The sequence below is a fragment of the Pogoniulus pusillus genome, chromosome 1, assembly GCF_015220805.1.
Source record: "Pogoniulus pusillus isolate bPogPus1 chromosome 1, bPogPus1.pri, whole genome shotgun sequence".
NCBI classification, from domain to species: domain Eukaryota; kingdom Metazoa; phylum Chordata; class Aves; order Piciformes; family Lybiidae; genus Pogoniulus; species Pogoniulus pusillus.
The window spans coordinates 22,707,318-22,921,044 of record NC_087264.1 but is presented as its reverse complement, the minus strand read 5'-3'; the positions used below and the strand labels follow the sequence as shown (position 1 = coordinate 22,921,044).

Genomic DNA, 213,727 nt, shown 5'->3' with positions numbered 1-213,727 from the left:
GGTGCTGGCCACCTGAGAGAAGAGAGCAACCTCCTCCTGGCCACAACCTCCCCTCAGGTAGTTGTAGACAGCAATAAGGTCACCCCTGAGCCTCCTCTTCTCCAGGCTAACCAATCCCAGCTCCCTCAGCCTCTCCTCGTAGGGCTGTGCTCGAGGCCTCTCCCCAGCCTCGTCGCCCTTCTCTGGACACGCTCAAGCATCTCAGTGTCCCTCCTAAACTGGGGGGCCCAGAACTGAACGCAGTACTCAAGGTGAGGTCTAACCAGTACAGAGTACAGGGGCAGAATGACCTCCCTGCTCCTGCTGACCACACCATTCCTGATGCAGGCCAGGATCCAGCCCTCTCCCACTAGAATAGGTCACTCAGGGCCTCATCCAACCTGGCCTTGAATACCTCCCTGGGCAACCTGTGCCAGTGTCTCACCACCCTTTCTTTGCCACTTCCCTTGCATCTGCATTTAAGTGGTGGTTTATGTTTTAAACAAAGTGCTTACTTTGAAGAGACTACTAGTACTAGGAACAAGGAGCTAGCATTACTGCTAGGGCATGTGTTCAGTTTGCTGATTGCAAACTGCTGTCTGTAGAAGAACAGCCCTTCAAACTGAGCAGCCTTCAGCAACAAGCCTGCTTGTCAGCCACTCTTCTAGACTCCTAATTCAGCACAGATGGACTGCTGCAAACCTGCTTTGCCTCCCAAACTACTGGTTGCAATTAAGACTTGGAGCAAGCTGTAACTAGATACTTGTTTCTCTGTGTTTGTGGCAGGGAGAGTAGCTCCTGTGAAGACAGAGTGAAATTCAGAGTTGGGGCTGTTCAGTCTGGAGAAGAGGAGGCTCCCCAGGTAACCTTCTTGTGGCCTTTCACTATCTGAAGGGGGCTACAAAAAAGCTGGGGAGAGACTTTTCAGGATATCAAGGAGTCACAGGACAAGTGAGAATGGAGCAAAGCTGGAGGTGGGGAGATTCAGGCTGGAGGTGAGGAGGAAGTTGTTTAGCATGACAGTGGTGAGAGGCTGGAATGGGTTGCCCAGGGAGGTAGTTGAGGCCCCGTCCCTAGAGGTATTTAAGGCTAGGCTGGATGAGGCTGTGGGCAGCCCGATCTAGGGTAGGGTGTCCCTGCCCATGACAGGGGAGTTGGAACTAGACAATCTTTGCGGTCCCTTTCAACCCTGACTGATTCTATGATTCTGTTCTATGACTCTCCTTACTTAGCTAAAGCAGTGAAGGATAAGTGAATGTGGACACTGTGCCCAGTGTGGCTGGGGGTAATGGATGAAGTAAAGGTTTTATTTTGAAATCAATGTGATAAGCTTTTGAGACTGCCATCTACTAGCAGCTTCAGCCAGACACCAGATCTCTGAGCATTTGAAATGTTTAATTGTTTCTAGCACAGACAGTACACAAGTTGGCAGAACCCCTAAAACCATAGATGCTTTAGGCCAGTGGTAACAATCGTGCAACAAAAACAAATCACAGAAGACTGTGGATTTCATCTACAGGTTAGAAAACTAGAGCTGCCTCTGGTGACACTTGACTTCAGCTGTGTCAATACCTGCTGTAAGCAACCTGAACAGCAGCAGTTCAACAGTAAAGAACATTACATGCATCTCCCTCCCTAAATAATGTTTCCTTCTGCTTGCACTAGGAAGGGTAGCAATTAAAGAGGAATTTGATCAGGCAGAACCAGAATCATCCTGCAAAGATAGTCATTCCAACTGAGTGAAGAAACACACAACAGAAGGCTTTCCTGATAATGAAGCACCTCCCTCATCTCTGCTTTTCCTCCTGTGCTGCAGTCAGTTTCCCAGATTTCTAATCTCCAAGGAGAAATCCACAGTCTGTTCGACTCAAGACTTGTACACCGAGAAGCCATGTAAGTATCTCTGAGGCAACATGTCCTGAATTATATTGCAACCTGACATTCTGTATTCTGGGTCCCCTGCTTCATCATATAACAGCTGTGTTGGGTTACTCAAAGAGAAGGTCTTCATCCTTCTCTTCTGCTAAGAGATTGGCTGGTTCCTGCTCCCCGCCAGCAGCTCTCCGCAGGTCCCGTTCTTTCTCAGACTTTTCTTTTAATACTTTCTTCTTTTCCTGGATCTTCTTCAACCTGTGAAGGAAGAGAAATTTGTCTGTGGAATGTACTTTCATAAGAAAGGCTGGCAGCAATGATGCCATACAATTTAGGTGTGAGAAAGCCACCTGCAGAAGTTCCCCAGGAAACAAAAATCCTGTACCGTGCAGCAGAAGGCTTTTGTTGCAAACTGCTGCCATTAGAAAGCTTCATCTCTGCAGATGAATTCATTTCTTCATTCCAACTATGAATTACATGGACATTAAACACTACTTTACACTACTCTGCTTGTCTTTAAGTTAATTCTCCTTTCATTTATTTCAGGTCTGGCATTTTTGCTTCAGCTAGCCCAGAACACTGACCTCTCTGGCTGTGCTGGTTTGAGGCTAATTGGAATATTTTAATGAGAGAAATTAGATCATTGGCTGTGACAAGAAAATAACAGTGATGTCTGTATTGCCCATTTGTTCTGCTGAGACATACAAAACACAGGAAACCATCTGCCTGGCCATCACCCACTTCGCTATCTCTGCCTGAACCTACCTAACTCAAACTAATCATCGTTCTGATACCTCTTGCTGACCTTTCACAGCTTTCCCTGCATATAAGGAGGTTTCTGAGGTAAGAGAAGGGGTGGAGAGAAGGTGGGGTGAGTGGCTGGGAGCCCCTCTTGGGCAGTCTGGCTGCTGGGAGGAGTTTTCTATTTCTGTATTACGTTTAACTTGTGTATTACTGCATGTAGTTGTAAATATCTGCTTAAGGATATGGTTTAAGGTGAATCTTGTAGAGTAGGGTTATAGAATCATAGAATCAACCAGGTTGGAAGAGACCTCCAAGATCATCCAGCCCAACCTAGCACCCAGCCCTGTCCAGTCAACCAGACCATGGCACTAAGTGTCCCATCCAGGCTTTGCTTGAACATCTCAAGGCAAAACGACTCCACCACCTCCCTGGGCAGCCCATTCCAATGCCAATCACTCTCTGGCAACAACTTCCTCCTAACATCCAGCCTAGAGCTCCTCTGGTGAGACTGTGTCCCCTTGTTCTGTTGCTGGTTGCCTGGCAGAAGAGACCAACCCCACCTGGTTACAGCCTCCCTTCAGGTAGTCGGAGACAGCAATGAGCTCTGCCCTGAGCCTCCTCTTCTGCAGGCTGCACACCCCCAGCTCCCTCAGCCTCTCCTCACAGGGCTGTGCTCCAGGCCCCTCCCTAGCCTTGCTGCTCTTGTCTGGACATGTTCCATTACCTCAACATCTCTCTTGAATTGAGGAGCCCAGAACTGGACACAGCACTCCAGGTGTGTGCAACCTCCCTTGTCCTGCTGGCCACACTTGTTTCTGATCCAGGCCAGGTTGCCATTGGCTCCCCTGGCCACCTGGCCACACTGCTGGTTCATGTTCAGCCTACTGAACATGAGGTCGAACTTGGTGATCCTGAGGGTCTTTTCCAGCTTGTATGTTTCTGTGATATTGTATATCTTTTGCTTGCAAATTGTGCCATACACCTTCCTTAACTTCCACCTGACTGAGCTAGTCTGCTGAATTCCTAGCTGTGTGTTGGGGGAGAGAGGGAAACTCCCAAACCTGCACAATGGCAGCAGAGTCCTTAAAGCAGAACACAGAATCACTGAATTAACCAGGTTGGAAAAGATCCCTAAGATCTTCGAGTCCAACCTATCACCTAACCCTTCTCATTAACTAACCCATGGCACTAAGTGCCTCAATCCAGGCTCCTTTTAAACACCTCCAGGGCTGGAGACTCCACCTTCCTGGGCAGAGTTAAGACATTAAAGCACAACACCTCACTGTACTGTCTCAGATCATTCCCTATGGAAGAATGATAATGACAGCTGTGTCCAACCTGGTTGTAGAGGTTCATTTGTAGCTTTCAGATAAGCAACTGCAGATCTCCAAACACCCAGCCCTGGACACTCAGTATGTAGCAAGAGCCCGGTTACATTTAACAGATTTGGTGAATAGTTCATAGAATCAGTCAGGGTTGGAAGGGACCACAAAGATTGTCTAGTTCCAACCCCCCTGCCATGGGCAGGGACACCCTAGAGCAGCCTTAGCCACAGCCTCGTCCAGCTTGGCCTTAAACACCTCCAGGGATGGGGCCTCAGCCATCTCCCTGGGCAGCCCATTCCTGGCTCTCACTACTCCTGTGCTGAAGAGCTTCCTCCTCACACCTAGCCTGAACCTACTCAGCTCCAGCTTTGCTCCATTCCCCCTAGTCCTGTCACTCTTGTAGGTCCCTTCTGAGGAATGGTCTCTTTCAGAAAGGGAGCAGCCTAGTGTTTTAGATGCATACCTGTAAAATTCTTCTCGTTCTCGTTCATCCAGTTCTGTGATGATATAAGAAAGAGTGCGCTCGATCCTGGGAATAATCACTAAAAAAGGGGGGAAACAAAGGGGAAGTTGTTGGGCTGATATTAGCCAGGAAGTTACTCAATCATAGAATAGAATCATAGAATCAGACAGGTTGGAAGAGACCTCCAAGCTCATCCAGTCCATCTATCACCCAGCCCTAGCCAATAAACCACACCATGACACTAAGTGCCTCATCCAGGCTTTGCTTCAACACCTCCGGGGATGGTGAATGCCAGGGATGTCCTGCCTGGGCAGACCATTCCAACGCCAATCACTCTCTCTGTGCAGTGAACAGATGGTTTTGGAAGTCATCTCTCTGGGCCAGGGGACACTGACATGTCTTTCATAGTATTTTATTATGGACAAATACACAAAATTGTTTTTTCAGTAAGCCAGTTCCTGAAGTAGGATTCTGAATATCACCAGTTCCCCTATACATGTTCTTCTGAAAGCTGCAGTGGAATTAAGCACTGATCCCTGATTCTTTGTAAAGTCCTTTTTTTGCTGTGCAAGTGTGCTGGTTTGAAGCTAGTTAGAATGTTCTGGTGAGAAGAACTAGATGCTAGGCTGTGAAAAGGAACCAATGAAGAGGTCTGCTGCACTCATAGGCTTGCTGAGATGGATAAGAACAAGAACACAAACATAGATAACAGTCTCCTTCCAGGCTTTGTGGGCCAGACTTCTCTATAACCTAACCTGCCATCTGTGTGACTAATCCTTCTGCTTCCTAACCCCCCTGGCCAACCCTCTAAACTACCTTGAGGCATAAGACAAGGTCAAGGTCTTGGGTAGGGTAGAGAGGTGGGAGGAAGGTGGAAGGGTGGTTGGGAGCCCCTCCTGGGGACTCTGGTTTCTGGCAGAGCTGTTGTGTTTCTGTATCACTTTTTAACTTGTATAGTTCTGTATAGATTGTAACTATCTGCTTGTATCTTGGGCTAAGACCCAGATCGACTGAGTCTAGTCTGAGTGATTTTCTTAAGTGTGTGGGGGCAGGGAACACCCAAACCATCACAAGGTAGTACTTAAGAAATTGCAGGAAACAAATGTACAAACAACAGCAGGCAGGAAAGGAATTCAGATGACAGAAAAACAGTAGAGCATTGTCACTGGGACTCTCCTGTAACACAACCTGAAAATACGTTACCAAGTTTTCATTCTGGAAACCAACTCAACAGTTCCATCCAAAAGCAACAAAAAAAGAAGTCACCAGCACCACTGGACACCACCATGGCAGTTTTAAAACCTATTATCCTAGCTGTTAGAAGAGCTTAATCACAGAACCAGGTCGGTAAAGACCTCTGGGATCATCGAGTCCAACCTATCACCTAACCCTTCTCATTAACTAAACCATGGCACTAAGTGCCTCACCCAGCCTCCTCTTAAACACCTCTAAAGAAGGAGGACTCCACCACCTCCCTGGGCAGCCCATTCCAATGCCAATCACCCTTGCTGTGAAGAATGTCTTCATAATGTCCAGCCTAAACCTATCCTGGCACAGCTTGAGGCTGTGTTTTCTTGTTCTGACACTGGAGGCCTGGGGGGAGAGCCCAACCCCACCTGGCCACAACCTCCCTTCAGGGAGCTGCAGACAGCAATGAGCTCTGCCCTGAGCCTCCTCTTCTGCAGGCTGCACACCCCCAGCTCCCTCAGCCTCTCCTCACAGGGCTGTGCTCCAGGCCCCTCCCCAGCCTTGCTGCCCTTCTCTGGGTACCTTCCAGTACCTCAACATCTCTCTTAAATTGAGGAGTCCAGATCTGGACACAGCACTCAAGTTGTGGCCTGACCAGTGCTGAGTACAGGGGCAGAAGGACCTTTCTTGTCCTGCTGGCCACACTTGTTTCTGATCCAGGCCAAGATGCCATTGGCCTTCTTGGTTACCTGGGCACACTGCTGCCTCATGTTCAGCTGCCAACCAGTACTCCCAGGTCCCTTTCTGTCTGGCTGCTCTCAGGCACTCTGTCCCCAGCCTGTAGCACTACATGAGGTTGTAGTGGCCAAAGTGCAGAACCCTGCACTAGGACTTGTTAAAACTCCTGGCACTGGACTGTGCATACCTGTGCAGCCTGTCCAGGTCCCTCTGCAGAGCACCTCTGCCATCTAAACAGATCAAGACATACTCCCATCTTCATGTCAGCTGCAAACTCATTGATGTACCTTACAAATGACCAGGGATCAGTGCTTACTCATTTCCATACGCAGAAGCATCCTGTCTTTGGTTTCTAGCATGCAGACTTGACCAGTTAAGTTGAAGTCACTAGCAGAGACTTCAAAATGCTTGTGAAATCTTTGTTGTAAAGGTTCTCAACACAACTTCCTGATTGCTTTCTCATGGTGGCACATTCATTTATCTCTGTGCACTCTACTGCACCAGGCTCCTCCTTTCTGTTCTCACTAGCAGCATGTTCCATTGCACTGCTTTCTCAAGACTTCTTGAACTGGTTAGAAATCCTGCTGAGAAAGCACCTGACTGCTTTCTGTGACCCTGCTCCCCATCTTGCATGGAGACAGAAAATCCTCATGCATCCCAAATGGAAAAGTACTCACCATGTTCAATTGCATTCACACGCCTGTTTGTGATTTTAATGGCTTCATCCAATGTAACAAAGGATGTCTGAGGGAATGGGATTCAGTAATTAATACACAACAAGGCAAATTCAGCACTTCCATCAATTCATTACACACAGAGTGCACGAAAGCCAAAGCCAAGTCCACAGTGTAGCTTTACAGGCCTCGTCCTTGGTAGAAGCAGACTTTTTTCTGCTCCTGTCAGCAGCATGCTAAACACTGAACAACAGCAGTTTGGACCAACGCCCCAGATAAAGTTACTTCTTAGCATTAAGGAGTAAGGACTTCTTTGAAGCAGTAATGTAACTCTTTTATGGCAGGAACGGGTTTGTAACTTTGTACAGCACTGGGATTACAGGACAATACTACAGCTCAAAGTACCGAGCTACAGTCATAGAATCAAGCAGGTTGGAAGAGACCTCCAAGCTCAGCCAGTCCAATCTATTACCCAGCCTTATCCAGTCAACCAGGCCATGGCAGTAAGTGCCTCATCCAGGCTTTGCTTGAACACCTCCAGGGACGGAGACTCCACCACTTCCCTGGGCAGCCCATTCCAATGCCAATCACTCTCTCTGACAACAACTTCCTCCTAACATCCAGCCTAGACTTCCCCCGGCACAACTTGAGACTGTGTCTCCTTGTTCTATTGCTGGTTGTCTGGGAGAAAAGACCAACCCCCACCTGGCTACAACCTCCCTTCAAGTAGTGTAGACTGAGACCACGTTAGTTTCAGCTCAGAACAGTGAGAAACCAATTATCTCCATCTTTTTTTTCCCCTCCCACCAACCTGTAAGGAGGCCAGTTCCACAAGCAGCTCCACAGCTTTGGCATAGTTCCTTTTCAGCTTAGCCAGCTGTTCCCCACCTCTGGCCAAGCCAGTCAGCTCATAGCCTGAAAAAAACAACAAAACACACAAAAAAACCCTAATAAAACACCAAATGGTTACTGGTTGCCATTGCTGCTATGGCATTTTCTTTCAGTGCTTTACAAACAGCTCAGCAAGTGATGAGCCCATTAACAGATTGTCTTTATGGTGGTTTGTGTTACCAGATTCTTGTTTGTGTCCAAAGACCTACCAGTCTCAAAAGCTGGTAATTCAAGACAAACCTTCTCCTCAACTGAGTAACTTACTGATTTAGTGAGGTGAAATCTCCTACAGGCCTTAATAACCTCTCCACATCACAGGAACAGGGCAAGTATACAGGAAGTAAGTATGCTCATGCCTGTGATGTGAACTGCCTTCTCAGCAGGGCATGGCATTTTTTAACTCACACAGAATAATCCTATGTATGTGTAAGAGAAAGTAGTTGTTCTCCACAGTACAGGCTGGGGGATCAGGTGTTAAGAGAGCAGCCCTGTGGAAAGGGACTTGGTGGATGAGAAGCTGGACATGAGCAGACAGTGCAGGCTTGCAGCACAGAAGGCAAATCATATCCTGGGCTGCATCAAAAGAAGTGTAGCCAGAGAGGTGACTCTGCCACTTCGCTCTGGTAAGACCTCACCTGGAGTACTGCATCCAGCTCTGGAGTCCTCATTATAGGAAGAACATGGAGCTGATGGAATAGGTGCAGAGGAGGGCCATGAAAATGATCAGAGGGTTGGAGCAGCTCTGCTATGAGGACAGGCTGAGGCAGATAGGGGTGTTCAGTCTGGGGAGGAAGAGGCTCCAGGGGGACCTAATAGCAGCCTGCCAGTACCTGAAGGGGGCCTACAGGAAGAATGCAGAGAAGCTGTTTACAAGGGCCTACAGTGACAGGACAAGGGGCAATGGGTTCAAGCTTGAGAAAAGCAGATTTAGACTGAATGTTGAAAACAAGTTTTCACTGTGAGGGTGGTGGAGCCCTGGACCAGGTTGGCCAGAGAGGTGGTTGAGACCCCTTCCCTGGAGACATTCACGGTGAGGCCTGACTGGGCCCTGGGTGACCTGGGCTAGTGGGGATGTGTCTGCTGACTGCAGGGGACCAGACTAAATGACCTCTAAAGGTCCCTTCCAGCCCAGACCATTCTATGATACTTACTGTCCCCTCCTTCCTGGTAATGCTCAAAAACTGGCAAGGTTACACCTGATGAAAGTGAACAAGAATGCATGTCAGAGACACAAAGAGTTGTAGATTTCTTAAGCACAACTCACTTCTAACCCATTCACTTCTAAAATACCTGTAGCCTCAAAAAGATTTGTTTCCAAATTCTACCTATGGAGCTTGGCACAATAAAGTCATGCAAGTTCTGACATCTTAACATGAAACTTTAGAAGTGTATTCAGATCAGAGAGAAATGGAGGGAAGTATTCCAATTCACTCCAAGTTCAGGTTTATTTTGTTTCTGTTCTGTAATACATTGCTTGTGCTTAAGGAATATTCTAATCACTCAATCCTGATCTATCTTGCTTTTTCTTCACAGACCATTATTGAGATTTCATTTCCTGACACTGATGTAAATGTTGAGACTTCATTTCCTGTTACATTTTTTTCAGTAAAGCTCTATGGATGTTATGCTTTGTTTGAAGATCTAGAAATGAGACTGCAGTTTATCACAGGATCACACAGAATGACAGAAACAGCCAGGTAGGATCACCAAGTCCAACCTATGCAAACTAACTGAATTCGCTAAAGTAAATAAATATAAACATTATTAAGTTGTATGTGGGGGAAAAAAAATATCCAAACAGCAAATTACAAGAGTTGATACTTTTAGATGAGTAAGAGAAATCAAGGAGAGAAAGCAGTGTTTGGATACATTTCTTCATATTTCAGAGTCTCCTCCCAAAATTCCCTTCAGAGCTGAAATATTTCTATTATGAAAAACAGTCACCTGCTACGTTGTCTTTTTTAGCTCTGACCTTGACTTGAGCTTTGTTGACGTTTTGGATCACAGTGGTACTGCAAGGAAGAACACACACATCTTTATCAGGAAAGCTGAAGTGGTTCATTAAGTCAAAATCGTATACAGAAGTTCTAAAGGACATCTGAGAGTTGTCTTTAACTCAGTTCCCTGAGCAATTCATTGCACAGACTTGGAAGCTAACACAGAGGCTCTGAGGTGACCTTCTTGTGGCCTATCACTGTCTCAAGGGGGCCTACAAAAAAGCTGGGGAAGGACTTTTCAGGCTAAGAGGGAGTGACAGGACGAGGGGGAATGGAGCAAAGCTGGAGGTGGGTAGGTTCAGGCTGGACATGAGGAGGAAGTTGTTCAGCCTGAGTGGTGAGAGGCTGGAATGGGTTGCCCAGGGAGGTGGTTGATGCCCTATGCCTGGAGGTGTTCAAGGCCAGGCTGGATCGGGCTCTGGCGAGCCTGCTCTAGGGTAGGGTGTCCCTGCACATGGCAGGGGGATTGGAACTGGATGATCCTTGTGGTCCCTTCCAACCCTGACTGGTTCTATGAAAATGTAAAAGATACAGTCTCTGAAAGGTAACTTTAGAAATGTCTTAGACCAAGTGCACCAAGCATAGCTAAAAAACATATTTTACCATATCTGGTAAAATACTTTCAAGTATTTTAATAACATTGAGTTTTTTTCCCCATAGAAATGAAGGAATTTCAAAGCTTCAATGCAGACCAAGGCCACAAGGTTTGTAGGTATTTGTTCTTTCAGAGCACTTATGAGTTTGTTTACCCACTAACCCTATCACATATCCAAACTCAAGCTTGTAAAACAATTTAGCCTAAAGAACTCTAAAGTGTCCTAAGGTCTTCCACAAACAAATCACTACAGAAAACTCTACTACTAAAGTACAGTTTGCATACAGGGTGGAATCTGACTGCTGTTTATAGCTAAACACTGCAACTGGTTAGGACAGGAAACAGCACCATATCCAAATGAAAGGGCAAAAAGACTTTCCTCCAGCAGCACACAGGTTAGCTGGGTCTGTTCATTTAATTCTTCCCCATTAACTGCTAATACCATCAGCTGAATCATAGAATCAAGCAGGTTGGAAGAGACCTCCAAGATCATCCAGTCCAACCTAGCAACCAGCCCCATCCAATCAACCAGACCATGACACTAAGTGCCTCATCCAGTCTTGAACACCTCCAGGAACAGCAACTCCACCACCTCCCTGGGCAGCCCATTCCAATGCCAATCACTCTCTCTGACAACAACTTCCTCCTAACATCCAGCCTAGACCTCCCCTGGCACAGCTTGAGACTGTGTCCCCTTCTTCTGTTGCTGGTTGCCTGGCAGAAGAGACCAACCCTCCCTGGCTACAGCCTCCCTTCAGTTAGTTATAGACAGCAATGAGGTCAACCCTGAGCCTTCTCTTCTCCAAGCTGCACACCCCCAGCTCCCTCAGCCTCTCCTCACAGGGCTGTGCTCCAGGTCCCTCACCAACCTTGGTGCCCTTCTCTAGACAGGTTCCAGTACCTCAACACCTCTTTTGAATTGAGAAGCCCAGAACTGGACACAGCACTCAAGTTGTGGCCTGACCCGTGCTGAGTACAGGGGCAGAAGGAGCTCCCTTGTCCTACTGGCCACACTGTTCCTGATACAAGCCAGGATGCCACTGGCTCTCCTGCCCACCTGGGCACACTGCTGCCTCATCTTCAGCTACTCTCTACCAGTACTCCCAGGTCCCTTTCTTCCTGGCTGCTCTCAGCCACTGTGTCCCCAGCCTTGGGGTTGTTGTGGCCATTGTGTAGAACCCTGCACTTGCCCTTGTTAAATCTCAGCCCACTGGCCTCTGCCCACACATCCAGCCTGGCAAGGTCCCTCTGCAAGGCTTGCCTACCCTCCAACAGATCAACACCTGCTTCTAGCTTGGTGTCATCTCCAAACTTACTGATGACAGACTCAATCCCCTGGTCCAGATCATCAATTCAGATATTGAACGTTAGCACTTACCCAGCTTGATTCCACAATACCCAGTTACAACTGTAATTTATTAAAATCTAGTTAAAAATATACTACTGCAGATAAAAGATTTGTTTCCCCTCTCACATAAAGTCCTCATTAACCCCAGTGGGATGAGGTCATTGAGACAGGAGGGTAGAGCAGTTAATAAAATGACTGTATGTCTTCCTGAGAGAAAATAATCCACATTCCATCCAGCCCTCAAGCAAGATCAAAATAAAGAGTTCAGTTCTCCCCTGTAAATTCTGTTTTCCCTACATTTTAGATTTCAAGTTGCAGAAAGCAAGACCTTCTCAAATTAATGATTTGTAGGTAAAGCAAATTCTGTTATCTTCTCACTCTGTTCACCCTACACATCTTCATCATGCAAATTCTCTCACCCCTGCAGTGATGTCTGCCACCTTTACCTAATAGGATTCAGTTCATCCTCTCCTACCTTGTCCACTCTCTTTCTTATTTCTTTTTAAAGTGCATTTAAGAATTTACCTTTTTTCCTAAAAGAGAAATCAACAATATATTGATTGCTCTTTTCCACGGGTAAGACTTCCGCATGCTACAATCCTCACCTGAAATCTCCTGCTGTAAACTTTGCTTCAGCAAGTGAAAAGGCAGCTTCTCTCATCACCTCACCCATCAGCATCTTAGTCTGTATTAAAAAAAAAGGAAGAAAAAGAAGAGGAGAGGCAGCAAAGAAAAGGCACATCATTAGTGCTCTTCCAGGATAAACAGCTAGCACTATAAAGAGAAGAAATGGAAATTTAACAGTCAGAAAGTCTTGTACATGTAGCTCATTCCCAAACTCCAAATCTTAATTCCCAGATGAGTGGCAAAAACAAATATAAAAATTAGAAAAAAAGGAAAAAAGGGAAAATTAATCTGTTCACTGACCCAGTGCATACCTCTCAGAAATGGTAAAAGACTTTTCTGTCTTAATAATCAGACAATTCTACTACACGAGGGTAAATCACAACTTTAAGGGAGCTCAGTTGGAAAAGCCTTGTTTCATATTGTACTGAATACCAGGAGGCAGCTGAAGTTGTTTTTCAGGACACAGATGTACATAGCTTTGTGAAGCTCTGCTGTCCTCCTACTTCTTCCCCCCTCAATTTTCACACATATTAAGCCCTTGTAGCTAAAACCCATGCTGCTGAGACATAAGAGCAAGGAAACAACATGCTGGGTGCCAGGAGCTTGTCTGCAGCACAGCAATAAAATGTTACTGCTAAGCACAGATAGCGTAGCAGTTGCAGCCAGAACAGTACAACTGAGACCTATCTAGAGTGGTAGAATAGAATCACAGAATCTCTTAGATTGGCAAAGCCCTGCAAGCTCATCCAGTCCAATCATTAGTTTCACACTGACAACTCCTTGACCAAACCAAATCTCTCAGCACAACATCTCATCACTATGAATCACTATGGTTGGAAAGGAGCACCAGCATCAGCCAGTCCAACCTTCATCCCAGCAGCCTTCAGCACCAGACCATAGCCTCAAGTACCACATCCACTCTCCTCTTAAACACCTCCAGGGATGGTGACTCCACCACCTCCTTGGGCAGCCTGTTCCAGTGCCTGACCACCTGCTCAAGAAAGAACTTCCTCCCAACAGCCAACCTAAACCTGCCCTGATGCAACTTGAGGCCATTTCCCCTTGTCCTGTCATTAGTAACTGGGGAGAAGAGACCAGCTCCAGCCTCACTACAACCTTCTTTAAGGTAGTTGTAGAGGGCAATTAGGTCCCCTCTCAGCCTCCTCTTCTCCAGGCTAAACAAGCCCAGCTCCCTCAGCCGCTCCTCATAGCTCCTGTTTGCCAGAATAGAACAAGCCAGTTCAGGTTCTACTGAGTATCTTAAATCTGTCACTCATGTCACAAAGGAGGAAACAGGATACAGTGTTTCTTCATAAAGGAACAAGTTCCATCTGGACAAAACTGCTTCCTACTGTGCCTAGTCATGAAGTAACAGTCTAGATCTGAAGTATCCTCTCATGTCAGGTAAAGCAAGAAAGATGGGGATACAGAACATGTTCAATCTATTCCTAAAGTATGCCAGCATCTCAGGAGCTTTTCACTAGTGCAGAAGAGATGATGAAGAACTTGGGATACAAAAGAAAGCAGAACTTTGGCCTGGTTGGAATGAGGTGAAGAATATTAACTCTCACAAAATTTCTATGTGATTTCAGACAGAAAAAAAACCAACAAATTCAAACAGAATCATAGAATGCCTGGGGCTGCAAGGGACCTCAAAAACTCATACAGTCCAACCCCCTGCCAGAGCAGGATCTCCTAGACCAGATCACACAGGAACACATTCAGGCAGGTTTGGAATATCTCCAGAGAGGGAGACTCCATAACTCCCCTGGGCAGCCTGTTCCAGTGCTCTGTCACCCTCACACTGAAGATATTCCTCCTCATGTTTACATGAAACTTCCTATGCCAGCTTCCACCCATTGCCCCTTGTCCTGTAATCAGTCACCACCCAGCAGGGCCTGGCTCCAGCCTCCTGGCACTCATCCTGCACATCTTTATAAACACTGATGAGATCCAAAACCAAACCATAATTCTGCTCATCTGTCCTCAATAGCTTCATTCATAAAAAACAAGTTACCCACAAAGTTGTCCTACATTCCAGCCTACCTAATGAAGTTGGCAGAACAGGAAGATTTCAAATGAGGTGAGCCCACCAGAGGAAAATTCTCATTTACCTACCTCAATAATTTTCTTAAGGATCTGCCTGAATCGAAGTGTCAAAGCATCAGACTTTTTCTTCAAGAGGTTGCGACCTGTCTGGGCTCCTTTTAAACGAGCCTTCATGATGGTCTGAGCCCTGTTAAACAGAGGAATAAATAAAAATGTCCAGCAGCATCTGAAAGGATTAGCAGGAATCTTATGCAAAGACATGTGTGAAATGATGAAGCAACCACAAAATACTCAGTAAAACATGGTGGCCACTTCAGGACAGAGTTTTCTATTCCCACTTAAAGTCAAGGGAACTTATTACATAAAACCCTCCATCATCAGTGATAATTATACAAGGTTATTAGCTGCAAAATGAAGGAGCATGGGAAATTGACAAGTCATTTTTCAGTGCTTCCATAATATTTTTTCACTGTCCTTGAAGACTTACAAGTATCAGAAATCAAACTACCCCAAAGGTATTGCTGTTAAGCTTTTTTACTGCTATGTCACTTTCCCCTCATGGGATCACATTATTGAAGCTGTGTTCTGATTTTACAGAGCAGTAAGATAAATGCAGTCATACACCCTGGTTTAAGGACAATCAGAAAGTACAACGATTCCATATCTTCATATGCTGCACAGGAGGTTTACAGGGGAGGTTATTCTGCCCCTGTACTCAACACTGCTCAGGCCATATCTTGAGTGCTGTGTCCAGTTCTGGGCTCCTCAATTCAAGAAAGATGTTGAGGTACTGGAAGGTGTCCAGAGAAGGGAAGCAAGGCTGGGGAGGGGCCTGGAGCACAGCCCTGTGAGGAGAGGCTGAGGGAGCTGGGGGTGTGCAGCCTGCAGAAGAGGAGGCTCAGGGCAGACCTCATTGCTGTCTACAACTACCTGAAGGGAGGCTGTAGCTAGGTGGGGTTGGTCTCTTCTGCCAGGCAACCAGCAACAGAAGAAGGGGGGGACAGTCTCAAGCTGTGCTGGGGAAGGTCTAGGCTGGATGTTAGGAAGAAGTTGTTGCCACAGAGAGATTGGCATTGGAATGGGCTGCCCAGGGAAGTGGAGGAGTTTCTGTCTCTGGAGGTGTTGAAGCAAAGCCTGGCTGGGGCACTTAGTGCCATGGTCTGGTTGATTGGATGGGGCTGGGTGCTAGGTTGGACTGGATGAGCTTGGAGGTCTCTTCCAACCTGCTTGATGCTATGATTCTAAGCTACTTAAGACAATCACAAGTAACATCAGTCTAAGAGATAGCTGTAGGTGTGTATGTCCTTCACTTCCAGTAGCACATCTCCAGGTTTCTTGTACGGCATTAGGAACTGAAGAAGAATTTAACCTTACTTCTCTTTCTGCTGTGGAGTATATTTTAATTTGAGGAATCTCAGCACTTAACTAGGAGAGTAGGAATTGCATTACAAAAACCATACTCCGTGCTAACTCGAACTACCACTTTGCACATGCAACCACTGCCACAAAGGACAAAGCTGACACAAAGTCAACTCTATCTGTAAAAATCAGCCTTACACACTTCTTCCATGACCTTGGAGGTTCTGCCTACACAGTGGAACTCATTACTTTCCACAACTACTGGCATGTGATACGAATAAGTTCATTAAAATCTACCAAATCTTATGACTGAAAAGCACAAATATTTTCAGAACATTTTATGGGTTTAAAAAAAAAGGAGTAAAAAGGCAGCTTTAATTTCATGACATGCAGGTCTCTGTCACTACCTTGAACTAACTTGTTTGCCCTGCTCACCATCTGTCTGAGAGTAGCTGACCTTCCAGTTCAAGCAAGATTTCACAGGCTTTGAGTGCATTAAACAAAGTCTTGTTTACAGTCAAGGAGGCTGAGCAGCTTCTAATGACATACAGCACAGAAAAGGGTCATACCAGCAAGCCACTTCACAAAGATCAAAAAGAGAAACCAAGAGGGGGTGTGCAAAAAAACAAAGCTTGTGAAAGTCTGCTCTTTTAGTTAACTATAATTGTTGCAGAAGCAGGTCGGTTTTATTTTACCAAACTTACATTCTTGTCAAAACATCAGCTACATTATTGGTCTGTTACCTCACCTGAAACAAGGCTGTTAAATATTAAGCCTTCCTACATCACCACCTTCTTGTCTCAATGACTTATCAGCCTGCAAAAGCAGGTACCTTTTAAAAGTGGCCGACACGCCCTCTCCTAGGGTATGTGAATTACATGAAAGGAGTGTTATCAAAGCCAAGGAGAGAGCAGATGACTTAGCATATGCAGGAATTTATTTCTGAACTGAGTTTCCAAACAGAACTTTTACCATAGAATCAACCAGCTTGGAAGGGACCTCCAAGCTCATGCAGTCCAACCTACCATCCAGTCCTATCCAGTCAACCAGACCATGGCACTAAGAGCCCCATTTAGGCTTTGCTTGAACACCTCCAGGCATGGCGACCCCACCACCTCCCTGGGCAGCCCATTCCAATGCCAATCACTCTCGCTGTGAAAAATTTCCTGACATCCAGCCTGAACCTCTTCTGGCACAACTTGAGAGTGAGCCCCTCGTTCTGTTGCTGCTTGCCTGGCAGAAGAGACCAACCCCACCTGGCTACAACCTTCCTTCAGGTAGTTTTAGACAGCAGTGAGGTCTACCCTGAGCCTCCTATTCTGCAGGCTGCACACCCCCAGCTCCCTCAGCCTCTCCTCACAGGGCTGTGCTCCAGGTCCCTCACCAGCTTCGTTGCCCTTCTCTGGACATATTCCAGTACCTCAACATGACTCTTGAATTGAGGAGCTCAGAACTGGAATGTGATGTCGTGGAGGGTTTTTGAGGAGGAACTGAAGAGCATTATTGTAACAGCCATTTCATTAGCAGATCAGTTTGAATTGCTCCTGTTCATTCCAATGTTCTCAGCTTTCTGAGTGTTGTCAGGAGACATCTGATTTGATGACAAATACTTTGCTGTCAGGCTCTGGAAAATGACTTGCCTGCACACAGCCCTTTACACATTTTACTTCCTTCTTTTTTTAACACTTGATAGACAACCTCCTGTACAGCAGCATCATCTGTTACAAAGTGAAGGGAAGCCATGGGTCGATTTGCGCATTTTTTCTTACACGTATTTTACAGATTTATTAAAACAAAATATGTAAATAGCACACAGACGCTGGAAGCTGCTTGCGCTGCGGGACCCTGCAGGGCCCTCTGATGGCTGGCCGAGCTATTTCCGAGCCTGAACAGGGAAACAACATCTGGCTGCGGCCTTCAACTGCTCGTCGAAGTGTTCCCCACAGAACGCAGCAGGAAAGCCTGCCTGGAGGCGCAGAGGGCCGGGGCAGCAGCGGACACAGCCAGCGAAACGCTTCCCGGCGCCGGAGCCCAGCGGGGCCAGGGACCCAAAGCGCTCCCGCCTCGGCGGCCCCAGCACTGCCCCGTGCACGGCCGCAGCCCCCCTCACCCTCACCTCGGTGCTGACCCGCCCCTGCGGCACTGGTCGGGGAGCACAATCTGCCGCACCAGGACCCCGGCGCCCCGCATCGGAGCTGCGCCGGGGGGTGCCCAAGAGCCGCTCGCCTCTCAACCAGTGCGGCTCGCCCTCGACGCGCCCTCATGCTCGGCCCGGCCCACCCCGGCAGACACTCACATCCGTGACGGAAAGATCTCGATGCGGTCCTTGCCCGACATGGTGGCGGCAGGGGCAGCGGGGAGCAGAGGGCGGCGGGGCCGCTGCGGCTGTCACCGCTGCCTCCGTCACCGCCGCCTCACGTGACGCGCGCCCGCCGTCACCGCGCCCCGCCCGCGCGCCCGTCACGTGCCCCTCGAGGACAGGAAGGAAGAGGGGCGAGTGGCTCCCGCGGCCTGTTTGTGACGCCCGGAGGTCTCCGGCTCTGTCCACACCTCGCTGCTCTCGGCGCCGGGTGCCAGGGGGCGCTCTAGCAGAAGGCGGCCCTGCTGCCCCGACGTGCAGCCTCTATAGCCAATCGCTGCGGGGGAGCGGCGGCAGGGCGGGCTGGCGCTTGCGCAGTGAGGGACGGCGACGGCAGGGCGCACGCCGCGGCAGGAGCGGGAGCAGCGCGGAACCCCGGGCCGCGAGCGCAGAGCGGGACCTGTCGGCAGCCGCCAGGTAGTGACTGCGGTGTGGCCACGCGGCCCGCACGCCGCAGAGCTGCCCCCGGCCGGGACGACGCCGCTCGGGGCCCGCCGGGTCGGGAGGGTGCTCGGCGCGGCCAGGGGCTGGGCCCAGGCGCTTGGGCCCGGGCGGGGCGGGAGGGACCGACGCCTCAACTGCGAGCTTTCCAGCCAGCGGGGCCGCGCTCCGGGGAGGCCGGCCCGGCTCTCGCCCTCAGTGCACCAGAGATGAGCCTTTCCGGCCCGGCAGCGGTTGTCGGCCGCCCTGGAAACTGTTTCCTTTCTCATGGATTGTCCTCTCGCTCCGGCGGCCGGAGGAGTCCCTGGTCACAACTCAGTCCACTTTGGCCTGTTCGTTCAGAGACTTGTGCAGCCGCGGGCACGTAAACTTATGCTACTGCGGCGTTTCTAACGTCTTGCAAAGATGATTTTCAGCTCTGATGCTATGGGCACTCTGTTGTGCCTGAGTCTTTCACGGAAGCTCGTGTCTGGGGAGAGGAATAGAACGCACTGCGTGCAGAGCAGTCTGCCCAGTCTTGCTTGCTGTGATTGAAGTTTGTGGCTTGGTAATGTATCTTTAGCGTATGTCTCGTAAGTAGACGTGTAGGGATGACCTGAACTGCAGTGAACTAGAAAAGCAAACTGTAAAGGTTTTGTTTTAATCTTGGGATTCTTAGTTCAGCTCCACATTATATGAAGTGATATTAGACTTTTAGAGGGGTATTTTTATAATCCTTTACTAGTATGTATTTCCAGCTTCCAAGAGTTAAGAATGAAAATAAGGGTGACTTTAAAAGGGTGAATTCAGCAAGCCTTTTGAAGGAGTGATTCATGTGACATGGCATCTTTGTCGGCGACATGGACAGTGGCATTGAGTGCACTCGCAGTAGGTTTGCTGACGGCACCAAGCTGTGTGGTGTGGCTGACACGCAGGAGGGAAGGGACCTGGACAGGCTGGAGAGGTGGGCACAAGTCTACCTTGTGAGCTTCAACAAGACCAAGTTCAAGGTCCTGCAGCTGGGTCGAGGCAATGCCAAGCACAAATATAGGCTGGGCAGTGAGTGGCTGGAGTGCAGCCCTGAGGAGAGGGACTTGGGGATGCTGGTGGATGAGAAGATCAATATGAGCCATCTGTGTGCTCTTGCAGCCCAGAGAGCAACCAGAGCCTGGGCTGCAGAAAGACAAGTGTGGCCCTACAAGAAAGCTGGGGATGTCAGCTAGGCAGTAAGGGACCTGGGGGTGCTGGTAGATAGTAGCTGAACATGAGCTAGCAGTGGGCCCAGGTGGGCAGGAGAGCTGATGACTTCCTGTCCTGTATCAAGAATAGTGTGGCCAGCAGGACCAGGGAGTTTATTTTGCCTCTGTACTCAGCACTGGTCAGGCCACACCTTGAGTGCTGTGTCCAGTTCTGGGCTCCTCCATTGCAGAGAGATGTTGAGGTACTGGAAGGTGTCCATAGGAGGGCAGCAAGGCTGGTGAGGGTCCTGGAGCACAGCCCTGTGAGGAGAGGCTGAGGGAGCTGGGGGTGTGCAGCTTGGAGAAGAGGAGGCTCAGGGTTGACCTCACTGCTGTCTATAACTCCCTGAAGGGAGGCTGTAGCCAGGTGGGGTTGGTCTCTTCTCCCAGGCAACCAGCATAGTCTCAAGTTATGCCGAGGGAGGGATAGGCTGGACGTTAGGAGGGAAGTTTTTCACAGGAGGCATTGGAATGGGCTGCCGAGAGAGGTAGTGGAGTCATTGTCCCTGGAGGTGTTCAAGCAAAGCCTGGATGGGGCTCTTAGTGCCATGGGGCTCTTAGTGGGGCTAGGACTGGATGCTAGGTTGGACTGGATGATCTTGGAGGTCTCTTCCAACCTGGTTGATGCTATGATAGCACTAGGAGGAATGGAACCAAGCTGGAAATGGGTGGATTCAGAGTGGCTGTTAGGAAGAAGTTCTTCAGCATGAGGGAAGGCGTTGCCCGGGGAGGTGGTGGACGCCCCATCCCTGGAGGTGTTTAAGGCCAGTCTGGATAAGGCTCTAGACAGTCTGATCTAGTTTGAGGTGTCCTTACCCATGGCAGGGGGTTTGGAACTAGATGATCCTTGTGGTCCCTTCCAACTCTGACTGATTCTGTGATTCTATTTTAGTCTCCTACTTCTGTAGCAAACGTTTTGCATTAAACTTCCATCACAGATGAGGAATTGAACTTCCTTGGTTAGCAGTGATGAATATGTGGACTCATCAGCAGGAAAATTAAACTAGTTAAGCATTCCTTCTTAACACAACATGTTTATGAAGTATTAGTGTTTGTACTTTTTGAATGCATAGTGAAAGGATACTGGTTTGGTTTTCAGGTTTTATTTTCCTCTTCGCTAGCAGTATGTTATGGGGTGATCTTTCTTCCTCTTTTTCCGTGCTTTGTGTCAGCTTTGTACTGCCTTCTCTTCTGATTACTCCCTTTGCTGACACATGACCTCTGGAGCAAGTCTTACAGGATTATCCCAAACGTCTTGTGCTGAGTTTAGAAAGTCATCTTCTCCACCCTGCAGAAGCTTCACTCTTCCTATTTTCTCAACCTCTCCCATGCAGTTTTATGTGCATACAAATCCCTTTGCGAGCACATCAGGCGGCTTCTTCCCCAAGTCCAGCCACTGTTAAACTCTGATATAAAATTTTGCACATCCTCATGAATTTAGATGAATAGGAGCTGTGCAGTGCCACCTTTTCACCTCTTGAAGTCTCTTTGCTGCTGTGTATAGGTGGTATGGCAGTTGAAACTTTGCACTTGGAATCATAGAATGCTTTCGTTTGGAAAGGACCTCAGAGCTCATCCAGGGACACTTCCCACTAGAACAGGTCACTCCAGGCCTCATCCAGCCTGGCCTTGAACACCTCCAGGGAGGTTGTGGAGCACAGAATGTGATCAAAGATCACAGATCACATTCTGTGCTTCTGTGCTCCACAACCTCCCTGGGCAATCTGTGCCAGTGTCTCCCCACCCTCACTGCAAATAACTTCTTCCTAACACTTTAATGCAAAAATAAGCATCTCAGCAAATGGTTATGGTAATGCTGAAATACTGATTCATTAATTGCCTAATTTCTATTAAAGCCAAGTATGAGTTGCAAAAAGCTTTACTCTAATTTGCAAGGTGGTTGGTTTGTTTGGGGTTTTTTAGCATGTTTCTAGGAGAAGTGTTGGGAAATGGCTGAAGGAGAGGGGACACGAGTCATAGAATCAACCAGGTTGGAAGAGACCTCCAAGATGATCCAGTCCAACCTATCCCCCAGCCCTAGCCAGTCAACTAGACCATGGCACTAGGTGCCTTATCCAGTCTTTTCTTCCCTAGAAGCTTGTACAATCAAGCCCTTGATGTGAGGTCTGAGTATTGAAGCACAGTTAAGCCACAGCAGTGTATGTGAAGAGACTCAAAGGAATTTGTCCTTGAGCCTTCTGATAAGCAACTTCTGTGGGACTGTGTCCAGATTAGGAGGGAAATAGGAGGAACATGCAGATTCCAATCTTTAGATGTGCTGCATTGCATGGTGGGTTTGCACTAACTGGGGTCACCCTAACCTAAAAGTCTATGCTCTGTAACTTGAAGCCTGATGCTGTCAATAAACTTTGGCTTGCCTTGCAAGCTAACTCATACTGAATCATCTCTTGGCTTTCCCAAATCCCGTCTGCAGAGAAGGCAGTGATGTACTTTGAAATAAAATCTTTTTATTTCTTTCTCCTCAAATTCCAGAATGCCAGGACTAAGCTGTAGATTCTACCAGCACAAATTTCCAGAGGTGGAAGATGTAGTGATGGTCAACGTCCGGTCCATTGCTGAAATGGGAGCCTATGTCAGCCTGCTGGAGTACAACAACATCGAAGGCATGATCCTTCTCAGCGAGCTCTCCAGGAGACGGATCCGCTCCATAAACAAACTCATCCGCATCGGGAGGAATGAATGTGTCGTGGTCATAAGAGTTGACAAAGAGAAAGGTATTTTGGAGGGATATTTTGAACTGTGAGGAGAGGCTGAGAGACTTGGGACTGTTTAGTCTGGAAAAAAGAAGACTTAGAGGGGATTTGATAAATCATGTTCATAAGTATCTGAAGGCTGGCCAGGAGCAGGGGGACAGGCTCTGCTCACTGCTCCCTGGAACAGGACAAGGAGCAGTGGGCATAAATTGCAGCAAAAGAAGTTCCACCTCAACACAAGGGGGAACTTCTTTCCTGTAAGGGTCACAGAGTACTGGAATAGGCTTCCCAGAGAGGTTGTGGAGTCTCTGGAGCCTTTCAAGGCCTGTCTGGATGTGTTCCTGTGTGACCTGTGTTAGATAGTATTGTCCTGCTGTGGCAGGGGAGTTGGACTCAATGATCAGCTTGGGTCCCTTCCAACCCCTAACATCCTGTGAGCCTGTCAACTGTTATCAAGGCAGAATCACAGAGGAAAACACAAAAAAAGAAACCCCAGGTCGCTTAGATATTCATTGGTTGTGCAAGGAGTTCTGGGTTTTTGTCGTCCACTTAAGCAAGATAAACCATCTGATACTTAGGACTTTAGTCCTCTCTAGGACTAAAGGAGGTGTTCAAGAAAAGACTGAGTGAGGCACTTAGTGCCATGGTCTAGTTGATTGAATGGGGCTGGGTGATAGGTTGGACTGGATGATCTTGGAGGTCTCTTCCAACCTGGTTGATTCTGTCATTCTATCCCCTCAGAAATTTGCTTAATGAAAAGCAACCACATCAGTGAAGATGTGATTGAGTGAGTCCTTACCAGCTCGATGTTCAGTCAAAAAACAAAGCGAAGTGTAATTTTCTTTTCATATCTGGGCAGATTTTCCAAGTCCTAGCTGAAGAGATAGACCTTGTAATGTAGAGATAAAAATGTAAATGGCAAGCATTTGATGCTCACGGTTCATCCAGTTTATTAACAAGCCTTGAACCTTGCCTGTAAAATAGATGATACCTAACTGTTGTACCACGTGAATTCTCTGCGTTACAAATTGAGATTGTACAGGCGAGTTTCTCTTTTTCTGTCTCTTGAAGACTTTCGGTGTCTTGCCTCAGGAGGGTCTGAAGGCTTTCGGTATTTTGCCTCAGGAGGGTCTGAAGGCTTTCGGTGTTTTGCCTCAGGAGGGTCTGAAGGCTTTCGGTGTTTTGCCTCAGGAGGTCTGAAGGCTGTCGGTGTTTTGCCTCGGGCGGTCTGAAGGCTGTCGGTGTTTTGTCTCAGGAGGTCTGAAGGCTTTCGGTGTTTTGCCTCAGGAGGTCGGAAGGCTTTTGGTGTTTTGCTCGGGAGGTCGGAAGGCTTTTGGTGTTTTGCCTCAGGAGGTCTGAAGGCTTTCGGTGTTTTGCTCGGGAGGTCGGAAGGCTTTCGGTGTTTTGCCTCAGGAGGTCGGAAGGCTTTCGGTGTTTTGCCTCAGGAGGTCGGAAGGCTTTCGGTGTTTTGCCTCAGGAGGTCGGAAGGCTTTCGGTGTTTTGCCTCAGGAGGTCGGAAGGCTTTCGTTGTTTTGCTCGGGAGGTCGGAAGGCTTTCGGTGTTTTGCTCGGGAGGTCGGAAGGCTTTCGGTGTTTTGCTCGGGAGGTCGGAAGGCTTTCGTTGTTTTGCTCGGGAGGTCGGAAGGCTTTCGGTGTTTTGCTCGGGAGGTCGGAAGGCTTTCGGTGTTTTGCTCGGGAGGTCGGAAGGCTTTCGGTGTTTTGCCTCAGGAGGTCGGAAGGCTTTCGGTGTTTTGCTCGGGAGGTCGGAAGGCTTTCGGTGTTTTGCTCGGGAGGTCGGAAGGCTTTCGGTGTTTTGCCTCAGGAGGTCGGAAGGCTTTCGGTGTTTTGCCTCAGGAGGTCGGAAGGCTTTCGGTGTTTTGCCTCAGGAGGTCGGAAGGCTTTCGGTGTTTTGTCTCAGGAGGTCGGAGGGCTTTCGGTGTTTTGCCTCAGGAGGTCGGAGGGCTTTCGGTGTTTTGCCTCAGGAGGTCGGAAGGCTTTCGGTGTTTTGCCTCAGGAGGTCGGAAGGCTTTCGGTGTTTTGCCTCAGGAGGTCGGAAGGCTTTCGGTGTTTTGCCTCAGGAGGTCGGAGGGCTTTCGGTGTTTTGCCTCAGGAGGTCGGAAGGCTTTCGGTGTTTTGCCTCAGGAGGTCGGAGGGCTGTCGGTGTTTTGCTCGGGAGGTCGGAGGGCTGTCGGTGTTTTGCCTGGGAGGTCGGAGGGCTGTCGGTGTTTTGCCTCAGGAGGTCGGAAGGCTGTCGGTGTTTTGCCTCAGGAGGTCGGAAGGCTGTCGGTGTTTTGCCTGGGAGGTCGGAAGGCTGTCGGTGTTTTGCCTGGGAGGTCGGAAGGCTGCAGGTGTTTTGCCTGGGAGGTCGGAAGGCTGCAGGTGTTTTGCTCGGGAGGTCGGAAGGCTGCAGGTGTTGTGCTCGGGCGGTCGGAAGGCTGCCGGTGTTGTGCTCGGGCGGTCGGAAGGCTGCCGGTGTTGTGCTCGGGCGGTCGGAAGGCTGCCGGTGTTGTGCTCGGGCGGTCGGAAGGCTGCCGGTGTTGTGCTCGGGCGCTCGGAAGGCTGCCGGTGTTGTGCTCGGGCGCTCGGAAGGCTGCCGGTGTTGTGCTCGGGCGCTCGGAAGGCTGCCGGTGTTGTGCTCGGGCGCTCGGAAGGCTGCCGGTGTTGTGCTCGGGCGCTCGGAAGGCTGCCGGTGTTGTGCTCGGGCGCTCGGAAGGCTGCCGGTGTTGTGCTCGGGCGCTCGGAAGGCTGCCGGTGTTGTGCTCGGGCGCTCGGAAGGCTGCCGGTGTTGTGCTCGGGCGCTCGGAAGGCTGCCGGTGTTGTGCTCGGGCGCTCGGAAGGCTGCCGGTGTTGTGCTCGGGCGCTCGGAAGGCTGCCGGTGTTGTGCTCGGGCGCTCGGAAGGCTGCCGGTGTTGTGCTCGGGCGCTCGGAAGGCTGCCGGTGTTGTGCTCGGGCGCTCGGAAGGCTGCCGGTGTTGTGCTCGGGCGCTCGGAAGGCTGCCGGTGTTGTGCTCGGGCGCTCGGAAGGCTGCCGGTGTTGTGCTCGGGCGCTCGGAAGGCTGCCGGTGTTGTGCTCGGGCGCTCGGAAGGCTGCAGGTGTTGTGCTCGGGCGCTCGGAAGGCTGCAGGTGTTGTGCTCGGGCGCTCGGAAGGCTGTCACTATTTTATGCTGGAGGGTTTTTTGAATGTCTTTTCTATTTAGAACATGTTGGCTTTCAATAATAGTGTCCCATGCAACCTTTCAAGTCTGCATCCAGATATAAAGAAATAGCAAATACTGAGCACATCTCCTAGAAACCTGACTGTTGCTCCCATGTTTCTCAAGGGATATAACTTTCCAGAATACTTCTGAAACTGCAGTTAACTCTGAAATTAAGTAATGAATGACACAATAAGGAAAAACAGAGACAAAAAAAGGTGAAAAGAAAGTTATTTCAGATAGATTTGAAGTAAGTTTCCCAACATGCCTAATGAGAGAATACTCCCCCTTACAAGTTCAGTTAGTTCTCCTACTGTCAGAGAAGCACATCTGGAACTCTCGTAGTGGTCTTTTTTTGAACCTTTCCAGGGAACCTATAGTTCATGAGAAGTGGGTGAAGGTCTTTTCAAATTTATGAAGGCATCATTCAAAAGATTTTTTTCTTTTCACAGACATCTCTCCCAAAAGTGTATCCAGGGAGTTAGAATTGGAATTTGAGGCCAGGCCTACTTCATTAGGGAGATGTTCAGAGCTAAGCTGATGAAATGCCAGCCTTGAACGAGATTTGAGTAGAGCACTACAAAAATATACATCAAACTTGCTTCTTTGTATGCTGGTATGAGTTTTGCCAAAAGTCTGCACACTAACATAAAAATGGATCACTGTTTGCTGAACTGTTGTAAAAATTTCTTCTGTTTGGAGATAAAACATGAAGGCAGTATTTTTAAAGAACATTTCACTAAAGATTTGCTATTGGAAGTATTTACAGTAGAAGGAATTGTAGCCTCAGTGAGGTAATAGTCTGATCAAATTCACATACAGAGGTAGCATAGACGTGAGGCAAATCCTGAGTTTGCTCTTTAGGTGTTTCTTTTGAAGCAGTTAAGACTTGTTTGTATTCTATCTGATGCTCCAAATGGTTTTCCTCACTAGGTTACATTGACTTGTCAAAAAGAAGAGTTTCTCCAGAGGAGGCAATCAAATGTGAAGACAAATTCACAAAATCAAAGACTGTAAGTTGCTTTGCTTTATTCAGGCGCTGTGAATTTCCAGCTTTTCTCTTGAGCAATCAAAATGAACAGACATGTATGAAAATACATTTATTCCCACTTATTAGGCATACTCTGAGTCTCGTTAATCCATGTAAATGTATACAACCAGCTCATGTGTCCACAAGTGCTTTGCTAAACTCCTTAATTAACAAGCAGGTCATGTAAGTTGTTGGTTGGCAGATAGGCTGGTTTAGATGATCAGTAACTCAGAAGTGCAGGCTGGTTTAGCACACTGTGGGCAGCTCTTTCTGGAAAGGCTTGCAGACAGGGACATGGAACTGCTGGAGACAGTCCAGAGGAGGCCACCGAGATGCTCAGAGGGCTGCAGCAGCTCTGCTATGAGGACAGGCTACAAGAGTTGAGGCTCTGCAGCCTGCAGAAGAGAAGGCTTCCAGGAGACCTTGGAGTGGCCTTGCCGTATCTGAAGGGGGCTACAGGAAGGCTGGAGAGGGACTGTTGACAAGGTCTTGTAATGACAGGATGAGGAGGAATGGGTTTAAAGTGGCAGAGGGGAGATTAAAACTGGATGTTAGGAAGAAGTTCTTTGGAGTGAGGATGGTGAGACACTGGCACAGGTTGCCCAGGGAGGTTGTGGAGCACATTCTGTGCTTCTGTGCTCCACAGCCTCCCTGGAGGTGTTCAAGGCCAGGTTGGATGAAGCCTTGAGTAACCTGTTCTAGTGGGAAGTGTCCCTGCCTATGGCAAAGGAGAGTGCACAGGAGGGTTGGAACTGAATGTTCTTTGAGGTCCTTTCCAGCCTAAACCATTCTATGCTAGTTCAAGGCATTTACTGCCACTCTTACTACTGTCCAAGCAGAAGACTTACCATTAAATGCTACTTTTGATGCTAAATCTTTGTCTGTTTACAGTATTTTCTTTCCAGTTTTAAAACCTAACAGTCCTTTTATGTTCCAGGTTTACAGCATCCTTCGCCATGTTGCTGAAGTCCTGGAATACACTAAGGATGAACAATTGGAGAGTCTCTTCCAGAGAACTGCCTGGGTGTTTGACGACAAGTACAAAAGACCAGGATATGGTGCTTATGATGCATTCAAGCATGCAGTCTCGTAAGGATGGGGTTTTTTATACTTTAAGGGGCTTGTTTTAAATTGCAGAAAAGTATTTCCTGGAATAGATCCATCGTAGTGTTCTTCTGGATTTTTGTTTATTTGTTTTCCAGAGTCAGTATGTAGAATAGACTGCTCAAATATACCTAGTAAATTTTGACACATCAGTCTTCCAGTTGCTGTTGAAGGTTTCTTTGTTTTGCTGCTTTCTCTAAGTTCCCAAAGTTCTCTGCTGAGAAAGAAGGCCTGGAGTTGATTGGTTTTATCCATCTTCGAGTCTGCCACTCTGTGTGTCTCAGCTTTTCAAAAGCAGTAATTGAGGTATTGGAGAGTAGAATCATAGAATGCTTTAGGTTGGAAAAGACTTCAAAGATCATTAGTTCCAACCCTCTGCCATAGGCAGGGACACCTTCCCCAAGAACACTCAAGGCCCATCCAACCTGGCATTGAATACCTTCAGGGAGGGAGCATCCACAACCTCCCTGTGCAACCTGTGCCAGTGCCCCACCGCCCTCACTGTAAAGAACCCTTTACTAACATCTAGTTTGAATGAACCCTTTCCTAACATTTAGTTTGAATCTCCCCTCTTCCAGTTTAAACCCAAACACTGGAGAGATTTCTGTTGCTACCAGTGAGCCTGTAACATTTCTAACAAGCAGCACCACTGGTCTTGGTTTATCTGTGAGAATTTGCTTGTTCTTAGTCCCAAGCAGATGTTATAAGAAATATCTAGTTCAGTGTCTGAAGGTGTTTCAGATCAAAGCTGACTGTCACTCTTCCACTTCACAGACAGTGTTTTTTGGTTTTGAGAGGCATCAAACTCTGTGCTTCTGGACTTCAAGAAATAGAAATGTAATTGTGAACTTATAAATGTAATTATGAGCAGAACGAGATGGAAATTGTGATGCTAAGGGAACAGCCACTGAGATTTCCTTTTCTTTTTTTAATAGAGCCTAATATTTTAACTTTCTTTCAGAATTAACCTATTTGGCCTCCCTTTGCTGTGAAACTGCCTATCCCAAAGTCGATTTCTTGCTGACGTTAGCTTTTCACAGCGCACAAACCCGAGTGCTGAACTTGAGTTGAACACTAGATGGCAGTAAGAAAACTGTGGAGCCTTTTGCTTCGCTTAGAGCCATGTGGTATTTGGGGAAGAGACAATTGCATCTGCATTTAGACTAAATGCAAAAGACCTCGAAGGTCATCATGTCCAACCATTATCTAGCTGTACTAGGGCCCCTACTGCACCTTGAGCAGCACAGCAAATTGCGATTCAGCAGAAGGAATTCCAGATCATCTGGAATATTGTGTCCATTTCTGGGCCCCCTAATTCAAGGACAGGGAGTTGCTTGAGAGTCCAGCACGGAGCCACACAGATGATTAAAGAAGTTGAACATCTTCATTTTGAGGAGAGCCTGATGGGGATGAGGCTTTTTAGCTTGGAGAGAGGAGGAGACTGAGAGGTGACCTCATTAATGTTTATAAATATGTAAAGGTGACTTCCAGGAGGCTGGAGTCAGGCTCTGCTGGGTGATGCCCAGTGACAGGATAAGGGGCAGTGGGTGGAAGCTGAGGCATAGGAGGCTCCATGTGAACCTGAGGAAGATTGATTTTTTTTCTCTGTGAGGGTGACAGAGCACTGGAGCAGGCTGCCCAGGGGCGTTGTGAAGTCTCCCTCTCTGGAGATATTCAAGAACCATCTGGATGCATTCCAGTGTGATCTGCTGTGGGTGATCCTGCCCTGGCAGGGGGCTGGGCCAGATGAGCTTTGGAGGTGCCTTCCAGCCCCTGACATTCTGTGATTCTATGATTGTTCTGTAACTGATAAATGCTTAGTGAAACACCTATATAGTAGAAGAATAGAAACCTAGAGTGGCTGTTTAAGCTTCTCTGAACTCAGAGTTCCTGAACATACATGCCATTTGTTGATCATCTGCTATTCAGGTTGGATTATAAAGAATTTTGTTTGCTATATCTTTTTCACTGTGGCTTGGTGTTTGGGGATTTCACACAGCACATGGCAAACCCTCTGATCAATGAAAAGTAAGGACCTATTTGTGGAATGCTTACCAAATGCTTCTGAGAGTAATTTAAAGATTGATCAGGATGGACTGTAAATGAAGAAACAGAATTTGTGTGGCAAATAAATCACTTTTGTTACACAGGTCCATATTTTGATGTGTAAAACCTGTCTTTCCTGGCTTCTGTTTGTTTAGATTTGGCCCTTTTACTCATTATACTCATCATTATTATCTATACTCATTATTATCTGCCCTTCTACTGTCAGTATTCATTATATAAACCCATGAAAGGCGATGCTTTTATTAGCAGCAGAGACCAATCTCCATTGGTGCCTCTGGGTTTCAGGCCATTTTGCTTCACATTTTGCTAGCACTATTGGAGGTGACATACTGTTTTTCAGAGGACTGCAGATATTCTCTCTGAAGAGCAGGAACAGTTTTTGTGTGGAGCTGTTTTCTGGTTGATCTCTAGTCCAAACATGTTTTGGATAAAATTAATATAGCACTAGAGAATTGACATCTTTGTATGAGCTGCTGATTTATGTTGGTGAGCAGCAAAAGTTGGATTTGATGATCTTGAAGGTCTTTTCCAACCTGATTGGTTGTAAAGGGTTAACCCTCCTGAGGGAGTGGTCTTGACCCTGACCCCAGGTCCTGCTGACCCCTCCCTGGGGTGGGTCTGAACACTATCAGGCAGGTGGGTAGCCCACTCCCACTTCCTAAAATCCCTATAAAACCAGAGGAACTCCCTGTTTCTCTCACTCTCTCTTCCTGCCTCCCTGCTCACCAGCATCACCATCCTGTTTCCTGCTACTCTATGTTCTACCACGTGGCCATCACCCACGAGGCAGACAAAACCATTGCCATCAAATCTGGTTCTATTTACATACTTTTGCATCTTGTTTCCCCTTCCCTATACCTATTGTAACTTCCCTACCTCAAATACCTTTTATTTATTGTTAAACTTTTCTTCTTTTAACTTCCAAATCAAATTGAGACTATTTATTTGGGTGTACTCTACCTTATCCTCTCTACATCTAATTTCTTTTCTTTGGGAAAGAAGTGGGAATAGGGAAAGGCATCCTTTAAATTGTTATTGTTTCTATTAACTATATATGAGTCTCTGAGGAATTTAAACTAGAACTAAGACATTGGTTATGTGAAATGAGCTTTCCTCAGTGACCTCTGGATTTAAAACTATTAGCTTCTCATTTAAAACCCTTTTTTTTCCTTAGCCAGAATGTAACCAGCAGAAAAACATCTGTATGTGAGTCAGTTGTTGTTAAAAAGGAGTGCAGGATAACCTGCAGTGTGTCTAGATTACTTTGTAAAATGACAGAATTCATGAAACTCTAAAATAACTTGAAAGCCTCAGATTTGTAATGGGTTCTCTTTCGTGTGAGAGGAGTTTATCATCACAGTGGAGACATAAATACCAAGAAAGCATAAATACCAAGCAACCAGATGTTTGTCTCATTCTGTCTGTCATACACAAAGGCAATCAGACAGGAGTAATTCCTCTGCTTTAACAAAGAATAAAAATAAGGCAAATCTTTTCATCCCTGAACAGATAGAGTAAGCTACTGTGGCCATTCGAGATAGATTGCTAGCTCAGGCATAGGGGAGAGGTGAACATTCTAGGGATAGGCCATAGAATGGCAACAATGGATAAGTTAATATCATTTCATTGGAGCATCAAGAGCTTTATGTCTGGAATCACAGCTTGGACCTTCGCCCTTGCTGGCTTCTGCTGCTTCAGCTGCGTCCACTGCTATCTTTCCCCACTGCTGTTTTGGCTGCTGCTGCTTTGCTGCTGCTTGACCCCTTCCCTGTCTTCCTTAAGATTATTTTATTTCTCTAGGGGTTTATTTCTCTTTGTACTGTTATATTTAAACTATAAGAAAGACAATTTCATCTTTCCCTGACTTTCCAAAGAAAATCTGTGTTGTGGGGAGTTTATTCAACCGGGGGAGAGATCTACACTAACCCGAGGCAGCTGCTTACCTGCTTTGCTGTTAAATGCTTCCTGTGTAAACTGTTGTTAAAACAGATGTGTTAATTTTCTTCTGGGGTTTAAATGGCCTTCTGTATAGGGTTAGCACTCCAGGGGGAGTAACCCTCAACCTGACCCTAGATGGTCTTGACCACTCCCCAGGGGTGGGTCTGAACACCACCAGGTGATGGTTAGCTCGCTCCCCTTTCCTGTCCCATAAAAGCAGGGGGACTTCCTGTTCCTTTCTCTCTCTGCATCACTCTGCTTCCTGCATACCATCTGTTCCTGGGTTCTCTCTGTGTCACCACGTGGCCATCACCCATGAGGCGGACAAAGCCATCACAATTGGGTTGTATTTATACAAATTTTGTGTTTGCCTTTTCCCTATCCTTTGTAACTTCCCTACCTCAGGTACCTCTTTTAAGTTATTGTTAAGCTTTTCTTTTTAACATCCAAATCGAGTGAGATTCATTTATTTGGGTGTGTTTACCTTTCCTCTCTCTCTTTCTCTCTACTTCTAATTCCTTTATTTGGGAAAGGAGGGGGAAGAGGGAAGGGCACTCTACAAATTGTTATTGGTTCTATCAAATTTATCTGAGTCTCTGGAAATTTAAATTAGAACCGAGATACCTTCTTAAGAAGTGTCTCTCTTTTCTTTGCCTGGTAGGTCTCTGGCATTACATGGAAGAATATTGGAGTAGTACCAGAAAGCAAATGTTATGTTGTGTTGTGTTGCACTGTAGTATAACTTCTATTTCATTGCTTTGCTTGGCCCAGAGACCCTGCAATCCTGGATAGCCTGGATCTGACAGAGGAGGAGAGGCGTGTGTTGATTGACAACATTAACAGACGTCTGACACCTCAGGCCGTCAAAATCCGAGCTGGTAAGTTCTTTCCAGATGCTCATCTGTGGTAGTTTGGGAGTTTCCTGCCCCCACAAAGTTGCCAGACTAACTCAGCCGGCTGGAAGTTAAGGAATGAAGCTGTATTTACAGCATGGCACTACCACAGGCTACAGTGCCACAGGCATCAGAAGAGATGGGGAGATGCTTGATGCAAGCTAATTCAAATCCAATCCATTTATTGCATTCCAAGGATCTGTTTTTATACCTTTCATCAGAAGACTACAAATTGTGTTAAACTGTAATTGGTTGCATGCACTTGCATTAGAAATTACATACTAATTGGCGTGGACATTCATCATATTCTCTCAACAATACATGCATTGTGTCTAAGCAATCTGCGTCAGCAGAGATAGGCAAAAACCACAGGCTCCAGCTTTACATTTGTTGATATTTGTTACACCATTCTCTAAGGTCATTCCAACCTTCTATTTTATCTTAACTCAGTACTTCTGAGCTCGTGTGCTCTCGCCTGTCCATGGCTTATGTTCCAATATTGTCTTTCAAGTTCCAGTAGCTGTACCATTCCAATGTGGCACCAATATACAGACCTATATACACAATGTATACAGATAGTTACAGCTGTATACAATTATGAGCAAGTTAAAAGTGATGCAGAAATACAAAACCCCTCCCCAACAGCAGAAGTGCACAGGAGGGCTTTCAAACCAACTCCCCTCCTTTCCATCCCTCCTGCCTTATTTCAGAGTCTCTTATGTGCAAGGGGTGAGATGCGGGAAGCCAGATAAGGAGCTAGAAGCAGAATAGTTTGAGTTATACAGGTCCAGGCAGAGGAATTAGTGAAGCAAGCAGCAGCCAGGCAGAGACTGACTGACTTTATTTACGTTCCTAGGGTTTATGTCCCTCAGCAGAACCAATGGGTGATATAGACATCACTGCTATTTTCTTTTCACAGCCAGTGATCTAATTTCTCTCATGAAAATATTCCAGTTAGCTTCAAACCAGCACATCATGGAACACCCAAGTCAAGTTTAGTGTATCCTATTGCAAACTCATTTAAAACTTAGTGGTTTGTAGTGCTGATATTTGAGTGGAGTTGTTGAGAATGAAGACACCTTCATCAATGATTGCTTGCAAAATGCCTTTGCAGGTTCTATCCTGAAAGGCAAGGTTTTGCTTGGCTTTTTTGTTTTTTTCCCTGAACTACAGATTCCTTGAGAAACAAAGTAGTAGTCATAGAATAGAGTCATAGAATCAACCAGGTTGGAAGAGACCTCCAAGATCATCCAGTCCAACCTAGCACCCAGCCCTAGTCAGTCAACCAGACCATGGCACTAAGTGCCCCATGCAGGCTTTTCTTCAACGCCTCCAGGGATGGTGACTCCACCACCTCCCTGGGCAGCCCATTCCAATGCCAATCACTCTCTGCCAACAACTTCCTCCTAACATCCAGCCTAGACCTCTCTTGGCACAACTTGAGACTGTGTCCCCTCATTCTTCTGCTGGTTGCCTGGAGGAAGAGACCTAATGTATAATGCAGTCTCTCATATTGCACTGACACGCAATGAATATTCATTAGGTACTGATGCATCTGCAGTATTCTCTTTCTTTATTCAAAGTGTTAAGTTCATTGATTTCCTAGGAGGATGAATTGTCTCTGCCAGCACACCTAAAGCATGTGCCTTAGACACTTGTCCATCAACATGTGCAAATAGTCTGACTTTGCTCTGGGTATATTTCTTACTGGTTGATCACAAAGCAGACAGCAGAATGTATTATCTCAAGCCTAGCACATGTCTGATGTGCCCATAGATGAGTCTGGGCAGAAAAAGCACGTGGCTGCACTACTTTAGAAGGCATACTTTAAAACTGTACAGCTAACTGAGCAGCCTAAAAGCATGCTTGCTATTAAAGAGTCAGTGCAGCACAGTTCTTCTAGACTGAGCAAATGCCACTACTCTGAAAGGAAGTACTGGAGAGCATTAGCACTTATTGATCACTGTGGAGAGAAGGCAAGATAAAGCTATGATCTTGGAGGTCTCTTCCAACACAGTTGATTCTGTGATTCTATATCCACATGTTGAAGTCAAGAACAGAGCACAAAAAGTAAGGTAGTGAAAAATTACTTTTAGATCACCATGAGCTAATGTAGACTTCCAAAATGTAAGTAGGATTTGACTGCCATGAAGAATTAAATGGCTAGCATGAACAGCACTCCATTAGTTTTGAACATAAAGTTTCTTGATGAACGTTCTCATATTGCCTTCATCTCTCCTTGTTTCTTCTGGTGGTCTAAGTCTTTTTAAACTTTGTCTTCAGGCTTTCCCTTGACTTGGAGTCTATGATGATTTAGATGTTCTTTGCCCCCCCCAGACTAGACTCAGCTGAGCTGGAAATTAAGGAATGAAGCTTTATATTCACAGCTTAGCACAAGATCCAAGCAGGTGTTTACAATCTATACAGCTATAGACAGAAATAGACAAGTTAAAAGTAATACAGAAACACAACAGCCCTCCCAGAAACCAGAGTCCCCAGGAGGGGCTCCCAACCACCCTTCCACCTTCTCCCCACCCCTCTACCTTACCCCAGACTTTGCCTTAAGTTCAAGGTGAGTTTGGAGAATCAGCCCGGGGGGTTAGGAAGCAGAAAGAGTAGCAGGTTACAGAGAGAAGTGCATGAAGCCAGAGCCCAAGAGCAACTCTGTTATCTATGTTTGTGTTCATGTTCTTACCCATCTCAGTAAGTCTATGAGTGCAGCAGACAGCACCATTGGTTCCTTTTCACAGCCTATCATCTAATTGTTCTCACCAAAATATCCCAGCTAGGCTCGAACTAGCACAGAGTCCCGTCCTGAGGCTGATTGGGATGCCCTTCTCTGAATTAGCAGATTGTTGTTAGCTACTTGGAAGTGAAACCAGCTTCTCTGTGTAGCTTGGGCTCATGCCATGGCTAGAGAGGGAAACAAATCTTTCAGATTAATTAGAGTATTAGGAGTAGGACCAGCAGCAATCTGTGCCTCCATTTCAAAAAACCTACCAAAGCCTCTAGGTAGCTGTCAGTTCAGCTCTATGCTAATAGAACTTCTCTTCTAAATAAATGAATTAATTCCACTGCTCCTTAAGTGATGCTTCTCTCTCTCTGGTGTAGTTGCTGACAGAATCATAGAATCAGTCAGGGTTGGAAGGGACCACAAACATTGTCTAGTTCCAACTCCCCTGCCGTGGACAGGGACACCCTACCCTAGATCAGGCTGTCCTCAGCCTCATCCAGCTTAGCCTTAAATACCTCCAGGGACAGGGCCTCAACCACCTCCCTGGGCAACCCAACCCAGGCTCTCACCACTCTCATGCTCAACAACTTCCTCCTCACATCCATTCTGAAACTCCCCACCTCCAGCTTTGCTCCATTCCCCCTCATCCTGTCACTCCCTCATAGCTTGAGAAGTCCCTCCCTAGCTTTTCTGTAGGCCTCTTCAGATAGTGAAAGGCCACAAGGTCACCTGGGAGCCTCCTCTTCTGCAGACTGCACAGCCCCAACTCTTTCAGTCTGTGCTCACAGCAGAGCTGCTGCAGCCCTCTGAGCATCCTCCTGGCCCTGCTCTGGACACACTCCAGCATCTCCACATCCTTCTTGTAATGGGGGCTCCAGAACTGGATGCAGTACTCCCGGTGGGGTCTCAGCAGAGTGCAGCAGAGGGAGAGAATCACCTCCCTGGCCCTGCTGGCCACACTTCTCCTGCTGCAGCCCAGGCTCTGCTTGGCTTTCTGGCCTGCAAGTGCACACTGCTGGCTCCTGTTGAGCTTCTCGTCCAGCAGCACCCCCAAGTCCCTCTCCTCAGGGCTGCTCTCCAGACACTCACTGCCCAGCCTGCATTTGTGCTTGAGATTGCAACATGAACTTGTGAACTTCCTCTTTTCAAGTTTCCCTTTCTCAATACTTCTTTGATTTGTTTTTTCCCCTCCTCCTGGTATTTTTTATTTTTATATCTTCTTCTCTCCATGCAAAATGCATAATTATCCCTGTTGAATTTATTGGGTGAGATGTGTGAATGTGGTGGTCAGCCACCTGAGATTGAGCAGTATTAGGTCTGTGATGGCCTTAGGTGTCTGGGGCCACACATTTTGTCCCCTTGTACTCAGCTTTGATGAGGCCACATCTTAACTATTGTGTTCAGTTTTGGGCACCACAATACAAGAGAGATGTGGAGATGCTGGAGCAGGTCCAGAAGAGGGCAGCAAAACTGGGGAAGGGCCTGGACAATGAATCTGATGTGGAGAGACTGAGGGAACTGGAGATAGTTAATGTGAGGAAGAGGAGGTTGAGGGGAAACCTCATTGCTGTCTACAGCTACCTGAAGGGACATTGTAGAGAGGCTGCTGCTGGGCTCTGCTCACAGGTAGTTGGAGAACAAGGGGTAGTAGCCTCAAGCTGAGGCTGGGGATGTTTAGGCTGGACATGAGGAAAAAGTTTAGAATGGTGAGAGTGGTCAGGGAGTGGAGTGAGCTGCCCAGGGAGGTGGTGATGTTTGAGGGTGGATTGTGTTAAGCCTGGATGTGTTTAAAGGTGGTTTGGATGTGGTACTTAGGGCTATGGTTGAAGGTGAAGTAGGGTTAGAGGTTGGACTGGATGATGCTGAGGGGCTTTGCCAGCCTGCATGTTGCTGTGATTCTGTGTGTGGATGTGTAATTTCATATCCTGGCTGTTCAAAGCATAATGTAAAATGTTGTACATCTGGAGGATTCATGAAGACTTATACATCAGCTTACTAGTCAAGAAAGTGAAATACCCTGCTCAGCTCTGGGAGCTGCTGAGGTTCTCCTGCACAAACACTGGATGTTAAAACACTTTAAAGCTTTTCAATAACACCTTTAATAAAGGTCCTACAGCTTTTGATTAAGTTTTATTATTTGTATTTTTCTCTCCTAGATATTGAGGTGGCCTGTTATGGTTATGAAGGCATAGATGCAGTGAAAGAAGCTTTGAGAGCAGGATTGAACTGCTCCACAGAGAACATGCCCATTAAAGTAAGTGTCTGTCTTAATAGTGGCATCAACAGCAGTGTTTTGATGTCCTCATGTACCAGTAGTGTGCAGCTGCAGCTGTGCCAGTCACACAGCTGAGGCTGGGAAGGCAGGTACTTGCTTTCTGATTCCTCTCTAGCAGGTTTGCAGCACCCTTCCTTTCTTTTCTGCAGTGTACTGACATTTGTCCCTAGGATGCTCTGAGGGCTGCAGCACCTCTCACATGGACAGGCTATGAGATTTGGGGCTCTTAATCACAGAACCATAGAATCAACCAGGTTCGAAGAGAGACCTGCAAGATCATCCAGGCCAACCTAGCACCCAGCCCTAGCCAATCAACCAGACCATGGCACTAAGTGCCCCAGCCAGGCTTTGCTTTAACACTTCCAGGCATGGCAACTCCACCACCTCCCTGGGCAGCCCATTCCAATGCCAATCACTCTCTCTGCCAACAACTTCCTTCTAACATCCAGCCTAGACCTCCCCCAGCACAGCTTGAGACTGTGTCCTCTTCTTCTGTTGCTGGTTGCCTGGCAGAAGAGCCCAACCACACTTGGCTACAGCCTCCTTTGAGGTTCAGCCTGGAGAAGAGAAGGCTTTGAGGAGACCTTATAGTAGCCTTCCAGGGACGTACAGAAGGGCTGGGGAGGGACTATTGATAAGGTCTTGTAATGCCAAGACAAGGAGGAATGGGTTTAAATTGGCAGAATGGGAGATTGAAACTGGATGTTAGGAAGAAGCTCTTTACGTTGAGGGTGGTACTGGCACAGGTTGCCCAGGGAGGTTGTGGCTGTTCCCTCCCTGGAGGTATTCAAGGCCAGGTTGGATGAGGCAAGTCCCAGATGTTGTATTTGGTATGTTTGGTTGATTAAGGTCCTGTAGTGGCATGCTGTGTACCTGCCACTCCTTTGCACAGCCTTTGAGAGAGAGATTTTATTTTCAGTTCTAGCATTTTGTGAGTAAAGAAATGTCTCCTTTACATGTGTGAGTGTTGGTAGAACAGCTGCTGCACCCAGACCTCATTTTTCTTCCCAAATAATTTTACGATATTAAATGTGTTATTGAGTGGCTTCAAAAAACTTTGAAGTACTCCCTTCAAGGGGCAGTGAGTGGAATCACAGAGTCACAGAATCCCTTAGTTTGGAAGTGTTACTCACTTTACTTTTGATATGTGTTTGTTCCTTGATTTTTCTTACTGAGTTTGCCTCTTTTTTTGTTTTCTTTTATTTCCCCTCTCCCTACAATGTGACAGATTAACCTGATTGCCCCTCCTCGTTATGTGATGACCACTACAACCCTGGAGAGAACTGAAGGGCTGTCTGTTCTGAATCAAGCCATGGCTGTTATTAAAGAAAAGATTGAGGAGAAGAGGGGAGTCTTTAATGTGCAGATGGAGGTAAGAATCATAGAATCACCCAGGTTGGAAGAGACTTCCAAGCTCATCCAATTCAAGCTATCACCCAGCCCTGTCTAATCAACCAGACCATGGCACTAAGTTCCTCATTCAGGCTTCTGTTAATCACAGAATCTCCCAGGTTGGAAGAGACTTCCAAGCTCATCCAGTCCAGCCTAGCACCCAGCCCTATCCAGTCAACTAGATCATGGCACTAAGTGCCCCAGCCAGGCTTTGCTTGAACACCTCCCACGGACAGTGACTCCACCGCCTCCCTGGGCAGCCCATTCCAATGCCAATCACTCTGACAACAACTTCCTCCTAACATCCAGCCTAGACCTGCCCTGGCACAGCTTGTGGCTGTGACCCCTTCTTCTGTTGCTGGCTTGCCTGGCAGCAGAGCCCAACCCCACCTGGCTGCAGCCTCCTTTCAGGTAGTTGTAGACAGCAATGAGCTCTGCCCTGAACCTCCTCTTCTGCAGGCTGCACACCCCCAGCTCCCTCAGCCTCTCCTCATAGGGCTGTGCTCCAGGCTCCTCACCAGCCTTGCTGCATTTCTCTGGACATATTCCAGTATCTCAACATCTCTTTTGAATTGAGGAGCTCAGAACTGAACATGCTACTCAAGTTGTGGCCTGAGCAGCATTCAGTACAGGGGAAGAATAACCTCCCTCTTTCTTTTACAGAAAAAAATGAGGAGAAGGGAGTCTTTAATGTGCAGATGGAGATAATCATAGAATCGGCCAGCTTGGAAGAGACCTCCAAGGTCCTCATAGTAGAGCTGCTGCAGCCCTCTGAGCATCTTTGTGACCTCCCCCTCTTAAATCATTCCAGTAGCCAATGCAACCACATTTAATTTGCCAGTTCTCTGCTCGCATCTGGGTACTAAATAGGTGTTCTGTAAGGAAAAGTCTACAATTTATCCTCAGTAAAATCATAGAACCATAGAATCAAGCAGGATGGAAGAGACCTCCAGGGTCATCTAGTGCAGCCTATCATCCAGCCCCAACCAATCAGCCAGACCATGGCACTAAGTGCCCCATGCAGGCTTTTCTTCAACACCTCCAGGGATGATGACTCCACCACCTCCCTGGGCAGCCCATTCCAATGCCAATCACTCTCTCTGTGACACTGAAAATCACTGTTTCCTCCTGACATCCAGCCTATTCCTCCCCTGGCACAGCTTGAGACTGTGTCCCCTCATTCTGTTAAGAACACATTGCACTCTGAAGTGCAGTTTGCTTTTTCCCTTGCAGTATTTTTAAGTTGAGCAAGATCAGTAGTACTAGGAGACATTTTATCAAAAGGCATACAAATGCTTAAAAAAACAGAGCTGATTTGGTCCTTCAATCAACAGATGGCCAAAAATTCTCATCTTCCTGGGGCTTGTGTGACTTGAAGATGTATTTTATCTCTTGCTCTTTTAGGTAGAATCAGAATGTACAACTATAGGTGGTGTTTCTTTATGACTGTTTACCAAGTGTTCCAGTTTGTTTGTTTCTTTTTTGCAGCCTAAGGTGGTTACTGACACAGATGAAACTGAGCTTGCAAGGCAGTTGGAAAGACTGGAGAGGGAAAATGCTGAAGTGGATGGGGATGATGATGCTGAAGAAATGGAAGCCAAAACTGAAGATTAAATATTCTGGGATGTTTAGAAGAGAGATCCTATGAAAAAATTAGAGACCACCCCCTCATTGCAAACACTCTGGACTAAATGTTTCCAGTATTGAAAACTTCAGATGCAAATACTTGAAGTGGTTTACAGTTTTTAAAAGACCAACATGTAAAGGCTCTTCTAAGTAACACTTGATGCAGCAGCTGACACAAATTGAATCCTTTGAAAGGGAGCTGCCTAGTAAAATCCAAGAGACAGGTTTGGCCAGGAGGAGGTTGCAGCCCCATGCTTAACCTTTTCAGACATAACAATTCCTCATTGGTGGTTGCAGCTCAATGCATCCTATTAGTGATCTTTCTTGGGAGCACCAAACAATGTATAGGAGCAAACATTCAATAAATTCCTGGGCTGTGTAATGCTAAGGTTTACTTTTTTTCCCCCCTACTCTTTTGTCACATGGCCTAAGGTGGTGTGAATGTAAAACCTGGAAGGGTATGGAGGCAATATTGACAAGGTCTTGTAATGACAGGACGAGGAGGAATGGGTTTAAACTGGCAGAGGGGAGATTGAAACTTGGAGCACCGCCCTGTGAGGAGAGGCTGAGGGAGCTGGGGGTGTGCAGCTTGGAGAAGAGGAGGCTCAGGGCAGACCTCATTGCTCTCTACAACTACCTGAAAGGAGGCTGTAGCCAGGTGGGGTTGGGCTCCTCCCAGGCAACCAGCAACAGAAGAAGGGGACACAGTCTTAAGCTGTGCCAGGGGAGGTCTAGGCTGGATGTTAGGTGGAAGTTGTTGTCAGAGTGATTGGCATTGGAATGGGCTGCCCAGGGAGGTGGTGGAGTCACCGTGCCTGCAGGTGTTGAAGCAAAGCCTGGATGGGGCACTTCTGTGGAAGCAGACAGTCCTTCCACTGAGTTTCAAGTCCTGTAGAAGACTTGGTGTAGAGCTCCGTAGGTCAATGCAGATCAAAGCTTGTCCTTTTCCACCAGCAGGCTTCAGTGCCGGAACTTGCCTTGGCAGCGCACACAGCCCAAGTGCGGTGACTCATTGTACACTATCTGGCCCTGAAAGATTTGTGTTTGCTTAGCCTCAGGGAGCAATAAAGGGGCAACTTGAGAGCCTTCATTAGCTACAGCCTGAGACAGGGGGAAGGGAGGGTGTGTGTGGTAAATATCCAAAGGATTGAGCAAAGTGAAGGCTTTGGGTTATAAAAAGTAGCTGATACCAACCCAACTGTTTAGTTAACAGTTACAGCAGTGTTTGCTCCACCACCCAGTTTGACAACTGAATCCTTTGTTGCTAACAGTAACTTTGCCAACATCCATCTGCAGGGCTGCGGGTGGTCTGCATGCTGGAGGACACAGGAAGCAGATGAAGTTCAACAAGGACAAGTGCAGAGTCCTGCATCTGGGGAGGAATAACAAACTCCACCAGTACAGGCTGGGAGGTGACTGCTGGAGAGCAGCTCTGTGGAGAGGGACCTGGGGGTGCTGGTGGATAACAAGTTACCCATGGCACAGCAATGTGCCCTTGTGGCCAAGAAGGAAGAGTGTGTCCAGCAGATCAAGGGAGGTTCTCCTGTCCCTTTACTCTGCCCTGCTGAGACCTCATCTTGAGTACTGTGTTCAGTTTTGGGCTTCCCAGTCGAAAAGGGACAGGGATCTGCTGGAGAGGGTCCAGTGGAGGACTACGAGGATGATAAGGGGACTGGAGGGCATGGCCTATGAGGAGAGGCTGGGGGACCTGGGGCTGCTTAGTCTGGAGAAGAGAAGACTGAGAGGGGATTTGATAAATGTTCATGAGTATCTGACTGCTGCCAGGAGTGGGGGGACAGGCTCTGCTCACTGCTCCCTGGGATAAGACACAGAGCAATGGGTGTAAGTTGCAGCACAGGAGGTTCTGCCTCAACACAAGGGGGAACTTCTTTGCTGTAAGGGTCCCAGAGCACTGGCACAGGCTGCCCAGAGAGGCTGTGGGGTCTCCTTCTCTGGAGCCTTTCCAGGCCTGTCTGGATGTGTTCCTCTGTGATCTGTGTTAGATAGTATTGTCCTGCTGTGGCCGGGGGGTTTGAGTGGATGATCTCCTTGGGTGCCTTCCAGCCCCTAACATCCTGGGATCCTGTGGTCCTGAGGAAAAGAGCTCGCTTGGCTCTTCAGCAAGGGCTGGTTATGGTGTAACACTGAGATCACTGTCTGCGCAAGAGCCCCCTGCAAGCTTCTACCTGTCCTTGCTAGCATGAAATTACCTCACCCACCTTGTTAGAAATTGCCTGCAGTAACAAGCTGAACAATGTGAAGTCAAGCCCCAAATACCAGGAGATGGAACACTGTATTCCTGGAGGTGCTTATGTAAAGAGTGTCTTGCCCAGCAACAACGTCTCGTGCATCCAGACTCAAGTTCCCTTCTCTGTTCTCAGGTTTGATTCTGATGGACAGAACATTGTGAGCTGAATGTTTGTTTGCTCCCTGCTGCCTGCATCAGTGTTTTTTTCCCCCACGATTCTGCTGAATACAACTTCTGTTTATATCTCTTCATACACAGAGATTCTGTTTTAAGTTGATTTCTGGTTTGAGTGCCACAATAACATTTTAAACCCACAGAGATTTCTGTTGATCTCTTTGCATGTACTACATAACCTATGGCAAAAAAAAAAAACTACCCCACCAAAGCCTCTTTCAGGTGTTCTGTTAAACTTACTCTGCTTTAGGTGGACTGGAGGACAACCACAACTGGAGTATGCAGCTGGGTGCCTCCTGGCTTCCAGAAGTGGCAAGGGAGTGCAGCAGGAGCTTCAGAGGTAAGTGCCTATGTGCCAGCGGCTTCCTCTTCATGCAACCATCCCATTTCCTAACTTCCAAGCACCGTTCAGTCACTCATAGTATTTGCCCAGATCTCTGCAGGACTCTTCTCTGGGTGATCTCCAGTGCCACTGTCCATTTTGAATCCTACACTAGTAGGTATGAGAATGCTATGAAGATAAAATGTACTTGGTTTTCTTTTTCCTCAGTGTCGTGGTTTGGAAGTTGTTCCTGCCCCCAGGTTCACCCCTCAGTTCAAGAAAGTTGTTGAGGTACTTGAACATGTCCAGAGAAGGGCAGCAAGGCTGGAGAGGGTGCTGGAGCACAGCCCTGTGAGGAGAGGCTGAGGGAGCTGGGGTTGGCCCTATCTAAACAAAGTCCTTACATATGTGGCCAGTAGGACCAGGGAGGTTCTTCTCAGCACTGCTCAGGCCACACCTTGAGTGCTGTGTCCAGTTTTGGGGCCCTCAATTCAAGAGAGATGTTGAGGTGCTGGAAGGTGTCCAGAGGAGGGCAGCAAGGCTGGGGAGGGACCTGGAGCACAGCCCTGTGAGGAGAGGCTGAGGGAGCTGGGGGTGTGCAGCCTGCAGGAGAGCAGGCTCAGGGCAGAGCTCATTGCTGTCTACAACTACCTGAAGGGAGGCTGTAGCCAGGTGGGATTGGGCTCTGCTGCCAGAAGACGAGGGCAAAGCCTCAAGCTGCTCCAGAACAGGTTCAAGCTGGATGTTAGGAAGAAGTTCTTCACAGCAAGAGTGATTAGCATTGGAATGGCTCACAGCCCTGTGAGGAGAGGCTAAGCAAGCTGGGGATGTGCAGCTGGGAGAAGAGAAGGCTCAGGGGAGGCCTCATTGCTCTCTACACCTACCTGAAAGAAGCTGGAAGAATTTTTTTCCCTGTGAGGATGACAGACCACTGGAAGAGGCTGCCCAAGGTGGGTTGTGGAGTCTCCCTCCCTGGAGATATTCCAGAACCATCTGGATGCATTCCAGTGTGATCTGCTCTGGGTGATCCTGCTCTGGCAGGGGGCCTGGACCAGATGAGCTTTGGAGGTCCCTTCCAGCCCCTGACATTCTGTGATTCTATGATTCTATATTTACAACTATATACAAGTTAGAAATAATACAGGAATTCCAACTGCCTCCCAAGCAGCCAGACTGCCCAGGAGGGCTCCCAACCAACTCCCTTCCACCTCACCCCTTGTCTCAGAAGTAACCAGATAAATCTCTGAATAGCTCACATGATAAAACTGCAGAGTTCTGAGGTGAGATGTGCAATAGGCTTCCCAGAGAGGTCGTGGAGTCTCCTTGTCTGGAGACTTTCAAGGCCTGACTGGAGGTGTTCCTCTGTGATCTGCGTTAGAAAGTATTGTCCTGCTCTGACAGGGGGTTTGGAGCCTTCCAACTCCTAATATCCTGTGATCCTGTGTGATGTCAAAAGCCAACAAGGAGTTATAAGGACATGATCAAATCAGGTTACATAGGTTTCATGCAGAGGAGTTAAGGCAAAATGCAACCAGTCACACAGACCAAAGCAGAAGTAGTGACAAGTGAGTGCTTTATCTTACGTTTTGACTATGTCCCACTTAGTGCCATGATCTAGTTGATTGGATAGGGCTGGCTGATAGGTTGGACTGAATGAGCTTGGAGACACTTGGACGTGCTGGAGTGTGTCCAGAGCAGGGCCAGGAGGATGCTCAGAGGGCTGCAGCAGCTCTGCTGTGAGCACAGACTGAAAGAGTTGGGGCTGTGCAGGCTGCAGAAGAGGAGGCTCCCAGGTGACCTTCTTGTGGCCTTCCAGTATGTCCCAGGTTGAGGCTGTAGGGTTAAGCTTTTTTCTGGGGACTAGAAGATTGTTATTCAATGCCATCACTCTGCTACCTCTTCATACACTCACAACAAGGTGAGTTCACTCTCCTTTCCCCTCCTCCTGCCCTGTGTGTGTGGCAGGAGCCACTTGATCAGGAACATGCAAGCAGTAGGGCTCTTGGGTGGCAGAGGCGATGGGGGGGGGGAGGGACTGGAGCACCGGGGAGTGTGGATTTAGGTTTTTGGGGATGGAGGAAACTTCAAGGGGGGTTGCCATGGTAATTGCTTTGTAATGTCTATCGCTGTGTTCTCTCTCTCTAAATACAATTCTGTGTTTTCTCTCCAATTTGATTTGAGAGTTTAATCTCTGTCAGCTCTCTTTAAAAAACTACGACACAGGATCTGAAGGATCTGAAGGGGAGAAGAGAAGGCTCCCAGGTAAGCATCTCGTGGCCTTCCAGTATCTGAAAGGGGCCTACAAAAAGGCTGGGGAGAGACTTTTTAGGCTCTCAGGGAGTGAGAGGACTGGGGGGAATGGAGCAAAGCTGGAGGTGGGGAGATTCAGGCTGGAGGTGAGGAGGAAGTTGTTGAGCATGAGAGTGGTGAGAGGCTGGAATGGGTTTCCCAGGGAGGTGGTTGAGGCCCCATGGCTGGAGATATTCAAGGCCAGGCTGTGTGAGGCTGTGTGCAGCCTGCTCTAGGGTAGGGTGTCCCTGGGCATGGCAGGGGGCTTGGAACTGGCTGATCCTTGTGGTCCCTTCCAACTCTGACTGATTCTGTGATTTTATTATTTCTTCCAACCTGGTTTATTCTATGATTCTCAGCAGAACAAATGGGTGATACAGACATCACTATTACTTTCTTTTCACAGCCAATGGTCTTATTTTGCTCATCAAAATATTCTGATTGGCCTCACACCAGCACACTCAGTGAAAGTGTGAAAGGTAATCTGACCTGGTGTGCAAAGACCAAGAGATTCTTGAGGAGTGACTTCGTCTTGCTGAACTCTGGACTTCCTTACATAGCAACCAGTGGGTTTGTTTATTTGTTGTGCTCCATGTCATGTTTCTTATCACAGTCCCTAGCTCTGCCCCACAGAGAACCAGAGAATGGTTTAGGCTGCAAGGGACCTCAAGGCTCGGCCAGTTCCAACCCCCCAACATAGGCAGGGACATCTCCCACTAGAACAGGTCACTTGAGGCCTCATCCAACCTGGCTTTGAGCATCTCCAGGGAGGTTGTGGAGCACAGAAGCACAGAATGTGATCACATTCTGTGCTTCTGTGCTCCACAACCTCTCTGGGCAACCTGTGCCAGGGTCTCACCACCCTCACTGGAAAGAACTTCTTCCATCACCTTATTTTTGGTACAAGTCAGTGAATGCTAAGAGGACAGCAGACTATTATTTCTCAACAGCAGCACTGCCTGAAGGACTAACACTGCTTTATTTCACCAGGGCAAGAGTTGATGAACGTATTTATCATGGCCAAGGGCTCCAGAAATGCAATGAAGATCAGAGCTGGTGTTTAGACACAAACAGGCACTTGGTTTTAGAGGGGCTCAGGAGTGACAAGAGGTCAGTGCATGGTGTTTGTTAATCAGATTGCACAAATCATAGAATCAACCAGGTTGGAAGAGACCCCCAAGATCATCCAGTCCAACCCAGCCCTAGCCAATCAACCAGACCATGGCACTAAATGCCCCATCCAGGCTTTGCTTGAACATCTCCAGGGACATCGACACTATCACCTTCACCACCTTGCACAAGCCCATGGTTGCTTGTGTGAGAATTTAGTGTATTAAATTGTGGATCTTGGTTTATAGAATCATAGAATCAAGCAGGTTAGAAGAGACCTCCAAGCTCAGCCAGTCCAACCTAACACCCAGTCCTATCCAGTCAACCAGACCATGGCACTAAGTGCCTCATCCAGGCTTTGCTTCAACACCTCCATGGATGGTGACTCCACCACCTCCCTGGGCAGCCCATTCCAATGCCAATCACTCTCTATGCCAACAGCTTCCTCCTAACATCCAGCCTATGTCAAAACTGGTTTTATTCCTTAAAGTGTCTCAGCAGTCAGTCTGTGTTCCGTTTCTAAGCAGTTAAGAGGGTTTCTCTTCCTTTCGGTCTGCTTTTAGATCACAACTAAGGACATTGATAGCATACCAGGAATTACAAAGATCAAAGGTCAAAAAAGTCTGGAGTCACTAAAAATAGAGTGCTTGGTGGCTTCTACAGTAAAATGCAATTTTAGATTTTTGGAATAGAATCATAGAAAGTCAGGGGCTGAAAGAGACCTCCAAAGCTCATCCACTCCAAGCCCCCTGCCACAGCAGGATCTCCTAGACCAGATCACACAGGAACACATCCAGGCAACTCTTGAATATCTCCAGAGAGGGAGACTCTGCAAGCCCCCTGGGCAGCCTGTTCCAGTGCTCTGTCACCCTCACAGGGTAAAAAATTGCTCTTCATGTCTACATGAAACTTCCTCTGCCTCAGCTTCCACGCATTGCCCCTTGTGCTGGCACTGGGCATCACCCAGCAGAGCCTGGCTCCAGCCTCCTGGCACAAACATATTGTTTTTTAATATAAATAATTTGGGTTTAAATACATATCTATATTGTTTGATATAAAGAAATGGGTTTAAAGTTTGTGCAAGTGTCTTTGTAATCACGATATTGTTATGCTTAAGGTATGCTGACCCTTGGGACCCCAATGAGATGTGTTTACTGGATGAGAAATGTGAAGCAGTGGAGTTGATCATCCTGCAGTTTTGGAGGGCTGTGACTTCTGCCTGCCATGGAATAGCTGATTTGTGGCTGCTTTTACTGGCCGACTCCCTCAGCGCTGGTCTTGTGCTGCCCTGAATTCTGTGAGACCCTTCCTAGACTTGATGTGGTCTACTTCCCAGAGGGCAGGTAGCGCGCCAGAGCCAGCTCACTCTTTGACTTCTGTCTCACAGGTAGGAAGAGAGGAGGGGGGAAAACCCCACAGCGGGGAAGGGAGAATGCGTCACGCTGGAGGAGGAGGAGGCTAGCAAAGAAAAATGAGCTCTCTTAAATCGCGTGCAGAAGGACAGGCTGCCAGGGTGGCTCCGGCGTCTCTCGCCAGAGGCTTGGCTCTCCTCCCGGCTGGCCACGATGCAGGAGGCAGCTGGAGTGCTGAAGGAAGGCTTCCTGGTCAAGCGGGTAAGGTGTCCTGTGCGCCGTGCAGCTGTCTCTGAGCAGGGAGCGGGTAGAGCGGGGGCTGGTTGCAAGGCAGCCAGATGGGCGCTGGGTCCGAGGGGCTCCAGCCCGCTGCTGCGAGAGGAGCTCCTCCAGCTCTGCGCAGCTGTCTGCTGCGGGAGCTGCGCCAGCCGCAGCCTTCTGCTGCGCTCCCTCCAGTTTCCTTGCGCTGTGTTCTACCCGAGCAAAGTGAATCAGCTCTCAGAGTCACTCAGGTATCAGAAGCCAATGACTATGTCTGCACCTAGGGCACACCTCTGCAAAGGCTGCATGAAAAGCTGCCTGGCAAACGGCTGCAGGGCAGCAGTGTATGCGGCCGTGGGAGCACGGAGAAAGGGGGGGGATGCTCTGGTTGTATCTTAAGGTAGTTTGTCACTTCTTTAGTGACCAGCTAAGGAGGATTTTTTTCCCTGTGAGAGTGACAGAAGACTGGAACAGGCTGCCCAGGGGAGTTGTGGAGATACTCAGATCCCGCCTGGATGCGTTCCTGTGTGATCTGCTATAGGAGATCCTGCTCTGGCAGGAGGGTCGGACTGGATGAGCTTTCGAGGTCCCTTCCAGCCCCTGACATTCTGTGATTCTATGAGTTCCCACTTGGTACGAGGATGGACAACAGGCTACCTTTTTGAAGGGGATCGGGGCACTGCAAACATAGAAATGTGTTTGGAATCATTTCTTTCCGCATCTCTTAAATGGATTAAGGATTTTAGCCAAAAACGTGGAGAAAAGAGCTGAAAGATGACGTCACACAGATTTCAGCCTTTCCAACACTACTCTCTGTAGGACTAAGCTAGTTATGGCTGGGGCACAAGAGGGCAAATTAGCTGCTTTGAGTACCAAGATCCTGTCTCAATGACTAATCCGGTCCTTGATTGCACACAGACGACGTGACTCAAAGGTTCGTTCAGATCTTTGCCCCACCCTTGGAAAATGCTTTTCTAGGGTACGTGGCAGTGCTTCTGGCGCCAGCGGGCAGGTAATCTTGGTCAGGAGCTCTCCTGGCAGGGCACCTGGCTAGCCTGCCAGCTGCCAGCTGCGCCAAGCCCTGATCTGCACGGAAGGGCTATGTGGTCCACGCTGCTCCTCCTCCTCCTCCCTTCTGCAGCAAGGGCAGAGCAGTCTCTGCTTCTGCTCTCCACTCTGGGCTACAGTTCTATTTTGTGGCTCTTAATTACTTGAGTACTGAATTAAAGATAGGAAGAGGAGATACCATGTGAGTGAGAGGACTAGGTTAGCAGCAGCAAACTGAGCTGTTCATAGAATCAGCCAGGTTGGAAGAGACCTCCACGATCATCCAGTCCAATCTATCACCCAACATGCCAGCACATCACATAGAAACTCAGTTTGATAGGAAGGAGACCACAAAGAAGACGACTAAAAGGAACCAAAGGAGATGAGAGCAGGAATCCAGAGGGGGGGAAAAAAGAAATAATGAGGAAGGAGTGGGATCAGGTAAAAAAAAAAATTAGAAGAGCAGAAGCAAAGAGCTTACCCAAATGCACTGTGGCTGAGTTATATAAGTGTGTTGCATTGTAAATACAAAGTTCATGTGTGGGAGTCAGGTAAAGAAAAAGGGTAAGGCAAGCTCCTGAAAAAGAGGAAGGCTTCAAGGAGGATAGAAAAGAGCCATAGCAAAGAACTACTCTCAGGAAAAAAGTGGCCAAGGGACCTTGCAACAGGTCAAAGGAAAAGACAGAAGAAAGCAAAGGGGAGGAGAGAACAAACCCCAGTCAGATGAATTCTATTTAATGTAAGATAGAAGGTATTAGGCATAATGTGCCCTGGATTTTAGAGGCTCATTACCCCACCTTTGCCTGGCAGTTGCTGTTTTTTCCCTTTACTCGTAGAGGATTAATGAGCTTTGCTTCTTGCCACAACTGGACCTCACATGTTCCTTTCTTGCTATGCCTGCCATTGCCCAGGTGTCAGAGCTTCTTCTGCCCAGTGCTTTGCCTGCTGGCTGTGGTTCTCCATCACCTGTGGAACTGCAAGTTAGCTCCACACATGGTGAAGCTGGACCTGCTGTTGTCAGACAGGACTGAGCTTGTCATGGCCAGCCCTCACTGGCTTTGCTCTCCTGTTCAGCTGGACTAAACAGAGCCAGGGGCTGTTTACAGAGGGGAAAGAATAGGTTTTATCTGTTTTCTAGTATAACCAAGGAGGCAATCAGCAGCAGCTTTAGCTCAGTCTTTTTGCCATTAAAAAGCACATTTGCTCTACAGGAAGCAGTAGCACAGGGAATGTTTTAGCCCAGGAGATTGGAGGCAGGTAGGAGAGAACAAATCACTCATTAACAGCAGGAGTGGATGTAAGGAAATTCAGTTCACCCAGCAAAGCACCCTAAAAACCATTTGGCACCTACAGCCACATCAAAATAGAAGATAACAAAGCACATTAGACACCATACCATACACACATCAACACAAGAAGAGAACACAGCACCTTAGACACCGTACAGGGTCAGCAGAGAGGCTGAGGGAGCTGGGGGTGTGCAGCCTGGAGGAAAGGAGGCTCAGGGCAGAGCTCATTGCTGTTTACAACTACCTGACAGGAGGCTGTAGCCACGGGGATTGGTCTCTTCTGCCAGGCAACCAACAACAGAACAAGGGGACACAGTCTCAAGGTGTGCCAGGGAAGGTCTAGGCTGGATGTTAGGAGGAAGTTGTTGTCAGAGAGAGTGATTGGCATTGGAATGGGCTGCCCAGGGAGGTGGTGGAGTTGCCATGCCTGGAGGTGTTCAAGAGAAGACTGGATCATAGACTCAGTCAGGGTTGGAAGGGACCACAAGGATCATCTAGTTCCAGCCCTGTTCACGGGCAGGGGCACCCATCAGACCAGAGCCTGATGGGGCACCTAGTGCCATGCTCTTGTTGATTGACTAGGGCTGGGTGGTAGGTTGGTCTGGATGAGCTTGGAGGTCTCTTCCAACCTGATTGATTCTATGATTCCATGATCTCAGAGTCCACAAATGTTTTGGCTATAGCCCTGCTCTTGCTGAGTACTGTCAGCAGGCAGATGAGCACCTGACTGACAGCTCTTTCAGACAATCCATGTGAGGTTTTGCAAGGAACTGCTCTTGCCCACAAAGATGCCCCTGACAAAGACAGAGCAAAGCACCTTTCAATTGCTCCATGACCTTACAATGATGGAGCTGTGCTATTTTGTTGCTAGAAATGTGTATTTCAGGGGGAATAGGACTCATGATTACTTCTTGACTTTCTTTCTATACAGTTTCCTATTGGTTTATGATATCTTCACACCCACACACACAAAAAGTGACCCCTTCTGAGTGGTTGTGCTGAAGTTTGTGTTTTTCTTCCCCTTTAGGGCCATATTGTTCGTAACTGGAAAGTGAGATGGTTCGTTCTGCTGCAGGATAAGCTGCTCTACTACAAAATTGAAGGAGGCAAGAAGGAGCCTTCTCCAAAGGGCAGGATACTTTTGGATGGCTGCACTATTACTTGTCCATGCCTGGAATATGAGAACAGACCGGTATGACTAGAAAGAAGTGTATCCCTTCTCAGTGACACTCACTTTCTGACCTCTTCCTTGGCATTTCCTCTCCTCCTGACTTCTTTCATTATGGCAACCATGTCACTGGGATGTTTCCTCTCATCCAGAAGCAAGGTGCTGTTAGCAGTGTGACCAGGGCAAGCAATGGAATCTCTCATTGTGTCTTTGTTGTTCCCTGTGCCCAAAGTTGAGTCCCAGTCATAACAAAACAAACAAACAAACCAAAATGAAACCCCAAAGCAACCAAACCAACCAAAACCCCAAACAAAAACCAAACCAAACAAAAATCCAAGTGAACCCCCAAAACCAACCCACCAAACCCCCAAAAACCCAAATGAACCCCAAAACCAACCAACCAAAACCCCCAAAACCAAACCAAACAAAAGCCCAAATGAACCCCCAAAATAAACCAATCAAACAAAACCCCAAACAAAAATCAACCCAAACAAACCCCCAAATGAACACCCAAAACAAACCAACCAAAACCCCAAACCAAACAAACAAAAACCCAAATGAATCCCAAAACCCAAACCAAACAGAAGCCCAAATGAACACCCAAAACAACCCAATCACTCAAAACCCCAAACAAAAATCAACCCAAACAAACCCCCAAATGAACACCCAAAACAAACCAACCAAAACCCCAAACCAAACAAACAAAAACCCAAATGAATCCCAAAACCCAAACCAAACAGAAGCCCAAATGAACACCCAAAACAACCCAATCACTCAAAACCCCAAACAAAAATCAACCCAAACAAACCCCCAAATGAACACCCAAAACAAACCAACCAAAACCCCAAACCAAACAAACAAAAACCCAAATGAATCCCAAAACCCAAACCAAACAGAAGCCCAAATGAACACCCAAAACAACCCAATCACTCAAAACCCCAAACAAAAATCAACCCAAACGAACCCCCAAATGAACACCCAAAACAAACCAAGCAAACAAACAAAACTCCAAACAAAAACCAAACCAAACAAAAACCTAAATGAACCCCCAAAACAAACCACCCAATCAACCAACAAACCAAAATCCCAAACAGAAAAACAAACCAACCAAGCTAAACAAAAAGGAACCACATCCTAACACACACAGTGGGAAGAATAAATGTAATGCATCAGCCCAACAGGGTGTGAAGAGAGGACGTGGACAGCTCAATGAAATCTGAGGAGAAAGGGAGAAAAGAAAATTCCAGACCTGTCTGCCTGACCTCAGTGCCAGGCAAGGTCATGGAATAGGTGATCTTGAGTGCCATCACAAAGCACCTGCAGGATGGCCAAAGGATCAGGCCCAGCCAGCATGGGTTTAGGAAGGGCAGGTCCTGCCTGACCAATCTGACCTCTTTCTATGATCAGGTTCCTGCCTGGTGAATGTGGGGCAGGCTGTGGATGGAGTCTACCTGGACTACAGCAAAGCCTTTGACATTGTCTGCCACAACAGGCTCCTGGCACAGCTGGCAGCTCATGGCTTAGACAGATTCAGGGACAGATGTGTCAAGAACTGGCTGGATGGTTGGGCCCAGAGAGTGGTGATGAATGGTGCCACATCCAGCTGGCAGCTGTCACTAGTGGTGTGCCCCAGGGATCAGTGTTGGGCCCAGTCCTTGCTAGGCTGGATGGGTGGGCAGAGGTCAATAGGATGAGAATTAACAAGGCTAAATGTTGGGTTCTATACAACAGCCCCAAGCAGCGTTACAGGCTGGGGACAGAGTGGCTGAGAGCAGCCAGGCAGAAGTGGATCTAGGGATGCTGGTAGAGAGTAGCTGAACGTGAGCCAGCAGTGTGTGCCCAGGTAGGCAGCAGAGCCAAAGGCATCCTGGCCTGTATCAGGAGCAGTGTGGCCAGCAGGACAAGGGAGGTTATTCTGCCCCTGTGCTCAGCATTGCTCAGGCCACTCCTTGAGTGCTGTGTCCAGTTCTGGGCTCCTCAATTCAAAAGAGATGTTGAGGTGCTGGAAGGTGTTTGGAGAAGGGCAGCAAGGCTGGGGAGGGGCCTGGAGCACAGCCCTGTGAGGAGAGGCTGAGGGAGCTGGGGGTGTGCAGCCTGGAGAAGAGGAGGCTCAGGAGTGACCTCACTGCTGTCTACAGCTCCCTGAAGGGAGGCTGTAGCCAGGTGGGGTTGGGCTCTGCTTCCAGGCAACCAGCAATAGAACAAGGGGACACAGTCTCAAGCTGTGCTGGGGAGGTCTAGGCTGGATGTTAGGAGGAAGTTGTTGTCAGAGAGAGTGATTGGCATTGGAATGGGCTGCCCAGGGAGGTGGTGGAGTCGCCGTGCCTGGAGGTGTTGAAGCAAAGCCTGGATGAGGCACTTAGTGCCATGGTCTGGTTGATTGGCCAGGGCTGGGTGCTGGGTTGGACTGGATGATCTTGGAGGTCTCTTCCAACCTGGGTGATTCTATGATTCTGTATTCAGCAGCACTCTCTTCCATAAACCCCTACCCAGCTATTCTGCTGTCTTTTCACTTCCCCAAGCTCCATGTGTACAAACCATGCCTGGAACTGACAGAGCTGAAAATCCAGGAATGTGAGGTAGAGGAAAGCAAAAACCTGAGTCGTGTCCCTCATCCTTCTGCACAAGCATTGCTCTGTACTGCTCAGACTTCTTTGTGTAGCTTAAACCAGCGCTAATAGAATCGAAATGTGAGTGGAGGACAACAGCTAAATGCTTTGCATTTCCTTCTCCACAGCTAGTCATCAAACTAAAGACAAAAACCAATACAGACTATTTCCTTGACTGTTGCTCCAGGGAGGAGCGAGACTCTTGGGCTTTGGACATCACTGGAGCTATTCATGCTGGTCACCCAGTGCAGGTACAAGAGCTTCACAGAAAGAAGAACTCCTTCAAGCTGCTAGAGAATATCAGCCTCCAGTAAGTGCACATGGTTTGTCCTCCTGCTATCTCTGCAAAGGAGCTGAGCAGATGGATGAGGAGGCTCAAGGGAAGGTTCTTGCTAGAGAGAGTGATTGGCATTGGAATGGGCTGCCCAAGGAGGTGGTGGAGTCACCGTCCCTGGAGGTGTTGAAGCAAAGTCTGGCTGGGGCACTTAGTGCCATGGTCTAGTGGATTGGTAGGGCTGGGTGCTAGGTTGGACTGGATGAGCTTGGAGGTCTCTTCCAACCTGGGTGATCCTGTGATTCTAAGCTACTCTCTGCACAGATTTGCTCTCATGTGGCCAGGAGCCTCTAAGCTGGCCTCTCTGCCTTAGTTTTCGTGCTGGTTTGAGGCCAGTTGGGATTTTTTTAATGAGTGAAGTTAGATGATTTGCTGTGAAAAGAAAATAACAGTGATGTCTGTATCACCCATTTGTTCTGCTGGGACGTATAGAAACAAGGACACAAACAAAGATAAGTCAGTCTCTGCCTGGCTGTCACTATATTAACCCTTCTGCCTGAACCTGCACATTCCCAGCTAATCACTCTGCTTCTAGCACCCCTTGCTGACCTTTCCAGATCACCTTGCAGGTAAGGGAGATTCTGAGATAAGGGAAGGAGTGGAAAGAAGGTGGAAGGGTGGTTGGGAGCCCCTCCTGGACACTCTGACTGCTGGGAGGGGTCTTGTATTTCTGCATTACTTTAGACTTGTCTATTACTAGATAAAGTTGTCAATATCTGCAATATATTGTACATATCTGCTTGTAAATTGTGCTAAGCTGTGAATAGAAAGCTTCATCCCTTAGCTCCTAGCTGGCTGAGTTAGTCTGGTTAATCTATCTGGGGGGCAGAGGGCAAATCCACTACAGTTTTGCACATGCTCTTACTAGGGGATGGAAATCTCTTTCTCCTCACCATCGTTCATTGAGAGTGGGGGAGCTCTGCTCAGGCTCCTCACTGCTGGCTTGAAGACCTTCCTAGCCAGCTGCAGAGGGCTCCTCAGGGAAAAGTACTGCCCCAGAAGATGTAATGTCAGGAAAAGACTGAGCAATAGCATTGCTTCTGCCATGCTGGTGGACTTTGAAAGCTGGCAGCTGGATCCTAGACTAGGATTGTTTGGGTGCCTGACATTAAACAAGAGGAGGCAAAGAGCTGATTAAGGAATGGGGGGACATGACATGAATGTCAGTCAGATTGAGAAGAGTAACGCAGGCTGATTATAGCTCAGTGTGAAGTGCTTTAAATTAAAATGGGAATGGGCCCATCAGCATGGGCTGCCCAGGGAGGTGGTGGAGTCCCTGTGGGTGTTCAAGCCTGGATGGGGCACTGAGTGCCATGGTCTGGTTGATTGGCTAGGGCTGGGTGCTAGGTTGGGCTGGATGAGCTTGGAGGTCTCTTCCAACCTGAGTGATTCTATGAGAGCTGCATAGTGAAACATTTTGTTTAGTGCTGCTATTGGGAGACTGAAGTTTTCCTGTACAATGCTTAGAACTTTTTAGGCAGTTTCTCAGCTCCTTCCCATCTTTATGCTGGTGATCATGAGGATATCCCAGACACTGACAGAAGCATCTGGAAATTTCTGCCTTTCTGTTCTACCATCACGGCCCTGTGCTCTCTTTTACAGCCACATAGTGGAGAGAATGTGTGACAGCAGCACTGGAATTAAGCTGACTCGCAACTTGGAGCAAGGCAGCAGATACAAAGAGACTTTCACAGGTACAGCCACGGCAGGAAAGAGCTTCCTCACTCCTAGCACACCATGTTGCAGAGGCAGAGGGGCTACGGAACAGCCTTCATAGTGAGATCAGTTATGGCTCAGCAGAAAGCAATGGTGCAGCCAAGCTTCCCAACACCTCTTCTATTTAGCTCTTTGGTTATGTGGGATCCCACACTTTCAGTCAGCTTTGCACCCCACCTGGAGTCCTGTGTGCAGTTCTGGAGCCCCCAACACAAGAAGGACACGGAACTGTTGGAGCCAGTCCAGAGGAGGCCACCAAGATGCTCAGAGGGCTGCAGCAGCTCTGCTGTGAGGACAGGCTGAGAGAGTTGGGGTGCTGCAGCCTGCAGAAGAGAAGGCTTCCAGGAGACCTTGGAGTGGCCTTCCAGTATCTGAAAGAGGCTAGAGGAGGGCTGGGGAGGGACTATTGACAAGGTCTTGTACTGACAGGATGAGGAGGAATGGGTTTAAAGTGGCAGAAGGGAGATTGAAACTGGATGTTAGGAAGAAGTTGTTTGCAGTGAGGGTGGTGAGACACTGGCACAGGTTGCCCAGGGAGGTGTTCAGGACCAGGTTGGATGAGGCCTTGAGCAACCTGTTCTAGTGGGAGGTGTCCCTGCCTATGATGGGGGGGACTGGAACTGGCTGAGCTTTGAGGTGCCTCCCAACCTAAACCATCCTGTGATTCACTGACAACCTCTGTGACGGTGTCAAACTTATTCATCAGCTGTGTGTCCGGAGACCATTTGTCTCCCACAGAAGAGCACACTGCCTTGGGATGAGAGCTGCCTTTCCCCCTGCAGGTTCTGCCCTCGTAGACTGGCTCATCTCCAGCAGCTTTGCCGTGTCACGGTTCGAGGCTGTCACCTTGGCGTCCATGCTGATGGAGGAGAACTTCCTCAAGCCGGTGGGAGCCCGCAGCACCGAGGCCACACGCTACAGTGACATCTCTGAGCAGTTCCTCGACGACTCCACCGCGCTCTACATGTTTGTAAGTCCTGCTGCAGCTGCCAGCAGAGGCTCCTCTGCCCCTCCTCAGGCATGGGCTTTGGGACAGGGGCAAAGAGAAGCGTGCACAGCATGCAAGGGTAGGAGAGCAAAAGCAGAAGGAGCAGTTCTAAGGTTTTGCTAGGACTAACATTGGCACTTTTTCTGGGGGCAGTGACATGGATATGGAGGGATCTATAATTACACAATGAAGAACTAACAGGGGTGTGTGTCTCTAGAGCCTTGCTGTGCCTGTGTTGGAGTTTAATCCGGTGGAGCACTATGGGAAAATGACTCTTGGTTCACCAATATGGTTAGGTGGTCAAATCCACTTTATTTCAGTGATACAGTGACTTATGTGCACTCTAGCAAGAGGCGTGCTCCACCAAGGTTGGTTACAGTCACAGGGTCCAGGGTTACTTGTAAGGCATCAATAGGTCAGCATACCATAACATAGAATCATAGAATCATAGAATCAACCAGGTTGGAAGAGACCTCCAAGATCATCCAGTCCAACCTAGCACCCAGCCCTAGCCAATCAACTAGACCATGGCACTGAGTGCCTCATCCAGTCTTTTCTTGAAGACCCCCAGGGACGGTGCCTCCACCACCTCCCTGGGCAGCCCATTCCAATGGGAAATCACTCTCTCTGTGAAGAACTTCCTCCTGACATCCAGCCTATACCTACCCTGGCACAACTTGAGACTGTGTCCCCTTGTTCTATTGCTGGTTGCCTGGGAGAAGAGGCCAACCCCCACCTGGCTACAATGCCCCTTCAGGTAGTTGTAGACAGCAACAAGATCACCCCTGAGCCTCCTCCTCTCCAGGCTAAACAGGCCCAGCTCCCTCAACCTCTCCTCATAGGATTTGTGTTCCAGGCCCCTCACCAGCTTTGTTGCCCTTCTCTGGACATGTTCCAGCACCTCAACATCTTTCTTGAATTGAGGGGCCCAGAACTGGACACAGGACTCAAGGTGTGGCCTGACCAGTGCTGAGTACAGGGGAAGAATAACCTCCCTTGTCCTACTGGCCACACTGTTCCTGATGCAGGCCAGGATGCCATTGGCTCTCTTGGCCACCTGGGCACACTGCTGGCTCATCTTCAGCCTACTATCTATCAGTACCCCCAGGTCCCTTTCCTCCTGGCTGCTCTCAGCCACTCTGTCCCCAGGCTGTAGCGCTGCTTGGGGTTGTTGTGGCCAAAGTGTAGAACCCTACACTTGGCCTTGTTAAATCTCATCCCATTGGCCTCTGCCCACCCATCCAGCCTGTCCAGGTCCCTCTGCAGGGCTCTCCTACCTTCCAACAGATCAACACCTGCTCCTAGCTTGGTGTCATCTGCAAACTTACTGATGCTGGACTCAATTCCCTCGTCCAGATCATCATTCTAAGGGTCAGCCTCTGGGGCTGGCTAAACTCTGCCCACCTGCAGCTGCACTCCACCCCCTGCAGCTGCATGTGGGGGGAAGCTCCCTGTGTCTGATGTCTAGTTCCCAGGATGGATTCAAGATCTTTCCAGCACGGGTTGCTCATGTTTATCAATTCTATGTGCTCTGCTAACAAGAATTCTCCAACATGCCTGCATTTAACTGAGGCCATGCTGTGGTTATGCTGGAGCTCAAGGACACCGTTTGGGTGGCAGTTGTGTTGCTTGCAAATCTCCAGCGGCAGGGTTAGAGAACAGAATGTATTCAGGAGTAGAATTTAACTCCAGGGAAACAGGATGCAGAAGCCCAAAGTGTGCTTAGATTGAAAAGAAAAGTGGAACCAGTTTTTAATCATAGAATGGTTTAGGTTGGAAGGGACCTCAAGGCTCAGCCAGTTCCAACCCTCTGCCAGAGGCAAGGACACCTCCTACTAGAAGAGGTCACTCAAGGCTTCATCCAACCTGGCCTTGGACACCTCCAGGGAAGTTGTGGAGCACAGAACTAGAACAGCATGCATCCAACCTGGCCTTGAACACCTCCAGGGAGGGAACAGCCATAACCTCCCTGGGCAACCTGTGCCAGTGTCTCACCACCCTCACTGTAAGCAACTTCTTCCTAACATCCAGTTTCAGTCTCCCCTCTGACACTTTAAACCCATTTCTCCTCATCCTGTCATTGCAAGACCTTGTCAGTAGTCCCTCTCCAGCCCTCCTGTAGCCTCCTTCAGATACTAAAGGCTACTCCAAGATCTCCTCCAAGCCTTTTCTCTTCTAGGCTGCAGCACCCCAACTCTCTCATAGCCTGTCCTCAGAGCAGAGCTGCTGCAGCCCTCTGAGCATCTTGGTGGTCTCCTCTGGACTGACTTAAACAGTTCCATGTCCTTCTTGTGTTGGGGGCTCCAGAACTGCACACAGGACTCCAGGTGTGGTCTGAGGAGAGCAGAGTAAAGGGGCAGAATCCCCTCCCTTGCCCTGCTGCCCACACTGCTCTTGCTGCAGCCCTTATTTCCTTATTTGCAGGCTGAGAGCAGTAAGAAAAACACCGTTTCCAAGCAAGAGCTCCAGTTTAACATCTCAGAGCTAAGTGGCACAATTGTGAAGCAAGGATTCCTGATGAAACAGGTAAATAAAGTCTTTGAACCTGCCCTGGGAGACAAGGAAAATGGCAGCTCTTTGAGCTTCCCAGAGAACAAAAGTGATTTACAGGAGCAGGGCTGGGGAATCACGGCCAGCAGAGCTAACTTCTCTGCCAGTACTACTGCCAGACATCATGTGGTGGAGTTAGAAAGAAGTGAGCAGCAGACTGCTGCACAGGCAGGACTTAGAGGATGTTCTGTAGAATCATAGAATCACCCAGATTGGAAGAGACCTCCAAGCTCATCCACTCCAGCCTAGCACCCAGCCCTAGACAATCAAACAGACCATGGCACTAAGTGCCCCAGCCAGGCTTTGCTTGAACACTTCCAGGCACAGAGACTCCACCACCTCCCTGGGCAGCCCATTCCAATGCCAATCACTCTCTCTGCCTCCTAACATCCAGCCTAGACCTCCCCTGGCACAGCTTGAGACTGTGTCCCCTTGTTCTGTTGCTGCTTGCCTGGCAGCAGAGCCCAACCCCGCCTGGCTACAACCTCCCTTCAGGGAGTTGTAGACAGCAATGAGGTCTGCCCTGAGCCTTCTGCAGGCTGCACACCCCCAGCTCCCTCAGCCTCTCCTCATAGGATTTGTGTTCCAGGCCCCTCCCCAGCCTTGCTGCCCTTCTCTGGACACCTTCCAGCACCTCAATATCTCTCTTTAATTGAGGAGCCCAGAACTGGACACAGCACTCAAGGAGTGGCCTGAGCAGTGCTGAGCACAGGGGCAGAAGAACCTCCCTTGTCCTGCTGGCCACACTGCTCCTGATACAGGCCAGGATGCCATTGGCTCTCCTGCCCACCTGGGCACACTGCTGCCTCATCTTCAGCTACTACCTACCAGCACCCCCAGGTCCCTCTCTGCCTGGCTGTTCTCAGCCACTCTGTCCCCAGCCTGTAGTGCTGCTTGGGGTTGTTGTGGCCAAAGTGTAGGACCCTGCACTTGGCCCACTGGCCTCTGCCCACCCATCCAGCCTGTCAGCCCTGTAGGGGCAGCACAGCCACCCATCACCCCAGGAAATGAAAGCTGCCCAGGAGACTCTCCCCATGGGCAACAGCAGTCAGGGGCAACCTGCAGTGGCCTCCGTCCTTGGCCAGCCCCAAGGCTCATCTGTCAGCAGCTGAGGAGGATGAGGGAGAAAGAGGAAAGAGATGCAGAAGGACCTGACACAGCCCCCTTAGAGCATGCATTGCCTGAGTTTGCAATCCAAGAGCCATATTCAGTCTGAAATTAAGAGCAGGTATCAGGGATAGATTCCTTTGATCCTATCTCTTTGCTTTCTTGGTTCTCAGCAGAGGTAAGGGAGAGAGGCAGGAGTTATCAATGTATAAAGAAGGATGCTAAGCACAAAATCCTGAGAGTCACTAAGATGTCAGAGAAGATTGTTCTCTGTTGGCCCCAAATCCCACTTTTTTCCAAACCCCTTTTTTTTCAGTGCCTGTTGATGCTTTTCCTACAGCATACAGGGCAATGGCCATTTCAGGAGGCATTTGCTGGTGGTAACTTTAACTCTTCTGTTTTTCAGGGGCACAAGAGGAAAAACTGGAAAGTGAGGAGATTTGTTTTGAGAGCTGATCCTGCTTTTTTGCACTACTACGACCCCACTAAGGTGAGTGGGGAGTTACTACCCTAAGAATTCTCTTACAGTCCTAAACATTAGAATGAAAATATAATTGTCCTGTAAATGTTTCTCTCACTCAAATCTCCTTCTGGGTTCTTCTGTCTGTTTCCTGAGAGGTCTTATTCTCTAGTCCCCTTACCCTGGATTTTCTCCTTGGGGGATCTTTGTGATGGTTTGGGTGTTCCATATCCCCCCACACTTAAGAAAATCACCCAGACTAGACTCAGCTGCTGGAAATTGAAGACTGAAGCTTTATATTTACAGCTTAGCACAAGATCCAAGCAGGTGTTTACAATCTATACAGCTAGAGACAGAAATAGACAAGGTAAAAAGTAATAGAGAAACACAACAGCCCTGCCAGAAACCTGAGTCCCCAGGAGGGGCTCTCAACAACCCTTCCACCTTCTCCCCATCCCTCTACTTTACCCCAGACTTTGCCTTATGCTCAAGGTGAGTTTGGAGAATCAGCCAGGGGGGTTAGGAAGCAGGAGGATTAGTCACACAGACAACAGGTTAGAGAAAGAGAAAAGTGCAGCCCCAAAGACAGAGACCAAACTCTGTTACCTATGTTTGTGTTCTTGTTCTTATCCATCTCAGCAAGCCTATGAGTGCAGCAGACATCACCACTGGTTCCTTTTCACAGCCTAGCATCTAATTCCTATCACCAAAATATCCCAGCTAGGCTCAAACTAGCACCTGGGAGTGCTGGTGGCCAGCTGGCTGAACATGAGCCAGCAGTGTGCCCAGGTGGCCAAGAAGGCCAACAGCATCCTGGCCTGGATCAGCAATGGTGTGACCAGCAGTAGGGAGGTGCTCATGCCCCTGTACTCAGCACTCGGGAGCCCACACCTGAAATAATGTGTCACTCCCAGTACAGGAGAGACATTGAGGTGCTGGAGCAGGTGCAGAGAAGGGTGACAAGGCTGGGGAGAAGTCTGGCAAACATGAGCTGTGAGGAGCAGCTGAGGGAGCTGGGGTGTTTAGAGTGGAGAAGAGAAGGCTGAGAGGGGACCTTATTGGCCTCTACAGCTACCTAAAATGAGGTTGTAGAGAGGCTGGAGCTGGTTTCTTCTCCCCAATTACTAATGATAGGACAAGAGGAAATGGCCTCAAGTTGCATCAGGGATGGTTTAGGTTGGCTGATGGGAGGAAGTTCTTTCCTGAGCAGATGATCAGGCACTGGCACAGGCTGCCCAGGGAAGTGGGGGAGTCACCATCCCTGGAGGTGTTTAAGGGGAGAGTGGCTGTGGTGCTTGAGGCTATGGTCTGGTGCTGAAGGCTGCTGGGATGAAGGTTGGACTGGCTGATGCTGGTGCTCCTTTCCAACCATAGCGATTCACAGTGATGAGATGTTGTGCAGAGGACTTTGGTTTGGTCAAGGAGTTGTCAGTGTGAGACTGATGATTGGACTGGATGAGCTTGAAGGGCTTTGCCAATCTAAGAACTTCTGTGGTTCTGTAAGTCTGTGATCGTTAGCCTACCTGGGTGCTTTTAATTGGTCTTCGCCCTTCCCAGCTACAGCAGAGAAACATCTGAGAGCAGAAGAAAACAGCAATGCATTTAACTCGGTGTCCTAGTTGACTTCTCTTGTGGCATGGGTGTTTTCTATCTGGCAAGCCTAGCATTACATCTCTACCTTAGTAAAAACAATTGATCTGCTCTGGGAAATTATTCTCGTGACGACATTTTCCAGACAATCCTCATTTCCTTTTCCTTGTCAGGAAGAAAACAGGCCAGTAGGTGGATTTTCTCTTCGGGGCTGCCTTGTCTCAGCTCTGGAGGACAACGGAGTCCCAGCAGGTAAGCACAAGCCTCTAAACTTTCATAAGTAATTATTTATGCCATGCAAAATCTTCTGAGTGTGGAGTTGTGTGCGCGGCTGTGTCTGTATGCAGACGTGCAGCCCTCTCAGCATCCTCCTGGCCCTGCTCTGGACACGCTCCAGCATCTCCATAGCCCTCTTGTAATGGGGGCTTCAAAAGTGAATGCAGTAAGGTTGGACTCAATGATCTCCTTGGGTACCTTCCAATGTCTAATATCCTGTAATCATGTTATCTACTGCACGACATGGTAGGAGTTCATCCCTCCACCGTGTACCTTAAGTGAGAGTCTCCATCTAAACAGCAGGTATTTTACACCTGATGCACGGCACACAGTAGTTCATGTGGTCTATGTGAAGGCTTCTCTACTATATATCCACAGAGCACTGGCACAGGCTCCCCAGAGAGGTTGTGGAGTCTCCTTATCTGGAGACTTTCAAGGCCTGTTACTCTGTGATCTGTGCTAGACTGTGTGGTCCTGCTCTGGCAGGGGGGTTGGACTCAATGAGCTCCTTGGGTCTCTTCCAACCCCTAAAATCCTATGATCCTGTGATATATTGCAGAAGAAAAGATCAAACCCACAAGATCTTTATATGTCTTATTCATGAATGGTCTGAGTGGTGCTATACTGCAGAAGGAAAATGAAACCCACAAGAGCTTTAGATGCCTTATCTAGGAAAGGACTGATACCCTAATTCACTACATTAAAATTCTTCCCTATGAAGCTTTGTATTGACCACAAAGCATTTCCTGATCCTGATGTTTTAATTCTCTCTGCAGGAGTGAAAGGCAACGTGCAAGGCAACCTCTTCAAAATCATTACCAAAAAGGACATTCATTACTATATCCAGGCTAGCTCCAAGGAGGAGCGAGCACAATGGATTGAGGCAATCAAACCACTGACATGAGTAAGGTGGACCCCATGCTAAATGACAAATCACATTTGTGACCAAGATTCCTGCTCTCATTGTCTGGGAGGATTGGTTTGGGTTTTTTTTTATTGGGGTTGGGTTGGTGTTATTTTTTGGCTGGTTGGCTTGGGGTTTTTTTGTTTGGTTGGTAGGGTTTGTTTCATTTTTTAATGTTTTTTTTTTTGCCATTAGATATTCTGTTTTTTGTTACTTGTGCTGCCATAGCACCTAACAATTCCTGGCACACCTACATCCTAGGTGCCTCAGTGTCATGTAGACTCAGAATGATTCTCTACCAAGAGCTTACCATCCAAAGATGGAACAACAGGCAGCAGATAGATATAGACAAACAGGGCTTTACAAGGAAAGACTGAAATGTAATATTCCAAGATGGAAGGAAAGAATTATTTCCTCTATCTGACAGATCCAGCTTGTGCTTTATCCTAAAGCAGAAATGCCTTGTTCCTTTTCCCTTTATAAAGGACTGATAAATTTAGTTAGTTAACACTGACTGAATTGAAGCCACGAAAGATGACCCTGGTGTCTGAGACTGCCTTTCTTGCAGTGGTCAGGCACTGGCACAGGCTGCCCAGGGAGGTGGTGGAGTCGCCATCCCTGGAGATGTTTAAAAGGAGAGTGGATGTGGTGCTTGAGGCTATGGTCTGGTGCTGAAGGCTGCTGGGATGAAGGTTGGACTGGCTGATCCTGGTGGTCCTCTCCAACCATAGTGATTCATAGAGATTAGATGTGCTGAGGGCTTTGGTTTGGTCACGGACTTGTCAGTGTGAAACTAATTATTGTACTCAAGGATCTTGAAGGTCTTTTCCAATCTAAGGACAGCCAGACTCTGCAGATCCTCCAAAATCCCTCTCACCACAGCATGCTACATACTTTCACTGAAGTCAGAGAGGAATTTGACAGCCTCTATTCACAGAAACACCTCTTCACAGATGTTTTGTTCTGCAAGTGATGTACTGTAAGCAAAGCATCTTCATCTAGACATTCTCTTTCATCCTGTGTTATAACCAACCAATCAGAACAGAGCCAAAGGCAGCAGCTATGATACATGCATGGATATGTATTAGAATAGCCATGTATTTAGGACCTCTGTCTAAATCTACACCAATGAAATGACAGCACAACACTCACAGGCATTCAAATATTTAAGAGCTGGTAAAGAACTTTGTCAGCAAAGATGCAGTCTGAAGTAGATACAAAAATGGGCACTGTGGTTTCAGCCACAGATACCATTTGCTAGGGCTGATCCAGAGAAGGCTGTGAAAGCCACAACTGTTGAGACCTTTGAATTCACAAGAATGCTGCCCACAACAGACAGGAATGCTGCTAGGGTATTTATTGCTGGGTTTATTGCTGAGAAGTGTGGATAACTTTGTGCTGACCGAGCCAAGCTGCCAGGAAAAGCAATTCCTTTTTGATAACATGAGCTTTGCTGGGGCCTGCCAGACTCCCTTATTCTCACTTATAAGGAAATGTGCTTCTCTTTCCTCAGTCCCACCACCTGCATCCTGCCTAGTTCTTGTTGTAAGAGTGATAGCCATCCCATTGCAGAATGCTGAGCTCAAATGAGCTGGCATGTGTGAGGGTTAGGGGATCATAGCATCAGAAATCTTGCACTTTGGGGGCTGAGAAAGTATTTCAGCAAAGGCAGTCTGATTTACCTGGGCCAGCCATAGCTGTCCAATTGCTGAAAGCAACTGAAAACCAGAAAGAAGTGTATGTTTCAAAACACACCAGTAAATGAAAAAGACACAGTTCCCACTCTCTAGAATCAGCCAAGGAACAAAGACAAAATGTTTCTCAGATAGGAGAAAATACATTTGCCTCTGTCCTCTGGTGATATTGTGGTTCCCTTTGTTCTTCAAGCCACTTTGGTAAGCTTGATGTCCCCTGTGATCTGCAAAGCTTTCACTAAGTTGAGAGGCTGAATGCGGTGAGTGAAGTCACAGAGCTGCCGTCCATCAAGCAGGACCCGTATTTGCTGGTGTTCACATAAGAGTTCCATCTGCAGTGGAAAAAGACAGGGAGAGTGTTAGAGATCAGCAGAGGTGATTTCATGAGTGCAGACTTAGAACCCCATATGATGGGGGTAGTGAAGCACAAAGTCTATTTATTCTGAAGTGCCCTTAATAAATAACCTGTCCTGAGATGATACTTTAAAAGTGAGCTCTTCGACTCAGACTAGCAAACAAAACAGACCTCTCCAGAGTCTGAACTGTTGCTCTCTGTGCCATGCTGGACTAACCTGGCAATGTGAATAGTTAGCTCTCTGTGGGCGTAGCCTTCAGCCTTTCCCCTCTTTTTTTCTCCACCCTAGTCACAGTACCTTAAAAATTACCTTGAATGTGTCTCCTGCTGTGAACGGGAAGTAGGGGATAACCTTCTCTTCTCTTCCCCACTTCCCAGCAATTCGAGCATTTCGGGTGATGGATTTGTCACTGAAGTTCACTGTAAACAGCAGCCCAACATCTTTGTTTGCATCCACTGGATCACAGAGCAGAGTCACTGAAAAGCTGAAAAAAAACACTAGTTAGATGACTAGGACTTTCAGACATGTGAAAGAACATGGTGAATGTGGCAGATGCCCAAGACACTAGAGACAGACAGCAATTTCTTGTCAGACGTCAGACTGAAATGTGGGACTTCTACAGGCTTAGAAGCTGTGTCCAGTTCTGGGCCCCCCAGCTCAAGAAGGACAGAGAGCTGCTGGAGAGAGTCCAGCCCAGAGCCACAAAACATTGATTAAAGAAGTTGAACATTTTACTTATGAGGAGAGCCTGAGGGTGAGGGAGCTGGGGCTGTGCTGCTGGGAGAAGAGGAGACTAAGGGGTGATCTCATTCATGCTTAGAAATATGTAAGGGGTGAGTGCCAGGAAGCTGGAGCCAGGCTTTGCTGGGTGATGCCCAGTGACAGGAAAAGGGGCAGTGGGTAGAAGCTGAGGCATAGGAGGTTCCATGTGAATCTGAGGAGGAATTTTTACAGTGTGAGGGTGACAGAGTACTGGAACAGGCTGCCCAGGGGGGTTGTGGAGTCTCCCTCTCTGGAGATATTCAAGAACTGCTTGGATGTGTTCCAGTGTGATCTACTCTGGGTGATCCTGCTCTGGCAGGGGGGCTGGACCAGATGAGGTTTGGAGGTCCCTTGCAGCCCCAAACATTCTAGGATTCTATGATCAATGAAAGGGATGAGAACAGCCTGATCATTGCTTCTCCTCCAGTTTCCAGTAGGCTGCTAGTGTCTTCTGATGCTGCTTTCCCTCTCTTGTGTATGAACTCAAACCAACATGTGTGAGCCAATTCTAATTTGTGTCCTAAAGGAGGTTACAGTGAATTCTCCACCAGTGGAAGCACTGATCACTGTAGATGCAATAAAAATTGTACAGATAAGCATAGCTGCTCTTCATCCAAATTAAACACATCAGTGAACTTGCCCCCTTGGGCCTAAAACACTGAGTTTTACACAGTGTTTATTCCTGTTCCCCACAAACAAGTGAGGCACAGGTTCAGAATTGCACCTCTTCTTTGGAGTGGGACAGGATGAGTGGCATTTATGTCCCCACTCTATGTTAGATTAGGGCAAGGAGTGGAAAGCAGTTAGAAAGGCTGAGCAGTGAGTCCTCTCTTGCCCTTTAAGTGTAAGCAGGAAAATGAAGTATAGCCATAAGTTATGAATCTGTCTGACTTTGTTTCTCCAAAGAGCACAGTCCTTCAAGGAATCTCTTGAATTTAGCAGACAGGTAGGAGCATGTATGATGGAAGTGAAGCCCCCACCAGCACTTTCACCTACCTCTTGGGGTTGGAGTGCACCATTCCTATGACTGTGAGTTTCATGGCTGGTCTCAGGCCACCTTTAATTTCACCAACATATTGCTCCACCTGCAGGAACAGGGAAAATGTGCTTCTGTAGATCATGCCGTGGGTAAATCAGCTTTAACGGCTGCTTTGGTCACCTCTCTCAACTGAACTTTATTGAATTTTAAACGTATTTCTGGCCCGAAGTACTTCTTGCACTTTTGGTGTAAATTCTACCAGTCCTGGTCTCTGAGGTGAGTAAGAAGGCCACCATAACCCAATGACTGGTGATGAGGCACTGGCTGCCTGGCAGGACTGCTGGCTCCAGCGGGCAGTTAGGACAAAAACTGCTGCAAATAAGTCAAGTGGCCACTGTCAGTGCTCCACCTGCCTAACAGCTGTTACTCACAACTCTGATCACAGGATGTTAGGGGTTGGAAGAGACTAAAAGAGATCATTGAATCCAAACCCCCTGTCAGAGCACGACAACACAGGTCTCAGGTTGCTCTGGGAGTAGTCACCACTGACTTCAAGTGACTGATACCAGTCTCCAGGACAAGAGCAGGTGCTGCAAGTGCTGCACTGACCCACATGTCTCACGAGTAGCAGGACTCAGATAGCTGACAAATCTGTGATGAGATGGTCATGACACAATAAATCTAGTTGCAGCTGATCATAGAATCATATAATTAACTAGGTTGGAAGAGACCTCCAAGCTCATTCAGTCCAACCTAGCACCCAGCCCTGGCCAATCAACCAGACCATGGCACTAAGTGCCCCAGCCAGGCTTTTCTTGAACACCTCCAGGGATGGCGACTCCACCACCTCCCTGGGCAGCCCATTCCAATGCCAATCACTCTCTCTGACAACAACTTCCTCCTAACATCCAGCCTAGACCTCCCCTGGCACAACTTGAGGCTGTGTCCCCTTCTTCTGTTGCTGCTTGCCTGGCAGAAAAGACCAACCCCACCTGGCTACAGCCTCCCTTCCAGTAGTTGTAGACAGCAATGAGGTCTTCCCTGAGCTTCAGCTTCTGGAGGCTGCACATCCCAGCTCCCTCAGCCTCTCCTCATAGGGTTTGTGTTCCAGGCCCCTCACCAGCTTTGTCACCCTTCTCTGGACACCTTCCAGCACCTCAACATCTCTCTTGAATTGAGGAGCCCAGAAACAGACACAGCACTCAAGGTGCAGCCTGATCACTGCCAAGTATGGGAGAACAATAACCTCCCTTGTCCTGCTGGCCACACTGTTCCTGATTCAGGCCATGAGAGCATTGGCTCTCAAAAGCTTTGTAGCAGCATGACACAAGACTCTGTGTGAACTTACTCTGCCAGCTCAAATTCAGCAACTTGATGCCAGCAGGCTGTACAGCAGGCCAGGTAATCTTTGTTCTATGCCTTAGAGCACAAAGCCAGTAGAGATGCTGCCTCGCTGTTGCATAGAATCTTAGAATGGTTTAGGTTGAAAGGGACCTCAAAGCTCAGCCAGTTCCAACTTCCCACCACAGGCAAGGACACCTCCCCCTAGAATAGGTCGCTCGAGGCCTCATCCAACCTGGCCTTGAACACCTCCAGGGAGGGAGCAGCCATAACCTCCCTGGGCAATCTGTGCCAGTGTCTCACCACCCTCACTGCAAACAACTTTGTCCTAATATCCAGTTTCAATCTCCCCTCTGCCAGTTTAAATCCATTTCTCCTCATCCTGTCATTACAAGTCATAGAATCATAGAATCAGACAGGGTTGGAAGGCACCACAAGGATCAGCCAGTTCCAAGCCCCCTGCCATGCCCAGGGACACCCTACCCTAGAGCAGGCTGCCCTCAGCCTCATCCAGCCTGCCCTTAAACACCTCCAGCCATGGGGCCTCAACCACCTCCCTGGGCAACCCATTCCAGGCTCTCACCACTCTCATGCTCAACAAATTCCTCCTCACCTCCAGGCTGAATCTCCCCACCTCCAGCTTTGCTCCATTCTCCCTCGTCCTGTCACTCCCTCATAGCTTGAGAAGTCCCTCCCCAGCTTTTTTGTAGGGCACTTCAGATAGTGAAAGGCCACGAGATGCTTACCTGGGAGCCTCCTCTTCTGCAGACTGCACAGCCCCAACTCTTTCAGTCTGTGCTCACAGCAGAGCTGCTGCAGCCCTCTCAGCATCCTTGTGGGCCTGCTCTGGACATGTTCCAGCACTTTCATGTCCTTCCTGTAATGGGGGCTCCAGAACTGCATGCAGTACTCCAGGTGGGGTCTCAGCAGAGTGGAGTAGAGGGGGAGAATCACTTCCCTCACCCTGCTGGCCACATTTCTCTTGATGCAGCCCAGGGCCTGGTTGGCTTTCTGGGCTGCAAGTGCACTCATGTTGATCATCTTCATGGTATGTTGAAAGAAATGCAACTGTGTTCTCACAGCCGATCCCTGTCACATTTGTCCCCACCACTTTTTCAAAGCCAGAAAATGGCTTCTTGGTGGATCTCTTTTGTAAAGTTCACAGAAACCCAGAATTACAACCTTCACCCAAAGATCAGAGCTACATTTACTTCCTCCAAGTAATTCTCGGATAGCGTCAGTGGTCAGTGGAGAAACCAATACAGGCAATGGTTGAAATGGAAAAATAACAGAGAGAGCTTGGAGAGAAGTGATAGAGACTTGGTGATCAGTGGTGCCAGGTCCAGCTGGAGAGCTGTGACTAGTGGTGTCCCCCAGGAGTCAGTGCTGGGGTCAGTCCTGTTCAACATGTTCATCAATGAACATGTTGATGAGGGCACAGACAGACAGAGTCTGCTCAGCAGGTTTGCTGATGACACCAAGCTGGGAGGCTTGGCTGAGACAGCTGCAGGCTCTGCTGTCATCCAGAGAGACTTGGATGCACTGGAGAGTTGGGCACACAGGAACCAGATGAAGTTCAACAAGGACAAGTGCAGAGTCCTGCACCTGGGGAGGAATAAAAATTACAGCAGTACAGGCTGGGAGGTGACTCCTGGAGAGCAGCCCTGTGGAGAGGGACCTGGGAGTGCTGGTGGCTAACAAGTTACCCATGGCACAGCAATGTGCCCTTGTGGCCAAGAAGGCCAATGGGATCCTGGGGTGTATTAGGAAGAGTGTGTCCAGCAGATCAAGGGAGAGAGACCTCATCTTGAGTACTGTGTTCAGTTTTGGGCTCCCCAGTTGAAAAGGGACAGGGATCTGCTGGAGAGGGTCCAGTAGAGGGCTATGAGGATGATGAGGGGACTGGAGGTCACGGCTTATGAAGAGAGGCTGAGAGACCTGGGGCTGCTTAGTCTAGAGAAGAGAAGACTGAGAGGGGATTTGATAAACGTTTATAAGTATCTGAAGGCTGCCAGGATGGGGGGCACAGGCTCTGCTCGCTGCTCCCTGGGATAGGACAAGGAGCAATGTGTGTAAGTTGCAGCACAGGAGGTTCTGCCTCAACACAAGGGAGAACTTCTTGAGTGTAAGGGTCCCACAGCACTGGCACAGGCTGCCCAGAGAGTTTGTGAGGTCTCCTTCCCTGGAGACTTTCAAGGCCTATCTGGATGCATTCCTCTGTGATCTGTGTTAGATAGTGTTAACCTGCTGTGGCAGGGGGGTTGGACACAATGACCTCCTTGGGTCCCTTCCAACCCCTAAGATCCTGTGATCCTGTGACTTTAGAGGAATTTAGAGACTTCAATTTCAGAAATACCTTCAAAATGTAAATGCCAGAATGCTAGGCTGCAGCATGTAATCGCTCCCTGTGCAGATTCACCTAGAAAGAAGCTGCTATAAACCACTAAGCGTTATTAACCATTTGTGTGGCACTGATAATAGTGCAAGGCAGTGCACAGCAGCCCCCATTTCAGATAAAAAGTGCCTTATCATCCAAGGTAAAAATTCAGACTTCTTTCTCTTTCTGCTAGAAGACCTGCACAATAGATGGTTTAGGATTTTTGCTGTGAGAAGCACTGCATCAGCATGAAAACCTATGGGCTTCTCTGCACAGCAAATGGGGCTCCATTCCAGTGCAAGCTGCTATGGGTGTTCCATGCCTATTTAAACTTCTGAGAAACATGACCAGATTGTTGTTACTGAATGCTACCTTGCTTCTCAGAGACACAAATCCAAGATGAAACGTGTTTTGCCCATACCCCATTTCCTGATTTCAATATGCCAGTTATATTTCCTGCTAAGATGGCCTGAAATTGTTTGTTTCCTCATCTTGATATTTGCATCCACCCATCCCTACCGCTTCACAGATGTATTACTAAACTTCTAACTCCTAACAAGGCCAATATTGGGAGATGTTAATTCAAAAGTACCTTCAAAAATGACAGGGCTGCTGCTGATTGTTAATAATGTACATTGACCCTTGCAGAAGTGAGTGGGTGACTTCAGCTTCGAACTTTGTAGAAACCAAAATGTCTCTTGTGAGGGAGCAGCTCCTCAGGCAAAGAGTCTGATTGTAAGGAGACACTTTAAACTGGATAAAGCAATTAGAGAGTAGATAATAGAATCATAGAAACATAGAATCAGTTCAGGGTTGGAAGAGACCACAAGGCATCTAGTTCCAATTCCCCTGCCATGGGCAGGGACACCCTACCCTAGAGCAGGCTGCCCACAGCCTCAGCCAGCCTGCCCTTAAACACCTCCAGCCATGGAGCCTCAAGCACCTCCCTGGGCAACCTACTCTAAGGTCCCACCACTCTCATACTGAAGAACTTCCTCCCCACATCCAGTCTGAACCTACCCATCTCCAGCTTTGCTCCATTCCCCTTAGCCCTGTTACTACCTGAGAGTCTAAAAAGTCCCCCCCCAGCTTTTTTTGGAGGCCCCCTTCAGATACTGAAAGGCCACAAGAAGATGACCTGGGAGCTTCCTCTTCTCCAGACTGAACAGTCCCAACTCTTTCAGTCTGTCCTCAGAGCAGAGCTGCTCTAGCCTCATGGCCCTTCTCTGGACATGCTCCAGCACATCCACATCCTTCTTGTAATGGGAGCTCCAGAACTGGATGCAGCACTCCAGGTGAGATCTCACCAGAGTGGAGTATAATGGGGAGAATCACCTCCCTCGACCAGCTGGCATGAAAGCTCCTAGGCTAAATTAACTTCATCCTCCTGCAGCTCCTGCGTCACACTAAAGCACCTTCCTTGGCTGCACAAGAGACAAGAAGGAAACTAATGCCCTAAACTGAAAGCACATACTGAGAGATGTTTTGCATCGAGCTGCACCACAGTAAGCACCATTGTGAAAGGCAGAGGGAATCAGAACTGTGTGGTCCCAACACTTCATCCAGCACGACTGAAGGGAGCTCAGAGGTGTGACTACCCATGTGCCATTCTCTGACAACGCTGAGTTTACAACACATGTGAAAAATACTCCAGGTGCTGTAGGGGGTAACAGTACAAACTCCTGCAGCATCTTGCCTGGTTTGTTGGTGGGTCCCAGCACATGCACACAGACTTAGCTCCCTTCCCATATTCTCCAGTCAGGAGCCCTGGGGATTCAGTCACTTACTTTAGGACGCCTTTCCTCCGTCATCGCCGCCTTGCTTCTCACACTTGCCTCTCTTGGAGTAGTCCCTGGAGAAGGTTTTGTTTTGTGTGTCAGGACAAAAAAACCCCAAACAAAACCCACAAAATAAAGGGAGGATGTGTGTGTGTGTGTGGGGTTATCTCTGCCAAACACTAGCTGGTCACCACCCAGCTGAGCAGCTGAGTCATGGCCCTTCAAACCTGATCCCACTGGGGAGGCTCAGAAATAACACAGTGAGGGTGAGAGCACAGGGAGGCTGCAGTGGTGGGCATGAAAAACTTCCTTGAAGAAAAAACTGTCTGGATGGCCAGGCCCAAAAAGTTGTGGTGAATAAATCCAGTTGGTGGTCTCTCAGAGGTGGTGTTCTCCAGCGCTTTGGGTTGGGGCCAGTTCTGTTTAATGTCTTTATAATTTATTGGGATGAGGGGATTGAGGGGATGAGGGGATTGAGTAAACTGGCAGATGATACCAAGCTGGGCAGGAGTGTTGATCTGCTTGAAAGTAGGGAGGCTCTACAGATCTTGCCAGGCTGGATTGATGGGGCGTGGGCAATGGTATGAAGTCTAACAAGGCCAAGTGCTAGATCCCGTACTTGAATCACAACAACCCCAATGCAATGCTACAGACTTGGAGAAGACTGGCAGAAAAGGACCTGGGTTGTCAACTGACAGACAGCTCAATATGAGCTGACCTGTGTGCCCAGGTGGCCAAGAAAGCCAAAGGCACCTTAGCCTGTACCAGCAATGGTAAGGCCAGGAGGAGTGGGAAAGTGATAGTGAGTCTGTACTCAGCATTGGTGAGGCTGCCCCTCAAATACTGTGTGCAGGTTTGGGCTCCTTACTACAAGAAAGACATCGAGATGCTGGAGCATGTCCAAAGAAGGGCAGCAAAGCTAGGGAAGGAGCTGGGGAGTAAGACCTTATGAGGAGTGTTTTGAGGGAGCTGTGGTTGCTCAGTCTGGAGAAAAGGATGCTCAGGGGAGATCGTCTCACACTCTACCACCACCCCAGAGGAGGTTGTAATGAGGTGGGTCTTAGTCTCTTCTCCCATGTAGCAAGTGATAGGATGAGAGGAAACAACATGAAAGTTGCACCAGGGGGAGTTTAGGAGGAACTCATTCGTCAGAAGGGTTCTCAGGCGTTGGGGCAGGCTACCCAGGTAAGTGGTTGAGTCTCTGAGGAGGTATTTAAAATACAGAACGAATCAGGCTGGGAGAGACCTCTGGGATCGACTCCAACCTATCACCTAACCCTTCTCATTAACTAAACCATGGCACTAAGTGCCTCATCAAGCCTCCTCTTAAACACCACCAGGCACGGCGACCTCCCTGGGCAGCCCATTCCAATGCCAATCACTCTTGCTGTGAAGAATTTATCACTAACATCCAGCCTGAACCTGCCCTGGAGCAGCTTGGGGCTGTGTCCCCTTGTTTTGTCCCTGGTTGCCTGGCAGAAGAGCCCAACCCCACCTGGCTACAGCCTCCCTTCAGGTAGTTGTAGACAGCAATGAGGCCTGCCCTGAGCCTCCTCTTCTGCAGGCTGCACACCCCCAGCTCCCTCAGCCTCTCCTCATAGGGTTTGTGTTCCAGGCCTTTCACCAGCTTTGTCACCCTTCTCTGGACACCTTCCAGCACCTCAACATCTTTCTTAAATGGAAGGGCCCAGAACTAGACACAGTGTAGATGCAATGGGACGTGGTGTAGTGGTGAGCTGTCAGCGGCGGGTAGCACTCCCACACGCACGTACCTAGAGCTCTCCCTCTTTGACTGCCCATGCGAGTGTGCGTACCGCCCGCAGGCACAGCCCGGCCGCACAGCGGCACACAACGGCCGCTCGGGCAGCGGCGAGCCTGGCGCTCACACCGCCCGGTCCGCAGCGCCGGGCAGAGGCCGATCAGAACCGCGAGAGGGTCCAGCCCCGGGCGCAGGCGGCCGGGGGCACGCTTGGTGGGCGGGGCCCGGCGCTGCCCGCTTCCCGGTGCAGCGTCAGGCGCCCTGAAGAAAGATGGCGGTTTAGTGACACTCTGCCCCCCCAGCCCGGCCAATGGGCGGCGGCGGCGGCGTCAGGCGCCCTGACGAAAGATGGCGGTTTAGTGACACTCTGCCCCCCCAGCCCGGCCAATGGGCGGCGGCGGCGGCGGCGTCAGGCGCCCTGACGAAAGATGGCGGTTTAGTGACACTCTGCCCCCCCAGCCCGGCCAATGGGCGGCGGCGGCGTCAGGCGCCCTGACGAAAGATGGCGGTTTAGTGACACTCTGCCCCCCCAGCCCGGCCAATGGGCGGCGGCGGCCCGCGTGCCCGCCCGGCGGCGCGGTCAGCTGAGGCGGTACCCGATATGGCGGCGGGGAGAGCCGGTGTTGCCGGGGCAGTGCAGTAGAGCCCAGCGCCGCCGGGGCGGCCGCGTCCTGCCCCGACAGGTAACGCGGGTCGCCTCAGCACGGTCCTTGGGGGGCTGCCGATCCGGGACGTACCTTGCGGGGGAGGGCGAGGCCGCGGGCGAGCGTGAGGGCCGGAGCGAGTGGCTGCCGCCATCCCCACCGAGGGTCGGACGGGGCGTCGGGCGGCGGTGGGGAGCGGCGAGAGCATTACCCGCGAGTTACCGGGGTGGGTTTCCGCGGGTGGCGCACTCGTCGCGGGGCAATCAGGGCCGAGCGGCGGCCGCGCAGCGTGCCCGCGGTGCTTGGCACCTGGCTCCCCTGCCCCACGTGTGACAAAGCCCCGTGAGCCCGGCCGCGGTGCCCAGGGCGCTGTCAGGACGAAGAAAGCACCAGAGGGATGCCCCAGCGAGCTTTTATGGCATCTGCCCTCGCATATGTCACCCTGCGGCAGGTCAGCTGCCCGTGCTGGGAGGATGCACTCTTTTGGAAACGAAGAGGAGGTCTCTCTGGAGCAGCTCTTCGGATGCTTCTGCGAGTGCGTGCGGCAGGGTGACTGGGAGCTTGCGCAGGCCTGTCTGCCCCAGCTGAGCCAGTGGCGTGAGGGTGGCACTGAGAAGGTGGAAGCGATTCTTCAGGCTCTGGTGGCTTGCCCCGTGGGGGTGAGGTAAGTAAAGCACTGTTTTGCTTCGGTAGGCCAGAGTGTGAAAGGAGGAAGAGTAATCAGTTTAGTGGTGACTGTGGGACACAAGTTGAATCTGGGAACTAGCAGGGGAGTGTCTTAGATGTGTCTAGATGTGCTGCTCTCTGAACACTGCCGTGCTACTGCTGCTCAGCCCACTAGGCTAGTGTCAAGGTCCAGAGAACAGAGCTTAAAAACATCTCCGTTCAGAGGAGCAAGATCTGTTCTTATGGATTCCCATGCTGTGAAATTAAGGTGCAAGCGAGACCATATATCACCACAAAACTATTTATTAAGGATAAAATTGGACAAAACAGAGGGAGAGAGAGAAGAGAAGAGAAGAGAAGAGAAGAGAAGAGAAGAGAAGAGAAGAGAAGAGAAGAGAAGAGAAGAGAAGAGAAGAGAAGAGAAGAGAAGAGAAGAGAAGAGAAGAGAAGAGAAGAGAAGAGAAGAGAGAAGAGAAAAAAAGAGAAGAAGCAGGGAAGGAAAAAGAGCCAGGATTATATTACCATCAGTCATAAAACCATAGAATCAGTCAGGGTTGGAAGGGACCACAAGGATCATATAGTTCCAAACCCCCCTGCCATGGACAGGGACACCCTGCCCTAGAGCAGACTGCCCACAGCCTCATCCAGCCTGGCCTTAAACACCTCCAGCCATGGGGCCTCAATCACCTCCTTGGGCAACCCATTCCAGCCTCTCACCACTCTCATGCTAAACAACTTCCTCCTCACCTCCAATCTGAACGTACCGACCTCCAGCTTTGCTCCATTCCCCCCAGTCCTCTCACTCCCTGACAGCCTCAAAAGTCTCTCCCCAGCCTTTTTGTAGGCCTCTTTCAGATCCTGGAAGGCCACGAGATGCTTACCTGGGAGCCTCCTCTTCTCCAGGCTGAACAGCCCCAACTCTTTCAGTCTGTGCTCACAGTAGAGCTGCTGCAGCCCTCTGAGCATCCTCCTGGCCCTGCTCTGGACACGCTCCACACATCCACATCCTTCTTGTAGCAGGGGCTCCAGGACTGGATACAGTACTCCAGGTGGGGTCTCACCAGAGCAAGTTAGAGGGTTAGATGGGTGTCCAGGTGCAGCTCCCGAGGAAATCCTGTCTATTCATGCATTCGCAGGGGTCTGGCAGCAGCACCGGGGGAGAGCCTCCGCCCCGGCCCAGCGCTCTACCTGTCCATACCCCGAATACACATAAGCCTTTTCTCTTCGAGGTAGCTGATATAAGGTGTACAGATCCTGGACATTCAAGCCAGGCTGAGGTCCAGGAGTTTCCAAGGCATTGTCTGTTGATTTGCATCCCTGAGCTGTTGACCAAGCATGTAGTCTGAGTCCAGGAGGTTAACAAAGGCAATCTTTATCCTTGTTGATTAGGGAGAAGTGATGCAATCTTTATCTTTGTTGATGAAGAAGAGAGAGGCTTTAGACTCTCACAGGTATTAAGATGTATTCTTTCGTGCAGTTGCCAGGGGGATTGATTCAAGCTTAAAACTTCTTCAGAGCATTTGAGGACTGGTTTTATTAAATTGTAATGAACAATGTGAAGGAGAATGAACAGCTTCAGCAATCGCATTCCTTTTCCCTTGGGTTAAATCAGGAATGGAACCCCCAGGAAAGCACAGCCGTTGTTTAAAACGTTTGCACTTTCAGCTCCTGAAAGACCTTTCAATTAAATAAAGAAAGCTTTCAAAATATACTATTGATTTCTTATTTCTCTCACACTGAGTTTCGAAATGGCATTGGTTCTATTCAGTTCTACCTAGTTTTGATCTCTGCTTCTCAAATCGGTGCATATGAAGGGTGAGTTTCTGGCACTTCAGGGAACACTGATATTCCTCCTCTCGAAGCAGGTGATAATACTTCTTTGTGTTAAAAATTGTATAATAGTTTGGTAAGGCTTCCACAAAACATTTCCTGCTCACAGCAGTTTAAAAAGCCTGGGGGAAGGCATGCACGTGGTTAGATGAATATTGTTAATGAGCCATGAGACAAGTGTTTTTGATCATTTTATCTCTGACAGTTGGGCATCTGAAGGCTTTATGTAGCAGTGCTGAGTTTTTTAAATGCCCAATAAACTATGCTGTGCTTTTCCTCTTTTCCTAGTCCTTTTAACAGTACCAAATACATACTCCCTGACAATGTAGGTTTTGGAATGTGTAAGTACTGGAGCACATGAAAAGCTGATGTAATTAGAAGTATTCTTTGTTTTATTAGTACATTAATTCACTTTTAGTTTGGACATAGAGCTGCTGTGACCTAAAACCTAAGGTTTTTTTAGAGTAGAGCAAGGCAGAATAGGAAGTAGTGTTTGGCAAGCAGCCAGATTTCAAAGAAATCTGCTGAAAGAGGACTATACAGACTGAACTTTGGACCAGAATTAAAACATAATACTTGTTTTGAAGCAAAAAACAGTAGTGCTGGTATTTGGTAGGTCTAAAAGCAGTTATTTGCACAGCAGAAATCAGTGAGTTAATCTGTTAAGTTCTGGTTTCTCTGCATTCACTTCCTGTCTGACTCATCTTCAGGTCTTTTGTCATCTTTGTCTTCTGCAAAGAAATGTAAAAATCAAAATGAACCTCTAACAGTGGTTAGAGGTGGGAGTGACCTTGTATGTATGTATTGCTTTTGTAGGTGTGGACAAAGTTCTAGCCCATGGAGAACTGCATGGCTTTGGCTTCTTGTGCTGGAAAAATGGCTTGCCAGCAATCAGGTACAGAAATATTAACTGACTTCCAAGTGTGAGCTATGGCTCTGATTTCCAGCTGACTTCCAAGTGCAAAATGTCAACCTTACCTAATTTATGTGCCTGCCTACATTCCATGGAATTAAGTGACACTCAGAATCGTAAAATCAGTCAAGGTTGGAAGGGACCACAAGAAGCAGCCAGTTCCAAACCTCCCTGCCATGGACAGGGACACCCTACCCTAGAGCAGGCTGCACACAGCCTCATCCAGCCTGGCCTCAACCACCTCCTTGGGCAACCCATTCCAGCCTCTTACCACCCTCATGCTAAACAACTTCCTCCTCACCTCCAGCCTGAATCTCCCCACCTCCAGCTTTGCTCCATTCCCCCCAGTCCTCTCACTCCCTGAGAGCCTCAAAAGTCTCTCCCCAGCCTTTTTGTAGGCCCCTTTCAGATACTGGAAGGCCATGAGATGCTTACCTGGGAGCCTCCTCTTCTCCAGACTGAACAGCCCCAACTCTTTCAGTCTGTGCTCACAGCAGAGCTGCTGCAGCCCTCTGAGCATCCTCGTGGGCCTGCTCTGGACACACTCCAGCACATCCACATCCTTCTTGTTAATGGTGGCTCCAGAACTGGATGCAGTACTGCAGGTGGGGTCTCACCAGAGTGCAGTAGAGGGAGAGAATCACCTCCCTGTCTCTGCTGGCCACACTTCTCCTGCTGCAGCCCAGGCTCCGCTTGGCTTTCTGGGCTGCAAGTGCACTCTGATGGCTCCTGTTGAGCTTCTCCTCCACCAGCACCCCCAAGTCCCTCTCCTCAGGGCTGCTCTCCAGCCACTCACTGCACAGCCTGAATTTGTGACACTTGTCAAATGCATGGATGAATGGAATCTACTGGGTGGGAGCAGAACCTAATTGTGGAATAGCTTTTAATCAAGAGCTGGGTATCTTCAGAGAGGTATTTCAGTCTGCCTCAAAATGTTAATGGAACAGCTAAGGTTAGGTTTATATTAGGTAGTGTAATTAAACAAAAGCTTTGTCGGCTAATGTCTTTCTCAAATCTTTTGCATTGTTTCAGAAAACAGCTCCAGTTTTTCTTCAGAGAGAAACTGAATTTTTGTTGTTCTTGGAGGAGCTACAGAAAGATGTCTCTGAGGAAGTCCTGAAGGTGAGCTTCGTAATATGCCCTCCTTCCTCATGTGGGCTGTGTGGAATGTCTAATTTTAGGAGCTTGTGAGGCAGATGCTAATGTTTTCTGCTAACCTGACTGCCTGAGGTGCTAACATGCTAACATTGGCCACTAAAAGAGACTGTAATTAAGATCAGTTTCTGAAGTTAATCACAAGCTCACAGGATGTCACGGGTTGGAAGGGGGGATCCAAAGAGATCATCCAGTCCAACCCCCCTGCCAGATCAGGACCACACAATCTAGCTCAGGTCACACAGCGACACGTCCAGACAGGCCTTGAAAGGCTCGAGAGAAGGAGACTCCACAACCTCTCTGGGCAGCCTGTGCCAGTGCTCTGGGACCCTTACAGTAGAGAAGTTCCCCCTTGTGTTGAGCTGGAACCTCCTGTGCTGTAGCTTCCATCCATTGCTCTTTGTCCTATCCCAGGGAGCAGTGAGCAGAGCCTGTCCCCCACTCCCCTGACCCCCAGCCCTCAGATATCTAGAAACATTGATTAAATATCCTCTCAGTCGTCTCTTCTGCAGACTAAACAGTCCCAGGTTCCTCAGCCTCTCCTCATCAGGCAGTGCTCCAGTCCTCTAATCATCTCATAGCCCTCTCCCGAAGATCCCTGTCCCTCTTCAACTGGGGAGCCCAAAACTGAATGCAGTACTCAAAATGGGCCTGCAAGTTATTTCTCTAGGCAGGAAAGGAACAATCTTTTCTGTGTGGTCTTTCTAACATACTTGAGTCCTGACTGCAACTATTTGCCACAGTCTTTTGTTTATGGACACCTTTAGTAATCACAAAGTAAAATTCTCTTGTCTCTTCTAGACCCCTTTGCTTCCTTCATGGGAATCTTTTGTTATTATATGTCCCCTGTGGTCTGGGGCTCTTTTTTTCCAGTTTGAATTAGCACACAAAAGGCTGATTTAGTAGAGAAATAGATGAAAATAAACAAAGGTGGATTAATATTAAAAGCAAGTATAGAACAGAAAAACAGGAGAGTCCTAATTTACTGTTGATTACAACAGAATTAGTCCCAACGTGGTGTGTGGAATGTCCTCAGACATTGCTTCTAGTCTTATAGATTCAAAGTCTTAAAAGAAATCTTTTGCTTGCTTTTTTTAAGAAGAAAATGAAAGCTTTCTTTATTGAGACTATTCACAACTTTTAAATAAGAATAAGGAAGAAGTGTTCAAGCATTGTAAACTTCAGTGATTGCAGCCCTGAGGAGAGGGACTTGGGGGTGCTGGTGGAGGAGAAGCTCAACAGGAGCCAGCAGTGTGCACTTGCAGGCCAGAAAGCCAAGTGGAGCCTGGGCTGCATCAGCAGAAATGTGGCCAGCAGGGCCAGGGAGGTGATTCTCCTCCTCTACTGCACTCTGCTGAGACCCCACCTGCAGTACTGCATCCAGTTCTGGAGCCACCATTAACAAGAAGGATGTGGATGTGCTGGAGCATGTCCAGAGCAGGGCCAGGAGGATGCTCAGAGGGCTGCAGCAGCTCTGCTGTGAGCACAGACTGAAAGAGTTGGGGCTGTTCAGTCCGGAGAAGAGGAGGCTCCCAGGTAAGCATCTTGTGGCCTTCCAGGATCTGAAAGGGGCTTACAAAAAGGCTGGGGAGAGACTTTTGAGGCTGTCAGGGAGTGAGAGGACTGGGGGGAATGGAGCAAAGCTGGAGGTGGGGAGATTCAGGCTGGCAGTGAGGAGGAAGTTGTTGAGCATGAGAGTGGTAAGAGGCTGGAATGGGTTGCCCAAGGAGGTGGTTGAGGCCCCATGGCTGGAGGTGTTTGAGGCCAGGCTGGCTGAGGCTGTGTGCAGCCTGCTCTAGGGTAGGGTGTCCCTGTCCATGGCAGGGGGTTTGGAACTAGATGATCCTTGTGGTTCCTTCCAACCTCGACTGGTTCTATGGTTCTAAAACAAATCTGCTTGAATTCTGTTAGTGATTTAGTGAAGTCTTTGTGTCACTCCAAGGTCATGAAAGTTTTCATCACTTTCTGCAGTGTTGCACAGAGAGAGAAGATTCTGCAGTCTTATATCCTTCTGGCCATTACTGTCAGAAGCATCTGAGTAGGTAGTTATGATTTGATCCAGCAAGCAAATAAAAGGATGTTGTAGACTTGTCCCTTACTGCTAATATTCTAGCCTTTGCACACACCAACCACCCAGCCCCTTCACATTCTCTAAGTCATCCTCTCCAGATAAGGGCAGCACAGTGTAGTTCCAGAAATGCCACAAGTGCTGTTTAATTGCTTTTCAGCCGGTTGTCCCTCAACTTCTTACCCTTTATTGGGAGAACTAACTGAGGTTGCTTGGGTTTTCCCCTTCCTACTCCTGAAATTGTACATTTGCTTCTGTTAGCAAGAAATATTCTTGTTGCCTAAGAAAGAAGTTTGTGGGGTAGCTTCTAAAGCATGGAACAGTTTGTTATGTTTTGGTGTAACGTGAGGATCTAGAATCTCTTAACAAGCAGAGTAGGAGCTTGAGTTTCAGTTCACTGATGGGTGGTTCTCTGGATTTGTCCAAGTAATGAATTTGAATAACATGTGCAGAAGAAACAAATTGCAGTCAGGACTGTATGTCTGATGGTAAACATCTGAAAGTGGACATCAGGTTGTGAATGCTCCCTCCCTGAGGGTGTTCAAGGCTGGGTTGGATGAGGCCTTGAGCGACCTGTTCTAGTGAGAGGTGTCCCTGCCTATGGCAGGGGATTGGAACTGGCTGAGCTTTGAGGTCCTTTGCAACCTAAACCATTCAATGCTTCTAAATATGTTGTCCAGTTTGAACCAAGTTTGAAAAATTAGTGATGTTGCAGTTGGTGAAGAGATGGTACAAATGTGGAAGAGCAGGTTTAAAGCCCCCAAATCAATAGCAGAATACTAATCACTGTGCTCGTGCTGACTTACGAAGATGCAATCACATTGATTATACTGTGAAGAGGCAGAGTATGGCAGGGCTTCAGCCATCCCGTAGGAGCTGCCTGTGAACCTGCTAAACCTGCTTGTGAGCATATGGCTTATATACTGTAGTTGTGTAGTATGGAATTCTGCCTATTTTGTTACATATTCAGACATATCCACTCTGCTAGTGTCAGGCAGGGTGGAAGATTATTAATGGATTTCTTAGAGTCATAGAATTAGAATCATAGAATTAACCAGTTTGGAAGAGACTTCCAAGCTCATCCAGTCCAACCTAGCACCTCTATCAAGTCAATCAGACCATGGCACTAAGTGCCTCATCCAGACTTTGCTTGGACACCTCCAGGGATGGCAACTCCACCACCTCCCTGGGCAGCCCATTCCAATCCCAATCACTCTCTGACAACAACTTCCTCCTAACATCCAGCCTAGACCTTCCCCAGCACAACTTGAGGCTGTGTCCCCTTATTCTGTTGCTGCTTGCCTGGCAGAATAGACCAACCCCACCTGGCTACAGCTTCCTTTCAGGTAGTTGTAGACAGCAATGAGGTCAGCCCTGAGCCTCCTCTTCTGCAGGCTGCACACCCCCAGCTCCCTCAGCCTCTCCTCACAGGGACTGTGTTACAGGGCCCTCACCAGCTTTATTGCCCTTCTCTGGACCCCTTCCAGCACCTCAACATCTCTCTGGAATTGAGGAGCCCAGAATTGGACACAGCACTCAAGGTGTGGCCTGAGCAGTTCTGAGCACAGGGGCAAAAGAACCTCCTTCGTCCTACTAGCTACACTCTTCCTGATCCAGCCCAGGATGCCACTGGCTCTCCTGCCCACCTGGGCACACTGCTGCCTCATCTTCAGCTACTGTCTACCAGCACCCTCAGGTCACTTTCTTCCTGGCTGCTCTCAGCCACTCTGTCCCCAGCCTGTAGTGCTGCTTGGGGTTGTTGTGGCCAAAGTGCAGAACCCTGCACTTGGCCTTGATAAACCTCATCCCATTGGCCTCTGCCCACCCGTCCAGCTTGTCCAGGTCACTCTACAGGGCTCTCTTACCCTGCAACAGCTCCACAGCTGCTCCTAGCTTGGTGTCATCTGCAAACTTACTGACACTGGACTCAATCCCCTTGTCCAGATCATCAATAAAGATATTGAACAGGACTGTGCCCAGCACTGATCCCTGGGGCACACCGCCAGTGCCAGCTGCCAATTGGATGTGGCACCATTCACCAGCACTCTCTGGGCCCAGCCCTCCAGCCAGTTCTTGACCCATATCAGAGTGAATCTGTCCAAGCCACGAGCTGCCAGCATGATGTTTCCAAATTGATTTTTCTTCTTCCTTTTAAATTTCTCCTGTTTCAAAAACCACAAATCATGTTTTTAATGCACTCTGCATGTCTTCTCCTTCATTATTTCCCTACCAGGAACTATTTGAAGCATTTGAGTGCACCCAGAACAAGGACATCCCAGAGAGGAGAAGAAGAGATGGCTGTTCTCACAGATTCAGTTCAGAAGTTATTTCAGCTCTCCGGAAGCTTTTGCTGCAGGCTCCCCAGAGGGCAAAAGCCCTGCTGGAGTTCTTCCAGGAGGAACAAGGCACACAACATTCCTCTCTACAAAACCTCTTTGTTGAGTTTCTTCTTGACTCCTTGAAATCTCTGCAGAGGCTTCAGTGCAGTTCTGAAATTTCAGCAGAACTGGATCAAAGTGAATTAGTAGATGCAATTTATGCTGCTCTTAGCATAGTGACTTTTGACGTGGAGCACCAGGCAGATGAAGCACGGCACATATTCAGGGAGCTCTTGGATGTATGCTGGACCAAGGGAAGCCCACTGCAGGAGGAGAAGCTACTAAACTGTATGCTGAGGAAGCAGAATCATGGCCTGCTAAGCCTGTATAGCAGTGTGCTCATAGAAAGAACAAGAGAAAAAATTCTAGTGTCAACATCCATGCGAAAAGGTTTGTTTCACTTTTGGCTTTGTTTTCATTTCTTGTTTAACAAAGTAAAGTCACTGAGGCATTAAACAGGCAAGTTGTCAGGAAGTCTGAGAGTGTTTTTGCTTAGCTGCCTTAACAAGCCCTGGAGTCTTGTGAAAGATGAGACCAAAATAACTAAGATCAAGGAACTGGCATAGGAATCCCAAGGTTCTCCCTATGTGTCTGCACTGCACTCTTCTGTGAGCGCTTTTGTGAGAGATTTTTATCTGCTCAGCATTTCTTCTGCTGAAGGTCTTGCTTGTAACTAGATAATGTGTTCTCCGTGTGTACAGAAGGTTTTAAATTGTTCAGCTCCAGTTCAGGATCATCTGTGTTGAATGTCTGTTCCACTTCAGGCCAGTAACAGTTCACCTACCTTGGTAATCCCAAAACATTGAACTCTCTTAATATTGGAAAAGAAAACTTCTAGAAGTAGATGTGGAACAGGGCAGTAGTCCATCTAGAAAGAATCACAGAGTCACAGAATGTCAGGGGCTGGAAGGGACCTCTAAAGTTCATCGAGTCCAACCCCCCTGCCAGAGCAGGATCTTCTAGACCAGATCGCACAGGAATGCATCCAGGCAAGTTTGGAATATCTCCAGAGAGGAGACTGCACAACCCCCCTGGGCAGCCTCTTCCAGGGCTCTGTCACCCTCACAGGGAAAAAAATGCTCCTCATGTTTAAACGAAGCTTCCTATGCCTCAGCTTCCATACTTTGCCCCTTGTGCTGTCATTGGGCATCACTGAGAAGAGCCTGGCTCCAGCCTCCTGCCACTCGCCCAAAGAAGATGCAGTGTGATTACCTTCACACTTGCCAGAGGCAATTATTGGTTCTGTACTGGCCACAGCTTCTTGTCCAGCTCCCTGTGAGAGGTATATTTAATTGAGGATTTTGTTGAAGCTGAATGGCAAGTGATGCCCTTGCTTGTGGCAGGTGAGCATGCAAGGAGGGAAGAGCTAGAATGTCTGCCTCATACACTGAGGTGTAAGTTGGTGGGAGTTATATCCCCTCTCCTCCCTTACAGGGACTGATGAGGAGAAATGGAGATCCAGATACTGTTGCTTTCTCTGGGAGTAGTTCAGTTCTTTGCACAGATCCAAGAAGCTCCTGTACTGAACAAGTCTTCGCTAAAGCCCTGCGAAACAGCATAGGGTCTCGGAGCACAAGCGAGAATTCATGCAACATACAAATAAGATGCATGTGACTAAAGAAAGACAGACACTGTGACCTGACCTTGTCAACCTCTGTGATGAACAGGTCTTGCTGTGTTAACATCTGTCTAGACAGTTTCCTGGTTTGTGTTCTTTTATGTCAGATTTCCCTGCTTGGATTTCTTGTTCTTCAGTAAGTGTCTCTGAGCACCTTGGCTCTTAATATGTAACCTGGTTAATACTGGAAGAAATGTCTCCTAGTTTAAATTAACATCAGTTATGCTTGTTGCAAAGCTACTGGTTACTCTGTGCTACAAAGTAATCTGGGTGTGATGTTCTTTAGGTTCATCTGAGCAGCTGGATACCGAACGAGCAGTGATGAGTTTGTTCTCGGATCCCAAAGACATTCCTTCTTGGAAGACAGCCTATTTCTACTGCTTGAGCAGCAGCAAGCACTTTCTGGAACAGATTCTGGTAATGCCATAAAATCATTAAGAGGGAAATCCAGTGGTGGCTAACATCAGTCCCCATATTGCTCACAGTGCCCAGAAGTATTTTATATTCTAGATTTTCCTAGAGTAATGGCTTCCAGGAACAAGGAGGTAGCTGGTGGTAACTCCTCTACTTCCAGCTTTATGAAGAGCTCAGTACAGGCAGTGAGAGTTTTGGAAAATCTCACCTGCATGCAGACTGAAGATCAGGTCTTCAGGATGTAAGAAATCCTGTGTTCTGTATGTCATTTCGTCAGCTACGCTACACAATTTACACAGGGCCTTGAATTTGTTGCTTTACTTTTCTGATGCTAATAGACTTGGCACAGTGAGGCTGATTTGCACAGTGGAATTTAGGTTTTAAAGAACTTGGAAGACATGGTGAAAAATATTCTGGTAGAAGTTAAGCAGTTTGAATGTTTTCACATAGATGGAAGAAGTAGGATAACAGGTAGGTGGTCACTGGTAAAGTGTAAGGCTGAAGATACTTCCATATCTATGTAATGTGCTCATTAAAGTTTCTTATGTAATGCCCATGGCAGAAAGCATGTAAAGAGTGTAGTGAAGGAGTGTGAGATGGCTCTGCAGTAAGCATTTGAAATGATGGTAGTTTTCCTCCATAACAACAGTTTTAGAATCATAGAATCAGTCAGGGTTGGAGGGGGCCACAAGGATCATCTAGTTCCAACCCCCCTGCCATGGGCAGGGACACCCTACCATAGAGCAGGCTGCCCACAGCCTCATCCAGCCTGCCCTTAAACACCTTCAGGGACAGGGCCTCAACCACCTCCCTGGGCAACCCATTCCAGACTCTCAACCACTCTCATGCTCAACAACTTCTTCCACTCTGACTCTCCCCACCTCCAGCTTTGCGCCATTCCCCCCAGTCCTGGCGCTCCCTGAGAGGCTAAAAAGACCCTCCACGGCTTTTTTGTAGGCCCCCTTCAGATCCTGGAAGGCCACAAGAAGGTCACCTGGGAGCCTCCTCTTGTGCAGACTGCACAGCCCCAACTCTTTCAGTCTGTGCTCACAGCAGAGCAGCTCCAGCCCTCTGAGCATCCTCCTGGCCCTTCTCTGGACATGCTCCAGCCTCTCCACATCCCTCTTGTCATGGGGGCTCCAGAACTGGATGCAGTATTCCAGGTGGGGTCTGAGCAGAGCAGATTAGAGGGAGAGAATCACCTCCCTGGCCCTGCTGGCCACACTTCTCCTGATGCAGCCCAGGATCTGGTTGGCCCTCTGGGCTTCAAGTGCACACTGGGTTGGCCCTCTGGATTGCAAGTGCACACTGCTGGCTCTTGTTGACCTTCTCATCCACAAGCACCCCCAAGTCTCTCTCTTCAGGGCTGCTCTCCAGTCAGTCACTGCCCAGTCACTTCAGTTTTACTGTAGAGTCAACTGATGGCTTGAAAAATGTATGTTTGAGGAAGTTCCAGATGCAGAACTTAACTATTTTCATGAAACTAATATTGAGATGTCTACTTTCTTCCATAACCTGCACTCTGCATTTTGGAAAGATAAATACCTCTGCCTTTTGTTTTCCAGGTGACTGCATTAACTTTACTGAAAAGGGAAGACTACTCAGGCCTGAGCAGCTTATTGAGGGGAGAATTCACCCCCCTTAGCCGCCTGTTAGTGTTGCTGGGATGGACTCACTGTCAAAGCTTGGAATCAGCAAAAACATTGCTATGGACTCTTCACAAAACTCAGGTAAGTCAGCAGAAAGCAAGTGGCAGCAATATCCCAGCCTGAGTCCAGAGAATCCAATCTTTTTTTTTCCAAAAAGAAAAAAAAAAGCAGTGAGTATCCAGTGACAATTTTAGTCCTCCTCAAACCTGAATTAAAAAACAAAGCTAAGATTTTACAGTTGTGTGTAGGTAACATGGTTAGACTCTTGCCTTTCCTCCTTACTCAGCTGTGAAGAGAGCATGGTTGCCCAGGATATTCTGAAAGTTTATTTTGTGTGAGCTCTTCAGCCTTTGCTGTTCAGATAAAGATAGACAGCAATGGCTGAGTTTTGAGAATTGCTGGGGGACGTTTGTTTGGTGTCATTTTGTCCAGTGAGTCATCCCTGGATAGTGACTAATTCTAGTCGTGGCTAACCTGAGTACAGCCACAGGGTAGCTTAGAAATTTCCTGTAGCCATTCTGAAAATGAGATTGTAGAAATATGAGAGCTGCAAGTTAAAGATCTGTCTTGTTTGAGGACAATCTATATCTTTGAAGGAGAGAACTTTCTAACCCTGAGGGTGTAGTTATGAGGTGGTGTCTGCTTGCATGCAAATGGCTTGAATGGCAGAGACAGGGAGGCAGGCACCCTTGCACTGCTGGATCATTGGAGCAGATCTAGCCTGTATTGCCTTTAAGGAATTACCATCTATTGATAGCAGACCACAGGTCAATTCTGTAGCCTTTTGTGCTGATTTGAGCTAATTGCAATATTTTAACAAGAGAAAATAGATTGTTGGTTGTAAAAAGAAAGCAATGTGTTGTCTATTTCAACTCATAGGTTTGCCTAGACATATAAAAACCAGAACACAAACATAGATAAGACAGCCTCTGCCTGGCTCTCATTGTATTAACTCTGCCTGACCCTGCACATAACCCAGCTAATCATTTCTTTCTTCACACCCTTTGCCCAACTCTTCCAACTCACTTTGCATTTAAGAGAGAGATCCTGAGATAAGTGAGAGGGTGGGAAGGGGAGTGGAAAGAAGGTGGAAGAGTGGTTGGGAGCCCCTCCTGGGCACTCTGACTGCTGGGAGGGGTATTGTGTTTCTGTATTACTTTAAACTTGTCTATTACTGTATATAGCTGTAAATATTTGTAATATATTGTAAATGCCTGCTTGTAAATTGTGCTGAGCTGTAAAATAGAAAGTTTCAGTCTTTAACTTTCAGCTGTTTGAGTCTAGTCTGGATGAATTCTATGTGTGAGGGAGCAGATGATGCCCAGAACCACTATACCTCTGCAAAGCAGAAGTCTTAGATCTGATTTTTAGCAGGCATCTATAGTAAGAAGAGCATGTGCAAGAGCTGAGTAGCTGCCTGCTGCCCAGAATGTTGTCTCTTCCAGTACATGGTTATATTCAGAGGTGAATGTCTCAGACTTACTAAGAAGCTTTAATCTGCATTTGAAAAGCTAACCTTGAAAAGGGATTTAGCCACCTTTCCATGGTCTGTAGGTGTGTCAACTAGAGGCTGACTGGTTCTGATGCTTCCTCAGCACCTTCCCCTTCCTTGCTGGCTTTGTAAAAACTTGAAAAAAAGAAAGAAGTCTTATGAATGCTCCACAGGCTTGGTTATGCTGTTGAAATGAAGGATTTGTTGTAAGGGACTTCATAGTATCATAGAATCAACCAGGTTGGAAGAGACCTCCAAGCTCATCCAGTCCAACCTAGCACCCAGCCCTAGCCAGTCAACCAGACCATAGCACTAAGTGCCCCATCCAGGCTTTGCTTCAACACCTCCAGGCACAGTGACTCCACCACCTCCCTGGGCAGCCCATTCCAATGCCAATCACTCTCTCTGCCAACACTTTCCTCCTAACATCCAGCCTAGACCTCCCCTGGCACAATATGACACTGTGTCATGTTGTTCTGTTGCTGGTTGCATGGCAGAAGAGCCCAACCCCACCTGGCTATAGCCTCCCTTCAGGTAGTTATAGGCAGTAATGAGGTCTGCCCTGAGCCTCCTCTTCTGCAGGCTGCACACCCCCAGCTCCCTCAGCCTCTCCTCCAGGGCTGTGCTCCAGGCCCCTCACCAGCTTTGTCACCATTTTCTGGACACCTTCCAGCACCTCAACATCTCTCTTGGATGGAGGAGCCCAGAACTGGACACAGTACTCAAGGTGCAGCCTGACCAGTGTGAGCACAAGGACAGAATAACCTCCCTTGTCCTGCTGGCCACACTGCTCCTGATATTTTTGTCTTTCCATTTAGGATCTGTGCAGTGATTCAATACTGAAAGATTTCTGTGACGGGCTGTGGGCTCAGGTGGAAGTTCTTCAATGGTGCATACAGCAAAACAGGTAAAATGATCAGAAGGACTTTTTCCAAACTGTCTTGCCAAGTCTGCTTATTGGTCAACTTATGTATACAAATAGAAATTGTCTTTTCTTCTGTGAATCCTGGCTAGTGATCTCATAGTGACTGTGTAGCACAAGCTGTCAAAATTGCTTCCTGGGCATTTGTTATGTTGTTTGATTTTCTTTTTAACTGCAGTAGTTTGCTTGAATCAGAATTAAGAGTGAGAGAGGTGTCTGCAAACATCTGAGACTTAAATCTCTCCTGCCTCTGTGTTCTCTTTTGTAGTCTTACTGTCCCAAGGAAGGTTCTTTTGCAACACTTGCACAGGGTAGATTGCCACACTGCACTGTACTCTCTTCATCATCTCACTAATCTTCTGGCACTGGATGAAGATGATGTTATTGAGCTTCTTCAGAAAGGTCCTGCTAAAGACCAGCAAACACAGGGTAAATGTCTGGGGTTGTGAGAAAACCTGAATCTGTCAAGTATGTGGCGCTCAGTATTTCTGTTAGGAAGAGTCTGTTCTCCTGACTCACTTCTATAGACAAGGAAGACACAGTTCATGAGCTCTTTTGCAGAAGACAACTAGAGAGCATATGGAAATTATTTTAGAATCCTCTGAGGGAGTAAATTGTCTCTGAAGAAGAAGTTGTGATGATGTAGTCTGCCTGGACTGCAGCAAAGCCTTTGGCACCGTCTGCCACAACAAGCTTCTATCACAGCTGGCAGCTCATGGCTTGGACAGATTCACCCTGATATGGGTCAATAACTGGCTGGAAGGCTGGGCCCAGAGAGTGGTGGTGAATGGTGCCACATCCAATTGGCACCTGTCACTGGTGGTGTGCCCCAGGGATTAGGGCTGGGCACAGTCCTGTTCAATATCTTTACTGATGATCTGGACAAGGGGATTGAGTCCAGCATCAGTAAGTTTGCAGATGACACCAAGCTAGGAGCAGGTGTGGAGCTGTTGGAAGGTAGGAGAGCCCTGCAGAGGGACCTAGACAGGCTGGATGGGTGGGCAGAGGCCAATGGGATGATATTGAACAAGGCCAAGTGCAGGGTTCTGCACTTTGGCCACAACAACCCCAAGCTGCACTACAGGCTGGGGTCAGAGTGGCTGAGAGCAGCCAGGCAAAGAGGGACCTGGGGGTGCAGGTAGAGAGGAGCTGAAGATGAGGCAGCAGTGTGCCCAAGTGGGCAGGAGAACAAATGGCACCTTGACCTGTATCAGGAAGAGTGTGGCCAGCAGGATAAGGAGGTTCTTCTGCCCCTGTGCTCAGCACTGGTCAGGCCACACCTTGAGTGCTGTGGCCAGTTCTGGGCTCCTCAATTCAAGAGAAATGTTGAGGTGCTGGAAGGTGTCCAGAGAAGGGTGACAAAGCTGGAGAAAGGCCTGGAACACAAATCCTATGAGGAGAGGCTGAGGGAGCTGGGAGTGTGCAGCCTTCATAAGAGGAGGCTCAGGAGTGCCCTCATTGCTGTTTACAACTCCCTGAAGGGAGGCTGTATCCAGGTGGGGTTGGGCTCTTCTGCCAGGCAACCAGCAAGAGAATAAGGGGACACAGTGTCTAGTTTTGCTGGGGCAGTTCTAGGCCCGATATCTGCAGGAGCATATAACTTGTTTTTTGTCTGTCTCTCACCTCCTCACCACTCTTTATTTCCTTTCACAGCTGCGGTGCTCCCTAGCCCCCTGAGTCAGCAGCGCAATCTGGCCCTCTTCCGAGCATTTTGTGCCATGAAGTATGCAATCTATGCTCTCTGTGTCAACTCACATAAGCATTCCAAGTGCAAAGATTGTGTACGTAGCCTTCTTGGAGATGTCCCTGAAGACACAGCTTTTGGAGAACCAGCAGGTGATTGGCTTCCTTTCACAGGTTCAGTAGCTTGGTAAGGTCCTGCACCTGGGTCAGTACACTGTCAAGCGCAACTCCAGGCTGGGTGAGGAATGGCTGAGAGCAGCCCTGAGGAAAAGGACCTAGAGGTCTGGGTTGGTGAAAAGCTCAACATGAGCTTGCAGTGTGAGTGCAGCCCAGACAGCAACCCTGTGCTGAGCTGCAGCAAGAGCAGTGTGGGCAGCAGGGCAAGGGAGGGGATTCTGCCCCTTGGCTCTGCTCTCCTCACACCCCACCTGCAGTCCTGTGTGCAGTTCTGGATTCCCCAGCACAAGAAGGACATGGAACTGTTGGAGCCAGTCCAGAGGAGGTGACCAAGATGCTGAGAGGGCTGCAGCAGCTCTGCTATGAGGACAGGCTGAGAGAGTGGTGGCTCTGCAGCCTGGAGAAGAGAAGACTTTGAGGAGACCTTGGCATGGCCTTCCAGTATCTTAAGGGGGCCTACCGGATGGCCAGGGAGGTCTTGTAATGACAGGACAAGGGTTTAAACTGGCACAGGGGAGATTTAAATTGGATGTTAGGAAGAAGCTCTTTCCATTGAGGGTGATGAAACACTGGCTTAGGTTGCCCAGGGTGGTTGTAGCTGCTCCCTCCCTGGAGGTGTTCAAGGCCAGGTTGGATGAAGCCTTGAGCAACCTGTTCTAGTCAGAGGTGCCCCTGCCTATGGCAAGGGATTGCAACTGGATAAACTTTGAGGTCTCTTCCAACCTAAACCATTCTATGACTCTATGATCACTTTGTGTTGGGATAAGATGGCACCCTGTGTACATTATGGTGGTTTTAGTCAGTTATCTCTGAATGCTTTGCAAGGAATTCTGATGGTATTACTTTGAGATGATGTTCCCTGTAGTAATACTAGATATGAATCAGCTACCTGCCACGTTCAAAGCTTGTAAGGTATTAAAAGTCTAGTTCTAAAAGATGATATTATGTATAGGGTGGCAGTGGCAGGGATGCTTTCCTAACTGCTTGTGATTTCCCAGAGCTATACCTGATTTAGTGGCTGAAATGGGTGTAGTCTGTGTTTGAACATGATTGCATAAGGTGATAGTTGGCATTAGTGAGAGGGAGGAGGCAGACTACCTTTCTAAATTAAAAATACTGAACATATATTGACTTGGTTTGTGGAGGAGTGCCTGGCTCTGAGCCACTGGGACAGTGCCCTATTCTAGGATTTTCTTGAAGGGAAGAGGCTGTAAGAAGGAGCTCCTAGAAGATGTTGTATATCTTCTTTACTTTTGTTTTTAGTTGTACAGATTGCTCTTCAGTAGAAAATGTTGTAAATGTTCTTACTTTTGGTTTTAATTATGCAGGTTGCTCTTCAGTGTTTCCTCAGTACCTTGCGAAGTGTCAGCAGTTCCTAAGGAGTGTTCCTGTTCCTCTGCGCCTGGAGGTTTTGGAGAACATCTTCTCCTTACTTTTTGTTTCCTACAGTGACCTCCATACTGAGACTCTTCTGCCTGAGGACTATGCAGAGGATGATGATCTTGACAGAAAGAGCACTACTGTGAGTGTAGAAGGCAGTTCTAGTCGTCGGTCTTCCACCTCAGAGAGTCCACAGCGCCTAATAGAGGCTGAAAAGAAATTAGAGAGGCATCCGCTGCCTGCCCAGACAGTTCACGCAGATACTCAAGGTCCTCACGACTCAGCACTAGGTGGCAGAACCTGTGAAACCTCTAGGCTGAGCTACCTGGATCTGAGACATTTCACCAGTGGCATTTCTGGGTTTTTAGTGGATGATGTGTCCATGGATGCCTTCCTCACATTGCTTCTCAGTCATCTGGAAGAAATTCAGAGTGCTCTTCCGTGGGACTCCAGTAACGTGCTTCGTGAAGAGCTGGAGCTTGTCGAGTGCTTGAATCTTCCTGCAAGCAGAGATGCCTTTGGAAGTCGTGTGTTACAGTTCTCCAAACACCTTTCTGAAGCTCACTGGCGATACAAGGTGGTGATGAGTAACAGAAATGCAGGTAGGCTTCATCTTTGGCACTTGCCAACGTATTGGTGCTGCTCAAGGCTGAGTTCCGTTGCATCAGACTGAGGAACTACACTTGGGCAGATACTAGGAGTGTGACCTGGTTGGAGATCAGCTGCTCTTGCACCATTTTTGAATAGGAATCATCTCTGATCTAATCAGAAATAGGAGAGAGCTCCCCTCCCTCCCTCTCCCCTCCCTCCCTCTCCCCTCCCTCCCTCTCCCCTCCCTCCCTCTCCCCTCCCTCCCTCTCGTTTTTAGCTGCTTATGTGCTTAAGCTATATGTATTTTTCCGTATAGTTAAAATCATAGAAACATTTAGATTGGAAAAGACCCTTAGTACTCATCAGAGGTGTGTACAAGGTGTAATATGTTCCAAAAAGCGTTGGATGTGGAGGTGAGAAAGAGCATTAGCTGAGTTGCATCAAAATTACTTCAGGGTGCTAGTTTAAACTTCACTGCAGGAGCACTTTTATCTGAGATCAGCAGTGTTTCCTTTGAGATTTGCCATCCTATCTCTACCTATGTAGAAGTCCTGGTAGCGTCTTTAAGGTAGACAAGTAACTGGTTTTGGCCTGGCTGGCTGTTTGGTAATGTTTTGGCTTAAATATTTCACAGAACATCAGCTTGCAGCTTCCAGGAGATACTGCTCTTCAATCAGGTCCTCCAGCTTTAAGAAACGAAGTAAATCTCAAAGGTACAAGACAGGTGGGTTAAAAAAGTCACCTGGAGAAGACCTTTCTGAAATGTGCATCATTTAGTGCCATGGTCTAGTTGACTGGATAGGGCTGGGTGATAGGTTGGACTGGATGATCTTGGAGGTCTCTTCCAACCTGGTTGATTCTATGATTCAAACTAGATTAATTCCCTTTTAGATTTCTAACTGTTCAAAGTGTCTTAGTCCAGTTCTGCTTGGATTGAGGTTGTTTTTCACAAGATCACAGGATATTAGGGTTTGGAAGGGACCCAAGGAGATCACTGAGTCCAACCCTTTTGCCAGAGCAGGACCACACATTTTAGCACAGATCACAGAGGAACACATCCAGATAGGCCTTCAAAGTATCTAGGGAAGGAGACTCCACAACCTCTCTGGGGAGCCTGCTTCATTGCTCTGGCAACCTTACAGTAAAGAAGTTCTCCCTTGTGTTGAGGTGAAACCTCTTGTGCTGCAACTTACACCCATTGTTCCTTGTCCTACCCCAGAGAGCAGTGAGCAGAGCCTGTCTCTTCCCCTCCTGACCAGCCCTCAGATATTTCATAGAATCAGTCAGGGTTGGAAGGGACCACAAGGATCATCTAGTTCCAACCCCCCTGCCATGGGCAGGGACACCCTACCCTAGATCAGGCTGGCCAGAGCCTCATCCAGCCTGGCCATAAAGCTTGTCTAAAGCTTACCTGCATGACTGAAAGATAATTCAAGTAAGAAACTAACTTCCGTTGTACATAGTCAGGTTTGGAGCAGGGGAGAACTTTGCAACTACAGTATCAGTTCTTCCCTTTCTCTGCACTATCCAATGATTGGCATCTTTTGATTCCTATCACAACAGTATCTAGGATGTGAATTTGCAGGAATTTGTGACTTGACAGCCTTAGGAGAAAGTTGAAGTACTCACCTCTTTACTGTTTAGCCACGTTGGTGTTGGACATGACCCAATATAGTCTCTTCCTCAGCCTGGCCACCTTGACAGTCCATTCCCTAGCATTTTGTCACAGCAGTCTTTGTGTTTATCAGACACCTGCCATGGATTACTTGTCAGGTCATCTTGAAGATCTGTTGCAGTTGCCTGATCTGTTATTTGCAGAACGTTTTTAATTACTTTGTCTAGAAAAAAAGTGCATTTAATGTGCTGGTTTTGATTTGTTTCCATTTTAGATGAGAAAGAGGGAACTTCCAGTCCATCACTAGAAAGTACAAGTAGTGAGTTAAGCACCAGTACCTCAGGTATTAAGCCATAAAAGTGTCTTGTCAACGTGCATGCTGAAGTATTTGCTTGCCTAGTTAATGTGAGTTACTGCTTTATGCAAGACAGTTACAGTTTTTTACTTCTCAGAGCTCCCAGTTTTGGCTGACTTTTTGCTAATTACAACAGTATATATTTCTTCTTCTGGAATAAGAAAATTAGATCTTTTTTCCCTCTTTATATTTTTGGCTTGCAGGAAGCAGTAAGCAATGTAGTGATGTGCAGACCATCAAAAAAATGGTAGACTGGGAGTGAGTTAACCTAAAACATTTTAAATTTATAGGTCCAATACTTAAGACTTTTCTCTTTATCTATATTGAACCAGTGACCTAACTTTGCATCCACCTTGTGGCTGCTAAACAGTGTTACACTTGGATGAGATCCAAACTGAAAGCAGAGTTTTGACCAGATAGTGAAGTGTTACAGGAATTTTTAACAAGGTGTTAACATTGAGCTCTGTACCCTAAAACTTCCTTCTGGCTCTGCTCCTATTTTTTGTGTTAAATATGTGAAGTGCTGTTACCTGATAGTTGGCTGTTACCTGCTGAAATGTTCCTTTCCATAATAGCATACTGATTAATTCTGTTGTCTTGCAGAGGGAAGCACCGGTAATGGGTCTGGCTTGAGTGATTTGGAAAGCAGGCTGAGATCACATCAGCAAAACTCCCTCATTCCTTTGATGCTTTCCCCACCAGAATCACTGTTAGTTTCGTGTGTTTTGAGAGGAAACTTTGTAGAGGCCCATCAGGTAAATGAGTCGCATGTATTCTGTGCAGATAAAAACCCAATTCAGTGTTGTTTGTGGTTGTGATAGCTGATGAAATTCCTGCTGCTTCTGCATTAGCAAGCATAAGGCTGAAGCATGTGTATTCCAGGTGAAAAGGACACTGCAGAAGCAGAGGCAAGTGAAGGGAGCAGAGGTGACTCCAAGCTGAAAGTATTTGTCAAGAGCTGGCCAAATGTAGTGTTTCACCTGAATGAAGACTGCAAAGCTTGTGAGGAGGCATGGAATCTAAACTGCTTAGTTCTAGTTAGTGAAGCAGAACTGCCACTTTTAAGCACAAGAAAGCTGGGGAGGGAATTTTTAGGATGCCAGGTAGTGCTAGGACTGTGGGGAATGGAACAAAGCTAGAAATGGGTAGATTCAGGCTGGGTGTTAGGAAGAAGTTCTTCAGCATGAGGGTGCTGAGACCCTGGCAGGGGTTGCCCAGGGAGGTGGTGGAAGCCTCATCTCTGGAGGTGTTTAAGGCCAGGCTGGATGAGGCTGTAGACAGCCTGATCTGGTGTAAGGTGTCCCTGCCCGTGATAAGGGAGTTGGAACTGGACGATCCTTGCAGTCCCTTCCAACCCTGCCTGATTCTATGATTCTAAGCTCATCAGGAACGTGGAATGTGTTCCCTACCCAAAGTGAGACATAGTGCTGATTACATTTATTTGGAAGAGGTGTGTTTTGAGACTAAGTTCATGGTGCTGAAGGCAGCCAAATAGCCTTGAAGTGGACAGTCTGCAGCTATAGTTCTTTGCTCCTTTCCAGCTGTGCTTGCCTTCCTCGATGTGGCTTTGGGGCTGATGCTCTGAAAAAGCATCTTGAGGTGCATCAGTGATTGGATCCTCTGCAAAAAGCTAGGTTTGAAATACTGATATCAGAGCAGTTCATGCCATTTAAGCATTCCACTAGCAGCAGGTTATTGCTCAACTTATTTGTTCTGTTTGATGTCATGCATGTCACTTCATCTCTTCCCTGCTTACAGAGCTAAGAGAGCTATTTTGGTTGACTTTATTACTTTGAATTTCAGTATGAAGTCTCCAGGCTTGGTTCGTGTTCTGTTACTGGTTTGGTAATAGGAACTTTTACAGGTGTGCTTATGTTCTCTGTGGTTAAATTTCTGGAGGGTATTCCTTGCTGAGTAAGAATTTGTTTAAAGTAGTTCACTCTGGAGGCCCAACCTGGTATATTTCACATGTTACGTGGTGTATTGAAATCATGAATAGTCATTCTGAAAAGCATGGCTTACAGAAATGAACTCAGCTTTAGCCTTGCAGCAAACAATAGCTGAGCACTATAAACACATCTGAAGAAGGTGTTCTTTAGGAATGTAAATCTTCTAGAAAATAGCCAAACAATTCAGCCTGCTGTGTCTGTGGGGATTTTTTTCAGTTAAAAATACTTGGCAGAGGCCAATGAGATGAGATTTAAAAAGGCCAAGTGCAGGATTCTACACTTTGGCTACAACAACCCCAAGCAGCACTACAGGCTGGGGACAGAGTGGCTGAGAGCAGCCAGGCAGAGAGGGTGCTGGGGGTACTGGTAGGGAGGAGCTGAAGATGAGGCAGCAGTGTGCCCAGGTGGGCAGCAGAGCCAATGGCATCCTGGGCTGGCTCAGGAAGAGTGTGGCCAGCAGGACAAGGGAAGTTATTCCGCCCCTGTACTCAGCACTGGTCAGGCCACACCTTCAGTACTGTGTCCAGTTCTGGGCTCCTCCATCCAAGAGAGATGTTGAGGTACTGGAAGGTGTCCAGAGAAGGGCAACAAAGATGGTGAGGGACCTGGAGCACAGCCCTGTGAGGAGAGGCTGAGGGAGCTGGGGGTGTGCAGCCTGCAGAAGAGGAGGCTCAGGGCAGACCTCATTGCTGTCTATAACTACCTGAAGGGAGGCTGTAGCCAGGTAGGGTTGGTTTCTTCTCCCAAGCAACCAAGAACAGAACAAGGGGACACAGTCTCAAGTTGTGCCAGGGGAGGTCTAGGCTGGATGTTAGGAGGAAGTTGTTGTCAGAGAGAGTGATTGGCATTGGAATGGGCTGCCCAGGGAGGTGGTGGAGTCGCCGTGCCTGGAGGTGTTGAAGCCAAGCCTGGCTGGGGCACTTAGTGCCATGGTCTGGTTGCTTGGCTAGGGCTGGCTGCTAGGTTGGACTGGATGAGCTTGGAGGTCTCTTCCAAAGTAGTTGATTCTATGATTTTATGATTCTATTATATTCCCTTGTCTCCTCTAAAATGCCCAAAGCTCTTTGGCCATTGACATCTCCTTTTGATGTGCATTTTAATGACATCTGTCTTTATTTTTGCAAGGTGGCTTTGATGTTTAATCTGGCTACTTCCCCTTGCTACGGTGAACTGGTTTTCATGGAGCGCTACCAAGAGGCAGTCCGAGAGATGGCCAGAGTGGAGCACAATATTGAGAGTCAAGCATCAGATAGCACCGGAGGCATCAGGAAGTCTGGCAGTGGCCGTTCGACACTGCAAGCTATTGGAGATGCAGCAGCTGCTGGTAAGGACTGAGGCTTTTGATGTTTTCTCACAACAAGTGGAAAGGAGCAGGAAGCCATTTGGGTACTGTAATGGTTGCAGCAATTGTTCAGAAGAGTGGTTGACAGAATCACAGCAGCATGCAGGTTGGCAAAGCCCCTCAGATTCACCATGTCCAACTTAGAACCCTGTTCTACAAGATCACCTTCAGCCATAGCCCTAAGCACCACACCCAAACCACCCTTAAACACATCCAGTCTGGGCGACTCCCTCACCTCCCTGAGCAGCTCATTCCAGTGCCTGACTACTCTCTTTGTGAAAACTTTTTCCTAATGTCCAATCTAAACCTCCCCTGATGGTTTGGGTGTTACCTGCCCCTTCCACACTTTGGAAATCACCCAGGCTAGACTCAGCCGCCTCTGGAAATTTGAACGAAGCTTGTATTTACAGCTCATCACAATATACAAGCAGATATTTACAGTTATATACTGTAAATACAGTTATATACTGTTATATACAGAAATATACAAGGTAAAAGGTCATACAGAAACACAACAGTCCTCCCAGAAACCTGAGTCCCCAGGAGGGGCTCCCAACCGCCCTTCCATGTTCTCCCACCCCTCTCAACCTTACCCCAGTCCCAAGGAAGAATTGAGGTTCAGCCAGGGGGTTAGGAAGCAAAGTGGATTTATCAGAGAGACAGCAGAGAGGCTACAGAGAAGTGCAGCTCAGGCAATGCCCCTAGCAGAAGTGCCTTATCTACGTTTGGATTCTTTTTCTTATACTTCTCAGCAGGCCTATGAGTGAAGTAGTCATCACCCTTGTGTTCCCTTTCACAGCCTGTAATCTAGTTGTCCTCACCGAAACATTCTAGCTAGCTTGACGCCATTCCCCCTTGTTCTGTCTCCAATTACCTGTGAGAAGAGACCAGCAGCAGCCTCTCCACAATGTCCCTTCAGTTAGCTGTAGACAGCAATCCTGTCTCCCCTCAGCCTCCTCTTCCTCAAACTAATCATCTCCAGCTCCCTCACTTGCTCCTCTTAAGATTTATTCTCCAAGCCCTTCCTCAGCTTTGTTGCCCTCCTCTGAACCATCTCCAGCACCTCTGCATCTCTCTTGTATTGTGGTGCCCAAAACTGAACTGCTGTTCTTTTGACATAAAAGGAGGCTAAGAACACTGAAATTTGCTGTGGATGCACAATGCCTGTTCTCCACTGCTGCATTTGGTCCATGAAGCAGGCTACCTGTTGAATTATTTGTTTAAAAGATGAGAGAATTGTTATCCATGTCAGGATCTGAGAGAAATGTGCTGGTTTCATTAGTGATTGTGTATTTTGCTGGTGGATGTAGGTATGGTATTTTATTCCATCTCGGATGTTACTGATAAATTGCTTGCAACTTCGGGAAGTCTTGCCCCTACTCTTCAAGAAAACTTCTGGATCAGCAACATCCAGCTGGAGCGTACTGATCCTCTGTGGGAAGTCCTTGAGGACCTCAGTCCTTCAGCAATGGCAGCCTTTGACTTAGCTTGTACTCAGTGCCGTCTTTGGAAGACTTGCAAACAGCTTTTGGAGACAGCAGAAAGGAGACTCTACAGCAGCCTTGAAACTCGGGGTGAGCTTTTGCTTTTTGTGCTTATCAGCATGGGCCTGTCTTAGGGAGGGGAAATTAATTGATGGGAGATGATATTTTCCAAAATGACTGTTGTTTATGAATGTTGCTATTCAGAACTCTGCCATCCCCCACCACTCATTTTAATAATATTTGGGTTCTTACACAGTGATGGAAACATTCTGTGGATGATATCTACATCTAATATAGCCAGCAAAATATAGAAACATTAATTGAACTGGGAGAGACTGTTCCTGTGGTCAAATTCTGCTTGCCCAATAGCTGGGCCCAAGCTCTTTCTGCTCTGTGGCAGAAGGCAGCAGAGAACTACAAAGAGGCATTTAAGCATCTACTCACAGATTGTTACCATTATTATTACCCTCGTGGGGGCTGGCCACAGTCCAACAGTGCCCAAATGCTTTCAGGGGACTCTGTCGTGTTGGCATTGAGGCTTGAATCTTCCCAGCTTCTGGGGACAGGATGCAGCCAATCTCTGCCCTTGTCTCCTGGCTGCTTCTGCACGATCTGTGCATGTGCCCAGGGATTCCAGGCAGGACCTTCAGGTGCAGAGGCAGCTGTGGTGCAGTCTCAGCACGATGTCACGCTGGCCACACAGGCCAATGGCGTGCAGGCATCCAGGGTCTGCTCCTGGTAACTGGTGACAGTGGAGCTTAGCAGGCAGTGATAAGGCAGTGTGCAAAGGGCTGGGCACAGCAGAGAGAGCAGGCAAAGAGCAGGGCAGCAGAGCAGGGAAGCAAAAGCAGGTTGTCCACCTGCCTATCTCCTTTTATCAATGTGGGCTGAGGTTAATTGCCCTTTGGACACAGAATAGCCAATCAGGATGGCAGTTAGCCAAACCTTACCATAACAGGCAAAGCCACAAGCTCTCTTTTCCCTAATTTGGGAACAGCACAGGTTTTGCACTAGACAGGCACAAGCTAAGTGTGTGCACCTTACACCACAGGACCCTGGGCAGGCCAGACTCAGTGGCTACAGGTACTTTGTGTCCATCTCCTGCACTTGCCTCTCTGGTGGAGCAGAAAAACATGCCTAGGCAAGGCAGGACATGTACAAGCCTACTTTGAGCCTGTTAGGCCTACCACAACAGCCTGGGAGCAGAAGACTCCTCTCTGTGCTGTGCTGTTTGTGCTAACACCTGAGTTTTGTACTTTCATACTTGTTTCTCCTCTTTTCACTCCTAACTTCTGTTTTGCCCCCTTTTGCACAATGACTTTTCCAGGCCAACGAGCTGATGTTGTTTTACTGCACTCTGATGGTGTAAAAGGTTTCCCAGCGGTTCTCCAGCAAATAAGTAAAATACTCAACTACTCCTCTACCTCACAAGGGCAATCCAAGCCAGGTAGTATGCTCTGCTGCTAACATTTCCTGTTGAAATGTGCTTAAATCATTTGCCATTTTTAAGCTTGGTATTTGAAATTCAAAAAAACAAAGTTAGGAGGAGGAACTCAGGCTGAATAAATTGTAACTCTTGGAGTTTGGTCAAGTAGTTATCTTCTAATAGAATTTTGGTTCTCTGGGCCTTTTTTCATAGAATCACAGAATGTCAGGGGCTGGAAGGGACCTCCAAACCTCATCTGGTCCAGCCTCCCTGCCAGAGAGCAGGATCACCAAGAGCAGATCACACTGGAACACATTCAGGCAGTTCTTGAATACCTCCAGAGAGGGAAACTCCACAACCTCCCTGGGCAGCCTGTTCCAGTGTTCTGTAACCCTCACAGGGAAAAAAATCGTCCTCATGTTTAAATGAAACTTCCTATGCCTCAGCTTCCACCCATTGCTCCTTATCCTGTCACTGGGCATCACCCAGCAGAGCCTGGCTCCAGCCTCCTGGCACTCACCCCTTACATATTGATAAACATGAATGAGGTCACTCCTTAGCCTCCTCCTCTCCCAGCAGCACAGCCCCAGCTCCCTCAGGCTCTCCTCATAAGAGAGATGTTCAACTTCCTTTCTGTGCTGAAATATATGTTATAGTTGCTATTTATTTCCCCTCTCTCTTTGTAGAGCTCTCTGATGAGAAAATAGGGAGTACTTTTCGATGCAGCATTGTAGACCTTCTGCAAGCTTGCTACCCTGCCTTGACTGAAGAAAGTATTACCAGTGAAATTGTTTTATCACACAATCTGGATCACGTCTTAAAAGCACTGACACATGTCGAACGTTCTGTGGGTGAGTTATTTTTGTGCTCATAAAGACTGATGAATGGATCTCAATCTACAAATCTAGGAGCAGTGCCATTTCACATAGGCAAATGTATTTTTATAGTAATCATAAATGCAAAGTGTAACATTTGTTTATAATTTTCATATTCTGAGCAGCTCTTTTCAGAGCTGAAATTGTGCATTTGCCAGAGAAGAAGGGAAAATGTCAATGAGTACAGCTGTGAGATTATTTGTCCTATGTTTTTTGTTTCAGTCCTAACAAAGAATTCTTTAAGTGTGTTTTAACCTGACAGCTTGTAGATAATTAAGTTTGTTTTTACTATTGCCTTGTTGTTGTTGTTGTTGTTTTTTAACAAAACGGAGATCAATGTATAAAACTACCAGTCCTGTTCAATATCTTTATTGATGATCTGGACAAGGGGATTGGGTCCAGCATCAGTAAGTTTGCAGATGACACCAAGCTAGGAGCAGCTGTGGAGCTGTTGCAGGATAGGAGAGCCCTGCAGAGGGACCTTGCCAGGCTGGATGGGTGGGCAGAGGCCAATGGGATGAGATTAAACAAGGCCAAGTGCAGGGTTCTACACTTTGGCCACAACAACCCCAAGCATCACTACAGGCTGGGTACAGAGTGGCTGAGAGCAGCCAGGCAAAGAGGGACCTGGGGGTAGTGGTAGAGAGGAGCTAAAGATGAGGCAGCAGTGTGCCCAGGTGGGCAGCAGAGCCAATGGCGCCCTGGCCTGTATCAGGAAGGGTGTGGCCAGCAGGACAAGGGATGTTCTTCTGCCTCTGTACTCAGCACTGCTCAGGCCACACCTTGAGTGCTGTGGCCAGTTCTGAGCTCCTCAATTCAAGAGAAATGTTGAGGTGCTGGAAGGTGTCCAGAGAAGGGTGACAAAGCTGGGGAGGGGCCTGGGGCGCTGCCCTGTGAGGAGAGGCTGAGGAAGCTGGGGCTGTGCAGCCTGCAGAAGAGGAGGCTCAGTGCAGACCTCATTGCAGTCTACAGCCTGGATGTGGCACTTAGTGCCATGGACTGGTTGGTTGGCTAGGGCTGGGTGCTAGGCTGGACTGGATGAGCTTGGAGGTCTCTTCCAACCTGGCTGATTCTATGATTTGTTTATTTTGTAAGCTGTTGTATCATGCCCCTATGAAAACTTGTTTACAATAGTTTCCACAGAGCTATCATAGAGCATCTCATCATTTTCTGAAGTCTTCCACCATTGCCTTTTCTCAGAACTCTCTTCACAGAGCACTGGGCTGTTTTCTTATGTTTTTGGTTGGTTGGGTTGGTTTTTTTTCCTGCCATTCATCAGATTTTCTTACACCTTTGTAAAATACGTTATGATATTTGCATGATTAATGGACAAAACTCTAGGGGAGCTCTGAGGACTAAATGCTATAGTGCACAAGGACTGGTTTTCAAGTAAGCCTGATGACACACATCTAGATGTATCTTAGGCCTGCATTAGTATATTTCTAAGTTGTCAGAGTTGTAGATGAGCTACTGATGTGTCGTAGATGAGCTACTGATGTGTCGTAGATGAACTACTGATTTGTTCTGCTGTGAAAAATTCTGTCTTAATGAAATTAAAATACTCAGATCAAGATTTGTAACTGCAGAGAGGAAACTAGGTTAAAGCATTGCTGAAAGCATTTCTCTCTCTTTCTTTTTCCCTTCTACTTCCTCTTCCATTGTGGCATTTCATGCTTAACTGAATCTTGGATGTATGTCATTCTCTTAAACTAGAATCTAAAGGGGGCCTGCTTGGCACCTTGGTCGAGCAGGCATCCCTCAAACCTGCAGAACTGGAGAAACACCTGGTTTGGAATCAAACACAGCTCCTGCTTCAAACCATGCCACAGAGCAACACACAGACAAACTTTGTGAAGGCTTTCTTTGATTACATCACTACATTGGCTGCTGTTGTGTTACGGAGCCTGAACGCAGAGCTAGGTAAGGGGGTTCTGCTGGCAAGTCTGTGTCTAGTTGAAGATGCCCATTTGAGCCTAGCTGGGATATTTTAATGAGAGGAATTAGATGAGAGGCTGTGAAAAGGAAACAATGGTGATGTCTGCTGCACTCACAGGCTTGCTGAGATGGATAAGAACAAGAACATAAATATAGATAACAGAGTCTCTCTTTGTCTCTGGGGCTGCATGAACTTCTCTCTCTAACCAAACCTGCTGTCTGTATGATTATTCCTTCTCCTTCCTAAACCCCTGGCCAACCCTCCAAACTCACCTTTCAACATAATGCGAAGTCTGGGGTAAGGTAGAGGGGTGGGAGGAAGGTGGAAGGGTGGTTGGGAGCCCCCCTTGGGGACTCAGGTTTCTGGCAGGGCTGTTGTGTTTCTGTGTTACTTTTTAACTTGTCTATTTCTGTCTATAGCTGTATAGATTGTAAATAATCTGCTTTTATATTGTGCTAAGTTGTAAATAGAAAGCTTCATTCTTTAATTTCCGGATCGACTGAGTCTAGTCTGGGTGATTTTCCTATGTATGGGGGGGCAAGGAACACCCAAACCGTCACACTCAGGCTGTGGAGGCCAGCCTCATTTTGGAAGTGGTACATAAATGATTCCTTGCCAAGTGTACCTACTACCTCTGCAGACTCAGATCTTTTGATTTCAAGTAATTACTGCACTGCTTAAAAATATTTCTTAACATGTAGATCACCAAAAGCTAAGGCAAAAAGAGCTGATGGCAGTAGGAAAACAGGAACAGAAACCTTAACTACTGACCCAGTTCCTGCTCTTAGTTTCGACAAAACAAACTCTGACCTCCAAAAAATTCTGATCACTGCTGTGTAAGACAACCATAGAATCACAGAAACATCCAGGTGACTGTGTTCAGTTTTGGGCTCCCCATTTTAAGAGTGACAGGGATCTGCTGGAAGAAGTCCAGTAGAGGGCTATGAGGGGACTGGAGCACTGCCTGATGAGGAGAGGCTGAGGGACCTGGGGGTGCTTAGTCTGGAGAAGAGAAGACTGAGAGGGGATTTAATCAATGGTTATAGACACCTGAGGGCTGGGGATCAGAAGGGGAGGGACAGGCTCTGCTCACTGCTCCCTGGGATAGGACAAGGAGCAATGGATGGAAAATGCAGCACAGGAGGTTCCAGCTCAACACAAGGGGGAACTTCTTTCTTGGAAGACTCCCAGAGCACTGGCACAGGCTCCCCAGAGAGGTTGTGGAGTCTCCTTCTCTGGCACCTTCAAGGCTTGTCTGGACACATTTCTGTGTGACCTGAGCTAGATTGTGTGGTCCTGCTGTGGCAGGGGGGTTGGACTGGATGATCTCTTTGGGTCCCTTCCAACCCCTGATATCCTGTGAGCCTGTTGGCAAAGCCCCTCAGGACCACCAAGTCCAACCTATAACCCTACTCAACAAGATTCACCTTAAACCATAGCCCTAAGCACCAAGATTAACTTTATTTTTCATCCAGTGGATCAGCATGCTGTGCACTTTCAGCTCCCTTAGAGACAGCCAGTGGCCTACTGGCACAGGGAGAAGGCAGAAGGCTATGCACAAGTAGCCAGGAAGATTATTTTTCAGGGACTCAGTAGATAATGGTGGTCCATGAAAAGACAAGCCTGATCTCCTCTGTAAAAGTGGCTGTATGCCTGCAAGTTCCCTCTGCCTTTGCTCTCTTCGGTTTGGATCAGAGCATGGATTCACTAATCTACATCCAGAGGCCCCTCAGAAACCAGTACAGCGTATTTTCTGTTTCTCACCACAAATACAGGTTGTGGTGAAAGTCTGAAGCAGAGTTGCTGACCATTTTGAATCTAAATCTCACTTAAAAGCCAAAGACTCTCCACTCTACCCATCTGGTAAAATGTGAGCCAGTGAAATATATCCAATAAAATGTCAGCAGCCAGCGGTGCCACGTTTGAGAGGCATATCATAGTCACAAATGTCTTGCAATTTATGCTGGATTTTACATACTACTGTGAATGTGGACCTCTGGGAATGTAATCAAAGAGATTTAAGGCTCCATCTCTTGAAATCTGTGTTCCTAAAATGAGACATGGTTGATGTCTTCAGCTACAGTGTTTGTAATTATAAAGGGTTAACCATCCTGGGGGAGTGGTCTTGACCCAGACTCCAGGTCTTCCTGACCTCTCCCCGGGGATGGGTCCAGCACTACCAGGTTAGCCCACTCCCCTTCCTGTCTAAATCCCTATAAAAACAGAGGAACTGCCTGTTTCCTTCCCTCCCTCCTTCCCTCCCTCCTTCCCTCCCTCCTTCCCTCCCTCCTTCCCTCCCTCCTTCCCTCCCTCCTTCCCTCCCTCCTTCCCTCCCTCCTTCCCTCCCTCCTTCCCTCCCTCCTTCCCTCCCTCCTTCCCTCCCTCCTTCCCTCCCTCCTTCCCTCCCTCCTTCCCTCCCTCCTTCCCTCCCTCCTTCCCTCCCTCCGTCCCTCCCTCCTTCCCTCCCTCCTTCCCTCCCTCCTTCCCTCCCTCCTTCCCTCCCTCCCTCCCTCCTCCCTCTCTCCTTGCCTCCCTGCTTGCCAGCATCACCATCCTCTTTCCTGGTACTCTTTGTTTTACCAAGCGGCCATCACCCACGAGGCAGACAAAACCATTGCCATCAAATCTGGTTCTATTTACATACTTTTGTGTCTTGTTTCCCCTTCCCTATACCTTTTGTAACTTCCCTACCTCAAATACCTTTCGTTTATTGTTAAACTTTTCTTCTTTTAACTTCCAAATCAAATTGAGATTATTTATTTGGGTGTGTTTTACCTTTTCCTCTCTCTACATCTAATTCCTTTTCTTTGGGAAGGAAGGGGGAAGAGGGAAAGGCATCCTATAAATTGTTATTGGTTCTATTAACTGAATCTGAGTCTCTGGGAAATGTAAACTAGAACCAAGATAGTAATATCCTAGGGGGTTTGGTTTTGTTGTTTTAAAGATCCATCTGCAGAAGTGAGAGTGGGGAATCCTTTCATACTGCTGCAGCAGAGTCCATCTCAGCTACTCTCCCAGCTTGTGTTTGAGAGACAAGTTCATCCTGACAGGTTGGTCCTTTACAAAATACATACTTCTCTAGTTTACTTCTGTGTAGGTGAACCTCAGTCAGGATTAAATTCCTCTCTATCTACTTAGCACAGATAGTTCAGCCTTCTGTCTCTCACCAGCAAGGACTGGTGTGTGGAGAGGAGCTTACTCAGTGGCTTTTCTACTGGCCTGAAGATAGAGGAAACAGTGGCTACCTATTTTTGACAACTGCTGTCTGTTGTGAAGAGAGAATGAATGCATTCATGTGGATTTTCTGAACTGAATGTGTGACTTTTGAGAGTAGTAGACTGGCAATTTAGCAAGGTAATGAAATAAAATAGACCATTGCATTAGTCAGTAGGAAAAATAGATTATCTAAGGTCCTTCCATCATGAATCACTAGATTAGACTGGCATGGAAAGTGTCAGATTTGACAAATGAGGTATTAAAAAGATAAGCACTAATGGTGAACTGTTTTAGTAGATCACGTTTGAGGATTTGAGTTTCTTTTCTTTTGAGGAATGGCAGCATAAGCTCTGGGTTCTTGCTGATGTGCTGTGTATGGTTTTTTCACACTGAGCAAACATAGGATACATACTCTTGCCCCATATGCACCTGTGAAGAACATTAGGAGGCTTGTGTTGACAAAATATATGGAAGTTATGCAATAACATATAATGGTGAAATGCCCCTTATGTGTGCTAGGTAAGCTGTTTGTGTTTTCCATCCTGTAGGCTTTCTTCTCTCTTGGCTAAAGAAGAGCTGAACTTGAATGTGCAGCAAGTTATTGTGAACTGTTGCTGTGAACCGCTCTCTCTGTGTAGTGTGAGGCAAACCAGCCAGGCAAAGTCTCTGCTGACAAACATCAGCAGCTTAGCACACCAGTGTGCCTACCACTGCCTGCCAGATGTTGAAATACCTCTTCACAATTCTGCAGTGACCTCTGAGGCTGTCTCCACTCGGGCCCCATCTCCTGTGAATGACTTGAGCCAGCACACGCTCACTGCCTCCTCCCTGGACTTCCTGAAGTCTCAGTCGAAGCTAATGGCCACAGTGGCATGTCTAAGTGCATCTAATATACAGAAGGTTCCCAAATCAAGTTTATCTTGGATGGAATTTCGGGGCAAACGGGAGGTGCCCTTAACTTTGGAACAGATTTCTAAGGAGTGTGAGACATTGTTGAAGGAGTTCCCAATATTGGAACGATTTATTCTTGCTATGTTTCAGCCACTTCAGAATCAGCAAGAGGAAGGCAGCAGTTTGGCTGCTGTCTTCTCTGGCAAGACATACATAGCTCTGGTTCTCCTAGGACTGCATTCCACCACAGCTGTTAAGATATTAATGGGAGTCTTTGAACAAGCTCTTGCTGCAAAAGATTGGGACAGAGGTCTGAAAGTCTTAGATCTGTACAGTCAGGACATGGAGGAGCTGATCAGTGTGAAAGATGCTGTGCTCAGCTGTGCAGCTGCTGAAGGTAAGAAGGATTAAGTCAGGGTTATTTTTTTCCCTTAATCTTTTTCTTTTTTCCTTTTTTAAGATGAAGAATATAGCCTGGACCAGGTCATGGTCTTTGGGCCAATCCAGAGACAGTGATTTGCCACTGGAATGGGCTGCCCAGGGAGGTGGTGGAGTTGCCATCCCTGGAGGGGCTCAGAAAAGCTTGGATGAGGCAATTAGTGCCATGATCTGGTTGATTGTCTAGGGCTGGGTGCTAGGTTGGACTGAATGATCTTGGAGGCCTCTTCCAACCTTGTTGATTCTATGATTCTATGACAGAAATAGATCCCTTCCTTCACCCTAAATTTGCTTTCTCTGATGGTTTAGTTTCTGTTTTACAAATGTACGAATCCTGACCAGTTTGTTATGAGAGATCTGGAATGCCTCAGGAGATGTTCATCATAGGATCACAGGATGTCAGGGGTTGGAAGGCACACAAAAAGACCATCGAATCCAACCCCCCTGCCAGAGCATAGTACTGTTAATGGAACATCTATTACAGTAGTGTCATTGTCATACATGGATGATCAGCAAGTTTGCAGATGACACCAAGCTGGGGGCAGATGTGGCTGGGTTGGAGGGCAGAAGGACCTCTGCAGCAGGACCTTGACCACCTGGACAGATGGGCAGAGTCCAATGGGATGGGGTTCAATAGCTCTAAGTGCAGGGTGCTGCACTTTGGCCACAACAACCCCATGCAGAGATACAGGCTGGGGTCGGAGTGGCTGGAGAGCAGCCAGACAGAGAGGGATCTGGGGGTGCTGATTGACACCCACCTGAACATGAGCCAGCAGTGTGCCCAGGTGGCCAAGAGAGCCAGTGGCATCCTGGCCTGCATCAGGAATGGTGTGGTCAGCAGGAGCAGGGAGGTCTGCACTGGTTAGACCACACCTTGAGTACTGTGTTCAGTTCTGGGCCCCCCAGTTCAGAAAGGACATTGAGATGCTTGAGTGTGTCCAGAGAAGGGCGACGAGGCTGGTGAGAGGCCTTGAGCACAGCCCTACGAGGAGAGGCTGAGGGAGCTGGGATTGGTTAGCCTGGAGAAGAGGAGGCTCAGGGGAGACCTTATTGCTGTCTACAACTACCTGAGGGGAGGTTGTGGCCAGGGGGAGGTTGCTCTCTTCTCTCAGGTGGCCAGCACCAGAACAAGAGGACACAGCCTCAGGCTGCACCAGGGGAGATTTAGGCTGGAGGTGAGGAGAAAGTTCTTCACTGAGAGAGTCATTGGACACTGGAATGGGCTGCCTGGGGAGGTGTTGGAGTCGCCGTCCCTGGAGCTGTTCAAGGCAAGGTTGGATGTGGCACTTGGTGCCATGGTCTAGCCTTGAGCTCTGTGGTAAAGGGTTGGACTTGATGATCTGTGAGGTCTCTTCCAACCGTGATGATACTGTGATACCTCCTGTGAAAGAAGGTGCCTTTTGGAGGCTAAGGATAGTATGGTGAGACACTGGCACAGGTTGCCCAGGAAGGCTGTGGATGCTCCCTCCCTGGAGGTATTCAAGGCCAGTTTGGATGAGGCCTTGAGCAGCCTGTTCTAGTGGGAGCTGTCCCTGCCAGTGGTGGGGGGTTGGAGCTGGGTGAACTTTGAGGTCCCTTCCAACCTAAACCATTCTACATATACCATGCTAAGTCTGCTTTACTTGCTGAGCGTCTGTTGCTTGGGCTGCCTTGCATAGATTTTTCCAGCAGTGGACTGGTTCTTACAGTGGTGCCATACAGTGAAGGTGAGGATTTTGTTTTTCACATCTTCAGAACTATAGAAACTGAATTTCAAACTCGTGGTTTGTTTCATCCACAGGTAAGGATGGTTGGCAGTACCTGTTCCAAATCAAAAATGCAGCGCTGAGAAGTCAGCTGGCCTTGCACTGCCTGGACAAATGGCCCCTTGATGCCTGTTTGGAAATCCTAGCTTATTGCATTTCTGACTTGGGTATAACTGATGAACTAAAAGCCAGTCTGCAGAGCATGAAGAAAGAGCTTCAGATATATCAAAAGGTACAAAGTTCCTTCACAATAACAGCGAGATGAAATAGGCAGCAGGGAGCAAATATGCTTGGCTCTTTGAAAAACTTTAGCCCTTGATTCTTTGTGTGGTCATAGTCAATTTTCTAGTCTTACATCCATGTGTTTTCAGTGCTGTAGTATCCACTTAACACTCTACTTCCATCTTTTATAACTAACTTTGTGTTGGTCTGATTTAAGCTTCCCAGAGACTCAAATACCTAACAGAACAATACATTAATAGGATGCTTTCCCCTCTGCCCTGCTTTGGAAAGAAAGGAATTAGATGCAGAGAGGCAAAAAAGGTAAAACACCCAAAGAACAGTCTTGCTTCAGTTTGGAAGTTACAAGAAAAAAAAACTTTATAAATAAATAAAAGGTATTTAAGGTAGGGGAGTTACTAAGAGGTATAGGAGAGGGAAACAAGATACAAAATTGAGCCCAGAACTGGACACCTTGAGTGCTGTGTCCAGATCTGGGCACCTCAATTCATGAGAGATGTTGAGATACTGGAACATGTCTAGAGGCAGATGACAAAGATGGTGAGGGGCCTGCAGCAATGGGATGAGATTGAACAAGGCCAAGTGCAGGGTTCTACACTTTAGCCACAACAGCAGCACTACAGGCTGGGGACAGAGTGGCTGAGAGCAGCCAGGCAGAGAGGGACCTGGGGGTACTGGTAGAGGGGAGCTGAAGATGAGGCAGCAGTGTGCCCAGGTGGGCAGCAGAGCCAATAGCATCCTGGCCTGGCTCAGAAGCAGTGTGGCCAGCAGGACCAGGGAGGTTATTCTGCCCCTGTGCTCAACACTGGTCAGGCCACACCTTGAGTGCTTTGTCCAGTTCTGGGCTCCTCCATTCAAGAGAGATGTTGAGGTACTGGAAGATGTCCAGAGAAGGGCAACGAAGATGGTGAGGGACCTGGAGCACAGCCCTGTGAGGAGAGGCTGAGGGAGCTGGGAGTGTGCAGCCTGGAGAAGAGGAGGCTCAGGGCAGATCTCATTGCTGTCTGCTGTCTACAACTACCTGAACTAGCACCAGCCTTTAGGAGCTTTCCACCATTTCATAAGCTCGAGAGGAGTCAATGTGCCTCAGTGTGCCCTGTGAGACTGGTGGTCCAATACGCATGTGTGTACTGCAGTCAGTTCTTCTAACTGCAGGGTGGTGTAGATATCCAAGTCAGGCTAGCTGGCCCAAAGTTCAGCACAGACTGAAAAGCCAACTGGAGCAGCAAAGGGAGTCTAAACCCCTGCTGAGCTCTGTCTGAGGGTGGTTCTGCCGACTGCAGCTCAACAGCTCAGTTGTTTCTCTTAGTGCCAGCAGTATCTGCAGCGTGCATGTACTTCTTCATCCATAATTATTGCCACCTAGTCTTTTAAGGAACTTCCTTTACAAACATGCCTTCTGCACTCATACCTCTGAGAAAATGGCTTTGTCTTTTTCAGAGTGCAGGTGCATTTCTGTTGTGGTTTAGCCTCAGCCAGCAGCTAGACACCACCTAGCCACTCGCTCAGAGAATCACAGCAACATCCAGGTTGGCAAAGCCCCTCAGGATCACCAAGTCCAATTTATAAGATTCACCTTAAACCTTAGCCCTAAGCACCATATCCAAACCACTCTTAAACACGTCCATTGTGGGCAACTGCACCACCTCCCTGGGCAGCTCATTCCAGTGCCTGAAGTGCTTCCAGTGCTCACTCCTTCCTTCTCTTTCCTAGTGCAATGGAAAGGACAATTTGGAAAACAGTGTAATTTGTGGCTTGAGAAAAGAACAGTTTGTCCATCTGGAGAGCTGTAACCAGTGGAGTCCCCCAGGCATCAGTGCTGGGTCCAGTCCTGTTCAACATCTTCATCAATGACACTGATGAGGGGACAGAGTTTCTGCTCAGCACGTTTGCTGATGACACCAAACTGGGAGGCTTGGCTGAGAGGGGATTTAATAAATGTTTATAACTCTCTGAGGGCTGGGGGCCAGGAGTGGGGGACAGGCTCTGCTCACTGCACCCTGGGATAGGACAGGTAGCAATGGGTGTAAGTTGCAGCAAAAGAGGTTCCAGCTCAAAACAAGGGGGAGCTTCTTGACTTTAAGGGTTCCAGAGCACTGGCACAGGCTGCCCAGAGAGGTTGTGCAGTCTCCTCTGGAGACTTTCAAGGCCTATCTGGATGTGTTCTTCTGATCTGTGCTAGATTGTGTGGTCCTGCTCTGGCAGGGGTGTTGGACTAGATGATCTCCTTGGATCCCTTCCAGCCCCTAATATCCTATGAGCCTGTAATAACTTCATTGAAATATAATAACAGGAATAATAGTAAAATATAATAGCTGTAATGAAAAGGAAGATAATGAAGAGAGAGACATAAAACCCAAGAAAAGACAAGTGATGCCCAATGCAGTAGCTCACCACCTGCTGACCAATGCCCAGCCAGTCCCTCAGCAGCAATCCATCTCTGCCTGGGTCAGACTCCCCCAGTTTATATACTGGGCATAATCATAGAATCAAGCAGGTTGGAAGAGACCTCTAAGCTCATCCAGTCCAACCTAGCACCCAGCCCTAGCCAATCACCAGACCATGGCACTAAGTGCCCCAGCCAGGCTTTGCTTCAACACCTCCAGGGACAGCAACTCCTCCACCTCCCTGGGTAGCCCATTCCAATGCCAATCACTCTCTCTGACAACAACTTCCTCCTAACAACCAGCCTATACTTCCCCCAGCAGAACTTGAGACTGTGTCTCCTTGTTCTGTTGCTGGTTGTCTGGCAGAAGAGCCCAACCCCACCTGGCTATAACCTCCCTTCAGGTATTTGTAGACAGCAATGAGGTCTGCCCTGAGCCTCCTCTCCTCCAGGCTGCACACCCCTATCTCCTTCAGCCTCTCCTCATAGGGTTTGTGTTCCAGGCCTCTCACCAGCTTCATCACCCTTCTCTGGACACCTCAACATCACTCTTGAATTGAGGGGCCCAGAACTGGACACAAGTGTGGAGTATTCTTTTGGCTAGTTCAGGCCAGCTGTCCTGGCTGTGCTCCCTCCCAGCTTCTTGTGCACCTGCTCACTGACAGAGCATGGGAAACGGAGAAGTTTAGGATATGCACTACTTAGTAATAACTAATACAGCAGAGTGTTATCAACACTGTTCTTAACAATGAGTCCAAACCATAGCACTGTACCTTCTGCTATGAAAAAAGTTATTTCTATCCCAATTGAAACCAGGACAATTACATCATCCCAGAAGAAAGACTAGAGATAAATGTGGGCCTCCTTTTTGATGTTTCCCTTTGTGTGAAGCAACACTTGATGTGATCAACTCAGATGTTTCCTTAGACTCAACAATTGTTGTAGCTAAAAGCTTTTAAGACTTCTGCTACCCTAATCTTTTTCAGATTTTGACTGTGCAGAGTGAACCTTTGTGGATTGACTGGCAGGATCTGAAAAAAGCCTGCACTGATGACCCCCAAGCCATCATGGATATCATTCTGAAAGCAAAGGTTAGGCATCATCATAAGAGTTTTGTAGGATTGGAATGCATTTAACTTGTAATAGATTGATTTGTTGAGGTATCTTTGAAAAACAGTTGTTATGCTCATGGCCCAAACTGGAACACCTTAAGAGAGGAAGGATTCTTTTACTCACTTCTGTGCTAGAGAAACAGATGTAGAGCTGTGTTTAATGTCAAGATTCACATGTAGTTAGTAATTCTTAAACTTAAGTTTTAACTGTTAAAACCTGGTCTTTTCTCTTAGAACTTTGAGGAATTTAGTGGCATAGCTTTTGGCATTGTGCAGGCTTGGTTGTTATAGAAGTACTGAGATTGTACATCTGGATGGCCTTAAAAGTCTCTGTAAAAAGCCAACTTGCTTACTGTGATTTATGAAGGTATTCTTAATGTAAGCTGTAGCTAAAAAAATTCACTGTCATCTTCCCCTTGTCAATGCAATTATTTACTTTTTGAATGTGGCAGAGGAGTCTAAGCTACAGAATTTCTTGAAGTGAATCAGAACTTTGGGAGAAACAGCTTTAGAGCCAATGGCGTCCTGGCCTGGATCAGGAGCAGTGTGGCCAGTAGGATGAGGGAGGTTATTCTTCCCCTGTACTCAGCACTGGTCAGGCCACACCTTGAGTACTGTGTCTAGTTCTGGGCTCCTCAATTCAAGAGAGATGTTGAGGTGCTGGAAAGTGTCCAGAGAAGGGCAATGAAGATGGTGAGGGGCCTGGAACACAAATCCTATGAGGAGAGGCTGAGGGAGCTGGGGGTGTGCAGCCTGCAGAAGAGGAGGCTCAGGGCAGACCTCATTGCTGTCTGCAGCTACCTGAAGGGAGGTTGTAGCCAGGTGGGGTTGGTCTCTTCTGTCAGACAACCAGAAATAGAACAAGGGGACACAGTCTCAAGCTGTACTGGGGGAAGTTTAGGCTGGATGTTAGGAGGAAGTTGTTGGCAGAGAGAGTGATTGGAATGGGCTACCCAGGGAGGTGGTGGAGTTGCTGTCTCTGGAGGTGTTCAAGAAAAGACTGTATGGGGCACTTAGTGCCATGGTCTAGATGACTGGCTAGCGTTGGGTGCTAGCTTGGAAGTCTCTCTTCCAACCTGGTTGATTCTATGATCAAAGAGAATAGAGTTTGTCCTTCATTTAGTTTTGTTTTTGTTTGAATTTAACTCTTTAGGATTATGAGTTGTGTGAGGAATGGGGACACTTGTATCCTGTCCCAAGGGAAGACTTGATCAACCTTCACCGTGAGCACCTTCTTCACTTACTGGAGATGGGAGACATGGAAAAAGCATTGCAGGTAATAGCAAAACTCTTTCAGTCTTACATCCATAGGTCAAGTAAGTTGAGAGCTGTTTTCTTTGATTACTTCATGTGTGTTTTTGTGGTCTTTTTGCTGCTTCTCTTAAGAAATGCTATTTGCTCAGATATACATGCAGGATCAAGGGAGGTTCTCCTCCCCCTCTACTCTGCCCTGCTGAGACCTCATCTTGAGTACTGTGTTCAGTTTTGGGCTCCCCAGTTGGAGAGAGAGAGGGATCTGCTGGAGAGAGTCCAGGGGAGGGCTACAAGGATGATGAGGGGAGTCGAGGGTATGGCTTATGAAGAGAGGCTGAGTGACCTGGGGCTGTGTAGTCTGGAGAAGAGAAGACTGAGAGGGGATTTGATAAATGTTTGTAAATATCTCAGGGCTGGCCTGGAAGGGGGAGACAGGCTCTGCTCACTTGCAGACAAGGAGCAATGGGTGTAAATTGCAGCAAAAGAGGTTCTACCTCAACACAAGGGAGAGCTTGTTTACTGTAAGGGTCCCAGAGCACTGGCACAGGCTCCCCAGTGAGGCTGTGGAGTCTCCTTCTCTGGAGCCTTTCAGGGCCTGTCTGGATGCATTCCTCTGTGATCTGTGTTAGATAGCATTGTCCTGCTGTGGCAGGGGCGTTGGACTGGATGATCTCCTTGAGTCTGTTCCAACCCCTAACATCCTGTGATTCCATTTCTCCCCTGTTGTGCTGAAGTGAAAATCCAACTTGGCAGTCTGGTTGTTGGGCCTGGCAAAGTAAGACCTTTTATTTGAAAAATCTTATTGAAGGACTTCTGTGCTGCTTAAGCACAGAAACCAGAAATGAGACTGAGAACAGGAACTGGTCAGTTGTGCTTCAGTGCCCAAAGGAGTGAAGTGTGAATTCTTTTGGGTATAATAATTATGGAGCTGTTGCTAGTAAGAGTGTACAGTATAGAACAGGCTTTTTCAGACTCTGCAGCTTTGGAAACATTCCAGAAGCAAAGCAGAAACTTGTGACCACTATATCTTCTGTCCTATTTCTCACTTAATTTTATTACTTACCTTGAGTTTTAAAGAAAATAATTATAAGTGGAGCAAATAGGCAATGAGTAGTCTATAAATGGGTTGTCTAAATAATACTTATGTATCTAAGATGCTTGTGGAAGTTAGTTTTTACTTGTTGGATCATTGTAGGGCAGTAATCTGTCAGGGACTGCCTGTTATAGAATCACAGCAACATGTAGGTTGGCAAAGCCTCTCAGCATCACCAAGTCCAACCTAGAACCCTACTCTGCAAGATTCAGCTTCAACCGTAGCCCTAAGCACCACAGCCAAACCACCCTGAAACACAGCCAGCATGGGGGACTCCACCACCTCCCTGGGCAGCTCATTCCACTCTGTCCATGCAAAACATCCCTAATGTCCAATCTAAACCTCCCCAGCCTCAACTTGAGGCCATTCCCCCTTGTTTCGACTCCAATTACCTTTGAAAGGAGACCCGCAGCAGCCTCTCCACAATGTCCCTTCACATAGTTGTAGACAGCAGTGAGGTCCCTTCAGCCTCCTCTTCCTCACACTAACCATCCCCAGCTCTCTCAGTCATTCCTCATAAGATTTATTCTCTAGGGGCCCTTCTCCAGCTTTGTTGCCCTCCTCTGGACCTGCTCCAGCACCTCCACATCTCTCCTGTAAAGGCTGCTTTCCAGAATGTAGTGGGGATTCACTGGATTTTGTTTGGTTCTGTAGCTTTTACAAAGAATTGATGACCCTGGTGTTTGCCTTGCCATCAGTGAACAGTCCCTTGACCAGCATCCAAACTTGGCAGCCTCTCACTTCTTGGCTGATTACCTCACAGCTCACTTCTATACCAGTCTGACAGCAGCACGCCATAACGAAATCCAGGCACTCTATATAGGATCAAAGGTGAGTAAAACCTCATGGGTTTTAATTGTAGTGTTTAACAAGAGTCCCAAGTGAAACAGAAAACATCTGCAACTTTCTCCCTGCCAAGACTAACACCACCTGTCCTACATATATCCACCTGTGCTCTTTGATGCTTATACAGGATGCGCCTCTCAAGCACCTTCCGGAGTAGACAGTATCACCCTGTTTTTTGGATGGCAATTGTGTTTGATGAAATCATACAGGTTCTGTGTCCAGCCTGGGAATAGATGTATTTAGCTGATGCAATGCCAAGCACAAATCTAGGCTGGGTGGCAAATGGCTGGGAGCAGCCCCAAGGAAAAGGCCTTGGGGTCTGGGTTGGTGGAAAGCTCAACACGGCCAGCAGTGTGAGTGCAGCCCAGACAGCAACCCTGTGCTGGGCTGCAGCAAGAGCAGTGTGGGCAGCAGGGCAAGGGAAGGGATTCTGCCCCTTGGCTCTGCTCTCCTCACACCCCACCTGCAGTCCTGTGTGCAGTTCTGGAGCCCCCAGCACAAGAAGCACATAGAAGTGTTGAAGCCAGTCCAGAAGAGGCCATGAAGATGCTGAGAGGGCTGCAGCAGCTCTGCTGTGAGGACAGGCTGAGAGAGTGGAGGCTCTGCACACTAGAGAAGAGAAGGCTTTGAGGAGAACTTGGAGTAGCTTTCAAGTATCTTAAGGCAGTCTACAGGAAGGCTGGGAAGGGGCTACTGACAAGGTCTTGTAATGACAGGATGAGGGGTAATGGCTTTAAACTGGTAGAGAAGAGAGTCAAACTAGAAGTTAGGAAGAAGTTCTTTGCAGTGGGGTGGTGAGACACTGTCACAGATTGCCCATGTTGATTTATGGATGTTCTCTCCCTGAAGGTGTTTGAGGCCAGGTTGGATGAGGCCTTGAGCAAGCTGTTCTAGTGGGAGATGTCCCTGCCTATGGCAGGGGGGTTGGAACTGTCTGAGCTTTGAGGTCCATTCCAACCTAAACCATTCTATGATTCTAATCAATAGATGTGTTTAATTAAAAGCATTTTATGTAAACAAAATGCAGTATGTTTGGTAATGTCTGTTTTATTATAAGACTACAAATGGCAGCTTGCTACAGTGTGTGTCACAATGGGACATTGCTGGCTTTCCTGTTTCCTTAGGTATCCCTTTGAACACATATTACCAAATTTGGAAAGTGTCCATATTAACTGTTCATTTTCAGAATTACTCTTCCTTTCTTCCCTTGGTATTTCCTCAGATGATGTAAGGATAGTGCTTCAAGCAGCACTACAGGCTGGGGTCAGAGTGGCTGAGAGCAGCCAGGAAGAAAGGAACCTGAGGGTACTGGTAGAGAGTAGGCTGAACGTGAGCCAGCAGTGTGCCCAGGTGGGCAGGAGAGCCAATGGCATCCTGGCCTGGATCAGCAACAGTGTAGCCAGTAGGATGACTGAGGTTCTTCTGCCCCTGTGCTCAGCACTGCTCAGGCCACCCCTTGAGTGCTGTGTCCAGTTCTGGGCCCCTCAATTCAAGAGAGATGTTGAGGTGCTGGAACGTGTCCAGAGAAGGGCAATGAAGCTGGTGAGAGGCCTGGAGCACAGCCCTGTGAGGAGAGGCTGAGGGAGCTGGGGGTGTGCAGCCTGGAGGAGAGGAGGCTCAGGGCAGACCTCATTGCTGTCTGCAGCTACCTGCAGGGAGGCTGTGGCCAGGTGGGGTTGGTCTCTTTTGCCAGGCACCCAGCAGCAGAACAAGGGAACAGAGTCTCAAGCTGTGCCAAGGGAGGTCTAGGCTGGATGTTAGGAGGAAGTTGTTGTCAGAGAGAGTGATTGGCATTGGAATGGGCTGCCCAGGGAGGTGGTGGAGTCACTGTCCCTGGAGGTGTTCAAGCCAAGCCTGGATGAGGCACTTAGTGCCATGGTCTAGTTGACTGGATAGGGCTGGGTGCTAGTTTGGACCAGATGATCTTGGAGGTCTCTTCCAATCTGGTTGATTCTGTGATTCTTTTTGTAAGCTTATTTAATGGGAGAATGTACAAATTAATTGGCACAAGGTCACAAAATGCTTTCACCTACCTTTGAAATGAGGCAGTGTTTTATAGGATGGGAAGGTGGAAGCTGGGCAGGTTTTGAAATCCACTTAGTAATTCTTTAACAGAAGTAGGAATAGGTCTGACAATTCCTGACTACATTTTCCTGCCCTCTGTAGTCCTTTCCCTGCATAAGCTACTGTGCTAACTCTTGCCTTTTAATCTCTCGCAAAGAAAACGCTTTTGGAACGTGAAGGTGTATAATCTTAACATTTGCTTTTTTCCTTCTGTCTCAGGTGCTGCTGACTCTGCCTGAGCTCTCCCGTGTTAACTACTTCCACCTCTCCTCCAGGCCACTGCTCATGCTAGAGCAGCTTCTCATGAACATGAAGGTGGACTGGGTAGCTGTTGCCGTGCAGACACTGCACCAGCTTTTAGCTGGACAGGAAATCGGTTTTACTGTAGAAGACATTGACTGTTTGCTCTCCAGATATGCAGAGAAAGCTCTCAAATTCCCTTTTGCATTAAAAGAAAAGAAATCAGGTGACTGGCCATGAGAACGCAGTTTTCCACTTGGGAAAGAGCTAATTTACCCCTGGAATTGGTTCACCAATTGTGCCATAACACTTTCAGATGTGTGCCTCCAATCTTGCTCGTGATCTTAAAGTCTTTGCCTTTTTTGTGTGTCCTCAAGTACCAACAGCTTCAAAAGTTTCTTGAATTCTCCATCACTCCTTTGGGGTCTCTTCTTATATGATACAGTGCAATTTTATTTGCTTCTCATTTAACATGACCTGATGGGTTAAGCAGCATTAAAACCTCAGCTAACTGCACTCCAAATAGAATGGGGATTTTATCTTGCATAGTCTTTCCTCCTCCAGCATCCTGTTCGTTTTCATATAGAAAACTTTTAAGCTTGTAATTCTGTTTAAGAGTCTTGTCACAATTCTTTCTGGTTTGCCAGTCCCTTCTTGTCCATATTATCTTTGATTTATTTTTTTGCCCTGCATTTGGCTTTCCTTCCAGGGCTTTAGGACTGGCATAGCAGATCAAGGGAGGTTCTCCTCCCCCTCTACTCTGCCCTGGTGAGACCCCATCTTGAATACTGTGTTCAGTTTTGGGCTCCCCAGTTGAAGAGGGACAGGGATCTGCTGGAGAGGGTCCAGTGGAGGGCTATGAGGATGATGAGGGGACTGGAGGGCATGGCTGATGAGGAAAGGCTGAGGGACCTGGGGATTTTCAGTCTGGAGAAGAGAAGACTGAGAGGGGATTTGATAAACGTTTATAAGTATCTGAAGGCTGCCAGGATGGGCGGGACAGGCTCTGCTCACTGCTCCCTGGGATAGGACAAGGAGCAATGGGTGTAAATTGCAGCACAAGAGATTCCGGCTCAACACAAGGGGGAACTTCTTTACTGTCAGAGCACTGCCACAGGCTGCCCAGAGAGGCTGTGGAGTCTCTTTCTCTGGAGCCTTTCAAGGCCTATCTGGATGCATTCCTCTGTGATCTGTGTTACATAGTATTGCCCTGCTGTGGCAGGGGGGTTGGACTGGATGATCTCCTTGGGTTCCTTCCAACCCTTAACATCCTGTGAGCCTAGGATCCTGTGATGCTGCTGCAGATCAAGCTCAGTGCTTTTATGTCCCTGTTAAAAGCACATGGCAGGTGTACCTGTCTGTACCTGTTTCTATCTACATCTATGGTACTAACTTGCGTTATACCACTCTCCAAATGTTGACTTCATTTCATGCAGCTCTTGTTAGCATAAAAGCATCAGATTTTAACTCTCTTGCTGACAAATGACCTATAGCCTTGCAAGTATGTTCTTTCATTGCCATGGGATGCATTTACTATTTACCACGAGTACCTCATGACACATCTGTTACATATTCTCTCTTGTGCTATTCCTGTGCCCATTGCTTTGATAAGGATCCTGTTCTCTGTCTTTCAAGTCACTGAAATTTATATACTTGTAGATGACTTGTTGTGGACTACTTTTCATAGAAATGTACTATTTTATGATTACATATTTCATGCCATTCTGTGCTGACATTCAGACATCAATCCTGTGATTGAATTCCTCTGATCCTCCTGCATCTGGGTTGAGGCAATGCTGGAGAGCAGCCCTCAGGAGAGGGATTTGGAGGTGCTGGTGGATGAGAAGCTCTACATGAGCCATCAGTGTGCACTTGCAGCCCAGAAAGCCAAGCAGAGCCTGGGCTGCAGCAGGAGAAGTGTGGCCAGCAGGGCCAGGGAGGTGATTCTCCCCCTCTACTGCACTCTGCTGAGACCCCACCTGGAGTACTGCATCCAGTTCTGGAGCCCCTGGGACAAGAGGGATGTGGAGATGCTGGAGTGTGTCCAGAGCAGGACCAGGAGGATGCTCACAGGGCTGCAGCAGCTCTGCTATGAGGACAGACTGAAAGAGTTGGGGCTGTGCAGGCTGGAGAAGAGGAGGCTCCCAGGTGACCTTCTTGTGGCCTTGCAGGATCTGAAGAGGGCCTACAAAAGAGTTGGGGAGAGACTTTTTTAGGCTGTGAGGGAGTGCCAGGACTGGGGGGAATGGAGCAAAGCTGGAGGTGGGGAGAGTCAGACTGGACTGTTCAGCATGAGAGTGGTGAGAGGCTGGAATGGGTTGCCCAGGGAGGTGGTTGAGGCCCCATCCCTGGAGGTATTTAAGGCCAGGCTGGCTGAGGCTGTGGGCAGCCTGCTCTAGGGTAGGGTGTCCCTGGGCATGTCAGGGGGGTTGGAACTGGCTGATCCTTGTGGTCCCTTCCAACCCTGTCTGATTCTATGATAATTTCCTAAAAGCAGGTAGCTGTGTGGCCAGTATTGGTTGTTCTCTGATTTTGTAACATTCTTTTTCTCCTTCCATTTATTCTAGATTCTCTAATACGTATCCAAGAAAGTATCAATCAGGTATTGGAGAGTGAAGTGCTGTCTAAATCGGGTTCATCAGACCTATCTCCTGTCAGCTTTGCTGGTGAGGTTAAGACCTTGGTGCTATTTGCTCTTGATGTGTTATATGTTTTATACCTTGTGTGTGTGTCCCACCACTTAATAGTAACTTAGGTCTATTTTAACACAGGTTAGTAAGTCTCTACAGTTGGGTGCTTTGGGGCCAACTGAAGAAATACCTAAAGGGGAACAAGAAATCTATGACTGGTTTGCATTTTGCTAGGTACCTATAAAACACCTGAAAAATCAGCACAAAGCCTTTCCTTTCCAGATCCTACAGGAAAAAAAAACACCACAACCTGAAGACGACAAAAAACCTTGAACAAGTCACAGAAAACAGGACTACATATGTAGGGGGAAAAGAAAACCTCTTTGCCACAGCTGGGCTGCTAGTGGATTGTTGTGATACTTCTCCCCCTCTTCCTATTCTTTTCTCACTCTTTTTTTGATTGTGGATCTGAACTTTGGTTTACAGTAGATATCTCATTTATGTTAGGTTTTAGAAGGTTTTGGTTTGGCTGTCATGTTTGGGGATTTTTTCTGTGTGTCATTCTTTTGGTCCCTGAATGTACTTTTTTTTTTCCTAGGATCCCTCTTGTGACCTGAGGGAAACAGCACACTTTCTGTTGTCTAAGAGACTCCATTCATAGAATCATAGAGTAGTTTAGGTTGGAAAGGATCTCAAGGATCATCCAGTTCCAACCCCCCTGCCGTAGGCAGGGACACCTCCCACTAGAACAGGTTGCTCAAGGCCTCGTCCAGTCTGGCCTTGAACACCTTCAGGGAGGTTGTGTGTGTTTGCTGCTGTTGAAAGGGACTGGTACTCATCTTGTGAGCCAGAGAGATCTTATGACCTCTGGAGGTCTGCAGCGTTTGCTGCTATTCAAGACTCCGTTAAGCATCTTAAATCCAATTCTGTGGCTTGTTTTAAGGTGTCACCATGTCATCAAGTCCCAGAGAAAGAAGCCTGCAGCAGAATTTGTTTCCTCAAGAGTTTGTGCCTCCTGAGAAGCCACCACCCAAGCAACAATGGATACCTGATGACACTGAAACGACATGCATGGTTTGCAAAACTGAACGCTTCACTATGGTAAGGAGCAAAAAATGAAGTACAGACACTCCTAGAGCTGACCTTGATATGAACACTTGCTCATAGTCTGTTTTGTAGGAGACATTACTTACTTTATATGTTTGTCTGCATCAGTGTAAGTCTGACAAGACTGCCACTCCTTTGGTATTCAACTGTTAGTTTCTCTTTGGCTTAGCTGAAGAGACTGGCAGCAGCTAGCTGCCTGCAGAGCAGGTGAGCTTGTGAAGTGATAGAGCTTAAAGAGCTCTGGTCATCAGAGAGGAAACAAATAGGAGGCCTCAAAAATGTGCAGGAGATCTCAAAGGCTGTGCAGATGACTGTGCCAGCGAGAAGTAATGTGTGCATCGTACAGCTCAGATGAGCAGTGCAGAAAATGTCATCTTTGCTGTTGGCTGTGCTTTCCTAAAACCTATTGTTTCATAGAGTACTTGAGCAACTGCTTTGGTTCTCTCAGGGAGACCTTGGAGTTGTGCAGGTGTGCTGCCAATCTGTTGTCTTCTGTTGAAATGAGTGCAGCTTTCTCAAAGTGTCTGTTTTGGGTTTGGAAATTACTAAGGAAGTGTCAAAAAGACAGCTTGCAGCTTCTGAGTTTTCCAATAGATGACCTAATTAGTGCTGGGATCAAAACTGGGACAATTCAGGCAGTGAAAAGCCCAAGACCTTGGGACAGCAGACACTTTTTGAATCCCTACCTCTGAGTTTTAGTGTTGTTTTGTTTTTCCCCTTTGCCATGCCCTCTCCAGAAAGAAACTGTAGCAGTGGCAATCTATCATTGTATAGTTCTGAAAAGTCTTATCAAGCATGGCATTTCCTCTCTTCAGATGAAACAAGTTTACATACAAGAGGAGGCAGATACAGGAGGGGACCTCAGTAAATTCCTTCTGTAACTCATCTGTGACCTCTCTTGCTTAGTTTAACAGGCGCCACCACTGCAGGCGCTGCGGCAGGCTGGTGTGCAGCTCTTGTTCCACCAAGAAAATGGCAGTGGAAGCTTGCAGAGAAAATCTCTCTCGTGTGTGTGATCAATGCTATAGCTACTACAACAGAGAACATCTGCCTGGCTTAGTACAAGACACAAGTGTGTAAGTCCCTCTGTTCTAGCTTTCCTCAATTTCATGTACACAGCAGAGTGCATGAATGAAATGAGGGAGGAATAAGCATTTGGGTTTATCTGGATGTTATAGTAACATTGTGGACTTTCAGTATCTGAAGGGGGCCTACAAGAAAGCTGGGGAGGGACTTTTTAGGCTGTCAGGTAGTGATAGGACTGGGGAGAATGGAACAAAGCTAGAAATGGGTAGATTCAGACTGGATGTTAGGAAGAATTTCTTCAGCATGAGGGTGGTGAGAGCCTGGAAGGGGTTGCCCAGGAAGGTGGTGGAAGCCACATCCCTGGAGATGTTAAAAGCCAGGCTGGATGAGGCTGTAGACAGCCTGCTCTAGTGTGAGGTGTCCCTGCCTGTGGCAGGGGGGTTGGAACTAGATGATCCTTGTGTCCCCTCCAAGCCTGACTGATTCTATGATTCGCTTTTTATCCTTCAGCTGTTGGGATTTTCAGGTTTGATAGGTGTGGGAATGTTCCTTATGCCTCAGTTTACTTTTCACCCTGGAGCTGCTCAAGCAAAAGCCTGGATGAGCCACTTAGTTCCGTGGTGTAGTTGATTGGACAGGGCTGGGTGCAAGGTTGGACTGGATGTGCTTGGAGATCTCTTCTAACCTGGTTGATTCTATTTGACAGAGCCCTGGTTACCAAACACTTCATTTTATCTGTGTCACATTCTGGGCAGTTGTTCTCCATCTCTGCTTTTTTAGGATATGTTTATTGGTGCTCTTCCTACAGAAAGTTGTAAGAGCTAATGAGTTGCAGTTGGAATAGAACATTGCAGCTCTCAAAGGAGACTTCTCTTTGGCTGCTGCTAACCTTGTATTGCCAAGCAGCAGGGGGTGGGAGCAGAGGAGGGGGCAGGGAAGGAGAGCTGTTAGGTTTTTCTTCAGGCCAGTGCTCTGACAAGGCTAGCCTTAGTGATCTCTCGTTTGAAACTGTGTTTTCCCCAGCATGCTAGATTAGGATTAATGTTTCTTTCTGTCATTTTATTACAGCAGAAAAGATGATCAGGCCCAAGTAGAAGGTAATGTTAAACTTCACTTCTTAAAAAATGCTTGATTAGCAGCAGGGTTAGAGACAGGAAGCTGATAACATCTAGTTGCAGCTGAAGGGTGATCAAAACATTAGTTGCAAAATATCAGTGATAGATTTTTGCATTGTGGGCTGAGATTAAGTATTCCAAGCTTCTCTGAGCGGAAATTGAGATCTGGGAGAGATATCTGAGCCAATATCTGACCTGCCAGATAGGGATTAGAGGAAGGAACTGAAAAACAACAATTGGAGAATGCACTTTGCATACTGGAAACGGTTTGTGAGAGGCTGTGGCATGTGTAGGGATTAGTTAGCCCACTACAGAGCCGTTCTGACTGATCCTCCTCCTGCAAACCATGTCAGTACAAACCTGAATGCCACTGCAGGGTGCACAGGGTTGGGACCCTCTCCTGGCCCTCTTTGTGTCCTGGAATCATAGAATGAGTCAGGGTTGGAAGGGACCACAAGGATCATCCAGTTCCAATCCCCCTGCCATGGGCAAGGACACCCTACCCTAGAGCAGGCTGCCCACAGCCTCATCCAGCCTGGCCTTAAACACCTCCAGGGATGGGGCCTCAACCACCTCCCTGGGAAACCCATTTCAGCCTCTCTCAACAACTTCCTCCTGACGTCCAGTCTGAGCCCACCCACCTCCAGCTTTGTTCCATTCCCCCTAATCCTGTCACTCCCTGATATCCTGAAAAGTCCTTCCCCAGCTTTTTTGTAGCCCCCTTCAGATAGTGAAAGGCCACAAGAAGGTCACCTGGGAGCCTCCTCTTCTCCAGACTGCACAGCCCCAACTCTTTCAGTCTGTCCTCATAGCAGAGCTGCTCCAGCCCTCTGAGCATCCTTGTGGCTGAGGATTCCATCTCCTCAGTTCCATCTCCTTTGCTGGATGTGTGAGCATGGACTAGTCATTTCTCTTTGCTGCCTAAATTTCCACATCCAGTATCATAATGCTTCAGGAATAACAACATTTATTTGACTACCTTATTCTCTACCGTTTTTCACTCCTTGTCATGTAGTCTGACACTTGTGGTGTTTTGAAGGGCTTACAGCATGTGAAACATGGAACAGAATTTGCATTTGTGCTACCAAACAAACCAACAAAAAACCCCACCAGAATTATTTTCTGTATGTGTCCCTTTTTAAAGTATTATGGGCTATTTGAGCAATGTATTGTTTTGCTTTTAATGAAGGTTTACTTTACTGCTACCTTTGTTACAGCAAACTGAAACACAACTGAAATGGGCTGGAGCACATTGGAATGGGCTGCCCAGGGAGGTGGTGGAGTCACTGTGCCTGGAGGTGTTCAAGAAAAGCCTGGATGAGGCACTTAGTGCCGTGGTCTGGTTGACTGGATATGGCTGAGTGCTAGGTTGGACTGGATGAGCTTGGAGGTCTCTTCCAACCTGCTTGATTCTATGATTGTACGACTGATTCTTTAGCTTCCACTAATATTTCCACTTGTCTCTTGCTCAGAAATATTTAACAACTTGCTTGAGATAAGGCTGAAGAGGAGATATTACTGTGGCAGTATGATGAGAGCTGGATAATCATTTGAATAAATGTCCCTTGAGACAGTTCTTGGTGACAGGGTCTTGCTAGCAGGGGAAGTAAGTTTTGGTGCAACTTGGCACCCTGCTGAGGGATGTAAATGCTTCCATAAGGTGTGCCTGATGTGTTGCTGCCAAGAGGTGGCACAATGAGAGGATTCTAGATGACTTTGTTACGAGAGTGTAGGAATACTCTGCATTGTGTGTCCTTAGCCAGGTGTGTTGGTTCTTGTGCAGTGATTCTGCCTGGTCTTTCCTTTTTGACTGCAGATACCTTTAACAATGACTATTCCACAGTTGTGCGAATACCCAAGGCAACAGAGCTGGAATGGATTTTTACCCTGAATGAAGAGGAGAATGAAATTGTACGCAGTGAATTTTATTATGAGCAGGTGAGATCTGGAGAAAGCTCTCCAGGAAGCTGCTTGTGTTGGAGTCTTTCTCAATACCCATGCTTGTCTGTCTTCTCTCAAACCGGCAGGCTCCCAGCTCTTCCTTGTGTATTGCCATCCTTAGCCTGCACAGTGACAGCATAGTATGTGGCCACCAACTGATAGAGCACTGCTGCAAGTTGTCCCAAGGGCTCACTAATCCTGAGGTGGATGCTGGTCTCCTTATGGACATCATGAAACAACTGCTCTTCAGTGCCAAAATGATGTTTGTAAAAGCTGGAAGGAGCCAGGATCTTGCTCTCTGTGACAGGTGATTTATCAGATGTCCACTAGGGTGTGGTCAGGTATTGCGATTGTCAAGATTGCTATCCTTTCTTTCACTGTGGGCTGGAGAGCAAGAGGATTGTTTTGGGATTCTACTGTGCAATTTTTAAGCAGGAAGTTCATAATGTAAGAGTAATGTGAGAGGTTGTGGGATCTCCTTCTCTGGAGCCTTTCAAGGCCTCTCTGGATGTGTTCCTGTGTGATCTGTGTTAGATAGTATTGTCCTGCTCTGGCAGGGGGGTTGGACTCGATGGTCTCCTTGGGTCCCTTCCAACCCCTAACATCCTGTGAACCTGTGAGAGTTCAAATAGTAGAAATTCAAGTCATAAAACTCTAACTATTGAGAAAAGTATCAGGGTAGGGAGAAATAATTCACAAAGACCAAACCAAATATCTGATTTCTTATATTGTGTATCTGCTTTCAATCTATATTGCAATACAGGATTTTAACCTGCACTTCCTGAGGATGAGCATTTTGCACTTCCCTTAAGTTTTAACCTACAGAGCTTGGGATGGGCAGGTGCAAGGTGGGAATTTCACATGTACCGTTTGGATTTGGGAACATAAAGCTGGTATCTGCAGTCAGCGTCTGCCAGTGTTGGCAGGAACCCTGCGATGGTTTGGGTGTTCCCTGCCCCCCCACACTTTAGAAATACCCAGACTAGACTCAGCCAGCTCTGGGAATATAAATGAAGCTATTTATTTACATCTAGCACAATATACAAGCAGATATTTACAGTATATACAGTTATAGACAGAAATATACAAGGTAAAAGGTAATATGGAAACACAACAGCCCTCCCAGAAACCTGAGTCCCCAGGAGGGGCTCCCAACCACCCTTGTACCTTCCCCCTGCCCCTCTCAACCTTACCCCAGTCCTAAAGAAGAATAGAGGTTCAGCCAAGAGGTTATGAAGCAAAGTGGGTTAGGCCAAATGAAAGGTGAGGTTAGGGAGTAAGATGTTGCTCAGACAGCAGCTCAAGGCAGAGTGAGACAAAATGGCAAGAGTGTTATCTAATGTTTTCATTTCTTCTTCCCAAACTTCTTTGCAAGACTCTGAGGGAAGTAGACATCACCATTGTTTTCCTTTCACAGACTGTAATCTACTTCTTCTCACCAAAACATTCTACCCTGCTTCAAACTAGCACAAACCCAAATAGAAGCAATCTCAATAGGACAGTATAATGGATAGAGAAACTTGGTATCCTGGTGATGAGGAACCACTGTTTTAGGAGCTCTATTTGATGCAGTTCTCTAGGTGTATGGAATAGTGAAAGTGTGCATATTTGTTTAACCTCTTTGTTTCTTCCTAGCTACATAAGTAAAGTCGATGTGTTGAGTATTTTGGTTGCTGCTGCCTACCGTCCAATACCATCTTTGGATCAGATTCTTCTCCCTGCAGCAGTGACAAGATTAAGAAATCAGCTTCTGGAAGCAGAGTACTATCAGCTAGCAATAGAGGTAATGACAGTGGAAGGACCTCAGTCGTACTAATGCTTCTATAGTGGCTTTTGGTTCTCCCCTTCCTGAGTTCAGATGGTTATGATGCGTTAAAACCACAACATTTCAACAGTTAAAAACTGGGATGACGTTTTTGATATGTATGTTCATAGGTATTTGGGGAGACTGTTTGTGAGGGCAGGTGCTGAAGCTACACAGTTATAGGCACCAGATCACAAGGGAGGCTGTAGCCGGGTGGGTTTAATCTCTTCTCATAGGCGCCAGCAAGAGAACAAGGGGACAGTCTCAAGCTGTGCCAGGGGAAGTCTAGGCTGGATGTTAGGAGGAAGTTCTTCACAGAGAGAGTGATTAGCATTGGAATGGGCTGCCCAGGGAGGTGGTGGAGTCACTGTCCCTGGAGGTGTTGAAGCAAAGTCTGGCTGGGGCACTTAGTGCCATGGTCTGGTTGATTGGCTGGGACTGGCTGCTAGGTTGGACTGGATGAGCTTGGAGGTCTCTTCCAACCTGCTTGGTTCTATGATCATGATCAAGGAAGAAATAATTGTCTGAACGCTCAGGTAAACATTTTTGAAAAGGAAAAGTCCTTCTGCAGTGGAGTAGGCTGCTGAAGTGAAGAGTAGGGACTTTATGGGGCCAGTACAATTAAAATTGCAATGAGCTATCTGCAAGGAAATCACTAAATGGAACAATCTTGGCATCTAGTAGAAAGATTGAGACATGACACCAGAAGGCTGTGCTGCCATTCAGCCAGACTGGGACAGGCTGGAGGGTTGAGCAGGAAGAAATGTAATGAAATTCAACAAGGGCAAGTGCAGAGTCTTGCACCTGGGAAAGAGCCTGGAGATCAGTATAGGTTGGGGACAGATCTGTTGGAAGGCAGCAAAGGGGAAAAGGATCTGGGGGTCCTAGCCAATGGGAGGTTGACCATGAGCCACCAGTGTGCTCTTGTGGCCAGGAGGGGCAATGCCATTTTGGGGCAGATTAGAAGGGCTGTGGTTTGTAGGTCAAGAGAGGTTCTCCTGCCCTTCTACTCTGCCCTGCTGAGGCCACATCTGGAGTATTGTGTTCAGTTCTGGGGCCCCTGGTTCAAAAGGGACATAGAACTGCTTGAGAGGGTCCAGTGCAGAGACACAAATATGCTGAAGGGAATGGAACAGCTCTGTTAGGAGGAGAGCCTGAAGGAGCTGGGCCTGTGCTGCCGGGAGGAGTCTGAGACCTCAGCAGTGGTTATAAAGATGTGCAGAGTGAGTGCCAGGAGGCTGGAGCCAGGCTCTGCTGGGTGACACCCAGTGACAGGACAAGGGCAGTGGGTGGAAGGTGAGGCCTTGGAAGTTTTGTGTAAACATGAGGAGGAATTTTCTTCCCTGTGAGGGTGACAAAGCACTGGAACAGGCTGCCCAGGCGGATTGTGCAATCTCCCTCTCTGGAGATATTCAAGAACCATCTGGATATACTCCAGTGTGATCTGCTCTGGGTGATCCTGCTCTGGCAGGGGGGCTGGACCAGATGAGCTTTGGAGGTCCCTTCCAGCCCCTGACATTCTGTGATTCTTTGTGGCAGGACCTTATCTGAAGCTTGTATGTCTGATTTCACTTGTCTGTAATCCCATAGCAGACAGTGGTAGTGCACACTTCCCAAGCATTTACATGGAGATCAGCCATGCTGGCAAATCTGTCAGAGCTTGTCTGATGTGGTTTGTCATCTTGTCTCTTTGTCCTGCTCCTAGGATTTCATAAGGCTCTTGTTTGTGACATTGTAGTTTTAAGATCAGGATAACGATGCTGTAAACGGATAAGGATTTTTAAGGGGCTATAAAGAGCAGCAAGCAAGGCCCTCTTGGAATAAAATCAGTCTGGTTAGTTAATGTTTAAAGGCATCTTTTGTAGTTCATAGAATCATAGAATCAGCCACGTTGGAAGAGACCTCCAAGATCATCCAGTCCAACCTAGCACCCAGGCCTAGCCAGTCAACCAGACCATGGCACCGAGTGCCTCATCCAGTCTTTTCTTGAAGGCCTCCACCACCTCCCTGGGCAGCCCATTCCAATGCCAATCACTCCCTCCGGGAAGAACTTCCTCCTAGCATCCAGCCTGTACCTACCCCGGCACAACTTGAGACTGTGTCCCCCTGTTCTATTGCTGGTTACCTGGGAGAAGAGGCCACCCCCCACCTGGCTAGAATGTCCCTTCAGGTAGTTGTAGACAGTAACAAGATCACCCCTGAGCCTCCTCTTCTCCAGGCTAAACAACCCCAGCTCCCTCAGCCTCTCCTCATAGGGTTTGTGTTCCAGGCCCTTCACCAGCTTTGTTGCTTTGTTGTTCATGTTTAAAAGCATCTTTTGTAGCCCCTTTTTTTTTTTCTTTCTTCAATTAAACCACAAATTCTGATGACTTCTGCTCTGTGAAAATCATCTCCTTTAGATAAGCAGGTGTGGAAAGTGGCCTGAGTTTTAGAACTACCAAACTGGAATTTCCCAGATAAATACTGACTTAAACTTGCAGAAACACTTCTATTGTACATTTAGATGCCCTGGGTGTTTTGGTAGTCAGTATATTGCACCAGCAATGCAGAAAGAATCACGAGGGGGTTGTGTTTCCTTTTGTTTCTAATGGGAAACATGCCGTGGGAAGTGAAAGGTGTTAAGTCAGGTTTCCCTGTTCTCCCTGCTGGGACTGCGTTGTAACATTAACAAAGGATTTTGCATTTAGGTTTCTACAAAATCTGGCTTGGATCCAGGTGGAGCATGGCACGCCTGGGGCATGGCCTGCCTTAAAGCTGGGAATTTAAGTTCAGCAAGAGAGAAGTTTAACCGATGCTTGAAGCCCCCGATGGATCTAAACCAGCTGAACCACGGCTCGCGGCTGGTCCAGGAGGTGATACAGCACCTGGAGTCCACAGTGAAGCCCATAGTCATCGCGGTGAGTCTGCTGTCTGCTCTGCAAAGCCGAGCAGCAGGGTATTGACCCACATCTCATGGCAAAGCATGTTACAATATGAGGTGTTTGGGGGGTTTCCTTCTCTTGTCATGGTTGCATATGGTCAAGGCATTTGTTTGCTGTCTGGTGATGGTGAGTTGGCGGCTGAGAACCAGGTGATAGGAGCCCCCAAAACAAAAAGGACAGGGAGCTCTTGGAGCCAGTCAGGAGGAGGCTACCAAGATGGTCAGAGGGCTGCAGCAGTTCTGCTATGGGGACAGGCTATGAGGGTTGGGGCTCTGCAGCCTGGAGAAGAGAAGGTTTCAAGGAGACCTTATAGTGGCCTTCCAATATCTGAAGGAGGCCTACAGGAAGGCTGGGGGAGGGACTACTGAGAAGGTCTTGTACTGACAGGAGGAGGAGGAATGGGTTTAAACTGGCAGAGAGGAGATTGAATCTGGATTTTGGGAAGTTCTTTGTAGTGAGGGTGGTGAGACACTGGCACAAGTTGCCCAGGGAGGTTGTGGCTGCTCCCTCCCTGGAGGTATTCAAGGCCAGGTTGGAGGAGGCCTTGAGCAACTTATTCTAGTGAGAGGTGTCCCTGCCTATGGCAAGAGGTTGGTGCTGGATTATCTTTGAGGTCCCTTTCAACATAAATCATTCTGTGATATTGTAATAATTCAAGGTGTACTTAGTGGCAGGGAGTCATGATTTAAGCCCAGCTGTCAACTGAGCATCACACAGCTGTTTGCTCCCTCCTGATTTATATACTGTGCACAGTGTTCTGTGCTATGGAACATTCCTTTGGCTAGTTGGGGTCAGCTGTCCTGACTGTGACCTCTCTCAGCTTATTGTGCATCTGCTTGCTGGCAGAGCATGGGAGCCTGAAAAGTCCTTAACTAAGGATAAGCACTACTTAGCAACAACTGAAACATCAGTGGCTTTTCAGCATTATTCTCCCTCTAAATCCAAAACACCAGCTACCAAAGCCACCTTCTCAGGAAGAAAATTAACTCTATCCCAGCCAAAACCAGGACTAAGGAAACTAAACTCAGCTCCAACAAGACTGCAGTCATGCTGTTTTGCTACTGAAACTGATAACTTTGCAGGAATTCAAAGAAGAGTTTAGGAATGCTGTCCCACCTGTTTTTCCTTGTCAAAAATGACTGTTCCATAGTTTAGGATTAGCTCTGGAAGCTCTGACAAGGTACTAAAGCCCAACTTTTACTACTAAATAACTGCAGAATTGTCATGATAAAAGACTTTTCAGTAGTACATATTGTAGGAGAATAAAAAAGCCAGTTTGAAGTTGTTTATGGAAGTAGCTGCTGGCAGGGAACTGTATTTAAATAAGTCTCTCTGTCCCTGCAAACAGCCACACTGGCTGCAGCAATGTTCAGCACCTCTCTTGATAGCAGGGGTCCAGCCTAGTGTTTATAAAAAGCATTACTGGATTCTCACCCCTCTAAAGCAATATTTCTTCAAGGCCAGGTTGGATGGGGCTTTGAGCAACTTGATCTAATGGAAGGTGTCTCTGCCCATGGAAGGTGGGGATGGAACTAGATGAACTTTAATGTCTCTCCTAACCCAAACCATTTGTCAAGAACCAGAGAACAGAGATGAACAGTATCTCTGTCCAGAGGAGCAAGACCAGTTCTTATGGATTTCCATGTTGTGAAATTAAGGTGCAAACGAGACCAGATATCACCACGAAAGTATTTATTAAAGGATAAGGTTGGACAAAACAGAGGGAGAGAGGGGAGAAGGGGGAGAGAGAGAAATAAAGAGAACTTTGGAGAAGAGAAGAAGGAGCAGGGAAGGGAAAAAGGCTGTGATCATATTACCCTCAGTCGCAGATGGAGGGGAGAGAGAGAGAGAGACGGGTGCATGACCCAGGCATGATCTTCTGTGGAGTTTGTCAGAGGTTCTTCGGGTGGTGTGCAGCTCTGGTGGTCTGGTGGGGGTGCCACTGGTGGTCTGCTGGGAGTGCCACTGGTGATCTGCTGGGAGTGCCACTGGTGGTCTGCTGGGAATGCCACACTTTGGCAGGCATTTCTCCTGCCTTTTTATACAGTTTTCTGCTCAGTGTCCAGCTGCAGCTCCCCAGGAAATCTTCCTGTGTATTCTCATACATTCGCAGGGGTCTGGCGCCCCCTCCCTGGCTACACCTGTCCACACCCTGAATACACATAAACCTTTTCCCTTGAGGGTTAGCTGAGATGAGATGTAGGCCTCCTGGGCATTCCAGCCAGGCTGAGGTCCAGGAGTTTCAAAGGTGATGTCTGTTGGTTTGCGTCCCTGAGCTTTAGGGCCAGCACCGAATCTGAGTCCCAGAAGTAACAAAGGCAATCTTTATCTTTGTTGATTAAGGGCAGACAATGCAATCTTTATCTTTGTTGATGAACGAGAGAGAGGCTCTGTCCCTGCAAACAGCCACACTGGCTGCAGCAACGTTCAGCACCTCTCTTGATAGCAGGGGTCCAGCCTAGTGTTCATAAAAAGCATTACTGGATTCTCACCCCTCTAAAGCAATATTTTCTTCAAGGCCAGGTTGGATGGGGCTTTGAGCAACTTGATCTAATGGAAGGTGTCTCTGCCCATGGAAGGTGGGGATGGTACTAGATGAGCTTTAATGTCTCTCCTAACCCAAACCATTCTATCATTCTACCTGTTTTAAAAATAGAATCATAGAATGGTCTAGGTTGGAAGGAACCTCTAGCATCATCCAGCTCCAACTCCCTGCCATAGGCAGGGACACCTCCCACTAGAGCAGGTCACTCAAGGCCTCATCCAACCTGCCCTTAAACACCTTCAGGGAGGAAGAATCCACAGCCTCCCTGGGCAACCTGTGCCAGTGTCTCACCACCCTCACTGCAAAGAACTTCCTTCTAACATCTAGTGTAAATCTCCCCTCTGCCAGTTTAAACCCATTACCACTCATCCTGTCATTACAAGACCTTGTCAGTAGTCCCTCCCCAGCCTCCTCACAGGCCGCCTTCAGATACTGGAAGGCCACTATAAGGTCTCCTCAAATCCTGCTCTGAAGAGCCTCTGCAGAAATGCTTCAGAGCCAAGTGACAAGATCTAACTGAAAAGAAAGTTTTCCTCTTACTTATCACCTCTCACTGACTCTGTTTTCACCACAGGATGATGATTACTTTGCCACATTGAGGGAACTTGAAGCAACGCTCAGAACAAGAAGTCTGTCTCTGGAGATGATGTGTGAGGGGAAGATACAACACAACAGCTACTATCAAGAGTGCTTGTTCTATTTACATAGTTATGGCACTAATCTGGCAATAATAAGCTTTTACATGAGGCATGACTGCATGAGGGAGGCACTGCTCCACTTGTTAAACAAGGTGAGGAATCAGTCTTATGTACCTTCACCTAAGCAGCAGGTATTTCCAAGAGGACTTCAAGGCCAGTTTAAGATTGCAATGGCTGTCTTGCCGAGTTCTGGGTGTTTCTCTGCAGGTGTTTTCTGGGGTCCTAAATGTTGTTACATGAACTTCCCAGTGGCTGATGAGACTTCAGTGACATGAAAAAGTAACAAGTCTTTGCATCTTGTGATTAATCTCTCTTCCCTGTTGTACTGAAACAGTGGCTCCCACAGAGGAGAAGGTGGTTTGGCAGGGCTTTTTATGAATGTTGTTTGGTTTGGGTTAGTTTGTTTTGTATAGGTGCTGCTTCAACAGCACTTTGTCTTTTTCTACAGAGCTCAAAACCTGAGCCTAGTGTTATATGGCTCAAAAGAGAGAAAAAAATTAATTCCAACATGCCTATAATACTGGATGCTTTGCTGTCTATCACTGTAGCTTCATCTCTTGGTCTTGTTTGTAGCATCAGACTCCCACTTTGGCACTTCTGTAGCAGTTAAGAGTGTAAGCAATGATACAGGCTTGGGGCAGTGGGGCTGGAGAGCTGCCTGGCAGAAAGAGATATGGGTGTTGTGATAGATGGGAGCTGACTGTGAGCCAGCAGTGTGCCCAGGTGGCCAAGAAGGCCAGTGGCATCCTGGCTTGGATTAAAAATGCTGTGGCCAACAGGAGCAGGGAGGGGATTGTCCCCTTGGACTGGGCTCTGTGGGGCCACACCTCGAGTGTTCTGTTCAGTTTTGGGCACCACAATACAAGAGAGATGCGGAGGTGCTGGAGCAGGTCTAGAGGAGGGTAATGAAGCTGGGAAGGGCCTGGAGAATAAATCTTACAAGGAGCAACTAAGGGAGCTGGGGATGGTTAGTGTGAGGAAGAGGAGGCTGAGGGGAGACCCCATTGCTGGCTACGACTACCTGAAGGGACATTGTGCTGGGCTTCTTCTCACAGGTAACTGAAGCCAGAACAAGGGGGAATGGCCTCAAGCTGAGGCTGGGGAGGTTTAGACTGGACATTAGAAAAAAGTTTTTCGTGGAGAGAGTGGTCAGGCACTGGAATGAGCTGCCCAGGAAGATGGTGGAGTCACCCAGCCTGGAAGTGTTTAAGGGTAGTTTGGCTGTGGTGCTTAGGGCTATGGTTTAAGGTGACTCTTGCAGAGTAGGGTTCTAGGTTGGACTTGGTGATGCTGAGGGACTTTGCCAGCCTGCATGTTGCTGTGACTCTGTAATAAGCTTTATTTAATGGACAATGGAGTTGTCATCTCAGTTCAATTTCCTCGTTATATCATTGGCCATTTTAAGCTCTTATACTCACCTGCATCTCAACTTTGCTTTTCATCTTTTTGAATTTGCCTGTAAAGAGCAGTCCAATCATTTTGCCATGTTAGTGAAGTGATTTCCATAGCTTGAGGATGCACTAGGCATACAAGGCAATATGGGAGTTTTTGATGAGGCAGCTGGTAGGGATCATGCAAGCTAGAGAGAAGGGTTTGTTCCCTTAAGCCTGTAAGGTCCTAGGCTTCTGATTAAATATTTGGCAGTTGGTTGTGTGGAAACATTTGATGTGTACAGGCTTTATACCTGGTATCTTGCTCTGAGATTTTAAAAAATACAGATAAAATTCCTGATTGTGTCTTTAAAATGCTTATGCAGGACAGGCTGTCACATGTGCTCCTCTCCTTAGTAATGTTACTGTGGAAAGGTTATTCTGCCCCTGTACTCAGCACTGTTCAGGCCACACCTTGAGTGCTGTGTCCAGTTCTGGGATAAAAATCACCATGTGTGATGGTTTAGGTGTTCCCCACACTCTGGAAAATCACCCAGACTAGACTGGGTTGATCTGGAAATTGAATGAAGCTTTATATTCATAGACTAGCAAAAGATACAAGCAGGTATTTACATTCTATACAGCTAGAGACAGAAATAGACAAGGTAAAAAGTAATACAAAAACACAGCAGCCCTCCCAGAAATCAAAGTCCCCAGGAGGGGATCCCAACCACCCTTCCACCTTCTCCCACCTCTCTGCCTTACCCCAGACTTTGCCTTGCATTCAAGGTAATTTGGAGGGTCGTACAGGGGGGTTAGGAAGCAGAAGGGTTAGTTAGCAAGTTAGGGAGAGAAGTGCCTGGAGCCAGAGCTAGAGCCAGAGAGCAACTCTGTTATCTATGTTTATGTTCTTCTTCTTACACATCTCAGCAAGCCTATGAGTGCAGCAGCCATCACCATTGTTTCCTTTTCACAGCCTGTCATCTAATTCCTCTCACCAGAATATCCCAGCTAGGCTCAAACTAGCACACCATGCCACAGTGGCTTTACTTTAAGCTGCCTTTCTGATGTTTGTGGTAGGAATCCCCATCAGAAGTGTTCATTGAAGGCATCTTCATTCCAAGCTATGAAAGTGGAAAATTGCATACGTTGGAGAACTTACTGGAAACCATCGACCCGGGGCTGGAGAGCTGGGGAGCCTACTTGATTGCAGCCTGCAAATACTTACAGAGAAAGAACTACTACCATATTCTGTATGAGCTGCAACAGTTCATGAAGGTAAGATGAGGATCAGTGCCATCTCCTTCAGTGAAATGTTGAATACTTTCAGACTTTTGGTCATTTACTTTGGTTAAATCTGTATGATAGAAAGGGGGATTGTGGTTTGGTTTTTTTTTTTTTTACTACTTTCCAGTCCTGGAAAACAGATAGGAAGGCCTGAGCCTGACTGAAGTTGACCTGATGTGTGTTTGTCATGAATCTGGCACATAACTACTGTTTTAAAGAGAAGAGAGCATTGCCTGCTTTGTGTGAGCACTCCAGTGCAGACAGTGACTAGTGAAGGTGGTGTACTTTGGGCCATCTTAGTCTTCAGTATCTTTCTTCTAGGATCATGTTCGTGCTGCCATGACCTGCATAAGATTTTTCACTCATGGAGCAAAGTCCTACACTGAACTGGGAGGCAAACAGACCTGGCTTCTAAAGATCAAGGACCATCTCAAAGTCTATCTGCAGGAGGTCTCAAGGAGTTCAGGAAGGAAAAAAATGACATTCACTTTTCGGAAGAAAATGTCTGCCACAGATGTGTCAAGGTACCTAGGAACAAGAAGCTAAGGCATGAGAAATGTGAGGTTCCTTGAGTGGCTGTGTTTAAATTTGCTTTAGCAAACACATGCTACCTCTGCCTGACCCCAACCTGACTTCTGTGTAGCTGCAAGTACAGGATTCCCATTACCTTTTCCCTGAACAACTCAACCCAGGAGATCAGAGAATCATAGAATCAAGCAGGTTGGAAGAGACCTCCAAGCTCAGCCAGTCCAACCCAGCACCCAGCCCTATCCAATCAACCAGACCATGGCACTAAGTGCCCCAGCCAGGCTTGACTTCAACACCTCCAGGCACAGCGACTCCACCACCTCCCTGGGCAGCCCATTCCAATGCCAATCACTCTCTCTGTGAAGAACTTGCTCCTAACATCCAGCCTAGACCTCCCCCGGCACAGCTTGAAACTGTGTCCCCTTGTTCTGTTGCTGGGTGCCTGGGAGAAGAGACCAATCCCACCTGGCTACAGCCTCCCTTCAGGTAGCTGCAGACAGCAATGAGGTCTGCCCTGAGCCTCCTCTTCTGCAGGCTGCACACCCCCAGCTCCCTCAGCCTCTCCTCACAGAGCTGTGCTCCAGGCCCCTCATCAGCTTTATCACCCTTCCCTGGACACGTTCCAGAAGTTCAGCATCTCTCTGGAATTGAGCCCAGAACTGGACACAGGACTCAAGGTGTGGCCTCCCTTGTCCTGCTGGCCACACTGTTCCTGAGCCGGATGAGCAATGATTTCTATCAAAACTCCTAGTCTGTGTATCCTTTCTCTTCCTTGTAATTTAAAAGACAAACAAAAGTCCTACAGTGCACAAAGAGCTATATATCATTCCTCTTTTCCTCTTAGCTGCCTGCAAGGGTTAATACTTTTGTCTTAGCTGCCTGTAAGGATCAACTCAACACTCGACATTATACAAGGTACAAATTATAGGTGTGGGACATAACCAAGTCCCTGTATTCAAAAGCTGAAGTGTAAATTTAGCCAGATTGCTCTTGTACTTGGGCTTTGGGATTTCTCAGCTTGGATTTTTTTCCCCCCCTTTCTTTCTTTCTTTTTCTTTTTTCAATCTAGACTCAAAGGTGAGGGGAGTGTGTGTGATGAGATGGAAAAGAGAGAACAGGTATTTGGGATGTGCTTCTTTGGCTCAGTTCTTTAAAACAATATGATGAGTGCTCACCTTCAGCTTGTGATGCGTGTCCAGAGAAGGGCCATGAGGATGCTCAGAGGGCTGCAGCAGCTCTGCTATGAGGACAGAGTTGAGGGTTGAGGCTGCTCAGTCTGGAGAAAAGGAGGCTTCCAGATTACCTTCTTGTGGCCTTTCAGTATCTGAAGGGGGCCTCCAAAAAAGCTGGGGAGAGACGTTTTAGGATATCAGGGAGTGACAGGAATAGAGGGAGTGAAGCAAAGCTGGAGGTGGGGAGATTCAGACTGGACATGAGGAGGAAGTTGTTCAGCATGAGAGCGGTGAGAGGCTGGAATGGGTTGCCCAGGAATGTGGTTAAGGCCTCTGGAGGTGTTTGAGGGCAGGCTGGGTGAGGCTCTGTGCAGCCTGCTCTAGGGTAGGGTGTCCCTGCCCATGGCAGGGTGGTTGGAAGTGGATGATCCTTGCGGTCACTTCCAACCTGACTGATTCTGTGATTCTATGCATGTAAAGCACACAGAACTGAAAAGTATCTCATTCCCACAGGCTTGGCTAGGCAAAAGACAAAGCCAGAGTGTAACTGAAATAGTTATTGTGATCAAGAAATTAAGTCCACATAAATAACTGGCACTTGCTCTATTTAAAACTAAAGTTGCACCATTTCCTCTCTCCAGGCACATCAACACAGTTGATCTGCAAATGGAAGTCACAAAGTTCCTGCATCGGTGCGAGAGCTCCGGAACAACTCCGATGACAGCATCCTCCTTGCCCACACTCTTTGGGAACAATAATATGAAAATGGATGTTGCTTGCAAGGTACTTAACTGTTGTTTCAAACACACCTCTGGTTTTCATCAACAGTGCTAATTTGAAATGTTGGATGGTTGGAGCAGCCTCTTCTCTTTTTCGTGGGCAGGCTACCTGTACATGTGTGCAAACTACCATTTGTAATGAATTACTCAAAGTAGTGGAGAATGCATGAGAACTTGGAGCTCCTTTTCTCAAGATTCAAACTTATCACAGGCAGGGAATCTCAAATAGAAAAACATTTTGACTACACAGACAATTGTGGTTTGAAGGAAGGCAAATAACTGCTATTATTCTAACCCTTCTTGCTTTCATAGGATAATAGAATCATTGAATCAACTAGGTTGGAAGAGACCTCCAAGCTCATCCAGTCCAACCTAGCACCCAGCCCTATCCAATCAACCAGACCATGGCACTGAGTGCTCCAGCCAGGCTTTGCTTGAACACCTCCAGGCACGGTGACTCCACCACCTCCCTGGGCAGCCCATTCCAATGCCAATCACTCTCTCTGGGAAGAACTTCCTCCTAACATTCAGCCTAGACCTCCCCTGGCACAGCTTGAGCCTGTGTCCCCTCCTTCTGGTGCTGGGTGCCTGGTAGAAGAGACTAACCCCACCTGGCTACAGCCTCCCTTCAGGGAGTTGTAGACAGCAATGAGGTCTGCCCTGAGCCTCCTCTTCTGCAGGCTGCACACCCCCAGCTCCCTCAGCCTCTCCTCACAGGGCTGTGCTCCAGGACCCTCACCAGCTTCATCACCTTTCTCTGGATATGTTCCAGTATCTCAGCATCTCTCTTGAATTGAGTGGCCCAGAACTGGACACACCTTGGTGTGGCCTGAGCAGTGCTGAGCACAGGGGCAGAAGAACCTTCCTTGTCCTACTGGCCACACTGTTGCTGATCCAAGCCAGGATGCCATTGGCTCTCCTGCCCACCTGGGCACACTGCTGGCTCATCTATGTACCAGCACCCCCAGGTCCCTTTCTTCCTGGCTGCTCTCAGCCACTCTGTCCCCAGCCTGTAGTGCTGCTTGGGGTTGTTGTGGCCAAAGTGCAGAACACTGCACTTAGCCTCGTTAAATCTCATCAACTCATCTCCCTCTGTTACTTGAGCCCAGTGTCCCAACAGGGAGTTGGTTCATGACAACAGACTGGGTAGTTGCTCTACTTGCTGGAGTGGTGCTATGTTCTGTTGAAGCAATGAACTGGCTTTTGACCTCTTTGCAGAGTCTGGAAATGCATCACCATTTAACTGTATGTCATGCCTGTCTTGTCAGGTCATGTTGGAAGGCAAAAACATCGAGGAGGGCTTTGGAATTGCATTTAGAGTCCTTCAGGTATGGAAAAACTTGATACAGTAAGCACTGTTATTTCAAAAGTAAAATACTTCTTTTTTGGGAAAGGAAAAGAAAAACCTCTAGAGAAAGGTCACTACTTCAAGTATTAAATGTCTGTCTATGTGGAGCAAGCTTGGTAAGGAAATAAAGATGCTGCTTCAGTAGGATGCTTCCAAACTAACTGGGTCCTACAGAGAAATAAAGTACAGCTTTTCCTGCACTGTGCCTTATCCTTTCCATGATGTAACTGGCAAAACACAATCACAGATGTGAGCAGAGACCTCTGACTTGGTAACTGCCTGCAGTTCATGGTAGCCATGCAGACACAGTGAATACGTAAGGCTAGGGCTGTCTCTGTACTGTTGTCCTGGCTGAGAGGAGAAAACCAACTGCAAACTCTCTCTGAAGACCTCTCCTTACTCCTGGATGGTGTCTCGGTTCTAGTTTAAATTTCCCAGAGACTCAAATATAGTTAGTCATAGAATCAGTCAGGATTGGAAGAGACCACAAGGGTCATCCACTTCCAACCCCCCTGCCATGGGCAGAGACACTCTACCCTAGAGCAGGCTGCACAGAGCCTCAGCCAGCCTGCCCTTAAACACCTCCAGCCATGGGGCCTCAACCACCTCCCTGGGCAACCCATTCCAGCCTTTCACCGCTCTCATGCTGAACAACTTCCTCCTCACCTCCAGTCTGAATCTACCCACCTCCAGCTTTGCTCCATTCCCCCTAGTCCTGTTACTCCCTGATAACCTAAAAAGTCCCTCCCCAGCTTTTTTGTAGGCCTCCTTCAGATACTGAACCAATAACCACTTTATAGGATGCCTTTTTCTCTTCCCCCTTCTTTCCCTAAGAAAAGGAATTAGATGTAGAGAGAGGAAAAGGTAAAACACACCCAAATAAGTAATCTCACTTTGATTTGGAAGTTAAAAGAAGAAAAAACTTTAACAGTAAATGAAAGGTATTTGAGGTAGGGAAGTTACAAAAGGTCTAGGGAAGGGAAAACAAGATACAAAATATGTAAATAGAACCAGATTTGATGGCAATGGTTTTGTCTGCCTCGTGGGTGATGGCCACGTGGTAAAACAAAGAGTAGCAGGAAAGAGGATGGTGATGCTGGCAAGCAGGGAGGCAAGGAGAGAGGGAGGTAGACAGAGGAGGGGGGGAGAGAGAGAGAGAGACACACCCCGGGGAGGGGTCAGGAGGACCTGAGGTCAGGGTCAAGACCACTCCCCCAGGAGGGTTAACCCTTTACACGTGGGTAGAAGTTGAGGTGCTTAGCATCGCTTCTGTTTCCTTCCTTTTTTTTCCTCTTTTTCTTTCTTTCATTTTCATTATCCACAGCAGGCTCAGTCCACAGCTTTTATCATTTCTTCCTTTATATAGGATGTGTACAGTGGTCAGGATCTTGGGGTACAAAAAGGGTAGGTGCTGGTGGGGTGGCTGAGAGAATACAGTGGGAGCTTGCTAAGCGAGTAGGGACCTATGACAAAGGTTTTGCCAGAAGAAACCAAAGTGGTATTTTGCCACTCCTGAAAAGGGGACATTAACAGTGCTCTGTAATGTTACTGAAGAATGACTATAGAAAATCTTTAAGCTAAGCCTTGAGTAGTGATGACAGGAAAATAAGGCCCCCAAAACAGCTTTGACTTTTTGGAGCATGGTGTGATGATACATTGTCCTTTGAGGACATTATCCGAGTTGTATAGACGACCTGCTGAGGACATTTAACATCTTACTCTCGTGTTCCAACTACCCTCTAGGACTTCCAGCTGGAGGCTACAGAAGTGTACAGCAAAGTGGCCAAGCAACTGGTGAAACAGCAGAAGTACAGCGAGATCCGGCAGCTCCTCAAGTGCGTCAGCGAGTCTGGAGTGGCAGCAAAAAATGACGGAGATAACATTATCCTGAACTGTCTGCATGAGTTCAAGAACATTCCTGCTGAGGTAATTCTGTCCTTCCATGGGCCCCTGTTAAATAAAACACACAATGCAGGCCACATGGAAACCGTCCTCTGGTGCCTGTGCTGCTCTTTCAGCAAGTCCTTCATCTCTTCTGCCTTTGTACTCCACACCTCGGCTGAAGGTGGGAGTGTGTGGTTTGCCTTATGCAGGTTACTCTAAGAGGAACTGATATGTAGCTGTAGCATGCTCCTGCCCTGCAATTCCCAAGTGAGTATCCAGGGTGGAGGGAGAAGCTCTGCTTCACAGGATCCTGCCAAATGCTCCTGGCTGGGGCGAGAGGAGTTCATTCAGCAAGGCTTCTCTGGCTTAATGCAGAGGGTGTGTGGAGGTAGAAATCTGCTACCTCCCTGGGAAATAATGTGAAGATTTCCTTTGCCCTAGCAATGTCTTTCTCCATCCCAGTGAAGGAAGGAGATGTCCTTAGTGAAGTTCCACTAATCAGGCTGGGGGACACAGTTCACCTCTTGGGACCCACAGGGCAAACTCCTGTTGAAATGCAGAGAACCTACAAATCCATATCATGCAACAGGAGCCATGTCCCTGGGGTGAGTGGCAGGCTTATGGTATTCTCTAGGGATACCCTGCAGGTGTCAGGCAGGACAAGCTGCAGTAAAGGGAGGAACTGGGCTTTGTGCATCTGCAGCACTTGCTGTTGGGACATGGTAACCACCTAGCTGTGATCTCTGTGCAGGGGTTTGGTTCCTGGTCAGGTAAAGGTTTGCAAACTGTAGTCACTCCAAGTGTGAACACTTTTTTTCCTTTCTTTGAATACAGGATCTTGATAATCTGATTCAGGATATGGACAGTGATGAAAACAAGGTAAATGAAAGTACAGTACAGGAACTCATTTCACAGAGCTAAACAGCTCAGTCTTGGTCTGCAGGCTATCTCCTCTCTTTCATCATCTTCTGTCTCATCCTCACTCAAGCTAAAGCTTTGAAAGTGTGATGGTTTGGGTGTTACCTGTCCCCCTACACTTCAGAAAATCACCCAGACTAGACTCAGCTGCTCTGAAGAATTGAATGAAGCTTTATATTTACATCTTAGTACAAGATACAAGCAGGTATTTACAATCTGTACAGAAATAGACAAGTTAAAAAGTAATACAGAAACACAACAGCCCTGCCAGAAACCAGAGCCACCAGGAGGGGCTCCCAGCCACACTCCCACCCCTCTACCTTACCCCAGACTTTGCTTTATGTTCAAGGTGAGTTTGGAGGGTTGGACAGCGGGATTAGGAAGCAGAAGGATTAGTCAGGCAGCAAGTTAGGTTAGAGAGAGAAGTTCATGCAGCCCCAGAGCCTAGAGAGCAAATCTGTTATCTATGCTTATGTTCTTCTTATCCATCTCAGCAAACCTATGAGTGCAGCAGACATCACCATTGCTTCCTTTTCACAGCCTAGCATCTAATTCTTCTCACCAAAATATCCCAGCTAGGCTCAAACTAGCACAGAAAGCCACTTCCTAGATTGTAGAAATTACAGAGAAATCCTCAAGGCTGTGGTGTTTGTAACTAAACCTGTGGCATTTTGTCATTACAACTATTAATTCCTTGACAGTCATAGAAGCATAGAATCAGTCAGGGTTGGAAGGGACCACAAGGAGCAGCCAGTTCCAACTCCCCTGCCATGCCCAGGGACACCCTACCCTAGAGCAGGCTGACCACAGCCTCAGCCATCCTGGCCTTAAACACCTCCAGGGATGAGGCTTCCACCACCTCCCTGGGCAACCTATTCCAGGCTCTCACCACCCTCATGCTGAACAACTACCTCCTCCTATCCAGGCTGAACCTACCCACTTCCAGCTTTTGCTCCATTCCCCCCAGTGCTGGCACTCCCTGAGAGCCTGAAAAGTCCCTCCCCAGCCTTTTAGTAGACCCCCTTTAGATACTGAAAGGCCACAATAAGGTCACCTGGGAGCCTTCTTCCCTCCAGACTGAACAGCCCAAACTCTCCGAGTCCTCAGAGTGAGGGCTGGGAATTTGTGACAGTGAGAGGGAAAGTGTTTCATTGGGGTGCATAGGTGGGTTGGTTTTGTTATTCAGCTTTCACACAGGTACATGTAAGTTTCTAATAGTGGCAGACAGTTGTTTTTCTCAGAGAAGCAAGACCTACAATGGTTGGTTTCTCCATTAGCATTCATAGCAGCCAGGCAAGCAGCTGCAAAGTCACAGACAGGTTTGTGAGCTGTGGGTTGTGGTAGAGCTTGAGTGGCACAGACTGGGAATCACACTTTAAAAGTAGTGACTGTCCTCTGCCCTGCTCCTACCGACAAACTATTGTATGTAGACTGAAAAATGGGCTTTTCATTCTGCCTTTCTATCATAGAATATGATACAATCAGCCAGGTTGGAAGAGACCTCCAAGCTCATCCAGTCCCACCTAGCACCCAGTCCTATCCAGTCAACCAGACCATGGCACTAAGTGCCCCAACCAGGCTTGGCTTCAACACCTCCAGGCACAGTGACTCCTCCACCTCCCTGGGCAGCCCATTCCAATGCCAATCACTCTCTCTGCCAACAACTTCCTAACAACATCCAGCCTAGACCTCCCCTGGCACAGCTTGAGACTGTGTCCCCTTCTTCTGTTGCTGGTTGCCTGGCAGAAGAGACCAACCCCACCTGGCTACAGCCTCCCTTCAGGGAGTTGCAGACAGCAATGAGTCTGCCCTGAGCCTCCTCTTCTGCAGGCTGCACACCCCCAGCTCCCTCAGCCTCTCCTCACAGGGCTGTGCTCCAGGCCCCTCATCAGCTTTATCACCCTTCCCTGGACATGTTCCAGTACCTCAACATCTCTCTTGAATTGAGGAGCCCAGAACTGGACACAGCACTCAAGGTGTGGCCTGAGCAGTGCTGAGCACAGGGGCAGAAGAACCTCTGTCATCCTACTGGCCACACTGCTCCTGAGCCAGGCCAGGATGCCATTGGCTCTCCTGCCCATCTGGGCACACTGCTGGCTCATCTTCAGCTCCTCTCTCCCAGCACCCCCAGGTCCCTCTCTGCCTGGCTGCTCTCAGCCACTCTGGCCCCAGCCTGTAATGCTGCTTGGGGTTGTTGTGGCCAAAGTGCAGAACCCTGCACTTGGCCTTGTTCAGTCTCATCCCATTGGCCTCTGTCTAGGTCCCTGTGCAGGGCTCTCCTACCCTCCAGCAGATCCACAGCTGCTCCTAGCTTGGTGTCATCTGCAAACTTACTCAATCTCCTTGTCCAGATCATCAGTAAAGATATTGAACAGGACTGTGCCCAGCACTGATCCCTGGGGGGGCACACTACCAGTGCCAGCTCCCAGCTGGATGTGGCACCATTCACCACCACGCTCTGGGCCCAGCCCTCCAGCCAGTTTTTGACCCATATCAGAGTGAATCTGTCCAAGCCAAGAGCTGCCAGCTGTGCCAGGAGCCTCGTGTGGCAGACAATGTCAAAGACTTTGCTGCAGTCCAAATAGACTGCATCCACAGCCTGCCCCACATTCACCAGGCAGGAACCTGATCATTAAAAGAGATCTGGTTGGTCAGGCAGGACCTGCCCTTCCTAAACCCACGCTGGCTGGGACTGGTCCCTTGGCCATCCTGTAGGTGCTTTGTGACGGCACTCAAGATCAGCTGTTCCATGATCTTGCCTGGCACTGTGGTCAGGCTGAAAGCTCTGGAATTTCCCAATTCCTTCTCCAGCCCTTCTTGTGGATGGGCATCCCACTGGCCGACTTCCAGATCTATCACTGCAAGGTGGAAGTTGTTCTAGAACAGGCAGCAGAAAATAGTGGCTGGTTTAGACTCTTTGCTGAGGGTGTGGTAAATTCACGAGCAAGATAGGATTCCTGATATTAATTCCATGGTGACACAGTAAACAAGTTTTCACAGCAGACAAAGTTGATAAAATAAAGCTGTCACTCCAACTTCCAAATTGGGATCTACTCCCTGCCACACTCCACTTTCTAATAGGCTGCTACTGTCTTCTACCACATGTGTCTTAATCGAGTATTTACAGTGAATCCTTGCTTAAGCTTGCCCTGTTAGCACCTCTCCTGGGAGGAGAGACTGAAGAATTTGGGTCTGTTCAGTCTGGAGAGGAGAAGGCTCCCAGGTGACCTTATTGTGGCCTTTCAGTACCTGAAGGGGGCCTACAAGAAAGCTGGGGAGGGACTTTTTAGCCTGTCAGGTAGTGATAGGACTGGGGGGAATGGAACACAGTTAGAAATGGGCAGAATCAGAGTGGATGTGAGGAAGAAGTTCTTCAGCATGAGGGTGGTGAGAGCCTGGAAGGGGTTGCCCAGGAAGGTGGTGGAAGCCTCATCTCTGGAGGTGTTTAAGACCAGGCTGGATGAGGCTGTAGACAGCCTGCTGTAGTGTGAGGTGTCCCTGCCTGTGGCAGGGGGATTGGAACTGGCTGATCCTTGTGGTCCCTTCCAACCATGACTGATGCTGTGATTCTGTGGTTCTAACCACGTTGTCACTGCCTCCATGGCAGGGGGGTGGGAACTGGCTGATCCTTGTGGTCACTTCTGCCCCTGACTGATGCTATGATTCTGTGATCCTAACCACGTTGTCCCTGCCTCTTCTGCTTCAGATCCAGGCCTATGTGATGTGCAGCAAGTTGCGTTCCGCCTATCTTGTGTCGGTGAGGCAGGAGAAGAGCAGAGCGGTGCAGCTGGTGCAGCATGTGCGACAGCTGGCCGAGAGCAGCGGGGATGACGTCGTGAAGGCCATCTGTGCCCAGTGGCTCTCAGTGCACCAGCCCAAAACGAGACATCGGCTTCCCCAGGGCACAAGGAAATAGCAAGCAATTGAGCTTCACCAGCATACAGAAGGGGAAGGCTCCGAGACAGCTTAAAGGCGTGGGGCTCAGCAACCTCTTGGTAAAATGCAAGTCTCTCGCCTGATGGTGGTGGCAAATGGATGCTACTCATGTGCCTCTGGTGTATGGCAAGGAACTAAATTACAAGTGCCAGTCCTGTATATTTACTAACAGTCACTACCTCAGGGTGTTTTTCAGCTACCTTTTCGGGGGGGGTGGGGGGAGGAATGTCAAACTGAATAAGCAAGAATTCCAGCATATAGAAAAGAGCACCTCTGTGTCTGCTTTGAGTTGGGAGGTGTGCTTTGGTTTGCTTTGGTTCAAGTTGGTTTGTTGAGTTTTTTTTGAAAGGCACTGAACTTTACTCTCTTTTTTTGTTTGTTTGGTTTTTAATCCAGAAAACCTCTACCGAGTTGCTAAGCTATTTCTGTCTTCTCTGTGTTAGCCTGGAGTATAGAACTTTCCCTGTTAATGGGTTTCCTCTAAACTCTTTCAAGTTTGCAGAGATCTTTTACAAAGACTGAAATTGAGAGATAGGGAGCAGGGTTTAAGTCTCTACACAAACCATTGCTACAGATTTGGTTTGGTTGTTTGGGGTTTTTTTTGCCCCATTTCCCCACTATTACAGTATTTGTTTTCCCCTCATTTCCTTACTATTTCCCCTCATTTCCTTACTATTACAGTATTTGCTTTGGTTATTTGTTTTATTTCCCCACTATTGCAGTATTTGTTTTGGTTATTTGGGTTTTTCCCCCTCTTTCCCCACTATTAGAGTATTTGTTTTGTTTTTTTAACCTCCATTTTCCCACTGTTAGAGTATTTGTTTTGGTTATTTGGGTTTTTCCCCCACATTTCCCCCTATTAGATTATTTGTTTTGGTTATTTGGGTTTCTTCCCCACATTTCCCCACTATTACAGTATTTGTTTTGGTTGTTTGGGTTTTCTTACCCGCCCCCCCCCTCCCCACTATTACAGTGTGCCCCATTTCTTTAGTTCATTTGGAAAGGCAAGGATAGATCTTTCATGGTAGATTTCAACTTACCAGTCACACTGTCCATTGTGTGCCATACATATGGCACTTGAGACCTCACTAGATGGATGAAGCTATAAAGGGCATAACCTGTACAGGGTGTACAAAGGGAAAATAGTCCTTTAAACTAGTTGAAGGATCACATATCTCTTTCTTTGCTGGGATATCAATAAATGGTTGCAGTGCAGCTTTGTCACTGTACAGTGGTCAGTAAACCTCCACAGTTTTTCATCAGCTATTGCAGAAAACACAGAGAGGTGGAGCTCAAGAGGCACTCTGCATCCCTCTCAGGGATTTATTTGTTTCCTAACAGAATAATCAGTCCCTGTCCTGTACAGTAAAACACCAGATTAATTTTTTTTCTTGAGTGGACATACTGTATGGACTCTAGTGACAGGCTGTGCTCTGGAAATGGTAGCTTAACTCAGCTTCAGGGGAAAAAAAGGCAGAAATCTTTGTGTAATTGCTTTGTTTCAGGGATGCTGGGGGAAAAAAAAAAGCAGCTGCTTCTCTGCAACCATGACTGGGACCTGAGAAATGCACAGAAGAATGGTAGACAGTAACAGGACCTTCAGAAAAACAGATCAGGACAAGGCCATAAGCAAGAGTTTGCCATTTGCAGGTATTTCAGTACATGAAGTGAGGAAAACCTACTTCACTTGTTTTTGTTTCAAGTTTGAGTGCTTCAGAAGAAACAACAGCTTTTGTAATGGAACTGGAAATAGTTTCAGTACACCAAATAACAAAGAGTGTCAAGAAGAGTTCTGCCTTGTCCCCAAGCTCACTGTACTGACAGAACAGACTCCCCCGGTATTGGAAAGGGCTCAGTCTGTCTCCTTTTAGCATTTCATGAGCAGTGCCCCACTGACACAAACACCTCTTCTGCAGGAGCTCTGCTCACTAGAGCAGGGCTAGAAATGCCTGAGAGCAGTCAGAAATGACCACGTTTAGCTTTCAGAATCTTCTGCCCGCAGATTTTGCATTATCTCATTAGCCAGCAGTACTAATGAAAGCTGCTTTTGTTTCCTGGCCAGACTGACCTAGCTTTCCATCGGCTTTCAGCCCTTAGGCTAATCCTAAAACGTGACACTCTCCATGCCTTCCACCATTTCCAAATCTCTGTTAATGAGCAGACTTTACTGTTTGTGGGTATCCAGATCTGCACTGATGGAATCTCTGCCTCTCTGCTCAAGTTCTTTCAGCTGCATTGAGCACAGAGTGGAGTTTGCCATGTAGATCAGTCAGTTCTGTACCTGCCTTTCTCCCTGACCTTTTTTGCACTGTACCTGATGCACTTTATGTGGTCTTCATTGTTATTTCATGTTCTTAACCTGAAAAGGTAGGGATCTTTCTCTTGCCAGCAGAACTGGAATTTTGATCCTGACTAACTGCCTTGTGTCATGAATAGTGCAATTATCCTGGGGCTTTGAATTTTTGATCATCAAAAAGGGATTGAGAACTGCCAGACAAAAACAACTTCTATTGTTAATGACCAAGGTTTGTTTACAATGAGAAAAAGAGATAATAAAGTATTATGACTGTTAACAGATCTTCTGTTAATGTTTGCTTTTATCTCAGCATAGCTGGGGATCTCCTCTAGATTTGTATTTTGCTTTTGGCTAAGCTTAGCAGAGTAATTAGAAGGGGGAGAATTGTTCTGTTATTGCAAAATCTCTCTCTGCTACAGAGTCCTCAACATTTAGGAGAATTGGAACCTCTTCAGAAGTCCTCCTGGTAGCTAGCTAGCTCACCCTCATAACATGTACTCTCTCAGACCAGTAATCCTCTGTAGAGAGCTTTCTGAGTTAATATAACTCTCTCTTGTAAGTCTCCACACAGCTAAATGAGCCTTTGTTCCCTTGTTTTACAGATAAACCTAGGAGAAGGTATTAATTACTTGGCCAAGGTCAAAAAGAGTGAGTGTGTCTCTCTGGAAGCGTGTGCATACATGCTTTATGTTACATCTCCAGTCAGACTGTCTTGGAAGAGCCATGGCAAAATACTTCAGCCTAGAGACACTTCCTGCTTCTTTGAAAAAATGGTCTCCATTGCTCCTGAAAGCCACGTTTGAGGGCTGAGAATTACATGCAGAGAAAGCAGGTGAAGCCTGCAGTGCTACACTGTAGTTGTGGATTCAGTTTCATATTCAAGATAAAGCATAAAGAAGGGGCAGGGGGGAAGTAGAGCAGCAGGCAGAAACACCAAGAGACTTCAAAATGTTACCCACGTTGAGTTCTCTACATTGGCATGGCAGGTGTGGATAACAGCAACACCAAGTGAACCAATTCACCATTTCTGAAGGAAGATAAAGTCTGCTGCAAAAGGAAAATGGCTTTATTTAGTATTGCTCAGAGGTAGCACAGGACTGATTTCCACAGGCAGCATCTAGGTAGAAAGCATCACAAACCTGGCCTTTGCTTCCCAAGGTGGTCACAGTGGCATGCTCACGTGCAGCTCCAAAACCTTCAGAAAGTGAGGCTGTGGCACTTGTTCTCTACCTGCTTAACTCTTTCAGAACTCCTTTGTGATAATGGATCACACTCCAGCGATTTGCAACAAAGCAGCACTGGCGTTTCGAGGGAGCAGTCCCATCGCCGCGTGAACTGACCCAGCTGCCCTTTGGAAGTGCAAGGTCTGTGGGATGGCAAGGCCAGGCTGCAGCCTTGGCCCAGCAGCTTCTGGATAGACAAACAAGGATTTCTGTGCAAGTCTTACTTTCTTGTCCTGTAGCTAACTTGACCACAACATCAAGATAGTTCTAACCTCTGCTTCAGCTATATTGCTCCAGGTGGTTTACTGTCATTTAAAGCTAAAGTCTTATTTGAAATTGTTTCTTGTTAACACAGTTGAGATGTTCTTTACACATTCTGCTCTCTTTTCTAGGTTCTAAAGTCATTTAAAGTGCAGCTGGGGTGTTTCTTGTGACATTTACACCATCTTTTCTCAGTGCTTCACGGGAGAGATGATGATTTTTAAAATACAGTAATTTGCCTGCAGCTTTAAACCTCCCACTCACCTGCTCTGAGACCTGGGTTTTCAAAAGAGAGGCCAAGCCTCATTCATCTTACTGCAATCCATGGACAGTTGAGGCAAATATCCTCCAGTGGCTAGGGTCCAGCTTCTTACAATGAATACAGAGAGAAAGTACTGATTGTATTGAAAAACTTCCTAATGCTTGGCACAAAAGGGCCAGCACCTGTTTCTGTGTGCTTGAGAGCATCTGTATTGCATGAAATTGCCAGAAAATCTGTAATACTTTCACTCTGTCAGGTCAAATAGTAGGAACTGAATATAACCTCACAGATCACAAGTTGAGAGTCCTATGTTTTTACTACCACTGTTAGGAAAAGCCTAGGTGATGAAAGTAATTCTTTTTCTCTTACTTCATAATCTAAAGCTAAGCCTGCAACCTTCATTTCTATGCTAAAGCCAGAGACCAGCAGCCTCTGGCTGTTGTGTGAGATACCAAGCAAAGGTTGCTACCTGCTTCAGAGCTCTAACTCTCCAGCTAGAAAAGGGGACTGGTTGCTCACAAATCTCAATCCATAAGTGTAACGTTCCAGAAATTTGTATCAGATTATGTCCATAGAATCATCATCAGGGCAGCCAAGTATCAGCATTCTTGTCTTGATGGCTCTCAGCAGTGCTTTTCCCAGGAGAAGCATTGCTGGGCTCAGCCATTTGCACAGTTGAGGTCTGCACTGCTTAGTCCCACTGGATGCGGAGGAGCTCACAGCTCACGCTCCAGAGCTTCTTTGCCGTCTCGTCATCCCGGGCCCGTGGTGACACATACGCTGGCTGGCAATCGCTGTAAGAACAACACTTCTTATTTGAGGCAGTCATCTCCACCTGCACACTGAAATGTCTGTGTTCAGCTAAGAGAGCTGCTTTTCATCAGTTTAACTTCAAGGCTAGTTGAAGAAGGGTAAAGGCTATCTACCAAATAGGCAAAAGTAGGTGCTAAACCACCCTGAGAAAGCTTTCTTCCCAGCTGGCTAGTGAAGAATCTTCCCCAAAGGCACCAAAATCTAGCAAGCCAGTCTAGCTCTGTCTTTTGTCTGAACTCCTCAAGAAACTTGTACATGCTCTACTACTCCATGTACATTCTCATTAATACCACCAAAAAGGGCTATAAATGCTGACCAGGCTTCATCAGGAGCACCTTTTCTAGCAAACAGTGCCAAAAAAAGTCTGCTCAAACAATCTTTCACTCTATGCTGCTTGTCCCACCCTATTCATCCCACTATATTGCCAGTGATGAAAGGCAAAGCTACCCCAGAATAATAATACTGTCATAACCATGTCTGGTTATCCTTTGTTCCATTATGCTGCAAACTGTGGCTCCTTTCTTCTCAGCTCCTGCAATCAGGCAGCACCCTGTCTGGAAGAGAGCTCATGTGTTCTCCTCTGTAATGCTAGATGCTGCACTAACATGGGAGTTTAAGAGAACAGAGGAACTTGCACCTTGGACAGGCTGGAAGGTTGGGCAGGGAGAGATCTAATTAAATTCAGCAAGGGCAAGTGCAGAGTCTGGCAACTGGGAAAGAACAACCCCAGGGAGCAGTATAAGTTGGAGGCGGATCTGTTGGAAGGCAGTGAAAAGGATCTGGGGCTCCTAGTGGATAGGAGGTTGACGATGGGCTGGCAATGTGCACTCGTGGCCGGGAGGGGCAGTGCCATTCTGGGATGTATTAGAAGGGCTGTGGTTAGTAGGTCGAGAGAGGTTCTCCTGCCCCTCTTCTCTGCCCTGGTGAGGCCACATCTGAAGTACTTTGTCTAGTTCTGGGGCCCCTAGCTCAAGAGGCACATAGAAGTGCTTGAGAGAGTCCAGCACAGAGCCACAAGGATGAAGAAGGGAATGGAACACTCTCTTATGAGGAAAGCCTGAGGGAGCTGGGGCTGTGCTGCTTGGATAAGAGGAGACTGAGAGGTGACCTCATCAATGGTTATAAAGATGCCAAGGTGAGAGCCAGGGGGCTGGAGCCAGGCTCTGATGGGTGATGCCCAGTGCCAGGACAAGGGGCACTGGGTGGGAGCTGAGGCATAGGAAGTTTCATGTAAACGTGAGGAGGAATTTTTTCCCTGTGAGGGTGACAGAAAAACTGGAACAGGCTGCCCAGGGGGGTTGTGGAGTGTCTGTCTCTGGATATTCAAATCCCTCCTGGGTGTGTTTCTGTGTGATCTGGTAGAAGAGATACTGCTCTGGCAGGGGAGTTGGAGTGGATGAGCTTTGGAGGTCCCTTCCAGCCCCTGACATTCTAAAATTTCTATCCAGCTGAGAGTTCTTAAAGCTCTCAGTGCACAGTCTCTCCTGCTCCTGAAATGACTCTGGTAGACTTCTCCTGTCTTGTGGCATGCAAACTCTTTTCTTAACATCTATATTCTATTGCCCAGAAAGTGAAAAAGATTTTAGGCTGGACCAGTGTAAGATGTGAATTACTGTTGAAGCTATTCATTACCCACCATATGCAAAACTCCTGAGTTTAAAATCCATTGAGGTTTCTGTACCCCAGCACAGAAATGTTCCATTTATATCCTGGGACAAATACTCATCCAGGAAAGATTAAGACCTCTATTTATATATTCAAGTCTGATTAAGACAGTACAAACTCCCAAGTGACGATCAGACAGAGTCATTACAGAGACTAATCTGTCATAGGGCACAAGAGGGAAGCTCTGCAAAGATGTGAAGGCTCCAGCATTATCCACATGGAAAAAAAACAGACAAGTTTCACATTTGCTTCCAAAACCACTCCCAGTATTGTTACACTGCTCTACGCCCTGCAGGAAGCTGTCAGATGCATCTGCATGAATCTGATCAAATGGCAGGATGCTGATGACTTGGAACTGCTTTGGACTGGAGTTGGTGAGGGGAAAAGGCATCACTATGCAGGGTCCTGCAGCAAGGCAAAGGAGTCAAGAAACAAGTGTTTGTAGGGAGAGCTAGAGGAGACAGTTTATAGGAGAGAGTGATAAGCATTCCAGCAGGGGTCCCTCCCAACTGGTGGCTCTGTCACTCTGGAGAATCAAGTTTTGTCACATACCAGTCCTGAAAATCTCACCTCTGTAGCACCCTCAGCCCTCCCTTCTCCCTGGCAGCACAGTGGGGGTAAAACTATAAGGAGAACCGAAATAGTCTTCCCAGGACTGACTCGAGTGACCTCATTGACTAAACAGCTCTACTAAAAAGTGATTTGCCCTAGTCTCAGGCAGATGAGGATTAAAGCTCTGAGCATGTGACAGCCATTCCTGCACTAGGAGTACAGTGATAGTGCTAGCACTAAAGGACTGGCTTTCTGGATTTCATCTAACACAATACCACTGCAACAGAACTGGAAGGAGTAATGCTCCAGAATTTCACCACTCCCAATTTTATAAGCCAGCCTCTTAGTGAGCCCCCGAATATCCTGCAGCCAGCAAGGCTACCTCCCACAGTCTATCACTCCATCAGTTTGCACCCACCTGAAATACTGTCCTGTCACAGAGTCCAGCTCCTCTGCTACTGCACAGTAGATACTGGTCTGAGCTCCTTCCCAAGGTGTCTTCAAGAAGAATGAGAATATCTTCCACAGCCATGTCATTACGAATGAGTGCCGGACCAGCTCAGACGAGACAGAACCAGGATGGAGAGCATTTGCTGTGACTTTAGTGCCTGTGGCAAAAGAAAGCAGTCCAGGATAAATCTGCATGCATTAACCTGCCTGTGAAAAAAACAACAGAGGAGTAATACACTCCTCAATTCTGCCTGCAGATAGTCTACAGTTGAAAGGAGTCCAAGCATGAATACAGGGAGCATAAGAGAAGATCTCTGTAGTTATTGCTTGCTAGAGCACCCCTCGCTCCCTTCCAAGCACAGCAGTCACTACACACCACCTGCAAAACCACGTGCTAGAGGGCCTGGGTGCTAAAACAGCAGCAGTGTCTCTCAGGCTTCCAGAACAGCAGCTTCTTCTGCTTTTCTGTAACACTAATTTCCTAGAGAAGACACCATTTCTGTTTTAATTAAACACTGCTTCAGTTTATGAAAAGGACTGAATGACAAGGCTGTGACAGATGTTGTGCTCTAAAAGGTAATGTCTAGTCCCATGCTTTTCTTCTACCAGCCACCAACATTTAAGGCAGCCAAGGCAGCATCAGGTTTTCTACTGGAAACTGCAATTGTACTTCAGCTCCTTCAGTTTTTTCAGCTCCCATCTGCAAACCAGACCTGTCTGTGTGAATGCTGCTAGCTTTTGACAGGTAGCAGAGGGAAATGACATGCGTTCAACTGTGCCAGACCCTCTTGGCATAAAGGTTATTGACGTTTCAAGTCTCCTGGTTCCACAGGCAGGAGATACTTTCGTGCTGCAAAAAGCTGTCCCTGGGCCCTGCCTCAAACCATTTCTCCAACCCACTCTCCCCCTCCACGGGGCAGAAAAGCACTCCGCTGTCCTCGGGGACTTGCCTTGCAGCCGCCGCGCCAGCTCCCGCGTGAAGAGGACGTTAGCCAGCTTGCTGTGACAGTAGGCGAGGCCACGGTTGTAGCTCTTCTCACCATGGAGGTCATGGAAGCGGATTCGGCCTCCGTGATGCGCCAGCGAGGACACGTTCACAATTCGAGCCGGGGCAGACTGCTTCAGACGCTCCAGCAACAGGAAGGTCAGGAGAAAATGACCTAGTGGTGAAAGGAAACATCATCCTTCTCTGAAAGGTACCCCTTCTGCAATGTCAAATTACTTGCAACATATTACTTATGTGTTACACCTTACTGCTGACATCCAGTCCAGGGAAAAGAAGACCTTCCAGAAGCAACACCTAAACTTTTCGGGGGGCATTAATTCTGTCCCTCACCTTGAAGAAGCTGGAGCTATCATGCATTTCAAATGTACCAAGTAATGCATACAGATACATAAACCGGGTCCATGATAAGCAAATACATTGCATTGCATCTCCAGATCTCTTAATTCTAGCCTTCCATACTTTCCCAAGATGGAAGGATCATAGAATCATAGAATCAACCAAGTTGGAAGAGACCTCCAAGCTCAACCAGTCCAACCTAGCAACCAGCCCTGTCCAATCAACCAGACCATGGCACTAAGTGCCCCAGCCAGGCTTTGCTTCAACACCTCCAGGGACGGTGACTCCACCACCTCCCTGGGCAGCCCATTCCAATGCCAATCACTCTCACTGCCAGCAACTTCCTCCTAACATCCAGCCTAGACCTCCCCCGGCACAGCTTGAGACTGTGTCCCCTTGTTCTGTTGATGACGAGGAAGAAAAAGAAGTTCCACATCAACACAAGGGGGAACTTCTTTACTGTAGGGGTCTCAGAGCACTGGAACAGGCTCCCCAGAGAAGTTGTGGTGTCTCCTTCTCTGGAGACTTTCAAGGATTGTCTGGATGCATTCCTCTTTGACCTAAGCTAGATTGTATGGTCCTGCTCTGGCAGGGGGGTTGGACTGGATGATCTCCTTGGGTCCCTTCCAACCCCTGACATCCTGTGATCTGAAAGCAGGATTTTCTTCTGGCATTTTGCCATAGATACTGAATGCAAACACGACTCCAATGGCCTTACCAAGGTGATTGACTCCCAGATGCATCTCAAAGCCATCAGCAGTCTTGGAGTAAGGGCATAACATTACCCCAGCATTATTAATGAGAATGTGGAGTTCCTTCTCCTCTGCAAGAAACAATTGACGTCCTTAAATAGGTAAACAGAGACCAAAGACAGACAAGAAGGTAGCACAACTCACCAAAAACTCCCATGCCTGAGTTGCAGCCACATCACCTCAATAAAATACTGATACATCTCCGACCACAAACTAACTCATGGCCTCTGGCAAGCCCCTACTGTGAACCACAGTACTGAACACAGTAGAAATAACCAGGTAAGGGATTTAGCATTTGCTGGAAGACCACTGACCAGTACTTGGCAAAATATTCTCACTGAAAATAAGGAGCTAGAGGCCATACCTGCGAGAAATTTCTCAGCAAACTCTCGGATGGACTTCGTGTCAGCCAAGTCCAGCTTTTTCACAATGACTTGCTGGTTCCCTGTGTCTGCTCGTATTTCACTGGCTGCAGCCTCTGCCTTTGCTATGTCTCTGCAGGCAACAATCACCCTTGCACCTGCAAAGGGGGGACAAAAAGCAGGAACACAAGCTGAGATCAGTGGACCACAATGGATGGTCAAAGATATGGCAAGCAGGCCAATTATGCACAGTGCCTGGGTGCAACTTACTGTTTCTTTCTTCAGGGATTTGGAGCAGCTGGGAGGGACAAAGCCTTTTTTGCTACACTGTTAGTTCCAATACAGCCCAAAGCTGTTTTCAGGCCAGGGAAATGCACACCTAAGTGCCTCTGTCCAGGTTCTCCCAGGTCAGGAGCATGTACCACAGCATTGGTATGACAGGTTATATCTGCCCCTATAACAGGAATGTCCAGCCAGGAACACAAGAAGATACTTGAATTCTACTGAGTAATTTCTAAATTGATTGTGAATAGGTAGTTTAATTTCCTTACCAGTTACCCAAAAGGCACCTAAACCAAATCAGCTTGAAACATGAATAACTACAGCATATAGCTATGAACCCATAGTCCACGGGAAAATGTTCCTGCCCATGGTAGGGGGTTTGGAACTAGAAGATCTTTAAGATCTCTTTGAACCCAAACCATGCTATGATTCTCTGATTTCCCAACTTCATACAAGTGGAACTCAAAGATAAGAGGAACTCCTCCAGTTCTCCCAAAAGAGTTGCAGTGTAGAGCAACTTTTGTCACCAGACTCATTTTTGGAGTTTGAGCACTGAAACGAGTTGAGTATCCTGCGCTTAGCACCCCAGGGGTTATAACATCTGGAAGAGCAGCACTTGGGCTTGTCTGAAATAACTTTGGAACTTAATTCACTCAAACTTAAGCATAAAACACTTCTTCCTTCCTTCGATCCAGGAAAGGGACCGCAGATCTGCAGAGGAACTGGAGTTGCATGGGTGCCTGCAGGTGACTTGCCTCTTCGAGCAAGGTCTCTGGCCGTCTCCTTCCCGATGCCCGTATTGGCTCCTGTGATTATCACCACTTTCCCTTCCAGCTTAGCTGTGGACTTGCACTGTCCTCCAGCGACATACTTCCTGCAAGAGAGGGTGGCCTCAGTCACGGCCTAGGCCCGACGGCAGCTTCCCTCGTTAAGGGACTCGGGCCAAGACGGCGCACCCCGTGCCCCAGGTTCAGCCCCAGCGTTTGGCCTGACCGCGGCGCGCAGAGCTCCGGGGGAGCGGCGGGCGTCGTTACCCGAAGGGGCTGACCACGACTGTGTCGTGACCGGGCTACCAGCTCAGGTCCCCGCTCGCCGTTCAGCGTCCCGGCTTTCAACCGGCGCCTCGCCTCACTCCGCGGCCCGCCCCAGCGCCGAGTGGGGCCACGGCTTCCATTGGCTGCCGCCGTCACCGCCGGACAACCGCCCAATGGGCTCCGCCGCGGCGCCGTGAGGAGAATGCCGGCCCCTCCCCGCGGGAGTCCCGTTACGGCGGCGGCCCATGTCCGAGCCCCGCCGGTCCCGGCACAGACCTCAGAGCCGGTTCCGGGCTGTCGGACACGGCGGGAGGCCACCGAGGTAAGCGCCGGCGCCAGTGCGCAGCCAAGTGCCAGGAGCGCCCCGCGCCTCCTTCCGCGCACCAGCGTCCCCGGGAGCCGCAGCAGTGCGAGCTGCACGAAAGAGCCCCTTTCACTCGTGCTCCCGTCAAACACACGGGCAGACCCGGCCGCCCAGAGACGCGCCGCACACCGGCTCTACCGCAGCACCGCGCAGCGGAGGCCGCCGCCGCCCGCACAAGCGCTAAAAGCCAGAGCCGCGCTCGGTAAGACACACCTGATGTAGGGCGCTGCCACGAGAAGGAGCACAGGGACAGAGACGGCAGCTCCCAGCGCGGCTCCCCAGCAGGTGAACATCGCCGCCGCCCGCTCCATGCTCACTGCCGGCGCTCAGCCGCGCCTGCCGCGCCCGCCTTGGCGCCGCCCCCGCCCGCCTCGGCTCGGCCCCTGCCCGCCTCGGCCGCGCCCCCTTCGCTCAGGTGCGGCCGCCCTCCGCGCCCGGCCGCGCCTGCAGCCCGGGGTCGTGCTCCCTGCCGCGCTGAGGTGACGCGCTCGGCCGCCCTTTTGCTCCTGCTGTTTTTCCCTCCGGCCAGCGCACGGCTGTGAGGGGGCTCTCCGAGAACAACCTGAAGCTGCCGGTGCAACAGCACTGTGCAATTAACGAGCCCCTAAAGCTGTCTATCCGGAAAGGCTTTTCGCGTACATTTTCACTACGTCACGCCGGAATCTGGGGTATTAACATCTTTGCCAGCGATATGGACAGAGGAACGGGGCGCACCCTCCGCGGGTTTACAGATGGCATCAAGCTGTGTGACACAGTCGGCTTGAAAGAGGGCAGGGATCCATCCAGAGGGACCTGGACAGGCTGCAGAGGTGTGCCCAGTCCAACCTCATGACATTCAACAAGGCCAAGTGTAAGGTCCTGCACCTGGGTCAGTGCAATCCCAAGCACAATTCCAGGCTGGGTAGCAGCCCTGAGGAAAAGGACCTGGAGGTCTGGGGTGATGAAAAGCTCAACAGGAGCCTGCAGTGTGAGTGCAGCCCAGACAGCAACCCTGTGCTGGGCTGCAGCAAGAGCAGTGTGGGCAGCAGGGCAAGGGAAGGGATTCTGCCCTTTGGCTCTGCTCTCCTCACACCCCACCTGCAGTCCTGGGGGCAGCTCTGGAGCCCCCAACACAAGGAGGATTTGGAACTGTTAGAGTGAGTCCTGAGGAGGCCACCAAGATGCTGAGAGGGCTGCAGCAGCTCTGCTATGAGGACAGGCTGAGAGAGTTGGGGCTCTGCAGCCTGGAGAAGAGAAGGCTTTGGGGAGACCTTGCAGTGGCCTTCCAGCATCTGAAGGAGGCCTACAGGAAGGCTGGGAAGGGACTATTGACAAGATCTTGTAATGACAGGAGGAGGAGTAATGGGTTTGAACTGGCAGAGGAGAGATTTAAACTGGCTGTTAGGAAGTTCTTACAGTGAGGGTGGCGAGACACTGGCACAGGTTGCCCAGGAAGGCTGTGGATGCTCCCTCCTTGAAGGCGCGCAAGGCCAGTTTGGATGTGGCCTTGAACAACCTGTTCTAATGGGTTGTTCCTATGGCAGTGGGTTGGAACTGGATGAACTTTGAGGTCTCTTCCAACCTAAACCATTTTATGATTCTTAAAAACTGTGGGGAGCTGTGAGGATGATGAGAGGTCTGGAGTACTTTTCTTTGGAAAAGAGTGTGAGAAAGATGGGGCTCTAGCCTGGAGAAGAGTTGAGAGGGGATCTTCTCAATGTTTATCTAAAGGGTGGATGTTAAGAGGATGGGGCCAGACTCTTTTCAGTGGTGCCCAGTGACAGGACAAGGGGTAAGATGATTGAGGGAATGGATCATCTCTCTTACAAGGAGAGACTAAGGGAGCTGAGGCTCTGCTCCTTGGAGAAGAGGAGACTGAAAGGTGACCTCATCAGTGGTTATAAAGATGTAAAGGTGAGTGGCAGGAGGCTGGAGCCAGGCTCTGCCGGGTGATGCCCAGTGGCAGGACAAGGGGCAGTGGATGGAAGCTGAGCCATAGGAAGTTTCATTTAAACATGAGGAGCAATTTTTTTCCCTGTGAGGGTGACAGAACACTGGAACAGGCTGCCTAAGGGGGTTGTGGAGTCTCCCTCTCTCTCTGGAGATAATAAAATCCCTCCTGGGTGTGTTTCTGTGTGTTCTGGTAGAGGAGATCCTGCTCTGGCAGGGGGACTGGACTGGATGAGCTTTGGGGGTCCCTTCCAGCCCTTGACATTTTGTGATTCTGTGAATGGGCACACAAACTGGAACATGTAAATTTCCACTTAAAGAAGAACCTCTTTACTTTGAGGGTGCCTGAGCACTGGCCCAGGCTGCACAGAGAGGTTGTGGAGTCTTCCATGGAGAGTTTCCAAACCCACTTGGACACATTCCTGTGCAGGCCAATCTAGATGAACCTGCTCTGATAGGGAGATTGAATTGGACAAGTCCCCAGAGGTCACAGAATTAACCAGATTGGAAGAGACCTCCAAGCTCATCCAGTCCAATCTAGCACGCAGCCCTAGCCAAAAAAACAGACCATGGCACTAAATGCCTCATCCAGGCTTTGCTTCAACACCTCCAGGGACTGCAACTCCACCACCTCCCTGGGCAGCCCATTCCAATGCCAACCATTCTTGCTGCGAGGAACTTCTTCCTAACATCCAGCCTGAACCTACCCTGGCACAGCTTGATGCTGCGTCCCCTTGTTCTGTCACTGGGTGCCTGGGAGAAGAGACCAACCCCACCTGGCTACAGCCTCCCTTCAGGTAGCTGCAGACAGCAATGAGCTCTGCCCTGAGCCTCCTCTTCTGCAGGCTGCACACCCCCAGCTCCCTCAGCCTCTCCTCACAGGGCTGTACCTTGGTGCCATTCTCCGGACACGTTCAAGCGCCTCAACATCTTTCTTCAATGGAGCGGCCCAGAACTGGGCACAGCACGCATAGGTCCCCCGCAGCTGTCCGTGTTCTATAGGCGAGCACACGCTGAGGACTGCGAGGAAGGCGGCGCTGCGTGCGGCAATGCTCACTCGCACCTTTATCTCACGGCATAAAAAGCACACGGTACAGAGCAGCGGGTGGTGCTGCCTCGTTGCTCCTCACCTCCTCGGAGCCCCGCACTGGCCCCGACAGCGGCTGCCGAGCGCCCCGCGCGGTGCCGCAGCCGCGGGCGCTGCTGCCTGCGCCCCGGGGAGACTACACCTCCCGGCAGGCAGTGCGCGCCCGGGGCCACGGTCCCCTCCTTGCGGCGGCCCGGGGCAGCGCCTGATGCGCCTTGGCGCAAACGGCGGTCCCGTCTCGAGGCGTGTGGCCACCCGCTCACCCGGGGAGCAGGCGGCGCGGACTGGCCGCGCTGCCGCCGCCCCGGGCCGGTTTTGCGATCGGGCGGCTCGGCGGGCGCCTCGGTGCGCGGGTGGGAGGCCGAGCCGCCGCAGATGGCGGAAGTGCCTCGCCGAGGAGGCGAAGGGGCAGGGGGAAGCAGCAGCTGAGCGCGGTGGCAGGGGGCGGTCAGCCATGGCGGGCCGTGGCTCCGCGTCCTCGGAGCACCTGGAGCGGCTGCACGAGATCTTCCGGGGGCTGCACGGAGACCTGCGGGGCGTCCCCGAGCGGCTGCGGGGCAGCGCGGCCGGTAAGGCGGGGGCGGGCAGGCGGCGTCCCCGGTTGCTCAGGGCAAGGTGGCGGCATGGGCTTTACCAGGGGCCGCGGCCGTCTCTCACGGACTACGGGGACCGTCCGTGACGGAGTTGGCGGCACTTTCCCTCCGCTTTGCCTGGCAGCAGTCGGCCCTCCGGTGTGGGCTCCTCCGCCGCGGCCCCCCGGGTAGCAGGCGCTTGCTGGAGGGGCCGTTTGCTGGGGGGCTCTGGGCGCTCCTTCACGGAGAAGTCTGGTTTTTACGTTCGAGAGGGCAAAGGCCTGCGTGCGAGGAAGGAGTTTGCCAACGCAGTGGCAGGACTCTGGCTCGTCGCTTTCGGTCGGCGCCTCCTTGGGGGCGGGGGCCGGGGAGGGTGGCTTTGCAGGGGGCTGGCTTCACTCTGTGCCGGTGGTCAGTTGCTGCCGTATTCTGGTAGCCTTATTCTTGTGTTTAGGCATGGTCCCGCAAAGCACCAGCGAGGCAGGCAGCGAGGCAGGTGTGTCTCAGTGTCCTGCTCCGGAGCAGCTCTTCTTGTCTGGCAGGCGCTGCTGTGCCGAGCTTCCCCCTTCAGCCCTGCCTCTGGGGAGTTGTTAAGTGGATATTCTTTCATGCTGTATCTAGATAGACTGCTCTGGGATGGGGCTTTTTGGTGTGTTCTTTGTGTTCCTGTTTAAACAAACAAACAAACCGTATTTTTAAAAAATATATTACAACTGTCTACAGCCATTTGGAGGCTTCCCAGAGAAGATTTGTGTTTTAAATGACTGTTTAATCATAGAGTGGTTTAGGTTGGAAAGGACCTCAAAGCTTAGCCAGTTCCAACCCCCTCGCCGTAGACAGGGACACCTCCCACTAGAACAGGTCACTCAAGGCCTCATCCAACCTGGCCTTAAACACCTCCAAGGAGGGAACAGCCACAGCCTTCCTGGGCAACCTGTGCCAGTGTCTCACCACCCTCACTGGAAGGAACCTTTTCCTAGCATCTAAGTTTGAATCTTCCCTCTGCCAATTTAAACCCATTCCTCCTTGTCCTGTAATTACAAGACCTTGTCAATAATCCCTCCCCAGCCCTTCTGTATCCCCATTCGGATACTGGAAGGCCACTGTAAGGTTTTCTGGAAGCCTCCTCTAGGCTGCAGAGCCCCAACTCTCTCAGCCTGTCTTTATAGCAGAGCTGCTGCAGCCCTCTGAGCATCTTTCTGACCTCCTCTGGACTTGCTCTAACAGTTCCAAATCCTCCTTGTGTTGGGGGCTCCAGTCCTGTACACAGTTTTAAAAGACTTGTTCGTGCACTACATGCAAGCAGAATAGGAAAAAGAAGTGGGGAAAAGAGTTACATAAAGTTCTGTTAGAAGCAAAACCTGATTTTATAGGTATTTTTTGATACCATAGCAGCTGGCAAAACAATCAGACAGAACACTTCTCCCTAGGACTCGGCATTGTTCTTAATTCTGTTCTTAATACTGAGAACCAGAAAGGGAAGTCATCTGATGAAGAGAGTTTTACTGATGTCATCAAAACTCTTCGACTAAATGCTTCCTTCAGTATAGAATTGAACAAGTTGGAAGAGACCTCTAAGATCATCCAGTCCAACCTAACACCCAGCCCCAACCACTCACCCAGACCACAGCACTAAGTGCCCCAGCCAGGCTTTGCTTCAACGCCTCCAGGGACAGTGACTCCACCCCCACCCTGGGCAGCCCATTCCAATGCCAATCACTCTCTCTGACAACAACTTCTTCCCAACGTCCAGCCTAAACCTACTGTGGCACAGCCTGAGACTGTGTCCCCTTGTTCTGTTGCTGTACGAGAGACTTGATGCAAAACTGTCATGAGCTGCTGTAGCTCAGCTTTGGGTTTGTGCCACAAGAATTAAGGAGGAGCTTTCAGCCATGTTATGCAATAGTCTTGTCATTCTCAAAGAACTGATCAATTCTATGTGTTTAGGTGTGTCACATCAATGGTTTGCTCAGAATATGCTAGTCTGTGCTACATAACACAGGCTATGAAACGCTTGGTATTTGGGTTTTGGATTTTTTTTATCTGGCTTTCTGTTTAATCATCAGTTAAACCAGTCCTTAGCAGCAGCATTTCCATAAAGTTTGGTGTGAGAAAGATGTTCAAAGCTACAAAGGACAGCTTTTAAAGCTGACTTAATTTCGCTAGCTCTCAGCAAGAATGAAAAAGCATAAAAGAAGGCATACTTTTTCTTGTAGGAAATACTTGTTTCTCTGTGGAAAGGTGAGTGGTCTGTTTTTTGTTGAAGTAAAGCTTTGTCAGGTTTCTAATGGACTTGTGTGGTCTTGAGCAATGAGTTATAAGCAATGCAATTAAAGGCACAAGCATCAGTTTTTGCAATGCTTGTGGATGATCTGAACCAGGGGATTGAGAGCAGCATCAGTAAGTTTGCAGATGACACCAAGCTAGGAGCAGGTGTGGATCTGTTGGAGTGTAGGAGAGCCCTGCAGAGGGACCTGGCCAGGCTGGATGGGTGGGCAGAGGCCAATGGGATGAGATTGAACAAGGCCAAGTGCAGGGTTCTACGCTTTGGCCACAACAACCCCAAGCAGCACTACAGGCTGGGGCCAGAGTGGCTGAGAGCAGCCAGGCAGAGAGGGCCCTGGGGGTACTGGTAGAGAGTGGCTGAAGATGAGGCAGCAGTGTGCCCAGGTGGGCAGGGGAGTCAATGGCATCCTGGCCTGGATCAGAAAGAGTGGGGCCAGTAGGATAAAGGTTATTCTTCCCCTGTACTCCACACTGGTCAGGCCACACTTTGAGTACTGTACCCAAATCTGGGCTCCTCAATTCAAGAGAGATGTTGAGGTGCTGGAAGGTGTCCAGAGAAGGGCAGCAAGGCTGGGGAGGGCCTGGAGCACAGCCCTGTGAGGAGAGGCTGAGGGAGCTGGGGGTGTGCAGCCTGGAGGAGAGGAGGCTCAGGGCAGACCTCATTGCTGTCTGCAACTCCCTGAAGGGAGGCTGTAGCCAGGTGGGGTTGGTCTCTTCTGCCAGGCAACCAGCAACAGAACAAGGGGACACAGTCTGAAGCTGTGCCAGAGCAGGTCTAGGCTGGATGTTAGGAGGAAGTTGTTGTCAGAGAGAATGATTGACATTGGAATGGGCTGCCCAGGGAGGTGGTGGAGTTGCCGTGCCTGGAGGTGTTGAAGCAAAGCCTGGATGAGGCACTTAGTGCCATGGTCTGGTTAACTGGCTAGGGCTGGGTGCTAGGTTGGACTGGCTGAGCTTGGAGGTCTCTTCCAACCAACCTTCTTGATTCTGTGAACCCCTTCTACAATTATGATTTATTTTTCCCCAACAAATTGCAACATGGTTTTTTAGACATGCTATGAAATGTCAGTGTGACTATTCTTTAACTTTATTGCTGTAAATATCCCAGTAATATTTTTGGAATGTTTTTAAGGAGGTGGAATTTTTTCCCTGCGAGGGTGGAGAGCACTGGAAGAGGCTGCCCAGGGGGCTCGTGGAGTCTCCCTCTCTGGAGATACTCAAAACCTGCCTGGACATGTTCCTGTGTGATCTGGTCTAGGAGATCCTGCTCTGGCAGGGGGGTTGGACTGGATGAACTTTCGAGGTCCCTTCCAGCCCCTGACATTCTGTGACATTCTATCATTCTATGTTTCTAAGAGAGATTGAGATAAGTCAGGAATTTGTCCCTCTAAGTGGAGGTGTTCCAGTCTTTTAAAATGCTCTGTTTGCTTCTTGTGCTAATGGGGAGAGGAGCGTTTCTTTATTTTTCGAGTTATCTGATCCTAAAAGCTTCGGGATACTTTGAATACTTTTACAAGACGATAGCCACACTTGTGAGTTTGAGGGGAGACAGAATCTGCAGTCCTTGGGACATCTTTGAGGGACAGAGGTTTGGAAATGCTGTTTTCTTCTGTATAAATAATGAATTTGTAGCTCTAGAAAGAAAACTTTGCCTTCCCCATTTGTAAGAAGGCATCTTAAGCAGCTTGGTTCAGTTCCAGCTGTAGATGCTTTGCTCTAATTTAGTTAGTTGTACCTTTCAGCTGCATCTATTCCTAGCAAATTGGAGGTACAGCAGTTGGATGTTGATGAGCACGTGGCTAACATTACTGTGGCTTAGATACTTTTACTGCATTAAATACATTCTGTCTGTGTACTTTGAGTCGCAGTGATATGAATTTAACTGCTTAGCATGTTCTGGCATTTCTGTTAGGCCAGGTCCAGGATGATGTTTTGAAGCCACATTGACTGATTTGTTGTTGGCATATAGAGAAAAGAAAGTTTCAAGCCATTGCTGCTTGACCTTTGGAAACTACTGTTTCTTTGGCTGCTCATTTTTAAATGCTGTGTCTTCTTAGTCCATTTCAGAGACAGAAAGAAGATGAGATACTGTACCAGGTTTCAGTCAGTTTGAAACAGATGTTGTTTTTGAAGGACACTACTTAAATCAGATTGGTGAAATCTGAGGAGAGGGACTTTGGGGGTGCTGGTACACGAGAAGCTCAATTGGAGCTGTCAGTGTGCTCTTGCAGCCCAGAGAGCAGCCAGAGCCTGGGCTGCAGCAAGAGAAGTGTGGGCAGCAGGGTGAGAGAAGTGATCCTGCCCTTCTACTCCACACTGGTGAGACCCCAGCTGGAGTACTGCATCCAATTCTGGAGCTGCTATTACAAGAGGGATATGGATGTGCTGGAAGGTATCCAGAGAAGAGCCACGAGGCTGGAGCACCTCTGCTATGAGATGAGACTGAAGGAATTGGGGCTGTTCAGTCTAGAGAGGAGAAGGCTCTCAGGTGACCTTTTTGTGGCCTTTCAGTATCTTAAAGGGGCTACAAGAAAGCTGAGGAGGGACATTTTAGGCTGTCATGGAGTGGTAGGACTGGGGGAAATGGAACAAAGCTGGAAATGGATAGATTCAGAGTGGATGTTAGGAAGTACTTCAGCATGAGGTTGGTGAGAGCCTGGAATGGGTTGTCCAGGAAGGTGGTGGAAGCCTCATCCCTAGAGGTCTTTAAGGCCAATCTGGATGAGGCTGTAGACAGCCTGCTCTAGTGTGTGGTGTCCCTGCCCATGGCAGGGGGGTTGGAACTGGCTGATACTTGTGGTCCCTTCCAACCCTGACTGAGTCTGTGATTCTAAGGTATTAGTTCTGTTGGGGGATGTTTTAAGATAGAAAACCTCTTTGGTGTCCTTTCACATTAAATGCCTGCACAATTCTGCAGTGGCAGAACTGCATGCACTTTTCAACAGTGTGTCTGTGGAGACTGGAGGTCAGAAGAATATTTCAGGTTTGAAAAAATGACTTCTTTTGTCTACCAGGGGTGGTGGCTGGCATTTGGAAGGCTGCTTTCTACTCTCACGCCACACCCTTCTGAAAAGTTGTCTTAAGAGCAGGGTGGCCTGTCTGAGGTAAATTTTGGGCTGGCATCTCTGTGGCAGCTTCCATTATAATAGGTGGAGTTGGAGCTCTGCTGTCATCTCTCTGCAGCTTCTCTGACACACTGCTCTTTCTTTCACAGAGGAGAAGAAAAAACTCGTTCGAGAATTTGATGAGAAGCAACGGGAAGCAAATGAAACGGTAAAGAGAAGTCCAGGCTCCTGGCCTTTCCTGACTGGTCAGAATATTCATGCCTTTAGGAGAACAGTACCTGACAAGCTTACTTGCATTACAGATGCAATTCTGGCAGGCAGGTGTGGTATTTTTTTTAATGTTTGGTTCACTTATTTGGACAGGCTGGAGCCATGGGCTGAGGCCAATTGCATGAGGTTATACAAGGCCAAGTGCCAGGTCATGCACTTTGGCCACAACAACCCCCAGCAGCCCTACAGGCTAGGGGAGGAGTGGCTGGAGAGGTGTCTGGTGGAAAGGGACCTTGGGGGTGCTGGTGTCCAGCTGGCCGGACATGAGCCAGCAGTGTGCCCAGGTGGCCAAGAAGGCCAACAGCATCCTGGCCTGGATCAGCAATGGTGTAACCAGCAGGAGTAGGGAGGTTCTCATGCCCCTGTACTCAGCACTGGTGAGCCCACACCTGGAGTCCTGTGTCCGGTTTTGGTCAGCACAGTACAGGAGGGACATTGAGGTGCTGGAGTGAGTGCAGAGAAGGATGATGAGGCTGGGGAGAGGTCTGGCAAACATGAGCTGTGAGGAGTAGTTGAGGGAGCTGGGGGTGTTTAGTGTGGAGAAGAGGAGGCTGAGAAGGGATCTTATTGCCCTCTACAACTCTCTCAAAGGAGGTTGTAGTGAGGCTGGAGCTGGTCTCTTCTCCCCAATTACTAATGATAGGACAAGAGGAAATGGCCTCAAGTTGCATCAGGGCAGGTTTAGGTTGGCTGTGGGGAGGAAGTTCTTTCCTGAGCAGGTGGTCAGGCACTGGCACAGGCTGCCCAGGGAGGTGGTGGAGTCCCCATCCCTGGAGGTGTTTAAGGGGAGAGTGGCTGTGGTGCTTGAGGCTATGGTCTGGTGCTGAAGGCTGCTGGGATGAAGGTTGGACTGGCTGATGCTGGTGCTCCTTTCCAACCATAGTGATTCATAGTGATGAGATGTTGTGCTGAGGGCTTTGGTTTGGTCATGGACTTGTCAGTGTGAAACTGATGATTGGACTCGAGGATCTCAAAGGTCTTTTCCAATCCAAGAAAGTCTGTGATTTTGTGATCTGACAGGTGTGTGTGTGTGTGTGTTTGTTGGGCATACCTATGTATCTACACAGATACAGACAGTCTTATATGTGTTTGTTTTGGGGTTGAGTGCTTGGTTTGGATATCACCTTCCCTTTGCATATCACTTTCCCCTCACAAAGAGTGATAGAGGTGCAATTAGGGAGGGCATCTACAAATCTAGTATTTTACTTATTTTTCTTCACTATTTTTTTCATATTAACCCATCTGGCCTTTCTATAGTATTCTAATGGTTAAATATCAGGGACCATGAATAATTGAGACTTTTATTGTATAAGCTTCCTGGACAGCAGGTGGCATGCAACAGCACAAAAAAATCCAGTATGATTTGTCTTTTTAAGCAAGACAGGGTGGATTAAGTGTTCTTTTCATATTAATGTGCTCTTAGGACTTATCTGAGTGGCAGCTCATTGTGATGTTCTGTTCCTGTGGGTGTAGTCTACCTGGACTGCAGCAAAGCCTTTGACACTGTCTGCCACAAAAAGCTCCTGGCAAAGATGGCCAGCCTATGGCTTGGACAGATTCACTCTGAAATGGGTCAAAAACTGGCTGGAGGGCCACGCCCAGGAATGGTGGTGCACGGTGCCACATCCAGTTGGTAGCTGTCACTAGTGGTGTGCCCCAGGGATCAGTGCTGGGCCCAGTCCTGTTCAATATCTTTATTGATGATCTGGACCAGGGGATTGAGTAAGTTTGCAGATGACACCAAGCTAGGAGCAGGTGTGGATCTGTTGGAGGGTAGGAGAGTCCTGCAGAGGGACCTGGCCAGGCTGGATGGGTGGGCAGAGGCCAATAGGATGAGATTGAACAAGGCCAAGTGCAGGGTTCTACACTTTGGCCACAACAACCCCAAGCAGCACTACAGGCTGGGGCCAGAGTGGCTGAGAGCAGCCAGGCAGAGAGGGCCCTGGGGGTGCTGGTAGAGAGTGGCTGAAGATGAGGCAGCAGTGTGCCCAGGTGGGCAGGGGAGTCAATGGCATCCTGGCCTGGATCAAAAAGAGTGGGGCCAGTAGGATAAAGGTTATTCTTCCCCTGTACTCAGTACTGCTCAGGCCACACCTTGAGTGCTGTGTCCAGTTCTGGGCTCCTCAATTCAAGAGAGATGTTGAGGTGCTGGAAGGTGTCCAGAGAAGAGCAGCAAGGCTGGGGAGGGCCTGGAGCACAGCCCTGTGTGGAGAGGCTGAGGGAGCTGGGGGTGTGCAGCCTGCAGAAGAGGAGGCTCAGGGCAGACCTTATTGCTGTCTGCAGCTGCCTGAAGGAAGGTTGTAGCCAGGTGGAGGTTGGTCTCTTCTGCCAGGCAAGCAGCAACAGAACAAGGGGACACAGCCTCAAGCTGTGCCGGGGAGGTCTAGGCTGGATGTTAGTAGGAAGTTATTGTCAGAGAGAGTGATTGGCATTGGAATGGGCTGCCCAGAGAGGTGGTGGAGTTGCCGTGCCTGGAGGTGTTGAAGCAAAGCCTGGCTGAGGCACTTAGTGCCATGGTCTAGTTGACTGGCTAGGGCTGGGTGCTAGGTTGGACTGGATGAGCTTGGAGGTCTCTTTCAACCTGATTGATTCTATGATCCTCTGATGTACTGAGTTTTATTGCCATGTAACTGTAGGTCATGTGTGAGAACAAGAGCTCATATTGTGAGTGAGTTTGTACTGGGAGACAGCTGAAATCATCGTGAATTTGTAACTGTCACTAAAAGCTGATGTAAAAATTCACACATCCACAATCTTGAGCTTTGCAAATCCTACCTGCAGTTGCCAGGCCTGTGTGAATTTAGTGGAGTGCCTACCTGTGCAATTCATCTCTGCTGCATAGATGTGATCAGAATCACATCTGATGTGCAGCCTGATCTGATATGCAGCCTATAAATGCTTAAAGTATATGAAAAGGGAGAATTTCAGATGGTGAAGTTTTAGAGGGATGCTTCAGAAGAAAATGAAACTGCGATGGTTTGGTTACCCACCCCCCTACAGTTAGGTAAATCACCCAGACTAGACTCAGTCGATCTGAAAATTGAAGAATGAAGCTATATTTACAGCTTAGCACAAGGTACAAACAGATACTTACAATCTATACAGCTATAGACAGAAATATGCAAATTAAAAGGTAATACAGAAACACAGCAGCCCTCCCAGAAACCTGAGTCCCCAGGAGGGGCTCTCAACCACCCTTCCACCTTCTCTCCACTCCTCTACGTTACACCAGACTTTGCCTTATGCTCAAGGTAGTTTGGAGAGTCGGCCAGGGAGGTTAGGAAGCAGATGGATTAGTCAGGCAGGTTAGAGAGAGAAGTGCAGCCCAAAAAGCCCGGAGAGAGACTCCGTTATCTATATTTATGTTCTTGTTCTTATCCGTCTCAGCAAGCCTATGAGTGCAGTAGACATCACCATTGTTTCCTTCTCACAGCCTCTCATCTATTTCCTCTCACCAAAATATCCCAGCTAGGCTCAAATTAGCATTTAAGAAGCAGAAGCATTTAAGCTTGGCAGTTTATGTTGGGTTGGTTGGTTTGTTTGAGATGTTTATCTGAAAATTAGTGTGGGCTGAACAGCTTTAGGCAGAGTGATGTGCTCAATAAGGGTTTGGGGTTAATCTTCCTCACATAAAAACACATGAATCCCTTCCTCAGGTGCTGAGTTTTGAGTATAGTTGCTGTAAGAATAGATTTGGTGCTTTACAAATAACCTGTTTTCTTTTGTTACAGCTGCAGGAAATGGAGGAAGAACTGAAGTATGCTCCTCTGCCTTTCCGCAACCAAATGATGAGCAAAATCCGGGCGTACAGGAGAGACCTCTCCATGTTCCAGAGGGAGATGAAAAGCACGGATCTGGGACTGGGGCCTGGAAGTCAAAGTGATATAAAATACGGCATTTTCTCCACAGAAAATGAACAGAGTGTGAGAATTGGATTGAAATCTTATTTGACCTTGCTCGGATTGTTTGAAAAATAATAACTCCAGGTGTATCATTTACAGCGTTTCTACTTTAACCCACTTAGCTTCTGTGTTTGTGTACCTCCCCATGTCTCTGCACCTGATATGGGTATCTACAGGAGGAGAAAGGACACTTGGAAATCAAAGGAGAGCTTTTCTGTTCCAAAACAAAGATAGGAGTACAATCAAAATGCAGCTCCTTGAATGCTAGGCAGTTTGTAACTCAAACAACATTCTATACCAAACTGCTGCGTTGAAAACACAAACATGATAATACAGGCTGAGAAGAAAGCTGAACTGATGCAGTTCTAGGCCCCAAAAGTGTATGCATCATGCAGTGTCTAGGTTCTTTGGTCATATTCTCTTTTAAGCAATCTTAGTGTAAATCATTTCCAAAAAATGAAGGAAGTTAACTGTAGATGTGCTGCTTTGTTTACCACTGTGCTCAGACTTCTGTGCTAGGGAGACTGCTTATTATCTTCAGTGTACTGCACAGAAAGTTTGTAGGCATGGGCTTTTGGCTTGTCTGCTTTAGAATCAGTCAGGACCACAAGGATCATCTAGTTCCAACCCCCCCTGCCATGGGCAGAGACACCCTACCCTAGAGCAGGCTGCCCACAGCCTCATCCAGTCTGGCCTTAAACACCTTCATGGATGGGGCCTCAAGCACCTCCGTGGGCAACCCATTCCAGCCTCTCGCCACTCTCATGCGGAAGAACTTCCTCTTCACATCCAGTCTGAACCTACCCACCTCCAGCTTTGCTCCATTCCCCCTTTAGACAAGAACGTTTTGAAGGAGGCTCTTTTTTTAGTATCTGGTTCTGCAATATCCTGCTAAACCTTTGCATTTGATTCCTCTTGATTGCTTTCTCTAAAACCCAAGAGCAGGGTGATAGATCAGACTTGCTGAAGCTTACGAAAATGCTTTACTTTGAGATACCTTTTGACCCCAAGGTCAGCAAACGTCTTTTATCCTTTGGCAAAGGCTACCTGCATGAAAAGAGGATCTTTGTTACTTAGCAGCCCATCTGTTAATGCTGTTTGTTCCTAATCCTTTTGACTGTAAACTCTTAATGATCTTCCTGGCAACCAAGAGTGAAGTCAGGAATAAGACTGGATTTAGATACAAATGGAAGGAGAAGTTAGCGTCTGGAAGGTGTTTTGTGTAGACGTTCTTTAATGAAAGAGTAACCTGTTGCAAAGGCAGTTTTTTGGTTACTGTTTTGACTCTTTCAATGTTTAAGGAGATTTGGCCACAACTTTAGAATGGGAACAAAAACTCATTCAAAATCAACTGGGCCATGTCGATTAACAAAAGAAACAAACGGATAACCTGTGAGGTCACATCCTAGCTCACAATATGTCAAAGGCCCTATACCTCTAATACATAAACATGTTATTTTCCAGACTAATCTGCAGTCTCAGAGGGTGCTGCTTCTCCAGGGAACAGACAGCCTGAACCGAGCCAGTCAGAGCATTGAGCGCTCCCACCGCATTGCTGCCGAAACAGATCAGATTGGCACCGATATCATCGAAGAGCTTGGGGAGCAGCGGGAGCAACTGGAACGCAGCAGGAGCAGGGTAAGCAGGGAAGCTGGGCCTGCACTGAAGCAAGCTGGTGTTAGCTTAGTGAGAGCTGTGTGCCAGTCACAGCTCTCAGAGGCCTCCCTAGACTGATGATCCAGCTGATGTTCCTACAGACCATGTCCAGGCTGCCCCATTCCTATACTGTGCTCATAAAAGGACAATTAATTACTGCAGAAGGGCCCAGAACATCACAGTCAAATGTGTTGTGCTGCCTCTGTGCATGATTGATTATTACAGAGCCACAGAATTAACCAAGTTGGAAAGGACCTTTGAGACCAAGTCCAACCTATCACCCAATACCTTCTAATTAACGAAACCATAGCACTAAGTGCCTTATCCAGCCTCCTCTTAAACACCCCCAGGGACAGTGACTCCACCACCTCCCCAGGCAGCCCATTCCAATGCCAGTCATTCTTCCTGTGAAGAACTTCTCACTAGCTTCCAGCTTAAACCTGCTCTGTCTGTGTCTTCTTCTGTCACCGAGTGCCTGGAAGAAGAGACCAACCCCACCTGGCTATAACCTCCCTTCAGGTAGCTGTAGACAGCAATGATGTCTGCCCTGAGCCTCCTCTTCTGCAGGCTGCACACCACCAGCTCCCTCAGCCTCTCCTCACAAGGCTGTGCTCCAACCCCCTCACCAGCCTTGCTGCCCTTCTCTGGGCATGATCAAGCACCTCAACATCTTCCTTAAACCGAAGAGCCCAGAACTGGACTCAGTACTCAAGGTGTGGCCTGACCAGTGCTGAACACAGGGGCAGAAGGACTGCCCTGGTCCTACTGGCTACACTATTCTTGATACAGACCAGGATATTAGGCCTATAAACCTGCTTTAAAAAAAAAATCACTAGTGAGGAGGTTACAGATTGAAAGAAATGCTATGGAGCTGCGCACTACTAGATTACTAGAAAGTTTAGATCTGGGAGGCAGTGAGCAGTTTCTCCTAATAACATGAACTCTAATAGAAGCTTCATTACTTAATAAGCTCTCAGTATTTGTAGCTTACCTAAGGATGCCTGTTATCGTAGAATCATATTATAGACTGGTTTAGGGTGGAAGGGACCTCAAAGTCAGCCAGTTCCAACCCCCCCAACATAGGCAGGGACACCTCCCACTAGAACAGGTCGCTCAAGGCCTCATCCAGCCTGGCCTTGAACACCTCCAGGGAGGTTGTGGAGCATAGAATCACAGAACGTGATCAAAGATCACTGTGGCAACCTGTGCCAGTGTCTTACCACCCTCACTGTAAAGGACTTCTTCTTAACATCTAGTTTCAGTCTCCCCTCCTCCCTCTCATCCCATTCTTCATCCTTGGGTTCAGAAGCTCTACTTCCGCTGTGGAAGCTTTAAAAAGTAGTTAATTTGTTTTGTTTACACTCATGCAAAATAAGAATTTGATTTTTGAAGTAGCAAACTGTTGGGCCTTTTCTGTCTGTGTAAGAGATCTCGAGTGTAAAGCTTTTAGGCAAGTTACTCACAAGGGGATGCTGAGTTTGGCAAGTAAGCATGCTCAGCCAAACCAAAAAGAGTGCCTCTTGTCTTGGGAGTTGTCCTTACTGATTGTAGGTTTTTCATTTAAGTAGTTCTTCATTTTGAATGAGAAATTTATTTGCTGTGCTCCCATATATGGACTGAGGAGCAGGAAAGTAAATGTGTTTTGGAAGATACGTAGGTGTAGTTTTTGTCTGTTTTTTTTCCTAGTAAAAATAGTCCTTCAAGCATGTCAGGCTGCTCATGAAGCTCAGACATGCCTTTTAAGCATTGTATGGCTAAATTTTATTGACCACACATTGCAACTAGAACTTCTTGCTTGTTCTTTTATGGCAAAGATGGGGGCTAGTATGTGTTGAAGGGACGCAGTAGTTTTCTTTCCATCTTGTTCCAGTTCATCTCAGTGCAAAGTAATGTACCTACAGGGCCAGTTTTGTAGTTGGGGGCAATAGTTAAAACTACAGGGGAACTGTGCAGATAGGTGTTTGTGATTGTTACTGACCTGGCTTACTTTTCACTGTCCTTGGAGGTCTGGAAATCAAATAGCAGACTCTTACCTGGAGACCTCCAGTGGGCATACATCATGAATCTTGACTCTGAGCCAACAGCTTTTTCAGTTGTCTATAACCTCACTTCATTACATGCCTCTTAGCAGCAGACTGAGAAATACTTGACAGTTCATTTCTGAGTACTGCAAAGCAGAAATGGATTATCTGTTAAACAGCTCAGAGCTTGTACCTACTGAGTCACTGAGACCTGTCAGTGCAACATGGTTCTTCTTTGCTAGGAATTGAACAGCATTTTAAAAGGTTCCAGATAAGAAAGGGGGAAGAACATGTCAGTACAATTTCCTAATGGTGTCAACAACTGGAATAGTGAAATGAAATTCAATGAAAGGAGCCAATACCAATGGTCTGGTAGTTGTAGATGAGCTCAAAGGGGCAGAAAGTGACCCTAAACTGCATAGCTGTGTGCGTGAACCCCAGAGCAAATACTCAGGAAAGTCTCATTTCCTCCATACAACAGAGACAGTGCTTCCAGCTTGCACCGAACAGTACCATCTGAGTTTTGATAAGATAGGGTGAGCCTTGATCCTGTTCCTGCCTGCATTTCAACACCAACTGCTTCCAGGTGCATCTTCTCAGTTGCTGTACACTTGTTCAACTGACAGATAACTTCTTTTTCTTCTTAGCTGGTGAATACAAGTGAGAACTTGAGCAAGAGTCGCAAGATCCTACGTTCTATGTCCAGGAGGTAAGTAGCATGGCTGACTTGGAGCAGCACTTGGCAGGCAGCTAACACAGTGTTAGCTGGAACTGCAGAGAGGGTTTAGAGGTGGTGTAAGCAGAATGTGTGCACATGTACAGGTGCTGAGTTGTGGGGTTTTTTTCCTCTCTGGTCAATACTTAGTGGAGCACAGGTAGCTGAACATGAACGAATTTAAGGTAATATGGGGTCTTTAACCACCCCCCCATGATAAACTGTGGTGAGAGAGTAAGCAAGTTACCATGAATGACTAATGGTGACTTGAGATGCAACTCCTTGGTGCCTGGAAAAAGCTCTGTCATGAAATCACTGCAGCAGTGTTAGATATTTGGTGATGCAGTCAACTTGGTTTAGCCCAGAGTAATGCCCTAGTGTAGCTGAGAAATTCAGAGCCTGACTGTATCCCATTTGATTATTAATGCCTTGGCTGCTTAAATAAGTTTATTTGTTTAATTATATGACCTAATTATAAACCAGTCCATGGTGTATAGTGCCAGTGGGTACTTCTGGCCTATCCACCTTTCATTTATGTTCAGATGGCTGAAGGAAGGTATGACAACTGTGTGATTTTTCCGATAGTAAAAGTACATCATCATCTTGAGACTTTACAGTGTTACCTCAACTACATCATTGTAAGTAAAAGCAAGCACAGTCTGGGTTTTAGTACAGGAGTTCAATTGATGTATCCCTCTTTGCCTCCTTAAATGAGCAGGCACATACAGACCAGAATGATCTGCCTTATGCAGGGTGGGGGAAAAGAAGCACAACAGCTCCTGTTGAAGTAGAAGATTTAAGCAGAATACAACAAACAAAAACATGGGCAAGAAACTACTGAGCTTGTCCCTTCCTGCTTGTTAAGAGCTATCCAAATAGCACTTTGTGGTCTAGCTAGAACAGAAACTCTACTTACTGAAGGCAAGACAGTGATCAAATTATATCTGAATTCATAATCAAGAAAAGGCTAGCTTGGATTTCTTTTCTTTTTTAACTCTAGAATTACCACTAATAAGTTGCTGCTGTCCATCATCATCATCCTGGAACTTGCCATCCTAGGAGGTGTGGTCTACTACAAGTTCTTTCGCAGCAAATGAATCTTTGACTGAGAAGAGCTTTTCACTTTTAAGGAACCAGGCAGGGTTGGCTGTTGCCACTGACTGAGGACTGAACTGTCTCCTGAGACATCATGTTAAACTGGAAGTGTACTGACACTAGAAAGACAGAATGGGATTAAAAGGAAAATGCAGAGAGACGTGAAGTACTGGTAAGATTAATAACAAGGCAGTAAATATTTTGCCTGAATTTGTATATACTTAACTACATGAATAAATCTTGGTAACAAAGTGGCCACCACTCAGTGGAAAATCTAGTTTATTTAAAAATTGAGAAGGTAACAGTGTTTGCCAAATGTTGACACGTCCACTCAAGTGCCTCAGCAGAGCTCTGTAATGTCCAGTATACCCTTTGGGCTCTTAAATCCTCACTTGCTCTTCGCTGTCAGATTCATCTGGAGAACTGGGTGTTGGGAGTTCGTCAAAGGCAGCCTGTGGTCCTACCCTTGTCTGCCCAAAGCACGTTGCTATCACATCGATTGCCAGACTAGCAGTTGCTTTCACTTCCTCTTGAGAAGCTCCAAGCAGTGGATTGACTTCAACCATGTCTACAGCTGAAAGCATTCCTGTGAAAATGATTTACAGCTTTGTTACTGTGAAATAGAGTAAAAGAGTTCTAACAGGATTTCTATTGCAGCCTTTCAGTCATTGCAGCAAGTCTGACATTTGAACTTATCACCTACTCTGCCAAGTAAAATTGGCTCAAGTGAGGGATGAGGTTATCATCCATAGAAGCAAGGGTGTTTTCAGTTTGGTTTCTTTGTTATATTATTCCTACCTGATTTGTTCTTGCTTTTAGCATGCAGGAAAACTAAGTTTGATGGTGCATCTACACATAGGTTTTTAATCTTGTTTTCTCCCAGTCAAAAAATCAGGGGATACAAGAGTCTCAACCTAGTTTTTGCTATCCTACCTGTAACTCTGTTAATAGACTCTTAATCTGAGTGGGTTTGTTTCTTTTTATTCTCCATTTCACTGCAGATACCTTATTGTTTAAACACATTCAGTAACAGCTCCATGGTATAAGGAGGAAATTCCTCATTGAATCAGATGCAGCATCTACTTAGCGAAAGCTTGATTTGTTAGCCTTGAATCCTAGGAATGGAATTTCAAACTGTTTAAAATGGATTGCATCCATTGCTTTTACTCCAGATGTCCATTTTCAGATCTTGCCTCTTGTGTTTAGGAATAGGGGACAGTATTATGCAGGAAAATGAAATCAGTGTTGGCATTATTATGTATTTATTTATGGTAAGTTGAAGCTGTTGATGGTTAAGCTGCTATCAACATCCAGGATGCTACCCAACCATAGGACTTCTTTCCCTTACTGAAGGTTGGATTAACTTCACAGGCACCTTAGCTTTGAGTACATGGATCATACTGCACAGGAAAAACATAACCAGTATGAGCATGTTTCTCTTGTCCTTGCTTAATCCCATACTGCTGGTCAGCTCTTACCTGTGTTGTGTATCTCCTCTGTGATGTACATGCCTTCTCTGTAGGTTAATCCACCTAGAACAGGAGTCCCAGTGGCTGGAGCCAGCGAGGGGTCAAAAGCATCAATGTCAAAACTCAGGTGAAGTGGTCTCTGTCTCCTGAGACAGAATAAAACAAGAGGAGCAATTTCAGAACCTTTTTTTTTTTGCTATATGTATCTATGATCAGCAAAAGCAGCAGCATGCTTCCCAGTGCTAAAGGTGCCCCCTAAGTTCCATACAATGCCTCACATATGTGGGGAAAGGACTTGTAAAATTGCTTTACCTACATCTGCACTCTGAAATGCCTCTTAGCTCAGAACTTTCTCCAGTACATACTGGGAAAACAGAAGTTTGTCTTTCAGTTTCACTGAGCAGCCACTCAGGTATGATTTGGCTGAAGCATCTTACCTGGTAGTCATCTCTGTAGTTGGAATAATGTATATGACATCACTCAGCCTATTATACAGGAAGCCAGGGTGAATAGGGTGAAAAGCTGAACCATTGATTTGTATGGCACCGAGGAAGCACCCAGCTGGAGGATTTTGTAGACAGCTCACCAAGATAAATCAGACATTCTGCATTTTCAGGGCAATAGTTGGAAGGCTGCCTCCAAACTCTTTCATATGCAGTCTTACACAGCAAAGCTAAGGACAGTCTCAGATGTGAAATGTTAGTTACTTTCTACATGAAGTCTGGCAAGCAAAGACAGCTTAAATTAGACACTGCTTGCCAGTGGATGAGCTGTTTTAAGGTAGACTTAATGGAGATGCTCAGGTGGGAGAAGTCACTGGATTAGCAACTTGATTTGGCAGAGGTGCAGCTGGGAAGGATGAAGCACATCTTCTGATACAACACACACCCAGGTACACAGACCTTGTTATCCTTATGGGGCTTTGTTCTATCCTGGGGTGAGAGGTTAGCCTTCTAACTCTGATCTTCTCCCTGTGTCCCCAAACTAGCATGATGTGCTGGCTGCTCTGCTTCCCCTACCAGCAAAGGCTTCAGTATTGAACTTAAGGGAGTAGTTCCATTGAACTAAATTGGCAGCTGTCATCAGGCCAGCCTATGTGGAGCCCAGGCTAAGGAGGAAGCCATCAAATGCTTCTACCTCATGTACTAACAGCTGAATTCAAATTACTGTATACATTCTTTAAGTAGAAGGTATACTCTAGGCTCTTGAGGAGATTCAAATGTCCTGTCAAACTGCAACAAAATGTAGAATTCCATGAGAAACAGAACAAATCATATAAAGCAAAGCCCCAGCTGTAGTGACCAAAACACTCTGAAATGGTTCCAGTTCAAGATTTGGAAGTCAACAACTGAAGTTGGTGTTAAGGCTGCTGTTTGCTGGACAGTATCACAGTTCTCTTGGGCCACCTCACATCAAAAGTGACCTTCATTTAACTAACTTCCAGGAAAGCAGATGCTCAAATGGACAAGAGTAGTTTGTATCAACTAATAGTTTGTTACCTGCCCATCAGTTGCTCAAATGTTCTTTCCATAACTTTCTGAATTCCCAGGCGATCAATATCCCTCGTGGAGAAGTATTGGATGTCATAGTTCTTCAAAATATAGCTGGTAAATGGAACAAAAAAATCATTCCTGGCACAAGCTTAAATCTAGTGGACTTTTGTAGATGTTCACAAAGCTAAGAGAGAGATGTCGAGACACTGGAAGGTGTCCAGAGAAGGGAGATGAAGCTGGTGAGGGGCCTGGAGCACAGCCCTGCGAGGAAAGGCTGAGGGAGCTGGGGGTGTGCAGCCTGCAGAAGAGGGGGCTCAGGGCAGAGCTCATTGCTGTCTACAGCTACCTGAAGGGAGGTTGTAGCCAGATGGGGTTGGGCTCTTCTACCAGGCACCCAGCACCAGAACAAGGGGACACAGTCTCAAGTTGTGCCAGGGGAGGTCTAGGCTGGATGTTAGGAGGAAGTTGTTGGCAGAGAGATTGGCATTGGAATGGGCTGCCCAGGGAGGTGGTGGAGTTGTTATGCCTTGAGGTGTTGAAGCCGAGCCTGGATGAGGCACTTAGTGCCATGGTCTGGTTGACTGGGACAGGGCAGGGTGCTAGGTCGGGCTGGATGGACTCAGATGTTTCTTCCAACCTGGCTGATTCTGTGATTCTAAGTCTTTTAAATCAACTTACTATTCAGCAGGATCCACGTCCCTCAAACCAATGTACACAATATCAGATGCTGAAAGGCATGGCTTTAGCCAGGAGAAGCCAGGAAGCTGTGGTACCTGCAAGCAAAAGTTTGGTATCAGGTTAGCTTAATCACAAAACTGTTTACTGCCTCCCTCAAAACCTTGTGTTTATAGCATCTGTATAAACAGAGAAACTTTAGTAGTGGAGAGTTTAGCTTCTTAGTTTAATCAGCTCTTACAGTTCTTGTACTATTTTCCTTCCTTGAGTTGAATGGTAGTGGATGAAGTTTAACTTCTCTACATTTTCCAGTTTGAAAAGAAGGAACAAGAAGCCCAAATCCACAAGCATCAGTGTAAGGGGCATGATAAGAAACCAGATACCCAGATGTAGATCACTTCCAAAGTGCATTTAATAGTAACCCTATGTGACTTACTCTGTACATCATACTGAAATGGAAGAATAAAAACAAAGGCATCTGCATCACTGTAGGAGAGTCACCAAAAAGCCATGCCAGCTTTGTTGCAAAACCAGTGTTAAACAAATCCACTATGGGAAGGGAAAAAAAAGAACAAATCCCCTGAGCGTGGCACATGAGCTACACCATTCTGATTGTTAATGTGTGACTGAAGAAAGCAGGTCTGGGACAGCAAATGAAAACGATGAGGTCATCATTGTCTCAGCTTTGATAATTAAGTATTCACAAGTGTAAAAGTCCTTCAGTTACTAATAACTGCTGATTTTAGGAGTGCTTTAAATTAATTCAAATTTGTCTTCTTCCTATCCCAGCTTTGAAAATGGCTACAGCCAACACAGCTGTCGAGCAGCACGAAGGTTTTGTTCCCTTCTCACACTTCTCAATTACTAACTCTATTCTAGTTACAGCATTTGGATTTGTTTTTAAAGGCTAACACACCCACAGGACTGCATTTCATTACATTTGACATTAAATAAGCACATGTTGGATGAGCCTTGAGTGACCTGTTCTAGTGGGAGGTGTCCCTGCCTATTGTGAGAGGTTGGAACTGGGTGAGCTTTGAGGTCACTTCCAACCTAAACCATTCTATGATTCTGTGTCAAACTCTGGGGAAATGACCTGAAACCTTTCTGATCAGTGACCTGAAGCAGTCATGAAGTAGGATAACTGAATTGGAGACATCAGGAAAAGTAAATCAGGTGTCAGAAAAGATGCTGAATCTGCAAAACCCATCACCATAGCATAAGTCAAGTGTAGCAGTGATAATGCTGCCAGCTACTCTCTAATATCTCTGATGGAGAAGATGTAACACTGTCATTTTTAATTATAACACTTGCTGTCTAAATAAAGACAATGGAATGGAATGGAATGGAATGCCTGAACCTCCTTGGGCAGGTTCTGCTTTGATTCTGTTGCAATAGAAGAGGAGCTGCTCACAGTAAAGACAAGCAGGGATCAAAAAAAGACACTGGCATTCTCACATGGCAAGTTATCGATAGACATTTGAGAGCCTGAATGGTTCCAAGAGCCCTGACACTAATGCTTGGTTTGAGGAATGAAGTCAAAGGGTTCCACAGGCTGTTTTTGAAAGCCTGAGTGCCACTTAGCCCTGAGGAATCATAGAATCAACCAAGTTGGAAGAGACCTCCAAGATCATCCAGTCCAACCTAGCACCCAGCCCTGTCCAGTCAACCAGCCCATGGCACTAAGTGCCCCAGCCAGGCTCGGCTTCAACACCTCCAGGCACAGCGACTCCACCACCTCCCTGGGCAGCCCATTCCAATGCCAATCACTCTCTCTGACAACAGCTTCCTAGACCTGCTGTGGCACAGCTTGAGACTGTGTCCCCTTGTTCTGTTGCTGGTTGCCTGGCAGAAGAGACCAACCCCACCTGGCTACAGCCTCCCTTAGTTGTAGACAGCAATGAGGTCTGCCCTGAGCCTCTTCTTCTGCAGGCTGCACACCCCCAGCTCCCTCAGCCTCTCCTCACAGGGCTGTGCTCCAGGCCCCTCCCCAGCCTTGCTGCCCTTCTCTGGACACCTTCCAGCACCTCAGCATCTCTCCTGAATTGCGGAGCCCAGAACTGGACACAGCACTCAAGGGGTGGCCTGACCAGTGTTGAGTACAGGGGTACAAGGTCTTCTCTGGTCCTGCTGGCCACACTGTTGCTGATCCAGGCCAAGGTGCCATTGGCTCTCCTGCCCACCTGGGCACACTGCTGCCTCATCTTCAGCTACTCTCTACTAGCACCCTCTCTGCCTGGCTGCTCTCAGCCATTCTGTCCCCAGCCTGTAGCACTGCTTGGGGTGGTGGCAATGCTCCTGTGATGCTAACTGGACACACAAGGAGCAGCTGACAGCCTGTGAATGGGCTGTGCAAGCAGCACAGTGACCTGGCCAAATGCTTTGTGTCACTGCTATCCTTTGTGTTTTCTGCTACGTGGGGACACTTAATTCAGTAGAACATTGACCAAGCTCATTAGCCCTGGGTACATAGGCAGCTCTGAAAATGAGTAACACCTACACTGAGGGACTTGAAACAGCTCTGTGGAGTTCTTAGCAGTTGATCTAATTTGAGCAGTTGCTGCCACATCAATTCCCCAAGGTTATGTTGTGGCAGGACAGCTGTTGGTAGGGTCAGAGAGTGAACAAGGGCTTGATGGGTCTCAAACTAACCAAGCAGCCAGCGCTCCTCACGCGGCTCACAGGCGATCCCACACAAGGTTACAGCAACTAAATTAAGTAGCTGGCCTGGAGCCAAGAACAGTCTAAACAGACTGTGCCACCAAGTGACATGTGTGTTACCATACCACTCCTGTCTCGGCCTCTTGATGGGGGATGAAGAGCATGGAGCCTAGAGATGCTGGAAGAGCAGTACCAGTTAGTAGAGAGGAGCAATGAATCAGAAAGCTAAAATGTAAGCATGCAGGCAGTTTTGCCCTCTTTTTAGATCCCCTGAGAGGCTGTTGGTAAATTCATTCTGGTTCTACAACACAATTTAGACAGGGAGCCAAGTGCTGTATAGCCTTCCCAAAGGTATTGCAGGTCACACCAAGCTAGGAGCAGGTGTGGATCTGTTGCAAGATAGGAGAGCCCTGCAGAGGGACCTTGCCAGGCTGGATGGGTGGGCAGAGGCCAATGGGGTGACATTTAACAAGGTCAAGTGCAGGGTTCTACACTTGGGCCACAACAACTCCAAGCAGGACTACAAGCTGGGGACAGAGTGGCTGAGAGCAGTCAGGTGGCGAGGGCCCTGGGAGCGCTGGTAGAGAGTAGCCAAAGATGAGGCAGCAGTGTGCCCAGGTGGGCAGGAGAGCCAATGGCATCCTGGTCTGGATCAGGAGCAGTGTGGCCAGCAGGACCAGGGAGGTTCTTCTGTCCCTGTACTCAACACTGCTCAGGCCACCCCTTGAGTGCTGTGTCCAGTTCTGGGCTCCTTAATTCAAGAGAGATGTTGAGGTGCTGGAAGGTGTCCAGAGAAGGGCAATGAAGCTGGTGAGAGGCCTGGAACACAAACCCTATGAGGAGAGGCTGAGGGAGCTGGGGGTGTGCAGCCTGGAGAAGAAAAGGCTCAAGGGTGACCTCATTGCTGTCCACAACTCCCTGAAGGGAGGCTGTAGCCAGGTGGGGTTTGTCTCTTCTGCCAAGCAACCAGCAACAGAACAAGGGGACACAGTCTCAAGCTGTGCCAGAGCAGGTCTAGGCTGGATGTTACAAGGAAGCTGTTGGCAGAGAGAGTGATTGGCATTGGAATGAGCTGCCCAGGGAGGTGGTGGAGTCACCATCCCTGGAGGTGTTGAAGCAAAGCCTGGCTGGGGCACTTAGTGCCATGGTCTGGTTGACTGGATAGGACTGGGTGCTGGGTTGGACTGGATGATCCTGGAGGTTTCTTCAAACCTGATTGATTCTATTATTACAGTGGTGTGATTGTTACCCAGAGAGACAGGTTGGTGAAATGTTGAGAGTCCACCCAGAGAAGCATACAGACAAAGGTCTGTCACTGTGGGGAGGGACTGCTCTAAAACCACAGCAAGAGTGAAAGCAAGGAAGGAGCTACAGGGCTCAAGACAAAAATCTCTTGCACTGCTACACGAATATGCCTCTTGAGAGAAGCAAAGAGCAATGGGTTAGTTTGAGAAAGAAGCAGTTCTTAGCAAGAATGTAGTAGGCTTCTTACTGGTGGTAGTTTTAGATTCCAAGAGAACCTTTGCAAAGCAATAAAGGAGGCCAGTCATGTTTTGGTCCCGTTATCATCCTGACTGGATGAGAGCAAGCCACGTACACCTGCTCACACACAGAGGCTCCCTCCAGTGGGGCAGATGTTTCTGCATGAGCTTCCTGACAGCTTGAGACTTCTCATAACCAGCACCACACTCAAGCAATTCACCTCTCAGTGTAGGCTAATCTTAATCTGCCTTCACTACTGCTGTCAGCAAGGGGCTTGCTCCCCTACTGACCACAGAAACCTCCCAGTATTCTTTTTGTAGCTCTAAACCAAATTACACCTGCTTTGCTGAGAAGCTGTTGGTTCATTCTGGTTCTACATCACAGTTTAGACAATTCAGACAAAGAGCCAGGGCCCGGCAGAGTAGAAATCAATGATGTATCCACAGAAAGCCAGTTAAATATCTTTGTCTTACTGCTGTCTTATTCTGCTTTTCTTCTCCTTCCACAACTGTCAGAGAACTTGGCTTTATTCTGTCCTCCCAAGACATAAACAGTTCACCTTAGGTGAGCTCTGAGATTTCCAAAATGGTCTCTTGCTTCTGTCTCTCCTGCAGAAGTAGGTGCAGTTGCCCCCCAAAAATCACCCCCTTCAACTTGCAGCAATAAACTACAACCACAGTAACCTTTTTTCCTGACCTCATGTCCTGTGAGTACTTCAGGAAGCCTCATTCATTCTGCACTTCTTTGGGAATTCCTAACACATTTGCAGAAACCATACCAAAATTATTAGGAAGGGTGAAGGTACAAAGGAGTGCTGGCTTGGGGGTGGAGTTTGTTCAAAACAATGTGCAGGAGAAAAGGAGAAGGGTGTTACCAGATGACACCAGTCTTGCTGTGCCAAGCAGATACTAAAACAATGCCATCTTCAACAGCCACGAAGGCATTAGTCATCCTCAGACTTACTCAGGAGAGGCATATTTCCATCCATACACCACCCCCCCAAACATTGTTACAAAAAGGAAAAGAACCTCAAGAGAAATGACTGGCAGTGCAAAGAGCCTGAATAAAAATAGTCAGGTTTTCTACAGCTCCAGCATCCACATCCCAGGCTGCAGTTGCTAACCCTGCTCCCAGCTTGAGCAGAAGCAGATTGTCATATCTAGGTTGCTACTGCAAAGGCCTCTGCTGATAACAAGACTATTTAACAGGTTGTCCTCCTTGTCTCCCCCAGGAGACACAGTTTGCAGCTAAGCCAAAAAGGGCTTTAGGTCAACTTATTGTTTAGCATCTTGACAGTAGTAAACCAGCTGTGCACATCCATGTGCCCCAGTAAGCAGCTCTCTTGGATAATCTGACCTCTTTCCCAAATAAAGACTATCTCTTTAAAAGCACCCTGCAAGCTCTTCTGATTGGTAATATTTGCCAGTGGAGCCTGACCCAGAGCAGCCAGTTAAGAGAGCTCATGCAGGAACAGCCCTGTCAGGCCCCAAGGTTGTCAAAACATGGAAAAGCCAAACTAAGCTGAAGAAACGTGCAAAGTATGTTACTGGAGGTGAGCTCAGCACAGCTCTCACAGGCTGGGCTGGGGGGAGGTTCCCTCTTGTGCTCAGTTGGTAGAACTGCTGCCATTGCACAGCGACAGCACCAGCTCCACTCATCACACTGCAACGGCACCGTGGGCAGCTGCTGCATGCACCTTATGTGGACTCTGGCTTTCTGCACAACTCACAGGAGTGCTAGCAGTAAGAAAAGCTTTTCCTCCTTGTTTCCAAGTGTGTGTGCTTGCAGATGTACAGGTGGGTTCCCACACATGCCAGCAGAGGTGCCTGTGATGCACACAAGTGACAGGAATTCTTACCTGCACTCAAGTAAAAGGGCAGCTTTTGCAGCAGGTGGGAAAGCAGCTCACAGTAAAATGCTCAGAAGATTCGATGTAGGCAAATGTACAAGCAGGTACTTACTTTATCTTGGAGCTCTCTCAAGAGAAATGAAAGAGGTTGTCCATGGAGGCTTCCAGACTGAGTTGTGAGAGGGGTGTTGATATCAGCATGTGCATCCACCCAGATGACACCAAGGTGTGGGCACTGCCGCGCGTGGCCACTGACAGAACCAAGCGCCAAGCTGCAAGCACAGTAGCAAAATACTTACTCACCATTTCTGCTTCAGAACAACTGCAAGGACAGTGGGAGCTGGCAGTGTGAGTGCAGCCCAGACAGCAACCCTGTGCTGGGCTGCAGCAAGAGCAGTGTGGCCAGCAGGGCAAGGGAGGGGATTCTACCCTTTGGCTCTCCTCAGACCCCACCTGCAGTCCTGTGTGCAGTTCTGGAGCCCCCAACACAAGAAGGACATGGAACTATTGGGGTGAGTCCAGAGGAGGCCATGAAGATGCAGCTCTGCTATGAGGACAGACTACAAGAGTTGGGGTTCTGCAGCCTGGAGAAAAGACGGCTTCGAGGAGACTTTACAGTAGCCTTCCAGTATCTGAAGCTATCAGAATCTACAGGAGGGCTGAGGAGGGACTATTTACAAGATCTTGTAATGACAGGACAAAGGGTAATGAGTTTAAAGCGGCAGAGGGGAGATTGAAGCTGGATGTTAGGAAGAAATTGTTTGTAGTGAGGGTGGTGAGACACTGGCACAGGCTGCCCAGGGAGACTGTGGAGCTCAGAAGCACAGAATGTGATCTTTGATTACATTCTGTGCTCCACAACCTCCCTGGAGGTGTTCAAGGCCAGGTTGGATGAGGCCTTGAGCACCCTGTTCTAGTGAGAGGTGTCCCTGCCTATGTTGGGGGGTTGGAACTGGCTGAGCTTTGAGGTCTCTTCCAACCTAAACCATTCTCTGATTTTAAGTCTCTGCAGTGGCAGTCAGTGCACCAGACAGCTGTGACAAAGGGCACATCCCTTTGTCACACATGACATGCTGCTATCATGGTATCATAAGACTACAAGTAACTCTACAAGAAGACCATATCAGTACTGACAGATGAGAAGCTCCTTGCACTTGTCCTACCTCCAAATGATCTCTTAGACATCCTAGTGCATTCACTAAATTCTTCTCTACAGCCATTTCTATTCCAGTCCTGACACAACCCCCACAATTCATTCTTATGTGCCTAGTGTTCAACCACTTCTCAGACCAAAGGTCAGTGAAAAAGAGAAGAAACAGATTCACGTGGTAAAGATACATTACAAAATGACCTACATGCAGGCATTACAAACCTATCCTAAGAGCTGACCCCTTTGAGAGCTGAGGGGCGAATGAGATGCACATCATCAAAGGAACTACAACAGTTCATCAGTTACACCTGATGATGTAAACTTCTCCAAACAGGAAAACCTCTTTTCTGCTGTCTGCAGATCACAGAGCAGTCTGGGCTGAGGCAGTACTCTCAGGTCAGGATGTTGTATCTGTCCCTGTTACATCTCAAAAGCCTGAGCAGTAAAGTACTGCTGCCTTCTGGTGCTGCCAGGAAGTGACCCCAAGCTGCTCCCACCCATCCCCTGAGTTAATTACATTCTTACACTCCCCAGTGTCAATCTGCAGCGTGCACCATTCATTGCTTTCTACTTCATCTCACCTGTGGTCACCTCCTATTGTCACACAGCTGTGTCCAGCGGCTACTGCTCTGCTTACAGCATCGGCCAGAATCTGGCTGGCCAAACCCACCGACCGTGGGTATAAGATCAGGTTGTTGTACAGTTCATCGTTTGGAACTTGAGTGAAATTCAGATCTCCAAAGTCGTACACTTGGCATCCTGCAAACACAGCAGCAAGAGGAGAAAGTGAGGTGCTTAGATAAGGGCTCAGGGAAACGCTCAAAGCATGACCTCCTGACAAAAGCAGCTGGACAGGCGCAAAAGGAAGGAGGGGAGGGGAGGGGAGTCGTTTGGCTGCTTGCATGCCCTCGCAAAGAGCTGCCTCACCTTACAGACTGCAACAGTTAGAACAGTGCTGTGGCTTTGATTTGGGGCTGAGATACGATAACCACAGCAAGTCACCCACCAAAGCCTGGCTTTTCTAAACCAGGTCTTGGCAAGTGTGACACCAAAGGGCTGTGCCCTCTCCCTTGCCCGTTAGCTCCCAGGCAGCATTCAACAAGCTCAGCTGCTCAAAGATGCCTAGGACTGCACCTCTCCTCCTCACAGCCATCCACCATTCTCAAGCTCAGGACCGAAGTGACAAAGTTACCAATAATGGACATTTTATTGCAGTACTTCCAGGCAACTCCACGAAGGATGTGCTAGAGCTCAGTTAAGGGAACCAGTCTGATTTTCTTAATGCAAGACATCCTAGAAGGCACTGTAATTTGGGGACTTTGGTCTCAACCTGGTAGGAGAGCCTCTTGTTGCCAATTACAATTTAACTGTCTGTTGAAGCCTGACAACCTTCTGGGTCGAAGACTTGGCTGCTCCTAAGATGTATTTCTATGTACTTAGAAAAGGAGTTACTTCCCACCTGGCTGATTCTATGATTCTACTTCACAGATGAGGAAACAAGGGAACACTTTTGAGCATTGTTTCCCCTCCTCCACCCAACTGGGAACGTATTTCTTAATTTGCTGCACGTAAAAATCATAGAATCAAGCAGGTTGGAAGAGACCTCCAAGCTCATCCAGTCCAACCTAGCACCCAGCCCTAGCCAGTCAACCAGACCATGGCACTAAGTGCCTCACCCAGGCTTTGCTTGAACACCTCCAGGGATGGTAATTCTCTTTCATACACACTCTAGAGCTCACCCTTTGAGCCACTGCTGTCCATTAAATGCTTCCTTAACAGTCACAGGCGTTAAAACTTCCAGCAGTACTTCACAGGACAGAGCCTGTTTCAGATAGGCCTCTTGCTGTAGGCACTGAAGAGGACTGTAAAGGCCCCCAAGTATTTACAACTACATCAACAAGTGCCTTAATGAGTCAAGGCCACCCTCGATACCAGTCCTACCTGTCCCGTTTGGTTCTCTACACTGCAGTTCCAAGCACCCAGGCTTGAGCCTGACGTTTTGCCTGTAGCCATCCTTTGCCTGAGAGGGCAATTTGGAAAATTGAGGCAAGCAAGTAACACAGCTCAACAGCCCCCCTGGCTCTGGCAACGTGAATAAACAGCCCATCTGCAGCTCTGGGCTTCATTTCCATTAAGTCATTAGCCCAATCTAATGCCAGGTGTGATGCTTTGGGTGTTCCCTGCCCCCCCACACTTTGGAAGTCACCCAGACTAGACTCAGCTGGCTCTGGAAATTGAATGAAGCTTATATTTACAGCTTAGCATAATATACAAGCAGATATTTACAGTATATACAGAAATGTACAAGTTAAAAAGAAATACAGAAACACAACAGCCCTCCCAGAAACCTGAGTCCCCAGGAGGGGCTCCCAACTGCCCTTCCACCTTCTCCCACCCCTCTCAACCTTACCCCAGTGCCAAGGAAGGATGGAGGTTCGGCCAAGGGGTTAGGAAGCAAAGTGGATTAAAGAAATGGCAGAGAGGCTAGAGAGGGAGGGAATGCAGCTCAGAGCGCCCCAGCAGAAGTGCCTTATCTATGTTTTGATTCTTATACACCTCAGCAAGCCAATGAGCGAGGTAGACATCAGCCTTGTTTTCCTTCCCCAGCCTATAATCTAGTTCTTGTCACCAAAACATTCTAGCTGGCTTCAAACTAGCACACCTAGGAAACAGGCTCTGCATTTGCTTGGTGGAAACAACATAAAAGTAGCACTGGGAAAAAAAACAAAAGGCAGGCATGAGTTTATTGTTATTTCAAAAGGAGCTTTGCCTAGAGAAAAGGATGGAGGAAAATAGTGGAGTCACTCCTGAGAAGCAGGTGTGTGGGAAAGAGGCAGGTGTACTTTGAGTAGCAGGGGCACAGATGGTCCCGTCAGGGTATTTGCTAGGGGAGGACGCATCAGCTGAGCACAGCTGCTTGACAAAAGACTGAATAAATGTTGTCTCAGCAGCTCTGTGAGAAAACACAATGTCTGCAGAGACTTAAGCAGTGAGCAGCACTGTAATTACCCCTCCCGGGTTTTCAAAAGGCAACACAAAAGCGTTTTTATCCTCCCTTAGGCCAGCAGGATGATGGCTCTGGAATTCTGAGCCTGTTTTGTTGTGATTTGAAAGTGCTATCTGATCTCCTCTGACCATTAACTCCACCTTCTGCTTCAGTTTACTGCTCTACAGAACCAGAAAAAGGGTTGCAAGTCCTCAGACAGTCAATGAATGCCAAAATTCAGGTTTATTTTCCTCCTGCTGGGTGTCCTCCTGCAAGGCCACTTCTGAGTAGCAGCAGGCATTCAAGGTCTGGTGGAAGTGTGTGACTGTGCCTGGCAGGCAACTCTGGGAAGTAAAGCTTCAATACATGGCATCATTCAGTAGGCATCACAAGAGCTTCTGGAGATGCTGTGCAAGTTAATAACACCTCTGACATCTGTGGGAAGTAAATCCACAGCTGGGAGTTGTGTTCAGAGCGCATCAGAGTGGAAAGGAAGAAAGAACTGCCACATGTTTGGCTCTCTTCCAAAGCACACCACAGTATTTTTACCCAGTACAGGAAGAAAAAGAATTGCAGAAAATTAGATCATAGAACAAGTCAGGGTTGGAAGGGACCACAAGGATCATCTAGTTCCAAGCCCCCTGCCATGGGCAGGGACACACTACCCTAGATCAGGCTGGCCACAGCCTCCTTTTTTCACTGCACTCTCAGGAATCAGTCCAAACACATTCAAGTTACACTCAAGGCAAACCAAACATGGCAGATTCTAGCAAGCGTGGTTAGAGAAGTCTGAGTTCCAGAATGCCTTCTTCATCCTGCCTGCCTCCCAGTCCCCATATCATAGAATCGACCAGGTTGGAAGAGACCTCCAAGATCATCCAGTCCAACCTAGCACCCAGCCCTGTCCAGTCAACCAGACCATGGCACTAAGTGCCCCAGCCAAGCTTTGCTTCAACACCTCCAGGCACAGCGACTCCACCACCTCCCTGGGCAGCCCATTCCAATGCCAATCACTCTCTCTGGCAACAACTTCCTCCTAACATCCAGCCTAGACCTCCCCTGGCACAGCTTGAGACTGTGTCCCCTTGTTCTGTTGCTGGGTGCCTGGCAGAAGAGCCCAACCCCACCTGGCTACAGCCTCCCTTCAGGTAGCTGTAGACAGCAATGAGGTCTGCCCTGAGCTTCAGCTTCTGCAGGCTGCACACCCCCAGCTCCCTCAGCCTCTCCTCATAGGGTTTGTGTCCCAGGCCCCTCACCAGCTTTGTCACCCTTCTCTGGACACCTTCCCACACCTCAACATCTCTCTTGAATTGAGGAGCCCAGAACAGGACACAGCACTCAAGGTGTGGCCTGAGCAGTGCTGAGTACAGGGGCAGAAGAACCTCACTCATCCTGCTGGCCACACTGTTGCTGATCCAGGTAAGGCAACAGGACTTGCTTCAGCTTCCAAACAAAACATACATAGTTTACAATCACATCAGGTTCATTGAGCTTACAATGTGGGTAGGGAAGAGACAAATGGAGAGACACTTCTGAAGTCCACCATTCTGGGATGGTGTCCACCTTTTGGCCAAATGGTGCTCTCAAATCTCCTGCATTAAGATGCCTCTCTCTATTTTTACCTGCTGCCTGTTACAGACAAGAGATGTCTGCAGTTTGTTACTATCTTAAAGCCTGTTGTTGTTCAGACAGTTCATAAACTTTGCAGCAGCTTCTTTTCCCAGCTTTGTGCTTCCCCCCCCACACCCCCCGACTTACCCTGGCTGTTCTTACATGCTTGCTGAGAACAGCTCAAGTTTCCCAGGGCGATACAAATGTTTTCAGCCAACTACCCCATGGCTATCTGATTAAGATAGAGTTAATCTCAGAAGTACACACCAATCCTTGAACGTTAACAGTGCATTTTCTTCCCACTGCGATTACATCATAGAGCAAAAGGAAAGCTTAGTGGATACAGCACACACAAAGTAATACAAGTCTCAGTACACAGAGAAATGACATTTCCTGAAGCAACTGAAGTGTGCCTGCAGTGTGTGCCCATGTGAAATCAGCCTGCACAGAGGCCTTAATGCTTAGAAACATAGAATCAGTCAGGGTTGGAAGGGACCACAAGGATCAGCCAGTTCCAACCACCCTGCCATGCCCAGGGACACCCTACCCTAGAGCAGGCTGCCCACAGCCTCATCCAGCCTGGCCTTAAACATCTCCAACCATGGGGCCTCAACCACCTCCCTGGGCAACCCATTCCAGTCTCTCACCACTCTCATGCTCAACAACTTCCTCCTCACCTCCAGCCTCACTCTCCCCACCTCCAGCTTTGCTCCATTCCCCCCAGTCCTGGCACTCCCTGACAGCCTCAAAAGTCCCTCCCCAGCTCTTTTGTAGCCCACTTCAGATCCTGGAAGGCCACAAGAAGGTCACCTGGGAGCCTCCTCTTCTCCAGACTGCACAGCCCCAACTCTTTCAGTCTGTGCTCACAGCAGAGCTGCTGCAGCTCTCTCAGCATCCTCCTGGTCCTGCTCTGGACACACTCCAGCATCTCCACATCCCTCTTGGAATGGGGGCTCCAGAACTGGATGCAGCACTTCAGGTGGGGTCTCAGCAGAGCAGAGTAGAGGGGAAGAATCACCTCCCTGGCCCTGCTGGCCACACTTCTGCTGCTGCAGCCCAGGCTCTGCTTGGCTTTATGGCCTGCAAGTGCACACTGATGGCTCCTGTTGAGCTTCTCATCCACCAGCACCCCCAAGTGCTTCTCCTCAGGGCTGTTCTCCAGACACTCACTGCCCAGCCTGCATTTGTGCTTGGCATTGCCTCCACCCAGCTGCAGGACCTTGCACTTGGTCTTGTTGAACCTCCTGAGGTTGGCTTGTGCCCACCTCTGCAGCCTGTCCAGGTGCCTCTGGATGGATCCCTGCCCTCCAGCCTGGCTGCTGCACCACACAGCTTGGTGTGCTCAGCAAACTTGCTGTGGCTGCACTCAATGCCTCTGTCCATGGCACCCACAAAGATTTTGAACAAGACTGTGCCAGGACTGATCCCTGAGGGACTCTGCCTGTCACTGGCCTCCACTTGACCATGGAGCCACTGACACCATTCAGTAAGCACCCAAAGAGTGGCTACCATGGAGCCATTGACATCATTCATTAAGCACTCAAACAGTGGCTAAGAGAAAGGATGCACGTTAAATTACTGAAGTCACTATTGATGGCAGCTTCTTAGTCTCAGATATTAGTCTGATACATAAAAGCCCCGAGTTATTTCACATTTTATCTACCTGCTTGCACAAAGTTTAGATCTAAAGAAATTAAAAGATTCAACCTCTCAACTACACTATTTTGCCCAGCATCGAAATTGCCCAACAGATTGACATGTTGCAGTGCATCACCATCTGGTGAATCTTGCTGTTACTGAAAGACTCCTGTCCTCTATCATACCAAACACTGTGGCTGTGCTTTCTTTGGCAGCTGGGGCACTCTGGTTTAGGATACTGATAAACACACAGCTTTTAAAACAGCACAGACAGCTCCCATGAGGAGCACATTTGGGCCTTTTAAAAGGCAGTAGCTACAAGTTCTGAAAACTGGAAGTTGGCTTTCCTATTGGCCCACACCTCATCAGAGAGCATCCACACTCTTTGCCAACACAGCAGATGGGGGCCTGCAAAAAAGCTGGGGAGGGACTTTCTAGGCTCTCAGGGAGTGACAGGACTGGGGGGAATGGAGCAAAGCTGGAGGTGGGGAGAGTGAGGCTGGATGTAAGAAGTGGTTCAGCATGAGTGTGGTGAGAGTCTGGAATGGGTTGCCCAGGGAAGTGGTTGAGGCCCTGTGCCTGAAGGTGTTTAAGGGCAGGCTGGGAAGTCCCTGCCCATGGCAGGAGTGTTGGAAGTAGATGATCCTTGTGGTCCCTTCCAGCCCTGACTGATTCTGTGACTCAGATAAAGAAGAGCTTCAGTCCGGGCTCAATCTCAAACGACAGATTAGCACACAGTACTTGAACACCAAACACCACAGATGCTTTGCTAGTAGCTAAGTTGTCACCACCATGAGGGTGGTGAGACCCTGGAACAGGTTGCCCAGGGAGGCGGTGGAAGCCTCATGCCTGGAGGTGTTTAAGGGCAGGCTGGATGAGGCTGTGGGCAGCCTGATCTGGTGTGAGGTGTCCCTGCCCATGGCAGGGGGGTTGGAACTGGCTGATCCTTGTGATCCCTTCCAACCCTGACTGATTCTATGACTCTAAGTAATATGAAATTAAATATGGGCAAAAAAAGTCTTCTGTTCCACTCTCAAGTTCTAACAGAAATTAAAAGGAAAATATTTTGTATTCATTGGTTAAGTGATCAACAGTGCAGAAAATTCACCACCATCAAGTCGACACAAATTAGCTTCATTAGCATTCTGGCTCAAGAGACTACTTTTTGAAGTGAACAAACCCACAGAAGTTTGATTCATTTATTTCTGTTACAGGAGCTTGAAGGAGTCAATCTGAATACAGCACAGTTACATTTAAAAGATACATATGTGCAGCACTCCTCCTGTTACTGTCAATGACTTGCATGTAAAGGCAGATTTATTTACCTTTCCTAAAGCTTAGGAGTAAAATCCACAGGTGTTTATTATGTCCCATCCATTTCCCACCCCCAGCCCCAACAGTTTCAAAGCACACTTCAGCCAAAATCATAGAACCAAGCAGGTTGGAAGAGACCTCCAAGCTCAGCCAGTCCAACCTAGCACCCAGCCCTATCCAATCAACCAGACCATGGCACTAAGTGCCCCAGCCAGGCTTGGCTTCAACACCTCCAAGCACGGCAACTCCACCACCTCCCTGGGCAGCCCATTCCAATGCCAATCACTCTCTCTGACAACAACTTTCTCCTAACATCCAGCCTAGACCTCCCTTGGCACAGCTTGAGACTGTGTCCCCTTGTTCTATTGCTGGTTGCCTGGCAGAAGAGACCAACCCCACTTGGCTACCCAGACAGGGCAGGGAAAGGCCCCATAGACATTCAGCCAGCAGACCAAGGGACAGAGGGCAGTCATTTCTTCAGCCTGCATCCAGAACCAGATCTATATGTGGTAAAATAAACCAACACGTTTGATAATTAGAAGTCCAGTACACTTCTGGGATAAGGTAGAAATACAAATGAAGAAGATATTTAAGGAAGTTTCCTGCATGCCTTTTCAAAGGAGTCCTTAATAGAGCACACAGACTCAACCTAATGATGCTTATAGCTGGGGTGTAAGATGCCCTTTAGCAAGCTCTATGACAGTGGTAACATAACATTCCCTTTCTCAAACACACCCCATTGATTCAGTACCCACAGCAGTCAGTAGTTACTAGAGTAAATCATGTCCCTGCATAGATGTAGAGTACGTTTTCTTTAGTAGAAGCAGGTGGCTCTTAGGTCTGGATGCATTTAACCAGAAAACATCTGGTCAATACCAAGGAAAGCCTTCCATCCTCCTCTACAAGACACTGCACCTGGGCCAGAAGCACAGTTTGGTATTAGAAGATTCAACTTAAACCCCAAGCTCTCTGCTACCATTGCCCAATGCCATGTTACTGTACCAGTGCTAACAGCTCTCCTACAGCAAACAGAGTGATTGGCATTGGAATGGGCTGCCCAAGGAGGTGGTGGAGTCACTGTCCCTGGAGGTGTTGAAGCAAAGCCTGGCTGGGGCACTTAGTGCCATGGTCTGGTTGATTGGGTAGGGCTGGGTGCTAGGTTGGGATGGATGAGCTTGGAGGACTCTTCCAACCTGGTTGATTCTATGACTCTATGTTCAATGTACAACTGAAGTTATCTCCTGGCACTGCCTGTTTACACAGGCTGTGTGTGAACTGGAGGTAAAAAACAATAATCCTCTATTAATGGGCAAATTAAGCCTTTCCTCTTCCAGGTTTCTAAACTCTGCTGAGCTGCTCTCAAAGGAATTTGGAAATCCTAGTTGCTATTTCATGCTATGAGCTATATAGAAGCGCTCACATGAAAGCATCCTGCAAGCTGTTAGCTCAGGTTACAGCCCGGTTAGGGAATCGTCACAGGCAGAAAGGCTCTTCAGGAAGCAATGTGTGTTGTGGACAGACAAACACAACTGTGTTTTGTTTACAGGAAGGGAAAAAGGGCTAGAGCTGTTACCATCCTGCTGTTCAGTATAAGCTCACTGGCTTACGGCACAGACTGCACAATCTGTTCTTGGACAGCCAAAGTGTTCCACAACAGCAAACAAATTACTCCATTCATTATCATCAGTGCATTCTGCAGCCTATTTTAGACAGTTTTCAACCTCTAGAATTACTGAGTGTGCAAAAGCTATGGGAACAAAGTACACACTTTTGTTTTACATGAAATCAGGTTAGCAAGCTCCTCACTGTAAAGAGAGTGAAACTTCAACCTTGCTTAAGCAAAATCTTCTCGCTTGCAAGTTCACAGGCTCACAGGATGTTAGGGGCTGGAAGAGACCCAAGGAGATCATCCAGTCCAACCCCCCTGCCACAGCAGGACAATACTATCTAACACAGATCACACAGGAACACATCCAGACAGGCCTGGAAAGTCTCTACAGAAGGAGACTCCACAACCTCTCTGGGCAGCCTGTGCCAGTGCTCTGGGACCCTTACAGTAGAGAAGTTTCCCCCTTGTGTTGAGGCAGAACCTCTTTTGCTTCAACTTACACCCATTGCTGCTTGTCCTATCCCAGGGAGCAGTGAGCAGAGCCTGTCCCCTCTATCCTGGCCAGCCCTCAGATACTTATAAACGTTTATCAAATCCCCTCTCAGTCTTCTCTTTTCCAGACTAAACAGCCCCAGGTCCCTCAGCCTTTCCTCATCAGCCATGCCCTCCAGTCCCCTCATCATCCTCATAGCCCTCTGCTGGACCTCTCCAGCAGATCCTTGTCCCTCTTCAACTGGAGAGCCCAAAACTGAACACAGTACTCAAGATGGGGTCTCAGCAGGGCAGAGTAGAGGGGGAAGAGAACCTCCCTTGACCTGCTGGACACACTCTGCTTAATACAGCCCAGGATCCCCTTGGCCTTCTTAGCCACAAGGGCACATTGCTGTGCCATGGGTAACTTATCCACCAGGACTCCCAGGTCCCTCTCCACAGGACTGCTTTCCTACTAGATAGTTCTGACTAGATACAGACATTGGACGGCTCAACAGACTCCTGCTAGATCTAAAACTTCACTTCTTAAAAGATAGTTCCTGTCCCAGCGATTTTCATCCTGCCTGTTGGAATTCAGAAAGGTCTGATTAAGAGAATGTTTCTTTATCTGTACCTATTCAAAAGTTTTCAGCTCAAACCAGCAAAAATCACATCCAAATACTGTTGCTGCCCCAAGTTGTGACTTGTATAATGTATGAGAAGAAACGGATTTTTCTTCCCCAATCCCTAATTTCCCTTGATAAGCATTTATAACTTTAATCTCTTAGAAAATGTGGTGCACTTGACCTGCAGAGGTCTCTAAAGAACGTCAGTATCAGGTGTTGGGAAATGTTTGCACTGTGGTTTACATCACAGAGGATACAAGGGTGCAGCTATTGCGGTCTGCAGCTCCACCAAACCCTGCCCAAGTTCTAATTCCCTCCAAATGAGCTTAACTCAGAAACAGTTCCAAATAGCAAGGACACAACTAAGCTCTTACAGCCATAGGAAGTCACAACACGAAAATAACTCTTCTCAACAACAAGCACCTTGTGCTTTAGATTCTTAGAGTAGTAAGTGATGATTATATTACTTAACCTAGGATAGTAACACTTGAAAGGAAGGGAGAGCAGAATATAAGTGAGATTACTGAAGTTCTCTCTCTCTCTTTTACCAGATCCAGGTTGGAAGAGACCTCTTAGATCATCCAGTCCAATCTATCACCCAGCCCTATTTACTTCACATCTGACATTCATTCATCCTCCCAGCTTCTTTTTCACCATGTCAGATTAAAAATGGAGAAGAAAACCAGCCAAAACTGTGTCTATTACACTCATTTTTAATGGCCCCAAACCTGATTCTGTTCTTATTTTTCTTTTCATAGAAGCAACCAGGTTGGAAGAGACCTCCAAGCTCATCCAGTCCAACCTAGCACCCAGCCCTGTCCAGTCACCTAGACCACGGCACTAAATGCCTCATCCAGGCTTGGCTTCAACACCTCCAGGCACAGTGACTCCACCACCTCCCTGGGCAGCCCATTCCAATGCCAATCACTCTTTCTGCCAACAACTTCCTCCTAACATCCAGTCTATTCCTCCCATGGCACAGCTTGAGACTGTGTCCCCTTGTTTTGTTGCTGGTTGCCTGGCAGAAGAGACCAACCCCACCTGGCTACAGCCTCCCTTCAGGTAGTTGTAGAAAGCAATGAGGTCCTCTTCTGCAGGCTGCACACCCCCAGCTCCCTCAGCCTCCCCTCACAGATGCAAGAAACTAACATCAGACTGGCTACTTATCTTTAATTTGAATGTTAAGTAGATCTATTTATTGTTATCTTACACCAGTGTCCCATTCCTTGCTTTTCACCAGGTAGTTTCTGTCTTCCACCCACACAAAACCCCTCCATACTGTGTTAAAATAAGCACACACCTGTTATGCATCCTGCTCTTGAGTCCACAATGAGAAGGGGCAAGGTAAGAAGTTTCAAATGAGAACACAATAAGGTTTTGTGCACCACAAAGCAATACTCCAGGCAGGGTCTTACCAGAGTGGAGTAAAGTGGAAGAATCAGCTCCCTCAATCTGCTGCACACACTTCTTTTGGTGCAGCCCAGGATGTGATTGGCCTGAGTTGCAAGTGCACACTACCTGCTCACGTCCAGCTTCTCGTCCACCAGCACCCCAAGTCCTTTCCCACAGGACTGCTTTCTATCACCTCAGCCTGTATTGCTAATGAGGATCGTTCTTATTCAGCTGCAGGACCCTGCAATTGCTCTTGTTGAACCTCATGAGTTTCACCTGGGCCCACCTCTCCAGCTTGGCCAGGTTCCTCTGGATCACATCCTGCCCCTCTGTCATAGCAACAGCACCACTCAGCTTGGTGTCACCTGTGAACTTGCTGATGGTGCACTCAATCCAGCTGTACCATTGACAAAAGCATTAAACAGTACAGGTCCCAGTATGGACCCAAGGGACACCACTTGTCACTGCTCTCCAGCTGGACATCAAGCCATTGAGCAGCACCCTCTGGATGTGACCATCCAGCCAATTCCTTAGCCACTGAACAGTCACAGGCTGACAGGAGTTGGAAGGGACCCAAAGAGATCATTGAGTTCAACCCCCCTGCCAGAGCAGGACCACACAATCTAGCTCAGGGCATACAGGAACACATCCAGACAGGTCTTGAAAGGCTCCAGAGAAGGAGACTCCACAACCTCTCTGGGCAGCCTGTGCAGTGCTCTGGGACCCTTCCAGGAAAGAAGTTCCCCCTTATGTTGAGCTGGAACCTCCTGTGCTGCAGCTTCCATCCATTGCTCCTTGTCCTATCCCAGGGAGCAGTGAGCAGAGCCTGTCCCCCTCTTCTGACCCCCAGCCCTCAGAGATTTATAAACATTGATTAAATCCCCTCTCAGTCTTCTCTTCTCCAGACTAAGCAGCCCCAGGTCCCTCAGCCTCTCCTCATCAGGCAATGCTCCAGTCCCCTCATCCTCACAGCCCTCTGCTGGACCTTCTCCAGCAGTCCCCTGTCCCTCGAACTGGTGTCATCAATCCTGTGTGTCTCCATCTTGGCAAGTGGATGTTGTGGGAGACTCTGTCAAGGGCCTTGCAGAAGTCCAGACAGATCACATCCATAGGTTGCCCCTTGTCTACTGCCATGGAACTTTACCCTTTAACATCACTTTAAAGCCAACTTCATGAATAATGTGCAACCCGGAATACTGCCAGACAAAAGGGAGAGGAAAACAAACAAACATCAAATCAATGACTGACACAAAGCTTTTCATTTTGATGCAAAACTAAGCAAACTACCTCCCTCAGTGTGGGGAAAGAAAGAATCAGAGGTGACATAGTGCGAGGAATGCTCTAGCTCCATGTACTCTCAGTGCTGGCAGTGCAAGGAATGCTCTAGCTCCATGTACTCTCACTGCTGGCAGTGCAAGGAATGCTCTAGCTCCATGTACTCTCACTGCTGGCAGTGCGAGGAATGCTCTAGCTCCATGTACTCTCACTGCTGGCATTCTCCAGTAATTTCTAGGGCTAACTGTATTCAGGCAAATCTCAACGGGTGCAACACTCAAACGGATAAACCACAACTGCTGCCAGAGCACACCCCCCCACTTGTCGGAGCTTGGCTTCCCATGCTCAAGATGTGCTAGCTGATGAAATCTGTTGTGAAGAAGCAACATACAGTCAGTGTCAGTTGAGGCCTTCCCAAAACAGCTCTCCTTCAAAGCCTCAGTAGGAATCTTTCTGCCTGCCTGGTTATCAGGGTGAGCTCCTGGCTGCTTTCCCTCAGAGTGGAGCAGCACCTGGCCTTGATGCATTCTGACAGCTGCTATCTTCTCAAAAGCCCACTGCAGATGCCAGTTATGACCAGCCCCTTGGGCTGTGCTTTGATTTTTGCCAAACCACTGGTTAGAGGGAGTTGTTCCTTTGAGTCACTGCACCAGGTTCCTGGAGGGTTTTGTTCCAGTCAAATGAAATAACAGTAATATGGGCGTTCTCTTTGGTGAAGCAAGCTGTGCTTCTGTCTGTAAGCCACAGGTTGCTGCAGTCCTCTAACTTCCCAAACCAGCAACTCTGATCCAAGCTTTGTAAATGCATTCTAGACTAACCCAAACACGAGTTTGACTAAACTCAGCAAGGCAGCCACATCTGGCACTAAAGAAATCAAAGGAAAAAAACCCAAGCAAACAAAAAACCCACATCCCACCCAGGGAAATCTGCAACAAGTCATACAAGCATGAATGCTTGGGAAGGAATTTTATACTCAAGATATTCCCATGTTAGCAACAGTGGAAGTGTTCGAGTTGCCTCATGGGCTATAGCAATTAGCACGACAGCTATTACTTAACAGAACCTGATAAGAGTCCTTCTCACCTTCAGATAAAAGGAGGTAGCACTCTGGATTTAAGGTTTATCTGCAGTAAACAGAAGAGATTCAAGAAATTCTCACTTTAAAGGACTTCATACTTGGCATCTTCTACACTTTAGGCCAAGCGCATCTATCGCCTACCTTCTCCACTGCTTCCCACCAGAAGTCCAAGGCTCTCCATTTATCACATTCATTTCTCTTTACTGCCAGAACAATACACAGCTCTGCAAGCTTTGAACCCTCTCCTCCTCCATGCCAGAGTGTTACAGGGTCTATTGTCATACACTGCTTTTACTTCGCTGGCAAGATGGAAAGAGTCCTTTCAGGTGTTAATATTTTAGTTCCCCTTAGAATAAGCAGCAAAGCCAAAAGACGAACATCACCAAGACAAACGAAACCCCCCAGAGGCTGAGTCAGTTATTTAAATCAGTCCTGCCACAGACTTGCACTCCTGCTGGGTTTTGGCTTGGGAGCTGGATTCTTGCTACACAGAATCATAGAATCAACCAGGTTGGAAGAGACCTCCAAGATCAGCCAGTCCAACCTAGCACTCAGCCCTATCCAATCAACTAGACCATGGCACTAAGTGCCTCATCCAGTCTTTTCTTGAAGACCCCCAGGGACGGTGCCTCCACCACCTCCCTGGGCAGCCCATTCCAATGGGAAATCACTCTGTACACCTCAAGCTACTACATTCTGTCTGCTTGTAACAAGGGGGTAAAAGTCAAGTTAGTGGCTCAGATTCATCTCTGACAGTCTGATACAGACTAGTGATACCATCTGCCTCTGAGTTCCCTCCTCATATTTCAGCCTAAGCATAAACAAGCTGTTCACAGGCAGTGGTCATTTTATGTAACCAAGAATTTATCATACCACGTAGGTATAGTCACAGGCTCTTTCAAGGGAGGGATTCCCACCCCTCCAAAAAAAGAAACAAACAGGAAATGGAGATGCAGCTCAGAATACGACAGTAGAACTTTGTGAAAGAAAGTAAACTGGAACGGAGTGAAAGGAGCAATAAAATCCCCTCTCAAACATACCAGCCAGCGAAAGCAAAATGCAAATCAGTGAAAAAAGGACAAACAAACAAGTCTTGTGTTCTTACTCCCTCCGATGCAACTTCAGCACTGTTAGCAAAGCCATTAAACAAGCACACAAACATAAAAAGCCATTTGGCAGCCTGATAGTCAAAGTAACAAAATGATGTATTTCACTGGCAGTAAAACATGAGCTGCTTTTTGTATTTGACTTTCTAACACTGTAAATGTCCTCCTTGTATATTGAGTAAGGCAATAGGGCTACAGTATTATTGTCATTAATTTGGATAGTCTATTAATAGAATCAGTCAGGGCTGGAAAGGACCACAAGGATCAGCCAGTTCCAACCACCCTGCAGTCAGCAGGGGCACCCTCAACTAGATCAGATTGCCCAGAGTCCTGTCGAGCCTCACTTTGACTATCTCCAGGGACAGAGCTACTTCCTAGATTGTAGAAATTACATCAAATTCCTCAAGGCTGTGGTGTTTGTAACTAAACCTGTGGCATGTTGCCATTATGACTAATAGTTCCTTGACAGTCATAGAAGCATAGAATCAGTCAGGGTTGGAAGGGACCACAAGGATCAGCCAGTTCCAACTCCCCTGCCATGGCCAGGGACACCCTACCCTAGAGCAGGCTGCCCACAGCCTCAGGCAGCCTGGCCTTAAACACCTCCAGCCATGGGGCCTCAACCACCTCCCTGGGAAACTCAGTCCAGCCTCTCACCACTCTCATGCTCAACAACTTCCTTCTCACATCCAGCCTGAACCTACCCATCTCCAGCTTTACTCCACTCCCCCCCAGTCCTGCTACTCTCTGAGAGCCTAAAAAGTCCCTCCCCAGCTACTCTGAAGGCCCCCTTTAGATACTGGAAGGCACAAGAAGGTCACCTGGGAGCTTTCTTTTCTCCCAACTGAAGAGCCCCAACTCTTTCAGTCTGTCCTCATAGCAGAGTTGCTCCATATTCATATGTTACATTAAAAGAATTAACTACTTTTGTGAGACCTAAAAACTAAACTGAATAGAATAAATGCAGTGCATGCATGTTTCTGAATGATCAGCTTCAGAGGAGGCTTCAGAGCATATCGATTTCATGCAGGTCACAGTGAATATATGAAGGGAAAGTAAATAAAAGAAAGCTTTATAACTTTAGGCAAACAGAATAACCTGATCGCCAGCAAACTCTACCACATAAAGCAGGCAAGGGCAATTTTGAGAGAGCTTGCATTACAGGAACACTGATTCTGACTCTTTCCCCCAATTATATTTCATTAGACTCTCCAGAATTTACCTTTGCATTTCTACTGCAAAGCATCATTGCACAGCTGGCCTCAAGCTTCTTATGACAAAGAATATTCTGTTTAAAGCAGCCACTCACATCCCAGTGGGTAATGGGGCCATGCAACAACTCACACACACAGACCCTATTGACACAAATACTTCAGAAGAAGCCAATACAGACAGAAGCCCCAGTCAGGGTTGGAAGGGACCACAAGGATCAGCCAGTTCCAACCCCCCTGCCATGCCCAGAGACACCCTACCCTAGAGCAGGCTGCCCACAGCCTCAGCCAACCTGGCCTTAAACACCTCCAACCATGGGGCCTCAACCACCTCCCTGGGAAACCCAGTCCAGGCTCTCACCACTCTCAGGCTCAACAACTTCCTCCTCATATCCAGGGTGAACCTACCCATCTCCAGCTTTGCTAACTTCCCCCCAGTCCTGGCACTCCCTCACAGACTCAAAAGTCCTTCCCCAGCTTTTTTGTAGCCCACTTCAGATCCTGGAAGGCCACAAGAAGGTCACCTGGGAGCCTCCTCTTCTGCAGCCTGCACAGCCCCAACTCTTTCAGTCTGTGCTCACAGCAGAGCTGCTGCAGCCCTCTGAGCATCCTCCTGGCCCTGCTCTGGACACTCTCCAGCATCTCCACATCCTTCTTGGAATGGGGGCTCCAGAACTGGATGCAGTACTCCAGGTGGGATCTCAGCAGAGCACAGTACAGGTGGAGAATCACCTCCCTGGCCCTGCTGACCACACTTCTCCTGATGCAGCCCAGGATCTGGCTGGCCAGAATATCCAAATTAATGAGACTAATACTGTAGCTCTATTGCCTTATTCACTATATAAGGAGGAAATTTAGAGCATTAGAAAGACAAAGATAAAAGGCAGCTAAAATTTTACTGCCAGTTCAGTGTACAGCAGCAGCCCAAGCAATGATACCACAACCACAGCACCACAGACGGAGCCATCCTGCCGATCCAGGGAAGGAAAACAAGCCGTTTGTTTAAGTTTCCATGAACAACAGATGTGCACAATAGAAAAGGCTATGTGGTGGTGACCTCCTCAGTCTACCACCCTACCCTCAAGGAGGATCTCTGCTAAAGGGATCAGGCCCAGCCAGCATGGGTTTAGGAAGGGCAGGTCCTGCCTCACCAACCTGATCTCCTTTTATGATCAGGTTACCTGCCTGGTGAATGTGGGGCAGGCTGTGGATGTAGTCTACTTGGACTTCAGCAAAGCCTTTGACACTGTCTGCCACAACAAGCTCCTAGCCAAGCTGGCAGCTCATGGTTTGGACAGATTCACTCTGTGCTGGATCAAGAACTGGCTGGATGGCAGAGCTCAGAGAGTGGTGGTGAATGGTGCCACATCCAGTTGGCAGCCAGTCACCAGTGGTGTTCCCCAGGGATCAGTACTGGGCCCAGTCCTGTTCAATACCTTTATTGATGATCTGGACGAGGGGATTGAGTCCAGCATCAGTAAGTTTGCAGATGACACCAAGCTAGGAGCAGGTGTTGATCTGTTGGAAGGTAGGAGAGCCCTGCAGAGGGACCTTGCCAGGCTGGATGGGTGGGCAGAGACCAATGGGATGAGATTGAACAAGGCCAAGTGCAGGGTTCTGCACTTCGACCACAACAACCCCAAGCAGCACTACAGGCTGGGGACAGAGTGGCTGGAGAGCAGCCAGGAGGAGAGGACCTGGGGGTGCTAATAGATAGTAGGCTGAAGATGAGCCAGCAGTGTGCCCAGGTGGCCAAGAAAGCCAATGGCATCCTGGCCTGCATCAGGAACAGTGTGGCCAGTAGGACAAGGGAGGTTATTCTTCCCCTGTACTCAGCACTGGTCAGGCCACATCTTGAGTGCTGTGTCCAGTTCTGGGCTCCTCAATTCAAGAAAGATGTTGAGGTGCTGGAGCGTGTCCAGAGAAGGGCAACAAAGCTGGTGAGGGGCCTGGAGCACAAATCCTATGAGGAGAGGTTGAGGGAGCTGGGCCTGTTTAGCCTGGAGAAGAGGAGGCTCAGAGGTGATCTTATTACTGTCTACAACTACCTGAAGGGGCATTGTAGCCAGGTGGGGGGGTGGCCTCTTCTCCCAGGTAACCAGCAATAGAACAAGGGGACACAGTCTCAAGTCGTGCCAGGGGAGGTACAGGCTGGATATTAGGAAGAAGTTCTTCACAGAGAGAGTGATTTCCCATTGGAATGGGCTGCCCAGGGAGGTGATGGAGGCACCGTCCCTGGGGGTCTTCAAGAAAAGCCTGGATGAGGCATTTAGTGCCATGGTCTAGTTGATTGGATAGGGCTGGGTGCTAGGTTGGACTGGATGATCTTGGAGGTCTCTTCCAACCTGCTTGATTCTAAAGAAATAACTCCTCCCATGCATGCTGGGGACTGGCACTGTTTCAGGCAGAGCCTGCCACAATCCATAAGCCATCTGAACCTACTCACAGGAGAGCAGCAACGAATACCAACATCAACAGAAAAGACGACCCCCTCTACTCCAATGGAAAAGTATGTCAGCAAGAGGAAACCAACTACAGGAGGATGAAAACTCAGAGCTTTTCAAAACTGAAGGAGCAAGATGACAACAAATCCATGCACGTGACTGATTAATGAGTAAACAGTGGAAGCATTTTTCACCTTCTACTTTAGTTTAGTTTGTTTCATTTCAATCTCCACAACTTTACTATCACTGGAAGCCAGAAAGAGTTTGTAGTCTCCTTCTTTCTTTTTTTACCTTTTCCAAATTCCTATAGAAGCAATTTTGTGTTGTGCAAATGAGGGTTGGTTGATGTCTTGTGTTTGGGCTTGTTGGTGTGTATTTGGTTGGTGTTGGGGTTTGTTTTGTTGTTGGATTTTTGGTTGGTTTGTGTTCAGTGGTTTGGGGTTTTTTTTTCCTGTTTGTTTCCCCCTCACAAAAGAAAAAAGAATTCTGATTAAATGGAGGTATTAGGTCTCAACTACTTGAAAGAAAACCCCAAGCCTTTCAGTATAAAATTCTGCCATTGACATAAAAACCAAACTGCTGTCTAGAGTAACACCCTCCTTTCAAACCTGTTAACTTGTTAAATAAGCTCTGAGGTCAGCAACATCCAGATCTTTATTCCAGTATATAGGTTCTCCTTCTATGTTTGTGGAGGGTATAGATTGTGCTCGCTAGAATTCACACATTGCCAAGGGTGACACACATCTCCACTTTGCACAAAAGAAGACAGGAAAAAGAACATCTAGTAGTTTAATTGCAAATGAGTTTTCAGCTGGTGACTCATAAAATATGCAGGATAAGCCTACAGGGCTGCAGAAAACAATAGCTTCTGTTTCAGAGAGGTCTTATAATTCAGAATAAATGCGCTAGAGGTTTATTAGGCAATTACCTTTCCCCTGCATGCATCCAAACTTCACTGAGACTAGTCACATATAGAGCAGGTAAGAGAGCTCTTTCTGTGGTCCACCCCAGGAGCACAATTTAGGGCAATGACTCTCCAAGACAGAGTTCAGCTTTACAAGGTTCTGTCCCTCATGTCCTGTTTCTCATAACCACGATACGGTTTTCTGTGGGTCTCAGTTTGCAGAGGTAGCAGATGGGGGAAGCTGAAGCACAAATCGGTGCAAGGATTTGCCCGAACAACAGCAGCATTAGCAGTGAAAAGACCAGAAACTTTCTATCCACAGTGCTGTTTGCAAGCGTTTTCAGAGCAAACCTTCAGGCAAGACTTCATGTGCAAATCTAAGGATTTCTCCAGAAAAATTCTAGATTTTGTCACTTACAAGGGTGCAAGTATTTCAGGAAGGAGCAAAGTAACCGGTAATGAACATGGAACAAGAAAACGTGGAAAAGAGAGGAAAACAATTAAGGGCATTGCCTGGCTGCCCCAAGGGCAGTTAATGCTTTAGACGGCCTCGCTTTTCTGCAGCCTCGCTCAAGTCAACACAAACGGTACACATCGCCTGTGCCACCGAGGAGCTCCGTGTGCCGGCGCAGAGCACGGCAGCACACCCGGCTCCTTCGGGGCATGCGGAGCACGTTACGGGCAGCGGGGGCCGGCAGCTCCGGCCACCTCTTTGTCCCAGGGTGCTCCGCCGGGCCCGGGTGCGCTCCCTCCAGGGCTGCGCCGCGGCACACACGGAGCCGCTATGCGGCAAAGCTCCCCTTCCCAACACCGCAGAAAGGCGACAGGCACCGCCTCTCCCCGGGCACCGGCGGCTCGGAGGCATTTCGAGTGCCGCGAATGGAACCGTTTCCATCTGACCCCCTCCGTTACCCTCGCCCGGGCTCGCAGCAAGCGGCTGAGTCACGCTTCACCGAAGCAAGTCGAGAAAAAGATGCGGTATCAGGGGAGAAGGAAGATGAATACAGCCCTGCAGCCCTCGCCCCCCACCACAAACACTGCGCCCCGCCTCACCGAGCCCGGCCAGCCGCTCCACCAGCCCCGCGGCGCGAAGAGTAGCGGGTCCATGATCCACTCCCCGCCGTTTCTGGGAGACAAAGAGAAGGGGGATGCGTCAGCCGACGCTGTCTGCAGTCAGGTGCGCCGGCCTTGCGGAGAGGAGGGGAGCCGAGCGACTTCGGCACCGCCTGCCCGCCCCCCCCCGCCACGGCGGCTATGCGCACTCCCACGATGCTCACCTGCCCCCTGGACAGCGGAGCTCCCACCAACGCCACGGAGTGCGCCTGCCGGCTCCGCTGCAGCCCTGCGTCCGCCTGTTTGCGGAGGAGCCGGGCGAAGCTGCTGCGCAGGGCCATGCTGCAGGCGCGGAGAAGCTCGGAACGGTGCCGGCTGCCGCCGCGCTCCTCTTAAGGCGCCCAGCGCCGCCGCGGCCCCGCCCCGCACACCCCCGCCCGAGCAGCCAACGGCGGCGCGCGCGCCCGGAGGTGTGTCCCGCCCCGCGCGGCGCACGCGGCTCAGCGCGCGACAGCCCGCGGCTCCGCCGGGTGCGTGCGGGGGGAGGAGCCGGCGCGCGGCGGCCAACGGCCACTGAGCGGCCGCCCCCGCGCCGCGCCCGCTCCCCTCTCGCCTCCCTCTCGCCGCTCCCCTCTCGCCTCCCGCCGGGGTTTTTCCACTCGGCCCCCGCCTCCCCCGGGCTCCCGGCGGCGGACGGAGCTGCTAGGGCCTCCCGTGGGGAACCGGCGGGATACCGAGCTTTCGCGGCCTCATCCGCGCAGTTCGCCGGAGCCGATGCAACACCGGCTCTCTCCCGCCGAGAGGAGAGGGCACGGCACGGCACGGCACGGCACGGCACGGCACGGCACGGCACGGCACGCTGGGAGTGCTCCCACGAAATGCCTTTTCCACTGGACCTGCGGCCACAGGCCCCGGGAGGAAGCGGAGTTGAGCGTGAAACCGTGGAACCTGTAACGCCCTGCCGAGCTCTCCGGAGCTCTGGCGATACCTCGTAGGAACGCTACTCCTTGGCTTTACTGGAGGAAAACTAGAGTGACAGTCTTTGTTTGCTAACCTCGACAGAACCTTCAAAAGCCACCTCTCCAGCACCTGCCTCAAAAGTCTTGTGTCTTGGCCTGAGACAGCTGACAAATTCTGAAAGCTCCTGCCTACACCCAGGGCACTCAAGGGTTATAGATTAACACATTATTTAAAAACTAGTACATG

General features: G+C 48.1%; 8 protein-coding genes across 12 annotated transcripts; 4 read left to right on the top strand and 4 right to left on the bottom strand.

Moving 5' to 3' along the window:
* Window positions 1-1,265: 1,265 nt before the first annotated feature.
* Window positions 1,266-18,374, bottom strand: ATP6V1D (ATPase H+ transporting V1 subunit D). The gene is made up of 9 exons (XM_064143993.1): window positions 18,146-18,374; window positions 14,560-14,677; window positions 12,420-12,499; window positions 9,819-9,886; window positions 9,026-9,070; window positions 7,795-7,898; window positions 6,987-7,053; window positions 4,384-4,462; window positions 1,266-2,109 (listed from the first exon to the last, which is right to left on the bottom strand). The coding sequence occupies exons 1-9, from the start codon at window positions 18,184-18,186 to the stop codon at window positions 1,968-1,970; spliced, it is 744 nt and encodes a 247-aa protein (XP_064000063.1). The 5' UTR covers window positions 18,187-18,374; the 3' UTR covers window positions 1,266-1,967.
* Window positions 18,375-18,479: 105 nt separating this feature from the next.
* EIF2S1 (eukaryotic translation initiation factor 2 subunit alpha) lies at window positions 18,480-41,214 on the top strand. Its single transcript, XM_064143984.1, has 8 exons — window positions 18,480-18,625; window positions 22,360-22,601; window positions 26,707-26,786; window positions 27,741-27,892; window positions 32,684-32,790; window positions 37,696-37,793; window positions 39,043-39,186; window positions 40,695-41,214. Exons 2-8 carry the CDS (start codon window positions 22,361-22,363, stop codon window positions 40,818-40,820), a joined length of 948 nt encoding a protein of 315 aa, XP_064000054.1. The 5' UTR covers window positions 18,480-18,625; window position 22,360; the 3' UTR covers window positions 40,821-41,214.
* Window positions 41,215-46,366: 5,152 nt separating this feature from the next.
* On the top strand, window positions 46,367-74,294 carry PLEK2 (pleckstrin 2). The gene is made up of 13 exons (XM_064143964.1): window positions 46,367-46,431; window positions 46,856-46,975; window positions 48,093-48,272; window positions 48,363-48,588; window positions 51,952-52,116; window positions 54,830-55,011; window positions 56,638-56,729; window positions 57,534-57,721; window positions 60,164-60,265; window positions 61,803-61,886; window positions 63,620-63,698; window positions 64,499-64,626; window positions 73,529-74,294. Exons 4-12 carry the CDS (start codon window positions 48,541-48,543, stop codon window positions 64,624-64,626), a joined length of 1,068 nt encoding a protein of 355 aa, XP_064000034.1. The 5' UTR covers window positions 46,367-46,431; window positions 46,856-46,975; window positions 48,093-48,272; window positions 48,363-48,540; the 3' UTR covers window positions 73,529-74,294.
* Window positions 65,688-76,553, bottom strand: LOC135175636 (galectin-related protein A-like). Its single transcript, XM_064143976.1, has 5 exons — window positions 76,410-76,553; window positions 73,923-73,987; window positions 68,435-68,523; window positions 66,986-67,160; window positions 65,688-66,652 (listed from the first exon to the last, which is right to left on the bottom strand). Exons 1-5 carry the CDS (start codon window positions 76,522-76,524, stop codon window positions 66,509-66,511), a joined length of 588 nt encoding a protein of 195 aa, XP_064000046.1. The 5' UTR covers window positions 76,525-76,553; the 3' UTR covers window positions 65,688-66,508.
* On the top strand, window positions 76,278-150,964 carry ZFYVE26 (zinc finger FYVE-type containing 26). Of its 3 annotated transcripts, XM_064143956.1 has the most exons (42): window positions 76,278-76,355; window positions 76,768-76,980; window positions 79,629-79,707; window positions 80,758-80,847; window positions 85,182-85,716; window positions 87,231-87,361; window positions 88,924-89,088; window positions 91,318-91,406; window positions 91,690-91,850; window positions 93,075-93,257; window positions 94,610-95,263; window positions 95,887-95,976; window positions 97,142-97,210; window positions 97,826-97,977; window positions 100,297-100,495; window positions 101,824-102,087; window positions 103,325-103,444; window positions 104,110-104,274; window positions 106,012-106,218; window positions 109,179-109,284; window positions 109,999-110,738; window positions 112,560-112,756; window positions 116,137-116,241; window positions 117,416-117,538; window positions 119,264-119,440; window positions 121,739-121,985; window positions 124,327-124,425; window positions 125,333-125,490; window positions 126,403-126,572; window positions 127,591-127,619; window positions 129,454-129,575; window positions 129,665-129,885; window positions 131,214-131,361; window positions 134,070-134,279; window positions 137,423-137,638; window positions 139,997-140,194; window positions 140,525-140,727; window positions 142,545-142,686; window positions 143,951-144,010; window positions 145,774-145,956; window positions 146,749-146,793; window positions 150,539-150,964. In XM_064143956.1, the coding sequence occupies exons 2-42, from the start codon at window positions 76,790-76,792 to the stop codon at window positions 150,746-150,748; spliced, it is 7,653 nt and encodes a 2,550-aa protein (XP_064000026.1). In that variant the 5' UTR covers window positions 76,278-76,355; window positions 76,768-76,789; the 3' UTR covers window positions 150,749-150,964. The 3 variants fall into 3 exon arrangements, with proteins under 3 accessions (XP_064000026.1, XP_064000020.1, XP_064000015.1); XM_064143950.1 differs by lacking the exon at window positions 76,278-76,355 and having other exon boundaries at window positions 76,751-76,980; window positions 129,481-129,575; XM_064143945.1 differs by lacking the exon at window positions 76,278-76,355 and having other exon boundaries at window positions 76,751-76,980.
* A 3,148-nt stretch (window positions 150,965-154,112) lies between these two features.
* On the bottom strand, window positions 154,113-165,282 carry LOC135175561 (retinol dehydrogenase 12-like). 3 transcript variants are annotated; one of them, XM_064143877.1, is made up of 7 exons: window positions 165,246-165,282; window positions 161,784-161,902; window positions 160,749-160,904; window positions 160,351-160,455; window positions 159,241-159,450; window positions 158,259-158,448; window positions 154,113-155,604 (listed from the first exon to the last, which is right to left on the bottom strand). In XM_064143877.1, exons 1-7 carry the CDS (start codon window positions 165,254-165,256, stop codon window positions 155,502-155,504), a joined length of 894 nt encoding a protein of 297 aa, XP_063999947.1. In that variant the 5' UTR covers window positions 165,257-165,282; the 3' UTR covers window positions 154,113-155,501. The 3 variants fall into 3 exon arrangements, with proteins under 3 accessions (XP_063999947.1, XP_063999929.1, XP_063999937.1); XM_064143859.1 differs by lacking the exon at window positions 165,246-165,282 and adding an exon at window positions 162,640-162,787; XM_064143867.1 differs by lacking the exons at window positions 154,113-155,604; window positions 165,246-165,282 and adding exons at window positions 156,931-157,693; window positions 162,640-162,787.
* A 249-nt stretch (window positions 165,283-165,531) lies between these two features.
* VTI1B (vesicle transport through interaction with t-SNAREs 1B) lies at window positions 165,532-181,285 on the top strand. Its single transcript, XM_064143884.1, has 6 exons — window positions 165,532-166,011; window positions 171,515-171,573; window positions 175,367-175,558; window positions 177,002-177,175; window positions 179,862-179,923; window positions 180,930-181,285. Exons 1-6 carry the CDS (start codon window positions 165,651-165,653, stop codon window positions 181,024-181,026), a joined length of 945 nt encoding a protein of 314 aa, XP_063999954.1. The 5' UTR covers window positions 165,532-165,650; the 3' UTR covers window positions 181,027-181,285.
* Window position 181,286: 1 nt separating this feature from the next.
* ARG2 (arginase 2) lies at window positions 181,287-212,933 on the bottom strand. The gene is made up of 8 exons (XM_064143846.1): window positions 212,746-212,933; window positions 212,522-212,594; window positions 192,385-192,562; window positions 190,766-190,925; window positions 184,665-184,759; window positions 183,993-184,097; window positions 182,503-182,639; window positions 181,287-181,610 (listed from the first exon to the last, which is right to left on the bottom strand). Exons 1-8 carry the CDS (start codon window positions 212,860-212,862, stop codon window positions 181,405-181,407), a joined length of 1,071 nt encoding a protein of 356 aa, XP_063999916.1. The 5' UTR covers window positions 212,863-212,933; the 3' UTR covers window positions 181,287-181,404.
* Between the last annotated feature and the right edge of the window lie 794 nt (window positions 212,934-213,727).

Bases quoted from the DNA above. Each gene is read 5' to 3' on its own strand.
- ATP6V1D (XM_064143993.1), bottom strand. From the start codon at position 18,186: ATGTCGGGCAAGGACCGCATCGAGATCTTTCCGTCACGGAT. The intron at 14,678-18,145 runs GTGAGTGTCTGC...TCTGTTTAACAG, and splicing joins GAGATCTTTCCGTCACGGAT to GGCTCAGACCATCATGAAGG. The intron at 2,110-4,383 runs GTATGCATCTAA...CTTCCTTCACAG, and splicing joins GAACGAGAAGAATTTTACAG to GTTGAAGAAGATCCAGGAAA.
- EIF2S1 (XM_064143984.1), top strand. From the start codon at position 22,361: ATGCCAGGACTAAGCTGTAGATTCTACCAGCACAAATTTCCAGAGGTG. The intron at 26,787-27,740 runs GTAAGTTGCTTT...TTTATGTTCCAG, and splicing joins AATTCACAAAATCAAAGACT to GTTTACAGCATCCTTCGCCA. The intron at 37,794-39,042 runs GTAAGTGTCTGT...ACAATGTGACAG, and splicing joins CAGAGAACATGCCCATTAAA to ATTAACCTGATTGCCCCTCC.
- PLEK2 (XM_064143964.1), top strand. From the start codon at position 48,541: ATGCAGGAGGCAGCTGGAGTGCTGAAGGAAGGCTTCCTGGTCAAGCGG. The intron at 55,012-56,637 runs GTAAGTGCACAT...TCTCTTTTACAG, and splicing joins CTAGAGAATATCAGCCTCCA to CCACATAGTGGAGAGAATGT. The intron at 56,730-57,533 runs GTACAGCCACGG...TTCCCCCTGCAG, and splicing joins ATACAAAGAGACTTTCACAG to GTTCTGCCCTCGTAGACTGG.
- LOC135175636 (XM_064143976.1), bottom strand. From the start codon at position 76,524: ATGCTCTCGCCGCTCCCCACCGCCGCCCGACGCCCCGTCCGACCCTCG. The intron at 67,161-68,434 runs GTAGGTGAAAGT...GTTTTTTTTCAG, and splicing joins GTGCACTCCAACCCCAAGAG to CTTTTCAGTGACTCTGCTCT. The intron at 66,653-66,985 runs GTAATTTTTAAG...TTTCCACTGCAG, and splicing joins CAGCAGGAGACACATTCAAG to ATGGAACTCTTATGTGAACA.
- ZFYVE26 (XM_064143945.1), top strand. From the start codon at position 76,751: ATGTCACCCTGCGGCAGGTCAGCTGCCCGTGCTGGGAGGATGCACTCT. The intron at 79,708-80,757 runs GTACAGAAATAT...GCATTGTTTCAG, and splicing joins AATGGCTTGCCAGCAATCAG to AAAACAGCTCCAGTTTTTCT. The intron at 127,620-129,453 runs GTAATGTTAAAC...TTTTGACTGCAG, and splicing joins TGATCAGGCCCAAGTAGAAG to ATACCTTTAACAATGACTAT.
- LOC135175561 (XM_064143859.1), bottom strand. From the start codon at position 162,737: ATGGAGCGGGCGGCGGCGATGTTCACCTGCTGGGGAGCCGCGCTGGGA. The intron at 159,451-160,350 runs GTAAGGCCATTG...TTTCACCACTAG, and splicing joins TCTGGGAGTCAATCACCTTG to GTCATTTTCTCCTGACCTTC. The intron at 155,605-158,258 runs GTGGGTGCAAAC...TTGTTCTTACAG, and splicing joins GTGACAGGACAGTATTTCAG to CGATTGCCAGCCAGCGTATG.
- VTI1B (XM_064143884.1), top strand. From the start codon at position 165,651: ATGCGCCTTGGCGCAAACGGCGGTCCCGTCTCGAGGCGTGTGGCCACC. The intron at 166,012-171,514 runs GTAAGGCGGGGG...TTTCTTTCACAG, and splicing joins GCTGCGGGGCAGCGCGGCCG to AGGAGAAGAAAAAACTCGTT. The intron at 179,924-180,929 runs GTAAGTAGCATG...TTTTAACTCTAG, and splicing joins CTACGTTCTATGTCCAGGAG to AATTACCACTAATAAGTTGC.
- ARG2 (XM_064143846.1), bottom strand. From the start codon at position 212,862: ATGGCCCTGCGCAGCAGCTTCGCCCGGCTCCTCCGCAAACAGGCGGAC. The intron at 190,926-192,384 runs GTGAGATGAAGT...CTGTGCTTGCAG, and splicing joins ACAATAGGAGGTGACCACAG to CTTGGCGCTTGGTTCTGTCA. The intron at 181,611-182,502 runs GTAAGAGCTGAC...TCATTTTCACAG, and splicing joins AGAGGAGATACACAACACAG to GAATGCTTTCAGCTGTAGAC.